Source organism: Cervus elaphus, chromosome 32 (assembly GCF_910594005.1).
Source record: "Cervus elaphus chromosome 32, mCerEla1.1, whole genome shotgun sequence".
Classification (NCBI taxonomy): Eukaryota; Metazoa; Chordata; class Mammalia; order Artiodactyla; family Cervidae; genus Cervus; species Cervus elaphus.
Window position 1 is genome coordinate 27,551,135 of NC_057846.1, and position 240,398 is coordinate 27,791,532.

General features: G+C 40.7%; 5 protein-coding genes, 1 non-coding gene and 1 pseudogene across 7 annotated transcripts; 3 read left to right on the forward strand and 4 right to left on the reverse strand.

The window, feature by feature from the left end:
- Window positions 1–236: 236 nt before the first annotated feature.
- On the reverse strand, window positions 237–964 carry LOC122687968 (securin-like). Its single transcript, XM_043893730.1, has one exon. It carries the CDS (start codon window positions 922–924, stop codon window positions 325–327), a length of 600 nt encoding a protein of 199 aa, XP_043749665.1. The 5' UTR covers window positions 925–964; the 3' UTR covers window positions 237–324.
- Window positions 965–16,954: 15,990 nt separating this feature from the next.
- Window positions 16,955–113,127, forward strand: MTMR7 (myotubularin related protein 7). The gene is made up of 14 exons (XM_043893745.1): window positions 16,955–17,090; window positions 50,876–50,998; window positions 53,177–53,339; window positions 61,351–61,508; window positions 72,576–72,704; window positions 81,531–81,665; window positions 91,853–91,985; window positions 101,496–101,605; window positions 103,326–103,451; window positions 104,953–105,002; window positions 107,026–107,226; window positions 108,686–108,826; window positions 111,002–111,128; window positions 112,084–113,127. Exons 1-14 carry the CDS (start codon window positions 17,067–17,069, stop codon window positions 112,444–112,446), a joined length of 1,983 nt encoding a protein of 660 aa, XP_043749680.1. The 5' UTR covers window positions 16,955–17,066; the 3' UTR covers window positions 112,447–113,127.
- Window positions 84,376–84,448, reverse strand: TRNAE-UUC. Its single transcript has one exon. It is a non-coding gene; the product is annotated as a tRNA-Glu (tRNA).
- A 4,165-nt stretch (window positions 113,128–117,292) lies between the features above and the next one.
- Window positions 117,293–150,499, reverse strand: VPS37A (VPS37A subunit of ESCRT-I). The gene is made up of 12 exons (XM_043893746.1): window positions 150,060–150,499; window positions 137,174–137,248; window positions 135,165–135,279; window positions 134,563–134,663; window positions 127,723–127,948; window positions 126,392–126,462; window positions 124,426–124,553; window positions 124,288–124,346; window positions 124,140–124,208; window positions 121,597–121,740; window positions 120,219–120,299; window positions 117,293–118,516 (listed from the first exon to the last, which is right to left on the reverse strand). Exons 1-11 carry the CDS (start codon window positions 150,182–150,184, stop codon window positions 120,219–120,221), a joined length of 1,194 nt encoding a protein of 397 aa, XP_043749681.1. The 5' UTR covers window positions 150,185–150,499; the 3' UTR covers window positions 117,293–118,516.
- On the forward strand, window positions 123,238–123,988 carry LOC122687985 (annotated as a pseudogene).
- A 62-nt stretch (window positions 150,500–150,561) lies between the features above and the next one.
- CNOT7 (CCR4-NOT transcription complex subunit 7) lies at window positions 150,562–165,679 on the forward strand. 2 transcript variants are annotated; one of them, XM_043893749.1, is made up of 7 exons: window positions 150,562–150,743; window positions 152,217–152,426; window positions 154,299–154,492; window positions 158,021–158,182; window positions 159,700–159,844; window positions 162,178–162,288; window positions 164,064–165,679. In XM_043893749.1, the coding sequence occupies exons 2-7, from the start codon at window positions 152,310–152,312 to the stop codon at window positions 164,190–164,192; spliced, it is 858 nt and encodes a 285-aa protein (XP_043749684.1). In that variant the 5' UTR covers window positions 150,562–150,743; window positions 152,217–152,309; the 3' UTR covers window positions 164,193–165,679. The 2 variants fall into 2 exon arrangements, with proteins under 2 accessions (XP_043749684.1, XP_043749685.1); XM_043893750.1 differs by lacking the exon at window positions 158,021–158,182 and having other exon boundaries at window positions 150,573–150,743.
- Window positions 165,680–169,992: 4,313 nt separating this feature from the next.
- On the reverse strand, window positions 169,993–236,001 carry ZDHHC2 (zinc finger DHHC-type palmitoyltransferase 2). Its single transcript, XM_043893747.1, has 13 exons — window positions 235,648–236,001; window positions 204,597–204,623; window positions 203,444–203,538; window positions 196,126–196,246; window positions 191,136–191,205; window positions 190,373–190,405; window positions 185,943–186,063; window positions 183,642–183,774; window positions 181,394–181,520; window positions 181,027–181,119; window positions 177,711–177,823; window positions 175,675–175,749; window positions 169,993–172,449 (listed from the first exon to the last, which is right to left on the reverse strand). The coding sequence occupies exons 1-12, from the start codon at window positions 235,772–235,774 to the stop codon at window positions 175,709–175,711; spliced, it is 1,101 nt and encodes a 366-aa protein (XP_043749682.1). The 5' UTR covers window positions 235,775–236,001; the 3' UTR covers window positions 169,993–172,449; window positions 175,675–175,708.
- Window positions 236,002–240,398: the final 4,397 nt, after the last annotated feature.

Consider the following 240,398-nt stretch of genomic DNA (forward strand, 5'->3'; position numbering starts at 1 on the left):
AAAACAATAGAGAAAAGTAACAGCATATATATCACCAAATTGGGCTGAACAATAGCCAGAGTTAAACAGCCCTGGAAAATCCCTGGTTAACAGCAATGTGGAGTTCCAATTGGGAAATGTCCAGGGCAATGTGTCCACGTCATGTCAGAGACTTCAAATTGCAGCTTGGGGGGCTCACATTTATAATCCCAGACTGAAAATTGATATTGTCATCAGTTTGTACACAAAAATGCGGCTTTTTTTTTCTGTTAAACAAAGAATTGCTTTATTAATACAAACTATTAATACATACCCAAACTATAAAGTGCTAAGAAATTTAAATATCTAAGTCACAGCAAACAGGTGGCCATTCAACATCCAGAGTGGACAGAATGCTTGAGGGAGACTGCAACAGATTAGACTCCACAGCGGAGGAGGCATCTTCAGAGGCGAAGGGGGGCCCACATGTAACAGCTGCTCAAGCTCCCTCTCCTCATCAAGGATCATGAGAGGCACTCCATTCAAGGGGAGGTGTGCGATCTGGTGCTCCTTAGGCAGGTCAAAACTCTCAAAATCTAATGGGTCAAAGGGAAAGAATTTTTCTATTTCTGGATAGGTGTCATCTGAGGCAGGAACCGAACTTTTTGCCTTAACAGTCTTCTCAGTAATCTTTTTGGTTGAGAAAGTTGTCTGTTTCTGTTTGAGCGGTCCATTCATCTTAACTGATTTTTCTGTAGCTCTGTTGACAGTTCCCAAAGCCTTTCTGGCAGTTTTTGGTAAAGCTGGTGGAGCATCAAACATTTTGCCAACACATGGTGTTGAAACCTGAGATCTCCCATCTAAAGCTTTGACTGAAGGTACAGACCCCAGCTTCAGCCCTTCCTTAGGAGCCACATGGATGCCTGGTTCTCCATTTTCCTTATCAACATAGATCAGAGTAGCCATTCTGGATCAAGTTCGGAGTAACAGCCAAACTCTTGCAAGACTCCAAAAATGCGGCTTTTTAAACTTTTACAATGCTGTTTGTTTCACCTTGTGAGTTACAGGATTTTGTTAGACCCTGGGAGACTGAACAGACCTCTAGGAGCTCAAGAATTCTGAGACCCACTCCCTTTCTCTTCTAAAGTGCTGCCTGACTCGCTACGCTTGCACGCAGGCACGGAATCTGGGCAGTGTCTGGGTAGGTCAGAAGCCTGCTTTCCTGCTTCTGAAGCCTTAACAAGACTTCCTCCATTTTAAATTTCCTAACAGAGTGGAATGGCTGAGTCAAATGGAAGGTAAACGTTTAACTATCTAAGAGATTACCACACTGTTTTCCAAAGCATTTGCACCATTTTACATTCCCATTAGCAGTGTGTTAGAATTCTAGTTGCTCAACGTCTTTGCCAACATGTGGTATGGTTAATCTTTGGAATTTTAGCCATTTTTATAGCTGTGAAGTAAGTAAGTGAAGTCGCTCAGTCATGTCTGACTCTTTATAGGTGTGCAGTGGTATCTTACTATGTCTTAATTTGCATTTCTGTATTGACTAGTTATTTTGAGCAAATTTTATGTGCTTATTTGCTGTTCATATATCTTTTTTGAAGTGCCTATTCAAATTTTTTAATTTAAAACTTTTAAATTTAAATTTTTAATTTAAAACTTTTTCCAGTTTATTGAAATATAATTAATATATAACATTGTATAAGTTTAACGGGATCAATGTGATGATTTGCTCCTTGTCTATACTGTGACATGCTTACTGTAATAAGGACAGTTATATCCTTGACTTGCTTCTGATCTTTGGGAGAAAACTTTCAGTCTTTCATCACTGAGTATGACATTAGCTATAGTTTTTGTAGATGCCCTTTATCAAATGGATAAGTTCCATTCCATTTCCAGTTTGCTGAGAGTTTTTTTTTTTAATCAGAAATGGATGTTGGATTTTGTCAAATGATTTTTCTGTATCTGTTGAGACGATATTAAAAGGTTTTTTTCAGGGCTTCTCGGGTAGCTTAGTGGTTAAATCTGCCTGCCGATGCAGGAGACACAAGTTTGACCCATGACCCGGGAAGATCCCACGCGTCAAGGAGCACCTAAGCCTGTGGGTCACAACTGTTTAGCTTGTGCTCTACAGCCAGGGAGCCACAACTACTGAAGCCTGCGTGTCCTGGAGCCGGCGCTCAGCAACAAGAGAAGCTGCAACAGTGAGAAGTCTGTGTACTGAAACTAGAGAGTGGGCCCCAGTCACCGCAACTAGAGGAAGGCCTGCAGAGCAATGAAGACCCAACACAGCCAATAAAGAAAGAAAATTAGCTTTTTTAAAAGAGAGGGTTTTTTTTTTCTTTCAGTCTAATACTATGGTGAATTACATTCATTCTTGATTATTAAAAAAGCTTGCCTACCTGGGGTAAATATGGGTTTTTTAAATTTAATTTTTATTTTATGTTAGAATTGATAGAGTTTTTATTTTTTTTTCCTCTTTTTTTTCTTTTTATTTTTTTTCCCTTTTTCTCCTTTTCCCCCCCTTCTTTTCTTTTCTTTTTTTCTTTCTGATAGAGTTTTTATTTTTTATTTTATTTTATTATTTATTTATTTTTATTAGTTGGAGGCTAATTACTTCACATCATTTCAGTGGGTTTTGTCATACATTGATATGAATCAGCCATGGATTTACACGTATTCCCCATCCTGATCCCCCCTCCCACCTCCCTCTCCACCCGACTCCTCTGGGTCTTCCCAGTGCACCAGGCCAGAGCACTTGTCTCATGCATCCCACCTGGGCTGGTGATCTGTTTCACCATAGATAGTATACACGCTGTTCTTTTGAACTGATAGAGTTTTTAAAACAGAGAAATTAATCAAGTTGGGTTTGAGCTTAATCTACTTGACTGTTATCACAGCACCGTGTATTAACTCATGAAGGATTTTTTTTTTTCTAACTAAGATTGTTTTCAAAAACTCAAAACTTAATTTTTCAGAGTGAAATGATCTTGAAATAGATGAAATTCGTAATGATCATTGGATCGCCAAGGTTAAAGGCAACGTGTTCTATTCTTCTGTCTTCTTGGAAGAGGAAGTGAAGTCAGTCAGTCGTGTCCGACTCTTTGTGACCCCATGGGCTTGTTGCCCAACAGGCTCCTCCATCCATGGGATTTTCCAGGCAAGAGTACTGGAGCGGGTTGCCATTTCCTTATTTGAAGAGTCTACTTTTCAGGAGTTGTTAGGCATTTCTGAACATACAATTTTTTCAGCCTGGGGCAAAGTATTTTGTGAGATTCCGTACATTTACGCAACTCTCTTCCCGCCTCTATTTTGTGGTTCCCAGCGTAAACCCACTCCCTTGTGGAGTCATCTTCCTCCAGGGAGGCTACAGGAACACTGCTCTGGCTGATGCTGGTAGTCCACAGGGGGCGACATAAAAAGATTAAACAATAATACCACCCATTAGCTACTACTCCCAGAGAGATGTACAGGAAATATTCACTATCAAATTTCAGTTGAAACTCAGAGCAGGAAATGACTTTTCTCATCAGAGGGGAATTAAAAGACTCCCCCAGGCCTCAGAGGCAGTGAGGCTGACTGTACCACTGAGCAAGTTGCCAAAGTGAGAAGGCAAACAATGCACTTTCTGATTGGAGACACAGTCCACAGCCGTCAGCCGTTTTGTTAACCAGTAAATCAGGCTAAGCAGGCTGGATGGAAGCCAAGGCTTTGGAAGAAATGGCGTGATCAAGACTTCAACCTCAAGGATGTTAACCAAGTACCTAAGCAAAGACTAGGAATATTTGCAGTAAAATGGCTAACAATGCAGGATTTCAGAATAGGGAGGCAGGGTCTGAATATTGCCCACGCCAATTTCTGACCTATGTCTCTTTCTATTTTCCTTCTGAACCTCCTTCAGCTTTCTTGTTTGAATTATTGTGAGGTGAGGTACAAAAGGCAACTAGCACATTACTGGTGCATCAGTTCAGTTCAGTCACTCAGTCATGTCCGACTCTTTGTGACCCTGTGGACTGCAGCACGCCAGGCCTCCCTGTCCATCACCAACTCCCGGAGTTTACTCAAACTCATGTCCATTGAGTCAGTGATGCCATCCAACCATCTCATCCTCTGCCATCCCCTTCTCCTCCTGCCTTCAATCTTTCCCAGCATCAGGGTCTTTTCCAAGAGTCAGTTCTTCACATCAGGTGGCCAAAGTGTTGGAGTTTTAGCATCAGTCCTTCCAATGAATACTCAGGACTGATTTCCTTTAGGATGGACTGGTTGGATCTCCTTGCTGTCCAAGGGATTCTCAAGAGTCTTGTCCAACACTGCAGTTCAAAAGCATCAATTCTTCGGTGCTCAGCTTTCTTTATAGTCCAACTCTCACATCCATACATGACTACTGGAAAAATCATAGCTCCGACTAGATTGACCTTTGTTGGAAAAGTAATGTCTCTGCTTTTTAATATGCTGTCTAGGTTGGTCATAACTTTTCTTCTAAGGAGTAAGCGTCTTTTAATTTCATGGCTGCAGTCACCATCTGCAGTGATTTTGGAGCCCCCCAAAATAAAGTCTGTCACTGTTTCCATTGTTTTCCCATCTATTTGCGATGAAGTGATGAGACCAGATGCCATGATCTTAGTTTTCTGAATGTTGAGCTTTAAGCCAACATTTTTACTCTCCTCTTTCACTTTCAACAAGAGGCTTTTTAGTTCCTCTTCACTTTCTGCCATAAGGGTGGTGTCACCTGCATACCTGAGGTTATTGACATTTCTCCTGGCAATCTTGAATCCAGCTTGTGCTTCATCCAGCCCAGCGTTTCTCCCTGCATGCATGCTAAGCTGCTTCAGTCGTGTCCAACATAGTTGTAAAGGAGGAAGATGCCATTCATCACCGAAGTGACTTCTAGGGATGGATTTTGTTCCATAGGAAGAATCTTTGTGTTGTCCTAGACTTCACTGATTTTTGTGTGGTGAGAGTAGGGGTTGGTGTTGACTTGCTCTGCGCCCTGCAGAAGCAGAACTTGGAGTTCCCAAGGCAAACTGGGTGGAAAGGAGTACAGAAGTGAATGTAAGCGAGAAAACCAGACGTAAGAAGCAAGGCTGGTTGAAGGACCAGTGAGAACCCCTGGGGTGAATGCACTGGCACTTCAGCAGCAGGAATGCCTGAAGTTTTAAGTAAAAATTTTATAAACCTTCCCTATATATTGCACAGGTATGCAAAATTGAAACATCATTTCCCTATAAGAACTAAATTTTGTGTGTCCTTTTTTTTTTAATGAACAGTAACAAAAATAATCTGATTCAGGGTTAGCTCAGTTAGGGTAGAACTCCGTAGATGGTGGTGATCAATTCCATCATTTCCTGCATACTAAGTTGCTTCAGTCATGTCCAACTCTTTGCAATGCTATGGACTGTAGTCCACCAGATTCCTCTGTCCATGGGATTTCCCAGGTGAGAATACTAGAGTGGGGGTTGTCGTGCCCTCCTCCAGGTGATCTTCCCGACCCAGGAATCAAACCCACGTCTCTTATGTCTCCTGCATTGGCAGGCGGGTTCTTCACCACTAGTGCCACTTGAGATTTTGCCCTCACTCATAGCCTATGCTTCCTCAACTCTTTTCCTCCTTTCTGCCCAGGCAATGACCTGAGTTCCAGAATGAACAGACTTTAACAATCATCCAGGTCAGGAGAAGAGGATGCTGGGTCCTCAGTCAGCCTGTGTCCGTCTCTGAAATGCTGCTGAGCTGCACCCTCTCCCATCAGCCTCTGGATGTACCTGCTTGCACTCAAGGGACCACTGTTCTCCCAATAACCCTCCTGATGATCTGTTCCATGCAGGCCCCTCTGGGTCCTGCTCACTGGGGTGGAGATCCCAGACTCCTTTCAGGTCCCTTGACCTGGGTGTCATCCTCACCCCGCTCTCGGGGGCTGTCGTAGTCCTCTGCTTCTGTTCCCATGAAACCCCGGCGGCCCCCGAGGCTGTTCTTGGGCCAACTGTCTGGGCGTCTCTCAGATTTTGCTGGTGCTACTTCCTCTAAGAGACTCGCAGGCTTCCCAGGCTTTGCTTTGAGAGGGAAAAGCTAGTTCTTTCCCTCCTTGGGTTCTCTCAACCCATCTTGGACTTCCCGTTGTTTTCACCACGTGGACTCAGCCTCGGTGGGAGGCGAAACACCAAACCCTTACAGACTCACCCTCCGCCTCTTCGCTCCCCTTTGAAGTTCTTTCCCATGGCAGGAAAAGTCTTTCATCCTCCTCTTGTGTGGCTGAATAGGGACTCTTCATCTTTCTCTTCGCCATATATTGTTTGAGGGTAAACTTTATGTTTTTCTCCCTCGGGCTTTGGATGTTGATAATTAAAGCTCAGTTTTTGGAATTGAGAAATCATTTTTTTTCCAGGTATTGTGGCTCTCAGCTTAAGTCACTGCTACTCAAGGGCTTTTGGGGTCTAATTTTTATCTGACCTCCTCTGAAGGGAACTTGAGTAGTGGGAGGAAAGATAATGGTAAAAGGAAATGTAAGGAAATAATTCATATCTCAAGTATGAATATGAATAATTCATGTCTCAAATATTATTCACTGCATTGATATGTTTTTTCAGATTGGTAGTACTGTGCTGGGTGATGTGCCAAAAGCAACCCTAAAAATTAAAAAAAATATATCCTTAGTATTATTATATATCATCTCAAATATTTGATCTGAGATGTTTTATGAAGAAATAGAGGAAAAACTGAGTTACAAGTCTAAGATGACAAGCCATGATAGAGAGGCAATAGGACCCTAAAGCCCACACTGACTTTCCTCCTCATGTAAAAATCTGCAGAAAAATTGAAAAAGACACATGTATCCCACTGTTCATTGCAGCACTATTTACAATAGCTAGAACATGGAAGCAACCTAGATGTCCATTGACAGATGAATGGATAAAGAAGTTGTGGTACATATACACGATGGAATATTACTCAGCCATAAAAAGGAATGCATTTGAGTCAGTTCTAATGGGGTGGATGAACCTAGAACCTTTTATACAGAGTGAAGTGAGTTAGAAAAAGAAACATAAATATTGTATTCTAATGCATATATATGGAATCTAGAAAAATGGTACTGAAAAATTTATTTACAAAACAGCAGTGGAGAAACAGACATAGAGAATAGACTTATGGACATGGGGAGAGGGGAGGAGAGGGTGAGATGTACTCAGAGAGTAACATGGAAACTTACATCACCATATATAAAATCGAGAGCCAATGGGAATTTGCTGTACTGCTCAGGAAACTCAAACAGGGGCTCTGTATAAACCTAGAGGGGTGGATTGGGGAGGAAGATGGGAGGGAGGTTCAAAAGGAAGGGGATATATGTGTACCTGTGGCTGATGGACAGGGATGCCTGGCGTGCTGCGATTCATGAGGTCACAAAGAGTTGGACACGACTGAGTGACTGAACTGAACTGAACTGATGGCTGATCCATATTGAGGTTTGACAGAAAACAACAAAATTCTGTAAAGGAATTATCCTTCAATAAAAATATAACTAAATTTAATTAAAAAAAAATCTGCAGAAATGTGGGCTTGCATGGGGCCTGGACTGCGGGTTCCAGCTAATTTGATCTCAGAGAGTGAGCATATCCCAGCTGACATCTGGGTGAAAGAGGAAATAAAGGTTAGCTAATTATAGTAGTGGTGGAAGTACAAATCGCAGAGCTAGGAAGGTTCTTGAAGAAGCCGTTACACCATGCCCACTGGGTGGGGAAGAACAACACGGTGCAAGGCCAGTGCGGGGGATCCCCTTAGCAATTCTTGCCCTGGGTGAGAGAAACCAAGACTGAGCCCCTAACTCACCTTCAATCTCCTACAAATCATTACCTGTGACATAAAACAGTGCTTCAGAGGACCTCAGGGTGGTCATTGATCAATGTCTGATTTTCTGACCTTGCAAGCAGGTGCAGTCTCTGAGCATCTTTTGAGTTGCTGTGGTTGAGTACCTTTGGATCCTCTGTAAGAGGATAAGTATATTAGTCATGGTTCTTCAGAGAAACAGAATCAATAGGAGATATATATAATAAATGTATAGAAGATATCATACATATATAGTTAATGTACAGAGGATATCACAGGATATGTACATATATACACACACATAGTTATATGTTACTTTTGTAATCCTAATATCCGGTATATGTTCTATTATCCTCTACTCTATTATCCTATGAAGATATCCTATCATCCTATATGTACTCCTTATATCAATTTCATATCTATATCTATGGTATCTCTGTATTTAGGTCTAGATTTATTTTGAGGAATTGGCTCATGTGATTGTGGAGTTAGGAGTCCAGAATCTTCAGGGCAGGCCAGCAGGCTGTAAATTCCAGCAGGAGTCGTTGCAGTCTTGAGTTCAAAGGCAGCCTGGAGACAGAACTTTTTGCTCTTCAGGGACCTTAGTCTTTCCTCTTAAGGATTTCAATTAACTGGATGGAGCCCACCCACATTATGGAAGGTAATCTGCTTTTCTCAAAGTCTACTGAATTAAATGTTAATCACAGCTAAAAAAAAAAAAGTTGCCTTCTCAGCAACAAGTAGACTGCTGTTTGACCCCACAACTGGATAACAGCCTGGTCAGCAGACACATAAAGTTAGCCACCAAAATAAGGGGTTTTGCTTTTATTTTCTTTAGGGGCAAGGACAGCAGAAATCATGACTGACATATTATTTCATCAGCCAGGTTTGAGTACCAGTGGAAAGATGCACGCATGCATGCTCAGTCGCTCAGCCATGTCTGACTCTTTGTGACCCTATGGACTGTAGCCCACCAGGCTCCTCTGTCCATGGGATTCTCCCGGCAAGAATACTGGAGCAGGTTGCCATTTCCTCCTCCAGTGGATCTTCCTGACCCAGGGATAGAACATGCATCTCCTGTATTGGCAGACAGATTCTTTACTACTGCACCACCTGGGAAGCCCAAAGGAAAGATGGATGAGCCTCAAACTAAAGGAGTTTATGAGAAATTCTGTGGACTCTGGACTCAAGCAGAGTTGCTTTGCAATTCAGAAAAATGTGACCTGGAACTGGGAAGAGAGGCATCCTGACCACCTCTGTGGGAAACCCAGCAAGGCCCCTGCCCTTCCAAATGGTCAGTTTGGAAGTGCAAGGAAATGAATCCCTTGGCATGCATATTAATCTTCAAACTGACAGCTCCAGTATCAATGGCAATAAAGAGGTATCTCCCAGGTGGGGTTTTCATAAGACAGAGGCTGGAGTGGAGCTTGAGAACAGGTGTTCCTGGGTGTATCCAGCAAGGCTTTAGGAATGTCTAGACATGCCTGGGGAGAACATTACTGGAGACAGGAATTTCTGTCTGGGCAAATGGAGAGATGAGCCAGTGGAAGTCATATCCACAGGCTAGAAAGACCCAGAGATTTCTGACTTACACTCCTCTTACTTTATAGACTGAGAATTCAGTTAGTCTCCTTGCAATCTTTGTGAATTTCATAGGAATTCTTACAGGTATTGCTATCTATATTTTTCTACAAACTGTTTGAACTCCACCTGACCTTTAAGTCAAGAGTCCAGGGCTCAGGATGAGCAAAAACATGCTTAAGTTCTACCATATAGATGTGTAGACGAGTATGTTAATGTTGCTCAAAATCTGGTCTTTGGTCAAACTGACGGAGCTGTTCTGAGGGTCAGTTGACTTAGCTTAACTGACTTAAAGCAGTAAGCTACCTAGTGGATAAGCAAGAGCACAAGATACAGTGTAAAAGAACCATGGATTCAAATTCCCATATCACCTTGACACCTCTGTGACCCGGCTTAGTCATTTAATGTTTAAAATCTTCATTTCTTCTTCTCCTTATGGGCCTGTTATGAGCTTTAGCACATAGTAAGGGCTCAACAGACAGTAGTCATTAACGTCACCATTGTCTATTTCATCTACCACCCTTTCCATATTTTCCCCTTAAACTTCAACTGACTTCTATTAAAGTAAGTGGTAAGTATCTACGGTGATTCTTAACTCAGGTGGGCATTTGGAGTGAGGGGGGATTTGTAAATATTGTTGGGGAGGGGCACCATTTTTGTTTATATTTGGCTGTGCTGGGTCTTCAGTTGTGGTGCCTGGGCTTTTCATTGCAGTGGCTTCTCTTGTTGCTGAGCCCGGCTCCAGGGCACAGTGGGCTTTCTCAGTAGTTGTAGCACGTGGGCTCAGGAGTCGCAGCTTCCAGGCTCTAGAGCGCTGACTGGGTAACTGTGGTCCATGGGCTTAGTTGCTCTGCAGTGTGTGGGATCTTCCCGGGTCAGGGATAGAACCCATCACTTTTGCATTGGCAGGTGATTCTTCACCACTGAGTCTTTACCAGGGAAGCCTCAGGGACACCATTTTTGAATGCCACAATGAGTGGGGTGTTCCATGGGTATTTAGTGCCCAGAGATCAAGGATAACAGATGGTCTGTGGGTCAGACTTGCACTATGAATTAATTGTCCCACCCCCCCGCCAAACACCATTAGTGCCTATTAGTGAGAACTGTTGTGTTTTCCTTTCTGCCTATTTTGAGTTAGAAATGAGAAGTGAATTGAAGGAGGACCTGGGCCCAGGATGAGGGGGTTTTTGAGGGCTTACAGGTGACAGGCAGTATTCCAGTTGCTTTGACTTCACTATGCCTAGATTCCTCATAACAATCCAGGCATTAATTCCCATTTTACAGGTGAGGAAACTGAGGCACAGAGAAGTTAAGCACTTCCCAGGCTTATTCCTTGCATAAGTGTGAGAGCCTGAATTCAAGCCCAGTCAGTCTGGCCCTAGAGGCCGATGCTCTTATGTGGATCAGCTTCTCGAATTTGAGAACCCTGCTTATTGGAGAGCTCCATCAGCTATTGTGAATAGACTGTTTTCCCTAAATCCTATGTTTTTTGAAATAGCCCCTCAATTAGTATGTATTGTAACTGATAATGCAAACACAGCTTCTATGGATCAAGGGCTGCTGCTGCTAAGTCACTTCAGTCATGTCCAACTCTGTGCGACTCCATAGACGGCAGCCCACCAGGCTCCCCCGTCTCTGGGATTCTCCAGGCAAGAATACTGGGGGGGGTTGCCATTTCCTTCTCCAATGCATGAAAGTGAAAAGTGAAAGTGAAGTTGTCAGTCATGTCCGACTCAGCGACCCCTCGGACTGCAGCCTACCAGGCTCCTCCGTCCATGGGATCTTCCAGGCAAGAGTACTGGAGTGGGTTGCAATTGCCTTCTCCAATGGATCAGTTAGGAACTCCTTTTTCTGGATACCTAACTCATGTTGAGGGTTTCCCTGGTGGCTCGGATGGTAAAGAATCTGCCTGCAATGTGGGAGACCTGGGTTCGATCCCTGAGTTGGGAAGATCCCCTGGAGGAGGGCATGGCAACCCACTCCAGCATTCCTGCCTGGAGAATCCCCATGGACAGAGGAGCCTGGCGGGCTGCAGTCCATGGGATCGCAAAGAGTCAGACACGACTGAGTGACCAAGTGCAGCACAACACAACTCATGTTGACCCAAATGTTATTCACTACTTAAATGTAATGCGCCTGAATCATCCCAAAGCCTTCTTCCCCACACACTGGTCCATGGAAAAATTGTTTTCCCTAAAACAGGTCCCTGGTGCCAAAAAGGTTGGGGACTACTGCAATACAGTGTAAGTAGTAGGATGATTAGTACCATTGTTTGCAGAACCTTCTGAGGAACGACCCAGAAATGTCATCATTTGTGAAATCTGAGCACCTAACAACTTCTTACAGTATGACTTCTGGACTATCATTCATTCATAAGTTGCTGATTATTCACGCAGACTCTGAAAAGTGACCAAGTGGTCAGGAACAAAATACTGAAAATAAACGTGATCGGTTTTATGGACAGCTGATCAGGTTCCTCTGTCTGCTCTGTTCAAGCTCTTGAAGCAGGTCTTTACAATGGCAAGACAGCCAATCATATCTGCCGAATCTGAAAGCAAACACAGGTGCTGCTCAGCAAGTTAGATCCAGGTCAGATCCTTGTTAGTTCACCATCTCGCTTTAATCTTGTTCACCATTTTTATTTACAAAAATATTCTCCCTGCCAAAGAAGAGATGGAAAATTTTCCTTGCAGGGCCAGCATTCAAAATTACTCATTATCTCCACAAGAAACCTTCATGTAATCCAAGAACAACTCTTTATCTGTTTACTAAAAATCTCAAATTGTCCTGGCTACAAGGTCTATGTTCATCTGCATTTTGTCAGTATTTAGCATCTGCATCTAAATTTTAAAAAGAGGGGGATTAAGATAAGGTTTTATTAATTATGTATGACCCAAACACCAAAGACGCATCTCAGATTTTTACTAAAAGTTAAAGATAAGTAATTTTTATAGAACATTGGCTTTGAAGCACCACAGAACCCTCCTCAAAGCTGGATTGTACTTCATAGAAAAATCTTTTGGGTTTTTTTTTTTTTTTTTGGTTGTAAAAATATCATTGCCAAAATCCTGATGGCTCAAGAGGGAGTGCCCTCCTCTTTTCTTTTTCCAGCTATTGATGCACATTTGGGATATTGTTTTCTCATGGAAAATAAGCCCAATTTTATGCTTGAAAAATGATTATTTTTCAGAAAGATTATCTTTGACTTGAAATTTTAGGAAGTATACACTTAAAAGGTCTTTTAATTCTTCAGTAGTTTTTTTTTAAAAAGTAAACTAAAATTTTCTCCACAAAAAAATTTGCTTTAACTCTTGACACTATGACATGTTTATTGATTATTACTTATTTTTATTTGAAATGACCTTTTAAAGGACACGCTCTTTGCAATTATTAAAATATAATGTAAATATTTGTAAAAATTATAAAAAACCAAAATTATAATCACCCAAAATCCACCACCCAGATTTATTGTTATGCCTATACTTTTTCTTATTACTTTCACACATACCCACACACTCATTTTTTTTTTTAAGATTTTTTTTTTGACTATTAAAAACAATGATGATTTTAAAATCTGGTACATAAAATTCCTGATTCACGTGCTTCAGGATGTTAAGAAGGTCTCCTCCACATGGTCATTTAGGGTCTCAGATTCTTTCTTTTAAATTTTTTATTTTATATTGTAGGATAGGCAATTAACAAGGTTGTAATGGTTTCAGGTGGACTGCAAAGGGCCTCAGCCATACATATCCATGTATCCACTCTCCCCAAACTCCCCTCCCATCCGGGCTGCACATAACACTGGACAGAGTTCCCTGTGCCACACAGTATTCCTTGTGGGTTATCCACTTATACACACTCGTTTTGAAAAACAACTCAGATCACACTCTATATACAGTCTAGTATCTGGCTTTTTGGCTTAAAATTTTGCTATGAGCATCTTTCTATGTCATTAAATATCCTTTGGGAAAAAACTTTCAAGGTCATATAATATTTCATACAGAGTCACACCACATTTTATTTAAAAATTCTATTTATTTTTGATCTCTAATGTTTCTAATGTTCTGTTTCACTAATCAAAATGTGTCAGGGAAGTCTTGAGTGGACTGGAACTGGGGCTCAGATGCTTCCAGATTGTTGGCAGGCAGAAAGAATCCTGTCCCCACAGGGCTCTGTTGCAATTACTGCAAATACTTTCATAGAAGCTGATGAACCTACTGAATTTACAAAAATTTGAACTGTGCATGGATACTTGCAAAAGTCTGAAGATTAGGGAGCCTGTGATGATTATCAACCTGCCCCACACATGTATCTAACTCCATCTAAAGGAAACTTATTATAGATGAAAATGGGATCAAAATGAAAAGTATATCTTAGCATCAGGGCTTGATGTCAAGGGAGCATGGTGGTTCTGGGCCTAACATTCTATTTTAAAACCTTGCCTGTTCAGAGTTAGCACTCCTTCCATGCTGGCCCAGAGGTTCCCCTTTGGTCCCTAGAAAAAGGGCAGAGCTGCCTGCAATCCACAGAGCGCTTGTTCTCTACATCTGGCATAGAGCAAGGCCAAAGAAGACACTGGTATTTGGCATCAACGACTTTATAAAAATCCTGGAAGTGAGGATGCTATTTCTTTGCAGAACCCCAGATGTAGCTCTCACTTGATCCTACTGGGTATCTAGCCTGCTTCAAGCTGAAACTCGGCTTCTATACAGATGGGTGCCCTCCTCTACTCAGATCCTCATGGACAGCTGGGGCTTATTAGTGCTGAATAGGATTTTCCTGAGTCTGTAATCATTAGCAATACTACCCTCCTGAGGAAAGAGCTCTTGGCTTCACTCCAAATCAGAAGTTTTAGCTGCCTCAGGAGAAATGTAAGAATTCCGGAAAACGTCTTTCAAGTGTTTGATATGTCTCCAAATCTCCTCGGGTCGCTGAAGATCACAGTATTTTCGGAAAGTTCCCAGTGAATATCAAGTTTGGATTTAAAAATTCCAATAGTAGTATTATCTGTAACTAGAATATCTGTGTGATAAAAACTTCTTAAGAAGAGGTTCTCCAGGAGAAGTTTGGTAGCACACAGTACAGTTGAGGTCTTGGAGAGATTCTATTCTGTGAAGACACAGAGGGGTAACGTCTATCCAAACAGCCTGTGGTTCACCACAAACACACCAGTATCATACTTGAGGAATTAAGTATATGATCCTGAGTTCACTTATTATTTTCCGTATAATTAATATGACAAATGTAGGAAGTGGATCAATCTCCCCTGAGGCTACTTTTGGCATTTCCACATGCTCTGTTGCCATCTTATCGGTCTACTTTTCAGCTCCTTCGTGTTATCCATGTCACTGCTGTGGAACTTCATATTTTCCTCCTCTGGGTCTCCCTTCAATTTCCCAGCCTCTGCCATGGTACCTTGTGCATGACCATCAGTGGTTCATATCAGTGTTTTTAACTAAACGAATAGCTGGTTTCACTTTCTGCCCTAGCTCAGATCAACATAGTCAGCCATTTCAATGATGTAGTCTCTTCTCTCACTCCCCACTACCCTCCAACTCTTGCTGCTTTGTTCAATTTCTTCTGCCCCACCAGCTGGTGGTTCAGAGAATCAGTGAAACATGGGGGTAGGAGGCAGTTTAAGCATCAGAAAGTGCAGTGTGGCTGACTGGGGTCAACACAGCTTGTGATCCAATAAGCCGGATAGCGATTGGGGCTGGGGGTCAAATCAAAGGGGATTCCTCAGGGAACTATTAGATCAAACCCAAATGTTTACTTATTTATTGAGGTTTCTTTCCCTATTTTTATTTCTAGCCTATTCTATGTTAACTTATCCTAATAAATGGAATGGAATTTTTGACTCATTTTTCACCTAATGCTGATTTTATAGCGATGATGAATGGAAGCTGTTTTTGTGAGCCAACCTGGAAATTTCTCTTAGCTTGAGGCTATTTATAGTGTTCAGATTTATATCTTTTTACTCACCAATTTGTGTTTTGGGTGCTTTAAAACAACTGTGCTAATATGTAAGGTCCAAAAGACTTATATGCAAAAATTTGTCACTATAAGACACAGAAAAACCCTGAAATCACATAATTCCAAGACTATTATCTCTTTCAGAATGTATCCCCTCAGAATGGATATAGAATTCCTAGCACTAATGGAATTCTGAGATGGAAGCTACCTTTGAGATTATGTAGGCTGGTGACTTTCTCATTTCATAAATGAGGAGCCCAAAGTCAGAGGCTGAAGGGAAACCAGAGAGCTCCTGACACTACTCTTGTTGTTTTTCTAATAAGGAAGAAATTATACCCTGGGTCAGTTTTGCCATATGCAAACATCAGTTTACTGAACTTGTTCTAATTGCTTCCCAGAGTGGGAGGAGGATGAAATGATAAAAGGTATGTGAAGGGGACCCGGAAGTTTAAAAACAGGTGCAATACTGTACTGATTAAGTAAACATCTATTTGGAAGGTTGCAATGCAATGTGCCTAGGATGTACTGGACAAAAAGAGATAAACAATCAATGTCTCTAGCTAAAGAATTTACAAGCCAGGTAGAAAGGGAGATGAGTATGAGCTAGAAAAAAAATTGGATAGATATTATTCTAAGAACTATGGACAGTTTTGTGAAATATTAGTTATGGTGAAACTTTACACACAAGTTTGCAAGAAAAAAAAGGCGGGAGTGGGGCAAATTTCTTCTTTGACTTTTCCAAATTCATAAATGGAAAAAACTAATACCTTGTAATGGATGTGGGGTGTGTGTGTGTGCATGTGCTCAGGCCTGTCAGATTCTTTGAGACCCTAGGGGACTATATATAACCTGCCGGGTGCCCGTGTCCATGGCATTTTCCAGGCAAGAATACTAAAATAGGTTGCCATTTCCTTCTCCAGGGGATCTTCCTGATGCAGTGATCCAGCCCGTGTCTCCTGCATCGGCAGCGGGATTCTTCACCACTGAGCCACCTGGGAAGCCCTTATATAATGGAAGCTTTGTGTCTTTCAGGTCCTTTAGAGCTAAGTGAGGATGCCAAATGAGAACCCAATTCAGTGCCAGGGGAGAGCGTCACTTCCAACAGTGAAGTCACAGGTTGATGTGAGATGCCTGACTTAACAGCGCGTTCTAGGGCGCAAACACCGTTGCTACATTTCCAGCCTCGTCCCTAGTGCCTTACCGGCTGTGCTGAAACAGTCAGAGCCCACGAGGCCACACTGCATCTGGAGTGCTCGCGGCAGCCTTTTTTCCAGGCCCACCCTGAAGTCCCACCTATGCCGGGACGCTCTGGAAGGAAGCCGATGGGCGGTGTGGAGCAGCGCCTGGCCCCTTCTGTCCTCCAAGAGGCCACACCCGACACAAGGCCCCCATTGTGTCTCGGGGAACAGTGACCCCCACAGTCCTGCGCCGGCTGGCCTTCTTCAGGGGAAGCCAGCGGCGCTGGCTCCCGCGACCCTAGCCCGGCCAGGGGCGCGGCGACGGCTGGGGGCGCAGGTGGCCGAAGCGCAGAGCCGCGCGCTCTAGGGCCGCGCGGGCGCCCGGGGCCCCGCACGCCGGCCTCGCGCGGGCGCCGCCGCACCTGGGGGCGGGGCCAGGCCCGCGGCCCGCCCCCTCCCGGGCGCGAAGCCCCCTCCCCGCGCCCCTCCCGCCGCGCTGTGGAAGCGCGCAGGTGCCGGAGGCCGCGCCAGCCCGGGACCTGCGGACTCGGGCCTGCCATGGAGCACATCCGCACGCCCAAGGTGGGTGCCACGGGTGCGGGCGGACTAGGGATGCTGAGCGGGCGGGAGGCTCGGCTTCCCCGCCCCGGCGCAGGCCGAACCCGCACCGCGAGCGAGCGAGCGAGGCAGGAGGCAGCGCCCGAGCATCTCCCGCTTCGCCGGGAGGCTGGGCTTCCTGGAGCTGCCGCCCAGGCCTGGCCTTGGCTGCTGCTGGATCTAACCTCTTGTCCTTGGGGGGTGCGCGGTGGACTGAGGGCTGGATGGAGGGAACCCTAGTTGTCTGTTGAGTAATGGGGCTGCTGATAGGCTGACAAACGCTCCCTTCTGGTCTAGCACTAGGTTGCTGCTTTTAAAAAAAACCTTTTATTTTTTTACCCCCTGTTGGTTGCTCTGAGCAGTGGGAAGAGAAACAAGCCTTCCTAATGACAGGTGCAGGGAAGCGAGTTAGGTGCAGGTGCTTTGAAGGCACTCGGGAAGCTTGTTGAATCTAAGGCTTGAGACCCGCCCTTCTGCTTCTGCGTCTTCAGGCTGTCTGTCAACTGCAGTGGACCTTGGGCCGAGTAGCTGATCCGTGTTCGCTCTAGTCTAAACGTATTATCTGTCCTTCCGCCTTCTTGCGTTTTCCAGTGGGTTGCAACTTACAGATCGTCTGCTGGTGTGTTTTGAACAACAGCAGCTCTTACCAACCCAACAAAAGCGACTGGTTCCAGGTCATTGCAGTTAAATAACACTGACAACACTGACTCCGGTACCAAACCTTCCTACCCATAGTTGTACTAGTGATACAATTTAGAGCGAGAAAGGTGATCGACGTTCCCGATAAAAACCCTAAACTAGTGACAAAACCTGTTTCAGCAGCCAACTGGCTGTGTCCTGTTACTGCCTCTACAGCGCCTTGCCTTGGCTGGTTGATCTCTTCCAAACCTAGGCGCTTGACCACGAAGTCAAAGCTGAGTGGGCGGGACGTAAGAGGCCCCAGGGCTCCTATTGAGGACATGGGGCCATTGCTTTGCAGTAAGTCCAGGAGGAAAAATTTATTCCTAAATTCTGGAGTGTTTTCTAAGTGCCTCTTTGTAAAAGCAAGTTTTACAATTGTCTCACATCAGGGGAAGAATAAAATCTTTTAGTTCGCTACATAATGTCAGTTCCAACAGTAAAATTCAATTGTATTGATTTTGCACTGTGCAATTACATTGTTGCATCACAGTCGGGAAATTGTAAACTTAAAGGAGAGTGCCATAAACCACAAAATAGATGGCTCAAAGCTTTCAGGGTTTAAGTGGTGCTAAATAATTTATTCTGGAGTGAGGAATTTAGCTCATGCACTCTCTGCCCTTTCCAAGGGCATCCTTTTTTTTTTTTTTTCCTGATGAAGGGAGCTCTTGATAAAAATGATGTCTGATGTGAATGTCAATAGTACTAGGGTGACATGATATCAGGTGCTTTTTTTTGTTCCTATGAAATGTGAATTTAGGGAGTCAAGGCCTTTTCTAATCTATTCAAACCGGTTGTTTATAAAACCGTGTGTGCAAACCTGAACAGCAAGCAATATTGTCACTTGTTCCTCAAACTAGTTTTCATAAACACGCCGTAAGCAGTGTAGTACTTCAAACCAGAAATCACCTGTCAGGAAACAGAAAGAAATAGCGGTTGGGGAGGGAGTGGTTGGAATGGGAAGTTGTCTGAAATGTCATTGATTTGAGAGTTATTAACATTTAGGAGAGTGCAGGTGGAAAAAATTAAAAGTTACAGAGGTTGGGTGGATCCAGTCTGTTTATTCATTCAAGTCATTCCACAAGTATTTGACAACCTTTCCTGTGAAAGGTTCTGTGTTATGTCCTGGAAGGCCCTGGTCTGAAGAATTGCTGTTCATTCGCTCAGTCGTATCCAACTCTTGGCGACCCCACGGACTCTAGCACGCCAGGCTCCCCTGTCCTTCACCATCTCCCGGAGACTGTCAAACTCATGTCCATTGAGTTGGTGATGCCATCCAACCATCTTGTCCTCTGTCGTCCCCTTTTCCTCCTGCCTTCAATCCTTCCTAGCATCAGGGTCATTTCTAATGAGCTGGTTCTTCACATCAGGTGGCCAAAGTATTGGAGTTTCAGCTTCAGCATCAGTCCTTCCAATGAATATTCAGGGCTGATTTCCTTTAGGATTGACTGGTTTGATCTCCTTGCCATCCAAGGGACTCTGAAGAGTCGTCTCTAATGCCACAGTTTGAAAGCATCAATTCTTCTGTGCTCAGCTTTCTTTATGGTCCAGCTCTCTGGAAAAATCATAGCCTTGACTAGATGGACCTTTGTCGGCAAAGTAATGTCTCTGCTTTTTAATATGCTGTCTAGGTTGGTCATAGCTCTTCTTCCAAGGAGCAAGCGTCTTTTAATTTCATGGCTGCAGTCACCATCTGCAGTGATTTTGGAGCCTAAGAAAATAAAGTCTGTTGCTACTGCTGCTGCTAAGTCACTTCAGTCGTGTCTGACTCTCTGCAACCCCATAGACGGCAGCCCACCAGGCTCCCCCATCCCTGGGATTCTCCAGGCAAGAACACTGGAGTGGGTTGCCATTTCCTTCTCCAAGGCATGAAAGTGAAAAGTGAAAGTGAAGGCACTCAGTCGTGTCCGACTCTTAGTGACCCCATGGACTGCAGCCTACCAGGCTCCTCTGTCCATGGGATTTTCCAGGCAAGAGTACTGGAGTGGGGTGCCATTGCCTTCTCTGAAAGTCTGTTGAGGCACCTGTAAATCTAGAGAAGAATGTGTACACAGGACAGTGGGCAGAGAGGTCAGTGGATAGGGGGTCCACTCTACCATAAAGGGTCAGGGAAGGCTTCTTCAAAGAGCTGAGTCTTATCACGCAAGATGCCAAAGAAGATCAGGAGCATTGGAGATGCTGGCAGGCAGTTGTGTATGTATGATGTGTTGTAACATGTCATTACAACTTCAAAGATGCCAAAGGCCTTAACAGCAATAAAGATAGAAATGATGACACCATTCCTTGAGGTTAAACAATATCATTTTATTTTATATTTTAAAAACACTTAAAAATTTTTGTCTTTAGTTTTTTTTTCTTCTAGTTTTATTGAGATAGAATGTACACATGGTGTTGTATAGGGTGTATGGTATAATGATTTGACTTGCATACATCATAAAATGATTACCACAATAAGTTAATGACCACCTATCATCTTATAGAAAATGAAAGAAATAGAAAAAAACTTTTTCTTATGCTAAGAACTCCTAGAATTCATCATCTTAACTTTCATGTATAACATATAGCAGTATAAATTATATTTATCATGTGATACTTTCCATCCCTAGTAGTCACTTATCTTATAACTGGAAGTTTGTACTTTTGGACCATCTTCCCCCAGCCACCCCACTTCCCATAGCCACAGATTGGATCTCTTTTCCTATGAGATTGTTTGTTTTGAGGTGCAGGTTACAACATCACTGTGTTAGTTCCTGTTACACAACATAGTGATTGCATATTTTTGAAAATTTCATTTTACATTTAAAAAATATTTATTTATTTTGGCTGTGCTGGGTCTTCACTGCTGCATGGGCTTTTCTCCAGTTGCAGTGAGCAGGGGCTACTCTCTGGTTGCAGCGTGTGGGCTTCTCATTGCGGTGACTTGTTGCAAAGCACGGGCTCTAGGGCACACGGGCATTAGTAGTTACAACTCCCAGGCTCTAGAGCACAGGCTCAATAGTTATGGGGCATGGGCTTAGTTGCTTCGTGGCATGTGGGTTCTCCCAGGACCAGGGATCGAACCCATGACTCCTGCATTGGCAGGCAGACTCTTTACCACTGAGCCATCAGAGAAGCCCTGATTTCCCATTTTTAAGTACAAAACTGGTTTTCACAGTATAAATGAAAAAGGGGAGAATACTACTGAAGAGCTTGTGTTGTAGAATGCATAATTATTGATGGTCATATTCATCTTTGGTTTTGGCTTCGATTATATTCTGGGGGTGTTGAATAGGTGTCTTGCCTTAGATTGTATGATTTCATGTGTTAGATGAACAGTGAGGCGTATACACGAAGTTTATCTGTAGGTTTGACGTGTGTTTACCATGTGGGTAGCAGGGATTTATTTTAAGAGGAGAGGAAATGCATGTATAATGTGCAGTTGTTTTCCTATTATAATGAAAGTCATTCATTTACTCTGTAAACTGCATGATATCCATCACAGTCTGTATGCTCCACTTTAGTCTCTGGAGTGCAGTGTAAAGAGACAGATGCCCATGAATAATCTGGAATGCTTTGCACATTTTTCTCTCGATGTGTGTGTGTATGTGTGTGTGTTTAACTAAAGCCTTTAATAGAGCGTATGATAAACAGGGTGTTCTTCTCCCAGAATGGTTCCTGTATCAGAAAGAAAAAATGTTCCAAGATTGAGCTAGTTTGCAGTTGGGTTGAAGTGAGGACATCAAGGATTACCTGTATTCATCACAGTGAACTTTTTGTTTCTACTTCACTGTCAGGCTTTCTTTGACACTCTGAAAACTTGCTGGTAAGAAAAAAAACCTTGCAAGAAGCTTAGGGATAATTTGGGTTCAAGTGTTAGTTCTACAGAAAACTTTCAGGGCTTTCAGAAGCAGCTTGAAGTGTTTTGTAGGGTGTGGGTTAGTATTGGATAGGTGCTAATGAGTCTAGCTGGGATTCTGGCAAAGTAGTCTCTACTTTTTGTGCTTTGGCCTTTCCAGAAGACATTTTCCCCCACATGTGTACATTTGAGTTGTGAAATAGAATACGCGATGACCTCCAAAGCTCCAAATTGACCTTGAAAATGCCTTCTCTTCCTTTCCACCCCCACCCCCCTGTTCTGAGCCGTTACCCTCACAGCCTGCTAGCTGGTCTCCCAAGTTCCTCTTTGCTTTTCTCCAGTCCCACCTCCATGGAGGGAGTTGGGTGATGCTTTTATGACACAAATTGGTTATGTTACTTCCCTGCTGGAATTCTCAGATGGCTTCGTTTAGTACCCAGGATAGGGAGGGAGAATCCCTGGAAAGTCCTGCCTGGACAGACCGCTGCTTCCTTCCCATCCTGGTTCTGTGACAGTCGTCTTCTTGCTCACCTCCCTCTGATTCCAGCCAGCCTTCGTGGGTTCCTCCTCACCTGTGACAGGGCTTTACTGCCTGAGGACTTTCTCACTGCTGTTCCTCCTGGGGGATCTTATCCCCGCTGTTAACCTGCCTAAGTCTCCAATCTTCCTGCTTTCACATTTAATGTAATTTCCTCAAGGAGGCTGTTGCCCCATTCTTCACCTAAATCAGGGCTGCCTGTTATGTTCTATCATGGAACCCAGTTTTCCACCTTATTCCCCGTGTTACATGCAAGTTTTATATTTATGCAAGTGATTATTTGTCTCATCTCAAGCTCTTTTGTTAGACCAGGAGCCCTGTGAAGGCGAGGATCACATCTCATTCACCCCTGTATCCACAGCACCTAATATGGTTTCTGGGACCAAGTAAGCACACAGTAAATAAATTAATAATTGGATAATAGAAAGAATGAGTCATTCCTTTTTTAAAGATGTTTTCTATTGTGTTAAAAGTCACATAATGTAAAACATATTATTTTAACCATATTTAACTGTATGTTTCAGTGGTTCTAAGCACAGGAATGACTAATTCTTAATTTCAGCACTTTTGTTTTTAGTTTTTTCTTTAGTAATCCAGGCCTCTTGTACATTGTACCCATGACTAGGTACAATATCGTCAGTCTTCTAATAGTATAAAGTACTTGTGGATGTCAATATAGTTTATAAAATCGATAGCATATATATAATGATATGTATTTTGTCATTAAATATAGTTTTAATGAGACAGAATTAAAATAATGTAAGATTCCCCATTCAGCCTTTTTATAGTGTAAATTTCAGTGTTTTTAGTGTATTTGCATTGTTGAGCTCCTCTCACCACTATCTAATAAGGAACATTTTCATCAGCCCCTAAAGAAACCCATTACCTATTACCCAGTCCTCATTCCCTGGCAGCTGGAACGATAAAGAATCTGCCTGCAATGCAGGAGACCGAGTTCAATCCTTGGGTCAGTAAGATCCCCTGGAGAAGGAAATGGCAACCCACTCCAGCATGCTTGCCTGGAGAAGTCCGTGGACAGAGAAGATTGGCGGGCTTTTAAAGTTCCTGGGATGGCAAAGAGTCAGACACGACTGAGTGACCAACACTGTCTAGGTCCATCCAACTCATAGCAGATACTGGTGCTTCATTCCTTTTTATTACAGAATAATATTCCATTCTGTGGATTTACCACACTGCTTATGCTTTCATCAGTGGATGGTTATTTGGGTTGTTTCTACTTTTTTTATTATTATGAATAACACTGCTGTGAACATTCTGAGAGAACATAACTTTTTATTGTTTTTATTATTATTGATTTTTATTGTTACACAGTTAAACAGTTTCTTAGAGAAACAACCTAATGAGATGAAGTTATACTTATATCATTCCAAATTCACTTCTAATTTGTGATAATATGCCTTTTTATAATCATAAGTAGTATGCTTTTTCTCTTACTGACCTTTTTACCCACCATTATTTTGTATGCCTATTTTATATTCAAATGTCATCTACCTATGTATTATTTTAGTAACTGCGTAGTATTCATTTGAGTGTGATTTGCTGGAACTCTATCCACTCACAGGGATTTGGGTTTTGTGCCCCTAGGAAATTCCCTGGTACAGGTTTCTCAATGTGTTATTTGCCCAGAGTGGAATGAGGAGGGTAGGAACAGTCTTCCTAAGGATTCTAATGATGTGGTATCTTTCAGTATTGGAGGGCTTCTCATATGGCCCAGGGTTTAGAGAACCTCGTTATAGTCCCAGAGAGCAGCAATGGAGGGACTGCAGAGGAGACGATCTTGGCTCCATGTAGAGAAGTTCTTTCCCACCATTATCCCTGTTGTGGGGCTTCCCAGATGGTGCCAGTGGTGAAAAACACGCCTGCCAATGCAGGAGACATAAGAGATGCGGGTTCGATCCCTGGGTCGGGAAGATCCGCTGGAGGAGGGCATGGCCACCCACTCCAGTATTCTTGCCTGGAGAATCCCATGGACGGAGGACCCGGACGGGCTACAGTCCATGGGGTTGCAAAGAATCGGACACGACTGAAGTGACTTAGGGCACACACATCCCTGTTACAGAAACCAGTGGATGACAGGTGTTTTATGCAGAATCAGGGTGACGCTTGTCAGTGGAGACATGAAGGTGTTTCAGGCATCTGAGGGGAGAATAGACTAGAATCGTGTTTGGATTTCTTCTGAGCCCAATACCCAGCTACGCCAAGCTTCCTGCTTCTGATGCTGAGAGCTCACTGTGTCCCTTGGCAATCCATGATGACCATGGACAGCTCTAGACATTAGGAAGTTTGCTTTATATTTAGTCAAAATCTGGCTCACTGTAGTTTCTAGTAATTGCGCCTAGCTCTGTCCTGTGGGATGTTCTCCACTGCATCAACCCTCCTTCCAGAAAATGGCCCTTCGGCCACCTCTGTAACCCTTTCCTGCCACCTAAGTGTTTGGCTTATCACTGCCTGTTCTGGCAGCCATTCAGTGGCTTGGTCTTAAGTTCTTTTATATCCTAGTTACTTTTCTCAATGAGTTAAAACAAGCTAACAAACGTGATTACTCTAGGTTTTGTTGAACTCAAGGGGAGTAAAGTTTGCTAGCTATTTTTAAATTTAAATATCATCTAGCCACAGCTCAGTGGCCTTCTGGTGAGCTGCCTGTGGAAGGGAACCCTGAAGTTGTCTCCACACAGTGAGCTGCAAAGTCAGGTCTCCCCTGCCTTTTCCTTGAGTGATAGTATCGTACACTTTGCTTTAAGTGTTATCTCATTGGATTTAGGGCTTCCCAGAGACCCTGATGCTGGGAGGGATTGGGGGCAGGAGGAGAAGGGGATGACAGAGGATGAGATGGCTGGATGGCATCACCGACGTGATGGGCATGAGTTTGAGTAAACTCCGGGAGTTGGTGATGGACAGGGAGGCCTGGTGTGCTGCGATTCACGGGGTCACAAAGAGTCAGACACGACTGAGCAACTGAATTGAGGTGGCTCAGTGCTGAAGAACCTGCCTGCCAATGTAGGAGATTCAAGAGATGCAGGTTCCCTGGGTCAGGAAGATCCCTTGGAGAAGAGCATGGCAACCCATTCCAATTTTCTTGCATGGAGAATCCTATGGACAGAGGAGCCTGGCTGGCTACAGCCCATGGTTTTAGCTTCTTGCCCACTGCCCCGCCTCCCCCTGGATTTAACTTCTTACACACACTCACCCACCCCTTAGTGGATTTAGCTTCTTGCTTAATCCCTAGCTCTGTTCTTCGGGGTTCTGATGCACATCTGCTGTTCCTCTCAGCCAGGTACCATCCACAGCCTTGCCCTCTGCTATTACCTCATCCGTGATCTCATCCAAGAAAGAAACTGAATTAGGCAGATTTGACTTCTTCATAGCTTAAGTCACTTTGCCTTCATCTCACAAGCTTTCCATCCTGATAACAGATATACTAGTTCCCTCAGCTTGGTGCCAGCTACCATTTGATAAACTTGCCCTCTGTCACCTCTCCAGAGAGCTCATCAAAGACAAAAATGAAGTAGTCTGTGAGTGATTGAGTGAATCCTCGTGCTGATTGATGATTTCCTTTTCTAAGTTCATACAAAATTCAATTTTAGAATCTTGCCTGGAAGGAATGTCAGACCCACTGGCTTATAATTCAAAATTCCACACCCCCATTTGAAAATAGTGACCTCATTTGCGAGATCTGTCATAGAGATTCATAGAATCATGAGAAGCCTGGCTTTGTGTCGGTCACTATCATCATACTGTCAGCACTAAGTGTTACATCTTCTTTCATCTTTATTTAAAAAAAATTTTTTTTCAGGTGATAATAGTGTATTGCCTTTTGATTCCATAATAGGAAAAATATAGAAATTAGCCACTGTTAATATTTATTTCCTTCTGACTTTTTTCTTTGCATGAATGTTCAAACTTTTTATTTGCTTGTTTGGAAATTAAGGATCTATCCTTGCCTGGAGAATCCCATAGACGGAGGAGCCTGGTAGGCTACAGTCCACAGGGTCACAAAGAGTCGGACACGACTGAGTGACTTCACTTTCACTTTCAATTCAATTTCGTACTATGCCTGTTTTCATTTACCCTATTGTGGTCTTTGAAAACATGCTTTTACTATGGCTGATTCATATCAATGTATGACAAAACCCACTGAAATGTTGTGAAGTAATTAGCCTCCAACTAATAAAAAAATAAATAAATTTAAAAAAATAATTAATTAATTAAAAAAAAAAGAAAACATGCTTTTAGAAGACTATGTGATTTTTTTTTTTTTATCCTATGGTTATGTCATTATCACATTAAGCATTTCCCCATAAGGCTGTTCCAATAATATAATGATGAATATCTTATTTATTATTTGCATATGTGATTACTCCCTCAGGATAGAGCCCTAGATGAAATTACTGTGTCTCAGAAGATGAATAATTTTATGGCTGATATGTGTTGCCTAATGATTTTCCAAAAACATTATATTAAGTTTCAGAAATGGAGTACAATGTCTTTCTCACTGTACCATTGCTTTATTATTTAAAAAAATATTTGTTAAAGGGGGATAGTGCTTCATTAATTCATTGTATGTAGTTTTTTTAAAATTTCTAGTGAGATTGAAATATTTTTCCAAATTGTTTATTGACTATTTTGTTACTTTTCTGAATTGTCTATTTGTATCTTCTACTATTTCAATAATTCTTGTTTTTGTGTGTATGTATAGTCTGTGTGTGTATAATGTTTACATTTATTTAAAAATAGCTTTACTGAGATGGAATTTACATACTATGAAATTTACTCTTTTGAAGTATGCAGTTCTGTGCTTTTTTGTTTGTATCCACAGTTATATAACCATTACGGTTATCTAATTCCACAGCATGTCATCACTCTAAGAAGAAACTCCTTACACTAGAGTCACTCCGCATTTCTCTCTTGGCCCTGCTATCCCCGGCAATCATTAATGTACTTTCTGTCTGTATGTATTTTGCTTTTCTGAACATTTCGTATAAATTGAATCATGCAATATGCGGTCCTTTGTGGCTTGCTGTTTTTACTTAGCATAATGTATTAAGGTTTATTCAAGTTTGTAGCATGAACTGGTACTTCGTTTCTTTTTCTCCATTCTGTGGCCATATCACGTTTTGTTTTTCAGGTGTTGGACATTTGTGCCGTTCCAGTTTTTTGCTATTACAAGTAATGCTGCTATGAACTCCTATGTGGAAATTTTTGTGTGGGCATATGCTTTTATTTCTTTTAAGTGGAATTTCACTCCTTTGAGTGAAATTACTCTCACATGGCAGTCCTTTGTTTAACGTTTTGAGGAACTGCCAAACTGTTTTCTGGAAGTGACTGCACCATTTTAAGATCCCAGCAACAATGTGTGAAGGTTCCAATTTTTCCCATCTCTGCCAGCACTTGTTATTGTCAGTCTCTTTTATTCATCCCAGGGGGTGTGAAGTGGTATTCATCATGGCTTTGGTTTGCATTTCCCTAATGACTAAATTATGTTGAGCATCTTTTCATGTGTTTAATGACCATTTGTGTATCTTTGAAGAGCTGCCTATTCAAATCCTTTGTTCATTCTTAATTGGGTTATTTGTCTTTTTAATTATTGAGTTGCAAAAGTTCTTTATACATTATGGATATAAATCCGTAATCCATATAAGTAATCCGATATAAGTCCGTAAGAGGTATGACTTGCATGTGTCTTTTCCCAGTCTGTCGGTTTTTTTTCATTGTCTTGATGATGTCCTTTGAACACAAGGGCTTTCCTGGTGGTTCAGATGGTAAAGAATTTGCCTGCTAATGCAGGAGACCCAGGTTCAATCCCTGGGTCAGGAAGATCCTCTAGAGAAGGGAATGGCTACCCACTGCAGTATTCTTTCCTGAAGAATTCCATGGACAGAGGGCCCTGATGGGCTGCAGTCCATGCGGTCACAAAGAGGTGGACTAGACTGAGTGACTTACACTTTTTTTTTTAATGCAAAAGTTTTGAATTTTGATGAAGTCAACCTTACCCAGTTTTTCTTTTGTCACTTGTGCTTTTGGTGTCATATCCATGGGTGTTTTTTTAAAAGCTCCCCTTTTTTTCTGATTAAAAATGTAATACAGAAAATTTAGTTCAAAAAAGCCTAAAGAAAATGAAAGCCGGCATCATCTCAACACCCAAGAACCACTGTTAACTTTGTATCTATTGTAAGCCCTTTTCTCTGATAGCTCAGTTGGTAAAAAAAAAAAAAAACAACCCTCCTGCAATTCAGGAGACCCTGATTCAATTCCTGGGTCAGGAATATCCCCTGGAGAAGGCTACCCACTCCAGTATTCTTGGGATTCCCTTGCAGCCCAGCTGGTAAAGAATCTGCCTGCAAAGTGGGAGACCTGGGTTGGGAAGATCCCCTGGAGAAGGGAAAGGCTACCCACTCCAGTGTTCTGGCCTAGAGAATTCCATGGACTGTATAGTCCATGGGGTTGCAAAGAGTTGGACATGACTGAATGACTTATCTTTATATTAACTTCATATATATATGTAACTTTTCTTTGTATAAAAATAGGAAAACAACATAAAACAAAATTAGGTCTCTTTTATTTCTGTGTGTATGTGTGTAATTTTGGAAAGTGAGAACCTGTGTTTTGTATCTAATAGTATACCATAAATATGTTTCTTACTTTATTAAACTTTCTTCTGAAAACTGATCTGTCATCACTACACGGTCTCACATTGTGTGGAGGCATTATAAGTTGTTTAGGGTTGGAAGGCAATCACTTCTCCATGGGTCTTAAACATTTCTGCATTTTTGCTCTGAGGTTATCTTTTTCAAGGGTGATTTTGTAGTGAACTGCCTTGGAAGAAAGACACCGTTCCTCCCCTGGGCAAAGGGCAGATTCGTTTGCTGTCCGAGATAAGAAAGACGATATTTCCCTCGGGACAGAGGTTGCTCATGCTTGTTAGCAGCCCCCTTAAACAGATTGGTGTGTGGACTGCTCTGGGCTCTGAGTTCCTCATCTGGGAGCCGCTGTGTGCAAGGCCTGCGCTCGGCACTCTTTTCCCGTAGGCTGAGGAGGGGGCGAGGGGAGGAGGTAGGCGCCTGGTGCAGGCCTGGGGCCCCGCGTCCTGGGTTGCAGAGAGTCACGGAGGCCAAGTTCCTGACCCTGGAGTCTTGTGTCTTCTGTCAGCATCCTTGATACCACGGATGACACTAACTTGTGAGGTTGCAGGCAGATTAACATTTCAGACATTTTACAGCTTTTAACTAAGTTTATTCCTTAATATCTGATATTTATTTGCTTCCGTTTTGTCACAAGAACAAATAACTGTGATAAACATCAGTGAATTTAAATTGTTGGGCAGATCTGTCATCTCAGCTTAAACTTCTGAAGTGTGTTTGCGGGTTCCATTTTTATATATATTGTAAAGATTTTTTTACGTCATCTGCAACATCTGCCATTGGAGTTGTGTCTGCTTTACCACTGTAAGCAGAGGGACTTTTTTTCTTTCTTCTTATGAGAATGATAAATGAAGTGTTGTTCAGTCGCTGAGTCGTGTCCGACTCTTTGCGACCCCGTGGACTGCAGCTCGCAAGAATTCCCTGTCCTTCACCATCTCCAAACTCATGTCCATCAAGTCAGTGATGCCATCCAACCATCTCATCCTCTGTGACCCCCTTCTCCTCCTGCCTTCAGTCTTTCCCAGCATCAGGGTCTTTTCCAAGGAGTCAGCTCTTCACATCAGGTGGCCAAAGTATTAGAGCTTCAGCAAGTGTGGTTTCTCATTAATTTATATAGCTTTGCTTATCGGTGAGATTGAATATACTTTTGGTGGCTGTCTGTAACAGTAGCAATATAGTAACAGTATTGGTGAAAGAAAATCCTTCAGTAGTACTTTCTGTGTGCTAGGCACTCGATTCATCAGTCCTTAAAATAACTGTTAGGTAAGTATTATTATTATCCCCATTTCACAGATGAGGAAACTGAGGTGAAATAAGTTAGCTGCAAGGAGCAGAGTGAGGATTCAGAAGCACACAGTATATCTAGGTTTGCATTCTCAACAACTCCGCTGTCTCGCATTTAGATGTTGAGAGCAGGAGAGAAGGTGGTCTGGGTTCCCAGTGCTTCACACTCAGCCCTCCTCACATTCTTGCCCTGAGGGAAGGTATCAGACATTCCTCTCCTTTTTTCTTATTATTGCAATTTGGTTTTGTCAAAAGAACCAAGGTCAGCCTTTTGTTTTGATTTGAATCTGTGTAAAGACTGTCAATCCTAAATAAAATCAACCGTCAGTATTCACTGGAAGGAGTGATGCTGAAGCTCCAATATTTTGGCCACCTGATGTGAAGAGCCGACTCATTGAAAAAGACCCTGAAGCTGGGACAGATTGAGGGCAAGAGGAGAAGAAGGTGACAGAGGATGAGATGTTTGGATGGCATCACTGACTCAATGGACGTAAGTTTGAGCAAACTCCAGGAGATAATGAAGGACGGGGAGGCCTGGCGTGCTGCAGTTTATGGGGTTGCAAAGAGTCAGATAGGACTTAGTGACCGAACAACAACGAAGACAGATTATTGCCCAGTTGTTAAGGGCTGTTCCATTGCCCAATATTTGACAATATTGGGGAGGTAGCCTGTGTAATCAAGTACATGATCTCACTTCAGAAACAAGGCTGATAAGTTTGTTACAGTGAAACACACCACTTAAGGGATGTGTGTATAGTTATGACTTATTTGTATTGTTGTATGGCAGAAACCAACAGAACATTGTAAAAAATTCAAAAAAATAGAAAAAAAAAAGTATAGCTGTAGCAGTTACATTTTCTTTAGTTTTCTGAGTTGTGGCTCAGTGGGAGTTGTGGTCAAGCATTCCTTGATACCACCTACCTGTGTTGAAATCCTCACTTCTAGTAGGTTTAGCAAAAGTGTAGCTGAAGTCTGGGTTGTCTGGATGTGGGTACAGAACACATAATGTGTCGTAGACCATAAGAATCCCTATTCATTTTATACTGTGTAAGAAAGCAGGTGAAAGTGAAAGTGGTTCAGTTGTGTCCGACTTTTTGTGACCCCATAGACTATACAGTCCATGGAATTCTCCAGGCCAAAATACTGGAGTGGGTAGCCTTTCTCTTCTCCAGGGGATCTTTCCAACCCAGGGATCAAACCCAGGTCTCCTGCATTGCAGGGGGATTCTTTACCAGCTGAGCCACAAGGGAATCCCAAGAATACTGGATTGGGTAGCCGATCCCTTCTCCAGCGGAATGCAGGCAGACTCTTTACCAACTGAGCTATCAGAGAACCCCTTTCTAATTAGGGGGATGTACACTGTATGTGTGTGTGATGGTGAAAATTCTGTGAAGAGAAATAACACAATATAGGAGGAGAGGGATGTTGGTGCGAGTGAGTTAGGATGGGTCTGTTTGATATAGGCTGACAATACAGCCTTCCTGATAAAATGACATTTGAGCAGAGGCCTGCAAGTGAGGGAGCTGCTCACCCACTCACCTGAGGACAGCAGAGGGTCTGCAAGTAGGCGCGTGCTTGGAGTCTTCAAGCAGGAAGCCCGGTGGGTGAGGGGCAGGGATGGGGAGCAAGCCTTAAGGCGGGGCAGGGACTCTCACTCTGCCTGCCCTCTCACAGAAGGGATCCGAGCTCTGGCTTACCTTTTACAGGGTCTTGGGCAAAAATAAACTGGATGCAGGTGGGAGGGTAGGCAAAGATAGAAAAAAGGGAGGAGAGTAGCAGTGGGGGTGGAAATACATGATATATATATGTACATATATATATGTATCTCCTGGGTCAGAAAGATCCACTGGAGAAGGGAAATATATATGTAAACCAAATATATTTAAAAGTAGAGTGGTAAGGATTTACCGATAGAGTAGATAAGAGAGGAGACCAGAAGAGGAGTCAAGGAGAGCACCTAGGTTATTTGCCCCAGCCTGGAAGGGGGCGTTGCTGAGATGGGAGGAGCCACAGGAGGAGATCGGAAGTGAGGGGAGAGGGACCCTGGGGCTCAGTTTTGGACACGCTGAATCTGAGATGCCTATTAGGCACACAGGTGATTTCCTTAGTAGGATGGAGGCATCCCTTTGAGGAACTGCAGGACAATATGAGAGTGGCATACTTTTTTTTTTTTAAGAAATAGGGCTATTTCTTCTTTATCACTTTATAAAGATCTCAAATCCTTTAGAAAGTAGTCTGATGTAAATAAAGTCAGTCATTAAATACAAATTCTGGAAAACTTTCTCATAAACCATATATGCTTGTATGTTAGGTCAGAGTTCCCTGTGGATTTCATTGTGTCTAAGGACTAATTAATAACATCAAATTATTTTCAGTTGAATATTGAATTATGTGTCTTGCACATAAATAATATATGTAATTTTGTTGTTTAGTCGCTAAGTCATGTCTGACTCTTTTGTAACCCCATGTACTGTAGCCTGTCAGGCTTATTCCCAGTAGCTTAATTTTTGTTTTTCCCCACCTTCACCTATCATTTACCAAGATTTACCAAGATGAACAATGTAAACAGATACATTTTCCAGCATGAGAGGAGTGTAAGATTTAAAGGTGTGCTACATGATTCCTTTGTAATATAAAAGATTCTGCTATGCTTTCTCTGGTTCAGGTATTTGCATCTGTTTTCAAAAAGCAAACAAGTACCTTTCTAACTCAACAATAATAACAAAATCCAAACAGCCCAATTAAAAACTTGGCAGAGACTTGAATAGATATTTCTCCAAAGAAGATATCCAGATGGCCAATATGCACCTTAAAAGATGTCCAGCATCACTAACTGTTAGGGAAATGCAGATCAAAACCACAGTGGAATACCACTTCATACCCATTAGATGGTTACTGATAACAAACAAACAAAAATGAGTTTTGGCAAGGATGTAAAGAAGTTGGAACTCTTGAGCATGACTGGTGGGAATGTAAAATGGAGCAGCTGCTGTGGATGACAGTTTGGCGGTCCCTCAAAAACTTAAACATAGAATTACTCTAATGATCCAACAATTCTGTTCCTACAAATACTCCCCAAAGAATTAAAAACAGGAATGCAAATAGACACTTGTATGCCTATGTTCATAGCTGTATTAAGTGAAAGTGAAGTCGCTCAGTCGTGTCCGACTCTTTGCGACCCCATGGACTGTAGCCTGCCAGGCTCCTCTGTCCATGGGATTCTCCAGGCAAGAATACTGGAGTGGGTTGCCATTTCCTTCTCCAGTCATAGCTGCATTAGTCACAATCAATTATTATAGTATTATACAGAGTAGCTTCACTACCCTGAAAACCCTGTGTCCCACTTACTCATCCCTCCCGTCCCAGCCCTTGGCAATCTCTGATATCTGTGTGTCTTCACAGTTTTATCTTTCTCAGAATGTCATACACTTGGAATCATACATTAGGTAGCCTTTTCAGTTTGGTTTCTTTCACCTAATAATATGCATCTAAAGTTCCTCCATATCTTTTCATGACTTGATAATTCAGTTCTCTTTAGTGCTGAATACTATTTCATTGTGTGGATGTATCACAGTTTACTCACTCACTTACTGAAGAACATCTTAGTGGCTTCCAAGTTTTGGCAATTATGAATAAAGTCATTATAGACTTCTGTTTACAGGTTTTTGTGTGAATGTAAGTTTTCAGCTCCTTTGAGTAAATCCCAAAGAAGGTAATTGCTTGATTACCTAGTAAGAGTGTGTTTGGTTTTATAAATAAACCATCAAACTTTCTTCCAAAGTGACCATACCATTTTGCATTTCTGTCAGGAATGAATGAGAGTTCTAGTTGCTTCACATCCTTGTCAACATTTGATGTTGTCAGTGTTTGTATTCTAATCAGTGTGTAGTGGTAGCTCATTGTTGTTTTAATTTGCGTTCTCCTGACGATCTATGATATAGAAGGTATGCTTATTTGCTATCTGTACGTTTTTGGTGAGGTGTCTGTCAAGGTCTTTGGCTCATTTTTTAATCAGGTGTTTTTATTTTAATCAGAAATGCCTTTCGCAAATATTTTCTCCCAATCTGTGGCTTGACTTTTCAGGGTTTTTTTTTAAAATTTTTAATTGGAGGCTAATTACTTTACAATATTGTGGTGGTTTTTGCCATACATTCGCATGAATCAGCCATGGGTGTACCTGTGTTCCCCATCCTGACCCCTCCCTCTCACCTCCCTCCCGATCCCATCCCTTAGGGTCTTTTACAAAGCAGAAGTTTTCAATTTTAGTTAGCTCTTGCTTATCAATTCTTTCTTTTGTAGATCATGCCTTTGCTGTTGTGTTTAAAAAGCACTGCCAAACCATCAAGATTTTCTTCTGTGTTATATTCTAGCCAGTTGTTCATTTTTTATTGTGTCATCTATATTTGTATTGTTGAGTTGTAAGTCTTTGTATATTCTTGCAGATATTTTCTTCCATTTTGTGGGTCATTTTTTTCACTTTCTTATTGTTGTCCTTAGAAGCACAAAGGTTTTTGATTTTGATAAAGTCCAATTTACCTATTTTTTCCTTTGGTTGCTCATGTTATATACCATATCTAAGAAACAATTGCCTACTCCAGGGTCATAAAGATTTACACTGTGTAGTTCCTTGATCCATTTTGAGTTAATTTTTGTATATGATATGAGATAGAGGTCTACATTCACTCTTTTGCACATGGGATTCCAGTTGTTCCAGCATCCTTTACTGACTTTCCTTATTCCCTTTGTCTGCACAACCTGTGAAAAATTGTTTCCCTATAATTGCTCAGACCATAGATGCTTGAGTTTCTTACTGGACTCTTGGTTCTATTCCTTTGATCTTTATCCTTCACTAGTACCACACAGTCTTGATTATTATAGCAATGTACATAATCTTGAATGAGTCACTTGAGGTCTCCCAAAGCCTTAATTTCTCCATCTGTAACTCATTAGGACACTAAACAAGAGGATACATTGAAATACTTAACGTGACATGTAGTAAATATTAGCTATTTTTATTGTATTTATTATCATTATCATTGCAAAAGGAGGTGGTCACAGGTTTGTATGCTGGAAGAACTTTGACAAAATTTGAGAGTAAAATTTTTTTTCTTAATCCAAACATTTCATTTGACTTACACATTCACTTCATTTCCTCACTGTACGATGTGGTTGAGTACTTTTTCCTCTGAAGGCACTCTGCAAAGAGTCCCTTCCCATCACCCAACTCTAGTTCATACCCATATTGGAGAGCATATTTTTCTTTTATAAAAACATTGATTTCATCAAACACATGGATTTTGGGAAAAGTGTCGAGTTTTGCTCAGGAAGCCCCTGTCGTGGCTTCTGTTCCCTGGAGAAGAAGCCTCCATGACATCATCAAGGACTTCTGAGAGAGAGTTCTCTTTGGAGTGGATGTGTGGTGGGGAAACAGAAATACACTGATTTTTCTTTGTTTTAGTGGGTGAAAATAACATGGTTACATTGACGCCTGCATTAAAGCTTTCAGAAGCTCAATGTCTTACAATGAACGAACTATACACCTTGAAATATTTGAATGCTTATGAGAAATGATCAAGGCATGAACACATAATCTCCTACGTTTGCCCATTGGACATTCATTTATTTATTCGTGAATTTCAACATTTGTCACTTGACCTCACAGTATTGACTGATTTGCTTTAGCTATCACCTCTGTCACATCTCCACAGGCAAACAGTGTCTGAAGTGCTTGTTTTCACAGAACACATGTATGTATATTTTCTCATCCTTATTTAAAGGTTATTTTTATTGGTTTTTCCATTGTGAATGGGACACGCTGTGAAGTATGCATGAAAGTAAACTTCTTGACCGAACATCCAGGATTTCGTGACTCTGTCCCGTGTGATGGTTCTGTTTTATAGTCTTCTATTGCACTCAGAGGGAGGCCAAGAAACTCATTTTGTACCATACTTCTTAGGCCAGGAACAGTCAAAACTATTTTTTTCTAGTGGCCTTTCCCCTAGTGGACAGCGAGTTGAAGCCTTTGGGAGTTAAAGTTACTTCCCAGGACACAAGTCCAACCCTTCCTCCCACAGCCATTTAAAATAGGTTAAAAATAACCCCCACTTAACGTTTTGTGGCAGGCTGTGACAACTTTATAAAAATTGTATGTTTACTTTTCTCCTCTTTTTCGTGTATTAAAGCACTGCTTATCACAGATTCCCGGAGATAGAAATTTATTGCCAAGCTCTGAAAGAAAGTCTTGTTCCTCAGGGCATGTAGCAAAGCACAGATGATTTTGAACGTTTGGGGCGTCGTTGACTTCCACATGGGAGTGAGCTGTTCAGCCTGTGGGAGTAGTGGTGGTTTATCAAAGGGATTCTACCTTCCTGAGCTGAGCGAGTCAGTCCAAGGACCCTATTCATGTCTTTATTCTTCACTTGGACCTTCAACAGCTACTAGTTGAGTGCTCTCTGTAGGTGAGGTGCTGTTTTAGGCCTTGGGGATCCATCTGGTGGTGAATAAGACAAGCTCCCTAGTTCTATGGTACTTACACTGTAGGAAAGACTTAGGCAAACAAAAAAAAAATGCAATATATATATAAAATCACTGTAAGCCAAGACCTTGGAAAATCTTCCACTTTTAGATTTATTTGCCAAATCCTGTTGCCGTTCTTCTCTTGTAAACCTTAACAGTTGCTTCTCACCCTCCTCAGCTTGCAAACCAATGTCCTAAGATCCTTCTGGAACACCCGACAGATGATTGGGTATTTGTGTACATTGTAAATTCATCACAATAAGTCTAGCTAACATCTGTCTTATTTTTTAACATAAGCTAGTGCTCCCTGGTTGTCTAGTGGTTAGGGTTCAGTGCTCTCATATTTATGCCAGTATTTTATTAAAATAAAAGTATTTCGCAAGAAAATAGAAATACGGCTTCCAATAAAAATATTATACCTGGGCTTAATACCAAGTTCACAGATTTTAGTTTTGCAAGGAAAATCAGGCTTTAAAAAGTGAAGCAACGTTGTAACCAAAACTTTAATCCCAGGGATTTTCACAAAACACTACAAATGACTGCATGAAAACTGGTCTGCCAGAAACTGGCAGGACATGGTGTGTTGAATAGTCTCAACTTTTCAAATAAAGAATTTCATGAAGAGCTATGTAATTACATATGGGCTTGTGCTCACTCGTGTCCATCAGTTTGTGACCCCATAGATAACCTGCCATCTATTCATGGAATTTTCCAACAAGAATACCTGTGAGAATACAAGTGGGTTGCTAGTTTCCACTCCAGCAGATCTTCCTGACCCAGGGATCGAACCTGTGTCTTCTGCATTGCAGGCTGAGTCTTTACCACTGAGCCACCTGAGAAGCCTGTAACTACATATAGCAGTTGCATAAAGAGCTTATGACCTAAAGCAAAGTGACCTAAAGTTTCTTGAAACCTGTCAGATTCTATACCACCTGGGTAACGTCTTTCCAGTGTGAAGACTGTTGGATTTAAAAAAAAAAAAAAAAAAACACCTCTAATCAAGTTGTAGATCACAGCTTTTATTTTTACCTGCTGACTTTGTTCACAGCAGCTTTTAAAAACTGCTTGTTTCAACCATAGCTGCATCCTGTACCCCAGCTATGGGGAAGAAAGTCAAAAGTCTTAGTTCCATGGCGTTTAGTTTTAGTCTTCACTTTTGCAGGGAGAGCTCTTTTTTTTGTTTGTTTTTTTCATTTGTCCTTATTCCTCATTTCTTCTACTTGCAACATCTTCCAACATTGAGAATTCCTTGCCTCCTTGACTGAAAATTCAAATTCAGTAATAGAGCATTCTTGGTTGATCATATCTGATTCTGTCCCTCACATACTTTGTCTTTACCATGGTGCTGTTATTTTTTAGTCACTAGACATATTTTAGCACGTGTGTGTGCTAAGCATTAGGGTACAAAGATGAAAAAAAAAAAATACTACCCGTCCTTAAGGAACCTCATGTTGAAGGCTACTGTGTTGCTTTGATATCACCGAGATGTGCATCGTTTCAGGAAGCCAGGGACTGTATTTCTAGTGCGAGTGTGGGTCTGCATGGTTCATGGTGTTGCAGGGAAGGTTAGAAATAAAAGAACCTCCTTGAGAACACACGTTCTCGGAAACAGAGTGATAATAGCATGTAATAAGGCAGTGTAGAATAAATGGGAAATAAATATTTAATAGTAAAGACCAGTGGTGTCACAGCAGTTTGAAGGCAAGTGGGTGATCTCTGTGGTCTGGGATGGCCAAGGAAAGGCAGGATTCAGGAGTCGGGGCACGGGTAGCAGGCTGGAGGGGACAGACTGTGCTGGGTGCGTGGTGTCCTCAAGCTCTTGGAGACCTCAGAGCTCCCTGTCACGGGGAAGTCATGTAGCCTTGGAAGAGGTCTTCGCATCTTTGTGTCTGCACAACATCCTGCTGTATGCTCATTTCCCAGAACGCGAATGAGGGGCTCCCGAGGGCTGACCCGTAAGACGAGAAGGGGGAAAATATGGTGCCGATTATGGAGTCTGTCCCTGGGGGTTGGAGCCCAGGGGTGAGGCATGGGAATGTGTAAATGAGCTGGAACCTGGCCTTGCCCGGCCGACCAAGGACTCTCCGCCTTGGTCCTCTGGCGCCGAATCTTGCCAGGAGATGGTGGGAGGGGCCGGGTGTATACGACTTGGTTCTCTGTGCCCGGCTGTCTCTCCGTTCTTTGGACCAGGAGTAAGTTCCATTTGGCACAACTTGCCCTTGGAAAAATGTTTTCCCATAGTTCCCAAAGAACTATATAAGTAGACTGTTTAGACCTTTGCTAGCGCTGCCTTTGTCAAAAACACAACTTCAGAAGCATTTTGGAAATCTTTTTTAGAGGAAAATCATGAAAAGAAGCCTTTGCTTTCTATTGCTTCCTGACTAGGTCTTATTCTCCCAAGTACTATCTTAGTTTTCAAAATCACTAATGTGTTAAGGCCAACTATCTTAAATAGGTTACTCCATAGGCTTATTCTTTGAGTCACAGAGGGCCCAGCATCTGTTCTTCATTTATTTTCCTCTTAACTCTTCTTTCTTCCTCTTTTTTTCTTTTTTTTTATTTCTTATTTAGGCTTGTTGAAAATGGTATTTTTGGTTGAGGTTATTTTAAGGTGGTGTTGAAATAAATCCCGAGTCCATCCTCTTGTTCAGCAGTGCATGTTCTTTTAAGCCTACACATCCAGGGTCATCCTACCAAAATAAATTATATGGGCCCTGTGCAGATCTCTCAAGTGCCTGGCTTTATTTATGAGTTTGGCTGCTGGCATAGCATTTATAGTTTCTCTTGAGCAAAAAATGGGCTCACTTTTCTTTTCTCTGTCTTTTCCAAGAATTGCTAGCAGTCTCATTTCTTAAGTAGCTATGGGTCTGTGTCACTAACTATTTTAGTTTTATTATCTCCCCTCAGGGAATTTTTAAAATTTAGTTGCATGTCCATCAAATCAACTGTTGTAACAATCGTATAGGTAGATGGAACTCAACATCCTGCCCATTTATAGGCATTCAGGGCTATCCGAAATCACCAAGATATTTCCTTTACCTTGACCTAAGCTGGATGAAAACATACTTTTCTTTTTTTAATTAAAATTTTAAAAATTAAAAAAAAATTTTAGGCAGTGCCCCATGGCTTGCAGGATCTTAGTCCCCTGACTAGGGATTGAATCCAGGCCATGGTAGTGAAAGCACCACATCCTAACCCCTAGACCACCAGAGGAGTTCCCAAAACATCCTTTTCTATATAGGAAACTTGACTGACTTTTTTTCTTCTTTTAATAGTAAATTTTGCACAACTTATGTCTTTTCAAAATATAGCCTTATTTATTGGAATTATTTGATGATTTGTAGGTGGCTTAAAAAATCTGCATGTGTGTCAAGTACCCTATTTCTTGTGTGAATAAAGGTCTTACATTTTTCCAGCAAATTGAGGAAATCTGTAGATTCTTCATTTTGAAAGTTGACACATTAAACATCCTTCTAAGATGCATATGATTTGGCATCTTTATCTTCAGTGTCCTTCTGTGCAGCTAGCATAACAGAATATTCTGGATAAACCCATTCATTCTTTTCGCTCTTACTTCTGAAAATGAGATTTAGGCCACTGGGATGAACTTCTCTACCCATATCTACCCGTGGGCCTGTCTAAAGTCCTTGGATTTTGAGTCTGTTTGAAATTGGGTTTTAGTCTTTCCAAATCTGAACGCTTCTGCTTCAGTTAACCTGCCTGAAACTGACTCTGTCCAGGGAGACGTTGGTGCTTGAGGAGGTAAGGTTGAAGAGGTGGGCTCCACAGTCTAGGAGATGCTGGTGGAGGCAGAAGCATGGGGGTTTTGTTCCCAAGCGCGGATTCTGGTAGCTCAGGATCTCTTTGGAGAAGAGTCAGTGGCACCTGTTATATGATACTGGGGGTGGTTTGGGGCATTAAAAAAGGAGCCTGCTGAAAAGATAAGGAGCCTGCTGAAAAGATAAGGTGGGGCCAGCCTGTGGAAGGCCCTAATTTGTCACACTGGGAACCGGGGAAGCTTTAAATAGGGAGTGATGCGCAGAGGCGTGAGGAAAGATGACAGGCTGGGAGACCGCGTGCGGCAGCCGCGCTCCGGGCTCTGGCGGTTCCCCGTGCATTCTCCCAGGCTCACCGAGGGCCCGGCCAGCTCTGCGGACCATCCCTGTGTTTTGTGACTCAAGTCCAGCCACTCACCTGTCATTCCGGTGACCACTCTGGCTGGCTTAAGGAGAAGCCTGGAGACTTGGGCTGTGGGGGGAGCGAGCAGTGAGGTTGGGCTTCTGAGCCCAGAGCCAGCAGAGAAGGAGGGGGCCCTGCTGAGAGATGTGGGGTGGGGGCTGTTGGGGGCTCTGCAGCCCTGGCCAGCCTGATGGGTATGGATAAATGCTTCTGTAAAAATCCCTTTTGGCTGAAGCCATATGAAGTTGAGATTTCTGTCTCTTGCTCTGTAGAAAGTCCTGGCAGACAGAGGTGGAATCAGATAATCTGTGGGCAGTGTTGCTAATTAAGAGCCTCTGGATAACTCATTGGTCTGGGTCCCTGGCACAGACTAGATACTCAACAAATTAATAACATGAATTAATAAATTAATGAAATTAACAGGGCTTCAACTGATGGGTGGCAGCCCGTTTCATGGATTTTTAACAAAGGCCTTACTTTGTATTTTATCTTGACTGTATTGACGACGTTTTAGCAAATAACTTGGCTTCATAGTAGGAGACATTTTTAAGAGACTTAATTTTTCAGACAGCCTGAAAATAAGATTATTTTCACGCATTCTGAATATGTGTCTCCCACCAGCATCTCTCTCAGTGTTATGTCAAGGATATTTTATAAGTTTTATGAAGGGCAGAACATCTAAGTATTTCTTCTGGTTACATGCCATGTATTTTCTTGGATTGGACTTTGTGATTTTTGCCTTTCCCTCAGTTCTTCTCCAATATCTGACCTCTGAATAAAATGGTCCTGGGAAAAGACTTTCATTGGTTTTATAGTTTTAAACAGATTAAATCAGACTTTTGGGAGAAGGTTTGGTATTTCTGATTTTTCTATCAAACAGCTGGATTAGAAAACTCCTGAAGCTTAGTGACTACCCCCTTTTATGTGTTCAAGCAACTTTATATAACTTAGGAGAAATGTGTATCTCTTAAGTTTTTCAATTAAAAAATTTTTTGCAAGCAAGTTTATTATGCAACACTTTACCATGTGATTTTTCCAGTTTTATTGAGGTATAATTGACACAGAACATTGTATTAGTTTAAGGCCTGTAGTATAATGATTTGATAGATATATATATTACAGAAGACTTCCTAGGCAGCTCAGTGGTAAAAAATCTGCCTGCCAATGCAGGAGACACAAGAGACACAGATGATCCCTGGGTTGCAAAGATCCTTTGCAGAAGGAAATAACCCACTCCGATGTTCTTGCCTGGAAAATTCCATGGACAGAGGAGCCTGACTGGCTACAGTCCATGAGGTTGCAAAGAGTCAGACACAACTGAGCACACATACACACACATATATATTACAAAATGATTACCATAGTGTTCATTAACATTCATCATCTCAAAAGAGTTAATTTATTTCTTGTGATGAGAACTTTTAAGATCTGCTCTCTTAGCAACTTTCAAATATACAATGTTGAAAGTACTTCTTTTTAAATGAGAGAAATCAAATAATTTCCCTCCCATTGTAAGAGATTATAACAATTCCAAATAGTCTGCAGATTTTTGTGTCTCTTTACTTTTTCTTTTTCTGTGTCAAAATGTTTTGCAACTACCGCTGAGTAGCCCATCTTTCTTGCAAGCTCTGTTATCACTGCTGTTAAAAGGGAGAGTGGAATCACAGACACAAGGTGAGCATTCAGTGGGAGCGAGAATGAAATCTCTAAAGTCTCTGTTATGGATTTGTCAGTAGTTACTGTTCGTTCCTAACTTTTGAGATGGATGCTTTTTCTCTTTCTTTCCCATGCATGCAGTTCCTCACTGGTGGAATCATTCATTGTCCAGGAGCTCTGGGTTCAAGCTTTAACCATCCTACTTAGCACCACAAGGATACCTACCATAATTGAAACCGTTCTAGAGTTAACACGTGGTTGGTGAGCAGAAGTGCAACTTGACTCCTGACATGGTTCTGCTTTTGCAGGAGGTCATGACACCTTCTGATGTGAAAGATGCCAGTGTACCTGTCACAACTCTGGCCGGCTGGTCCTGGGACCCCCTGGGAGCCAGGCTCTTCAGGCTGCCTCGGTACCATGTGGGATGCGTCCCTCCAGGCCAGTGAAATAGACAGACAGGGGGTTAACAGGGCCATTGTAATGTGAAGCTCTACACTGAATGATCAGTGCTTTAGCTTTGGCCAGAACTTTTTACTTGTTCACTGTATCAATGCTCTCATGGCAAATGGAGGCTGGGCCATTGAGCCATTAATTTACAATGTTAGGCCTGGACTGAAGCAGTAAAGGGTGGGAGAAACCTAGGGAAACGGATGTGGGAGTCAGACACTTCTGGTCTGAAATCTCTCTCTCACTTTCTAGCTGCAAGGCCTTGGGCAGTGGATTCACAGGCTACACTGGTATCACCACGTCTCCCTTTCAGCCAGGGTTAGGAACACTGTGTGGAGAACACTTAGTACATACCTGACACTCAGTAGCTGTTCATGAAATGGTTGTCAGTGCTTCTGTTCTTATTCTCCTTTCTTCTTCTGCCCCTGCTGCTCAAGGGAGGGGTTGAGAGGGAGCTTCCTCAATTGTGCTTCCTTCTTGACCTTCAGCATTTCTGGAAACTTAGTCCTGGATCATCCGGTTGTGAGTCTCGGCAGTTTGTGAGTGAGGGGTGGTGTCTGCTTGAAGCCAGAATAGCCTCCACACCCAAGACTGTGAATGCCCAGGGCGGGCTCCATCCGTGGGGGTTTCTGTCCCAGCCATGGGACCCTTGCCACCCTCTCCTAATTCCGGCGTAAAAGAGCATACAGTGGGATGGACCTGTAGTGGCTATGGGGCACTTTATTTTAAATTTTTAAAAAATTTTAGTTGGAGGATAATTGTTTTACAATGTCGTATTCTTTCTGCTGTACAACAGCATGAATCAGCTACATGGATACATACACCCGCTCCGTCTTGAGCCTCCCTCCCACATCCCCCCAGCCCACTCCTCTCGGTCATCAGAGCACCGAGCTAAGCTCCCTGTGTGATCCGGCAGCTCCCGACTGGCTGTCTATGGTGGTGTGTTTATGCTAGCGCTGCCCTCTCAATCCGTCCCAGCCTCTCCTTCCGCCATGGGGCACTTTAAACAGCAGTATTGAGGCACATTTTTATGTCACACATCCCCACATTTTGTGGCTCGCATGACATGTTGTGCTCCAAAAGAAGAGCATTTTAGAAAACATGGATTCCATGCGCCCTTCTAGGTTCTCATCATTGCAGTGGTCTTGAGTTTGGTTTCTGCATAAGCACTGAGCCGTGTCCTGGCCAGCAGAGTGGGAAGTTGATGGATGGGTTTTAAGAAGCCAGGTTGGTCTATGTGCTGTGTAGCTTGAGTATCACCATGAAAGATTGTTTAAAAAAGAAAAATTGGATGCCTAGATAGATTGCAAAATATCATGTTTCAAAAATCAGGTTGGCATTCTAATGTAAACATACTTTTTACAGAATTGTTTCATTTTTATCTGAAAGAATTTTATGAGCACTAAGATCATGTATCATACTTAAAATAAAAAATAAAAAAGATGTATTTGTTCACGAAAGGCAACCAGGAGACTTTCTTTTAAACACTGAATTCAAACAACACTTAATTATCAAAGGTAGAAGTCACCCAGGAAGACTTACCAAGTACTCGGGGGTCTCAGGCAGCTGTGTCCAGACTCCAAAGACTTTAGGAGGAAAGAGGAGAAGACATCAGGTCGGATGGGGGCCTGGAGACTGAGAAGAGCCGGGTGTGGCCGGCAGCCCCACCCCTGGGCTAATGGGGAGGATGCTTATCTCTCTCCTCTGGGCCCCAAACACTTGGCTTCAGTGTAGCCTCTGGTCCAGTTTCAGAGACTATTGTGGCATCTGTCATGGCTGAGGCTGGTGCTTCCCTTCTGGGGCAATCTCAAGAGTTTTATGGGCCAGCCACAGTTCTGAGGGGCTGAATTTCTTGAGATGTAATACTGAGTCATTATCGTGTGAATCCAACCATCTCATCCTCTGTCATCCCCTTCTCCCCTTGCCCTCAGTCTTTCCCAGCATCAGGGTCTCTTCCAATGAGTCGGTTCTTGGCTGGATGGCCTCACTGACTCCATGGACATGAGTTTGAGCAAACTCCGGGAGATGGTGAAGGACAGGGAAGCCTGGCGTGCTGCACATGGGGTCACAGAGAGTCAGACAGACACGACTGAGAGACTTAACAACCGCAACCTCGTGTGTGCTTCCACAGCTGCTGTTTCGTGTCTCTCTGCAGCACCTCAGACAGAGTTAGAGAGCAGCCTGAGTGGGGAAAGGCATTAAGCAGCCGTAGGTCCTTCGCAGGAGTCAGAACCCAGAGGGAGTCGCTCAGCCGCCTGAGCCCAGCGGAGCCCTTTCAGAACCAAAACCAGAGCCCAGGCCTCCACGACTTCCAAATACTTCACTTTCCACGTTGCCAGAGTTAGAAAATGTCATGATACCAAATTTAGCACGACAAAGTATTTCTCTAGTTGCTTTTCTTAGATTAGAACATAAACTTGTCTTCGGTTTTGGCCGCTGCAGACACGTTGGTTTCTCCCGGGTCGGCAGCGTCTGGATCTCTTCCCTCCAGTGACTGGCAGAGGCCCACAGCCTGCTTTATACGGTATTGAGCACTGGGGCTTTGGCCCAAGCCAGACCTGCGGCCGGTGCCTTTCGTTTTCCTTGGTTTCAACAAAAGGTAGCCCTGCTCTGCACTTCAGACTCCCTGGCCTCTAGGGAAGTCTTTCTTTCCCAGATAGAGATGATTCTAGAACCTCAAAACGTTCAGAAGTCGAGTATTTGACCTGTAGATTAGAATGTAAGGACTTCCATTTAGATTGAAATTATTAGGTGGTGTGATGGAGCTTGGTTGAGGAGAGGCTCTGTCTGCCCGTGATTGATGGGGAAGGACCAGCGGTGCCGTGGTGGGACCTGCTGTTCTCACTGAGGCTTTTCAGCCTTCGCCTAGAAAAGCTGATGAAACCATTCCCCCTACCCTCATCTAAATCCAACAGGGCAGGGATGGGAATGAAAAGGCTGTTAAACTGGGGCACAGCCTTTTCCATTGAGGCGGTAAGAGTCTTCAGCACAAAGACTCCATCCTATTCAGTCTCTGTTCTTCTTCCCAGAACCTAACACCATCCCACACAAAGGCATTCTGTTGAGTGGAATCAGATGTTTGCTGTTCTTTCTTTTGGTTGTGAGAACCCTAAACATCTGCCTATGCCAACATTTGGGTTCCCGTATCCCATTTTCAGCCTTTCTTTGGGCTTATCTCGAAGAGGATGAGGTGGTTGCATGGCATCACTGCCTCAGTGGACATGCATTTGAGCAAACTCTAGGAGACAGTGAAGGACAGAGAAGCCTAGCGTACTGCAGTCCATGGAGTCACAAAGGCTCGGACACGACTTAGCGACTGAACAGCCACCACCACAAAGGAGAAGGTTCTGGTGGTGGTTTGTGAATATAGCTTTGCAGTATCATTTTGTCTTAAGGTGTTCTATTTTCAAATACCAATTTCAAGCAGAAAGTTACTTAAAATAATTGTTAGCCGGTTATCCTAAACATACTGAGTGGTCAGGCTCCCCTCTCTGGCTACTGCCCGCACTTCCACAAAGAGTTGAGTCTCCGCTTTCTCAGCTCTGGTGCATTCACTCCTGCAGCCATTGCGTGATGCCTTCTGATCCCAGGGCTCCCACCACCCCTCCTGCATCTTCTGTGTTGCTGAATCCAGTGGGCAGTTTCCAGTTCTGGCTTTACTTGATCTGGCGGCAGCATTCCACATATACACTCTCTGTCCCAAACCACTCCCTCTGCACACTCCCCCCCAGTAGCATGCCGTCCGATTTTCCTCCTCACTGGCCGTTCCTCCCGGGTTCGCTTCTCCAATTCCCCCTCTTCCTTCAGACCTTTCACTCTTGCATGTCCTCACATCTTCTCACTCTCACGCTCTCCTGAGGTAACCTTTCAGTCCTGTGGTTTCAAATATCATTTGTACGCCAGTGACCAAAAACTAAACTGCATTTCAGCAAATCTAAGGCACACGTGATGTCAGATGCACTGATATTTTATGTAAAGGAAAAAAAGAAATGCTGCCAATGAAATGCCACAGTGTCTTCTTACCATATTAATCTTAAGATGCATTCTGCTTTCAGAAATGTCAGAATGTGAAAAATGTACACCCAATAGTACACCCAAGAGTACACCCAATAATGATGTAATGGGATATATCACATTGATATACTGATATGTGATATTACATAATGATGTAATATCTTTTGTGTAGATGAACTGCCATTTGCAGAGCACGGATACCTAGTGTATCTTGAGCATGGTGTTCCCAGGAACGTGCAAATGAATGGTGATAACTTTGTCTTAAGGAAAGCTGGTAGTTTCTTAAAGGTCATCATTTCTCCAAGTATGAAAAAGGCCTTTTTACCATATAGTTTACTTGTATGCATAGAGGAGGTAGACTTGAGCTCGCCGTGCAGTGAGGCAGAGTTATGGAGCCATTGGGTCTTCATGACGGCATCAGCACAATTGAGGTATATTTCACTTGGTCTAGAATTGACAGACTCTAGCATCACGGTCAAGACTGTTCTGGCTGTCTTAGTGTAAACCATGCAGTGATCCCTGAGCAGTACTGTCCGTCTTCACAGAATTTCTCAGGCAACGGAATTTTAATTTTTATTACTCATTTCTTCTTATTACATCATTGGGAAATCATGCTGATGGTGTTTCCCTCATCTTTTTTTTTTTTTATTTCCTCCCTCTACTTCAGAATTACTTTTGACAGCTGTGAGACCTGTGAGAACGATGGCTATATCTTGAAATGTAATTTTCCTGCAGCAGCATCCAAAATTAACAAAAGGACATGGAAAAATCTCATTGAGTGTTCTAATCTACCACCATCTGTGAACCTTGTTCTGTTCCACTGAGAGTTTTCTAAAAATAATTTAAGTGGTATATCTTTACTTCTATAGGGAGAATAATTCATACTAGATGCTTTGACTTTAAAATATTATGGTCAGTATGATTACCCTAATAAAGTTTTGTTTCATGGGTTCTAAGTGCAGAGAAAATTATTTATGTTCCATTTTTTGATATTGTTAATTGGTATAACACCCTCTGATTTGCTCTTTGTTTTAGTTGCTCAGTCCGGTCTGACTCTTTTGAGACCCCATGGACTGTAGCCCACTAGGCTCCTCTGTCCATGAGATTTCCCAGGCAAGAATACTGGAGTGGGTTGCCATTTCCTTCTCCAGGGATCTTCCCAGTCCAGGGATCCAACCCATGTCTCCTGCACTGGCAGGCGGATTCTTTACCTCTGAGCCACCAGGAAAGCTCATATCACCCCTGGACCTCTGGTTCATTTAGCTAGGCACATATCAGTGTGCAACTGAGGTTTTTTCCCCCCATGGAAGTGTCCTACCATATCTCCTTGCTCTTCTTCTCCCACTGTCTCTTCCATGATATCTTTCTCATAGGCAGTTCAAAATAGAATATTTAAGGACAAAAGTTTAAATACCATAATCCAATCACATGGGAATTGAAAAATATTCTCTTTAGAAACTCTTGGGTCAGAGAAGAAATAAAGACTGTAGTTATAAACTACCTAGAAAATAAGAAGAATGATACTATTACAAACAAAACTCATAAGATGCTTTTGCCAAAGATTTGCTTGAAGGAAAATGATTGGACTTGAGGCTTGTTATTAACCAAAAAGAATGAAAATTAATGAGCTTATCAAATCTGAGGATTTAAAAATGAACAAAGGAAAACCACATAATATACTCAAAAAAGCATGTTAAAACATTTATTAGCAAACACAAGCATAAATGAATGATTGGAAACGAGAAAAGTTAACTTCATAAATCCAAGACCTGTTAACTTCATAAATCCAAGACTTGGAAGAAAAACCTTTGCATATCTAATTACAAAAATGTAAGAACCTAGTTTACAATATTAGGAATCAGAAAAAGGTTGAAGAGAGAGGGATTTGCCCATAGACAAGAATGAAAAGATTATAAGAAATTGAAAATTAGCAGTAAGAAGATAATTTGAAAAAAATAGATGTCAAAATGAGATTTAGTAAAAAAAAATATATATATATATATAGAAAACATTGAGTGGGTCTATAACTGAACAAAAAATTGGAAGAATTATTAAAGAATTCTTTCTGTATAAAGAAGTGCCTGTATTTGTTTCAAATACTAAATAATTTGTATGTTGAAAGTGTCCTAATGTAATCATAATGGATTTCACCTGATAAAAGTGGCACAAATAGGCTAATGTAGACCAATGTTTCTTAAAAGCACAGATGCAGAAAACCAAAAAGGAAATTATAGCAGATAAAATGTAAGGAATATTAAAACATTAATACATGGATTCCAAGTTGGCCATATACCAAGAATCCAAGACTTAAGGGTTAAGAAAATCTATTACTATTATTGATAGCATCAGACTACACAAAGCAAATATTCCTCCAAGGCATTGATGTTCATTTCTAATTTTAAAAAATCAGCATTCATTAAACTAGGAACAGGTCACTTCCATGATGTGCTATTTAAAAAAAAAAAAATCAACATCAAATTCAATGGTGAAATATAGGAAGTGTTTTCATTAAAAACAGGTGTGCGCATGAAAAGACGTTAGCATCATTAACCACTAGGGAAATGCAAGTAAAAAATCACAAAATACCATCTCATACCTACTCAGATGGCTATGATCAAAACAGATTATAACAAGTGTTGGCAAAGACACGGAGAAGTCATAACCCTCATGGAGTGGTGGTGGGAGTCTAAAATGGTACAGTCACTTTGTATTTGGAAAATAGTCTGGGAATTCTGCAAAAGGTTAAACAAAGAGTTACCATATGACCTGGCACAGTTCCATTCCTAGGTATATATACACCCAAGAAAAATGAAAACTTGTCCTCATAAAAACTTGTATGAGAAAAAAAACTTGTGTAAGAATGTTCATAGCGGCATTATTAATGATAACCAAAAAGTAGAAACAACCCTAATGTCCATCAGCTGACAAATAAAATGTGGTATATACATGTAATGGAACATGTGTGGGGCAGTAAAAATAAATGAAGTACTGACATATTCTACAAATGGGTGAACTTTGATTGAAACATGGATTGAAAACATGATGCTAAGTGAAATGAACCAGTCACGGAGTACAGCATACTGATTTGAGAGGTGAGGTTTGAGCCAGTGTCTGTTTGTAGATGGTTAATCCTTGGCAGTAGTAAGTAGCATTGCTCAGCCCTCGCTGGCATGTTCTCCGGGTGTTTGAGGTGGCTGCCTTATTGGGGTTGTCGTCGTGTGGGTTTTCACTTGCCCTGTAGACACTCTCTTGTCATTTCCTGTATGTTTCCTGTTGGAATGATTCTGCTGCACGTATTCTTGAAATTGCCCTTTCAGAGGTGTATGCTTGGTAAAAATTGTTTGCAGAAGTCTTATCTGACAGTTTGAACTGTAGTTCAGGGGTAAGAATTCTATTTAGTGGAAAGATTTTATTATAGATATTAGCATCTTCATTTGGTAAATTTTCTTGGGGAGCGTACAGAACATTCCTATGATACCTCTTGCTACTGTATGTATGTTTGTATTCCTGCTAATTTATATGGGAGCAGACAATCTTAGGGCCACTTCCACAACAGAGAAATGCATAGGAAAATACACTGTTTTCTTTTTAATAGAATGCAATTCATATATAGTTAACATGTAAACAAAGAACTTTCATGTGTTACTTCCTGCCTTAAATGAGAATTATATAATTAAAGTAAAAACATTGACCTCTTTAAAACTCAGGGTATTCTTAAAAAATAGGGTGTGTGAATCTTTTGTGGTATGTTTAAGGTTGCATTTAAGGAATTGGTGAATTTGTATCTTTTGATATACAGACCTTTGTGAGATCTAATTAGCTTAAGGGGGCAAGTTTTTGTCTTTTGTTTTTGGAAGGATCTTATTCAAAGTCATATTTGGATTAAGCACGAGATTACCTGCTGACTACTGTTTGTGACCAGCTCTTTTGCTTTATGATAACCCTGTCAAACTGATCTCCCTAGGTTGAAAACGTCCGCTTGGTAGATCGAATATCTTCTAAAAAAGCAGCCCTCGGTACTTTGTATTTGACCGCCACTCACGTCATATTTGTGGAAACCGCACCTGACGCGAGGAAAGAAACATGGGTATGCAGTCCTTATTTTTGGCTTTTTGTGTTTTCCATTGTTTGAAATAACAAGTTTTGATTCTGTTTTGTCTGTTCTCAAGGTGAGGAGGGTGGGACTTGGCGGGGTTGGGTGTTCAGAGCACTCTTTTTGGAATGTGAGCACTGCCGTTTTTGGTAAAGGGTCATGTCCACTTGATCTCTTTACTCACTTTAAATACTGATGATTTGAACATCATCAAAGAGAGACAGGGGAATAGCCAGAGGTGTAAGTGCTTCATGTCACAGCTGACAAGTAGAGATTCAATAATGTCACTGTACCAGATACAGCATTTACACAGTGATTTGCAATCTGCTTCCTTCGTAGCATCCTGTGGTGCAGGCCATGTAGTCATTATGTTGTCTACAATTTTCTCATAATTTAAAAAAAAGAAAGTCTAGGGAAGAGTCCTATTATCAGGTATTTCTGCTACATAATAATGAGACTGTTAGAAGGTCTTTATTTTAAGAGAGCTGCCCAACCACGGCATTAGGACCAGAACCAGAATCTGTGGATTGTAGATTCTGCTTTTTCTGTAGACTTGATCTTTGCAGCAGAAGGTGGCCCGCCCTACTTAGTGGAGAGGAATTTAAAGAATGAAGCGTTGCCACTGAGGACTGAGCAGAGACCCTCCTGAAAGCCAGAGCACTTCAGCATGGTTTCCTTTTAAATAAATCTCTTCTGCAGCCTGCCTGACCACCAACAGCTTAGAAAACAACCATCTCAAGTTGCTGTTGAACTCGAGCATTCCATGTGGAATTAAGGAGCATGGTGGCACCTCCCAGCGGAACCGTCTCTAACTTTTGTTGATTGCAAGGTTTATTTTACTAACTTCTCATGACTTTATTTAATTTTAGCTACCCAGTGCATTTCAACCTTTGACGACCTAAATGTTCCCTTACCTGGAGCTGTGCAGAATTCTAGGCTGAAGGGTTTGCTTCGTATAATGAGCTTGACTATCAGAAAGCTTGGCACTGAAAAATAAAATGATGAATTCAGACAGCTGGTTCTTACCCCCAAACATACCAGTTCTTGTCAACTGAGTGCAAGCCAGCTGAAGGTCAAGGGTGTTTCTTCTGTCTATATGTGGCTCAGAGACTGTTACCAAATCACAAGGCTTTGTGCCCAATGCACAGTGAGGCCCATCAGTAGTAAAACACTAGCTTTTGGAACAGAGAAAGGTTTATTACAGGTTTATACAAGGAGACGGGTGGCTCCTGCCCTAAGAACTCCAAAGTTACTAAAAGCTTTCAGCAAGCCCCTTTAAAAGCAAAAGGTGAGGGTTGGGTGTGGTTAGTTGTTGCAGACTTCTTGGGGTCAGATCCTTTGCTCTTGAGGTCAGGTCATGGTCAGGTAACCATGTTCCTATAAATCTCTACCAAACGAATGTTATTCTCCATCCTGACAAGAAAGGGCAAGGTCCCAGGGCACAACTCTCACCCTCCAAGGTCCCATTCCTGGCTAAGAGAAGGCCAGAGCTCAGCTGGCAGCTCCATCAGGGCCAGGTTCCCACACCCTGCCCAGCTGTCCTCCCTAAGGGAGCCAGTCACCTAATCCAGCTGCCCCTCGGTCTCCTCCAGCCGCCCAAATGAGTGGAGACCAGGTTTCACAGACTATGACCCAGACAGACGGCCACTGGTAGTGGGTCACAGAGACAGGGATGGGCGAGAGGTTCGCCGCTCCTCAAGGCCTGGGCCATGGCTAGTGGAGGGCCTTAGTCAGAGCTCTGGAGCCCCGCAGGACATCGTCCCCAGCCTGTTCCCTGGGCCCCCCCGGCTCAGCCACTGGCTCAAGGCTGGGTGAGCTGGAGGGCCTCCAGGAGAAGGCCTGACTCTGCCTCTTAACTCACTCTCCACCTGACGACCACCTCACCACCAACCCTTGAGCTGAGTCACTTCCTCCTTGGTCCCTCATTGTCAGTTACCAGTGGGCAGGGCCCTCTGCAGCACTGACCAATAGCTGAGCAGGACAACTTATTGACAACCGACCATTGGCTGAGCCAGGCCTGTTGCCTAGTAACAGGGTGCGGGAATAATAAGGCCCAGCAATGGCTGCCTGCTAAGAGCTGTGCTGCCTCTGCTCTGTTACAAGACCTGTTGCTTTCTGTCCTATGTACCTGTTATCTGTGCTTAGTTTACCCACATTAACTTCTGGCGGTAGATTCTCCACAGTCAGATCGCCACCATCGAGAAACAGGCAACGACAGCTACCGGGTGCCCTCTGCTGATTCGCTGCAAGAACTTTCAGCTCTTACAGCTCATCATCCCGCAGGAAAGGGACTGCCACGACGTGTACATCTCTCTCATCCGCCTCGCGAGGCCAGGTAGGGCAGAGCGGCCTGGCATTCAGCGTGGACTCACGCTTAAGAAAGTCACAGGTCGTGTTGAAGAAATGTCCATAATGCTTCTTAATTATAGTGCTTTAGAGATTATACCTTAGCCCAGCCTTCAGATGGGGGCTTCCTTGGTGGCTCAGATGGTGAAGAATCCACCTGCCAATGCAGGAGGTGTGGGTTCAGTCCCTGGGTCAGGAAGATGTCCTGGAGAAGGAAATGGCAACCCACTTTAGTATTCTTGCTTGGGAAATCCCATGGACAGAGGAGCCTGGAGGGCGACGTCCATGGGGTCCCAAAAGAGTTGGACACGACTGAGTGACTAAGCAACATCAAGCCTTCAGATGAGGCCAAGAAATCTGACTGATTTAGTTTCTGTCTTTGGGGGCCTCTGTCTGAGTTACTTACTGTGTGAGCCTCTTTCATTATTCATAGTATTTATCTTGGAGGGAGGTTATAGTTGCGCTTTACTTTTGGGATGAAATCATCCCAAAATGTGGTAACTGAGCAACCTTGATTGAAGCCTCCAACAAAACCCACAAATTGTTTTGTGTCGAAAACATATCAAATGGTCTAGTGCAGTTTTACCTATGTGGGAGCTTTTAAGTTTTGGTTTCTGTTGCTTTTTGATCCTAATATGTTTTTCCCAAGGTTGGCATCAGTGACTGTTCTAGGCATGTATATGTTGATTCTCCTACACAAAACCTTAGGTTTTGTAGGAAGAATGGCTGATTTGAAAAATGTATGCTTTCAGTTACTGTCTGGTAGTGTATCCCTCGTCTTAGGGTCTTCAGACTTACAGCTTTTTATGCTATAAACCTAAGACATTTACAGCTTACTATGCTATAAATGTAAGAAACTCTACACAAGTGTTTCTTGTGTGTGTGGCTTGTATGGACCCTGGGGTTCTTTTGCTAAGCATCTTGGAAGTGTACAGTGAAAAGAGATCATTTGTATAAACAGTACCATCCACAGTAGTGTTCACCCAGAAGTCATTAATAAGGGAAATAGGACGTGTGCTTATAGTTATTTTGTTGTTGTTGTTCAGTCACTCAGAGTTGTGTCTGATTCTTTGCAACCCTATAAACTACAACTTGCCATGCTTCCCTGTCCTTCACTATCTCCTGGAGTTTGCTTGCATTCATGTTCATTGAGTCAGTGATGCCATCCAACCATCTCACCCTCTGTCGCCCTTTCTCCTCCTGCCCTCAATCTTTGCCAGCATCAGGGCCTTTCCCAATGAATCGGTTCTTTGCATCACATGGTCAAAGTATTGGAGCTTCAGCATCAGTCCTTCCAGTGAATGTTCAGTTACTTTACTGAATAGATACTTTACTAAATGCTTTTTGGTTTGGGGCAAAAAGTTTGATTGTAAACTCTTCAAAGCATTTGGTTGGGTCCTCAGATTCTTATGATATGAAGGGACCACATTGTCTGTTGAGAGCCAGGAGCTGAAGTTATGTGATGGGAGGGTTGCCAGGGAGCTGTCAGAATCTGATCACTTAGACTTGACTTCGCTTCCCTTTCAAGTCAGCCCACTGAGGCTTTTTTATCTCTCTGTGTTGAAAAGAACTGCAGAGTTAGCCAGAAAAGCAGTTGAACTTTTTGGAGGGCGCACTATAATTGGAACAGAAGTTCTGGGAAGATGTACGTTAGGCTGTGTGTGGCAGGGAATGCGAGGGGGATTGTGCGCCAGCAGTTTCTGTATCACTGATTAATGGATGTCCTGGATAATACATGTGCCCTGGCCGGATTAACGGGATTTAGGAATAGCCCAGAGAACTGGGAAAGGCCTGAGTGGAGGAGTCCATCACGGTGGCAATAAGAGCCCTGGCCTCAGATAACAGCGAGCTCCCAGATTTACATTGTGAGGGTCCCCAGGGAGGAAACCCGCTGTGTTTCCCCTCCTTTTAAAAATATACACTTTTTCTTAACGATGTAGTTTGGGGAGTTCGGTATTAGCCAGAGACCAAAGAAGGAGACTATAGTAATTAATTGAATTAAAGCCATTAGCTTGGAAGATTTTTTTTTAAAAGCCACCAGCATTGTGAAACATCGGAATTAGAAATGCCAGTTTATGTAAAACATGGTTCTTTAATGAGTGTGGAAAGAGGAGCTAGAATCCAGGCAGCTTCACAGTTTAATGCTAAAGGCAAGGCTAAAATTAGGACATATTATAGCCCAACCTTGGAAGTAAGGATTTGAATCTGGGTGGAGGTGGGGAAAAGTGGAAGGGTTTCCCCTGGAGGTGGGGTGGCTTCTCAGGACACCCCAGTACCTTTCACAAATTACACCTTCGCTCTCCTTGAGGTATGTCAGAAGAGGGCTCTGGGTGTGTGTGTGGGGGGATGGATGTGTGTGAGTGTGTGGATGTGTGTGTGGTGGGGAAATGACTTTGAGTTCCAGCAGAACAGTGTTGATCTCCAGGGTTATTGTGGTTAGTCATCAATACAAAGCTCATATTTTCAGCTCTCCTTATGGAAACAGCTAACTCCAAGGTCCTATAGAGGAGACTTTTTCTTTTTTAAACAAAAGAAGAAACGTTTGGGAGTCCATTTAAGTCAAGGCCTATGAAGAGATAGTTTCAAAGCCCTTGAGAGTCTCTCTTCACTGAATTGCAGTTTCTGGGATAAGAATAAATCAAATGACTAAAAAATTTGTCGAGATTTTATTGGTTTGTCTTTTATGTGAATTCAGGTTGGTAAGGATTTGGTTATGGACTATGAAAGATCCCAGCAAAATATACTGTAGCCAAATCCAGAGAACTCTTTAATTCTTCTTAAAGGAATAAGTCAAAATTGGGCTGTAGCCCAAGTAAGGAAATGAATTGACTCGGTAGATCTGATGTACTAATAAGGTTATACATTTTTCTGATTAGAGACCCCTGTTTCTCAGAGGGCTTCATTTCTCCCACATCCTTTCTTTTCTCCTCCCTCTCATTAGCTTCCTGCTGTTTATTTTTGTATCTATCATCTTTCTCTCTTGTACTATTTGTGGGCCCTTTTTAATATTTAAACCATTTTTGGGGTCTGTTTTCCCATTTTATAATAGCATTTTCTTTCCTGCTCATCTGAGTCTCTAATTCTTCTGCATATTTTCTGTGGTTTTTAGCATCTCAGGATTGACATAGTCTCCTTAGCTTACTTTGACTTTTTGCAGTTCTTATCAGAGTCAGTGCCACTTAAGCAGTTTTTACAGTAACAATTTTCTTTTTATTGATGATATTAATCTCTGGGTCCAGTAGCCCTTTTCTACTAAGTGTCAGCTTCCTGGTGTTTAATTTGAGTACCTGTCTGTTGAAAACAGACAAGAAAGTTCTTGTTATTTTTATTTTAAAATGTGCAAAACCCAATAATAACTGTTACCTTCTCACTCTTCTTTAAATGGGTTTTCAATTACATTTATTTTAAGTTGCCTGAATTAAGTAGAGCATGGAGAGCAATTTAACTTTCATTACTTTGGGTTCTAAAACCCTACATATCAGAGAATGTGTGCATGCTAAGTCACTTCAGTCGTGTCCAACTCATTGCGACCCCATGGACTGTAGCCCACCAGGATCCTCTGTTCATGGGGATTCTCCAGGCAAGAATGCTGGGGTAGTTTTCCATGCCCTCCTCCAGGGGATCTTCCTGACCCAGGGATTGAGCCCATGTCTCCTGCATTGCAGATGGGTGCTTTACTTGAGCCACGGGGGAGGCCCATATAAGAGAATCAGTTCAGTTCAGTTCAGTTCAGTCGCTCAGTCGTGTCTGATTCTTTGCAGCCCCATGGACTGCAGCACGCCAGGCCTCCCTGTCCATCACCAGCTCCCGGAGTTTACCCAAACTCATGTCCATTGAGTCGGTGATGCCATCCAACCATCTCATCCTCTGTCATCCCCTTCTCCTCCCGCCTTCAATCTTTCCCAGCATCAGGGTCTTTTCCAATGAGTCAGCTCTTTGCATCAGGTGGCCAAAGTATTGGAGTTTCAGCTTCAACATCAGTCCTTCCAATGAATACTCAGGACTGATCTCCTTTAGGATGGACTGTTTGGATCTCCTTGCAGTCCAAGGGTCTCTCAAGAGTATTCTCCAACACCACAGTTCAAAAGCATCACTTCTTCAGTGCTCAGCTTTCTTTATAGTCCAACTCTCACATCCACACATGACCACTGGAAAAACCATAGCCTTGAATGGGTACGTGTATTTGTATGGCTGAGTCCCTCTGCTGTCTACCTGAAACTGTTACAACATTGTTACTTGGCTATACTCCATACAAAATAAAAAATTTTAATAAAGTAAAACCCCACACACCTGTCCTTCTCATGACTCCTGGTGAATTTTCCCTTTCCTTCCTCATCTTGCCTTACTTAACTGACTTTGTGCTTAGTTGCTCGGTCATGTCCGACTCTCTGCAGCCACATGGACCTTAGCCTGCCAGGCTCCTCTGTCCATGGATTTCTCCAGGCAAGAATACTGGAGCCGGTTGCCATTTCCTACTCCAGGCGATCTTCCCGATCCAGGGATTGAACCCATGACTCTTGCATCTTGATTATTAAACATTCTGCTATGTATTTTGCAGGAGATGGAGGTGAGGAGAACAAATCATTGTGTTTTAGAAATGTTCAGTAAGCGTTGAATTGGTGTTAATAGTACGTTTTACGTTCTCAGAGTAGGCAGTTTGTAGCTGAGGGCTTCTACTGGGTGGCCTCTGGGTAAGAAGCTTGCCCACATTAATAAAACTGAGCTTTGGCTGACAAAAATGGGGGTTTCTCTGCCCTTATGAAGAATTTTACATAAATTGGGCCAAAGGTATAGTCGATCACCCTTTTCCTTAAAAATAATTGAAAGAGAAAATTTTGTTATTTTAATGGCAACCCATTCTGATGGCTCCCCATTCAAGAGTGATCTTAATATTGGTTACAGATTATTCTTACATGAATTTATGTGTGGTTTCCTTGTCTCTTCCTAATGACAGCAAGAATGATCCTGAACACAGAAAATCATCAGTAGTCTTAGAGTGGTTTTCTGCCTCTACCTTTAAACCTATGTGTAGGCATTTAACCAAGGGAACTCAACTTCTGTCATTTCCCCATCTTCCTTAGCACTCCTTTCACTGAGGGAATGGAGGCTTTCTCAAGAGATTCTTTTGGCTTCTTAAACAAATTGCATTTGTGGTTAACATTATGATATCAGAAGCCTGAGTCATGAAAATGGTACTTAGAGATGGAAAACATATGTTGGTGTCAGGCTAACCATTCCCAGAACTGGATGTCAATTTTATATGCCGTCTGCTCAATTTGCTAAGATGGGAAGAAACCGTTTTTACTGGAAGTGTCTACATTGTGCATGTGTGTGTGCATGTATGTGTACATGTGCATCTTCTTCTTTGTTGAAACTGTATCCTCAATTTTCAAATTTGAAATACGATATCAAGAGACACTAAAATAGAATATAGCTTATCTCACTGATAAACCCTAGTCCTCTTGCTTCTTTTTTTTTGCAAGAAAGAGTACCTGCCTAATGCTAAAGTCTAGTACTTAAAGTATGACCCTTATCTTATCATGCTTGTGTCGTTGCTGTTCAGTCGCTCTGTCACGTCTGATTCTTTGCCAGCCCATGGACTGCAGCATACCAGGCTTCCCTGTCCTTCACTATCTCCCAGAGTTTGCCCAAACTCACGCCCATCGAGTCGGTGATGCCATTCAACCATCTCATCCTCTGTCGCCCCCTTCCCCTCCTGCCTTCAATCTTTCCCGGCATCAGGGTCTTTCCCAATGAGTCAGTCTGGTGGTCATACCTGTTGGTGAGTCATTCCAATAGCAATCAAAAGAAGCTGGAGACAGTCTTGACCTTAGGCCGCCTGTGTGTTACTGCGGCCTTTTGCTGGTTCTACTTTGTACTGTTGGACTTACAGACGCATGTTTAGGAGCATCCAGTTGTTCAGGCTGAATTCCACTGACAGATGAAGGACTAAAAATGATCTAAGAACACTGTAAGGAGAAACAGTTCCACTGGATAAACGAAAAGGAAGTTTAGGGGGGTGGTTGGAAAGAAGCTATACAAAGGTGGCCCGCATGAGGGGAAGGAGAAGGGGCTGCCTCGGAGGGGCAGCAGGTGTGGTGGGGAAGAGCACGCGCTATATAGCGGACTCCGGCCTGCTCGCTGTGTGACCCTGGGGTCACTGCCGAACCTCCCTGCGCCTCAGGTTTCTCATCTCTGCAAGGAGACCTGTGATGATGCCTACTAGATGCCCGTCGGTATGTTTCATCAGAAGAGAATCTGGAATGAAACAAGGGTTCACTGACTATCAGCCACGGTTTATTATCACCAAAAGTGCTTTGCGTTGCACTGTCTAGAAGGTAACTGCTAGCCACATGGGACTATCGACGGCTTGAAATGTGGTTGGTCTGAACTCAGATGCGCTGTTCAGTGTGAAACACACACAGAATTTCAAAGACAGTACAACACAATGTGTAAAATATTAATAGGTACTGTATTCCATATATGTTGAATGATGCCTTGGAAATACTGGGCTTAATGAAATATATTGTAAAGATTAATTTCACTTTCTTTCTACAATTTTCGTGGGACTACAAGGACATCTTACATGACAGATGTGGTTTACACTGTATTTCTGTTGGACAGCACTGATTTAGTTGCCTCCCTCAATGTGGCAAGGCCAGAGCAAGAGAACCAAAATCCTCGATCTTGCTGGGAATGGCTGTCAGGCCTGGCCTTGCAAGCATAAAAGGTGATGCCTAAACTCAGAGATGGTTTGGCAGACCTGAAAGAAGTCTGTCATCACACATCCTTCAACTTACCACTCATGGACAGGGTGCCATGCACTATGAATGGATCTCTTTTAATGAATCCTGGAAATACTGAGAACAGTACAGTTATGACATTTATGTAGTTGTTGAAAGTTCAAGTGTTTTCACTGAAAATATTTAAATATATTCCAGTTTTTTTCAACTGTTTTGTCATTTCTTTTTTGACTTTTTTAAGCTGTTTGAGCTTCAGAACATGGCAATGGCCTGGCCTCTCTGTAACCCTGAGAAGCCATCCCAAACTTGAGCTTGACATACATAAACAGATTGACTTCTGGTTGTCTTAAGGAATATGTATGTCCTTTAAAAAAAATTACACTATATTTGATTTACAATATTGTGTTAGTTTCAGATGTATGGCAAAGTGATTCAGTTATACCTATATGTTCTTTTTCAGATTCTCTTCCATTGTAGTTTATCATAAGATATTGAATATAGTTCCCTGTGCTATACAGTAACTCCTTTTTTATTTTATATATAGTGGTGCATATCTGTTAATCCCCCATTCCTAATTCCCCCACCCCTTTCCCTTTCGTAACCATAGCTTTGTTTTCTATGTCTGTGAGTGTTTCTATTTTGTAAATATGTTAATTTGTACTATTTTTTAGAATCCACGTAAAAGTGATGTCATATAATGTGTGTCTCTCTCTGCTTGACTTAGTGTGATAATCTGTAGGTCCATCTATGTCACTGCAAATGGCAATATTTCATTTTTTATGGCTGAATAATCTTCTTCTATATGTGTGTGTAGGGGGTGTATGTATGTGTGTGTGTATGTATATTTTTATATAACATAGTCTATATCCATTCATCTGTTGATGGACACTTAGGTTACTTCCATGTCTTAAATATTGAAAGTACACATATGTTCTTAATTCATTTTTAAGCCATATATTTTATGTGGTCTGAAAATACATTAGTTTTCAAAAGAAACTAGAAAAAAAAAAGCCCACAAAATGGGGAAGATCACACTCCTGAAAGGAAAGAAGTTCTTTTAAAGTTTCGTTTGGTTGTCCTGAGGTCTTGTTGGGAGGAGGTGGGTAGTCCCACCACAGAGATGGGGTATCTCTAGGGAGGGTCCCAAGGGTGAGCAGCTGGGCTGGCCTCTCCAGCCCGGACAGAACATATCTGGGGGGATTTGGTTGTGGCTTTGACTTGGCTTGATTTGATTTTATTCTCCCTTATTTTTTGCAGTGAAATACGAGGAGCTATACTGCTTTTCATTCAACCCCAAGCTGGATAGAGAAGAAAGGGAGCAAGGCTGGATGCTGATAGATCTCAGCGAAGAATACAAGCGAATGGGCCTGCCTAATAATTACTGGCAGCTCAGTGATGTGAATAGAGAGTACAGGGTGAGTGGAGGCATTTGGTGAAATGAGGGCTTAGTTGCTTAGTCATGTCCAACTCTTTGCGACCCTTTGGACTGTAGCCCGCCAGGCTCCCCTGCCCATGGGGTTTTTCAGGCAAGAATACGGGAGTGGGTTTGCCATTTCCTTTTCCAGGGGATCTTCCCAACCCAGGGATTGAACCCGCGTCTCCTGTGTCTCCTGCATTGCAGGCAGATTCTTTTCCCATTGAGCCATGGGGGAAGCCCATTTGGTGAAATGCAGATACTTAACCCAGATGAAGCCCTGACATCACAGAGCGGAGCATGACTTCTGTTAGCTCTCCTTTCGCTCCGACGGCTCTTTGTGGGTACAGATGTGTGGGTTTCCAAGTCTCCCTTGGGTATTACCAGCTGTGTTCTCCACCTGCATCTGGGATCGGAAAGTTTGCAGAAGCCACCTTAGAGACCATCCCCTCCGACGCCTGCAGGAGTGGAACCCCAGAGAGGCCCAGCAGCACCCTCGGGGCAGCGCCTCCCTTCTCCCGCCTGGTCTTTTTATAGCTCAGTGAGTGATGAGTGAGTAGGGAGGCGCAGAGGCTCTGATGGCAGTTTGGCACCAGCTCCTTCTGGGCTCCCTGAACTCTTGATTGGTACACAAGGTCACCAAGAGGCTTCCCTGGAGAACCGTGGAGAAACATGTCTGCACTTCCAGAGGGGATGGGAGGTGGAGGGGTGTTGGGGGGAGCAGAGCTGATTCATGTTCTCCCCGAGGGTGGGCTTGCACAGAGGGACTGGTTTCCCTATTAATTTTTAAAGTGTTTCCAGTAATGAAAGTACAGTCAGAACATTGTAGAGAATTTGCAAAAGAGAGAGAAAAAGGAACAAAACAGCCCGTATCTCATTGCCCTAATGTTCTCTGCGTATGTGTGCTCAGTCATGTCTAACTCTTTGCTTGGAGAAAATCCCATGGACTGTAGCCCACCAGGCTCCTCGGTCCACGGGATTTTTCAGGCAAGAAGACTGGAGTGGGTTGCCATTTCCTCCTCCAGGAGATCTTCCCAATCCAGGGATCGTACCCAAGTCTCTTGCATGGGCAGGCAGATTCTTTATACCACTGTGCCACCTGAGAAGCCCATATTCTTCTAGTGGGTTTTAAGCTTTTCACTTTTTTCTCATCTGCGTAGTTTAACAACTTTTTTCCTACACGAGTAATGTATTTCATTGTTTACAATTGGAGAATGTGGAGGCAAAGGGATGGTTCAAATACATACAACAAAAATGGAATTATACTAAGTATGTTGCTGTTAATAAATATGTGGAAGGTCAGGTCCTCCCACATCTTTCTTCTGAATAACTTTATTATTTTATTTATTTTTGGCTGTGCTGGATCTTTGCGGCTACACGGGCTTTTCTCTCCTTGCGGTGCCAGGGCTTCCCATTCCGGTGGCTTCTCTTGTTGGGGGGCACAGTCTCTAGAGCGCGAGGGCTTCAGGAGTCGCAGTTCCCGGGCTCTGGAGAACAGGCTCGAAAGACCTGGCACTCCGGCTTAGATGCTGTGCCGCATGTGGGATCGTCCCAGATCAAGGATCGAACCTGTGTTTCCTGCACTGGCGGGTGGCTTCTTGGCCACTGAGCCACCAGGGAAGCCTTCTTCTGAATATCTTGAATTTATAGATTATTTGGAATAGAATGGCCACGTTGAGGCTACTGACTTCTCTTCCTAATCGCACTTAAATCTAGCAGTCATAATCTTACACCGTGAGCAGACATTTGCGTCCTTTCTGCCTTACCCATTATAAAGTATCCGGCTAATGTAATGATTTGTTCCGATGCTAAAGCCGACCTTTGCAGTGGATGTTTAGCCTTGAAATGAAGGAAAGGACTTCCCTGGTGGTCCAGTGGTTAAGAATCCTCCTGCTAATGCAGGGCACACAGGTTCGATCCCTGGAAGGCGTGGGAGGATTCCACGTGCCTTGGAGCATCTAAGCGCGTGCGCCACGGCTACTGAGCCCACGAGCCGCAAATGCTGGAGCCGGCCCTAGCAACTGACAGGAGCTCCCGCTCGTCGCAACTAGAGAAAGCCCGTGAGCAGCCCCGAAGACCCAGCTCAGCCAAAAATAAATAAATAAATAATTGGTTAAAAAAAAAAAAAAAAAGACACACAAAGAAATGAAGGAAAACCCAAGTTTAGTATAGAAAATTGGGTAATTAAAAAAGTTTTTTAAAAACATGACACACCCTTGGGTGAGGGTGAAAATGAGGCTAAGCCGCATCTGTGGAACAGTATTTCCTTGGAAACACAGGTTCTTCCTATGTCTGATGAGGTTTCCTTCTAGACTTAGCACCAAAAACATGACTCACATTTAGTCACTCAAGTCCTTCCGTGTAGAGACTGCAAAACATGAGTTACTCAGCTTCTTTTTTCCAAAAGTGATACGTAGCAAAGGCAAACTAACAGTCAGCAAATTGTGCTGAAACAGAAAAGGTGAAAACCTAGGGGATTTTCTGATTTTTGCAAATGTTGTTGAAATGAGAGAAAGATGATGAACGCTTATTTGTCACCAGCTTAGAAAATATAATAAAAGTTAATTCTGTCAAACTATTTCTGACTAATAGTCCATTGGGAAGGTTATGTCATCACCCATTACTTTTGCTTTTAACCTCATGGGCGAGAACAACATCCGCTTTTTCCTTCCTTCTTTTACAAGAGTTACTTCTTTCTTTTCACAAATTCCTTGATGGGGCTAGTGGTGTCATCTGATGGATAAGAAGCTATTGCCTGTGGTGGCAACAACTCCATACGTGGAGTACTGAAGCTGAGGTTCCAGAACCAGCACTGCCCTATTCTCTCCGAGCTATTTACCACCAGCATCATCTCTATCAGCATTGCTCTTATCCCTTTTTATAAGACATTTGCTTTGGGTATTCTCTCTAAGCTAAGATTTCCTTCTATTCCTAACTCGTTTTTTTTAAAGATTTTTTTTTTTTAATGTGGACCATCATTAAAATCTTTATTGAATTTGCTATAATATCACTTCTGTTTTACATTTTGTTTTTTTGGCCACAAGGCACGTGGGATCTTAGTGCTATCACCAGGGATCGAATCCCTACCCGCTCCCTGCATTGGAAGGCGAAGTCTTAACCATTGGCCTACCAGGGAAGTCTATGTACCTAACTCTTAAAATGGTCTTTCTTTAAATAAAATAATGGGCATTCATTACCAGGTTAAAATTTTAATCTGTTTCTCTTTGAATAAAGCTGAAAGTATAATCCAAACCAGTAATTTTTAAAATCGTATGTCAGTTCTCTACAGCTATAGTTTATGTATTATGTATTATTTTATTTATAGATAAATCATTTCATGCTGTTCCTACTTTACATTGTAAATTTCTCCCTATTACATCATTAATTCCTTGAAGTAAATTTTAGGTCCTAAATGCTTAAGAAGACAGCTATCTATGTAGCTACAGCACAGTTCCTGACAGCTAACTCTCATCCTGAAGTGCTCAGCTGTGTGACGGACCCTCAGGAAGTCCAGAGGTCTGATTATTATGCCGTGGCTGGCCCCTCAGATGGATACTACCCTGCAGTGGTAAATGCATTTACTGGGAGGTGGTAACCAGGGCAACCAGGATCAGTCTTTCAGGGAATGTGAGTCTTTGGGGCCAGTAACTCTTTTGTTATTCATTATTGCCCTAGCACCTAACCTAATGCCTGTTCAGTAAAAATTTGTTGATAGACATCAATATTCTGTTATAGTCATCACACTTTTAAGAGACTAGAACCTAATGATTCCTGCCACTGAAAAGAAAGGATGATCATGTAACATGATAGAGGTGCTAATTGTCACTCTGATGGCAATCATATTACAGCATACAAATATATCAAATTAATATGTTCTACACAGGAGATGGCAAGAGTGAACACCAACATTTTAGGGATCAGTGAACTAAAATGGAATGGAATGGGCAAGTTTAATTCAGATGACCATTATATCTACTACTGTGGGCAAGAATCCCTTAGAAGAAGTGGAGTAGCCCTTATAGTCAACAAAAAAGTTCGAAATGCAGTACTTGGGTGCAATCTCAAAAACAACAGGATGACCTCTGTTCATTTCCAAGGCAAACCATTCAATATCACAGTAATCCAAGTCTATGCCCCAACCACTAATGCTGAAGAAGCTGAAGTTGAACTGTTCTATGATGACCTACAAGACCTTCTAGAACTAACACCCAAAAAAGATGTCCTTTTCATCATAGGGGACTGGAATGCAAAAGTAGAAAGTCAAGAAATACCTGGAGTAATAGACATGTTTGGCCTTGGAGCACAAAATGAAGCAGGGCAAAGGCTAAGAGAGTTCTGCCAAGAGAACGCACTGGTCATAGCAAACACCCTCTTCCAACAACACAAGAGACAACTCTACACATGGACATCACCTGATGGTCAACACTGAAGTCAGATTGGTTATATTCTTTGCAGCTGAAGATGGAGAAGCTCTATACAGTCAGCAAACAAGACCAGGAGCTGACTGTGGTTCAGATCATGAACTCCTTATTGCCAAATTCAGACTTAAATTGAAGAAAGTAGGGAAAACCACTAGACCATTCAGGTATGACCTAAATCAAATCCCTATGATTATACAGTGGAAGTGACAAATAGATTCAAGGGATTAGACCTGATAGAGTGTTTGATTAACTATTAATGGAGGTTCACTGTACAAGAGGCGGTGATCAAAACCATCTCCAAGAAAAAGAAGTGCAAAAAGGCAAAATGCTTGTCTGAGGAGGCCTTACAAATAGCTGAGAAAAAAAGAGAAGCGAAAGGTAAAGGAGACGAGGAAAGATATACCCATCTGAATGCAGAGTTCCAAAGACTAGCAAGGAGAGATAAGAAAGCCTTCCTAAGTGATCAATGCAAGATCACGAATGGGAAAAGACTAGGGATCTCTTCAAGAAAATTAGAGATACCAAGGGAATATTTCATGAAGAGATGGGCACAATAAAGGGAACAAATGGTATGGACCTAACAGAAGCAGAAGATACTAAGAAGAGGTGGCAAGAATACACAGAAGAACTGTACAAAAAAGATCTTTATGACCCAGATAACCACAGTGGTGTCATCACTCGCCTAAAGCCAGACATCCTGGAATGTGAAGTCAAGTGGGCCCTAGGAAGCATCACTACGAACAAAGCTAGTGGAGGTGATGGAATTGCAGCTGAGCTATTTCAAATCCTAAAAGATGATACTGTTAAAGTGCTGCATTCAGTATGTCAGCAAATCTGGAAAACTCAGCAGTGGCCACAGGACTGGATATGGTCAGTTTTCATTCCAATCCCAAAGAAAGGCAGTGCCAAAGAATGCTCAGACTACCACACAATTGCACTCATCCCACACGCTAGCAGAGTAATGCTCAAAATTCTCCAAGCCAGGCTTCATCAGAATGTGAACTTCCAGATGTTCAACCTGGATTTCGAAAAAGCAGAGGGACAGAGATGAAATTGCCAACATCCACTGGATCATAGAAAAAGTAAGAGAATTCCAGAAAAACATCTACTTCTGCTTCACTGACTATGCTAACGCTTTTGACTGTTTGGATCACAACAAACTGTGGAAAATTCTTAAAGAGATGGGAATACCAGACCACCTTACCTGCCTCCTGAGAAATCTGTTTGCAAGTCAAGAAACAACAGATATAACTGGACATGGAACAATGAACTGGTTCCAAATTGGGAAAGGAGTACGTCAAGGCTGTATATTGTCACCCTGCTTATTTAACTTATATGCAGAGTACATCTTGTGAAATGCCAGGCTGGATGAAGCACAAGCTGGAATCCAGATTGTTGGGAGAAACATCAATAGCCTCAGATATGTAGATGACACCACCATTATGATAGAAAGTGAAGAAGAACTAAAGAGCCTCTTAATGAGAGTGAAAAAGCTAGCTGAAAACTCAACATTCATAAAATGAAGATCGTGGCATCTAGTCCCATCACTTCATGGCAAATAGATGGGGAAACAATTGAAATAGTGACAGACTTTATTTTCTTGGGCTTCAAAACCACTGCAGATGGTGTGGTGACTGCAACCATGAAATTAAAAGAGCTTGTCCCTTGGAAGAAAAGCTATGACCAACCTAGACAGCATATTAAAAGCAGAGATGTTACTTTGCTGACAAAGGTCCATCTAGTCAAAGCTACAGAGAAGGCAATGCACCCCACTCCAGTACTCTTGCCTGGAAAATTCCATGGACAGAGGAGCCTGGTGGGCTGCAGTCCATGGGCTCGCTAAGAGTCGGACACGACTGAGCGACTTCACTTTCACTTTTTACTTTCATGCACTGGAGAAGGAAATGGCAACCAACTCCAGTGTTCTTGCCTGGAGAATCCCAGGGACGGGGGAGTCTGGTGGGCTGCCGTCTGTGAGGTCGCACAGAGTTGGACACGACTGAAGCGACTTAGCAGCAGCAGCAGCAGCAGTCAAAGCTAAGATTCTTCCAGTGGTCATGTATGAGTGTGAGAGTTAGACCATAAAGAAAGCTGAGCCCCCAACATCACTCATTATCAGAGAAATGCAAATCAAAACCACAACGAGGTACCATTACACGCCAGTCAGGATGGCTGCTATCCAAAAGTCTACAAGCAATAAATGCTGGAGAGGGTGTGGAGAAAAGGGAAGCCTCTTACACTGTTGGTGGGAATGCAAACTAGTACAGCCACTATGGAGAACAGTGTGGAGATTTCTTAAAAAAATGGAAGTAGAACTGCCATGTGACCCAGCAATCCCACTTCTGGGCATACACACCGAGGAAACCAGATCTGAAAGAGACACGTGCACCCCAATGTTCATTACAGCACTGTTTATAATAGCCAGGACATGGAAGCAACCTAGATGCCCATCAGCAGACAAATGGATAAGGAAGCTATGGTACATATACACAATGGAATATTACTCAGCCGTTAAAAAGAATTCATTTGAACCAGTTCTAGTGAGATGGATGAAACTGGAGCCCATTATGCAGAGTGAAGTAAGCCAGAAAGATAAAGAACATTACAGTATACTAACACATATATATGGAGTTTAAAAAGATGGTAACGATAACCCAATATGCAAAACAGAAAAAGAGACACAGATGTACAGAACAGACTTTTGGACTCTGTGGGAGAAGGCAAGGGTGGGATGTTCTGAGAGAACAGCATTGAAACAAGTATACTATCAAGGGTGAAACAGACCACCAGCCCAGGTTGGATGCGTGAGACAAGTGCTCAGGGGGGGTGCACTGGGAAGACCCAGAGGGATGGGATGGGGAGGGAGGCGAGAGGGGGGATCAGGATGGGGAACACATGTAAATCCATGGCTGATTCATGTCAACATATGGCAAAAACCACTACAATATTGTAAAGTAATTAGCCTCCAACTAATAAAAATAACTGAAAAGAAGAAAAAAAAAAAAAAGAAAGCTGAGCCCCAAAGAATTGATGCTTTTGAACTGTGGTGTTGGAGAAGACTCTTGAGAGTCCCTTGGACTGCCAGAAGATCCAGCCAGTCTATCCTAAAGGAAATCAGTCCTGAATGTTCGTTGGAAGGACTGATGCTGAAGCTGAAACTCCAACACTTTGGCCGCCTAATGGGAAGAACTGACTCATTGGAAAAGACCCTGATGCTGGAAAGACTGAAGGCGGAGGAGAAAGGGATGACAGAGGATGAGATGGTTGGATGGCATCACTGACTGGATGGACATGAGTTTGAGTAGTTTGAGTAAGCTCCAGGAGTTGGTGATGGACAGGGAGGTCTGGTGTGCTGCAGTCCATGGATCACAAACAGTAGGGCACAAATGAGCGACTTAACCGAACTGAACACCTTAAGTTGTTTCCCTGGTCGCTCAGACAGTATAGGACTTCCCTGGTGGCTCAGAGGGTAAAGCGTCTGCCTGCAATATGGGAGACCTGGGTTCGATCCCTGGGTCGGGAAGATTCCCTGGAGATGGAAATGGCAACCCACTCCAGTATTCTTGCCTGGAGAATCCCGTGGACACAGGAGCCTGGCAGGCTATAGTCCACGGGGTTGCAAAGAGTCAGACACAACTGAGTGACTAAGCATGCACACGCACACCTTGAATTATACAGTGTTACATATCAAATATATTTCAATTTAAAAAAACTTGTTGAATGAGTGAATGAATTACTCCAAAAGATTCTTCTTGACCAGGCCAAATAAGACATATAGGCACCACAGGAAGGTTTATTTAGTGGAAGACAAAGCACATCACTCCCTTATTAAAATAAAAATATTATGCAGGAATGTTTTTAACTTAATCCACTTCAGTTGTCTAAGGCAGAGTAAATATAAAGAAAGTTCAAAAGAGAAGCACTTCCCACTTTTCTGAACTTCTCATTTTCTCTCTGAATTTTCTTACGTGATTTTCCAGGCCAGACAAACTTTCGGGGGGCACATTGAGTAGTCTCAGAATCTGGCAGCATTAATTGCACTGTGCTTTGTATTATTCATTGGCATAATTTTAATTTCAGCTGTGTGAGTGTGTTGCAAAAGCGATACCCGTCAGCGCTTTCTAGGATTGATGTTTAATTTCTGCTGGAAAGTGCTGTCTGCTTTCATGAGAGCAGAGATGAATTTACCTTTGTCCACCTTGGTGGTGGTGGTGGTTCAGTTGTGAAGTCATGTCCGACTCTGTGACCCTGTGGACTACAGCATTCCAGGCTTCCCTGTCCTTCACCACCTCGCAGAGTTTGCTCAAACTCATGTCCATTGAGTCAGTGATGCTATCTAAGCTCTCACCCTCTGCTGTCCCCTTCTCCTCCTTCCTTCAGTGTTTCCCAGTATCAGAGTCTTTTCCGGTAAGTCGGTTCTTTGCATCCTGTGGCCAAAGTATTGGAGCTTCAGCATCAGTCCTTCCAATGAATATTCAGGGTTGATTTCCCTGGAGGAGGAAGTGGCAACCCACTCCAGTGTTCTTGCCTGGCAAATCCAATGGACAGAGGAGCCTGGTGGGCCACCGTCCATGGCATTGCAAGAGTTGAGCAAGACTTAGCAACTGAACCACCACCAGCGCCCTTAAAGAAAGCGGGTAATTCCCAACTTCTGAAAACCTACTAATTTCCTTTTTAAAACTGTTATTTTAAGAAAACGTAGTAAGTCTGATGCAGTGACCACACGTCTCTTGAATTCAGTATAGTCATGTCCTGGCTGCTGACTCGAGAGAGGTCCAGACACCGGATTTGCAGGGGAAGCCAGGGCAGTGTCTGGGGGAGTAGTTCCAGTAAATGCTTGGGTTCCAAGTAGGTTGGAAGCATCTGTTCTTGGGACTTTCCTCCTGAGTCTCAGTGCCAGAGCCCACGTTGGTGTCTTTGGTAATCTTTCCTAAAATGCCTTTGGGGAAATGCTTTGGGCCCGAGAGGGTCACTTCAGTGGCCTTTCCATCTCCTGCTCAGTGTGGTGCCCAGTCTGGTAACAAAGACAAGTGGGGAGGCAGCCGAGGGAGGACCTGAGCACAGAACAGTTGGCATGAGCTTTGAGGTGCATTTTTGTGCCCTTCTGTCTTGAGGTTCAGAGTGGTCAGGACAGGCGAAATGGACAGAGGACGTGCACACAGCATTTCGCCTGCTGCTGCACCTGCCTGAGGACTCGCCTTCAAATGCCCAAAAAGATCCTCGACTTCTAGGAAATAAAGTTTAGGAACTGCCATTCAAACGATCCTGCTGTTGCAAGAAGAGGGATTGTTGTTATTTTAGCCAGTAAATCACATCTAACTCTTTTATGATCCCACAGACTATAGCCCGTCAGACTCCTCTGTCCATGGGATTTCCCAGGCAAGAATACTGGAGTGGGTTGCCATTTCATCCCCCTCCAGGGTGTCTTCCCGGACCAGGGATTGAACCTGTGTCTCCTGCACTAGCAGGCCAATTCTTTACCACGGAGCTATCAGGGAAGCCCCAAAAGATGGGTTGACCAATGTCAAAGCAAATTATGTGTCTAGCAACAAGTCAACTACCATTACACATGCCACCACTTCCACGTTTGTCAGACCTCATGGGTGAAGAGCCTTGTGGGTGTTACCCGATTTGATCCTTGTATCGGCCCCGGGTGATGTCATTTCTGTTCCCTGTCAGTCTTAAGAGAGTAGCAAGTGCTCAGTAGTTTGATTTCTTGAAAGTCATGAAATTGGTAAACTGGAACCGGGTTCTAAACCCCTGATTTCTTTTTTTAAGATGGTTTTTAAAAAGTTTAAATCTATTTATTAATTTGGCTGCACTTAGTTGCAGCATGTGAACTCTTAGTTGTGGCCTGTGTGGACCTAGTTTCCTGAGCAGGGATCAAACCCGGGTTCCCCCACCCTGCCGTCCGTATTGGAAGCTCGGAGTGGAGTCCTAGCCCCCGGACCACCAGGGCAAGTCCCCTAAACCCCTAATTTCTGATAAAATTCCCAAGATCATTCCAAGGCTCCAGAGATTCCACTGTGGGAATCACTGTCAGGGATGCGCAGAAAGGGTAACTCATTTCTTACCACTTGTAAAATCGACACACAAAAATCAGGAAGCTGATATGATGCGTGGTGAGGGGTGGAATGCTAGGAAGTCCAGGGGAGAGGCCCTAAGTTGACTCTGAAGATGAGCTTGGGAGGTTGGAGGGGAGAGGGGTCCAGAGAGCATGCTGGCTCAGGTGTTGCCTCAGATGGGAGCGCACAGGGGACGTGCCGGGGACAGAAGGGGCCCCAAGGAGGACATCGTCTCCCAGGGTGGGGCTCTCTTGAACAGATAGCTGACATTTTCTCCGTTGCCAGGATGCAAAATTGCTTTTCCCTTTTCGATGGACGAAGCGCCCATTGGTCCCTGTCTTGCCTCCCACTCCCATGAAGCGCCCTTGGAGATAAGGGGCAGTGCCCAAGGCCGGAGGCCAAAGCGTGTCTGACTCTGTTTCACTGTGGTTTCTTAGCATCAGAGCTTCATTTTCTCTGCAGTGGCTCTGCAACTTAAGAAAACTGAAGTATGCCACCCGCAAGCCCGGTGGAAGGGAATTTCTGGCGGCCGTTTGCACAGCACGCCGAGGCCTAAACACCCCCTTGTGGTTTCCACGCCAGGTCTGTGACTCCTACCCGACCGAACTGTACGTTCCCAAGTCGGCCACAGCACACATCATAGTGGGGAGTTCCAAGTTCCGGAGCAGACGGCGATTTCCTGCCCTTTCTTACTACTATAAAGATAACCACGTAAGTCTCAAGGCATGCTTTTGTTTCGGCCTCTGCTTTTCTTCTTTTATCATAAACAGGCCTTTTTCCAGGGGCCTTCTGCCCCTGTGGTGTGTTTGTGTGGGTTTGAATTCCTTTTCAAGTATGTGGATGTTGCTGTGTGTGTGGTGCAGCCCAACACAACTTGTGTTAAAGCCTTATCTCCTGTGAACGTTGACCTCCCGTGTTTATTTGACAGTAATGGAACGGGAGTCAGAACATACCTAGACTTAATCATCTGAGTGAGCACGTCCTCTTCTAACCGGTCACCTTGAAAGGCTCTCTGTGGCTAAGCTGTTGCAATGCCTGGTTTAGAAAAGCCCTCAAAGTCATGGCACACTCTTTTTCTTTTTTTAAATGGCATATATATATGTGTGTGTGTATATTTATTTCCAGCATCTAGTGCCTTTTATATGTAATATGTGTGAGCTGCTCACATCCTGTTGGTTAGAACTGCACAGGGCAGGTGAGAAAACCCAGTCTTACAGGTAACCATGGAAACAACCAAAAACTATGCTTCCGTTTCTGTGAAGGACACAGAATCTAATCTGGGAAGACAAGAATGGTGTCCGCTCCCTGCTTTAGAAGTCATTTGACTTTAGCCAGGAGACAAAGTCTGGGTGGCACAGTGGTGAAGAACCCGCCTACCCGTGCAGGAGATGTAAGAGACCGGGTTCGATCCCTGGGTGGGGAAGATCCCCTGGAGGAGGGCATGGCAATCCACTCCAGCATTCTTGCCTGGGGAACCCCACGGACAGAGGAGCCTGGTGGGCAACAGTCCATGGGATTGTAAAGAGTCAGACACAACTGAGCATGCGTGCACACAGGCGCTTGACTTTAACTGGGAACTGTTTGATGGGGACTTCCCAAGTGGCGCCCGTGGTAAAGAATCCACTTGCCAAGGCAAGAGGCTTGAGAGACACGGGCTTCCATCCCTGGGTCGGGAAGATCTCCTGGAGCAGGAAATGGCAACCAGCTCCTGTATTTGTGCCTGGGAAACACTGTGGGCAGAGGAGCCTGACAACGGCAGCAGATGTGTGTAAGTGTGTGTGCCATGTGTGGACCCATAGGCAGGATGGAGGGCAGGGTCTATGTCTGTTCTTTTAACAAAACGATGTTATTTAATTTTGGCTATGCTGGATCTTGGTCGCTGCATGCAGGGTTTCTGTAGTTGCGGCGAGTGGCGGCTACTCTCTAGTCGCGTCGTGCGGGCTTCTCACTGTGGTGCTTCTCTTGCTGCAGAGCCCAGACTCTAGGTGCGTGGACTTCAGTAGTTGTGGTTTGTGGGCTTAGTTGTCCCGAGGCATGCGGGATCCTCCCGAACCAACTGCTAGACCACTCAGGAAGTCCTATGTCTGCTCTTAGAAGGAGGCTTTGAAAAATACTCTGAGCAATGCCAGCTTGGCCAGAGTAAGCGTATGGCCTTCAGTGTTGCCCACTTTGAAGAGAAATATTTCTTCAGCAGTGTTTTCAGTCGCTCAGTTGTGTCCGACTCTTCGTGACCGCATGGACCACAGGACGCCAGGCCTCCCTGTCCATCACCAACTCCCGGAGTTTACTCAAACTCATCTCCATTGAGTTGGTGATGCCATCCAACCATCTCATCCTCTGTCGTCCCTTCTCCTCCTGCCTTCAATCTTTCTCAGCATCAGGGTCTTTTCAAATGAGTCAGCTCTTCATATCAGGTGTTCAAAGTATTGGAGTTTCAGCTTCAACATCAGGCCTTCCCCTGAACACTCAGGACTGATCTCCTTTAGGATGGACTGGTTGGATCTCCTTGTGGTCCAAGGGACTCTCAAGAGTCTTCTCCAACACCACAGTTCAAAAGCATCAATTCTTTGGCGCTCAGCTTTCTTTATAGTCCAACTCTCACATCTATTCAGCAGTGTACATTCTGTTAATTAAAGGGATACAAATGGTGTTATTTTCAGTTACACTCACTGCTCTGAAAGGGTCTGAAGAAGGCAAGTAACTTCATTAATGTCCCATATTGAGCTTTGTGCTTTAATCAGTTGCTCAGTCATGTCTGACTCTTTGCAACCCCGTGGACTGTAGCCTGCCAGGTTCCTCTGTCCCTGGGATTCTCTAGGGAAGAACACTGGAGTGAGTGCTGGACCCTCCTCCAAGGGATCTTTCCAATCCAGGGATCGAACCCACATCTCTTAAGTCTCCTGCATTGGCAGGCGGGCTCTTTACCACTAGCACCACCTGGGAAGCCCAATGTCTTATGTTATTTGACTCCTAATATATTTCAGCCTGCACAGAGCTGGCACTATTGTGAGAGGGAAAGAAAGATGTGAATCTTTTTTTTTTTTTTAAATGATGGGATGCAAAGGGATGTGGAATTTCATGATATTGTATTCAATATTTGAATTCAGGCTGCCAGTAACGTGTTTCTTTTTTGTAGCATCCACTGATAAACAAGTAAGAGAGGAGAGGAAGGGAGGATCTTTTACCGTTATTTCAGAGTTGGGGATGTGCTGGGTATTAAAAACGTGAGCATGGTACTCATCCTGCTTCTTTTCCTTCTGTTCGGATTTTCTTGAGAAAAGGGGTTATTTTTTGGTCAGTGCGAGTATCATAAAGGGCAAAAATATGTCATGTCTGAGGATGGGAGAGAATTTTTAGCAGTTAGACCGCAGAGGCCGGCCTCTCTGCCTGCTGACGTCAGACCCTCATCACCCGGTTCCCGCTCTTGTGTGCTGTCCTCTGCTTGATCTCCAAGCCTGGAAATGAACTCACATAGCTATCAGTTATAGTTCAAGATAATTGATTTCCCGAACTTTAACATTTAAAGCAGACAGTCCTTTAAGTTTTAGCTCCTCTTACAAGATGCAGATTAGAGCTGTTTTCTAAGTGTGGCTAAAGGACCCAGTTGCCCCAGGGAGATACTTCATGTGCAGGTACCCACACGCCAGCTCTCCCAGCCTGGGGACCTAACATCTGTGCTGCAGGTAGAATGCAGTCAAATTTGTGGGTTTATAACAATGTTCAGGGCTTCCCTGGTAGCTCAGATGGTAAAGAATCTGCCTGCAACGCAGGAGACCCAGGTTTGATCCCGGTATCAGGAAGATCGCCTGGAGGAGAGAATGGCAGCCACTCCAGTATTCTTGGCTGGAGAATCCCATGGACAGAGGAGCCTGGCGGGCTGCAGTCAGTGAGGTCACAGAGAGTTAGACATGGCTGAGCGACTAAGCACAAGGTCAGTTAAGTAAAGCAGGTAAATTAAAACCAACAGCCAAGTCGGGCTAGAGAAACATCCAGTTTTTATAGAATCTGAACTGAGAGGAAATACTTCTGTGCTTTGGGAAGGCTGAGTCCCTGATCTTCCACCCACTCTTAAAACAAACCTGATATAAATACTCCACTGGCTTTTCACTGAGCGACTACCCCATGCTTTAATATCCAGGTTAATTGTGTCATGCTTCCGAGGTGACCAGGGATTTTTATAGTGGGAAGCATCCCCCCACTTTGGGAAGGTGGATTTCTGTGGTTCTGTGGGAGACTCGGGAAGTAACGGTGCAGTTTTTGATGATGTTGCTCAGCAAAAACAAAACCCACAAGCCAACCAGGTGGTCTTCGTGAAAAGTAAAGTTCCTAAGTTTGCTGACCTGTGTGTCTTCCTTTTTGTGATTGTATTTTTATTTTTTTATAACTTTATTTATTTATTTATTTTGGCTGTGCTGTCTTCATTGCCGCATGCAGGCTCTCTAGTTGCAGGGAGCAGGGGCTACTGTCTAGTTGGGGTGCGCGGGGCTTCTGATTGCCGTGGCTTCTCTTGTTGCAGAGCATGGGCTCTAGGAGTAGTTGCAGCTCGAGGGTTTCAGCCGCTACTAGAGCTCAGGCTCAGTAGCTGTGGTGCATGGGCTTAGTTGCCCCCGAGGCACGTGGAGTCTTCCAGGACCAGGGGTCGAACCCGTACCCCTGCATTGGCAGATGAATTCTTAACCACTGGACCACCAGGGAGGTCCCTTTTTGTGATTTCAGACATTTTAGACTTGAGTATGTATTCCTACTCCAGTAGAACACCAGCTCAGTTCAGTCGCTCAGTTGTGTCCGACTCTTTTTGACCCCATGGACTGCAGCATGCCAGGCTTCCCTGTCGATCACCAACTCCCAAAGCTTGCTCAAATTCATGTCCATCGAGTCGGTGATGCCAGTAGAACTTAGGCTTGTGAGTAAGTATCACATTATCTAGTTAAATACTATTCCTCCCACAGCACCTTGTTACCAAGGAGCACCAAAGATTTTGTTGGTGAGACGAGTTGGCTAGTGTTGGGTAGTGGGAATTGGTGATTAAGAAAAGCTTGCCATGCACCTCGTGTCAGAAACAGGGAATCCTGGTGAGGGTCCTTGGATGTAAATCCCCTTGCTGGTGGTATATAATTCCTTCTGGGTCAGCTTTTATCATACATGGTGTTACAGTCACTTCCTGTTCACCCATTGGTGAGGTCGGGATTCCTGTCCTGGGATTACTGGGATGTCTAAAACACATGACGCCTGACACTGGGCAGATGAGGTTGACAGCAGTTTATTAGTTGCATACACTCACTGCCCAGGGGAGGAGGGCACTGTCAGGAATAGAGTGAACCAGCAGGGATGGTAGAGGCAGGCTTTGTAGCATCAAGAGGGTGAGGGGACCCCTGGTTCTCAGCGGAGGATGTGATTGGCTTGTTTGAGTAATTTCACAGGCTGGCAGGGAAGAAAACCCACTACTTGGGAACGAGAAGGAGCTGCACCTGGTCCACTGGGAGAAGGGTTGCTTAGCTGGGGGACTTGTACCCACGGGAGCAGGGTATGGATGGGAACTTGCTGCTGGCCATTCAAGGCCATCCCGATTTATGAGGTGCCGTGGGCAGCATGTGATATTACTTTCAGGCCTTGCACCACACTCCAGGAGTTACCTGGAGCCATCCAGAATCATTTTGGATATCAAACGTTAAACAGCTTTGTAGATCACACTTGGGAGCTTATCTGTGTCACTTGTGTTTGGAAGCTGCTGTATCCTTTGTTCTTATTTATTCAGTATCTTAATTATTATTAAGAAAGCAGTTCTGCTTTTAAATTGTTAGTAGCATAGCTCCCCAAATTCACAGTACAGATCTCTCAGAACCCAATTCTGGAACATTTCCAAAGAGGCAGTTTTTTCGTAAGAATAATACAGACCATCTTGCCCTCCTTTTATAAATAATGTTTACTGAAACTAACTGCGTTAGGCATAGTTCTAGGTGCGTTATCTACCTTACCCACTCTGTAGTTTTGTTATTATTATGGTATCCATATTAAAGATGGGAAAACCAAGGTTCGGAGATGACAGGTAAATCACCTAAGATTATAAAGGAAGTGAGAACACTATGCTTAGTCGCTCAGTCATGTCAGACTCTTTGCGCTCCCATGGACTGTGTAGCCTGCCAGGCTCCTCTGTCCATGGGATTCTCCAGGCAAGAATACTGGAGTGGGTGGCCACACCCTCCTCCAGGGGATCTTCCCAACCCAGGGATCAAACCCAGGTCTCCCACATTGCAGACAGGTTCTTAACTATCTGAGCCACTAGGGAAGCCCAAGAATACTGGAGTGGGTAGCCTATCCCTTCTCGAGGGGATCTTTGCGACCCAACAATCGAATCAGGGTCTCCTGCATTGCAGGCAGATTCTTTACCAGCTGAGTTAAAAGCCAGATTTTTTTGAATCCTGCATCTAAATTCTGTATCATGCTTCCTGACTTATTTACACACATGGATGCTGTATTGTGTCGGTTCAGAATCCAGGATCAGGAAATATTTTGCCTGGATTCAATCCCTGGCTTCCCCAGTTACTAGCTGTGTGACCTTGGGAGAATTACTTCACCTCTCTGTCCCTTGGTTGTCTCATCTATCAAATGGAGCAAATAAATAATAGATCTTAATGTATAAGGTGGTTGGGAAGATTAAGAATACGCAGAGTTCTTATAATGGTGGCCACCATATAGGAAGCATTCAAAAAACATTGGCTGTTTTAATCAGTAGCTCTATGAATGGTGTGCGCGTGACAGTTTACGATCGAGTTCTGTCTCTGCTCTCATGTGGCTGACATCAGTAAGACAGGCCACCAGGTAATGGTGAGCCTCTGTGAACAGTCTGGCTCTCTGGGGTGTGTGTAGGGTGGACACGGGCACCTTGAGGTTACCGACCACCTTGTACCACGCGTAAAACAGCATACCAGTAGTCACGGAGTCAGTGACGAAGTCTGTTTGGAGCCCATCTGTATATTACTAAGAAAATGTAACTACAAAGTATTAAAATGTAGTCTGTTTACTATATCTGGTTTAACTTATCAACTTGTTCATTTCATAGTAGAACTCTGTTCTGACTTAACCCTTCACCGAAAGCAGCTTTCTCGGCCTGCAGGTAATGAGTAGTGGTTGTTGTCACTGACTGGCTTCATTTCACAGTTGGAGAACCCAGTAGTTGAGTGAGTTTCGGTGGGCTACCTGCTTGCTTGGACAAACTTTCATTTTAAAATGTTCTCTTCCCCATCGAGCTCTTCTGATCGGATCTGAGAAGCTGCCCAATGGTAGCGGTCCTTAGTTGGTATTTCTTTAGCCCAGATTAAGCAACTCAGAACTGCTCTCTGCTCGGTCAGAGGGGGTGGCTGACCCGACCCCTCTAAACATCGGAAGACACGGGAGCCTGTGTGCAGCTCCGTGAAAGCCATCCGTGGCGATTTGCTTTCTGCACAGGATGCAGCTCGCCTTTTGTCCCCGAGCGCCCCCCACACCCCCCGCCCTGGTCCCTGCCGTCACACGCCTAGCCCCTGGCTCTCCTCTTGCTGGCTGGCTGCCCATCGTGGTCAGACGCCCCGGGCCCTTCCTCCTCCACCCTGTGGTTGGACATCTGTTGCCAGCAACTCAAGCCCTTTGCCTTGCTTCCCGCTCTGAAGGCACCCCCCTCCTGAATTCTGGCTGCAGGCCCGGGGTTCCTGGAGCCCCTCAGTAATTGCCGCTGTGTTACAGAATGTACTGGAACCCTCAGACGGTTGCTGTTAGCAGTTGTTAGAAATGTCTGCAATTCTCCATCCTGCTGGCAGTCCTATCAGACCCTTTGCAACCCCATGGACTGTAGCACACCAGGCTCCTCTGTCATTGGGATTCTCCAGGCCAGAATACAGGAGTGGGTTGCTGTGCCCTTCTCCAGGGGATCTTCCCAACCCAGGGATCGAACCCACGTCTCTTATGTCTCCTGAATTGTCAGGCGGGTTCTTTACCACTAGCGCCACCTGAGGATCATATAGTTAGTAAGAAATATCCTGCCTTCTCCAGCGAGGAGTCTCAGAGCTCACCTTTCCCTGGAGAAACCCAAGCCCGGCTGAGTAGCCCTGGGATGAGCCTAAAGGACAGTTAAGCTGCACTTGGACTCAGAGCCGGGGTGCCTTCCAGGAAGGAGTCCGGCATGCGGGCGCCAGAATGGGCTGTGCCGTGGCTCTTTCCAGGGGAGGGTTCCCTCCTAAGCACTGCCCCCTTCCCTGAGCCAGGGGGCACCTCCGCCCTCGTACACGTGGGTACCCAGGCTCAGTGCAGATTCTTCGAAAGAGTCATGCCTAGATTGTATTTGGTGATTTGACTTCAATCTAAGTGTTAAAATAAAATCTAAATTCATAGGAAGTACTTTGCCACAAAAGTGTAAGTTTCACAGCTGTGAGGTTGTGTCTATACTCACCCATTACTAACTCAGAGGGACGGTTATGCTATTGTGTACGTCGTCCCACAGTTCAGGGCGAAAAGTGAAAGTCGCTCAGCTGTGTCCAACTCTTTGCGACCCCATGGACTATACAGTCCATGGAATTCTCCAGGCCAGAATACTGGAGTGGGTAGCCTTTCCCTTCTCCAGGGGATCGTCCCAACCCAGGGATCAAACCCGGGTCTCCCACATTGGAGGCAGATTCTTGACCAGCTGAGCTACCAGGGAAGCCCTGAGCCACAGTTCAGGGTACTCTGTTGGAATCACAGAACAGGGAAATTGCAGAACAGCACACAGGTCGGTTCCCAAGGAAGCCCTTGCTTCTAAGCCACCTGATCAGCCTAGGCCTGAGCCTCCTGTCCTTAGACACCAGCAGCAACCCGGGCTCTGTCACCGTGAACACTCCCCTGTTTAGGATGAGAATCGGTTTGAGGGTTTTGTGATGTTTCTAAGTGAGCTTAGTAAATGCTGGAAACACTAAAGAAGTAACTTTTACAATTTTTAGGAGAAGAGTTACTTTATATTTCTACTTTCACAGAAGATGAAGTAGTGTCAAGCAGAGTAGACCATTTAGATGGTTTTACATTTCATCATTTGGATCCTACCTAAACAACCTTGCCTGTGTGCATGCTCAATCATGTCCAACTCTCTGTGACCTCAGGGACTATAGCCCGCCAGGCTCCTCTGTGGAATTTTCCAGGCAAGAATACTGGAGTGGATTGCCATTTCCTTCTCCAGGGAATTGTCCCGACCCAGGGATCGAACCCAGGTCTCTTATGTCCCCTGCACTGACAGGCAGGTTTTTGTTTTTTTTTTAAAACCACTAGCACCACCTGGGAAGCCCATGCTTATGCATCCTAGTTGTTACTCAGAGAAGCTTTTTGCACTGCTTGCCCATGTAATGGTTTTTTGAGTTAGAAGGATGCCAACTTCAATTTCCTGAAAGCATTGCTACTTTCACAAGCCGGTGGCGTAAGTTAACCAGGGGGTCGGGGTGAGTGGCCTTTGTTGCAGTGATGGTCCTGAGGGTCTCGGGAGGGGTGCAGTCGACCTGCTGCCTGATGCTGCCATGCTGCCGTGGCCTCTCCCCACAGGCCTCCATCTGCCGGAGCAGCCAGCCCCTGTCCGGCTTCAGTGCCCGCTGCCTGGAGGATGAGCAGATGCTGCAGGCCATCAGGAAGGCCAACCCGGGAAGCGACTTCATTTACGTCGTGGACACTCGGCCCAAGGTGAGTGTCGCCACGCCGATGCATGTCTTTGCAGCTCAGACTTATGGAGGAGAGATGAGGCCTCGCCTGCCCAGGGAGCGCCGTCTGCAGGGGGCCGTTTCCCTTTGCACAGCGGCTGCCCTGCCTGCCTGCTTCTCGGGGCCCCGAGCTTTCCCGGCTCCGAGCCTTGTGCTCGGTACATGGTGCACACGACAAAAGTGTGGTGTGACACTGGAGATCGCTCTCCTAAACATGCCAGATTATTCTTTGGTTTGTTCACAAAAGGACCTTTTCTTCTCTAACAATATGAAATTCACTGTGGAATCCCCGCAGTTCAGTGTTTGTGGGATGGTCACCTTTTCTCTTGCAAATTCAGCTTGTAGTTAATTCCACTATGTCTATGACGTGGAAGGATTTCCAAAATGGAATGTTAAGTTTAAAAGAAAAAAGTTACAAATTAATATGTATATTACTGTGTCTATGGAAAAAAGTGAACTATAGGTAGGTAAAAAAATGTCAGTTAAAACAGAAAAAGATTTGGAAGGATAAACACTCACCTGGTAGAATTCCAAGGAGAAGAGGGGCATGGAATATATAGGATAAAATGAGGTGACAGAGCGATATGGCCATTAATTCAACACATTTGGCATTGGAATTTCTTGCCAGTTATGAATAAAATATACCTGGATCTATGAGTGATAAGAGAGAAGGGTCCATGTTCTTTCTCCATGTGGGTGCAGAACAGTGTCCGAGATGTACTATGAAACAGCAAAAGTGAGCTACAGAAATCTATAACATGATCCCATGTAGGTAATAGTAATTATATTATAAAAATTATACATTATTCTATGCACTGAAAAAAGTTTAAGGGTATATATATTAAACTGTTAACAGTGTTTTTTTTTTTTTTTCCTGTGGGGTGAGAGGAGGATTTTAACAAACTTTTATTATATAAATTATAGTGTGAAAAAAATTTTAATCATAAAAAGGTTGAAAGAACATAACGGCTTCAAAATGTTAAACATCAGTTACCATGGAGTGGGTAGTTGCAGACATGGGTCTGTACTCACAGCCGATAAGAGAAATCAAGGAAATTGGATACTACTCTTTGTGTGGTTGACCCAGACCCTGGCAATTTTGCTGCTTCTCTGAGCCCCATGTCACCAAATACTGTGATGCACGGTCTCGATCACGTAGTTAGATGTCTTCCATCACTGACCTCAGAACAGTCCCGGATGGTCTAACAGGCAGGTGGCTGTGGGGGCCGGGGCGGGGCGGTGAGGAAGAGCTCCTCTTAGATGCCAGTAGGGAAGACCAACCACGCAGATCAAGGACAAACCAGATTTCAGCTGGATCACATTCTAGTAGATGGCAGGTAAAGGATTCCCTTCCTTTTAGAAAAATCCTCAAAGCCCAACAGGGAAGAGGCTTCAGACTGCGGGAGAAATAGCTTCTCTGCTTGAGGACTTTTTACTCGAAAGATGCTGGAAAGTCTCTTTTACAGCAGCTCTCTTTCAATGTGTTTTTCTCTCTGCTTCATCATCCTTCTCACCTTGACTTTCCCTCATCTTCATTCTGCCTCTTGTGTCAGGTTAGTGGAGCTGCTCTGAATTTCTGAAGTCAGAGACAACTGCACAAATGCCTGTCTTAGAGACACATGCTAAAGACAAAATCAGAAAAGGATGGGGACTTCCCTGGCAGTCATTGGTTAGGACTCTGTGCTTCCATTGCAGGGGGCATGGGCTTGATCCCTGGTTAGGAAGATTCCCTGGAGAAGGGAACAGTTACCTTCTCTAGTATTCTTGCCTGGAGAATTCCATGGACAGAGGAGCCTGGTGTGCTGCAGTCCGTGGGGTTGGCAAAGAGTCAGACACGATTGAGCAACTTTCACTCTGAGGAACTAAGATCCTGTATACGGCTTGGCCAAATTATAGCAATAATAATAAAGGGATGGAAAGACAGGGGCTTTAAAGTGAATTAGGTTGCCCTTCTCCGATCCTGTTTTTACAGATTTAAATAGAGGCAAACAGATTTGGCTGCTGATTTAAGGGCCAACAATCCAAGTGTGTACTATGTTATGTAAACCTTCTGGGCAATGTGGCAGCTGTTGAGCCAGGCGTAGTCCTGATTTAAAAGAAATTAATCCAAAGGATTTGATTTGAAGGGTATATTTAGCACTCAGTGTGTTTGTTCTCGGCGATAAGAAGTTGGAGGCTGATCCATTAAAGAAAGTTGGTGTCCCATACAAGTCGTGCCGTCTTCCTATTTGCCCAGGCACACACACACCTTCATGGGAGTTTTAAACTGTTTGCTTAGAGCGTTCGTTCTTTTAAAGATCATGTCTGTTGATTTCTGTTTCTCGGTAGCCAGGAGACCTGGTCCATGTTTGCTGTGGGCAGTGGGCATGGCAAATGGGCCCTCGCCAGGTTCGCTTGCAGGTTTAAATGAAATAGAGAAAGGTCAGAAGTCGTTCTTGTCCTTGGAGCAGGGCTCACCTCAGATGCTGCCTGAGTTGCTGGTTGGTATTAGAATCAAGGGAGGCAAAGGCCATGAAGACCTTAGCTCAACTTAGTATCTATTAAGAAAAAGTCATCCCCTCAAGGTCATGTGTTACTGTGAGAATTTAGTGCATTAAGAAGACAGGAGGTCGTGTTGATGCCATAGTTGTTGAATTTTATTTATTGTTATTTTTTAATCTTTTGGCCACACTGCGCAGCATGTGGGATTTTAACTCCCCGACCAGGGATTGAACCTGAGTCCCCTGCATCGAAAATGCAGAGTCTTAACCACTGGACCACCAGGGAAGTCCCAATAGTTGCTGAATTTTTTTTTTTTCTTTTTCTTTTTTTTTTTTTTTTTTAGTTGCTGAATTTTAAAATGAGATCAAACTCCTTATCTCAACCTCGCTCATGACTTGACTTTGTTCTAGGATTTTGCCAAGCTTGTAAAAATGCCAGGCACTTTCCCATTTGACTCTTAACAATACTCCTGCGAATGAGGAGCGGGATTTTTCTTTTTTATGGATAAAGTCTCAGATCCAGAGAGGTTCAGGCATTCGCCCAAGGTCACAACCACTCAGGGCAGAGCTCGGGTTCACATCTAGGCTTATCTTGATCTCCAGGGAAGCCTCAGGTCAGGCTCCGGGGGGTGGGGGGAGTCGTCCTGTCTGTACACGGTTGCAGTGAGGTTGGGAACTCAGAGCTGCAGACCCAGCCGCTGGCTCGTATGCACTCAGCCGGGGCCAGAGGCGCCCGCAGGCCCGGGAGCTGGGCCCCGACGCAGGCACCTGGGAGGGCAGTAGGGCGAAGAGGCAGGGCATGCCGGGCACCCTGTCGGCTAACACCCGGCCCGGTCCTGGCTGCTTCTCCAAGGGCAGCGCCGGGGCTCGGTGGCCTGTGACGTCACCGTGTGAGCGCTTCCTTAGCTGTGTAACAGGAGGGCACGCGGGAAGTTTCTCTGTCCCTCTGGAATCAATGATGAGGTGGTCTCCACCCCGTGAGGGGGGATCTGGGAAGATCTGGGGTAAAGATGGGGGTGCATGACAGAGGGGCCGCGGGGCGGTCACATCTACGGAGGCTGAGTCCCTGACTTGCCCCCGCGGCAAGGGCAAGGGGGCGGCCACGGCGTGTGGGGCGGCTATGTGCCTCTCTTAGGCAGGCCAGGGATGGAGCGCGGGCCGTGGGTCCAGTGGACGCTGAGGAGGGAAGTTGTACACGAGCCAGCCTGCGGGGGTCCAGTCCCCCCTCCGCCCTCGGAGGTTCCTGGCTGTGGGGTCTGCGGGGTACATGCTAGGGAAGGAAGCCGGGGCCCTGGAATAGACTCAAGCCAAGGTGGGTCTCCCACATGAGCGAGCTCTGAGGATCCGCACCCCCCAAGAGCCCACAGACCCGCCCTGGGATTTGGACACTTAAGTCAGAGCAGTTCTGGTCAGGTGTTAAGCAGAAAAGCAGTGAGGACCAGCAGAGATAAAACAGCCTTCTCCAGCTTTACGAAGAGATGTTTACCCTTTCTATAACCCTCTCCACCACCCTGCGCCCTGGTGGCTCAGATGGTAAAGAATCCGCCCACAATGCAGGAGACGCAGGTTCGATCCCTGGATCGGGAAGGTCCTCTGGAGGAGGGCATGGCAACCCACTCCAGTCTTCTTGCCTGGAGAATCCTGTGGAAAGAGGAGCCTGGTGAGCTACAGTCTGTGGGGCCGCAGAGTCTGACACAAATGAGCGACTAACACTTTGACTTTCTACCTCCCCCATCCCCGATAGAAAGACAGAGCCTAGAAGAAAGAGGAAAAGGAGAAAGAACCCCTTACCAGTCCACATAGCCTTTAAGGAGGGAAAGAGATAATTTTGCATCATATACAGGGTTGGGATTGTAAATTGAGTTGAATGGTGATTGTAATCTGAAAGCTATTAGTTCTTCCCTTGGGGGTAGAGAAGAAGGATTTTGATCAGCAGAGTTGTAGACCGTAGTTGCAAGAAATAAAATCATGTCTTCTTTTCTGGTTGTATCAGCAAGTTCAGATTCTTCATGGCACCGGATACAGATGAAGATAGATGGACCATTAATTGATGCCGCAGGCTAGAGCGTGGCCCGGGCCTCCTGCCGGGGTCACCGTCCGCGCTCATTTCCCATCCATCAGAGCAGGTCCTGTCATTCAGGTACAGCTTGTGCTGGGCTGTAACGTTAGACCTCAAGCCTGAGACGGTGACCGCCAGGCTGACCTTTAACTTGATACGAAGATCATCATCGTTGCCTGAGTTTCCATGGTTTCGATGTGTTTGATTGATGATTTAAGACTGGAGGGAAGGAATCTGATTCTGTTTTTTTTTTTTTTTAACATTCTTGGGCTGTTCACCTCTCAGCCTCACCCAGTCATTTCTTTGGTCGGTCAGCCCATCAGTAAATCTTCACAGAGTGCCTCCCCTGTGCCAGCCCCAGGTGCAGGGTTCTAGGCCATAAATAGGCATAGGTCGTAAATGAGATGAGCCAGCTCCCTTGTGGAGCTCACGTCCTCTGCCCACTCCAGTGGATCTTCTCTGACATGGATACTAAATGTCTCTAATTTTTCAATTAAGCCTGCTCAGAGGCTTTCGGTAGCCCTCTGCTGACATGAATGAAGTTCATCTAGAACTAGTTCATCAATTCATCATGAACTTCTTCATCTGTCAGCTTGGGTGTGTGTGTGTGAGTCGCTCAGTCATATCCAACTCTTTTTGAACCCATGGACTGTAGCCCACCAGGCTCCTCCTCTGTCTGTGGAATTCTCCAGGCAAGAATACTGAACGAGTTGCCATTACCTCCTCCAGGGGCTCTTCCCAACCCAGGAATCGAACATAGGCCTCCTGCACTGCAGGCAGACTGTTTACCATCTGAGCCGCCAGGGGAGCCCAGCTTGTGTGTCGAGAACCCTAAAACTTCCCAGCCTCCTCTCACTGCCACCACCAGGCTGGAACCTTCCTCTGTGCTTGCAGTGGCTGGCTCACTGATACCCACCTGCTCCCCTCTCTTCTCTTCCTCGGCGCTTCATGTGGGACGCCCTCCCCCTTTCTTTCCATCTTTCCTCATCATTGAAGACCATCTCACGTCTTCCTTCTATCATGAAACATTACCCCTGATGCCCTAGGCCACATGTGGCTGCTCCAGATTCTAATGCCTGCCACCACCTCTACCGGGCTCTCAGCTCCGTCTGGAGTCCTGCCGGCCACCAGCGGTCATCATTTGGTGCTGTGTGTGTGCACGTCTATGCTTGGTATAAGCTGGTGGTGGCTGGAACCACCTCTTACTGACATTTTTATTCCATGCACTGTCTGGCACACAGTAGGTGTTCATTAAGTGTTTGTTGAAACTTGAGGTTTTTTTGTTTAATGTGTGAGCTTTTCTGCACCCAAAGATGCTGAGATGATCCAATAGCACAGTAGCCCTGGGTTAGAAAACAGGACACTTTTTCCAGTCCCATTTTTCAGTTGTCTGTTGTGTTCCTTCAGCACAGACTGGAACTAGAATGCAGTTACTCTGTGGTTTTAGCTCAGAAGTTTTTTTTTTAATAGACTTTGTGTTTTGAGATAATTGGAGATTCACATGCAGTTGTAGGAAATAATAGAGATGCTTGTACATTTTGCCCAGTTTCCCCCAGTGGTAACATCTTGCAAAACTGTAGTACAGTTTTGGTCAATACAGGATATTAACAATGATACAATCTACCAATCTTGTTCAGATTTCCTCAGTTTTATGTGTAGTTGTGTGTGTGTGTTTAGCTCTGTAAAATATAATCAAATGTGTGTGTTTGTATGTTCAGTAGCACAGTCAAGTACAGAACAATTCAGTTCACTTCAGTTGCTCAGTCTTGTCCGACTCTTTGCAACCCCATTAACTGCAGCACGCCAGGCTTCCCTGTCTATCACCAACTCCCAGAGCTTGCTCAAACTCATGTCAAAAGAGTTGGTGATGCCATCCAACCATTTCGTCCTCTGTTGTCCCCTTCTCCTCCTGCCTTCAATCTTTCCCACCATCAGGGTCTTTTCACATGAGTCAGTTATTCCCATCAGGTGGCCAAAGTAATGGAGCTTCAGCTTCAGCATCAGTCCTTCCAATGAATATTCAGGACTGATTTCCTTTAGGATTGACTGGCTTGATCTCCTTGCAGTCCAAGGGACTCTCAAGAGTCTTTTCCAACACCACAGTTCAAAAGCATCAGTTCTTTGGCACTCAGCTTTCTTTATGTTCCAATTCTCACACTCATGCATGACTACTGGAAAAACCATAGCTTTAGACTAGACGGACCTTTGTCAGCAAAGTAATGTCTCTGCTTTTTAATATGCTGTCTAGGTTGACCTTTGTTTTTTTTCTTCCACAGAACAGTTACATCACAAATAACCACGCATCGGTTCTCCATGTCTATACATTTTTTTCAAGAACATTATATAATTAGAAACATAGAGGATGTGACATTTTGAGGGTTTCCCCCACTATTTGATAAGTTTTAGGAGCTGAAATGAATAGCTGTTTCTTTGGTTGTGAAATGGAATTTTCACCCTAAAGGACAGGGCACCAGATTAGACTTTTTTTTGGTAATATGAGATGCTCTCTCTGAATGAATATGCATATAGGTCCAAGATAGTGTCTGACTTTTTATTAATTATACAGCTGTGTTTCCTGCTTTGAGGGGTCAGCTTGTGCCCCATTATCATGAGAGGTTCTGTAAGATGTGTGGAAACCCTGAGCAAGTACTCTGGATGATAGATTAAATATCGCCACCTTCTGTTCATTGTGAGAAGCACCATTGACTTTCAAGGGGCCCTGCTGTGTCTTCCTTCCTTTGCTCTTGACAGAAGACCATCGATAAATTCTCCTGAGTCATAGGCAGTCAGCTATTAAACATGTGAACATAGGGTCCTTATTATAGGTTAAAAATAATAGTATTTTGTTTTTTACTCACTGCACTGTTTAAAAAGTTATCTCAATGGTATGCGATGAGCAGACTGAATTATTCAAGGTGCAGAATAAACATAAGGTTCATGTAGCCTAATAGGATATGCTATTATATATGCTATATGATACTGCCTAGTATCCTATTAACCACTTTATTTATGAAGCTTGTGGTAAAGAATAAGCCAGCAACTTTGGAAAATAATTATACAGAGCAGTGGTATTTTTATAATTGTTCAGTCACTCAGTCGTGTCTGACTCTTTGCGACCCCATGGACTGCCAGACCTCCCGGTCCTTCACCGTCTCCTGGAACTTGTTCAAACTCATGTCCATTGAGTTGGTGATGCCATCCAACCATCTCGACCTCTGTCATCACCTTCTCCTCCTGTCTTAAACCTTTCCCAGCATCAGGGTCTTTTCTAATGAGTCGGCTCTTCACATCAGGTGGCCAGAGTACTGGAGCTTCAGCTTCAGCATCAGTCCTTCCAATGACTATTCAGACTGATTTCCTTTAGGACTGACTGGTTTGATCTCCTTGCAGTCCATTTATAATAGCACAATTTCAAAAGCAAAACGTCTTTAGGTAATTTTAGAAAAGTTTTCCCCTTAAGATATTTTAAAATATCCTAATATGTTGATGTATGACAGAAAACCACAAAATTCTATAAAGCAATTATCCTTCAATTAAAAAAATAAAAAAATTAAGGCATGAATATAAGTTGTTTTAAAAATAATATTACTTAATATTACTTTTATTTTTTTTTTCCTTAATTAAGACTAAACCCTTTATTCTCATAGCATGCCTGGGAGAAAAGGGATGCTCTTTTTGTAAATTGGAAACAACACGGCCAGGGAAGTCGTGCCCCAGCCGACGTCACGTGAGCTGAGTCACAGAGCAGCAAAGTGAGGAGCCTGCCAGCCGGAGCCCTTGGTGGCAGGGACTTGCCTCTGCTGTTTTAATTTTCAGTTCTCATACATTTTATTTCTGTTATTTAGTTTATAAACTTAGCATGTCTGGTCTGTAACAAAGACCAGAGGAGTGTACACAGTGGTATTGATGGGCGCCCCAGCCACGTGACACCTCTGTCTTTCTGCTGTGATGGTGCTAAATCAGTGTAGCCTTCTATTCACCTGTATCCTGCTTGGTTCAGCATGCATAAACATAACCACACGTCTGTAGCTTGGTTTCTTTTACAAAAAACGGGATACTTGTGTGAATGTTATTCTGGAGCTTACTGTTCTCACTTCACGTGTCATGTGACATTCCCAGTCTCCCCTCCTTCACGTCCCCTCTTTTCTCTCTCTCCTCTCCCTTCCCCCCAATATCTCTACATCTCTATGTGTGCCTGCTCAGTCACTTAGCCGTGTCTGACTCCTTGCCACCCCATGGACTGCAGCCCGCCACGTTCCTCTGTCCATGGGATTCTGCAGCCAAGAACACTGGCGTGGGTTTTCATTTTCTCCTCTAGGGGATCTTCAAACCCAGGGATTGAACCTGAGTCTCTTGCGTCTCCTGCATCAGTAGGCGGATTGTTTACTGCTAGCGCCACCTGGGATGCCCATACATCTCTATTTCTGTCTCTATCATTGTCTCTGCATCCCTTGATCCTATTAGTAGTCCAGGGTATAAATTTGTCCAGTCATTGCCCTATGGAGATATTCATAGGCTTTCAGTTTTTTAATATCAATTTTGTTTTAAAAGGTTGCAAACACTTTTGGACATCCATCTTTGTGTGCTGGTATTATACATAGTGTCAGATTCTCACAAATAGGAGATCTGGGTCAAAGGTTATCTGTGTTTTTAACTTAACTTGGCTTTATAAACTTTGATTTTTGGAAAGTGTTAATATCCTCCCAATACTGCATTGTGGTCCTAAAAACTGATACTTTTCTGGGGCCAAGTTCTCTGCTTGGGCTTTAGCCCTCCTGCCCTTTGTGGGCAGAGGGAGAGAACGGTCAGCAAATATGGATGTCTAGGATGTGATGGCCCGCTTAGTTGACTCAAAAGAATGAAGTGTTAGCAATAATGCATTCATTCTAGAAATGTGTCTTTCTCAGCTAAGGCAGGACTTGTCCCCTTCTTGACCTTAGTTACATAGGAATACGGCAGATGTTTACATCATGAATTTCTTCAAAGTCCATTACCGTTGAACCCAGTTTGCATTAAGAGCTGCCACTTCTTATGCATGAAGTTGTGGGTAATGAATGTCATTTTAAAAAGCCCTCTCAGGAGATTGAAATACAGTGGCTTGGAGTAAGTGTCTCTGGAGACGTAGCACCCACTGGTCCTCTCTCTCCCTCAAGGTTGAGTTGGGTATCCTCGAGATTCCCCTAGGCAAATTAGAATGATGTTGCCCTTCCTCTACACTGATGTGTTTATTGGCATTCTAATACTGGAAGATATAATCATTTCACTTAAGAGCTCTATGTTGCCAACTGTATCTGCTGGTGCTCTTCTGCCAGCCAAGGCTGTCACATTTGGTGTTAAATCGGGACAGCTTGGCTCTACGGAATCCCACCCTGGGAGCTGCAGAAGGCATCTCCAGATGGGCTTATCTCTAGGATGCTTCCCAGCTCAGAAAATGTTCCCTCATCGACAAACAGACGTTGTTGAATGGAGGCCCAGCCCACATGTCCGTAGACACCCAGCCCAGCACAGTGGTCCTGGGATCGAACGCATGTTTCTGCACGCCTTGTTGAATGTTCTTACGGATAGCCATGACGTGTTGTGATTGTTCCATGAATATCCTTGGTGACTGTTCTGTTTTGCTGCCCACTGCAGCTTAATGCGATGGCAAATCGTGCTGCAGGGAAAGGCTATGAGAACGAAGACAATTATTCCAATATCAAGTTTCAGTTTATCGGGATAGAGAACATCCATGTCATGAGGAACAGTCTGCAGAAAATGCTGGAAGGTAAACCATTTCCTTATGCACAGCACTGAAAAAAATGCAGTTAAATGTTTTGATGCCAAAGTGGAATAAGAGAGTCTGTTGATGTGAAATTTGTTCTTTACCATGACATTCGCCGGGGTGGGATCAGTTGGGAAGAGTTTAAAAATTCAGGGATTCTTTACACATGTAACAGCCATCCTCTTATTGTTGGTGTCGTGGTGGAGTGGTTTTGTCACGTGGCCATTAGCTGTCAGCCTCTCTCCCGTGGTACACCAGAGAGAAGCGTGCCCAGGGATATATTTTCTGTCTCCCTTGTACTAGTTTGGCCCACATTCAAGACCATGTGGAGATAAAGCAATCCTGCCTTGAAAGCAGTTGTCAACTGTTCGTGTATGGACGTGAGTTTCATAAACTGAATCCCAGTGCTTGAGCAGCCATTAGAAGGACGTTGAGGGTGGTGGTCGTCCTTTCCATCAGCAGCAGCCGCTGCAGCGGAGCCCCTCCACCTGCCCCCGCCCCCAGCAGCGAGCACCAGGAGACACGTGCACGCGTGTCTGGGCTTCCAGACTCAGGGGGAGGGGAAGTCACAGGGCTGGGGGCTGCGATGCAGAGCAGTTATTCCTGCGGCTGCACCAGCCAGGAGCTCATCGCCAGTAATCATGTATTCCAAGCAAGACCGACTGCATTGACTGCTTATGCCCTTGTGAGCGTCAAGGCCCAAGGGGGAGTCTGTCGCCGTGTCCACCACTTCTAGCTCTTGGGGGAACTGAAGAGAAAGAGGAGGGTGCAGAACCCACAGCTTTGTGCCTGGGCACCAGTGTGTGTGAGTGTTTAGTTGCTTTGTATGTGTCCGACTCTTTGCAGCTCTGTAGCCCACCAGGCACCTCTGTCCATGGGATTCTCCAGGCAAGAATACTGGAGTGGGTTGCCATGCCCTCTTCCAGGGGGTCTTCCCGACCCAGGGATCAAGCCCGCGTCTCCTGTGCCTCCTGCACTGCAGGCGGGTTCCTCACCACTGAGCCACCTGAGGAGCCCGCCTGGGGACCAGAAGGGGCTGTAAATGCTATGCTGCTCCCACGTCTAGGGGGTGATGCCCTGAGGAGCATGATGCTTGGGAGGGAAAGGGGTGGGCGGTCCTCTCTGAAGGGAAATATGGGGCCTGGAGTGAAAAGGGACAAAGGAAATGCTGAATTACCTTTTTCTCAGAATACCCATGTGCTCTCAGTTCTCTGCTTAATTTCCCTGCTTAATGAGAGCAGGATGTAGTGAGAACCTAGTGGTGAGGCTGGAAGAACTTGAGTGTCACAGACAAGCCTGATTTCCATTGTCCTTCCTGGGATCCTGGGGTCATCTCGGTCATTATGAAGCTTTAAATGCATCATGTACGTTCTCTGAGGCTTTGTTACCTGCTGTAAAATGAAACTATTGGACTAATAATTTCTGTGGACCCATCTAGCCCTGATGGTTCTGTGAGTCCACAGTTTGATGCCCCTGGTTGCAAATAGTTTAAAATGGAACCTTTGAATGGTTACGAAAAAACCCTCTTTTTGCATTAGTGAAAAACCAGGGCTTCCCTGCTGGCTCAGCTGGTAATGAATCCGCATGCAATGCAGGGGACCTGGGTTCAATCCCTGGGTTGGGAAGATTCCCCTGGAGAAGGGAATGGCTACCCACTCCAGTATTCTGGTCTAGGGAATTCCATGGACTGTATAGTCCATGGGGTCACAAAGAGCTGGTCACAACCGAGTCACCTTCACTTTGCATCTGTAGAATAATCATGGCCCCAGAGCTATCTCCATCTCTCCTCCATGTGAACTTTGTTGTCTTAGGTGACAGGAGGGCTTCCCGGGGGGTTTTAGATGGTCAAGAACTGCCTGCAGTGCAGGAGATGTGGGTTTGATCCCTGGATCAGGAAGATCCCCTGGAGGAGGGCATGGCAGCCCACTCTAGTATTCTTGCCTGGGAAGTCCCATGGACAGAGGAGCCTGGTGGGCTACCATCCATGGAGTCACAAAGAGTCAGACATGACTTAGCGACTAAATAGCCGCAGGTGACGGGAGCATGCTCTGGGCTTCGCGCTTCATCAACTTCTGGAGATTTTTGTGGGTGGTATGCCTGTCCCTGCTTATAAGCTGTGCTTTTTTAGAAGTTGGCAAATTGGACCAGCTTGGTACTATTATTGATAGAGTAGTCTGATTTTAGTATGAAGAGTGTTCATGATCAGAATCTTTAAACACGTATGCTTTTTAGTAATTTCATAAGCTGGCTTTTGAGAATATATATTTTCTGCTGTGTATTCTCAAAAGAAAAAAATGTATCTTCTTCAGGGCTTCCCAGGTGGTGCTAGAGGTAAAGAACCCGCCTGCCAATGCAGGAGACATGAACAGTTGCGGGGTCGCAGAGTCAGACGTGACTGAAACGACTTAGCACGCACGCATTTTCTTACATGCGTAAGGTGACTCCGAGAGTGCTTGTCACATGGCAGTCTGGCTTTTGTTTTAAAAGGAGCATTTACTTGGTTTCTTACGAGGAGCGTGTCTCCTGCCCTCAGACCTGTGGTCTGACTTGCTGTTTCTCGAGGCCCAGCAAACTGATGGAGTAGCAGAGGGAGGGTGTCCTGTGTTCCTCTGGGGACCATGGTTCTTCTGCACCACTTTCCCGGCTCTGCGGCGGCCGCGTAAGTGAGGACAGCTCTCTGGATGCCTTTCAGGGGACTTGACCAATGTCCAGCTATCTGTTTTCGCCAAGTAAATTATAAACCACTCTTGGAGGCTTCAGCTGATGAAGTGATGCAATCAGACCCACCTTTTGAGGCTTTTTCTCCTTCCAGTAGTTGTCGTGGCATCAGAGAGACTGGGAGGTTCGTGCTGCTGGTCACTTGGTAGGAAGGGGAAGAATGCATTTCCTTGATGATTATTATCTTCTTCTCAGGGTTATTGATATTACCAGAACAGATTCTGAATAACAAAAGTGAAACATTGTTTTGCGTTCTGCCCCTGTATAATCCCTGTCTGTGAGCAAGAGTGGCAGGAGATTTCATCAGAAACTGAACTCCAGGACCAAGTTCACGTCCGGTGTGGGTCCTTTTACAGAGCTCATTGATCGGATGTTCTATTTATTTGGCTGCACTGGGTCTTTGCTGCTGTGAGGGCGCTTCTCTAGTTTCAGAGAGCGGAGGCTGCCGTCCAGTTTCACCGCGGTGGCTCCTCTTGCCGTGGAGCGCGGGCCCTAGGACGTGCCGGCTTCAGCGGTCACGGTTCCTGGGCTCTGGAGCTCAGGGTCCTTAGTGGAGGTGCATGGGCTTAGTCGCTGCACAGCATGTGGGAACCTCCCAGATCAGGGATTGAACCTGTGTCCCCTGCACTGGCCTGCAGATTCTCGACCACTGAGTCCCCAGGGAAGCCCTTGAACGTTAACGTTGGTTTCTAAGTTCTTACACCAAACTGTTTTGTGGCATTCCCACCTCCCAGTGAAAAAACCCTCTCAGTTACGTAGCGGCTGTAACTGAGTTAAGTCTGAAGTGCTTTTCACAGAGCCTTTCCTTTCTTCACTCAGTATGACACTCTGCGGATCCATCTGTGTTCCTGAAAATGGCATGATTTCATTCTTCTTAATGGCTGAGTAATATTCCATTATATATGGAAAATGCTTTTTCACAGAACACACCTGGCCCCAAGGTTCTCACTAAATATTTCTCTCTGCCCAGAGTTAACGTTGCAGGTCTCAGCCCCGCTGTCCTTTTCATCTGATACTTTCCCCCCCTCACCTCCTTACTTTATGACATGATGGCTAATTCTTCCTGGAAGTAAAGAAATGTAAGTTAAAACCTCGAAAGACCATTTTGACTTATAGTTTTAAAATTCAAAATTGAAAAGTTAAATTTATTTACATATTTAAATTGGAGAAGGAAATGGCAACCCACTCGCAGTATTCTTGCCTGGAGAATCCCCACCATGGACAGAAGAGCCTGGTGGGCTATATAGTCCATGAGGTTGCAAAGAGTGGGACATGACTGAAGAGACTTAGCAAGCATGCACTGCTTCCCTGCGGGTGGCTTTTCTTAATTCCTTTATTCAAGAGATGTGAAGTAAGCAGAATTTCAGAGGCAGAGAAGCGCAGGCCCTTGTGGTATGGTCTGTGTCCACTCAGCACAAGTTCATCAAACATAATTTAATAAACCACAGGCCGGGCCGGGTGGGTGTTCTCTCAGCAAGTTGTTTGACAGAGATACAAGCCTCAGCCTGACGGCGGTCAGAAGGGAGCCGGGCCAGAGCTCGGGAACAAAGGCCCGATGCCCAGTCAGCAGTTGGGACACTACTGTAGTGAAGGGCTGTTTGTAAGAGTCAGTGGGAACAATGGGGATCTTTATAGCAGGCCCCAAGTGGTAACCGCTTTTGTCGTTTGCCCTGGAATTGGGGGCAGTGACGACGGAGAAAATTTTGTGGTGAAATCAGCTGGCCGCAGAGACATCTGATCTGTGCTTCTCTGTGAAGCCCGATTATTCAGAGCCTTTGTTGGGAATGAAGGGACGATTGAAAGCAGGGAACTTGGAGTGCGTCCCAGGGGCGCCGCTGCAGTGGGCACTGTGGGCTCATGACCCCTGCTCTGGTGGCCCTGCCAGGGGGCCTCAGGGGCTCTGAAATCTAGAAGGGAGCAGCCCCCGAACACACCTGGCTCCAAGGTCCCATGAAATAGTCCTCTCTGCTCGGGATTAACGTTGCAGCTCTCAGCCCTGCTGTCCTTTTCATCTGATACTTTTCCCCCTCACCTCCTTACTTTATGAGATGATGGCTAATTCATCCTGGAAGACATGGTAGAGTTTATTCAAATTTTTCATTTTTAAGTATTTTCTGTATTATTGCCTACAAATTTATGCTATGAAGTTCTACCATATACGAGCTAATAAAAAACTATAATGGTTGATCTTTTTTTTCAGTTCTCTATCTTCTGACTTTCCCCCAGTATTAATTTCCTGAAATTACCAACCGATTAGATGAGAAGCAGCCAGTAAGACGTGGCTGAAAAACGTGGTCATTGTCCCTCGAGCTTGCCCAGTGAGGTTTGTAGTAAGTGTTCTGTTAGAGCAGCCGGGCTCTGTCAGGCTCCACTGGTTACCAACGCATGGTTATTTGGGAGAAAGAAATCCATCAAGAGTGTGACCCTTGCTCTCTGTGTTGTAAGAGGATGTATGATGTGGCCGTGAGAGCGCTGGATGGCGGTGCCTGGTGTAGACAGCGAGACCACAAGCACCGAGGCAGGGAGGAAAGACCACGACCCTCTGGTGGGGTGTGCATTGAGACCAGGATTCCTGCTCAGGGATTCCCCGGCTGAGTGACCAGGGAGGACTTAGTAAACCTCTTTAAGCCACACTTGCCAGTCTGAAAACTGGGAGTGAACATACCCTGTATGGGGGGCAGTACCTGTTTATGGTAAACACTTCATCACTAGGAGCTACAGTTCTCTCAGACACTCATCTGTACATCAGACAGTTACTGAGAATTTTCTTTATGCTGGGTATTGCACAGAAAAATGCTTCATTTAGTAATACAAAGTGATTTTTGATGTAGGGCAAAAGTCACGGTGGGAAGAGAAGATAATGCTTGCTTACAGGTGATCTCCCTGAGGGTTATCCTTGGGTGAATCATATGGTGGGATGTTTTAATTGGATTTCAAAGCCAAAGACTTTGCCTCTGGGTGACTTTAGCAAAGGAAAGGACAAGAGAAAACAGACTTAATGAGTGAATGACTATTTTTAATCCTAATTATGCTTTACCTTGATGTTCCCCAGGACGATTCAGATTAAACATTTTCACCCTCTGAATTATCATTTCTGTTTTGTTCATCTTGACAGCTAGTTTTTTTTTTTTTTTTTGATAACTAAAACATTTACGAAAGGAACACTTGTAGAAGAAAGTGTCTCCCATAAAACTAAAGATAGACATGATTCATATTAGGGAGTAGGCGAGCAGTTTTTCCATAAGGCTGCAATTGAGATTAGGCAATTCAGTCTCTGCCTGCCAGTGACAATGTGGTTTCAGACTCAGTGAGTGTGTTGGTCCTGGCAGCTTTATGGAAAGATTCTCCACTCGTTATGTCCCCAGCTACACATGCTGCTGTTTTCACCACTTCTGTTATTTGCTGCCAACATCTTAATCTTACGTGATTCGTGGCCATCTCTCCAGCATCTGTCACTAATATCTTATACCCACCCAGCTTCCCTGCTCTCAGGGCCCTTCCTTCTTCCAAACTAGACTTCTCTGTTTCCATCTGCCTTACATTTCCTATTTAGTCTTTGTCATTCCTTAAGCCCCACCTGCAGCTGAGTCCCGAATTGAGGCAGCCCATTTACTTTTCAATTCTAGATCTTAGAGACAAGAAAGACCATTCCACAGGGCTGGTCCCCACCCAGCCACTCTGGAGGAAGAAATGAGCTTCATGTAGGAAATAGAAAAGGAAGATCACCAGAGGTTAATTTTATCCCCAATAAATTTGCTATTTCCTCAGGTGCCATAATAATCTATCTTTTCTTTTTAAATGTTGTTTTTATGCTTATGGGGTATGTATAGTTAACCTGTTCTGTATAAGACCAATTTCACTCAACCTGGACATTAAACTCCCTGTTAGTAAGTCACAGTTCGCTGTGATCTGTGGCCGATGCCTGCCTCTGAGGTCAGCTGAAATGAACTTTGTTCAGCAAAATGGTTTGTCATTATTGGTTTGGGTTTGGCAACAAGGGTGAACAGGTCAGTATTTCTGCCTATCCTGAGTTTATCCAAACAAACCCACCAGTTTTACATGTGAAAATTCAGGCGCTAACTGTTGGAGTCTCGAGTGTACCCCCATCTGACCTTGTGTATTAATCACCTGCAGGCTGATTGCTCTCAACAAGCACCCCTCAGCGTCTGAGGGCCAGCACGCTCTCAGTGGAAAAAAAAAAAAAAAACTGCATGAAAGCTGGGGTGGCTGTTTTACTGAACACCCCGTTTAGATGTAACTAAAAGCAGGCGTCTTAAACAGGGAGCCGTCCTCAGTGTGGAGGGAAGCAGCAGCTCGTGAGGAGGGCGGCCTGGGCATCCTCTCCCGGGGCGTCTTTTAGGGCCTTGTTCTCTGAGCTGGCCGATCCCCTCTTGCCTGTTGGCACAGGCCGCTCCCTTAGCTGGAAAGCCCGGTATGTTTATTTTTAAACTTGCTGTCATTTCCACACCTGGTGGGAAGAGAAGGCGCAAGGGATCATTTGTTCTTGGACTGAGCTTCAGAGTTTGGACACCAGGACATCCCTCCCGCTCCCTGGACTTTTTGAAATGAAGGCGGATGCCAGCTAGCCCTGAGCGCTTTCCTAACACCCCGAAAGTCGAGCTGGTTCAGTGAAACAAATGAACGTTTGCCAGTCAGCGTTATCTGTGGAAGATTTAAAGGCCTCAGTGGGTCCTGAGAATACTTGGTGGAATGTGTGTATTTTAGGATGAAGTTGGACACTCTGGGTCACGGCCAGGGCTGGACAGAAGGACCAGACGGCAGGCGCCCGCGGGAGGGGCTGCCCCGCAGAGGGTGTGGGGATGTCTGTGCGCCACGCGGAGGGCGCGCGCGGTACTGCCGCCGGCCCCATCCTCAGCCCCGAGGTCAGATCGCTCCCCGCCCGCCTGACTCGATTTCTCACCAGGGCCGCACGCATTTTTCAGTTGCAGCAGTTTCGGTGTCTGTCTTCTGGCTGCGTACATAGTCCCCCAAGGTCACGGGGAAGGTTTTCCCAGGGGTGCGGTGGCTTTATGGCACCAACTTCTGCACGTGCTCCTGTCTTAGAGATGCTCCTCGGCCCAGGTGTGAGCCAGCCGTCCTTTCCCATCTCCCCTAACCGACTGCCCCTTTGCCACCTTGCAAAAGGCCAACACCTTCAGGCTTATTATGGTGCATTATTCCACGGTGCCTGAGAAGGTGCCTAAGTCGCTTCAGTCTTATCCAACTCTTTGCGACCCTATGGACTGTAGCCTGCCAGGCTCCTCTGTCCATGAGAGTCTCCATGCGGGCATACTGGGGTGGGTTGTCATGCCCTCCTCCAGGGGATCTTCTGACCCAGGGATCGAACCCGTGCCTCTTACATCTCCTCCATCAGAGGGTGAATTCTTTATCACTAGCCCCACCTGGGAGGCTCCTGGTGCATGAGAGTACACAGTCTTAAAAATCATTGAAGAGGCATGTGTGCAAAAACTTTTGAAAACTGCAAATCAGGTTAATCTTACTTGAACAACCTGAATCGCTGCTGGTGGAGATGGGGCAGCACCATGGTGTCAGACAAAGGGACAGTGCCTTGAACCATAGGGAAGCCCATTTCTCCTGCTTGGTGTCTAGCTCAGGGCAGGCTTTTGGAAGGAAGAGTTTGGAATCTTGGCTGAAGATATTCATAATACTGTTTTCTTATGAAGGGTTTTTTTTTTTTTTTTTGCTGGGAATCTTGGTGTTATTTCATCATTGCTGCCATCTGTGACTCAATTTAACTGTTATACTTGTGCTTTTTGTGTGTGGTTCTTACGAGTGAACCTTCTGTTATCTGGCATATTTGAGGGAAGGGCGTCTGATAAATGGTTGTTAACAGTTAATATGTATTGCAAATGCACAATACTTTTAAAGACAACAAATTTCAATCTGGGAGTGTAGAGCTGGAAGGGCACTTGGATATAATTTAGTCACTGTCCCTATTTTAAACATGAAGAAACCAAAGCCTAAGGAAATAAACAAACTTAATGCCCATTATTTAATTTTCCTTGATTAACTTATAGGATTCCTCAAAAGAGCTTTATAGCTTTGGAATGTCATATTTATGTTGTAGTCAGAACACCGAGCCCTAAAGTTTTTTCATGCTTCATGTTAACTAAAAGAGCAGCTCTTGAGATGAAACTGCCTATGATGATATTAGAGTGTTTACATACCTGCCTTAGTTTTGTAAAACATAGGTATCTTTGGAATCCTGGATTATCTTTATTTTCAACCAAAGGTAAAACCCCTAACTTGATGCTCTAGAGGTGTTCAGAAGTCTCATACTTAAGTCCATGTCCTTTACTCCCTTTGAGGGAGGGTTGCTATCAGGAGTTTGATAATTGCCATTTAGGACTTTTAGGACAGTTCTTGGTGAGGACTTACAGTTGGGAAGGGCTGGAGTTCACTCTTTGAGTCTTTTCCTCCAGAGCACTCATACTCACGTGCTCCTTGGTGGTCCGCTTTAAATATGTTGGCTGGAAGAATAAATCTCTTACTTTTACTATGGCAACATTCAATGATTTTTATGAATAGTAGAGTTTAAACTTTACAAATATAATACTTCTAAACAGATGCAATGTCCCCTGTGAACAAAGAAGACAGAGAAGGCTTACTTGGAACTGGTTCAGTAGAATGACATTTAGCAAGCTTGGGCATTTATCTTGACTCCTCCAGAAAATGGTACAATGAAGGAATCATAACAAACTACCTGCAAATATGATCACATGTACATTGAAAGACTGCCTGTATTTTGCTTCTATAACACAGTTTATCTTGCAGTGTGTGAACTTAAATCTCCCTCCATGAGTGATTTTCTGTGGGGACTGGAGAACTCTGGCTGGTTGAGGCACATTAAGGCCATCATGGATGCAGGAGTCTTCATCGCAAAGGTACGCGATTGGAGAGAACACAGACTACGCGCAGAGCAGCCAGTGCACTGTGATACCAGATAGAGGTCTGGTTCCTTCCCATGAACTCCCCGTCCTAAGCTGGACGATACCTGATTCAGGGAGCTGGCTTTGCAGACCTCCGTGAAATCTGCCCTTTGAAGATGGGATTTTATGAAAGATAAGATGATGTTCAGTTGATAGTGTATCATCAAGGCAATCAACTGGTAAAATACTTTCAGAGTAATCTGAAAGTAGTCTTCAATTATGCTTGGTTCTGGATGGAGGAAAGAATTTATTTTATATTACTAATGATGTTTAATTTCCTTATGATCTTCATTTGAGCAAGAACAATAGTCAATTTGCTTTCAGAAATTAGGAAGTAGAGAAAAGAAAAAGGGAAATAACCATTCACATTAAAATTAATTACTTCTCCTTTTACATTCTGTAAAAAGAAAAATCAGTATTGGAAAATGAATGAATCAAACATTATAAATAATTCAGACACTAAGGAAAACTACAAAAATGAAAGTTTAAGTTATCCCCCCCACCAAAAAAACAGTTATCCGGAAGCCTACCATCTAGGGAAAAACCTTAATATGGACGAACATTATTGTAGACATCTTTCTGTATATAGATAAGATAAACATAAATATTTTTCTAAAATTGGGACTATATTAATTTAAAATAACAGCATAAAATTTACTTTGCATTTAACGGAGAAAAAAGAAACTGACGTAAACTGGGAGGAATTATTGAGTTTTCACTATAAATGTTCTCCACCATAGAAATAATATTTCCTAAAAGATTCTTCTAAGGTTAAGAATAGAGATTATTAACAATAAATTAACAGATTAATGTTTTTAAAAACTGGAATATAATTGCTTTACAATGTTCTGTTAGTTTCTGCTGTGCGATGGAGGAAAGAATTTTCTATGAAAGAGTACATCCAGATGTGTCACCAGACTGACCCAGGCTCAAGGCTCCCATCTTAGCAAACAGCTCCCCCTTTTTCAGCAATGGCATAAGCAAACGTCATGTTCCTGAATCTGGCAGGTAGATTCCGTTCTGCCAGAGGAAGATTTTGCTGTAACTTTCATACAAGCTATTTTTGAAGGCATTGTCTATTTTGTTTAGTGTTTTGTTTTTTTTTTTTTAAATAAATCCCCCTCAGATTTATACCTGAAGACAAGCATATCTTTTCTGATGACATGGTATGCTTCCCTTTATTAGATAATTCATTATTTAACAAATATTTATTCAGTGCCAGGCATTTTTACTTGGCTCTTATTATCTCTAACTTCACAGTTTCCGTTTACAACTTTCCTTTTTGAGAATGATTGTGGCCAGCAGAAGCTCCAGAATTTCAATTGGAAAGGCTTGAGGTGGAAGCCGGGCGGGGCCCCGAGGGGCAGAAGGTAGGCTAGGAGACATTCGTATAGGAAGCCTGCTTGTATGATGTTCAGAAGCTGGGCTCCTGGCTTCCGGATATAAGGGAAGGGAAGTAATGCTTTGGTGACCAGCCCAAACTGCTCCTTGGCTCTGCCTTAACCAGATGGGTATGTGCATACTCAATAAATGCAGGAACAGGTTTGGGTATTGGTTTTTCTTTTTTGCCTGGAAATCTTTTCTTGATTCTGTGAGTACAAATCTAAACCTAATGCTGATGATTTTTCCTGTTGATTGCCCTCCTTTGTGACTCTTTGCCGATGCTGTTTCTCAGGCAGTTTCAGAGGAAGGGGCCAGCGTGCTTGTCCACTGTTCCGATGGCTGGGACAGGACCGCTCAGGTGTGCTCGGTGGCCAGCCTCCTCCTGGACCCTCACTACCGGACTCTGAAGGGCTTCATGGTGAGTGCGGCCGCCCGGGCAGGATGGACTTCTGGCAACGATTAGCAACTCTTCTTCCCTCCTCATCAATGTTATTTTTCTGTTAGTAGGTCAGCAGGATTAATTAAAGGGGAAAAGGTGAAATAAGCTTGGAATAAGATGAATTTCTGTGATTTGGGAGCCAATTCAAATCAATGGGCAAATATATACATTCAGCAGTTTGTAAAATAGTTTCTTACATCATTTATATTATATATGTTTCAAGTTTGATATATATTTTCAAGTTTGAGGTAACACAGGACTATAAGGCAGAAAACAGTTTTCAGAAAAAATATCTGGAGGAAAAAAACACTATAGGAAAGTGTTTTCACTTACTGCTTTTGCATTTCAAATAATCCTTCACAACTGTGGATGAGAATATTGAAAATTTCAGTGTTTTGGGGTTCTTTCCTGAAATTTTGAGTACATACTCTCCTAGATCTAGCACCTTTTAGGTGTGCATCAGAACTTGATGTGTTGCTTCAATTGCAAGGTATCTGTGATATTTGTGTAGGTGTCTGGAAGGGTGAAGCTTTGGCTAAGCTGGGCCCATTTTCTTAGAATGATCTCAAGGACTTATTAGTGGCTGGGAGCTTATCTGGTTCCTGCCTCTTTTTTTTTTTTTTTAATTTTTGACTGACATTTAAAATTTTATTTATTTTTGGCTCTTCATTGCTGAGGGGTTGGTCTCCTTTACCCCATCCTTCACCACTGGCTCTTTTTGGTTCCTTCCCATTAAATTTATAGGTTGTCAAGGCAAAACTTCAACCAATCTTTTTTTTTTTAAGAAAAGAGCTCTGACTGTTTTACAGCATTGGTGACATTGATGGTATTATCCTATATTATTATTTTTTAAATTCCAGGCAATTTGAGTATAAACTTGTGTTACATCTCTGACTCCACAGCAGGGCTGTAACTTTCAATATACTTCAAACCCTCCTCATTCTAGAATTCTTCTAAAGTATATTAAAGATCACTGGAAAACTTTCCTTAGTCTCTTGTAGAGAGGTTGGTATTTGATATACTGATAGGCAGCATGGAGTATTGACTGAGAGTTGGACTTGATGGGCTGTGATGGTTTCTGGAGCGAGGTTACCAGGTGGCATTGACCACTTTCTAACAGTGTGATCTTGGATGAGTAACCTCCTTGTTTTCCCTCTGTAAAATGACAGTAACACCTCCTCCCCCTCACCCCCATGAATGAGATGGTACATGAAGCAATATGAACAGTGCTCATCAAGAGCACTCTGGGTGATGTCAGTACATCTTCCCACATCTACTTAGCCTGCTTATTTCTCCTACAGATGACCTTCAGCTTTGCCCTCCGATGTGCATCTGTATATGGGTAGATAGTGTTCATTCATTTGCAGGTTACCTTGTGAATTATGCTCCAAGAACTTTTGAATCCTTCAGAATTATTGGTCTGGTCTCTTACTTTTCCCTCATTTGCTTCTCTCCATGATATTTATGTTTTCTTATATAGGTATTAATTGAAAAGGACTGGATTTCCTTTGGTCATAAGTTTACTCACAGGTAAGAAGTGTTTTAAAATCTTGTGACTTTAAATTGTGAATTTAAGGTTGAGAATAAAAAAAAATTGTTTCTGAATTTCTCAATTGAGTGGGGAATAACAGCCTGTTTTCAAAACTGCCTTGGGTATCTTATTCAGAAAGTTAAATTTTTGTTATACATGTTGTATCACAGATAAAGAAGTTCTAACTTGAGAACTCTTGGTATTTACTGAGCAGAACTAACTGATGTTAAATTTTTCCAGACTAGACAAGAGAAGTTGGTTCATTCATTGACCGAGAATGGATGGGCTCTCTCTTCCTTCCACATGTATTTGATTTACTAGATTATTCCATTTTTCGAAGTGCAAATATTCCCTGTAAGCTACACACTGAGAAATGCCTGTAGAATAGTGTCTTTGATCTTCTACACTGGTAGTTAAATTAGGCTCATCCTACGGCGTGGGTCACAGGTGGGTCTGTACCAGGTGTCTCTGGGGAGCTGAGGTAGGCCAGCAGCCTGGGCTTTTGAGTCCAACAGGTCAAGCCTCAAATCCAGGCTGTGGCATTTACTCTGTGGATGAAGGCATCAGTGTTCTCTGAGTGTTGGTCTCCCATCTGTAAAAAGGGGAGCCTTTCCATATTCCCTGGGGTTATGGCAAGGCTTTTAAAACCCTGTATGGGACTAGCCTACTAGCCATCTGAGGGCTTTCAGTAAACAGAAGCTACTGGCCTTCTTTGGTTAGTGTGGACAGTAATGCCTGATGGGTGCTGTGCTGTCTTTAATCCCTAAATGTTATTAATACAGGTTGTAGCTGGTATGGCCTCATCTTTGGGGCTAAAATTTATATTTTAGGCAGCATGCTGATAATAATTTAGAGGCTTTGATACACACTTTTGATTGGTTGAATGTTTTCTTAAAATTCTAAATTTATGGAGCTGCTCATATTTATTTTTGTAGTTTTTGCATTTAGCATTAGTTTAGCATTTATTGTGGTGGTTTCCTGGATTTCTATTTCTATATTTTTCCAGGAAAGCACAATGATGCCTTAAGATCACATTGTTATTTTCAGTTTGGGGGGGTTCTACTGTCTGCTAGGCACCTAAGACCTCTGAGAGAGAGGATCTGGGGCAGGAAGAACATAGAAGTGGCTTAAGTGTGTGTTTTACGAGGAAAGAACCTATTGGGCAGCCCCTTTATAAAGTAACAAAGGTGAGTAGAACTGAACCCTTTGAAGGTTTCCAGACAGTTTCTAAAGTTTCCACCCTTGGAAAAACTACTAAACCAGTCCTTGCTCATTTTTATTCCTCAAGTTGACTATCCATCGCTTGAAAGATGAGGTTCTATATTGTTATTCTGATTTGATGGCACCCAAATCACCCTTCTGGATTCTTTCTAAAATTCACGTTAACAGTGTAGAAGGACTGGGCAGCTGTTTAAAAATAAACACAAACATAAGGAAGCAGATTTTGATGTACTTGTGAAAACAACAGAAGGGGAGATATAAAGGTATGAGGGAATCTGAGGTCACATGGAAATAAATAATTGACAAGCTTTAACAGTGCTTTAAAAATGGAAATACCCCTTGAAACTTGGAGAATCACAGTTTTTTAAAGCTATTTTTCTTCCTTATAAAACCATGCAGAAGTGAGAAACTCTAAAGTGGCTTAGGCATTTCTTTCCACTCTCCCATGGTCACTAATTAAAATAAAGTGGAACAAGTTTTGGATGTTCTTTTAAAATCAGAATGAAAGATTGCTGCTTTTCCCTGTAAAGACTCCTGGAATTTTATCTCCAGCACTAACATTTTTCTTTTGTAATTATAACATAAATATGTCCCTTCTCTGTCCAGACTTTTTAATATAAAGTTTTTCTTGGCATTACAATTTTAAAAAGTTATGTTTTCCCACTTCTTTTGCATTCCAGTTTAAAGATAAGATCTGTTTAGGAATTAGGGTTGCTTTTATGATTGTTTTTGCTCTTATAGCTTTCTAATTAAGGGTGGGGGGGAACCTTGCTGTAAAATCTCTAATACTTTGTTTTACAGATACGGCAACCTAGATGGTGATCCCAGAGAAATCTCTCCAGTTATTGACCAGTTCCTTGAGTGCGTCTGGCAGTTAATGGAACAGTTTCCCTGTGCCTTTGAGTTCAACGAGAGGTTTTTGATTCACATTCAACATCACATCTATTCCTGCCAGTTTGGGAACTTCCTATGTAATAGCCAGAAAGAGAGACAAGAACTCAAGTAAGTGTTTTGGTGTTTAATTTTTATCTAAAGATTTTGTGACTGAGAGTTTCAGATGGCCGTTCACAATTTTGAAGACTGTTTTAGTTACACATCTTCACTGACAGAGTAATGATTTTTTTCCTGACATCACTTTAGAGGTTTAAAGCTATCAGCTGACAAAGACAGGCACAAGTCCATTTTGCCTAATTCCTGCCTAATGTCCACAGGTAGATAGGTAAATCTCACGCACTGATATGGAAAGGAAGCTTCTTGGGAGTCAGGGAAAGTGAATTTTGCATTGAAAAGGAAAAAGTTACACAGCTTTGGTGGATATACTCTCATAATAGTTGCAAATATAGTAGTCCCTCCTTATCCATGGTTCCACTTTCCACAATTTCAGTTATCTGAAGCCAACTGTGGTCCAAGATTAGATGGAAGATTCCAGAAAAAAAATGATTCATAAGTTTTAGATTGTGGGCCTTTCTGAGTAGCATGATAAAATCTTGTACTCTCCCACTCCATCTTGCCTGGGATCACCTGTTACTTAGTAGCTGTCTCAGTTATCACAATGCTTGTGTTTCAGTAACCCTTGTTTTACTTAATAATAAAGTTCAACAGTAGCAATGCTAGCAATTCACATATTTTCTTATTATGCTTAATTTATAAATGAAACTTTATGATAGCCATGTATGTATAGGAAAACACGGTGTATACAGGGTTCACTACTATCCATAATTTCTGGCAACTACTTGGAGTCTTGGAACAAATACCCCATGGATAAGGGTGGACTACTATACTGCTTTAATTGAGAGGGGAAAAAATAGATGAAATGTGGACTTTTGAAAAAGTCAAAAGCTTAACAGTAAAGTGACTTAAAAACTGCAAATGAAAGAACATTTTTGAAATTCTTATAAAATTAATGTGGTATATATAAATATCAGATTTAATTTTGCAAATGATCAGTTCAAATAAAACTGACTCCAGTTTTATCCTGAGTGGAAAGAACATGACTTTTTCTAGTAGATACAATTCCTGATAAATGGTACATCCTGTAAGCTCACCTGTTTTCTTAGGTATTTTGTGATTCGTTGTCATAGATTAGCAAAAGGGACAAATGTCATAGGAATACAGTGACGATTAAATGAGAGAAAACATGTGAAGCATTTAAGTAGCACCCAGCAAACAATAACAATCCAGTGACTATTTGGGGGAAAATTTCAACAAAATGCACGTGGTTTTATTTTATACTCAGAGGGATTGGACATCTTAAGGCCAAGATATCCCCAGAGAGAAGGGGAGTTGAGACTCCTACAAGTGCTCTTTTGCTGCACCATGAAAACACAAAAGACTGTTCGTTTCCCTGCTAGAGAACAGGGAACCCTGATATAACAAGTTTTGATTCCTTTCCAGCTTTAACATGTCTATTATTTCTAAGAACCAAAGTAAGGCATTTTCAGGCTTATTTTCTTTATAATAGAATTCAAGAAAGAACATACTCTTTATGGGCTCACCTGTGGAAAAATCGGGCCGACTACTTGAATCCTCTGTTTAGAGCTGATCACAGTCAGACCTGGGGTGTCCTTCATCTCCCCACAGCGCCGTGCAACTTTATGTACAAGTATGTAAACCCCTGGGACCTCACTGGGTAGGGTTGTGCTTTAGATTCTGGCACTGTTTACCACATGGGGGCTGAAGGGTATGTAACACTAAGCTCCAAGGCATTTTTGCCTGTCTCCTGTCCCTCTCTTTCCCCTCTAAACATGGTATTCTCTTTAGAAGTTGATGTTTTGTAGTAATGATACGCTAACAATGTAAGTTTCACTTTTATTTAGAAGTGAAAGGAGGAGAGAGGGAAGAAGGACTGAATAAATCAAATGCCTGAGAAGTTAAATGTGGAGTCACAGGTTTAGTTGTCATAACACAGCTTACCTCTTTTGCTGCTGAATCAAATGGAACTACTGCCCTGTGGAAATAAATTCAAGATTGTCTATACTGGGATGGGAGAGCCTGGTGGTACCCAACAGGTGCTACTAGGTCTGTAGGCTCTCTTTTATCCTTGGGTTTTTTCCTCTGGGCTTGTATAATACAGAAGGGCGACTCAGAGGTCAGGAAAAAGACAAAATTACACAGACATCACCAAGAAACCACATTCCTTCTCCCTCCCTACCTCAGTACACTGGTTAGTGGCTTCCTGTCTCTAGAGCTTTCATTCTTACTGGGTTGGCCAAGAGGTTCGTTCTGTATAAATAAACCCAAACGAACTTTTTGGCCAACCCAATAATGACTTCAACCCAGTTATTTCCCCAGAATTCTATAGAATAATATTAATTCCATCACACTGAAAAAATGCCTCATGATTTGTGTGAACTAGCAGTTTTGAGAGCTGTTGAGATACAGAGCCTGCAGTCAACTGTATTGCAACTAATTTGTTAGCTCTAGCCACTCAACGGAGAAGGAAATGGCAACCCGCTCCAGTATTCTTGCTTAGAGTATCCCATGGACAGAGGAGCCTAGTGGGCTGCTGTCCATAGGGTCGCACAGAGTCGGGCATGACTGAATCGACTTAGCATGCATGCATGCACTGGAGAAGGAAATGGCAACCCACTCTAGTGTTCTTGCCTGGAGAATCCCAGAGACAGAGGATCCTGGTGGGCTGCCGTCTATGGGGTCACACAGAGTCGGACACGACTGAAGTGACTTAGCAGCAGCAGCCACTCAACACATACATTACTGAGGCTCAAGCACTGTTCTAGGCACTGTGGATAAATCAATGAATGACACCAAGTCCCTGCTCTCAAAGTACTTTACTCAGTAAATCTACAGGTATCCTTATGATACTATTTACAGGCATACTTCTGAAATAATGTGGGTTTGGTTCCTGGCCACTGTGATAGTGAACATTGCAATAAATTGAGTCACAATTTTTCAGTTTCTTAGTGCATACAAAAGTTCTATTCACACTATACTGTAGTCAGTTAAGTGTGTAATAGTACTATGTCTAAAAAACAATCTAACAATGTTAGATACCTTAATTTAAAAATACATTGTTTAAAGAAAATACTAACCTAATGCTAGCCTTCAGTGAGTAGTACTAGTAGTAACATCAAAGATCACTGATAACCATAAAAAATGAAAAATCTTGAAATATTCTGAGAATTAACAAAATGTGACACAGAGACACAAAGTGAGCAAATGCTGTTAGAAAAACTGTGCTGATAGACTTGGTATAGACCTTCATGCTGTAAAAATGCAGTCTCTGCAAAGTGCAATAAAACAAGGTAGATCTGTATTTTTATTTGCATTCCAGTATGCTTTACTGTATAGTATAAAAAAGGGAGGATTTGTTGCAAATATAAGTTATCTTAGTGGCTGTCATTTAAAAAACCACAAATTTAAAAGATTCCTTTGTGGCTGAAAGATTCTAATGGTGATATAAACACTAATTTTCCAAGTTGACTTCCTAACTAAGTCAACTTCTTAAGCCAAAAAAAGAAAGAAAATGGTAAATGTACTACTACAATCTATTTTAGAAAAATATATTTTGTGCCTTTTAATTCAGTCCCATCTATTCAAGTAGATTCTTCATGAATTTACTCTCCCCAAAAGAAGTTGATTGATTCAAGAAAATGAAAACATTAACATGAAATTATTACCTTAGTGAGTGGCTTTTTTGACCCTGTACTTAGCATTTGGTTATTACTAGGACTATGGTTTGAAAGATACCTTGGAAGACTCAAGAATGTGATTGTACAGACTGTGACATGGTTTCATGAAGCGCTGCTGTCCTCTGCAGGTTTTGGAATGGAATGTATAATCGCTTTGAGAAGGGACTGCAGCCTCGACAATCAGTCACAGATTACCTCATGGCTGTGAAGGAGGAGACTCAGCAGCTGGAGGAAGAACTCGAGGCCCTGGAAGAAGTAAGACACTTGCTCTTGCTCACCTTATTTGCTGACTATTGCTGCTCTGGGAAAAGCCTCTCATGACTCAGGATGTGTGAAATGCAGCAACACAGCCATTTCATATTTTTGTGCTCAGTTGCATCCAACTCTTTGTGACCCCATGGACTGTAGTCTGCCAGGCTCCTCTGTCCGTGGGATTTCCCAGGCAAGAATACTGGAGCAGGCTGGCATTTCCTCCAAGGGATCTTCCTGACCTAGGGGTCGAACCTGCATCTTTTTGTGTCTCCTATATTGGCGGGTGGATTCTTTTCCACTGTGCTACCTGGAAAGTTCTTTCATATTTTTAGCCAGAAGGTAACCTGAAACACAATCCTACCAGGTGAGCAGTCAGATCGTCAAAGCCCAGACCTACACCCTTGATGCATTTCAGATATCTGGTTTGGCTCACTTCCATAGTTTGCTTTGGGGATGATGAAGATATTAGGAAACGAGATAGTGGTGAATGGTTGCCTAGCCTTGGGAATATACTTAAAAAAAACAACAACAAAAAACAACTGAACTGTATACTTTACGAGAGTGATCTATTTCTATCTTAATTTTAGAAATTAGATAATAAAAACTTCATTCCTGATTTTTTAAAAAATGTACTTTCGGTTCACAGGAGGAAAATCATTACGTAAAACCATACAGGTACAGAAAGAAGGATGACTACTCTTTGCCAGGTGCTTTACCTAGGCTGCGTTTTCTGCCATCCTTACAGAGTGCCATCCTTACATTAGGAAGAGAGCCAGCCTCACAGAATCTAATTATTTTGTGCAGAGTCTTAAAGTCTAGCTTTGAAACCAAGTCCATCTAAATCCCATTTTCTTAACATTTTACCCAGCCAGGAGATAATGAACACTAAAAGGCAGGCATATACCAAAAAGGGTACATTATTTATGACTGTTCCCTGAAACTTTGGTTTCTTTTCTAGAGGCTGGAAAAAATTCAGAAAGTGCAGTTAAATCGCACTAAGGTGAGGAGTAAGCAGAGTGAGCCCAGCAAACACTCAGGGTTTTCTACCTCGGACAACAGCACAGCCAACACGCCTCAGGATTACAGCGGCAATGTGAAGTCCTTCCCATCCAGGAGCCCTTCCCAGGGCGATGAGGATTCTGCTCTGATCCTCACCCAAGACAATCTGAAAAGTTCAGACCCAGACCTGTCCGCCAACAGTGACCAAGAGTCGGGGGTGGAGGATCTGAGCTGCCGCTCCCCTAGTGGTGGGGAGTGTGTGCCGAGCGAGGACAGTGGCAAGGACCGGGATTCCGACGAAGCCGTGTTTCTCACCGCCTGAGGCTCCCCCGCCACGGAGTTCCCAAGTAAAGGACACACAGGAACACTTTCCAAAAATAAGGGAACCGTGCAATCTCAAATAAAAACAGCCCAAGAAATGGTACGGGTCGTCGAGAATTATAAAATGTAGCGACGAAAAGGAAAAAAGTCCAACTTTTAGTTCCTTTAGGTGTTGATGAACAGGAAACAGCCATTTCTTTTATCAAGCAAATATAAGGAAAATTGTTCCCCATTCTAGACTATGGAGGTTTTATTCACTACAGAGCAATGACCTCTGCCATCACCCGAGGTTATCAGTTCACATCTTCCTTGCCTGCAGCTGCTCAAAGTGCCCTGACCACGTTCCTTCACACCTATCATCTTCAATCTTTCGTTTCATTTCCAGATGAGTATTTTGTTTCCTCAAATATTTGACACTTCCTTCCTTCTTGACTCTGTTATCAGGATTTTGGTTAATAGATACATTTCTGTAACAGACAAGCTTTGTAATTCTGCCTAAGCTTAGTGTTCAGATTTAATGATCACTTTTAACTTTTCCTTAGAGATAATGTATTTTGAACTGTTGAAATAGTTTTGTTGCCTTTACCTGGAATTTCATATTTCTATTTAAAAAATGCTAAAACTTACCACGCACTTTTCTCTAATACCAGTCTAATACCCAATAAAGTAGAAACAACATTTATGCTCTAGTTCTTAAACATGATTTTGGATCACATTAGCTTCTTAAAAACAACCTTTTATTACTGGTTCCGGAGACTACATTACCAAGACAAGGGGGTCAGCGCCAAGCCTGATCCCAGAAGTGTAACTGTATAAAGGTACGGGGTACCACTTCAGTGAAGGAAGCAGCTCACCGAAGAGCTAGACAACACTGCTGTCAAGTCTACTTAACTAGGGGAATATGTTTTGTCACCTGTCACTTCATAAGCTGTGTTAATAGGGTTAAGTCAACACTGTACCTGTGGAGCCCATGCAGTAGTCTCAACCATCGGCTCTGTTCATCTGCAGGGTCGCGTCGGCGGTGGAGTCTGAGCAGGGAGTCTTCGAGGGAACAGCACTGCCTCACTCACTGAGCTCCCACGAGGGAGCTTTGCTGACTCTGGAATCTGGTCTGTCCCCACCCAGGCACAAGAGCTAAGCCTCGGCCTTTCCTGATGCAGATTGTGGCTTCTGACCCCTCCTGACCAGGGAGGAGAATCCTCCCATTGAGGAGAATTTGGGAGGTGCCTGAAATGGGCCTTCGCAGTCCTTCCCAGGTGGGAGCCAGAGCCCCACTCACTGGGAAGCATGGCCCCCAGCCCCTCAGACAGGAAAACCTGGCGAGAACACCCAGAAGCTGCGCACCGCAGCAGATCTTGAGTGGAGAACTGGGTGGGCAGAGCTGATTGTCCTGACAGCAAAGCCAACGGCTCTAACTGGCCAGGGAACTTGGGGCGTGGGTCAATGTGAGACCACAGACATAGCATTAGTGATTTTCAAGCTGCTGCTCCTGCTGTGCTTGGGCAGGGAAACCAATCTGTAGCTGCACTTGGTGCTGCAAACAGCCATCAGCCTCTGCCCCTGACCAGCGAGCTCTCCCAGAACACGTGGGAAGCCGCACAACCCATCCGACAGCCCCGCTGACAGCGGCAGCTGAACAGAGAGCACAGCCCACGGCCAAACCTGTCTGCAGAGTGAAACTGGTCGCCAGCACCTTCCGCGGACACTCCTGCCTGACTCAGGTCCCCAAACAATGAGCTGTGCAGGCCCTGCATCCCACCCTGCTGCCCCACTTAATGCTGAGTACAGCATCCAGTCCACAGAATCCACCGCAGAATCCATCCCACAGCCTCACCTGAGTGGGTGGGAACCAAGCCAGCTGTCCTACCCAGCTGTCTCAGCCTGTGACCCTCCACTCCGCTTCAGGGCTCAGATGCCTCACCCAAAAAGAGACCACCTAGATACACAAAGCAAAATCCAGCAGAGCTAAAAGGAGAAATAATGGGGACTTTAACACTCCACTCTATAGACAATGGATAGATGATCCAAAGAGAATCATAAGGAAACAGGAAATATGAACCAAATGTATACTAATATCTCACTCTGGATGATATATTTTTAAATTGGATTAAAGATAAATGATACCATTAAAAGTGGGCAAAAGACTTAGACATTTCTTCAAAGATATATGAAAAGGTCAACAGGTACATGAAAAGATGCTAAAAATCACTATCTTTAGGGAAATGCAAATCGAAACCAAACCTCATGTCTGGCAGGATGGCCAACATCAAAAAGATAAATGATACGAAATGTTGGTGATAATGTGAATTAAAGAGAACGCTTGTGTACTGCTGATGGGATCATAAACAGGTAAAGTCACTATGGAAAACAGTACGGTGGACCCTCAAGAAATTAAAAATAGAACTACTGTATGATCCAGCATACAGACCCACTTCTGGGAATACATACAAAGAAAAGGAAAACATTAACTTGAAAAGATACCTGTACCCCTTCATGTTCACAGCAGCATTGTTTTAAAATAGCCAAGACATGGAAACAGCTGTCCACCAACAGATGAATGAATAAAGCAGCACACACACCACGGAATAGCATCCAGACGCAAAAAGAGAAAATGCTGCCTTTGCAACAATATGAATGGACCTTGAGGGAATTATGCTAGAAATAAATCAGAGGAAAACAAATACTATATGATTTCACTTATATGCGTACTCTTAAAAAAAAAAAAACCCCAAACCACCAAAGGTACAGAAAAAGATCAGATTTGTGGTTAACCCAGCATGAGGGTTTGGGCAGTGGGTGGCTGGGGAATTGAAGAAAGGTGGTCAAGAGCAACAACTTTCTGCATTAGATAATACCTTATTAATGATTCTTAGGGTATAGTTATAATGGCTTTTATATTTTTATAACTCCATACCACTCTTGCAGTTGAGTATCAACTCTTAGAAACTTCTTTGCCTAGTATTAAGGATGAGAATTTAATTTCTTCCATCTGGCAGTATACATCTACAAAAATAAATAACAAATTTTTAAAAAATGACATAGTAACTATACCAAACAGAACTATGCATTTATTTGAAAAGCAAATAATATAAATATTTGATATGTTAAAATTTAGTTCTTTAATGTGATATCTTTCATATCAGACACCAACTTTTTTCCAGCCTCCACCATTTTACAAAACATTATAATTTCAGCATATGTTCATTTAGACTACTTACTAGAAGTTAACCTAACACTGAAATTTAAAGTTTCTGTTTATTGCTTATCAAGTCGTTATTGTGTGGCATGGAGCCTTAAAAAAGCATGGCCAATCCGACTAGACTAAAATCTCTAACAGTAAATTCTCATTTTAAATCAAACATCAATCAGAAAGTGTTTTCTTTAGAGCAGTTGGTTTAAACCAATGTAAAACTGACTCAAGACAGATTACTTCCCCACTGGTAATATTTAGAGCTCAAGTGATTTATTATTTAGTGATTTTCAGGAAAATTTAATGATATGAAATAGGTAAGCATTTTGATCATGACTCTACAATCAACAAAGGAACTTTTTTAGAGTAAAGGAACATAAAAAGAAGGAAAACCCTGGCATGAGGTTTCTATTTAAAAGCACAAGATTAGTTTACTTGCTTTCCCTAAAAATAAATCTGAGCTGTCCTTCAATTTAAACATATATGAATTATGATCAGACTTACCTGTCAGACAATCTCTATTCCAATATAAATTTCCTAGTATAGATTATTCCTAGAAAATCTTTCAACTTTGAAACATTATGTCTGGCATGTATCACATTTGTTTAGAAAACTATTTGAGATACCAGTCTTTAAAGTCCTACCTATGACAAACCCCTAACTCTGCATAATCTAATAACTCCTAAGTTTTTCTCTGCTATTCTGATTTCCATCTAGTCCTCTATTATGTGTTAGAGGAAAATCACTATCTCGGCTTTGACAGGCACTTTTTCTCCTTCTGGCATTACTTCTCCAATATGGCTAATTTTAAGAAAAAAATAATACTAGTACTATAGAAAAGTCACTTGTTTTTATTGTAATAACAAAACCAAAATTCATACATATTCAAATGTAGACTAATTTTCATCCTGGAGGATGTCTATGACTTAATATCTGATCTATTAAAAGCAGATAATGATGATCAGAGTTCTCTTTTTAATGACTAGGTTGTAAGGAGGTTACCTAATTTTAGAAGCAGCAGCCAAGGTATGTTAACTGGCATAGAATGAAACTGGGATAGTTCAAGTTTAAAAAAATAAGATATTGAGATGAATTACTTATGCAATTATGTAGAAGAGATTTACTATGTATGAAAATGACTTTTTTTGGTGGAGAGGAAGGTGGACAAGTACATAAATACCTAGGCCATGTTTGAGTCGTCACTGGATAGTATTTCCACAGTGCCTCACTCTTAGAGGGCTTAATAAAATTAATAAATCAAATGAATTAATGGTTGTGGTCTGCTGGGCTCTTGTTCTGGGTTCTGACTGGTTCCTAAGAAAGCTCCCTGATTGCTTCCAAAAGACTGGGATAATCATGTCCTCCACTGTGGTGACTGCTGGGAAAACTGAAGCTTATGTGGCCAGTGCAATAAGGAAAGGTTTCTCAACACCCAGAAGACTGCAACAAATCTGAAACACTTACCTCAGTTATGTACTATGTGTCCTGGATAATAATCATAACTTCCTTGTCAGGTCATTTTGAAGATTAAATGGCATGCTCTTAGCATAGTACCAGAAGACAGGTTAAAAAAGTTAATTTCTTTACTCAAATTATATCTTTATAGTCCATGTGAGTACTTGCCCTTCCTTAAACACAGACTAAGTATTAAACATTGTTCAAGTCTCAGAAAATTTTATTTTTCCTAACCTGTGGCCAGAAATATGTATAGAAAGAAGAATGAAGAAAGAAAACCTGTACTGTATGCTAGGATTCGGAATGGCAATCATACTGAAGTTTAAATGAAAACAGGCATCAGGAAGCTTTACCAAGCCTTGGAAATCTAGTTCAAGGTTTTCTACTTAATTGGCTTTCATGGCTATCCATAAAATATGTTCATTCTGTAACAACTGTAAAAGCAAACTGTTTAACGTATACAAGTTAAAGTGAAAAATCAAATTAAAAACTAGACTGCCTAAAAATTGAATATTAGTTTTATTTATTATTAAAGCTTTCATAAGAGAAAAGCTAACACAGTAAAGGTCAGAAAATTTCACTGACTTTTTTGTGTTTTTTAGATTTACTATTTATTAACAAAAATATTGTTTTAAATTTCAGAATTCAGACAGCATATCCTCATCTAACCACAAACCCACCAGATGCTTATATTTAAAAAGCCAGCATGAAAGTTTATTTTGGACTAGTTTAAATGAAAGGCAGTTTTTCTATTAGGTAAAATATTTACCTGTATTGCCTTTTAAATGCATTCTTTAATTTTAAAAATAAGACAATATATAAAAACTGCTAGCTTATTCCTTTGATTTATTCTGTGTATTAAAAATTACTTGAGACGGCACATTGGCAGGTTTGGCGTTTCCTGATACTGTGAATATTTAAAAACATTATTTTTCAAAGTTTTATCATCCAGAAAGAAAGAGAAAAAATAAGAATCTTTCTACAGTTGAAATAGTAATTTTTCAAAAAGGGTTGAGAGGAAAAAAAATCTAAGCAAACTATCCTTGATAAAGAAATGAGGCAGTTTCAAATTAAAAATACAAATTTAAATTAAGTAATTTTATAAAATATTGAAAGTAGCTAAGATAACATGCACAGGTATTTAATCAGTAATAAGAGAGGAACAGCAGTGGAACTTAAATATGATAGAATTTATCAACAATAAATAAACATTTTTAGTGCAAATAGTGCAGAAAAAATTTTCAAAGCAAAGATCATAGCAATCATTCTAATCTGTACAAAATCAGTCTCAGTTCTGTATACAACCTATACAATACATCTAGGAATTCAGCCATTGTGATGAAATGCCAATTTGCAAATCATAAATATAAATGTGCTTAGTTTTGTGTCCCATTCCTCTCTTTGCAGTTCATGTTTTCAGGAAAATCTGAAAAGAAAAGAAAATCAAAAACCTAAGATTTACTTTAAGATGATAAATTAAGATTTCATAAAAAGGTAACCTGACAATGAGGGAAAAGAGGTGGGAAAGGATTCTAGCATGCATGTGTCAACAGAGAATAACTCACTGCCCACTTCTCAACCTTGAGATATGTATACTTGATATTAAAAATCAACACTTACCCTCAGGGATTAACAATCTGGGTTATAAAATAAAACAATGTTGCTACTAATGCTGCTGCTGCTGCTGCTAAGTCGCTTCAGTTGTGTCTGACTCTGTGCGACCCTTAGACGGCAGCCTACCAGGCTCCGCCGTTCCTGGGATTCTCCAGGCAAGAATATTGGAGTGGGCTGCCATTTCCTTCTACTAATGTTAAGGACAGCTAAACTGAGAAAAGGGGCAGATGAGTTTGAGCTGGAGATAAGAAATGGCTGTCACCTCCCTCCCTGCAGCCGGCTCCCTTTTAAAGGAAACTCCCACGCGCTCTTCTCAACATCTGCTCCTCCAGCCCAGCAAAGCAGGCAGAAGACCACATGGCACCAGTCTCCAGGTAGAAGCGTGCGGTCAGGACGGACACCACCTACAGGGGCCAGTCTCTTTCCTTGATTTGTGGTGAGACCCCAGTCAGTCTCCCCCGGCTGCCTGGACCGTCAGATCAGGCCTGTGGGCAGCAGTGGCTGAACCACATGCAAGTGCAGCAAAGAAAGGCTCTTTGAAGAGCCAGTGAGAAGGCCCATGAGAGCGAGAGGCAGAAAAGGGGAGGAACGCAGAAATGAGAAGCAGCCTGGGGCAGCATCTAAGGAAGAAGAGCTGCTTTGGTTACTGACGGCCTCATGCTTTCACTCCCAGGAGACTGAGGTGTGCTTTCCTACATTTGGGCTGTTTTCCTGCATTATCCAGGAACACAAGCTTTTACTTAAACTTGTTGAGGTGGGGGCTAGTCTTTGCAACCAAATCCAGTCCTAAAACAAGACAGAGAGGAAAATGGAAGAATGTCTTGAGATCAGATGAGAATGTGAACAAAGACATGATGGTAGAAAAAAGAATGTGACAGAGGAGAACACAGGAGAGGAAAATGGAAAATTAGAATGGATGATCTAAAATGTAAGCCAGCTTATAAAAGGCTTACAACCAGAGAGAGAAACATGGCATTTATCACCCCCAGGGTTCTTTAAAGGTCCTAGAGCAGAGATGTTATCACAGAGTGGTATTTTAGGATGATCATTTTGTCAGTGCTCTGCACAAAGGAGAAACCCTGAAGTCAGAGGACTGATCAGAAACTTACTGGAATCAATGGAAAAGAGACAGATTGGAAGTTCATTTTAAAAAAAAAAAAATGACAAAGGAGACTACTGCGAAATACGTCAACTTAAGTGTAATGGTATATGCCCCACACCAGCTGAGAAAGGAACTTAAACTCTACATATGTAGCTATCAAATACTGAAAACAAAACTCATTTAAGCAAATATCATACTGAGAAAACATGCAAACAATTTATACTGGCCATATGCTTAGGTGTATAACATCATGCTTAATAGATAATGCAAAGTATTCTACATGTTATATAGCATGGTAGCTGTAATGATAGTATTATGCTTAAAGCTGGCTGAACAAGCACTGGTAAGAACACTTCATTAAAAAGAGCCATGCAATAGCTTCAAGACGCAAACCTTCCAGAATACAATTTACCTATAGTGGAGCATGAAACTGGCTGTGCATTGCTATCACTTGTTGAAGTTTCTCTTCCTTGGCTCTTCTACAGTGGCAAATCTAGAAGATAAATTATTTAAATACTAGTCACTTCTCCAATAATCTTCCTACAACTAGCTACATTATGACAGAATTCTAAGTAAGAATCTTTTAACTTGTTGACATTAAATTGTGGATGTCTAAGGTGGCACAGAATTTAAGAATCCAAAAAAAAAAATTTGTTTGGAAGATAATCTTTGTAAACCACTAGAATGTAAAACACACTCTGATCCTTTATACCAGTTCTGATTATATAATTTCAAATATCTGTGTTTTAAAAATACGAAAATAAATCCTACTGTTTTTACCCTGGAAGCTTAACAAATAAAAACCTCAAGATACAGTTATGAAGTACCAAAAAAAAAAAAAAGGACTAGAAATGAATGCCTCATTAAAGCTATAGTCAGTAATGTCCCTGAACTTCAATTTTCTCTTATGGAAAACAGGAATAATAAAATCTGGCCCACTTTCCTTTACAGTAGCATTTAATTGTATAAAGGTTATAAATAACTGTGATGTTTCAGAGAAATTAGGTAAATACATAGGACTCTCTCAAAGAATAAGATACTGCTAAGCAGACTTCAAAATCTTTTCTTTAAATATAATGGAAATACTAGAACAGAAACTATCCCCAGAATGTTCTCAAGTAATATTAAAACACAAAAATTAAAAAAAAATTCCATAGGGAATTCCCTGGTGATCTAGTAGGAAGGACTTTGCACTTTCATGGCAGTGGCCTGGGTTCAATCCCTGAGTGCGGAATGAAGATCCCACAAGCCATGCAGTGTGGACAATAAATAAATGAAAAAAACTTTTTTTTTTTTAAAGTTATTCTCCTAAATTTTAAACAGCTTATGAAACAGGTTATTCAGGAGTATATCACAACTACTAAGACTAGACTGGAGATCCACATAAAAGCATTACATAATTAAAAAATAAAACAAGGAAAAAAATTTTCTAAAGTTCAAAGCAAATGGAAATAAATGAACCTGTTTTTCCCCCTAAGTTATACTGTCATCCAAAAAAGCTTCATTAAAGACTTTAAGAAATATTATTTGACTATTAAGACTAGAGTAGACTTGAGCTATCATTTCTGAAACCGAACTGTTACATGATTTACATGCTTGTGTACTCACAACAAGCAGGTTTAAAGTGATAGTAGCAAGTTGCTATCATTCTCAGAGGCTCTTCAGTTTCCTCTCATGGCACTCAAAACTCCAGCTCAGTAACATGCTAAGATTTTATTTTCACTCATGAATATATATAAGTAATTTGATATTACGCTGTCACTTGTCCTCAACCGAAGAATATTACATACTGTTCTCTTTTCCATGAAGCTACTGAGAAAATCATCTATATCCGTTTTTCCCTCCAAGAAATCTTCTGCAATATTATCAGATTCTTCCTCAGCTTCATGTGCAGCTACTTTTAATCTTGCCTGTAGAGCACTTGCACTACAGCTCTGAAAAAGAAAATCAAGAAAGAAAATCATTAATTTCTAATGCTCTGAAAAACTGCTTAGTGGGAAGGGAAAATGGGGTAGAAGTTAAATAGCAGTGATATTGGGGCATCACTGTCTCACTCCTAACATTAAAATGATCCTGGAAATGTTGAGTCATTAACTGTGATGTTTGCTTTTGGTTTCTAGTATTCTTTATTAAATTAAGGAATTAGTTTATTAAGTTTGTCTAAGGAATGATGCTGATTATTGGGAAAAGCCTCTTCATCTAGTAAGCTGTAAAGTGCCTCCAAAAGTATTTCAATTGATTCTCCCAGATCTTCTGGCTAAGAGAGAGGGAGGACTCCTTACGTGCGATTCCTGACTCTGACACTTTCCATTTGTATGACCTCAGGGATGTTATTTAATATCCATGTGCCTCAGTTTCTTCATCTGTAAAATGGAAAAATAGTAACAATACCTACCCTCATAGGTTTTTGTGTGGAATAATGGGCAACATATGCAACGAGCTTAGTGCAATGCAAAAGATATAACAATTGCACAATGTCAGCAACTGGTTGGATCAAGTAATCTTAAAAATCTCTCATGTTACTCTCTGATTCCAGTGCTCCTTAAGGCAATGAAATTATATTCCAGGACAAAGATCTAGAGTACCATATGCCTTTTAATAGCCAAACAGGAACATAATAGCCAAAAATACATCAATAAACAGTCAAATCTTCCCTTGGAAAAACTGATGGGCCAGAACATCCCAAAGACTTTGGCACAAATGGAGGGAGACTACATGGTGAAGAAAGCAAAGAGACAATAGAGCAGACTTAGAGAATGAACTTACAGTTACTAGGCAGGAAGGATGGGGGAAAGGGGCAGGTAGGGAGTTTGAGATCAACATGTGTACACTGCTGCATTTAAAATGGCTAACCAACAAGGACCTGCTGTGTAGCACATGGAAACTCTGCTCGATGTTACACGGCAGCAGGGATGGGAGGGGAGTTTTCGGGAGAATGGATATATGTATATGTACAGCTGAGTCCCTTTGCTGTTCACCGGAAACTATCACAACATTGTTAACTGGCTATACCCCAATACAAAATAAAAAGTTAAAAAGAATAATCATATTACATGAAATCTTTTATGAATTTATATTCTCTTTTACCATTTTTGTTTTTGCTGTTGTTTTATTTCTATTTTATGTTTTACTACTTTGGCTTCACTTCCTAGAATTCCTGATTTTAAAGGAAACAGAATATTGTTAGTTATGATGTGGGTTGTTGATATATGAAGATTATGTCCTATTTAATTTTTAAAATGATTTCCCCCTTTTAATTAAAAATTTTTTTTTCAGAAATAAGGGTTGAATTTTAGAAAAAGCTTTTGATTTTTCACATAACTGGATTTCTATTATAAAGTTATTATTTGTGCTGAATTATACTTTGTACTTTCTGTGTGTTATATTTTCCAATTTGCTAACTTCTTGTTTAAGATAGCTGTATACAGGCTTGCAAGTGAGTCTAAAGTTAAAATTTTTCTTTTTAACTTTTATTAGAAGAGTTAAATTGGCTTTATAATAACTCTCCCAGAACAGTTATTTATGGGGCTTTTTATATTTCTCTGTTTTGGAACCAAATGCTCTTGCATGAGCACAAATGACTGGTAATGGCTCATAAAACTGGAGCAGAGCTGTCCATCTGCATAACTCAAGGCTATTTATCATGCCTTATAAACTCAAATGCCTAATAAATGCTTTCTGATAATAATACATTTAAGAATGTGGCACGTGCATATTAAGAGTAAAAATTGTAGTCCACTTCTGGCTTAGCCATGGCAGCTAACTACCACTAACCCGTTGTAGCTGCTTCCTCCAGAGCTTGTGGACAAGTATATAGGATCAAGAATTCACACTGAGATGAAGAGTGATGAGGAGATTGTTGGTATACTTCTGGGATTTGGTGACTTTGTCAATATGGTACAGGAAGATGTCACTGAATTTGAAATCATACCAGAAGGAAGAATTAAGAAATTAGATCAAATTTGCTACGTGGAAATAACATAACAATGCTGGTTCCTGGAGGACAAGGCCCTGAAATATGAATGGATTTCCTCGACTTATGCTAGATTCTGTTTTGTCTTATAATGACACAAAAGGTTTTTTTTTAGCCTTTTTTTTTTTTTTTTTAGCTTTTTAATAAAGTTTGTGTTCTGTGAAGTCAAGTTTCCCATTAAAGGGAAATGCTTTGAGGATGCATTGTAAATGCCCATTTTTATAAGTTAATCAAGATTATATTGAGAAAAGAATGGTTTGTTCTTTGAAGACAAAAATAAACATGTTTTTATTAACTATCAAAAGAAAAAAAAAAAGAGTAAAATTCTTATGGTAAAAGAAAACAGCTCAACAATCTTACCTCACTAAGTTCATGCTGCCTTTGCATCTTCTTTTCAAAAGTTGATTTCATTTGTGTAAGTAATTCATACTAAAAGAGAAAATTAAGATGCTGTTTCATTCTACTTTAAAATTATATGGACTTCTTAAAAATGATAACTAACTCGTACCTTATCTAAAACAGTTTGCCTTTTGGCTTCCAAGCTGGGCTCCAAAAGGAGATTTTTTCCTGTAAGATAAATTCTAGTTTATTTCTAGATAAAGATGACATATTTCTTAGGAAATTTAAAAAGTAAAGACAGACATACTTGCTAGTTCCTCAATACTTTTTACTAGGTCATCCTTGTCAGTAATAATTTGTTTTAGTTGAGGCAAAGTCACAAACTGCTCGAGCAATACATCCTCTTGCTCATTCATATCTGTAAGTTGTGACACACTAGAGACACAATGGAAGAAAATATGTTAATGAATATTGGCTATCTAGTTTTTCTCCATGACGATAAATACTCAGTTTTTCAGCTTTTTTCAGCTGACAGAGTTCTACATCATCTTTGACATGTATTTTTATACATAAACAGAAGAAGGCAAACTGTAACCTTAAAAGCAAATAAAACACCAAACACAATGGAACAAAAAGTAGTCTAAACACAGTATCAAGACAATTTAGCTAATAGGCATGTGGCTATCACAATAAATGATAGAGGTATATGTGTCTAAGTACATGTATTCATAAAAATGTTTTTACAAAACAATGGTGGAAGGGTAATCCCAAAACAAAAATCAATATCCACAGAGTGTAAGAGGGAATTGGAAGGATGGGGTATGGAGCAAGCTAAAGCTTTTGAGCGTCTTTCAGTTTTAACTAGAGATCCACACAAAAGCATTAAATAATTTAAAAATAAAATTAAACAAGGAAAAAAAGTCTCTAAAGTTCAAAGCAAGAGGAAATAAATGAACCTGTTTTTTTTCTAAGTTATATTGTCACCCAAAAAAGTTTCATTAAAAAGCCTTTAAAAAATAATATTTGGCTGTACATCTCTGATGAAATATATCCTAAAGACAAATGAAGTGTAAAAAACTAAAGAAATAAAAACTTACTCTGCTTTCAATAACTATTATTGATACTGTTATCTTATTGGAATTGTTATTTTGAAAAAGAATAAGTTCCCTTCAGAAAAATAGTTGACTTTAGGTCAGGGAAAAATACTGTTCACGATGAACCCATGGCATCTTTGTTTTGCCAAAGTTCCCTACTGACTAAAGATGGAACTGTTTAAATATCAAAAAAGAGAAAAGGAAAGAAAAAAGATAGTAATGGATTGAAATACTTCAAATATTTTTAAAAGTTTTATGAGTTTAATTCTGACCTATACCCATACTTCCTGAAAAAAGCTGGAGGAAGGTTAGCAAAGAGGTTTCACCTTTTTGTATTGACATTTTCATAATAATTTTTTTAAAAAGGAAGAAAGGAAAGAGAGAATCCTTTATAACATGGCAACAATAATAATACCTGTTTTCTGGGGTGGCTGTAAGCATCACACTCCATGCAACTGCTTTATAACATGTATGTGGTATTTGTAAATTTCATTAATTAACATTATTAGCACAAAATAATAAGTGACTATTTTGTTAAAATGATTGTAAAACACTGGGTCAAACAAAGTTAAACTTCTTTTAACTACAGGATTTCTCATGAGTATTTGGCTGTACATCCCTGGTGGGATATATACTAAAGACAAGAACAACTGCAAACATTTTAAATAGCATTCAGTAGTCTCATTGATAATAGCCTCATGACTACTGTAAACCTTCAAGAGTGGTATAAAGAATGCAACTTCACAAGCTTGAGTGGCCACAGAACATTTTTTTCATGGAGCCTCTTAGGGAAACAGTGTCTCATGAAAAATGATACCTTAAACTTGAATATTCAACTTTTCTGCCATAAATCTGAATAAAATATGGCTTTGTAAAAACACTTTTCTATTACTTTATGAGAAGTTTAATCTATTCAGAAATAATTTTCACAAGAAGGTAAGCCACACAAGAGAAGGGACACCGTTATCCTGGTAACTGTTAAAGCATTCCCAGGATCTAAAGAAATTCCTGGATACAGACTAGAAAGTCAATAAATATGAACTGCAAGACATACCACAGATTCACAAAACTTTCCACTTCCCACTAAGATATAGGAATAGTGATGACATGAAAATGATGTGTGCATTTACAAAATTAAATAGACAACAAACACCAATGTTACTGTCCAAGTTTTTTTACCTTAGTTCTGAGAGTTCTGGAAATGTATCAGGAATATCGGGCATCTTGTAACCAAAACCATTTTGGCTTATCTAAAGAGAGATTTAAATAGTGCTAAGTTTTAGCCATCTTTTTGACTATTCCTATCTGGTTATAAAAGTAACTTTCAATGTACTGCATCCCATAACTATTTTCATTATCACACATCCTCTTGGCACTCCACACTGTCCTTACCCTCCCATCCTTTTTTCATTCTGTCTTTTTCAGTGTATCTTTATACATATAGGGTTATTGGCTTTTTTTTTTTTTTTTGATGAGGAAGGATCATGCGACTACCTGTGGTTATAAAATAAATCTCCAATTGTGAGATATCTGTGACAAATGTGGAGAATTATATGCGTGTTTCATTGATGTATGTGATATGTCTGTCTCAAGCCAAAGGCATTACATTTAGAAAAATTACTAATTTGGCGAAAAGTCTCAAGAGTTACCTAAGTAACTTCTTTGAGACAGTAGGGAAGATAAGGAATAGAGTATACATTGTCTGAATATATAGGTCACATTTTAAAATCAAGGACCCATGAAAAGTTCTCTTTTACTAAGGGTTAAAAATAAAGGCCTTTAAATCCCCTTAATATGTTTAATGGTCAGTCTTTCCCTCAGTAATATCCCTTGTGGCAGCAGTTACCAGCTTAATTTAAGAACACAGTTTTTTAAACCAATGAGACACTGGTTTAAATGTCCTTAGTACCCTAGGGCAGACCTTCCATAACCCGATACGTGCTTCTCCTACATAATCCTTCTTGTGTCTTTGCCTGCGTTCTGTATGAAACCTGAGGGTTCTGTAACAGGCAGCTTCACAAATGTGCCAACTGGTTTATGCTTCCACATTTTTGTCAGAGCTGTTACCTCTTAGAATTACCTGACACCTTATCATCCTGGCAAATTCATTACCATCTATCAAAATGTGGCCTCAAGTATGAGTTCATTCATTCATCCGCCTCATTTTAAATGAGCACCTACTGTATGTATCAGGCATGCTTTGAGGCACCAAGAATAAAGTGGTATAAAAAAAAGAATCTCATCTTATATAAAGGTTATCTTTCTAGCTCTACAGTGGTCCCTGGGAGCACTGACTATACCCTCAACTGTGTCTTCATAGTAACTCTAGACTAACATTTCTACTTACAGTTACTTATTTGATGGTTACCTCTTTGACACGGTTCCTTAAGTTGAAGATGTGACTAAATTTTTTAATCTTTTGTGCCATAGTGGTTGGCATGAGGAGGAATATGATGTTTGCTGACTGAGTATTTCAAGGGTACAAAATATAGATATCTGAAGATACCAACCGGTGTTGAAGTGTCTGTTGTGGGAACGGGCAATGGCAGATTTGAAAGGACACCAAATGAAGGAGCAGCGGGTTTGGCGGTTGTATAACTTGTTGTTGAAGAAGAAACAGTGTCAGCAACAGATAAAGAGCTGATAGTCCTGTTTGCTTCTTGTGGGGGATACGGAGGAAGAAATGGGAAACCCTGAGAAGCATAAGGAGGCATCCCACCTGGGTTACTGTACAGGCTAAAGAGAAAGAGGAAAAACATGCGATTAGATTTTAGGAGTAAATTTCTAAAATTGTTCCTTAACTGTCCTAAATAACAATTGTTATGCAGTATAGATGGAATTTGTTTATGGCAGGTGCCACTAGTTTTTATAATTATATAAGTAAATTAGATATCATATAAATTGAAACAATAAGAACACCCCTTAAAAAGAATATTTTGATTTCTTTCAATGAAAAATAAATATGTTTTAGAAACATAAGTTCAACTGGTCACAGCTGAAGTGAATAGAAAGGCCATATTGAGTTTTGAGCATTCTACTGGCATCAATGAATATTTTCAGAGAAGAAATGCAGAACACTTAATCCATGAAACTTGTTCAAATAGCAATTGTTTAGTAGCTTTCACTATATTTGGCAAAATCTGACTGAAAGTCAAGACTGCTTTTCTAGAAAATTTCAAAGAAAAATTAATTGTATAGATGAGTTGCTAAAAATGCTCAACTATTAAAAAAAGATGCATAAACACCTCAGATAGGCTGGGACCTCGAAACTGAGACCTTTTATTGGGTGGAGTGCCTGCACCTGGACAAATGTCTCCTTGAGCAATAGAATACAAACTTTAAGGGACTAAAAACAACCAAATGCATGGCAGTCAGGGTAATTATGAATAATATTACAAAATTATGAATGTCACAAAAAGGCCACAAACCAACAGCCACTTCTGAGGTACCTGGGGCAAAAGCAGAGTACTATGCATGACCCCTGTACACAGCAACACCATGGGGTGGGCAGGCCAGCTGGACCATCCCTTCTGCCCAACCACAAGCCGCCCCTACCCTTACTTCATGTGAGGAACCAGCCTGCTCTCAGAGAGCAAGCAAAGGTACCCTGCTTCTTGAGGTCACTCCCTTGTGCTGCAGCACAAGTCCCAGGAAAGCCTTGCCTGAATTTTTTTTTTTTTAAAGATGCATGTAAAAACCACGCATATATATTAGAAAAAGTGGCACAGCAGTATGCACTCAAGATAAAATCAGAAAATAAATTTTTGCAGGATGATAAATATAGGGTTCTGATTCAAGATGGTGACATAGGAAGATCCTGGATTCACCTTCTCCCACAGAAACTTAATCAACAGCTATATATGGAACAATTTCCTCTAAAACAAAAAAAAACCCTCCAAAGTATCTGAGCAGATCAGGCAAACAAGAAAATGACATCTAAGCTGGCAGGAGATATTAAGACACAATCTCACGGTAAAACCCACCCTCAGGAAGAGGACCCACAACCTGGAGAAAACTCAAAACCCAGAGCTTTTCCCTGGAGGGTTAAGGGTTGAGTTTGAACCTGAGAGACAAAAACCCAAAACATCTAGCTCTGAAGACAAAAGAGCTCACATCCCAGAAAGCCACAAGGCACAGTAAACTAAGAACAGCTCTCAAAGGACTCGGAGGCTCAGACTTCCCTGGCTCAGGGCCCAGTGCATTAGAGGACCCCACTTACTGTGACAGAGGCTCATCTGCCCATCTTTTATTTTTTTTTTTTCATTTATTTTTATTAGTTGGAGGCTGATTACTTTACAATATTGTAGTGGTTTTTGCCATACATTAACATGAATCAGCCATGGATTTACATGTGTTCCCCCTCCTGATCCCCCTTCCTGCCTCCCTCCCCATCCCATCCCTCTGGGTCTTCCCAGTGCACCAGCCCTGAGCACTTGTCTCACGCATCCAACCTGGGCTGGTGATCTGTTTCACCCTTGATAGTATACTTGTTTCAATGCTATTCTCTCAGAACATCCCACCCTCACCTTCTCCCACAGAGTCTAAAAGTCTGTTCTGTACATCTGTGTCTCTTCTTCTGTTTTGCATATAGGGTTATCGTTACCATCTTTTTAAATTCCACATATATGCATTAGTATACTGTACTGGTGTTTATCTTTCTGGCTTACTTCACTCTGTATAATGGGCTCCAGTTTCATCCATCTCATTAGAACTGACTCAAATGAATTCTTTTTAATGGCTGAGTAATATTCCATTGTTATATGTACCTCATCTGCCCTCTGCCCATCTTAAAGCATCAACCCGAGGGGGTAGGCGTCTAACTTAACAACATCTAGGCTAATCCCTATACAGTCTGAGGACGGGATTGTTCACCAAAAAGACCAAGTGACAGAAAGGTGGAACTTTTAGCCCCAACCATTGATCTCAGGGAAGAGGGGGGCTGCTGATCAAACTCTACAAAATCTCTTGAACAAGAAGACAAGCGCCCTGCTGGTGAATGCATCCATAGTCTATGAGGACAGAAGCTGCTGTGCTCAGGGCTTTCCTAGACAGTGCCCTGCCCTAGGTACCTCTTCATCTGGCTATTCATCTGTATCCTTTATAACCAACCACTAAACATATGTAAATTTATTTTTGGAGTTTCATGAGCCATTTAAATTAATCAAAATGGGGGTGGGGAGGGAATCCATGGGAACCTCTGATTTATAGCCAGTCAGTCAGAAGCACAGGAACCATCTATGGATTTTCCATTGGTATGTGAAATGGAGCAGTCTGTGAGACTGAGTCCTTCATCTGTGGATATGACCCCATCTCCAGGTGGACAGCATGTCCAATTTGTAGGGAACACAGTGTTTGGTGAGAACTGGAGAATTACTTGGTGGTATTGGGAAAAAATACATATTATTAAAATGTTCCAAAATATATCTAGCTTAATTTTTTAAATGGGAGTGCTACTGTTTTTAACATAATTTAATGTCATATTTAATGACAAGTTAACAAAAATTGGAATTGTTTGGAAGAAAACATTTGTCATAAATTTTGAAATTATAATACTGAAGTTTATACAGAAAAATAAATAAGAATATAAAGAAAAGAACCTGAGAAAAAAGAGGGTAAAGAGAGTTTAAGCCTGGCATTTAGCAAAATCCAATAGAAAACCTTAATTTTAAAAAACTCTTTTTTAAAGGAAAACATTGGCAATGGATAGGAAGATCAATGGAACTGAATACAAAATCCAGAAAATTCCCAAGCATATATAGCAATTAGGATATAATAAAACAAGATTTCAAATCAGGTTAAAAAAAAAAGGTCAATAAATAGCATTGCGACATCTGGAAAAAATTAAATTGAAGCCAGATCCTTATAATAATAATAAAAGAGAAACCAAATGGAACAAATTAAAATAGAAAACTTTTTTCTTTAAAAAAAAAATCTTAAAGAACTGGAAGATATCACGGAAATTAAAACTTTGGGGTGGGAAAGGACTTTCTGTGGTCCCAAATTCAAAAGTCCTATGAGAAAATGATAAATCCCCTGACATAAAAAAACAAACAACAACAAAACTCTATATGACAAAGCCTATTATAAATAAAGACAAATAAACTGGGGGAAAACATTTGAAACTCATGTCACAGGAAAATGGTTAATTTTTCTAATATATACAAAAAGAACTTCTACACACTGATAAGACTAACAACCCACTAGCAAAATACAGAATCAGATAGAATACACAAGTTCAAAAAAAGAGGAAAAAAAAATCTGTAAATCATAGGAAAAGATTCAACTTCACTGTAAGATAAAACAAATTAAGTTATATTAACACATCATTTTCCACTTAAAAATCAGCAAAGATCCCTTTTGATAAGTTACCATGTCAGCAAAGGGAATAAGTATTGTGTACAGGAGTAGAAACTGGCACAACTTACTCCGTAGGGCAATTCTGCAGTATTAGTCAAGCTTACAAATACGTACACCACTTTGAGAATATATCCAACAAAATACTTACAGCTGGGTAAAATGTTTTTAATGTTATTCATTGCATCACTGAGGGCAAAGAAGGGTTGGCCTTTTATGCAAGATTGGAAACAATAAAAATTCCATTAATAGGAGTCTTAAGTTATGTTGTGTCCATAAAACAAGTACTTTGTGGCCATGAAGAAGAATGAGGAAGTGTTTAAGTACCAATATGGAAAGCTCCCTGAACCATACCACTAGTGAGATGGGAAAAAAAAAAAGCAAGGGAATAGTACGCTGTCACTTGTGTAAAAAAAAGGAGGGAATAAAATACTGCATGTACATATTTCTTTGTATATACATAAAATATCTCAGGAGTTCTATACATATACACTCAAATAACCAACTTTGGATACCAAAGAGAAGAAAAAGTGAATTGCAAGAGAAAAAAATGGAAGGGAACTTTTCACCCCACATCCCTTTGTATTTTTAAAATTTTAAGCCAAGTGAATATATGATTGAAAAAAATAAGTTATAAAAATTTTCTAATAAGTTTGTTTATTTCAAAGTATGGCTCATCTTAATCTTAGAGCTTTAAAAGTATATTAATAACATGTATGTAAATATAAAATGTTATTTAGAAAGAATATGATCAACACAAGAGTGTTTCTACTATCCTTGAAATAAAGTCTTAATAATTCTGAACAAAACCGTATTACAGGTACAACCTATAATGTAATCTAAGAAATGGAGCAAACTTGCTTTTTAAACAATGTGTACTGAATCACAGAACTTATTTGATATGGGAACAAATAAATTTGTTGGCTTATGTTTTCAAATAAGGTGAATGAGATATATTTAGCCCCATCCTAGAAGAAAACAGTAAATCCTGTTTTTAGATAAAGAATATCAGAGAGGCTTCTGACTCGAGGACAAAGACACAGGAGCACAAAGTGACGGCTGAGTCTGAGATTCCTATCGAATGGGATAACCTAGCCCAAGATGATTTCCAGGCAGTATAAAAATGCGACCCGATTTTTGAACAAGAAGTTCTTGCAAATTAAGTAAAAGAACTGGGCAGATAAGGCAAGAAATATTACAGGAAGAGGAAATGAAGACTGTCAGAAATTACAGCATTATGCAATTTCAGAATATTGAACACAAAAAGTTACAAAGGATCAGAAATCAAAATGGCACTGGACACCTTAGGAATAGAGGAATGCTTTCAAAATTCCCAGTGGAAACCACTTCAACTATGACGTGTGAAGGTGTTATTAAAGATATTTGCAGGTTAAAAAAAAGAAATCTCAAAATTATTCTCCCAGCCATCTTGTGGCATACTGTACTTTCCAAAAATGGTCACAGCACTATTTCTGGTCCCATGTGCTCTCCTAGGGGGGTTCCCAGATGACTCAGTGATAAAAGAATCTGCCTGAAAGGGCAGGAGACACAGGAGACACAGCTTCGACCCCTGGGTCCAGAATATTCCCTGGAGGAGGAAATGGCAACCCACTCCAGTTTTCCTGCCTGGAGAATCCCTTGGACAGAGAAGCCTGGCAGACTACAGTCCATGGGGCCACAAAGAGCTGGACATGACTGAGTGACTGAGCACGCACACCCGATCTTCTAGAACCTCACCATTCCACCATTAAAAGGAAAAGCCTATTTTCTTCCCCTCAAATTGGATCAGGACTCCATGACTGCCTCAACACACTGAATGAAGCAGAAGTGACACTGGGTGACTTCAGCAGCTAGGCCAGAGGAGATGAATATGACTTTCTCATAACTGTTGCATGGTATTCACCCCAGAAGCCCAGCCATGGTGGTGTGAGGAAGCCCAGGCTGCATCTAGGTATTCCAACTGACCTCCCCAGGTAAAAGCTTCTGATGAGAGCTTGCTGATGGTGAGTAGAGCAGAGAAGAGCTCTCTGATGAACCCTTCCTGGATTGAAGATTAATGAGCAAATAAATGTGTCTACTGTTTAAAGTTGATGCCAAAGGTGGAGCACAAACAAGCTCTATTAGTACCTAACCAAACTGCAGATTCACAGGGAAAATAAATGCTGTCATTATTTCAACCACAAGTTTTAGGATAAACTGTTACTCATCCTTAGTAACTTGAACACACCTTTACTTAGAAAGCCACAGGGATTAAGCAAAGCAAGAAACTAGGAAATAGCCTGAGAAAGAAAAAAACACAGGAGGCAGGAAAAGGAGAATCCCATACAGGAGCATGGGAAAGGGAAATCGCAGGATGGGAGGTGGACAGCAGTTGTACAGTAATTCAGAATGGAGGGGAAAATGGAGCAATATTTGCAAGGAAAAGATACTGGAACCTCGAGATTAGGTGACAAGCTTCATGATGTGAAAAAATTATTTGAATGATATTTCTCAGAGCTGCTGAAAGAGGTGGGAAATTGAGGTAATTATTAACTCCAGAGAAAAGCAAAAAGTTATACCTTAAAGGAAATGTAATCATTATAAACTACTTGGCTCAGCAGGAGAGAATATTCTGAGTCAATGTAATGAAAGTACTAAACACAAACTTAAGTAAAAGTCATAATTTCACAGAGGATGAGGGAAAAAAAAGCTATATGAAAGATAACTAAAACCTTCATCAATCGTGATAGGAAGTCAACAGACAGTATCTAAAATCAAAGAATCAACAGACAGCAGTATCTATAATATTATTCAGAAAGATGAAGGTAAATATAGACAAGCAGCTAAAAAAGAAAACCCAGTTGCCTCTGAAAAGTATGAATGTATCTGCATGTGAAGGTGAGGATGTGGAAAGCAGACTGCCTTTTAACCCTATTTGAATTTTTAAGCTATGTTTTGATTACTTACATCAAAAGTAAATAAATATGTACACAAACTTTTGTTACAAACATACTTACTATGGGAATGCTGTTGAAGCAGGAGCTAAAACTGGAGGATTCTTCCAAAACTCATCCAATAGACTCTGAATAATTTTCCCAAGATCTGAATGCATTGTAAACTAAAAGTAACAGTAATACACAGTGATCAAAATCATTTTTGAAAAAAGATTATATTTTCTCATTAGGATAATTTAACTGTAAAACTTAACCTTAAATCCACTTTTGCAAGTCAAGAATTAAATGAGAGGCAAAGGATATTATGTCAATTGAACATATTAGCAATCCACAACTTACTAAGGAAGCAATACCATGAATAAGGTTAAAAGTTTATTTAGTCAATAATGAAGCTGAAATATTTCCACACTTCACTACTGACAGTAATCTGAAGGTTCAAAGGTAAATGCTAAGTACACTGAAGTCATAGTCCTTCATGTTAGTGAATCATATACACATCCTAAAAAATGGAAGGCAAACTTGAATTTAACTACTATGAAAGATCTACTATGAACCCAAGTTTTAACATCAACAGGTCCTCACCACTGAAAAACAAAAACCCTCCAAATCAGGATTACCCATTAAGTATAGTGAACATTTTGAAATAAATCATACCATATACATACATTGCTTACTAATGGAGAGGTAACATACACTCCTTGTTTATCCACTAAGTGATGCCGTATTGGTGGATAAACACTGATCACTGGTTTTTCCTGAGGAAATTGTGGAGGAAGCAATCTGGCAAAAGTAGAACAGATTCAAAAACAAAAACAAAGACAACAAATGTTATATAATCGTAACTCTAAAACAAAGTTACTTAAAAGCAAATTAAATTTTCACACTTTCATTTAGATTAATTATTCAGTAATTAGTGCTCTCTTATGGTTGTTGAGTTGACTGAACCTATACAGAAAGACACACTTTGTCAACAAGACTATAATTAATTTGATATAGTAAAACCTTCTTAATGGGGAGTAAGGATAATGTGAATTACAGACTATTCTTCAAACTGGGCCAATTAATTGCTTTCAAACACATCACATTATACCAAACTATTCAAAATTTCAGCTAAAAATTAGACATTTTTATCAGGTGGACCATTTTATGCCAGTCTGGCTTTTTACTGAACCACAGGTCTGGGCATATAATTTTCTGGTGGCTTTCCTTCTTTTGAAATACTGCCAAGAAGTATTTCACTATACACTGAATTCTTAATGAGCAAGTAGATAAAATGAGATGCTCTAAGGCTCAGACACTGGAGCTGACACCATGCCTTGGTGCTATGCTGCTCTCTTCGAAATGTCTCAATTAACACATCTCTCCCTACTTTGAGGTCAGTCCTATAGTTTCAGGTAACTAAGTTCGAAATATCAAAAGGAAAACGAGTAAAAATCTTAACCCTTTCAGAACTACTGCAAATTTGAAATGAGGGAGTGAAGTCTTTAACAATGCACTTTTACTGGACAATGGAACCTTCCAACTCTCTAAAATCTAGATGAATATATCCTTTTAAACTGCCACTCTGTTCCCCTCCTGGCTCAGGGAATTATTTGTTGGCACAATTGTCAAGAGGGAAACTAGGTCTTTGTTGGCTTCTCCTACTTAGCTCTACCAGGGCATGTGATGAGAGAAAAAACTACTTCAGGTATATAGTTTACGCTCTTAAACTATTTTGGAAAAGAGGCAATGAACGGCCTTTGGAGCCCAGAAAACCCAGAAACAGTCTGGGTTTCTCTCCTGACTACTGTATTCACTACCTACTTGTGTATATTTTATTTTAGTTTTCAGGGCTGCTGTGACAATTTATAAAGCTCCCATATATCGAGATAACACAGCGTAATGGTTGGCACTGCTATATATTCACGCTTTAATTTCCACTCATTCAACTAGGATTTAACATGGGATTCCACGTGAAGGTACCTCGCTAGGCAATAAGGATCTGACAATGAACAAGCATAGTTTCCATCTTCAAGTTAAGTGCATTTTTACTGTACCTCACTCAAACACTCACTTGAGCAGCCAGCCACCTAATGCAATCTGAGGTAATAATAATTCTTTCATGTTGAAATCTAATAAATGCACTATGGCTAAATGAGTACTAGCAATCACTTTCCCCAAACTTTCCTCTTTATTACTTAATAACATCATGATTATATTTTTTACTTCTAATTCTTTTTTTTTCTTTAAAAATAATCGGTAGATCAAATTCAACTCTGAACTTGCTGGTTGATGTATGATATTGGTTGCTGAAAACTAGAATATTTTAACTTGTTTCTGATGTAAAGGTGATTGTTCCTCTAACGGTTTCTGCACACGATCGCTTCCATGGTTGTTGTCATGCTCACTCTTTCAGCCTGCCTCCAGCTAAGAGTTTAGTGCAAATCAATAAAAACAATTACATCTTTGTATTCCATTTCCTCTTTCATAGTTTCTTACCACAATCTCTATTACAATGACATATTTAAACCTTTTCATTTCACAGAATTGTGTAAGTTTAATAAACTTTAGATACTAGAAAATGAAATAAATTCACTTTTAAACAGTTTACTTCTGACAGTAGCTAAGAAACAAAATGATAAAAAGATTTTTCAAAGTCCTATTATATGAAAAAATAGGATTCAATTCTACTCACATGTTAATGTTAATTGTCAGGTTATTTACAGTGAAAGGCAACCTGTATTCCACATCTTTCTGTATTTCAGCTATACTGTAGGAAAAAAATTGAGAAAAAAATTTATCCAAAGTTATAAAAACCATTAATGTTAAAAGCAAACATTAAAATTTGTAGAAGTCTACTAAAACTACTTCATTTTAATCACAGAATCTAGAGAGCCAATATAACTTGTATACTGACGGCAAAATGACCATAGAAAAGATGATCAAATAAGCAGGCAATACTATTCTGAGATACTGTCAGGGGGTTGCTAAGAGATGGAGTTAAGCTGGTGAGGTAAAGAGGCAAAGAAAAACCCTTGTATTGGTGCTACACTGATTCCTATCGCTTTATCTAATTTCTCACTGTGCAGTGCGCCGTGCTTAGTCACTCAGTCGTGTCTGACTCTGTGACCCCACGACTGTAGCCTGCCAGGCTCCTCTGTCCGTGGGGATTCTCCAGGCAAGAGTACTAGAGCAGGTTGTCATGCCCTCTTCCGGGGGATCTTCCCAACGCAAGGATCAAATCCAGTCTCCCGTATTGCAGGTGGATTCTTTACTGTCTGAGCCACCAGGGAAGCAATTTATCATTAGTAGAAGCAACTGTGGGCATGAGTTTGAGCAAACTCCGGGAGATAAAAGAACTGGGAAGCCGGGCATGCTGCAGTCCATGGGGCTGGAAAGAGTTGGACACAACTTGACTTAGCAACTGAACAAGAAGAAGCAATTGCCAAGTCCTCTAGTTAAAACAGGTCAGCAAGAGAAGACCTACAATCCTGCCACTGCCAGCTGTATAGACAGGGCTTTCACAGTTTAAACTGAGAAGTCTGGATGAGATGTCTCCTACAGACTTATGATAGATAGAGATGGCTAGCTGCTTTTCAAAACCAAATATTCCCCTTCTTCCTAAATAAGAGAAGCCTGGTTTTATTCATAGCAGCAATGTTGTAGCTTTTCTTGTAGCAAGCTGTTGCTACAGGCTTAAGTTCCAGCCAATAAGACACAGGTAAGTTGTGAGGTGGAATTTCCAAAAACACATTTTAAAGGGCAACAAAAACTGGTATAGAGTCTATTTGCCCTTCCTGCCTGGCCCTGACAGACAAACTTCGAACAACCATATTGGACCAGGAGTGACCCTGAGAATCAGAGCCAAACACTAGGGAGAGCTCAGCAGACAGAAGTAGCTTGGGTCCTTAATGGCTATGGAATCAACAAACTGAATTTCTTGTATGCAAGAGAAAAAGAAACTTTTCTCATGTTACATTTATCAAGTTACTATTTGGGGAGTCTTCATTACTAACAGTTGAATATAATTGCCATCTAATAAAAGTTTCCTATACTTTAACATTTTACATTCAGAATTTTTATCTTATTAAAAAAATTTTTTTTTGGCCACGCCCACATAGCATGTGGGATCTTAAGCTTTCTGACCCAGGACTGAACCCACACCCCTTGTATTGGAAGCTTGGTATCTTAACCACTGGACCACCAGGCAAGTCCCCAGAATTTTGTTTTATTTTCCATTGCTGGCATGCAATTATTACAAGTATCACCTACCAACCAAATCTTGGTATCACCTACCAACCAAATCTTTTGGTGACTCACTTGGAATTCCAACCAACATGTATAATCTTTCCAAAGGGAAAAATGTTAAGTAGTATTAATGAGTTATGGTTGAAAGGAAGCCTGATATCCAAATAGACATGAGTCCTTTTTAAGCATGAATACTTTTAAAAGATATAGCAGTTACATAACTTATTTTTTGTTCTTTTGGTTGCTTAATTAGTATTGGAAGACCTGTCTTATTTTCCTCATTTTTGGGGGGACTCTTGACTTTTTTTGCCTTCTGATAAAAACCTAGCCGCACAAATATGTAAATTTCAGGTTGCCTGAAAGGTTCAAAAGTGCTGGGATGGAATTACAGAGAAATCATAGATGTCCCCTCTGACATCCCGTGGACTGAAGTTATGACTGAAGAAATAGTTGAGAAAAGACTCAAGAAGATAATCAATATTAAGACTAACAATTTTTATGAAATTCTCTTTGGGGATCAGGTTCAGACCAGGATACTAAACAGTTTCCCAGTTGTATTGATATAAACACTGTGTAATCAATAAAATGGCTTAAGCTCTTTATTTCTGTTTTCTTAGATGTCAAAGGTGTCAATGACTCAGGGGAATACTGATCACAAAAGTATAAAAGCCAAGTAGAGCATTTAAGTGACTAAGAGCATAACCTCTTCAATTAGGCTTCCTGGGGTCAAATCCTTCCTCCACCATTTACTTCTGTGATCACAATCTGCCTAAGCCTTATTTCTCACATGGTAAATGGGGATGTTAAAAATACCCATCTTGCTAAAAGTGTTGTTAGATTAAGTGAGATAATGCAGGTAAAGCCCTTCCCACATAATACCATAATTGTTAAACATATTTTAGCATTATTAAGCAAGCATTTAAAATATATATTCAAGTTGGAGCCTGTCTAAATTTGTAGTACTAAAGTGTTAAGTCATTTTTTTCAGACACTGTCTTTTTATAGAAAACAAAGTGAATTTAATTAAAATAATTTTTGGCTAGAAGTGTTCAAATCATTGTCCCCATAATTATATTCTTGACATCTATTAAATTTTTTGACAAATTTCCTCCACCAATGAGGTATCAAATAACTAAAGGTGAAAAGTGAAAGTGAAATTCTCTGAGTCATGTGTCCGACTCTTTGCAACCCCATGGACTGTAGTCTGCCAGGCTCCCCTGTCCATGGAATTCTCCAGGCAAGAATACTGGAGTGGGTTGCCATGCCCTTCTCCAGAGGTTTTCCTGACCCCAAAATTGAACCCAGGTTTCCTACATTGCAGGCAGATTCTTTACCATTTGAACCACCAGGGAAGTCAAAGGTAGATTTTGTAATATTAATGAGAACTGAATCATCATTAACAAATTCCAAAACAGGTTAGCCATGGCAACTGATGGGTTGAGGACATGCTGCCCCTAAATGTGGCACCTTGAATATTTTAAACTGAAGGAATATGAGAAAACAGCAGAAACAGGAAGGTTACTCTGACCTTCTCCCTCCTTATCTTTCTTTCTTAAAACAGAAAATAGATCATAAGACCTCATTAAGAGGTGCCCACCCTACACCAAGAGGAAAGGAGCATCTGAATCTCAGAAGACACAGGGACAGTGAAAGAACCTAAGAAGACGGGCTTGCTAAGTCATCCTTGTCCCCTGCCCCTCCCACTTACTACAATTATAAGCATGCTTCACTTTATTGTGCTTTACTGATACTGCTTTTCTTTTTTCTTTACAAATTGAAGGTCTGTGGCAACTCTGCATAGATAGAGCAAGACTACTGGTATCACTTTTCCAATAGCATTTGCTCACTTCATGTTTCTGTGTTACATACCGATAATTCTCACAATATTTCAAGTCCTCTACCAGCAAAAAGACTGCGACTTACTGAAAGCTCAACTGATGGTTAGTGTTTTTTAGCAATAAAGTATTTTTAATTAGAGTACATACACTGGTTTTTAGACATAGTGCTATTGCACACTTAATAAGCCACAGTATAATGTAAACCTAACTTTAATATATCCTGGGAAACCCAATAACTCATGTGACATGCTTCACTGCAGCACAGATCTTCCCTGGGGGCTCAGACAGTACAGAATCTGCCTGCATGTGGGAAACCTGGGTTGGATCCCTGGGTCGGGAAGATCCCCTGGAGAAGGAAATGGCAACCCACTCCAGTATTCTTGCCTGGAGAATACCAAGGACAGAGGAGCCTGGCTGGCTACATCCGTGGGGTCGCAAAGGTCGCAAAGGACAGGACTGAAGCGAATGAGCAGGCATGCACGCTGGCACTCAGCCGGCAATATCACTAAGACATGCTTTGTACTTCTTAACCCACCACATTCCTCCACAACTGTCATCACAACTTTCATCAAGCCCAGTGTAAAATACTCAGGTCCATTTCTTTCGATCTTCATTTCCTTTTGAAGATCTCCCTGATATGTAAAACTCACATCAAATTTGTGTACTTTTCTCCTACTAATCTTTAGTTGGTTTAATTTTCAGACCCAACCCTAAGAGCAACAGCATCAAGGAAAGCTTCTTCCTCCTCTACACTAGTTGCATTAGATAAAATGCAGATATTTGTTGTACTTAATTAAAACAAGAATCATTCCCCGAATCTTTATCACAAATTTGAATTTTTTGCTATTTCAAGTAACTTTTAAAAAACTTATTCCAAAAATAATTCTTTCTCATCAAGGAAAAAAAATTATTTTTCCAAATCAGCAAATGTTATTTTACAAGAGTTTTAAATGTCTACATAATGTTCTAATATATTGTTTAACCTATTCTGTACTATTAGATACTGAAACTAAGCAGGACCCTGGGGGTTCCTGGGCATGGAAGCCTTTCTAAGTCCCCATTTCTTGTTTGTAAGAATAGACTCCAGTCTCCATGATCTTGAAAAGGCAAATTCAAACAGTTGCTAATTAGGGATGGGAGGAGACAAGGGAGGAGACTGCCCCCGACCTCACCCACCCCCAGGCCAGACTAAAGGCATGGGCATACCCTGCTCCTTATTAGCAACTCTGCCCTTGAACCTGCTGTAAAACTTTTCAACAAATCATCCCAGGTTGGGACACACAGCTTTTCAGGGCACAGGCCGGCTGTGTCTCCCTTTGCCTGGCAAAGTAATAAAGCTATTCTTTTCTATTTCAGCTAAAACTCTGTCTCTGAGATTTTATTCCGATTGATGCACAGAGGCTGAGTTTTCAGCATCAATATTTAGATTGTTTCCAAGTTTACTGCTATAAACCTTCTTACAGTCATATCTTTACACTGACAGGTAGTACTCTTTGGATGTAAACACACACCTGTAAAGTAATACTGTATCTCACCAGAGAAAATTTAAATAATCTTCCATTAATAATTTTATTCTCTAGGTTCTCTGAGAACAGTGAATTACTATGGTTTTATTTCAGCAACTCTGAGTCTGTTTTGGACTAAAGAAAGCTGAGACAGTTAACTCTGTCAGAATGTGTGGTTAACTGGCATCCACTATACTTTGACAGCCCTTAAAACTATACGCAAACAGACCTTGAAATGCAAGAGACACACTAGTTATGGTTGAGATCCCTTTCACAGAAGAATCACTTATCTCCTTACTTATATTTTGTGTAAACCTGGATTCTGTAACTAAGACTAGGTTCAAATGAACAGCTACCATACATCCAGCATCTCCCCAGGAACTGGAAACAGCGTGGTCCCTTTTGTTTTTTCAGTCATCAACTGACTGAAAAAGATCAAGACTCTGATTTCATCATTTCCCCTTGTTTAACTCAAGGAATGGTTTTTAGGTGAGCCTTTTTCGTAAAAGGTTTAGATGCTTAGATAAAGACAATTCCCTTAGACAATTTCCCTCTCCCATCTAAATCTCCAGGAAATACTGAAACTGACTTTTAAGAAGCAAATCTACAACAGTGCTGGAAAGTAAAGGGTTCCATACATAAACTGACAACAAACTCTGAGGAATCTTAGAAAGATAAAAGAAAAAGAAAGATGAGATTAAAGGAAAAGATAAGTGTTTAAGAAAATCAAATATAGGAACTAATGACAACCCCCAAACATAAGACCAATGCAAAGCTGAAGCCCTTGAACCAGGTCAAGGCAAACGTGGGTGTGGAAGGTGGGGAGGAGCCCCTCTCTGAGTAGACAGTGAGAAGAAGCCTGGAGCAGCAGGAAGTCAGAGCTCTCTCCCGGTGGTGTTCCAACCTGCTGCAGTCCTGTCGGCCCCAGAATTCCAAGGGGAGGGAGCCTCTAAGGGTGACAGCACCTCAGGAAGCTCCTGACTCCCAGGTCGCCTCCATCCTCTAAAGACAACTACCAGCTTGCCCCACTAGAAAGCAAGTCATTCTTTACCCACCAACAGAGGCTGGCCAGGATACACAGAGCTAAAGACCTACAAAGAAGACTACCAGGAATCTTAAATATAGAGAAGGCTGGAACAAAACAAAAGCATTAGAGGCATGCACCAAACTCAACAAGCCCCAAACACAAAAACTCAAAGAAACAGAATTAGAGAAGCAAACAGAAGACTATAAATTTGTTACAACATCCTCAGGGGAACAAAAGAAAACAGTATTTGAGTTACCAGTCCAAGCCTGTACCATTCTGCTCAGGACAGGACAATAAATCCAGAGACAGTTGTTAGGGCTAGGAATAGAGACTATTTGGAAAGCCAGCGAATCAAGAAGATTGTAGACTCCTGTACTAAAAGTACCATCTTGCCTGAGGAAGAGTTCAGGCATCTTTTACATTAAAAAGGGAGGGAGTAAGGTCAAGTATTTCCTGTTTCTGGTCAGCCTCCAGAGGAGGTGTTAATTTTCTCCTTCCCAAGGCTTTCACAGGTGGGCCTCATCAGGTATTTTACCTTAATGCTGATTCTTGGGAGGCAGGGTTCCTAGGGACGGACCATTATCTGTAGTTGAAGTTTATAGGCAATAACCCTTTAGTAACTAACTTGTAATAGAATACAAAAGCTCTTCCCTATTACATTGCATTCACACACACACAGGCTGATATGAAAGTGAATAATTAAGAAACTTGAAATTTAAAATAAATAGTTGAATAGATGGTTCATTGCTCTGTTTGGAAGACGCTTCATACTGTACCCTACTCTTGGAGAATGCTGATGCATGTTAGCATATTAAAGGCTTTTAGAAATTCTAGAGTACTCAATTTTGTTTTCTGTATCTATTTGACATAGACCACTTATTTCATAGCTGTTTTTCAAACACTGCTCTGTAGAAGACATTGGATAATGACAGAGATGTGCAAAGAGCTATAGGAACACAAGAGAAAGAACTTAACCTAAACAAGGATGGGGGTAACGGGGTCTTTGGGGGAAAAATAGTATCTGAGCTACATTTAAAGTCAAGTAAGAGTTAACCCCAGGAAACAGAACCAGGGAAATGAAGTATACATTCCAGAGGAGGAAGCACAATTAGAAAAGCTTCAATAGGAAATAATACTGGGTCTCTAAAAGTCTCTGTATCTTTTGCCATTAAAGAAAGTTTACATTGTGTCTGCTGATAACCTTTCCACCAGTCACATCACAATCTTCTGTGACAACCAAGCATTAAGCTAAAGACATTAGCAAGAGTTAGGAAGCCACTGAAAAGAATAACATCATCAAATTCAAATTTTAAAGATTACTCTGGCACCCATGTGGAAGAGAAAAGGGAATAAGACTGGAGGCAGAGAGAATAGTATGAAGCAATGGTAACACAGATGACTAAGTGAAAACAGGATGACCAGGTTTCTGGCTTAGGTGAGCAGGCAGGAGAGACAGCTTGGAAGAAATTCGGAAGTAGGAGGGGAAGAGTAGATGTAGTCAGATATAACTAGCAATGGAGAAATGATTACCTGTGTGGTAACTTTTTTTTTTAAAGCAGGTATGGATTGATACTACTATGTGGAAAATTAACTAGAGAGAGCACTTGACTGTTACTATCTATTTAGGAAAAGTATTCTTAAATTGTAACATGCTTTACTGTGTCATATGCTCTATAATTGTAACTTTTAATCACTGGTTATAGACTATATGACTTAACGTACCAAATTAAAATTCCCTTAATTATGGGACTGTTTGATATACATAATTTTTAAGTTCACTGTTAGGCGTTCGAATTTATAGTCGAAAATATTGACATTTTGTAGGTTTATGTAGCTTCAATAGGCTGTCATAGCAGATTCTTGTACGATTTTTTATTGCAGCAAGTTAAGGCGATTTTCTTTCACAAGGAAGTTTTATCCTTACATATCTTTAAGAGTTAGATAATGTACATGAATGAAGGCAGTTGTAACAGGGAGTGACTGCAAACTGGTAAAACGGAGAAGAGCAGCCCAGTACAAGACAGCCGCTCTTAAGCTCAAAGCAAATATTGCTATGTGGAAAATGTTGCCAGATCTTTCTATTTTGAAAGAAAAGTTGGAGGGGACAAAGTCTGTATGAGAAATCTTTGTATTTGCTGCTCAACTTTGCTGTGAACCTAAAACTACTCTAAATAATAAAATCTATTTTTTAAAAGTTGGAAATTTGGATATTTTAATGAAAAAAATCTCACACTATGTTGACAACAGATCCATTAAAAAAAATACAGCACTGAATTGGTTAAAACATATACACATATTCTCTTATTGCAAACTTTTTGTGTTATAAAGTTTGTATGTGAGTCCTTTTGAGCTGACTGTAAAAGCTACAAAAAGAAAGGTTTGGAATTAGGCTTACTCAGAAACCCATGAGTTTACAGGAGACAGCCTTATACCTGAGAGCAGGGGTTAAACTAAACAGCTATAGAGTACAAAACTATACAGTAGCAGACTCTACAAAGAAGCTACAGACTTTTTAAAGATTTGGGTAATGAGAAAGAATACCAAAGGACTGGTAGCAAAAGAAAATTTCAAAATGATGTTTATAGACTATGGAGATAGTCTATTGTATTTAAGATACAATTATATCTTTAATTGTATCTTAAAAATCTTACCATTATATTTAAGATACAAATATAAAACAGCTGGCATTTATAGACACATTTTAGTGTGAGTTGGATAATACTCTAGTCTGTCTACGTGTATTGTCTGAAACCTTTCGAAATTAAATTTTACATTTCATTTGTGAAGAAAAACTCTCTGGAATGGACTTGCTTTCTGAATGGAAAGTCAGAAGTAGCCCTGCCAGAGACAAGTGAACTGGAGATTTGAGAGCGATTCATTAAAATAAGCTGGCTAGATCCACGTAGGCTATGAGGCAAAGGTTGCAGGCACACTGATTCCATGCAGTGGAGAGAAGGAATACAATCTGTTACCTGCTTACTGTGTGTCAGAAACTCTAATAATAATGTTTATATATGTTACTTAAATATCAACAATTCTGCAGGATAAAAATCCCAATTCCTGATTTTACAGATAGGAACTAAAGCTTAGAGTTCACCTAAGTCATGCTGCTTTTCCTGAGGTCATTAATTTTTGCTTGTTTGCATTTATGTTCCTCAAATTCATTTTGTCTAGCACCTCATATCAGAGTGAAAAAGAAGAAAGCAATTCCGATAAATATAATAACTCCCAAATTAGATTTTCTTTTTGAATATAAAATAAAAATATCACCAGAATTATCACGTAACAGATTATTAAAATGGAGAAGTCCTTTATTTGAGAGAGCTGATCTCCCTAAGTAAAAGGTAACAAAGACACTATTTGTATAACTTTGAATCTTTGCAGTTAATTACAGACAATACCATTCACAGCACAGCTTCAGGCTATTGTTTCAGAGCTAAGGAAGTAAAATAATAAAGAGGCTAAGTAACTAGATATTGTGAGAGAGGAAAAACCCAGATAGTAGGATGGTAACTGTTGATTTACCATCAGATTCTGGTATTTTCTGACTGTCAGATGCAGTGCAGGGAGATACTTAACAGCTTCAATTCTAAAGAATCTTTACATACTGGGATTAGTGGGTATCAACTGGGACAGTTTGAACTCCAAGTAATTGAAAAATCAGTTCAAACGTGTGCTTTATTTGTATAAGTAATACAAATGTACATGTATAACCTTATACAGACAGAAGTCTAGAGGCAGGAAGGTTCCAGGTCTGGTTAATTCAGTATCACAATATCATCACAGACTTTCCATCTTTCTACTCTACCACATCCAGTAGTCAGCCTACCTTCCTTCATGATCTAAGCAGTTCCAGGCATTCCATGTAACACAACAATATCCAAAAACAGAAAGAGGCATTCATTTCCTTTTAGATATCTCTATTACTAAGAAAATGTTTCGAGTAGCTCCCCAAAAGACTTCTTCTCCAACTCCACTGACCAAGATTAGGTCAAGTTTCTGACAATAACTAGTGGTGGGAATAAGACCATCATCACTGGAGTAAACAATCACTATTTACCCATAGAGATTGAAGGGGCTTGGCCTCCATTAAAGAAGTGGCCCTGCAGACCAGGAACCCAAAAAGGCAATGTTCTTCCAAGAAATCAGAAGAATGGAGTTAGATGGGAAATCAATAGTGTGGCTTAAAGTAAGCTTCTTTAGGAAGTACAAGAAACAACAGAATTAGTTCTACTCTTGCCCCATAAAGTCAGGAAATTTAGTGGCAAGCTGAATATTGTGATGACTGTTACTTAGAAAGTGGCATATATTACTTGAGCCTGGTAATCTACATAACTTCCAGTTTCCATTTTCAGAGCAGACAGAAACATGCTACTATATAACAATTTTTTGGTCATCATTATGACAGTGTTCCCTTTGCCCTGCCTCACCAATAAGACTTAAGAGAATTTCTTAAGGTAACTAAAAAGAAGTTTAAATTAGGGAAAGGAAATTAAAGAGACTCTTTCCTGATATGGCATTTTTTTGAATTATAAGTAGTTAAAAGAAAACCGAAGTTGGAAGGTAGATGAGAGAATGGGGTGGGGAAAGGTTACTGAGGAGAAGGAAAAAAGTGAGACACTGATAGCAGAGAAAGAGCTACTGACCCTGTAAAAGGAAAAGGGACAGAGTATGAAACACGAGGCAGGTGGGCGGAGTGCAACAATACGTTAATATTCATCATTGAATATTTTGTAGTTGAATTGAATCATTTGTAGTATTCATTAAAATACCATTTGAAACAGTCTTTCAAATTTTACAGAGTGCATTTTCAGAATAACCAATTGCAGTGTCTTTTTGTACAAAAATCTTTAAGTTGTAGTATTGAATTTGGTTACTCAAGCAACATACTGTCAGATACTGCACAAATGTTTCATTTTTACCTGCTAGTTTTAAAATGTATGTTATAAGTTAAAAGGGCAAACTTAACAAGAATAGGTGCAATTTTTTTCCGGGACCATACCATTCTTTAAAAACTGCCAAGTACATGACCTACTTGATTGTCACCAGAATTATCCAAGTATAGTTTATAAATGTGAAATATTTCAACAAAAACTTAAAATTTTTTTATAAAATTAAAAGAATCAAAGCAATTAAAGGTAGCTGTTCATAAAATATCACAAAATACTGTAGATAATGTCACAAGTCTAATTATATGTCCATAATTTCTGGCTCAAAAAAATTTACAAATAAAATAGATCCTTTCTGCTTTTGATTCAGGGTATTTACTGATCCTCTTAAGCCAATTACAGAATTTCTTAGATTAGCACTTCCTGCCTTCAACTCTAACTTTGTTTGGGAGACACACACAGAAAAATACACAATACATTTCACATCAATCACTTCCCTTATTTACCACCCTCAGCAGCAAAGGACTTTGGAATATTTGAAAATTCAACTCCAACTTCAAAGAACAAAATTTGCCAGATGTGAGAATATCTAACAGAATATCCCAAAGGCTTAAAAGCAATTAATTCCAAAGGTATGGTTCTAGAAAGTATTTTGGCGATTGTAAACAAACAGCCTTCCAAGGTGAGAACTTTTGTTATGTTTATTAAAAAGGAGTATCCTTATTTTATAAACATATTTTGTAAGAGTAGCTCTTACAGGTTAGTAGAGAAAACCAGAGTCAAATTGAATTTTAAGAACTCTATGAACTTAATTTTCCAAAAAGAAAGCTACCATTAAATCAAACACCATGCTATTCTTTCCTGTTTAATACCACAAATTCTCACCTTTCTAAAGTTCTGAACAGCAGAACAATTGAGAAAAAGAACTAAGGAACACCTGAAATTCAATCAGCAACAGGCCTCACTATAGCCAAACCGATTTTGCAATGATTTTTTTTCTTTTAACAATAAACCTAATTTAAAACGATTTCATTCTATAACTTGTTTAGAAAAAATTAGCATAACACATAAAATGGCTCCTAGAATTAATCAATTTTAATATCTCAATATATATTTCAAATATATGAATAGTCTATTACGATGTTGATCTTCCCATTAAAATACAAGCTGACACTCACGTAAATATAGTTGCATAACTGGCGTGCTGCGATTCATGGGGTCGCAAAGAGTCGGACACGACTGAGCGACTGAACTGAACTGAATTCATATAAAGAGGCTGTTCTAATTTTTTAAAACCACTAGAGGTCACAGATACGTGCAATAAAAACAGCTGAAATAATCTTAATTGCAAAATATTTCTAACCTGACCACGCTGAAAATGAACAAAACGAAACAAAAACAACGCCAGGAGAACAATCAAAATGACTTGAAGGTAATTCCTGAGTGTAGAAACAAGAATCACAAAGTGAGAAATGAACGGACTGATAGTTACCAGCTGCGGGGAGGTGGGTTAGAATGAACAGGGTAAATCTATTAGCGACTTAAGAGGATTGAGTACGTTACTTCCACAAGAGAACTCACTTATGAAAACTGTTTTCCCCTTCCTTTAGGGTTCAAAGTTTTTTTTCCAAAAATGGCCCACTATTTGTGAAACGTGGCAATTACTCTTCACAGTTCTTTTTAGCCAAGTATAGAATTTTAACAATTCGGCCAACGGGGCAAACAGGTGGGTAAAAGGAAAGGTTGGTGAGGAAGCCGGGCAGCAAGGCATACTGCAGACAAGACAGGAGACGGATTGCAGTCGTCAGCGGTGTGTCAAGGGAGATGAGGGAAGTCGGAATTAGGGGAGCTGAGTAGTGGTGGGGCGGGAGGGTGGGAAGGGGGTCCCGGAAGAAATCCTCAACGTGGGTCAGGGATGGGAGAGCAAGTGTGAGACCCAAGACCAAGGGAGATACGTCCAAAAAAAGGGCGGCAGCTGGCGGGAGTCGGCCTGAGGAGCTGCGAGTGTGGTTAGCACCAGCCCGCCCTCCCGCCCTACTTTCTTCCTCCGGTCGGAGAGGCAGCGACTAGTCACCTGGAGTGTGAGTTCCGGAGGGACTCGATCAGGCGCTGCTTCTGCTGCTGGAGGCTGGTGAGACCACCGGGGGACCCAGCTGCGGAGGAGGAGGCGCTCTTGGTCAGGGGAAAGAGCCAGCTCATCCTCCACGGGTCCCCGGGCCGAGGCCCCGGAAGGCTCTGGCCTGCTTCTCCCAGCGGCTCAGCCCGGCCGCTCTCCAGCGACAGAAGAGGAGCGGGCAGGGACGGCCCGGCCCAAGTGCTGGACAGCCACGTCTTCTCTAAGCCGGCCTGGCGTGGGGTCCTTGGGGCCGGGGGAGCATGGTCTTGTCAGCGCAGCAGCTGAAAAGAAGAGAACTCGCCGCTATAGACCGGCGGTCCTAACCTTCGCGGCCCTGACGCGCCAACCAGCCAGTCAGACAGCCGGACCACTTTAACTCTCCACCGCCTCAGCCTCCGTCACCTGCGTGCCCCGCCCCCTCTGCGGATGGCGTCATCATCCGGCGCCCCCGCCCGGACGCGCAAGAAGCGACAGCGCAGCGCGGTGCGGCGAAGCTCCGGCTCCCCTTTACCCCTTGCCGGGCGAGCGGTGTCTATGGGGCACCCGCCGCCGCACCCGCCGCTACCGCCACCGCCGCCGCCGCCGCTGGGTGCTGTCTCTATGGCGAAGAGGAGGAGGAGGAGCGCGAGCTCAGCGACACAAGTAGATCTCGCGTCTACCTCAGACTTGGGGGGGAAGGGCGGGTTGGGGAAGTAGGAAGGGGGCGGGAACGATGAACCTGAGAGGGTGCGCGATGGCGCCAGCTGAAGCGCGGCGGGCTCAGGGACGGGCCTGCGGCGGGTGGCTGGGGGGAGGGTAATTAGGTCTAGGGGGGTCTGTCGAGGGGGTGGCGCGGGGTGATGACGCGAAGGCTTTGTACCTGGGGCTTCAGTGGTGCGGGACGGAAATTGGGAGTGGAGGGCGGTGGCCTAGACCGTCAAGCTCTTCGCAGTCCTTCTCGCGGCGGGGCTTGGGAGTCAATCCGGCTCCAGTCAGTGGTTATCAGCAGCCTCCGCGCTGGCTCTCTGCCAGGGAAGAGAGTTATCTGTGACTTGAATGTGTCTGTACTGTCCTCGCGTTTCGTTGGGAACCCGCTGTTCGGAGTTGGCTACCTCCAGTAACGAGAAGGCCTCTGGTGCCTCTTCAGGTCTTCTGGAAGTGTAGTAGAGAGCGAGGTGGAGGAAAGCAATGTTCAACGACAGGGCCTTTCCAAATTGTGTGTGTGTGTGTGTGTGTGTGTCTGTGTGTGTGTAGTCGAGTAAAGAGGGCTATAAAAGGAGTAGCCCTTCGATCTTTGGTTTCTGTTCTTAGAGCACTCGAGGTTACATTTGTGACTGTAGAGTCATAAGGAGAGGTCACAGCTCCCTTTTACGCTTGTCTGTTACGGTTTTTTCAAACTTGTGTGAAAAGCGAAAGAGGATCTGGAATTTCTCCGCTCAAGAACCAACATGTTGGTCTGTACTGTTACCATGAAACCTGTGTTTATAAGGACCAGAAACGTGACATGTGTGTGGTAACCAGGGAAAATGCTCGGATTTTTAGGAAATTAGAAAGAGTTTGAAATGCAGAGACTCTATCGCTTCCCTTCTTTCAGACGTTGAAACAGTTTCTGTGGCTATTTTTTATTGCTCAGAAAGAACTTTTTAAAAGAAAAAAATTATTTACTTTTGGCCCCTCGCATCTGACCTAAATAAATTCTGGTAAATTTTGTTGTTAAATCAGACTTTGAATGTTCAATTAGGAATAAAAGCAAGTACTAATACTACCTTTGCCCTAGTAACATCTGATCTTGTCACGTGTATCAGTATGTCACTTTTCATGTTTACCTGAAAAGGGATGTCTTTATAAAGTTTTATTCAGAGAGTGAGTTGAATTCAGAGCAATTTTTAATTAATGGGAAGTTTTTAAAAATGATTAGTGTGTATGCAGAAAACACTTTTTACCTAACATTAGAACCAGGAAACCTGTGTTGTCCTTTTCCTCCTACTGATTAGCTGTGTGACTTTAGACAAAGTCACGTCCTAAACTTTGATTTTCTCATAAATCAAGGACTTCAAATAAATATCTCTTAGATTTCTATGAACTCAATCATTGTGTGATTCAGATTCTTGGTATAACTGATTCTTATTTTGACAGGTACACAAATAAAGGATAAAGTATTTACGAAACAAATCTTCAATCAAGTATAACATTTTGATGCTTGGCAGCTAGACTCCTTGTGCCCTCACTATGCCAGCAGCAACTGTAGATCATAGCCAAAGAATTTGTGAAGTTTGGGCTTGCAACCTGGATGAAGAGATGAAGAAAATTCGTCAAGTTATCCGAAAATATAATTACGTTGCTATGGTATGCCTATGAGCAAAATCTTTAAAATGCCTTTTATGAAAGAGGATTTTAAAGCATCTTGAATTCAACCCTTCTGGTTGATTTTTTTTTCTAGGTGTTTAATGAAAATAATTTTGTCAATGACCTCCCAACTAAAGACCACCAAGAACGCACCAGTAATGTGACAAGTTGGGTTTCTTACTCATTGCATTGAGGGGAAAATGCATTCTTAGAACCATGGGGTTATTTGCATCTGCGAGTGTTAGAAAGGCCTTCTAGGAATTGGGGTCTGTGGCAGTGGTTTTAGGAAGGGAGTGAAGAAGTGGAGTGTTGCTCTGAATTGTTGGGAAGCTCGGGTAACTCCACGATAGGATATCTTAATGAGTCTCAACTAGCATGAGAGAAGACTAGAGTGAGGCTAAAGCCATAAGGAAGCAACAGTCACTCATTATTTAAGATAGAAGGAGGTTTGATCATTTTTATGGTTTGGACAACGTGTGTGTTTCTGCGTATGTTCAGTTATGGTTATAGGCTGGCCTTGTGTGATGTTATGGTGTGAAATTGTTTATATTCAGCAGAAGACACATTAGGACCTAGCTGTGAATGCCAGGTCTGCTCCTAGCAACACTAAGGCCTGATACTAATACCATCTGAAGCTCCTAGATGTCTTCCTCAAACAAAAAAATTCAGATCTCCCAGTGAAGCATTGTTGATCTGTAGTTTTTTGTTTGTTTTTTAATTACCAGTGGAGTTCCGTGAACACACTGTGTTGTTAATCATTTCTACTTTTGCATATACTGTTCACTCTGCCTCGCCTGTCTACTCAATTAATTAATTTTTTTGCTTCTTGAGCACTGTCTGTTTTGATTTCTCTACCGTATTCTAGATTATTTATTAGCTTTGAGGAGAAGGAGCTTAGTATCTTAATCATCCTTTCTCCCCCCAACACTTAGCATAATACATAACATCCAATAAGGTGGTTGTTGAGTTTGACTGAATTTAGAAAAGTTTCCATTTCGCTCCTTCTTTATAATGGAAATTTAGGTTTTGTTCTTAGTTTCTTAATTTGAATTTTACTACTAAAAGTGATATATTTATTTTCTTAGCATATTTAATACAAATAAATAAATATGCCTCTTTTGGGAGGGGCAGGTTGGTTGGTTAAAATATGAATATTTGAATGTACACAGATACACAGATAGGACATGTACACAGATAGGACATTAAATGTCCTATTTAATAGATGTATTTTGTTATCCATAATTAGAATGAAGTTATTTTTTCCAGTAGAAATTCATAGTGATCATTTATTTCTCAAGTGAAAGCAGTGACAACTTTAGACATGTGATGGCATTCTACAGGAATGAGTGGTGGCATGCAGTCTTTAAGGGTGTGCTTTCTCTGGAGTATAGAGAGTACTGTTTTAGGCCAAGAAAGTAGGAGGGTTTTGGTATTTCTCTAGATACTTCAGAAAAGAAATTAAAAACTATGGTACATTTTTTAGTCTTTTTAACCGTCTTCATTGGTTTTAATATTACAAGACTGAGAGCATAGTTTCATATACTTATTGAGAAACATGAATTTGTAATTTTTTTCTTCCTTCTTCCTCGGGAATAGAGTACTTAGTTGCATTTATTATGTGTACATTATACATGGTAATTTTTTACTGATATGATATTTAAAGTAAGATGAAGTCATTAAGTTTGTGGTTTTATGGTTTTAAAAAGTAATACTCTTCCTAATTAAAAGGTACATTGTAATTGAACATGAATTGTGTAGAATATCACCCATAACAGGATTCTTCAGTGTGTACTCAAAATTAATTATTCTAGGAATTTTTGGATTGTGGTTTTGACCATTTAGTAAGTAATGACCCTTAAAACTATTTTACAGGACACCGAGTTTCCAGGCGTGGTTGCAAGACCCATTGGAGAATTCAGGAGCAATGCTGACTATCAGTACCAACTGTTGCGGTGTAATGTAGACTTGTTAAAGATAATTCAGCTAGGACTGACATTTATGAATGAACAAGGAGAATACCCACCAGGAACTTCAACTTGGCAGTTTAACTTTAAATTTAATTTGACGTAAGTAGGAAATAAATTTAACCCAAACTTGTTTTTTTTTAGTTTATTTTAGAAATTAATTTCTATCAGGTACAACAAATGAAATTTGGTATTGCTACCCTGGAAATATTTAAAACTTAAAATTTCAAAAGTTTATGTTTCTTCTTTTTATTATGGGACAAAAAAATCAGGATAAAGAAGACTTAAATTCACATACTTTGAGTTTTAGAGCTGTTATTTGAAAAGCATAACTGCCACTATTTTGAAATTTGGAAAACTGGGTTTTGAAAATATTTCTTAATAGAAAAAAGATAACTTTACAACATTAATTTTGCTTTCAAACTTTGTGTGCAATTTGAAATATATATGTCTTTGTTGTAAAAGTTAACCTTCTCGTGAAGAGATTCTTATAATGGTCATAGTCCATTGTGTAAATAGGAGGCTCATCAGAGGTGATAATAAGATCATTCCTAGAAACTTGGGTGCATTTTCCTTTCAAATCAGTTATTGGGTCAGCCCACCCACAGAACCTTTTACAGGTTACATATGGGAGAAGTATTAGTATCCTTGAGCCTGGTGTTTCTTTCAGGAAACAATTTGGAATCTGAATTTTAACTCAAGTCCTGGGTCACAACCCCGTTTCTTTACTTACAGTACTTCTGTATCATGGGTAAGAGTAGTCTTGATAGCTTAGGGAAGTTTCCATTGTTTTTGGGTGAGGGCAGATGGTTTACAAACTGACTGTAAGATGGGGAAATGCGGAATACATTTTGAGTATGTTAGTATACCACAGTATCCTTCTGTTTGACAGTCTCTGCTTGTTTCATATGATCTTAACATCCAATTTGCAAAATAGTAAATGAAGCTGTAGGACCATTAATGGTGTAGTGGTGGTGGTGGTCAGTCCCTTCAGTCTTGTTCAACTCATTGTGACCCCATGGACTGTAGCCCACCAGGCTCCTCTGTCCGTGAGAGTCTCTAGGCAAGAATACTGGAGTGGGTAGCCATTCACTTCTCCAGGGGTGTCTTCCTGATCCAGGGATCAAACCCAGGTTTCCTGCATTGCAAGCGAATTCTTTATCATCTGAGCCACTGGAGAAGCCCCAAGTGATGGTAGTGCCATTTGAGGACCTCTGTTCTTTGTAGTGTGATACTTGGCATATATAAGATCTAAAGAAAAGCAGGGCTGATGAGCTAAGAGGATAGTATTGTCAGGGGTTTAATAGTATGGCTTCTAATGCATTGTTTAGCATGACTCTGTTTTCACTCTGTTGGATTTAATAATATACTCTCCAGAACTTTGTCAAGGGTGAAAGTTACTTATCTCTATTCAAACTGATTATATTTTATATAAGTCCTTTAATTCTGAAAATTCCCTTTTGTCTTTTCCCCAAAAGGTAACCCTTTTTTAAATCGGTTCTCTACCATTTCATTTGCTCTGTGTTACTTTTCTCCCAAGCTGACCATCAGAACGTTGTTCTGTACTAAGGTAGTGCTATGATCTCAGTATGTGAGTAGGAGGTGACCTATCAGGGTCTCAGTTTTGGTAAAATAGACATTTTTCCTTTCTAGATGCATCTTTGTTCTTAAAACAACTGCTTTGTTACTGCATTTTCTGAAAGACTTTTTTTTCTCATACAGCAAAACTCATGCTGTAGTTTTTCTGCATTTCATCCTAATGTTAATATCCTGAGAGATCTTTAAGGATGTAGTGAAAAATATTATTTAAATAGAAAGGGTCAGTTGGAAAATAAAACCAGCTCTACCTAATGTAGAGAAAGAGCACTATGAATCTTGAATATTTTGAAGAAAGATGAAAATTGACTTTTTTATTGAGTTCCTAGAATGAATATGTCAGCAGCTGTTCTAGGTCCCAGGGACATAATGTTGAGGAAAGTTGGTCATGATCATTATAGCTCTTCTGTCTGCTTTCTATTGCTGAAATGCAAGAATTAGAACTGTTAGGTACTGATCAGTGTTTGGGAATTTGCTCTAAAGTGAATTTGGACTTGATACGTACATGAAAATTAAAGTAGAATATGATATTTGATCATGAAACACCAGAGTTACTCATCCAGGTCTCTCTCTTGGAGATGGTGATCCAGTATGTCCAGGTGTGGCACTTGTGAATCCATATTGTTGACAAGTTCTCTGAGTGATTATTATCATTGGGCAAGTTTTGGGAAATACTGATTTAAATAGTGCAGTACTCCCTGGTAATATAACATTGAACAAAATAGACAAAAATCATTGCCCTCTTCAAGCATAAATTGTGATTAAGAGAGAGATCATAGAAGTAAAGTGAGCATATGGCCCAGAATAATGTGAGCCTGGAGAAGGAGTCTCTTATGCCTTTGATTGGTTATAGTTGCTAGAGCATGTCTTTTAGCATCTGGGCATGATGAGTGAGATTCTACTTGTTTAAGGTACATGTTTTAGTATAAGAAGGACAGTAATATCTGTTGTGTAATTGAAAAAACTTGTATTGGGTTTATTCAGATATCCTTTTGAAAGAGTTTTCTGGCATAATTTTCCAGGGAATTTTGACTTACGATTAATTGTTGCAGTTCCTGTCTTTAAATATTTCATTTGCTAGTTTTGTTACTTTTCAAAAGCAATATTTCTTTTGGCTTAGTTTCATTAAAGCTTTTATAGAACTTTCTTTTGCTAAGTGGTAGAAATCGGTATTCTCACAATTTTCAAAGTAAATAGAAACATCCAGTGGGCACTGCATGAAATACTTTTCATTCTCAGAAACATACCTTCATTTTGATCACTTTTTTGATTTAGTATAGTATTTTGGAGACCTGTGTGCTTGTGCCTAGATATTAAAGATGGTTTTCATTCTGGCTTAAGTAAAATCTTGAAAGATTGGTTTATATTTAGATTTCCTGGCTTGATTTTTGAGAGGTAATCTAGGAGTAAGCTGTTAGAAGAAGAAATTAATGCTGCTCCAGCAGAGTCTTTAATTTTAAACAGCTTACTGCTGATCGGAACTTTGAGAGGCTCATGGTAGTGAGAGGAAGCAACTCCTCCTCCTTTAAGATGCTGTGTGGTTTAAGGCAGGCACAGCAGGAGTTTTCCCGTCGGTCTCTTTCCCTTCTCTCTGCTGAGAGCCTGGGAGGCAGACACGGGCTTCACCCCTGTGGCTGCAGCTCTGCGTGGCAGCATTAAAACGGCTGCTGAGGCCGAAAGCCCGGATAAGACCATGTCTGTTACTCTGTGGTGGGAGCTGTGGTGAGTAGAAGACCCTTTTTTTTTTTTTTGAATCCAGTTAAATTTACTTAATTTGTGAAAGGCTAATGAGATGGATAGTAAAGATTAAAATCTCACCATTGGACTGTTTCGAATGATAATTTGCTGTATGAACATTTTTCTAAAATTAAGTTGACTTTTGTATTTACCTTCTATATATATGAAATGTTGGAACGAATGGACTCAGGCCCATTTTCTTTGATATTTCTGGCACTGTAGTTGTAGATGTCAGTGGGAGAAACACAGTTTGAAATACGGCACTTTTGAATGTTGTCTTTCTTTTTCTCCTGCCAGGGAGGATATGTATGCCCAAGACTCTATAGAGCTGCTCACAACATCTGGTATCCAGTTTAAAAAACATGAGGAGGAAGGAATTGAGACCCAGTACTTTGCAGAACTTCTTATGACATCAGGAGTAGTCCTCTGTGAAGGGGTCAAATGGTTATCATTTCATAGGTAAAAGATTGCATTGCACGTGGTATTTGTGTTACCATTTTCCAGCTGCTTCACACTTGACCTGGGTCATGGTGTCAGCATTTCAGGCTTAGTTCTGCGGAGAATTGGCTGCAGTATAGCTCAACAGGCTCATGTTGGTCTCCTTAAAGGTTCATTTAGTGATGTGGGATCCATTTCAGACTGAGAGAGACAGTCTTGCATAGTGGAAAGAGTATAGGCTGCAAAAACAGACCTTGGTTTAAGTCCAGCAATGCCATTTGGAATCTATGTTATTGCACAGGTTTATTTATTTAATAAATAGAGTTAACATTTCTAAGCCTCAGAATGAAAACATTTATTCATCAAAAAAATAGTTGTTATCTACCATATGTTAAGCACTTTGATAAGATTCTAGGAATTAAGTTACAAAATAGGCTACAATCTCTGATTTTATTATTTATATCTTGATATTCCTTATGGTTTTCAATGTTACAGCTTTTTTCCCCCTCTTTTTGAAGTAAGTAAAACTCTAAACGCTAAATAGAAATTTTATATGTACTCTCACTTTAAAAGGTATGTTAAATAGCCTTTCTCATCAAATATTTAAGTCCCAACTATGTGTCATAAAGAAAAAAAAAAATTCAAGATGTGACACCTGCCCTTTAAAGTGGAGAAAACAGTACATGTGCTTTAAATGGTGGTTACAGAAAACAGCTTGTCTGAGAAATCTGTGGGAGCGGGGCTCTTGAGGGAAGGCATCCTGCGAGAGGTCTTAAGGAAAAATTGACAGGGAAGAGAAGGGCTGTGATTGTGGCATGGAACGCAGGGAGGTATAAAGCTGTGAAAAGGCCAGACGACAGGGACAGGATCTTTATTTGAGTATGTGGGAGTTGGCTTTTTGGTCTCTAGATAGTAGTTCTCAGCCTTTGCTTGCTTCACTTCTTTCATGTACAACATTCCCACTAGTATCTCTGGGGGATTGAGATAGGAACAAAATTTTGAGGGAAGAGAGTATTTCTTTATAAAATTACTTAAGTGAAAATACTTTGGTAGGGAATTACTCTTTGGGTTTTTGAAATGTATGACTGCGTTATATAAATGATGGGAAGATATGCATTATTTTTGTCTTCTGATTGCCAGTTTTTCTGCTATCTTTGACATTTTTGCCAAGTCTCCTTTCGTCTTTATTTTTTGAGACATCTGCTGTGGACAGTTTGATTTTAGAAATTTCTCTATTGAAGGATCTGCTAAAGAGTAGTTTAGTGACTACAGCTGTAGGATAGTTGCAGAGATTTGTGTATTAATATTCCTGATTGATGATATGGCAGGTTCTTATCACTGTCTGTAAATGATGGCATTTCCTCATTATAACTGTAAATGTGTTTATTTTCTCTGTTCTTCTGTGCGTTTTTTCTGGTTCATTTCTTTTTTCCTCTCCCGTTTATGGTGTGACTCACTTAAAAGTATTGAAAAAAAATTGTTTTTTCATTTCTTTGGTTTTTATGGTCCTTCTTCTGTATTGTTTAACCTTTTCATAGTGGTTATGACTTTGGCTACTTAATCAAAATCCTGACCAACTCTAACTTGCCTGAAGAAGAACTTGACTTCTTTGAGATCCTTCGATTGTTTTTTCCTGTCATTTATGATGTGAAGTACCTCATGAAGAGCTGCAAAAATCTCAAAGTAAGTCTTTAGATGGTTTTAATTTGTAATCAACATGCTATGCAGAGTGGGTAACTGACTTAAAAGATGCTGGGTTGGATGTTGATTTAAACCTTATTTTTAAGTTTTATATTAAATGCACATTATCTGATTATACATTGTCATCTGATTCCTTTTTTGCATAAAAAATAGTTTATAAGAAATCCTTATTCAAAGCTTCATTATATATTTGCAGAATAAGCTTTAGCAAGATTCAAACCAAAGATCATATTCTTAACACTCTTTTGCCACGTTGAACATGAACTAGCACAGAATCTGAGACTCTGACACAGAAATGAAAGTTCTCCCTCTCTCCCAACGCATAATCTTCCCATGTAAGGGGAAGTCTCGGGACCAGCAGTGTGCAGCTAGTCAGTCATGTAGCAAAAAGAGTTTCCCCTTCAGCTTATCTTGGTGAGAGGTTATATTCTCAGGTCTAGTCACAGGGTCATGTTCCTATAAAGGGATTTTTTTTCTTTTTTCTTTTTCCTTCTCACTACCAGCCCATGGACATCATCTTGTTGGTAATAAGTGCTGGTAGTTGGGTAGATCCTATCTAAACAGCAGCTTACATTCTGATGCTTATTACCATGTGTGTAATGATTTGTTACTTCTGAGCATTAATTCTTTCAAAAAGAAAGTGTCTTTATCAGGAAAAGTGCCCTTAGTTTTAGAGTGAATTCACTGATAGGGGTACAGACTCCGAAAGAATATAGTGGTTTGATTTTTTCAGGTGTGGTTTGTGCTTAAGCTGTAACTCTAGAAAAATATTTACATAAAGTTGTTGCTTCATGGAATCTATATCAAGGCTGATCAAGTTTTCTCTTCCCTTGCTTTTTAGAAGTGCAAGGAGTCATACTTTTAGGAGATGGTGAAAACTTAAAAGAGTTTTACTTTTATGTAGGAAGAAATAATTTAGGAATTGACTAAGGAAGCTTTGCTTTTGACAGATGAACTGAAAATCCTAAGAGAAACAGTCTTTGGGCCAAAGTTTGCTTACCTCATTACAGGATATAGCATACAATCTGGGAAGTTTTTAAGAAATACTGCTTCATGTTTGTAGCACCAAAGAAAAGCAGAATTCTGTGCAATTTGAATAGACGTCTACTGTGACTCAGGTGAACTTACAGTAGGCTGTCCTCATGTCTCTAGACAGGATATCCGCTGAAAGTATTGCATGCTGAGAATCCAAGGCCTAAATATTTTTATCTGGCTTTGAAAATACTCTTTTTAAATTTGACGTGTCTGAATAGTGACAGTTTGGGCGAACAGAGAACCAAATTATTATTCATTGTGTGTATGCCGTTGAAAATTTTCTGAGCATATTAGACATTCTGAATATGCCCTGAATAACTGTCAGTGTTAAAATTTAGGTTGATGACAAAGGTACTTTCTGACGTATAGTCAACCATGCTGAATGACGACTCTGTTGTTCTCCTGAGCAGCTGCTAATGATACCTAATCCTTGTACTGTTTTTAGCCCTGAAGCAACTGCTGTGCAAAGCACTGGTTCAAGCTGTGATGTAGAAAAGGGCTAGTTTGCTGGTAGAGGCCCAAACAGTTGAGAGAGAAATATCTTTGTGTGCATTTTGTCGTTGGTTCTGATGTTTGTTTCTTTGCTTTTTCTTCTCCCATTTCCCCCTCTTTATTCTCTTTCCCTCTTTCCTTCTCTCTTTTTTTCTTTCCCTTCCTTTCTTTCAATCTCATCTTTCCTTTCTAATCCTAGCAGTATTTACATAGGTCGGTGTTTAGCAGGCCCTTCTAAAGGGTTATATTCTCATAACAACATGCCTTTTCTTTTTAACTAACAAAAACTATAGTCAAGGATTGATTAGTCATAACAGCTTTGTTTTGTGCAAATTATTTAGATGAAGCTATTTAGAGATATTTAGATGAAACTTTTTAGATGAAGCTTAAGAAAATTTATAATAAAGTACCTGCCTACAGTCCATTTTATAAGAATTGATGGATGGAGAGATGGCCTGTGAGTGTACTCGGTAAACATTAGCCCGTGTTACCTTGTATATGATCTGCTGCCCCCATGTCTTGAGGGAAATTACTTGCCATCACATGCCTTAAAGTGTATGATGAAGATAAATTTTCCCAATTAGGATCTCATTTTCTATTGAATTATAAACATCTCCCACAATTCAACAAATGCATCATTGATTCACATTCTCTTATTTTCTGCTGATCTTCATAAGGTCCATCTTTATTGAAACTCATTGCTGTTTTGATCATTGTGCATGTTATGTATTTTTGAATCCAGATGTTGCAATGTTTTTCTTCTGACAAGCAATTTTTCTTTCTTTTAGGGTGGTTTACAGGAAGTTGCTGAACAGTTAGAGCTGGAACGGATAGGACCACAGCATCAGGCAGGATCTGACTCATTGCTCACAGGAATGGCCTTTTTCAAAATGAGAGAAGTATGAAGACATCAGTGCCTTTTTCTCAGTTGGTTGTTAGGTTGAGAACATTAAAATATAATGGCAAAAGTTTTGGGGGCTATAAGTACATATTAAGTGATCTTCACTAATTATATCTATAATTACAGTTGCCATATAAGTCATACCCACCACACTTGAATGAAAGTAATCAAAAATGAGTCATCTTGAAATGCAGTTCAGAAGGAAAAGAAGAAAATAAATTCTTAGTAGAATACAAAACTTAAACTATCTTAGAAATCATGTAGGTCCAACCATATTATTTCTTAGATGAGGAAGCTGAGGCTAGAGGCCAGTATCTTCTATCCAAGGTCATACACATTAATAGGGGAACTCCAGAGTACTTCCTGTTAATCACATAAATGTTGCTTCTGTCAAGTCAAGGAATCCATATAATTAAGTTTTCCCTGGCATTGCCTTTTCTTAGGTATTAAATTCTTGCCGTACTTCAGTACTTTGAGGATTTACAGAGTAGGACTCATGCTGTTTAGTAGATTCTCACAAAGAGGTTTTGCATTCTAAAGAGGTTAAATAAATCTGAAATAGTAGTTAAGTCAAAAATCATGTTGGGCAGACATTCCTTAAGAGGCAAAAGGCAGAGATAAGTTCTTCAAGTATAAAGAAGTCAGTTATAGAAAAATGAAATTTAATGAGTCCAAGTCTACTCTTAGGTTAAGTGATGGGCATAGGTATACTTGATATGATAAATGGAGAGAATAGAAAACCAGTTGTGCGAAAAGAAAGCAGTGGACAGTTTTGCTTACAAAAATGTTTTCCTTTTTGCAAAATACTGTAGAATTCTTTAGAGAATATCCTCTTAGACATTAAAGAAATGACTGAGGATACTTCTGGGAATTTAGAACTTTTTGTAGAAATGTATTAATAATATGTGTAATAGGAAGCATATAGCTATTTTGCCAAGTCGTATTGATTCAGAAGTGATTTGGACTGTATTCCTGACAAGTAAATATTTTGTTTTGTACGTCTTCCTAGTGCTCCATTAGAGAATTAAGAGACAACCGTTTGTGTTCTCAGCTTTGCATTTAAAAATATGCCTTGATGGTTTGGTTAATGGTGGATTCTCTGCTATTAATTTGTTATCTTTATTTTTCTTGGCTTTATTAAGGACAATAACCTAATGTGAATGTTCAGGTTTTGATGTCCAGACATGTTTGGGGTTTGTTTTTAGCCAAAAGTCTTGGCTTTTCACATAGACTTGAGGCTACTTACAAACCTTAGCCCCTTCCCCAACCCATTATTGGCTATTTTTATTCATTCTCATCATTAAGTATTATTAATGGACTAAAAATGCCTGCCATTTTTCCATAAGTGAAGTATAGTTGCTTAGTTGTGTCTGACTCTCTGCGACCCCATGGACTGTAGCCTACCACTCTCCTCCATCCATGGGATTTTCCAGGCAAGAGTACTGGAGTGGGGTGCCATTTCCTTCTCCAGAGGATCTTCCCGACCCATTATTACAAATTCTCATAAAATGGTCTGAGTGTTAATAGGAAAGGCATTGTGTTTATATAGTTTTTGGTAGTCTTTTTCTTTGATTTCTTTTGAACTCTGTACTTCTTAAGAACATCAGTCTTATATGTTTAATTTAAATGTGTGGCTTCAGAGGAGCACCATAGATAAGAGCTGTCATTATAGTTAGGGAACAGTTAGTACTTACATTGCTGAAATATAAATTACCAGTCGTACCTTTTGGTTAAAATTATCTTTTTTTTTTTTTTTCCAAAATTCCTTTTTAGATGTTCTTTGAAGATCATATTGATGATGCCAAATATTGTGGTCATTTGTATGGCCTTGGTTCTGGTTCATCCTATGTACAGAATGGCACAGGGAATGCATATGAAGAGGAAGCCAGCAAGCAGTCATGACATGAAATAGTTCTTTTATTTTTATTTTATTTGAGATACACACATGCTTGTATATAGGTTTTATCTCTGGTTGAATCCCTTGAACAGTAGACATTACTTTTTTTTTCTTCATAGCTTATTTTTCTGCCTTTCAGCACTAAGTATGACCATTCCTATCTCAGATCTTAACAAACAGAAAAGTATTCAGGTTCAATCCGGCCTTAAATACACTTGTTAGTAGGAGTGTGTGAGTGGGGAAAGCTACATGGTATTGAATACTTTGATAAACTTCACCTACTTGAGCTTGTTTTTTTTCCCGTTCCTAAATTAACTAGCACTGACTGTAATTTATTTCCCTGTTTCATGTCTCCCTTCCATTCTGCAGGAGCTTTAGCTATTTGAGATTGTGGACCATCAATTTTGCACTTTAGAGAGTGATTCTGACTCAAATCCTCTGTTTTATCAGCAGTTTTGGTTTTCCTTGCTCTTAGCTGGAAAAATGACCATCTGCCAACTTTTCCCATATTACTTGTTTTTGACCCATGGAATATAGCACATGTATTGTGCAAATGGTTGAATCAGCAGGACTACAAAAAAGAAAAGACAAAAAACTACTGAGGAGCTTAGTAACTGCTGTTTCTGTGCGTAGTAGTTAATCTTCCAAGCACATCTAGTGTCTGTCAGTTTCTAATTGGCATGTGTGTAGGCTGCTCTGTGACTCAAGTGTTTTTCAAACCAGCTTTACACCCTTCAGGAAAAATCCTTTGTGATTGGACATTTAATGTCTGCCGGGAAACTGGTACCCAAGATGTTGAAGCTGCAGTTATTTTATGATAGCACACTTCCCTTACCTGCTTCTTTTTATTCCATCTCTGTTTACCCTTATTTTAAAAAATTTTATAGCCATATTTACGATGCTCTTGATTTGTTGATTCCACAAATCAGTTTGATTCAAATCCAAAGATTGCCAAGTCTTTAGGTATATTTTGTACCAAATTAAATTACAAAAAATTCGAGCTTTCATAGTTGCTACAAAGATAAATAAATGGAGAAATTTGGTGCAAAACAACATAATACAAAATTATATATTTATTAGCTATATACAGTATAGCTAATAAAACTACCTGAGGAGTGTAATGCTTGTTTATTTTTTTGTGTATATCTTTGCAATCTATTTTATATATATTGACAAAAGAGACTGTGAAATATTTAGCCATGTGGAATATGTGACCAGACCAGAGCATGCGTAGGAAGGCATTTTGGTAATCATTAACTGCCCTGAAATGACGGACTACAAGTTATGATGTGTGTCATCTGCACTTCAATCAGTAATATTAGCAAATCTCCAAATGTTAGCCACATTAGTTTGTTTCCCTTGTACATTCTTTACTCATGATACTTCAATGCTGTAACTGGGTGGTCCTTTTTAAACAAAACATTTGCGAAACAGAGGGATTATTTGTTTTTAAAGCTTTTGTAAATAAAGGCTTCAGAAATGTTTTCTTATATATGTTGGTGACTGGTAATTTTGTTTTAGAAATATTTGGGGGGATATTGTGGGTTTTTGTTTTTAAATTTGGGCAGCTGAACAGAACTCAGTAATTTCATTTACTACATGATTTTTAATGTCTTAATTGAAAAAAATCAACCTGAGCCTTCTACATGACAACAGTGTTTGGTTATTTTTTTTATTCATACCTTTACCAAATGTTTAGATTTGACTTCTGACTCCCCTTTCCAGGGATGCATTTATTCTGAAAGACAAAAGTAAATGCATTTGATCTAACTCACTGTGGCTTCCTTTTAAAGTCAATACAGCAGGTATCTAATTGGTTTCTTTTTCTTTTGATCTTCACTTCCTTAAAAAAATAATTACAAAGATTGCCTTTTGAATCACCACATAGTTTGTTGAATTTCATAGTTTGTATCAGTTTTGGTTTCAAGAATTAATATATTTTATAACTTCTAAAAGAAGAACAATATAACCCTCACTAAATATAGCTTTTGGATCAAAGATACTTGCTTGATCATTTTCTAATGTTCCTAAGCCATTAATTCTGGACTCACCATATCCTGTTAAATCTACCAGAGCAAGTCAGCAAATTACGGCCCATCAACCAAAACCAGCCTGCTGCCTGTTTTTGTCTGGCCAGTGACATGAGAATGGATTTTATCATTTTTAATGGTTGGGGAAAAAAAGAATACTTCTTAATGTGTGAAAATTATATGAAATTCAACGTTTAGTGTCCATAAATAAAGATTATTGGATTATATCCACATTCATCATTTATGCACTGTCTATGGCCATCTTTCCACTCCAGAGGGAACGTTGAGTGGCTGCTACAGAAACTGCCTAGGGCATTCTTAACATTTCACATCTTCGCCTGGTGTGCTACAAATCCGTGATAGAGATGATGACCCGACGGCAATTGTTACGCCACGTGAATCTCTGTACCACACATTTTATTTTTTTTTTTAGGTTACCAATTCATACCCACTGTGTCAAAACAAGAAAAGTGCACTTTGAATGGTGTGCTTTTAAGGCACATTGGAGTGTGGTTATATTATCAGATTACAGTCAACTGTGACACTGTAACTGCTTTAAAAAAAAAAATACAGCATATGTTGACATAACCAGACTACACATTCATCACGATATTCCAAACTCATGGGAAAGCAACAGAAGTAGAACTGAAACTTTTAAAATGGCGTATCTTATAACAGCACTTTTCTTCACAAAAATAAAGCTGTAACCAAAGTCTGTTGACAAGTGACCCACTTGTTAGCTAAGCAAAGCCGCTTACTGATGGTGAGTTACAGATCATGTCTGAATGCAGTAGCCCAAAGAAATACATCCAGAGAAAAGACCAACAGCTTTCTGATGAGAAGTTACTTGAAGAGTGGGAGACACTGGCAGCAGTTAACTGTGGCAAACAAGACATGATTCTGAGTGTTTTTCTTAATGAGTCAGATGTTATCAGTACTGCCCAGCTGTTCTTCACTTTTGAGAAGTCTGTGCTGAGTTTAAGTAACCAAAGAATTGGTTTCTATTAAGAGTCTGGAATAACTACAGGTAAGAATATTTCACACAAGTAGAGGGACCACTAAGTCAGTATAACCTGAAGTGGAATGGTATAACTGATGGTGGTAAAAGTATGCATGGAGCAAGAAAAAGTTTAGTTGATCAAATCGAAAAACTTGTGACAATGGAAGGTGTTTGGTGGGGACCCATTTCACTTGTGTCATACACCTCTTTTTTCTTCTAACAAGAGCAGTGTTTATTAATAGCTGGTGTCTTAAACCACTGCAAAGACCATGTAGCAAAAGCATAAACAAACCAAAAGACCATACCCGAAGTGTACATATGTATACAGACTGTCCTGTTGATTCTGGCTGTTCCAAGGCTTGCCTCTACTTGCTGTAGAGCCAAGTAGAGGCTGTTCCTCTACTTGCCTAAGTAATATTTTTTAAAGAACTTTAAAACATGTTTGCATATTACACTAAGATTAGTGTGTAACCAAGGTTGCATTTTAAAAATACTCAGCTTTCACACAAATGTTTGGTTAGGTCATTTAAGATACTTTTAATACTAGGCTTCAGGGGTTATACATACTGACAGAAAAAGACATGAAATCTAAATTCTGAAAATAATCTTAGTTTCAGCTGAATAAACAGAACTGAAGCTTTCCATGGTATATCAGTTCTTTTAATTCAACCTCAGCAGAACTCTATGGCATGTTTTCTTTCTTCTTAAATTGATTAAGCACCTTTACCTGCCAAACAAGAACTATTAAGTTCAGGTCAGGCTTGAACTCCTTACACTGTTAAACCTTCCCTGGAAGATAAAACACAAATCAGTTTTCATGAACCATAAAATAATACTGTCCTTTTGTGAGCAATGAGGAACTGTTTTAGCATAAACCAGAGCTTAAAGTCACTTATCAAAAGGCCCCCTTTGGTTTAACTGGTACTCAGAAATAAGAAAAAAATTAACACATTCCTCTTCTCCCCCCAGCTGTAAACTACAGAAATACTGAATATTGGCTATGACAAGAATATCAAAGATCTATGTTTTGACATTGTCCCCAGTTTTGTTTTTGCTGTCAACTCTCCTGTGGTGAGAGGGTTACAAGTGATTTAAATTGTTTCTGTTGGCATTGGCCAGACTTCCATTTGAACTTTTTGTTGGTAAAGAACAATCAAAGGGTGTCACAGAATGAGCTCTTAGTAACCTAGACTGCATTATGGACAAGAATCCTCTTTACTTACATCCCTTTTTCTTTCTTTCTTTTTTTTTTTTTTTGTGAAGATCCTATTTCAGAGCCTCCTGCTACACTGAAGATCAGGCTGGGAGATACCTGTGTATGATCCACAGGAGTTCCTTTCAAACTTGAGTTCACAATACTTGAACTCATCCCTTCAGTGCTGCCCACTTGATACCAATCAGGACACTAGTGTAAAAGAATAACATCCTCTATGGCAAAGACAAGAGGAAAGTGCAGGGTTTGGACCATTAACAAAGTGTAACACAGTTGCCTGTGTTCTGTAGCAAAGTAAGATTTTTTTGGTAGTAAGTTCTAAATCGAATGGAGGAAAAGACTGCTGGATTTTAAGATCAAGACTTTCTCTAATGTTGGAGTGTAATGCTTTTAATAAGTGACATGATCAAATTGCTGAAGTTTTCATAAAAATTAGAATCTGTGAATTGTTACCAAGACAAAGTAAAAAAATTCCGGTGGCATCTGTGTAAAAGAGCAACACTTAAGCTATATAACGCAATCTGCTTCCACAAGTAAGAGAAAGTGCTTCTGAACTGGCCGTGCTACGCTCAGGTGCTTCAGTTATGTCTGACTGCAAACCCCACGGACTGTAGCCCACCGGGCTCCTCTGTCCACGGGACTCTCCAGGCAAGAATACTGGAGTGGGTTGCCTTTTCCTTCTCCAGGGGATCTTCCCCACCCAGCGATCTGTCTCCTGCATTGGCAGGTGGGTTCTTTACCACTGGCGCCACCTGGGTTAAGTAGGTGGAAAAGGAGTGCAGGCTGTTAAAACATTTGGGGTTACTTAGAGCAGTTTTCCACAGACGGATAGATGTGGAATATCTCTTATCTCCACTAGAGATATATGTTACTAGTGAAAATCCATTGTTGAAATGTTACCACTTCAACTAAAATGTAAGCAGATCAGAATTTGTGGTCTGTGGAGACGGGTGGGATGCCTTCATTTTGGTTTACTGTGTAAGTGGATTTGTGTTTAACTCTTACAAGTTTGTTATATGTGGGTTTTTTTTTTTTTTCTTAAATTCAGAATTTTACAAGTAAATATGTCACAGTAATTGTGTACCATAATATATACAGTGTAACTTCAGAGTTGGCCCAGCATGATTATGTGTACTATTTCAAAATAGGGAAAATTTGCTAGGTGATAACAGAAATGGAGTAACAGCTTTTTCACAGAGTTTCTTGAAGCATGCATCACATGATTTCTAGCTTAATTTTTTATGAACATGGGTTATGAGACCTTTGTGTATGATTTTCCTAGTGAAGACAACTTTTGTCAAACATGCCGTATTTCCAACAGCTATCTCTTGAGTACAGTGTACTCGAATATCATAGTCTCTTTCTAATTGTCCTCAGACTCCTGTAACAACTAATGAGTAATCACCTCATCTTGTTATCCACCTCTTCTCAAAAGACCTATGTTATAACCAGGCTGTTGACATGCATTTTGCCTGCAAGTATCTCTGGTAGACAATTAGGAAAAGTGTATCTTTAAAACAATTTAGATTGTCAGTGCAAAGGCAATTTCATATAGACAGCTATCAAAGGTGATCAACCAGACTTTATTATGATATAACAAGAGGGAATTCATAGATAAGCACTTACTTGAATGTCCCATCATTGTATTTAGATGCAGTTTTTCTTTACCTTTGAAAGAACAAACCTTTCACCGCACAATGGCAAGTAGTTAATGTCTATGAAGCATTTGTACAATATTTTTAAATGAAAAAAATTCTTAAATGTTGATGCCTATATGATATAATCTCTAAAAACAGGAAAAATCAAAATTATCATTTAATGGACTCTCAAGACTTACATTTCAAGTGTCTTCAAATTTGAGCTAAGCAATTAAATTTTTTAAAGTAAAGTGTTGAAAGTGTTTTTAAGGTACATTTTATAAATATATACAAAACGTGGGTTTATTTGATGCTCTGTTCACTCTAAGATTTATACTACATATCTAATGAGATATGTCATCATCTCCAAAAATTATAACCCCATAGAATTAAAAACAAAACTAAACAAAAAACCCTTTAAAAATTGGTCATTGTATGAAACCAAAAAGGGAAACTTTACAACTTAATGAGAAAAGCTTTATTTTAAAAAATGTTTTCATATCTGATTCTAATGTGTATTGACTTATGTATTTCAATAATTAACATGAAAAAGCTAAAGCAGGGATTAAAAGTACTCTAGCAAGGTAAAGAATAAAAATACCACTTTGACAGGAGGGGATACCTAACAGAATCCTGTCTGTAAAAACAGCCCTAGTACTGTGCTTTGAAAAAAATCTGGCTGCATATAATTCTTAATACATTATATGATGCTCTTGCCCTTAAGACTTCTGGCACTTCAGGTAATGGAAAATGATGACCAAATGCTTTAAGATAAAAGTAAGAATGCATCATATCTTCTGAGTTTTAAGTAGATTGTCATCAAAATCTTTCACTTTAAAGAAAAATCTGAAAAAGACCACCATCCTATTGTTCAAAGAGCTGCACTCAAATGATTTATAAAATGGACTGAGCTGACATTGGTTCTTTCATAAAGTCACTGAATATAAAACTTCATACTTCTAGCAAGGATGAGTGAATTACAAGGATATGTTACTCCATTATCTTCTTATCTTCCAGTCTACTTTGTGTTGAATTTGTCTAAATCAGATTTTGAAAAGTTAATACTACTGCCTCTTTGATTAAATACCAGTTCCTTAGCTGTGTAATCTTAAAAGGTAATCTGCTTTAAATCCTCAAAATCAGTACCAAAAAATGTATACAGCGTAATCTAATTGCTAGCATTTACAAAACTTGCACTTCACCAAATTAAAAAAGAATAAAATAAGACTTTTAAATAGTGCATACAAGGCACAAGAGCTTCTTAGTATATTTACTGAAGCCGAACATTTTGGCATCAACAAACACACCACTTTAGTTTCTCTTAAATTCAGTTTCCAAACAGCATACCATTTAGTTCATATTGAACTAAATTACCAAAAGTATATGATTTTTGCTTGATGATTTGCATAATTTAATCTTAATAGGTATTTACGTAGTTTAACTGTCATACTTCTGATGAGAGGACAAAGAAATAATAAAGATATCAATGGAGGATTAATCTATTGGCCCATCAGGAATTCTTAACAAAAGAATTCTTAACAAAAAATCATTATGTTTGCTATGTTCAATAAAAGAAATAACTAAAAAGAGACTTAAAATCCAAACCCCAAAAAGAGTATCATAAACCAATCTTCATAATTGTTATTACAGAGTGTCACCCGTTTTCAGATAATTAAAAGAGATGAAAAATATATTGCTGATGTAATAGAAATGTATTAAATCTGACAGATTTTCTAGCCAGTTGAGTTCAAGCTTCAATGATCATACTTCTTTTCCAGCAGGCAAAAAAGGCTAGAATTAAAGTCTGGCAAGAAAAAAACAAAAAGGATGGTCATCTTCAACTTCAGGCCACTTGAAATTTGTAATGAATTCATAGTTTTTATAGTTCACGCAGTCTGAGGCTGGATTCTTATCGGAGGGAGTAAACAAGTCTCATCTGCTCCCTCCACACTCTCGTAGGTAACTAATAGGTCTTATGAATAAAGCTTATCATTATAATGCGATGTGACATCTTTTAAATCTCAGTATCTTAATAGTCTCAATTTTCTGAATCAGAAAACCAAAGGATCAATGGGCTTCTTATGTGATACATTGTGCTACCCAAATATCTGGGTGAAAACTGGCCCATGAATTTATTCCAGGTTTTTATGATAGGTATCTTTGTCCTTGATTCATAAACCATAACTACTTTTAATATTTAAGAAGAATTTGTGTTAGTTGAAATAATCTGCATACTGGAGTAAAAATGTGTTATGTTTTAAGCAAATGCTGAGAGAACTAGTCAATTCACGTTCTGCACACCCAGCCAAAGGGGATGGGAACAGCTCGCTAGAGATGCCTTCCTGGGCGAAGCCTCTTCTATCCATCAGCAGCATTCATTACCTTAGGAGGAAACAGAAAACATCAAACTCTTGTGTTAGCTCTAAAAACACAAACAAAAAATTAACCAACTCATTCACTGTTTGTTGCAATAACATATCTCATTCAAAACTAAATGTTTTCTATACTAGAAGGCTCATTAGATGTGTTCTTGAATATAGATAGACCTTTACATGAATTCTCCTTAACCTATGATATATACACAAGACCAGAGGACCCTGTTATAATGCAGGGAATGCAGATGCTGACTCAGTAAGTCTAGGGTAAGATCCACAACTCTGCATTTCTGTTAAGCTCCAGGTGCTGTCAATACTTCTGGCTTGGGGCCCCAGTCTGAGCTACAGGGCTCTATGTTCTTAGTTTTGAGGCCAATAGGAGTTCAAGTGAGTTGTTAGAGGATTTAGGAAAATAATTTTGAAATTTTATGTGCATAGGAGCAAAGCATTTTAAACTTCCTATTGTATAAGAGGGAAGAAACTTGGACAGGCTGTTTAATCTATATTGTAGCACTATTAGGGATTTAGGCACATTTTGACTATTTGGAAACTATGCTGAAAGAAAGAAACATTTTACAAAAAGTCCACAGGTTATTTAATAATATAGTTCAAAAAGGAGAAGAGACTACAAAGATAACATTTAGTAATAAAGTCAAATAGCAGATTATCATTCAGTATAAATGTGTATTAAAAGAATTGCAAGTCTGAGGTGTAAAGCAGGAAAAACTTTAAAAAACTATTTGGATAATCAGCTACCTTAGGAAAGTTCTTTTTTTTTTTTAAAGACACATTTTACTGGCACTGGTTATGCCAAGAGAATGAAAAACATTACATCAAAAAATCATTTGTTTTCTTTTACATCAATATGGCTGATTGATATTGCAGTTGGGTTTTGTGGCCATTACTGTTATATATCCAAATGTAATAAAATCAAGTATCTGTGAGATTTTAAATTTTAATGATGCTATTTTATCACCCAGTTACCAATTATTTAGAAACCACTATGTCTCTGGTTCTGCAAAGAGTTCAGAATAATGATGAACAAACCCAACACTGATCTTGTCAAAATACTTGGAAATCTACCTGATTTACACACAGTGACATCAAACATTTAACATAGTGACATTTAACATTACTATGTTAAAGCTCATAAAATATTTAACCAGATGACCTCACAATCAATGGTAATTATAGCTACTTCAACATACTGAATAAAAGAATCCCATGAAACTTTGTCTGCTTTACAGAACTATGTTCTGTAAAATACTTTGTTTGTGGTATTGGTTAATGATTCATTGTATAATCATAGTTACATTTTAAGAATTATTTCCAGAAATTTCACTGTCCCTTTGCTAATTAACCCAACTAAGAATGTTAAAATTTCACTATCCTACATAGTTACAGGCTTCCCCATTGGTCAGTGGATAAAGAATCCACCTGCAATGCAGCAGACACAGGAGACAAGGGTTTGATCCCTGGTTTGGGAAGATCCCCTGGAGAAGGAAATGGCAACCCACTCCAGTATCCTTGCCTGGAAAATTTCATGGACAGAGGAGCCTGGTGGGCTACAGTCCATGGGATTGCAAGCAGTCAGACATAACTGAGCCCATGACACTAACCACAGTCACAATCAATCAGATCTACAATACCATCATGCAGAATCATCCAAAACCAAAAACGCTGGCCAGCTGGCACACAGAACTGCATGGCTGTTCATCAAACCAAAACCAAACAAAGTAAAAACCAGACACCTATGAAGTTCTTTGACACAAATGACTTTGTTTAAGGTGCTACTCTCTTGCTAGGTCACAATTCTGTAAGTAGAGAGTTATCTTGATAATTTCAATGTTCAATTCTTCATATTTTTTAAAATTTGATTTGTAAATGTATTAATTTTTGTATAATTAGTTTTATAAATTATAAAATTAATTTATAAATGTATTGATTAATATAAATGTATTTTTATAAATGTATTTATAAATGTATTAATTATATAATACAAATATATTTGTATATACATATAATACAATGTATTATATAAATATAATTAATATTTATAATGTATTAATCACAGCAAAGTGATTCAGTTATATGTGTATATATATATTCTTTTTCATATTTTCAACTATGGTTTATCAAGGATATTGAATATAGTTCTCTGTTCTATATAGTAGGATGTTGTTGTTTATCCATCCTATATATAATAGTTTGCATCTGTTAATCCCAAACTCCCAGTCCTTCCCTACCCCATCTTGGCAACCACAAGTTCAGTTCTTCATACTGTTTATTGCTTGCTTGCTTAGTCACTCAGTCATGTCTGACTCTTTGCAACCCTTTGGACTGTAGCCTGCCAGGATCCTCTGTTCATGGGATTCTCCAGACAAGAATACTGGAGTGGGTTGCCATTTCCTTCTCTAGGAGATCTCCCTGACCCAGGGATTGAACTCACATCTCCTATGTCTCCTGCATTGCAGACAGATTCTTTACCCACCGAGCCACTGGGAAATCCCATTTTTTATTGTAGCAGTACATATAGTTGTTTATTTTGTTAAGATATTTATGGCTTGGTTTGAGAGAGGACATTTTTGGAGCTTTTTATTAACTGCAGGCTCATAAATAGATTTTGCTTTAAGGAAACTGATTTGGAATCACAGGTTTAAAAAAAATTATAGGTTAAAGAAAATGGAACACCAATTGTTTTAAGGGTGACACATGCTGGGGTCCTACTATGACTAAAAATAAGGATGGGAGAGATCTGCACTAACAAGCTATAAATGTCTTATATTTTTAGACCCAGTGAGATCCAGCTAATGGGTGGTCATGGATAAGACCACTGGATGTCCTGAAGGAAAGGAAAAAACAGAAATAAAAAACTTCAAGATCCTGTAAAATGACAATTGTCAATTGAGACAAATATAAAATTTGTCAATATAAAATTTGTCAATAAAAATTGTCATTTTAAAGTTCAACATTTTAGGATCGATTCTTGCTATAAAAATGAATTCTGTTCATCAACTTAAATTTTATTAAGTTAACCAAATAACTAGCTAATATTGAAGCTAGATCTATATTCAAAGGTCTCTTGCATGACTGATACAATCCCAAGGGTCTGCTAAGACATCTTCTATTTGAGTTACTCAAAAATAAATGTTTATGGAAACTATTTGCCCAAAGAGAGCTAGTAAGCGATTAAAAATATAAAACATAACAATAAAGGAAAAACTTCCCTTACTTTCATGAAGTATGAGTACATTTTGTTAGAAGAGTTAAGTCTCATTCTCCATGGTCAGTGCAGGATTGCTCATACCTTTAAGAGAAAACGTAAGTTAGCAATCTTTGTGGGTTCTGCTTTTGAGTAAAAAGGCAGAGACTTGTTTATTCATTCATGAATCCCACCAGTATATTGCCAAAGTTGTCCTGTACATATTATGAGTGTTTACAAGATGGTTATGTAGAAACAAACACACACATATACACAATACAGCCAGCACTCCCAAAATAGCACTTTTTAAAAAGTGTTTGTATAGTTACACATATACACCTGAGAAGAGGAGGTGTGAATAAAATGATGTAAAATATGCTGAACTGCACACTTCTCACATTACCTTGAATCACTGTTTTCTAATTCTTCATTCGTGTCAAACTAATCTCTGAGCCCTTTCTCATCTCACCATTCTCATATTTCTCTTCTTTCTTTTACACCATCCTTTAAACAATTTCTAAATTCATCTATCAAAGTAACAGAAAATTAATCTACCATGTCCCCAAATTAACAGCACATAGAAACCAGAAAATCACCTCTACACTAATGTAGAACTATAAGGTGAAATAGGAATCTGTTCTGAAAGAGAGTTCTCTGTCCTTCTACAAGTATACATCACTTCTTTGCCTCTAAGGAAACTGAGGGATTCAAAGGGCAAGTAGGAGACATCAATTTTGTTTAGATAAATACCTAATCTCTCCCATATGCTGAAAAATGGAATGATGTGTTTGAAGATGGAAAGATAGACCAAATTATGAATATTCAAATGATGGGGCTCTTCAGAGGGAATGTACATTCCTTAAGAACAAGACTAATTTTAATTTATGTGTATTTTTTCATACCATTCAATATGTCAGTATGTGGCATGTCTACTCAAATTTTGAAACTTCAATTCTTTCTTTTAAACTCTTTAGTTTCCAAATTAAACATCATAGTTTTTTTCTTTTTTTATTTGTATTTGATTAAACATCATATTTTTAAGGCCTGATGATAACAGCTATTTTCAACATTCCTACAGGATAATGTTTAAATTTGTTGTTCCAGTTTTATAGAGAAAGATAGAGAATTCTTTGCTCAAGACCAACACAATATTGTAGAGCACTTGTCCTCCAAAAATTGTATTTTGTTCTATACATCTCAATATTGTACAATTATAATCTTTGATAATTAAAAAAAATAGATCTTAGTGCCTTAATTGTGGATGCGTGGTTTTACACGTGGAAAACCAGAAATACATACACACTCCTGCATGTATCATCACATGTCTTGTTTGATACTTAACAATCCTGAGAATTAAAGTATTTTAAAGATGAAGACACTGACTCTAAAGGTTAAGTAACTTAACCAATGCCCCACCTTGATTAGGTGCCCAAATTGGGATTTGCTATCAGCTCTGTCTGCCTTCAAAGACTTGCCTGTTCTTTGCCAATAAACCATATTGGCCCAAGTAATCAAAATATTAAGATCAACAATAATCAGCAAACTGTGAGTGGGATATGAAGAAATAACAGGTAGCTAAAAGTTATGGCAATTCTGCAATGGCTTTACTTCAATATACATCTGATACATATATACATATATCCAATATATATTCAATATATCCAATATTTTGAAACTGGATAGAAACTTTCAAGTAAAAACCACATTAATTTGAGACCCCTTTTAACAGATACTTTTTAACCTTCTGCCTGCACTTACTGTACACTTCCCCATTTTAAAATAAATTATATTTTGAGTTTATCATTTTGTTTAACACATGGTAATAAAGATTTGGTTCTCTAAACTTGAAAAAAAGTAAGGAAAATCTATCACAAAGTGGTTTTCTACAGCTTCCAGACATTAACCAAAGCATTTCACAAACGGTTCTTTGAAAATAGTTCTATATTTACATTGGCCGTCTGACTCCAAAACAAGACATATTCTACAGGTAATAAGAATGAAAATGTTCAACACTTTCGCCTTTAAAAATAACATATTTCAAAACAGCCACACAAGCACATCCTTACCAGCTTTGCCTTTCCCTAGGCTTGTGCTGTTCTCCGTCCAAGATTGAGAATCAGTAAGAAGGTGGCTCTGGGACTCTCTCAATGGCTTTGCAGGAAACTGATGGTTTTCAGAACTGAAAAATAATTATCATTATGATCATCAGGTTAACTCTTGATTGTATTTCTTAAAGGAAGTGAGTACTTCTTAAAGGAAGGAACTCAAACCACTCATGGTGCAAGATAATTGTAGGAGCTACCAAGAGAACTTCTGGAAAGCAGGAACAAGGCGTTAAGTCATACTGACTCGCAATGAAAAAAGTGTTCTTGCCTCAGCTCTCTTCTTTCCTCTAATTACAATATGATGACAATTCTTGACTTTGGCAAATCTCCATATTAATACACAGAATAAGCCTTGGGCTCCAATTTTAGCAGGTAAAGGAATGTAATTAGAACTTAGCAGTATTTTATTATTGATTTTAAGTTATATTCGATGCCAAATTATCTAGTTTCTCACTGATGACAGTGATACAAAGTTTGGTTTAAAATAACATTTCATTTAGATTTTAAAACATTATTGGCACAGAAACTATTAGTATATTTTTTACAACACACCAAAATAGTAATAATAATAATATTAAAAAGAAAAAAAACTACTTAAATTTTTTCCAAGTGTAATTTCACATATTTTAGTTGACTATAACTATTTTATTTTTTAAAGGATATGCCTTTTCTCCTTAATAATTACCTCATATCTAAAATTTGAGATCATTTCAATATCTAAAATTTGAGATCATTTCAATTTTGTGCTACTCTAATAATCCCTTATTCTGGAGGAAAACTTTAAAAAAGAAAATTGTGTCTCTTATTCATATGAAAAATTTCTTTTACACTAATTCTCATTCATCCTCAGGACAGGGACCATAGACCAGGTACAGCAAAGTAGCTAGGTCCTGGTTGAGGGGCTCCGTGGAGAATCATTACTGCAGCAGGACTCTAACAAACAGCAAGGATGCAGTCATCCAACAGTACTCACTGAAGTACCTATTATATCAACGAGTAAAGTCTTTGATCTAACTGAGGAAGGAGAAGAATAAATATAGAATAAATCAGGTGAGATTAAGAGCTCTGACAACGGTACAAGGCAGTATAAAGAGAACAGAGGGGCAGGCTGCTCTGAAAACAAAGGGTTTTCAAAGACGACCTCTCCTGTAAAGTTACACCTGAGCAGCAAGTGAACTGAGGCACAGACCATTCAGATATCTGGAGGAGGAACTTTCCGGAAGATGAACTGACAAGTGCAAAGCCACTAAATAAGCAACATGCTTGGTATATCTGAGGAACAGCAAGATCTGTGTGTCTGAGGACTGTGAGCTAGGGGGAAGAGGTAAGGCATTATACTCAGAGGTATCAAGGGCCAGGTTAGTCAGGACGAGGGAAGGACATTCATTAGCTTCTGTTCTGAGCAAGACGGAATATCCGTGGAGGCTTCTGAGCAGAAGAGTGACACAATCTGATTTACATTTTAGAAGGCTCACTCTCTCTTTTTAATGGAGAATGGACTGGAGGAGGGCAAACATGGAACCAGAATCCGTGTAAGAAGTGATGGCTTGGACCAGGAAAGCAGGCCTGGAGGTGGTAAGAAAGTATCCAGGTTATGGGTATATTTGGAGGGGACGTCTGACAGGATCTGCAAACACAGTATATACAGGGTCCCCAAAGAAAGGAATCTAGGTGACTCCCAAGTTTCTGGCCTGAGCATCTGGGAGAACGGAAGTCACTACTCATGAATATGAGAGAATGAAGGAGAATCAGGTTTAGGGTGGGGTGAGGGGATACATAGATTGGAATCAAGAGTTCTGGTTTCCACCTGTTCAGCTGGCAATGACTTTTATGTGGGCACATTATGTAGACAATGACATATACAACTCCGGAGTACAGAGGGGAGACATAACTAGGCATAGAAAATGTATGTGGGCCAATCAGGGGAAATCACAGAATTCTGTAGAAGAGACTTCAGCTGTCAAAACCCCATCTCAACATTTAAAGGAAAGGAAAGAGAAGTCCAGAGAGGTTACCTGACCTTGTCAAGACCACCTCAATGGGTAACAGTGCCAGAACTAGGATTTTTCCCCCTGCCCACTTAGTAGGAGGCGGACTGTATCTAAACCCCAACTAGTCTTCACTACCAAAACCACTTAACGTAGTACAAAAAAAAATAGCCTTCAGCTCTGTGGAATTTTCAAGCCAAAACTCACAGGGCAGGGCCAAGCAAAGTCCCATGTGACACACACGTTCACTGGTAGGCACATAACTCATTCTAGGCATGGGGCTGGTAAATAGGTTTCATCTCGTGACAATTTCAGGTGGTTCTGTAATCCACCAGGATCACTGCCTTAGAAAGGATTCTGGGGTCACATCAGGTTCCACGGGAGAAAGTGTTGTAAGCAGTAAGAAACTGCTTGGGAGGAGTGTGCTATGAACACGGCATTCCAGTAATGAGGAAGACCTTATGACATGGTAGTTTATGTTTTTGCTATTGGCTTTCATTTAAAAATTAGAGATACTGTCATATTAAAAAAATATGTCTTAAACATTTAAAAAAGTAAGTGGTTCTGCTTAAAACTTCACAGAGAACATTTTTTTAAAGCGCATTTTGAAATGTTTAGATCGTTTCGCCTTTTGCCAGTCAGAATCCAATTTCAGGCCTTCCTCAAATGCTTGATAGATTGGAACCAAAAGAGACTTAAAACAGTGGTCAAAAGTCTAGAAAATAAATTTCCTAGATTCTTTTCTTTCTCTTGCCACAGAAATGGCTCAGATCAAGCTTAGAGGTCTTTAAAGAGGACCAAGAATATGGCGCCCACTGCTAATGGGGCTGTCAATCCAATGTCTGGGATGCCATTCATCTCTAAGGGCCTGGTCCAGGCAGGGAAGGTCTTTTGATTACCAAGAGGCAAGGCCCAGTGGGTCAGAAGCAAAGCAACCCTGTCAGCTCACCTGATCACAAGTGGGACTAATTTGGACTTATACTGTGCTTTTTTTTTTTAAGCACCACCTTTTAAAAAATCATAATATATTTCAGTCAACTTACAGAGAATTAACACCTATTTACTGACTACCCAGATTAATCACAGAATTTTATAATTATGACTGAAGCTCCCCACGTACTCCAAGCTCAGTCACACTTTCCCCCTGCCCTCATTCTAACCTGGAAACCAGTGTAGTAACTGATCCTAAATTCTTAAAATTTTTTTCCAAAGGAACAAATAAGCAAAGGACACCATAGGATAAACTATATTATTTGAAAGTAAAATAGAAAAAAAAAATATGGGCTTACTTTTTAGATGATGAATTCAATCCTGCAGGAGTAGATAGTTGTTCAGGATCCTGGTTAACAAGGCAAGTTGGAAAGGAGCAGCCATCACCTAGACTATAAGTAAAATAAAAAGTCACAATTGTGCAGTAAAAGAAAAATGATCTCTATGAGCAGAACGCAGTTACATTATGGACAAAACAAGTATCTCAGACACTGGCTTCAGGACAGTATGTTTATGGAGATGTGAGTCAACTGATTTCCACTTTGATATAATAGTGGATCATAAAGTAATACCTTAAAAAATAAGAGTTCTTATGCAGAAGGACAGAGTTCTTCTGTTGGATTACTTTCAGTAGTCTAAACCCTGAAAATTTTCACAACAAAATACCTTGAAAAAATGGGTAGCAACCAGTACCTCTTCTCATCACCAAAAACCTGGCGCATATTTTTACCGAAACCCAAGCTGAATCCATTCTTATCTGTTCCGTGTCGAAATACTGGGCTTCTAAATGCCTCTAGAAAAGATGGCAGAGCAACCACATAAGGAAAGAGCACATCAATCAGCAAGCGCTACAGTTAGACAGGAGTGGATTAGATGAAGAAACTCTGAAAACCAATGGCTAGCCTCCTGCGACTCTTTATATGTCTGTCTGTCAGCCCCACAGACGAAGACTGTCTATTCTTTTAAAGCAAACGTAAAATATGATTAGATCTATTTTGGTTTTTAAGTAACCCTTTTATTTCTGCAGCAGCACATGTGCATTGTAAAAAATGAGAAAATGCAAACAAGCAAATAATTTAAAACACTACAGCTTCTAGATGGCTGAATGGACGGAGAGATAAGATAGATGTAAGTATACATTTTTTAAATCAAAATGAGACTAAAGATACATTCTATAACTTTTTTTCAACTAATAAATTCCATTTTCCAATTTCATTAGAATTTTATGTCATCCAATCATAAATTTTCTTCTAGCTAATCAAAAAGGTACTTTAAAACTCTCTATCTAGATCAGGATCCAATGCAGGGTCACACATCGTGGCTGGTTATGCCCACTAGGTTCAGAGAGGCTGCGTGACTTTGCTCAATACCAAACAAAAAGTAAATGACATGAGTGGAATTTGAACAAGGTCATCAAAGTTCTGTCCTTTATGCTACATTTTCGTCTTAAATAATGCTGAGATGCAAAACCTAAAATGTTAGTTTTGGGATTTTCTATGTGAATAAACATATTAGTATAATGCTTTCTGTCCATTATTTGAGAAAGGAAAAATCTAACTAACAGAATCAGGGTACTATGAAAAATGTGGTGATTTGAAAGATTCTTAACATTTATTACCCTAGTTTATAGCTTTTTATAATACATTTTAATAATTATAGGACCGTATTGTCCAGAGGAAATCCTTTCAGTGTTACAAGTAAAATCTATAAGTTTCTAAACTTGAAAGCTTAGTAGAAACACTTACATTTGAAAAATAATTTAATTGCTCTACAATTTGAATTGCTCTATAATTTGAAATATGATACTTCATTTAGAAATTGCTTTATTATACCAATATTTTCACTCTGCTAGTACTTTAGGTGATTAGAGTTCACCTGAATATTGAAAATAAACATTCACAATTATATACAATTAATTTTCATTATTCTAATAACAGAATCTCATAACTTGGGTGTCCTTTGCAACCAAAAGAAATTATAAGTCCTGGTTGCATTCTGAAACTCCTATTCTTAGTCTAGAAGACTCCATTTAGCTTAGTCCCTGCTTATCTTCTCAAACTTCATAGTATATTTTTTTGTTCTTTAGCTTTCTATGAATAGTTTTCTCCAACATGAATAGTTTCTTAAACATATGCAGCTCTTTAAAAAAAAAATGAGATGAATACAGAGAACATAAAATTGGTTACTTTCAGGTGAACATTTCAGCGGCATTTAGTAATTCATATTCTGTTGCAACCAATACCTATACCAAGTTCCAAAATATTTTAATCACCTCAAAAGAAACCCTACACTAATTAAAGCAGTCCTTCTTTACTCCATCTTCTTCCCACCCTTTGGAAATTATCAAAATGCTTCTTTCTCCATGGATATTTCCTATAAATGGAATTATACGACATATAACCTTTTATACTTGACTTCTTTTATTTAGTACGTTTCTGACGTTCATACACGTTGTAGCACTGCTTTGCTGTATCCCATCTCTGCAGGGCTTTTGAACATACTGTTTTCTCTGCCTGAGATGTTCTGGCTCTTTCCACAACTTCTTAAATACTTTCTGTTTTCATGAACTCTTCCCTGACCACTCCTTCTAGATAGGTTCCCTTCTACCATCCCCAGTCCTTGATTCATAACTCAACATCCTATTTGTTTCTTTCAAAACACTTTGTAATTAGGTTTATGTTTGGTTATTGATTTTCTGTGTTGCTCACCACCGTATATATACACAATGCTTTGTACACAATGGACAGTTTAAAAATACATGGAATGAGTGAATCTGTATTTGTCCCACCAGACAATGTGGGAAGAGTGGTTTTTCAAACTTCAGGACAGGTTAGCATTTAATCATATGGCAACCTCTGATGAATATTTAGTTTTGTATTGAACGTTCTGTTAACTACAATAATTATATACTCACCTAATGTAGATTTATTTTTGCTGACTAGCCAACAATGATAGCCAAACAGAGAAGACAAGCTGACAGAGAACATAGCTGCAGCAAAGAATAAAAACATAATATGGAACTTGGCTTGAGTATCAGGTAGGCCATTCTATAAAGAAAGGGAGAAAATAAAATGTTTTGTCAAAGGAATGAGTATTCCCCTAATTTGATAAGTTTTTTTTTTGTTTGTTTAAAATTTTTCTTAAATTTAGATATGGAGAAAGATATACATCTTTATGTTAAAACTTCAAGGGAAAAATACATCTTTAAACTAAAATCAATGCTTACTATAACCTGAATATATATATATGGAAAAGATATTAAAATTTGGGATATTTATTTTGTATAATCAAATTCATAGAAAAATTATAATAATATGTGTGTAAACTATATGAGTAGGAAGCAAGATAAAAGGAGCTATAAAATTTTTATAATTTATACAATTTGTTTTTAATTTACTTTCTGAAAGTGTTTTGTTAACATACTCTAGATTTACAAATGTTTAAACAGCTTTATTTTATTATAATGCCAGAAAATGAAGGATAATTGGCATGATTTAGCTAGTCTTCTCATTGATGTTTTACATCACTGCAAACAACAGCATCAACTACAAACACATACAACACACCCACAATAATGCTTCAGGCTACTTTAGATAATGTCAGCACAGAAAAGTTCAACACCAGTGCGTAACACCTGTCTAAAATAAACCTTACAATACCCATGGGATGAAAAAGGCCATCAAAGCACAACCAGACCGACTCTTCTAGTCTATGCGTCTAAGAATGGAATCCCTCTAGATTGTGGAATTCTAGGAATCCCTCTAGAATGTGGGCTTAGGTACACTCAGTGAAGCACCAGAGATGCTAGGATGTGTCTCCTTCTGATATTCCGTTTCAGTATCCTGCAGTTATCCGTCAGATTGACCCAGGTCACAAGACCTCACTGGTACCTTTTGACAGTAGTGTTCTCACACTGAAAACCAGTCGTTCCTCTGCAAATGTGTTTGTGGTTTGGAAATAAAACCATCCACAAGAATGAGGACCTGTAAGGCCGTGTGCTCTCAGACATTCATGAGAGATCATTCTTCCAGGTGGACACTCCAAGTACCCTCGAATGCTAGGACATGCTCGTTTACCTGTGTATTTCTAGCACTCAGCAATGTAACTGACACATAGTAGGCATCAATAAATCTTTAGCATTGAATGTGGCTCAAATCTCACATCAGTGATCTAATAATTCATAAAGTCTTCCCATAATAAAGGATAATTTAATGAATGTAATAAGGCAACTCTGGCAGGGATAACTGCTTTTTATATTGTATGGTATTCATGAAGAGCATCTTGTGGTACTTAAAATACATAGTACTAACTCTGTTTTGCTTACATTTAAAACATACAATGCAGAAAACAAATGAGTTGCCTATAGGATACACCTAATATCAATTCAGGACTTGATTGATATTCTAGCTTGATAATCTTCTTACACATAAAGAAGAACTTCTATTTTTAAATACTAAGAAAAAAAAATCTTATATAGTCACTTCTCGTTATTCACAGTGGTGATGTTCTTTAAAGCTGCCGTGAACACTGAAATTATGATTCCCAAACTATTGCTCCTGGGAAGATACAGGCTTCTGGTCACAACATTTTTGTCAAATGATCAATGACCATGTTCTGTGTGTTTCTGCTTATAAAACCTAATTGATACCTTATTTAATATACATTAAATAAGAGAACTCACAGCCAACAGCACCATAAGGCATGCCTGAAGGAAGCTTATCTAAATACACGCATTTCCTCCATGGGGCACATCACAGTCTCTTCTTTTGCTCAGAAAATGAGACAGCACTTCAGCGCTAGGCTTAAAGACCTTTTAAACAACGAAATCACCAACAAAAAAAGCACAAAAATGCAAAAGACATGGCACTAAATAGACTTAAAAGCACACTCATTTACAGTGTGAGAGTTCAAACGGGAAGGCACTGAGACCTCCAGTTTGATCTCAACTGGAAATGTGCACATGGGTGACTCAGATTTTTCCTGCTCTGTGTATGCTTGCAAATGACCACAAAAGCTACGCTGAGTATTGACTTTGAGGTTTTAAATAAATGTTGGCAAGTAGGTGAATTCACAAACACAGCATCTGCGAGTAATGAGGAATGACTATATATAAGTTAGCTCTACTCTATAAAATTAGTGTCCAGATTAAGTCACTACTGAAAGTCTATATATGTATTTTTGTATACCAAAAAAAGTCACCAAGGTAATAACTTACGGTCCAAAATTTGATAAAATACTGTAAATCTGTAGCAGCAATAAAAAGGCAGTACAGCAGAGAATAAGCCAAGAAAAGGAGGAAAAATTTATAATTTGAAAATCCAACACAATTGTTCACCCTGTTAACGAAACAAAAACATTTTCGGTGAGTTTTATGCTGTTACCCTAGGTACACATATGCTCAACCTTAACATAAGTATTTGATTTCCTAACATTAAAATTTATTGGCATTTAAGCATAACTCAAAAGATTTCTTTTTAAAAATTATTTACTTTTTTAAAGATTTTCTTACACATACAAACATTTAAAAAGCCATTTCACTAAAAAGGAATTTCTATGTTCAAACTGTAGAAATTTGATATGTAATATTGCTTTAATTACTCATGACCCCTGTATTTCCTGTCCAATTATACAAATAAGCACATGCCTTAAGTATAGATCTTGTGAGAAATCCATTAACACCAAACAGATAAGAGGAATTTTCTAAATTCTTTTCTGTGTTACCTTTGGATTTGATTTCTAACTATGATTAAGTAATTTAAAAACTTTTTAAGTTTTCCAAAATTAGATGAGATGTCTTTACAAACTACTTACATGCAGACAGTACGGCACTGAAGCAACCAGATTATCAAAACATCTTAAACAGCGGGTTTAAGGAAAGAAACAGGACTGGGAGCCAGACAGTCAGGTCGTCATGTACATTCGATGCTAAGTAACTATGTGTCCCTGACAAAGTGCCATAATTTCTAAAGGTTTCCTTTTCCTCATCTGTCAAATCAGCCCTCTGAGATCCTTTCTGAGAACCAGGTCTCTATGCAATGGAGATTCAGAATTCTCAGCTTTTACTCTGAAATCACTGTATTTGGAGAGGGTGGTTTAAGAATTCAAACTACTGTATCAATAAACATAAATACAAATACAACTCATACTTTATGGTCACACTTCTATCAAAGCTTATTTTCCCTCTCTTCATTAAGACAAGGGAATTCCTGGATGATACAGTATAAATGTGATACAACACCTAAGTGGAACTGATTGCTATCTTCACGGGTAGTGAACCCATGAATTAACAATAAAAATAATAAACTCACTGCACAGAACACACAGATGTTTCTTCTTTCACCTTTGTGTGTGTGTGTGTGTGTGACTCAGTCATGTCTGAATCTTTGCGACCCCACGGACCGTAGCCCACCAGTCTCCTCTGTCCATGGGATTCTCCAGGCAAGAATACTGGAGTGGGTTGCCGTTTCCTTCTCCAGCAAACACCTTTGTTCCTACTCACTACTGGCATAAGATAATCTTCCTCTTTACTGACTCTGCCAATAAACTAATTGTTTCTCTTTCTCTATTGTTGAGGAGAAACAATATTCATATGAAAAATGTTTACTCAATTCCATAAGATGAATACGGAATGAGTCTGCTATGTGCCATGTGCCTAGAGTTAGCAATACTGTTACTACATGCTTAAAAATTTGTTAAGAGGACAGAGTTCATGGTAAGTTCTTAAAGTTAAAACTTTTTTAATTAAAAAAATTCAAAACTTAAACATTGGGCTTATGGATAAACCAAAATTTGGAACAAAAATGGAAAATGTTTATATCTGCTACCTCCAAAAACATAAGGTAAAGGGAACAGCATTAGATTTAGTAATTTTGGAACTTAAGGGTATTGTGTGTGACAGATTCATAAAGAAGCAAAACTGCGGGTGCAAAGTGTGTGAAAGAGTTGCTCTGGCAGCTCAAGGGATTCCAGTGTGAGTGCAAACCAGCCACCGAGATTGTCTCTTACGACATGTGAATGAAATAATGGTAAGAAGTAATATCGCAAACAGTTCCATACAGGCCGAGTCTAAATGTGTTCTGTCACAAAAGGAGAGAGGATATCCCCGTGCTTCTCTGTGTTGGTTACAAGAGGAGAGAACGGGAGACAGAGGCTGGGGTGTTAAGACTGGCCACGTGGATGTCCAGACAATGACGCTTCTGTGGACAAGGGGAACACGCGATGTGACAGGAAAGACCGCTGCTCTTCCTGCAGGAATGTAAGAACCAGCTTTTGTACTGGATGACAGATCGCGTTTTTATAGAAAGGAAAATGATCTTGAACGGAGATTTTTACAACATCTAATTTAGCTTTAACTTCTACTTAGGGGCATGGTGTGATTTGCCATGTCAAAGTCAGAAAACAGAGGAGAAGGTTAGTCAATGAAGACTGAGCTTGGTAGGAATGTTATACTTGAGATAATATTTATTTTTAATAATAACTTACTCTCTTCCTGACAGACAGCTTTTGGTTAGACATTTTAACTGCCTACTACTTTGAAGACTCAATTTGAAAAGTGCATGTACTTTGAATCTGAATGCCTTTATATGGAGAAATAAATACATTCTAGGTAAACATCCCTTACACATTCATTTAAACTCAGTTAAACAGCTCTTGGTTCTGTTTTAGGGAAACTGCTTTCTGAGTCTAATTGGAAAAAGAACATAATATAAAAAAAGGTGGAAAGAAAGTGGCCGCTGAGGTCCAAACAACTTGATATATGACTTTAAGTTCACTCCGGAACTTTTCTGAGCGTCACTTTCCTCTTGTTTACAAATGGGACAAATAATTTTTAATAATATCTGTCATGGTTATAAGGATTACAGATTTTACAGATATATGGATATATCATCTCTAGACATTACAGGCACTCAATAAACTGAATCTGAAATTATTTAATTAGTGCCACCTAACCATTTGCAGCCTTGTCAAAGAATATTATTAGTATAATTAATAAATTTAAAAATTATATTAAAAAGAAAAAAACACTTATTTGATAGGGTAGCCAATAAGTTAAAGACTACAGGATATCTATTTTAGGTAAAAAAGAGGTGTGAAGTTGGTCCCCTGCACCCCAGAGGGTATTCTGGCCACAGCAGATCCGTTGAAGTCATTGCGAACCGGAGGCACGGTTCTCTGATTTTTCAAACACTAAAAGTTGACAGATCCTGAGCTTCAAAATCATATGCAAGACCTGTATAAAAAGCCTGCCTCACTATAAGTCTTAATAAGTGACTGTTATATTTACATAATGACTGTATAAAAGATCTCTTGCATGTTGATATGAAAACATTTCCAGGACATAAGTGAAGTGGGGGGAAGGCAAAGAGACTCTGGCCATAAAATTGGAAATATCAGTGGAAAAAGAACTTGCTAAGAAAGAGAACAAAATGAATGAAATGAAGGAAAGAATGAGGAAAGAAAAGTCACCACAAATGAAAATCTTTACTTCAAACAGAGGTTATTTACCAACATCTTTCTCTTAAGAGGAGCGTTATTTTTATAGGAGTTAGTCAGCCTTAACTTGTTACAGCAGAAAATCTAGGTGAAGAAAAGTAAGAGGTACCCTGGACAGGTATAAAGAATACCGCAAACCTGACATCCCGCTACTGTTTCTGGCAGCTAAGATAACTGTTCACTGTGTATGCTTCCCCCACTTCTGGCGTAGGTTTGTGGGTAGGTCTACCTTGCCTGAAAGTCAAAGTCTTTCAGTCATGTCCGACTCTTTGGGACCCCATGAGCTATACAGTCCATGGAATTCTCCAGGCCAGAATACTGGAATGGGTAGCCTTTCCCTTCTCCAGGGGATCTTCCCAACCCAGGGATCGAACCCAGGTCTCCTGCATTGCAGGTGGATTCTTTATCAGCTGAGCCATAAGGGAAGCCCTACCTTGCCTAGTGCCAACCATGAAGGAAGACAAGGCTTGGAGAAAGATCATGCTTAATGTCCAAATCCAACCTGACTGGCAACCTTGGTGTGGTGTCACAGGGATGTGTACACTGAGATGAAAAGTTATAAGGTAGAAAAGCCAACCTTCATTAGTTAATTAGATCTTTCAAATAATCCTCTAGTCAGTTACCTAATTTCATGACTTAGAAATTTTTAAAAAAATTTTAATGAATTCTAAGTGGAAACCCTTGTTGAAACACATGTGTGTATTTACAGATCTGCTATTCTACTCCTTAGCATTAAGTTCTATTTAAAACAGATTGTTAAATCTTTAGATGAATTCATTCCTTATCAGATACTTCAAGTGAAGTGTTATGTATAATTTATGTGCACATTTTGGTGTAATTTCTGTATTTCAGAAGTATTCTAGAATCTCTCTGTTTATGCATGTGCATGCAAAGAAAACCATTTGTTTTGAGCAAACATTAAGAAAATAAGTTTTACATTGTTAACCTATTGGTGTTAAAATTATTTCATGGAAACTCATGGAATAAAGGCTCTTTTGAGCTAACTAAACAAACACTACAAACTAAACCTGAAGGGACTTCCTAGGTTAGCTAAGGCAAGATTTCATTTATAAAAAGACTTAAATAGATCAATGATTCAACTTATTATGTCATAAAGGACAGAAACTTCTTTAAGTATAGAGCCATACTCACCATGGGCAATGATGATCCATCTTCAAAATACATCTAAAAAGAAACCACACACACAAAATTCAGCATCCCACAAAAGTTTAATCCCAATATGTTATAAAATTAAATACTATTTCAAAAGAGTTGTGGCAGGTAAAATATTGCAAAATTATTTACTTATCTAAAAGCTGAATAATAGCAAAATGCCTCATCTAAAATAAACATTATAGCCAATTCTAGATGATACAAAAACAGAACTTTAAATTCAAAATATACATGCTTTAAGATGTAAATAAAATAACTCATTTTTTAAAAACACAGTATGTTAATATACAACTATTTTATGCTGAAGAAAGTACAAAATGTCAACAGATTTACAGACAGTCTGGATAAAACTCCATTAATGTCCAACTGTAAGACAAGTATATGGTACTGTTCTTGTGGTATATTAAGTATGTAACATCTGACTGTCATGAAGCCAACTGAATTATCTTTATAAAAAGGAAATGAGTCATAGAAATTTTTCTTAACTAGAACTAGCCAAGAATGAGCTGCTAAAATCATGCACTTCATTCAAGTCACAAAGAATCTGGGGGAACAGAGACAACTGATCATGGCCCTTAGCCACACTCGTATCTATGCAAGTGCTGGGCATATCTCCTAAATAAAGGTCTGATAAGCATGAATAAGGAGAAAAGGAAATAATCTGGAAAGCAACGAGAAAAGAAACACATTAAAAAAAACCCACAGGCGTGTAGACATTTTAGAAGTAAAGGGTTTTTCTTACTTATCACAGACGGAACAGTGGTGGCAGCGATCTGGTTTTATAAGTTGGCATCTGTCACAATAGCGGATTGCTAGGAACAAAAAGCTCCACTTAGCCTTAGATTTAACAGTGAATTGAATACACAATTAAATAGCTTTTAATCATTTATCCAAATTTAAATTCCATAAAGCATAATTAATTTAAATTTGATAGAAATGACACATTTGACTGCATAAATACAAAAATGAAATGATTTGACTAAAGCCTCAGTTCTCTGCAGAGATCTCCCAAGAATAGATCTTTGGGGGGAATTTTTCTAAGGCATGCTCAACTATAAATATACTATCTAATACAAAGTAATCACAGACTTACAAAGGGTGCAACCATGTCCATTTTCATCAAAGTAAACAGAATGTCTCCCTTGACTAAACCATTTCATTTCCTGGACCCTGCCAGGATGACTAGGTATAGGATACAACCACATTTTAGAAGTTTTTTGAGAAAGACATTTTAGAAATTTGTGAATAAATTCAACTAGCTGTTTGAATTGGGAAAGAGTTCACATCTTCCCTGCTGGGTGAGATGCAAGATGAGGAGTGAGTATTCCAAGAGGTATTTCCACCAGAGAATTTTAATTCTTGTGACTGAAGTCCTGAGGCTTTCTTCTCTAAAACAGACATCAGAGACAGTTATGGATGATTGGAGATGCTCTTTCAGTACACAGGCATCTGACAGGATGCCCTCAGTCTGCCAAAATTACAGGAGATCAGTTAATTGGGCAGTACAGTAGGGCTGGCAAAACCAAACAAGCAAACTTAAAATCTGGAAAACATACTTGCAGCAAGGAATTATCAAGATTATATTAGCTAATATCATAACCTCTAAAAAAAGGGAAAAACTGTTATAAACTAAGAACAAAATGAGCTTTATTTTTAAGACAACAGGCCTAGAAGGAGTTGTTTTCAATACTGAAATAAGTCCTTAATCATCCCCGTATAAAACTTTCTTTTTCAGGAATTCCAGAGATGAATGGCATGGCCTGCTCATCTCCTGAATGAAGAAGTCTCACAGGGACATTCCAGGTGAAGCTCTAAAGTATCACTGGCTCATGCCAGGTACCAAAATGGGAGCAGTGTTGTCCAGAAGGAATATAATGTGAGCTACACAAGTGCTGTTAAACGGTTTAGGAGCTATGTTAAAAGAAGTAAAAAAAAAGAAAAGGGGGGGGAGATTAATTTTAATGATATATTTTATTTTGGCTAATACATATTTCAAAATATAATTATTATATTAATTATAAATACATATAATATTTTATATTATATACAAATGAAGTGTGTCAACATCAACTAAGTCTTCTGTTGCTTTTAAATAGCCTTTAAAACCTGTTCTGTGTTTTTCACTTATAGTCAAATTTGAAGCCGTCACAATCACAAAAGACTAGTGGTTTCCATAATGGGCAGCATGGGTTTAAAGTCACACAATTTCCATGTGAGTTTTGTTGGGCAATTGTACATTCTCTCTAAGTGGTGATTATTTCTAAAGTACACTGAGGGGGGATGCACCTTGCAAATTAAAGTGGGCAGTAACTCAAAAATATTTTGAAATTTTTCATTTATAATCTTTTTTGTAGAAAATCTTTTTGTTCACAGTCTTTCAGAAACGGAAATTTAGTTTTATAATTAAAACACACTCCATGTGCCAGATCAGATTAAACTAAAATCATCCCACTGGAATTTAAAGTGAGCCATCTGATTATCATTTAAAAAGTCCTAACAACGGAGGGGGAGTTTTAACTGTCTTGCTTGAATCTTCTGAGAATTTATTCATGTATCATTTATATAATTTAAAACTTTTTCGGTAAATGCTGAAAAGGAAACATTACCAACGTCTGTGTACAAAGTGATGAATTAACTATGTCACTTCTAATGGTAATCTTCCTAGTCAAAAAGTCTATAAATATTTTTTTGTAGGAAAGGATCAATAGCAAGGGAGAGCTGGAAAAGCAAATAGTCCTCCTTAATAAAAATAACTAATAATATAATAGAATTTGGAGAGCCCCATAAGAAATCAGGAGATGCGTGGATCAAAAAGGCAGCATAGGACAAAAAGGAGTGAGATGAACAGTCCTAACACTTGCCTCACACACCCAAGACTGTACGTGGTTGAATTTGTTCTCTATGTATAGCAGTCAATGTAACCTAGGCAGTCACTATTTTTCTCTTTCAGGTTTGGAGGAAAGACTGTGGATCTAGAATGAATGGGAAAACCCTCAATTATACTACTATCCATTTTCTTCAATTCTCTAAGACATATAAAGTGTGTGGACATCAACTGAGCCTTTCAGTGCTTCGGTCCATGGCCTTTCTCAGGGTGAGGAAGGAAGTTATCTGAACAACCCAGGGGTTTCGGCCGAGGGTGGCCTAAGAAAAAGGACCCTCATATTCCTGCCTTGCGGGCATTGTGTCCCTCCACTGCATGTCCATTCTGCATTCATGATTACCTTTCAGTTCAGTTCAGTTCAGTTCAGCTCAGTCACTCGGTCGTGTCCGACTCTTTGCGACCCCATGAATTGCAGCACGCCAGGCCTCCTTGTCCATCACCAACTCCTGGAGTTTACCCAAACTCATGTCCATCGAGTCAGTGATGCCATCCAGCCATCTCATCCTCTCGTCCTCTTCTCCTCCTGCCCCCAATCCCTCCCAGCATCAGGTCTTTTCCAATGAGTCAACTCTTCATATGAGGTGGCCAAAGTATTGGAATTTCAGCTTCAGTGTCAGTTCTTCCAGTGAACACCCAGGTCTGATCTCCTTTAGGATGGACTGGTTGGATCTCCTTGCAGTCCAAGGGACTCTCAAGAGTCTTCTCTGATTACTTTTACACCCCACATATTCCAGAGAGAGATTAACCACACCAACATTATCATCTCTTTATTATACTTCCTGTAATTTAATTTAGTCTATGACTCTAATCAGTTAAAATTGATTTCAGCATGCATCCAGAAGTTTTGCACTAAAAATATAAAGACTATATTAGGAAATTCAGATTCTGTTCCAGATTGTCAAAGATACTGAGAATCATAAGTTCATCCCAGGAGATAGGCATACAATACAAGAGAAGATAGTCTTCAGTTCAGTTCAATTCAGTTGCTTAGTCGTGTCTAAGTCTAAGTCGTGCCATCCAACCATCTCATCCTCTGTCATCCCCTTCTCCTCCCATCTTCAATTTTCAATCTTTCCCAGCATCAGGGTCTTTTCCAATGAGTCAGTTCTTCGCATCAGGTGGCCAAAGTATTGGAGTTTCAGCTTCAGCATCAGTCCTTTCAATGAATATTCAGGACTGATCTCCTTTAGGATGGACTGGTTGGATCTCCTTGCAGTCCAAGGGTCTCTCAAGAGTCTTCTCCAACACTACAGTTCAAAAGCATCAATTCTTCGGCGCTCAGCTCTCTTTATAGACCAACTCTCACATCGATACATGACCACTGGAAAAACCATAGCCTTGACTAGATGGACCTTTGTTAGCAAAGTTATGTCTCTGCTTTTTAATATGCTGTCTAGGTTGGTCATAACTTCTCTTCCAAGGAACAAGCATCACATAATTCACACAAGGAGATGACATAAATCCAAAGTGCAGTTGTTATTAATGAACACTAATACTTTGTTCTGATATGACTTAGTCTTAATTCGGTGCATCAAGGGGTCTAGTAGAAAAAGCACTGCACTAGGATGCGGAAACTAGATTTTTGCACCTGATACTATCACTGCCATTAAATAGTTTTGGAAACTTGTGCAATAATTTACTTTTAGGGGGTTTAAATTTCCTCCTTATTAGTTTAGGCCCATCTTGGGTACACATACATACACATATACAGAAACACATTTCTATCTTTGTGGGGTAATATCAGTGGCATAATATTAAATCAGGGAATCACCACTTGCTCACTGACAAGCAGTAAAAACAAACAGGAAAACATCATGCGTGAGACTTAAAGTTATACTGAATTATGCTTCTAAAGTGAGTCAGAATTGAATATATACAATATAAAAATATTAATGAGATATTTTACAGTCCTTTTTTCATCCTAGGTCTTTGAAACTCGTTGTGTATTTTATACTTAGAGCATGTCTCAGTTTGGACGAGCCATGTTTTAAGGCTCAAAAGCCACATGGGGCTAGCGGCCACTGAAATGGGCGCAGACAGCCAAAGCCACAAAGTTTCTGGGTGAGCCTTGGTGGGCAAGCACCAGTCGTCCAAGTCTGTCAGCTTTTTTTAAATAACATATATTTTTTAAAAGTCTTTACTGAATTTGTCACAAAGCTTCTGTTTTATGTTTTGGTTTTTTGACTGTTGAGGAACGTGGGATTTTAAGTCCCTGACAAGGGATTGAACCCATAACCCCTGCAATGGAAGGGGTGGTCTTAATCACTGGACCACCAGAGAAGTCCCCCTGCGTGTCAGTTTTTAAGACAATTATTTGATTAGATAGCTGCTTAAATGACCTAAAAAATCTGACCCAAGTAAATGAGATTTATTGTGTTGCGTTTGTAAAAAAACAATGAATTACTATAAATTTTAAAGATAGAAACTGTACCAATAGCTGAATTAAGTTTTGTATAATTTATATAATAACTTTTAAATTTATGTAAAATTATCAACAATATGTGCATTACACCTAATGCTCTTTTGACTTAAGAATAGGCAGGTGTGTAATTAAAACTTTAAAAATGAACACAACTACAAATCAAGATTTCAGCAGTTCTAACATCTTCACTGAGTCACAACTAGGAAGGCAGAATAGAAGTCAAGTCAGCTCTGACTTGGTTGAGATCTCTGTGTCATAGCGTTATTCAGGTGTCCATTCTGTTTTATGGGATTCTACAGAAGGCAGTTAATATCAATCTGAGCCATAGCACAGTGGGTTTCAACGCGCGTTTGAGAGTTTCAAGTACAGATATGCTTTCTAACTGTCACCCCAACCCATCCTGCTAAAGCACTCATTGTCCTCTACCTCCAGACATGGTCCTCGTGTAGATGGGGAGGTCTTTGGCTGCTCGCCGAAGGACTTCCTGATGGGCTTCTCCTCGAGGCTCTCTCTCCAGCAATTCTTTCTCTGCATAAGAGAGATGGAACTGTGGAAGAAACTTAAATATTAATCAGTGCTCGCAAAGGAATAACATATTGATCTACTATACCCGCAAAAAAGGTATTTATAAAATATTTACAGGACACAGCACATATATTCAAAGAGGCAATGGGGTATGAAATCTGGGCGAGTCTATCCACCCCGTAGTTTATAAATCTAGAGAAGGGGAAAAATGATAACGCTTGCTCCCTCAGATCTTTATGAACCTCAAGAGGAAAAGAGAATGTAAAAGTGTTTTTATAAACTGTAGAGTTCTATCCAAGTGTTAGTTATATTAACAGATGAAATGGCAAAATAAACCAATTAGCTCAATGGATGCAGTTTATAATCGGTTATAATTAGAACCAAAAATAGAAAAAATACATCAAGCAAGTATTCTCATGGAGAGGGAGTTTTAACTTACGGATAATCATTACATGAATTCTTTAGCACTCAAAAGAAGTAGGCTTTAATTTTACTTCCTATACTGCAAATTTTGTCCCACCAATTTAGAAAAATACTTCTTTGAGAAAAATGAAAATCTGTCTGGGTTCCAACTTGATAATCACAAAAAAAAATTTTTTTAAAGTCTGTTCAAACTCTATAAATATGCTCTAGGAGACAAGGATATTCACAGAATCACTGTTTGAAACATAAAAAACTAAACCCAAATGTCCATCAAGGATAATGGATAAATAACTTGGAGTATAGTCCATCCAAATAACTTGAATCCTATATGGCACTTAACATTTAATGAACGACAGCTGTGTACAACCAAGACTGTCAACAAACTGACGAACAGATGCATCAAATAAACTATTATAAATGTTATTTTTAGGGATATGACTCTATGACAAAAGTTATGCACAGGACTGTGTACCTTATTTGGAAATAGTTTTGAGTGATAGAAAATGGATAACAGGAAATGAAGCTATAATACTGTAATAGTCATGAAAGAATAGCATCAATCTAAGAGAAAGTCTCTACTAACTTTCAATTCCTCTGCCTAGAACACTATTCCGCACACTCTCTGGACGGCTCTTTCTCAGGTTGCAGGTTTCAGCTTAAATGGCATCTCCTCAAGGGACTTTCATGATTCCCTTACTAGAGTAGGGACCCTGGTAACTCGTCCCTTCCCCTTGCCATATTCCCCATCAGGTCCGCGTGTGCTTTCTTTGTGTTGCCCACCATAATGTGAAATTATTTTGTTGGTTCATTTGCCCTTTGTCTCCCTCTTTCACAAGCATGTAACCCCACAAGGGGATTAAGTCTCGGCACAGAGTAAGTCCTCTGTGAGAACTGTGGAACGGACAAAGGAACAAGCACCAGCAGGCCTAAGTCAGAGCGCTGAATGTCAAGGCGAAAGGTTTTTTATACTCTGGTCTCTAGCTTTCCATTGTCAGAACCCTGATTCCCACAGTTCAGGTAGATTTGTCTCCATTGTTCAAGTCTAAAATTAATTTAAAACCTAGCATTGAAAATTAGTAAAAGACTTAATAATAGTCAAAAGGAATAAAACCACTAACATTTTATTACATTTTCTACAGAGTTCTGGATCCTTTTAACCTTAGAGGTAAGTTCTAGTGAGTGATAGAACTGGATGGCTCCTCGGTACGTTTAATACTTTTATAAATAAACCTAACACACTGCATCCATCAGGTCCGAAAGACCAAATACTGTTTGGTAGAACTATTACTTATCTAAGATGGATGTCAAAATACCTAACGTTATCTTGGAATGCACCGAATATGCACTCCCCCTCCCTAGAACACTTTTATGTACAAATGCATGTCACAGATTTGAGGAAATGTGACAGTTGTAGAGATCTGATGGAATGAAAGATCTCCTGGGGTGTTACCTTTTGATAACACACCCAACCTCCAACCCTCCAGACTGTGGCAGTCCTTTGGCCAGTTAATGCAAGTTGTTTTGCTTTTAAGTAGTTTTATCAATTTTAGAATACTTGGAATTTACCAAAAAATTGAGAAAATGGTATAAGGTTCCCATATATCCTCCTCTCATCAAACTGCTGATATTCCTAATATCAGGTATTAGTATGGTACATTTAGGACAATTAATGAATCAATATGGATACACTGTTATTAACAACAGTTCATAGTTTATTCAGATTGCCTTAGTTCTTATTGAATACCTTATTTTTCTGTTCCAGGGTCCTGTTGAGGATACCACAGTACATTTGTTGGTCACGTTTCCTTAAGTTCCTCTTGGCTGTAACAGTTTCTCAGATTTTCCTTGTTTTTGTTGACCTTGATGAGTTTGCATAGTACTGCTGAAGTGTTTTATAAAGTGCTTCTCTACTGGAATCTTTCTGATGTTTTTCACATGATTAGATTGGGGTTACGGGTTTTGTGGAGGAAGACCACAGAAGCAAAGTGCCATTCGTATCACATCATATCAAGAGAACATACAATCAACGTGACTTAGAACTGTTGATGGTGACTTTAATCACCTGGTTGAGGAGGTGTTTTTCAGGTTTCTCCACTGTGAAGTGAATCATTATTTCCCTATCTCATCCTGTACTCTTTGGAAGGAAGTTACTATAGGCAGCCCACATTTTACAAAGCAGGGATTTATTCCTCCCCTCCTTGAGGGCTATGGTCCATAAGGTTGCAAAGTGTCAGACACCACTGAAGCAACGTGGCATGCGTGCATGCATCATTGAAGGCAGGTGGTGGTAATTTAGTTGCTAAGTCGTGTCTGACTCTTGCGACTCCATGGACTGTAGCCCACCAGGCTCCCCTGTCCATGGGATTCTCCAGGCAAGAATACTGGAGTGGGTTGCCATTTCCTTCTCCAGGGGATCTTCCTGACCCAGGGATCAAACCCAGGTCTCCTGCATTGCAGGAAGATTCCCTACAGACTGAGCCACGTGGGAAGCCGTTGAGGGCAGAGTATCTACACAAATTATTTGGAATTCTTCTGTAAAAGAAATTTCTTTTTTCCACTTATTTATTCATTCAATCATTTCTGTATACTGAGAAATGCAAGGATATTTATTTTATACTTTGAGTTGTGTGGGTGTGTGTTTAGTTGTTTCAGTCATGTCTGACTCTTTGTGACCCTTTGGACTGTAGCCCGCAAGGCTCCTCTGTCCATGTGGTTTTCCAGGCAAGAATACTGGAGTGGGTTGCCTGTGCCATTTTCCAGGGGATCTTCCCAACCCAGGGATCAAACCGGTGTCTCCAACATTTCCTGCATAGCAGGCAGATTCTTCACCGCTGAGCCACCCGGTTGTGACTGAACACTATTTTATTTATTTTCCTGTTCAAAATGCTCCAGCTTTGGTCACTGGGACATTTTCAACTGGATCCTATGGCCCTCTGACATATCACCATCGATATATTTTATTTTACAGAGTACTTCTTTATTTTTTGGCATGATAAGATGCTTCTGGCTCATCTTCAAAATCTCCTGCCCTAGTTCTAGAATCAGCCATCTCTCTAAGGAGTTCTTCTTCCTTTTACTGGAGAATGATATCAGAAATCAACATTTGGAATCAAATACAGTTTTCCGATAAAAGGAGAGTACGATTTCAAAAGGATGTACAAACTAAGAAAAAGGCAAAATCTAATAACACACAGAAAACTCAGAGAATTGTATTTCCTTTTTTGCTAGTCGTTTTTGACTTAAGAAAAAAAGAAACATATCACCTCATCAGTACCTAAAATGTCCAAATTAAAACATAAAACATTTTTCCTATTAAATTGGAAACTTAAGAACAGGACACAGTGTGTCAAGGCTCTGATGAAACTGGTAGCTTTGGAAATTGCTACAGTCCTTTTGGGAAACAATTTGGCAAGTGACTTAAATTTCCTTTGTCTAGTAATTCTACCTCTGATAACTTATATTAAGGAAAATAACCCAAACTATGAATAAAGCTCTATGAACAAACATGTTAACAACACTATAATATGAAATGTTGGGATCAGCCTAAAACTCCAAAGTTTCAGTGAGAATATCATGTTGTTATTAAAAATGTTAATTGTACTTAAAAATAAACCAGTGAAGAACTATTACATGAAAAAAATAGAGTATGTGCCCTCTAAATACAACTAGGAAAAATAACTAGAAAGAAATTCAGAATATAAACTGGCTGAATTAGTGTGGTGGGATTTTTTTTTTTTCTGCCTACTCTTCATTTTCAAAATATTATTCAATATGGTTATATTATTCTTATATTGGGAGAAAATCTTATGAATTGAAAACTTATATTCTCTCAATAGTGATTGGAAGATATTTACATTATTTTCTTCTATTTTCTCTTCTCCTACATTTAAAATCTCATTTCCAAAGGTTTTTCACTGTTAACAGTATCTTACGGGCAACTGAAGTCCAGGACCATCATTTTATAAGTGAGGGTTCTCTGGCTGCTGATCAGTTAAAAGCCTGGCCCAAGATCTTGCATTTTATTAGTGGAATAGGATTATTAACCAGCAAACAAGGACTCCTTATTTTATGACAATGGTCTCCAAACTCTTTTGATCATGTAACCCTATCAATAAAAGAATAATTGGAGGCTGTACTGCTAATATATGCATATTTAATCATACATATTTTTTATTAGCTAATATATTATGTACCTTATATACGAAATTTTTTTAAAAGGAGAAACATTAAAAAGTAAAATATGAATAGAGCTTTTGCTATTTTTTTTCCTCTATGCTCCAACTGATGTCCTGAGCACCCTTCTCCCCGAATATGGTGTCTACTCCTTTTGCTAGAGTGTGGTGTAGGGACAGGAGCACAGCTGTGAAGGTCAAAAAGACTTTGTTTTGAATGTTAGCTCTGCCACATGCTAGCAGGAGATAATGAGGAACCCGCAAAGGAGACCAAGAAGGAGCTGCCACTATGTGTAAAAATATAATTATTTCGATGAGAAAGGAGGTAAGAAAATTCTGGAAAGAAAATAATGGCATGGTTGACAGGAAATAGCAAGAAGTCCAAAATCTGGACAAGAGTCATCGTTGCCAACCCAGGGAGTCCAGCCTTTTCCCTGTGGGGTGGGCAGAGCCCCTGAGCAGCCAGAAGCAGCGGAGTAAAAGGGTCAAGCCTCAGCTTCAGAGTGAAGGATGGATTTCTGCAGGATCCTCGGAATCCCGGAGTGTGGGCAAGACTGGCAGGGGTGACGCCACAGGGAAGACTGCGATGTGTCAGACGAGAGGGATGACGGAGCTTCCGAATTAGGGCAATGATGGAAAGTAAAAGGAAAGGGGCTGGAGCTGAAACAGAAAAATGAGCAAGTGACACATCTCCAGAATGTGCGTGCTGGGGGAGGGGCGAGGTGCCAAGCTTCGGGCTCGAATGACGGCGTGGTTGGCAGTGGCATGAACACACGCAGGAAACAGCTGAGTCACGGTTTGGGGAAGGAGAGGGTGGGGACTTCAGTCCGATGTGCTGTCTGCGGTGTCGGTGCAATGATCAAGGACTTAAGTTAGGCAGGGAGATACAGAAGTCTGAAATTCATGGGAGAGGTCAGGCTAGAAACAGATGTGGAAATTGTCAACTCAGAGGTTATAAGCAAACACCAGAGTGGATGAGATGATCTATGATAAAAGTCAGAATTCTCCTTCAAACCTACAATTCAGGCCACGATGAAGGCAAGAAAGATGATTGGAAGGGAAAAAATATGGTAGGAGGGGGGAAAAGAGGTAGGGGGAAAAAGTGAGAAAAGAAGGGAAAAGACTACCTCTTGGCACTCTAGACCAAGCCTGCTATGAATGCTATGCAGATATCTGTGGTTTTGTTTTTAATATCCTTTCTCAGTTCACATAGCGTATTTACTGGCCTTTCTAACCACAGCTGCATTTCAAACAGATTACTTCAGGAAATAATTCACAGTGATGCTTAGACCTCTTTCTTTCTTTCTTTTTTTTTTTTTCAGGTTAGCCTACTAAAACCACACTATTATTATTGGAGCAAGGTTTATTTCTATTCAACATCCATGTACTAGGCTAAGTGTCAAGGATACAAAAATGAGTAAAATATAGCCCTTTGCCTCAAGGACACTTAATCAGGATTAAGAACCCAGAAATAAAAAGTTAGCCAGAATAATCTTTTCAAAATGCATATTTGAACAAATAATTTTATTTAAAACCTTCTGAGCTGAGACTGTTAGTTGTTCCTCAGTATCTACTCTGTCCTTGTAACATGGTTAATGCGAAGTGAAAGTTGCTCAGTCATGTCTGATTCTTTGCAACGCCATGGACTATACAGTCCATGAAATTCTCCAGGCCAGAATACCGGAGTGGGTAGCCTTTCCTTTCTCCAGGGGATCTTCCCAACCCAGGGATCGAACCCAGGTCTCCTGCATTGCAGGCAGATTCTTTACGAGCTGAGCCACAAGTGAATATTGGAGTGGGTAGCCTATCCCTTCTCCAGCGGATCTTTCTGACCCAGGAATCGACTGGAGTCTCCTGCATTGCAGGTGGATTCTTTACCAACTGAGCTATCAAGGACGCCCCATGGTTAACATGGCCACTGAGAATAAAGACCAAATTCCAGTCTTCTGTGCAACCAAAGGTGGCCATATAACTAGCTGAATCCTAAATATAAGCGGAAATGGCATCAGCAACTTTTAGAAAGTGTCCTTAAGAAAAAGACATATACTTCCACTCCTCTTTTCTACTTTCTTTGGTCTGCTGCCTGGAATGTAGACATGATGGCTGGAACTGAAGCAGCTATTTCAGGTCAAGAAGTAAAGCTGGGAATAGAGGCTATATATGTCAGAGTAACAGGATAGGAGCCTGGGTGCCCAGCAGCTGTACAGTAGCTACAGGCTTTGAAAGTGGGAAAGATTAGGTAAGTTGTTATTTTATTGTTGTTGTTTCTGGTAGCTGACAGCCAACTAATGAGCCACTAATATGATAATTATAATAGAAACATGTCTACCTTCAGCTCTATCTTTGTATCTATCCACCTATCTACCATCTATCCATCCTTGTGTCTGACTCCAAAGTAGAAGTGGAACATATAACATATTTAATATTGTAAATATAATACTCACACAGTGGAAAAATAATGTTTACCAAGTAAAAATTCAACTACTTAACATATTAATATAAAAAAAAACCACTAGGCTCAATAGATTTGCAATATTAAAAAAAAGACATAAAACTCATTCTTCAGACAGCAATATTTCAGATTTCCATCTTTAGGAGATAACTATTCTAATATTTTAACTTACTTCTTTTGACGGATTCATTGGTAACGTAAAGATAGTTTTCCAATACGACCAGACAAACATTGCAAAAAGTAGATGATAAGCAATCAGGCACACAACTAAAATGAGAGAAACAAAATTATCACTGTAGCATGCAAATACACTCTAAAATCATGGTATTCACAAACTAAAATAACCAAATCATTTAATTATTTAGTTACTATCCCATGATTAGAACCCTCCCATCTGTAGACAGGCCCATCTACTGGCAAAACGGCTACAGGGACTCTCTTAAATTATAAAAATAAGGAAGTTACGCCTGCAACTTTAAGCTATAAACACAGTGTTAAACAAATGTTAAAACATCCTGGCTTTAATAACTTTGCTTTACTAACACGGAATAGCAAAAGCAAAATAAGTTGTTTGCTTATTTTGCTCAGCCTGAGTCAAATATGGTGGCCCTGTTTCAGCAACTATAGTTTTAACCAGAGATCATCTGAACAAAGAGACAATTCCTCCAAGAGGAGTTTAAGCTTCTTATTGATCACATGCGATGATTAAGAAAAGCGTTCTGAATATTCTTCTTAGATAATGCACACAAACACACTTCGTGTTGTGTTTTGGTCTTGAAATCCTATGCAAATCTAAAATATTAATTTGGTACCCAGTATATTGGACAATACTTCAACATATAACTTAATTGTGTAGAAAAAAATATGTGAATTTAAAATATAGCATGTTTGGTATTTTTAAACCTTAACAGCAATTTCAGCTTTTGAAAAGAAGATGATCTTTCTGTTACAGAATCATTAAAACATCCAATTATCTAATAAGGCACCTAAAATCAGTGTGAGGTGATCAAGGAATAGAGCCAATGATCTTTTTCATGAATTACGTAGGTGACTCAGGTACGGGGTCATACTCTGTGTGGAAACAGGAGATTGTTGATATTCCATTATCTGGAAGCCACAAAAGTCTTTGGCACAATGACTGCCATTCAGGCTAGAGGTCTCTGCCAAGCGTCTCGGAGAATTCAGCCTGAGATGTCTTTTTACCCCGTCTTGACTCCAACATTCTCAAAGTATCATTTATTAACTCCAATCAAATCTAAATGAATGCTATTCATTTTCTCAAACTATCTTTAAAATTTCAGATAGAAAGCAATGATATATCTTACCTTGTTCTCCAATGTTTTCCATGGATACTACGGAAATAGAGAAAAGAGAGGCAATATGTTATATGAAGCTTATAGCAAACACAGGGCCTGAAAGAGACATAAGATCTTGAGTAGGTTAATAATTTAGCTCTTTCCAAGCCAACGTTCTTTAAATATTTGTTAGACTGTTTATAGGAGAGGTGAGTATTGTGGGAGACGTGGGGAGGGGAGGCTGGGCCTTCAGCCAGGCCCTGCTGAGCATCCCAGCCTTGGATTGAAAGAAACCCTGTCAAGTGTGGCCCTGGTGAGTCTTCCTCCTTTATTGACTTGGTTTCTCAGGTTTCCTTTCAACTACAGAGTTCAGATAAAGGTTCGCTAGCTCATCACACTCCCAGAGACCCTGATTGCTCTTTGTAAGTTGGCAACCACTGAGTTAGCTCTCCAGAGTGGAGGAAAAAAAAAAACATCATGTCCACTACACAGACTCCTCTTGCTGGATTTCTGAAAGTACAAATTCTTATGCCCGATGGCTAACTGCTTCCTACCGTACAATGAGGGGCCCAAGAAACTGCCGTCTCGGAGGGGCTGCTGTGAACGCTGCAAGGTGGCAGGTAGATGAGGACTGGGACCACAGGGCTCAAACCAGCTGGGACGAGAGACCTGACTCAGTAACCCTAGCCGTTTTCTTTCTTTTTTCGTTTTTGTTTTTGTCATTTGAACTTTTTATTTTATATTGGAGTATAGCAAACTAACAACGTTGTGATAGTTTCGGGTGGACAATGAAGGGACCCGCACATATACAAGTACCCATCCTCTCCCAACTGGAGAAGGAGATGGCAACCTACTCCAGTATTCCTGCCTGGGAAATGCCATAGACAGAGGACAGAGGAGCCTGGCAGGCTACAGTCCCTGAGGTGCAAGAGCTGGACATGACTTAGTGACTAAACCATCAATCACTATCATTCTGCCCCAAACTCCCCTCCCATCCAGGCTACCATACAACATTGAGCAGAGTTCCTGTGCTCTGTTCCCTGTAGGGAACAGTAGGTCCTTGTTGTTTATCCATTGAGAAAATCGCAGTGTGTAAATGTCCATTCCAGACTCCCTAACCATCCCTTCTTCTCATCCTTCCCTCTTGGCAACCATAAGTTCTCTAAGTCTTCTGTAGTGTCTGCTTGCTTTGTTTCCCACGTGGTCTCCCTCCATTTGTACTAAAGTCTTCGGGATGTTCTGCCTTATCTCAATAGTAGCAAGTCAAGATTTGACTTTGTTTCCTAATGCATTTTTGTTCCTTTTCAGCTATTAAAAGGTAGACAGGATTTTCAGCCTTTGTCCCGGAGTATAATTTCATCTGCATTAGGAACACTGGAATCAGAGGGTAATGCTGTGAGAGGTTTTTAAGATTACCTAATCAGATCAACCTCCTTCCCAGGAGGGCTACAGTTCAGTCATTTCTAGAGCCAGTGGGAACCACAGTTTTGGAGAGCAGCCCACTCTCTTACTGGACTGATTTAAGAACGACTGTAAGATCAGGGTGTGCCAAAATGAGCTTCCTGTGGATCCTACCTACGATATATCCAGGCTTCCAATCTGTAGGTATAAACAGAAAATCTAAAAGGCAGATCTTCATATGTTCTTTTTTAGCCCCCAAAATAGATGATTTCCAGATTTCTCACCAATCTTGCTGTGGCTCCTTTAAATATTTCCTGGTCTTTCAATTTCTGCTAACATTCCTGACCCCCAAGATAGGACAGGCAGAATGAGATGATCTTTGACTTACAAATGGCCTGTAACACAAGTGTGCTTGCCCATCAGAGGCGAGAGGGAGTCAGAGGGCACTTTCTCACAGAACCCCTAAAGTGGCTGATGTAGGGCAGAGGAAGGACAGAGCTGTCTTTTCTGTCTGACCCCACCACTCCTGTCAGGCGTTTCTCTCTGGGCCCTGACTTCCCCTTCTTAAAAATGCTCTAAAATTGACTACAGTTCTTCCTCAGATCAAAATTTCTACCCCTGCAGCTAATCAAAGGAAATGCAAAAGCAATTTGAATCCATTTGTGCATTTATGTATGAATGACCCTTAATGACAATTCCAGAGGTTCTGGTGCTTTAAAGAAAATGTATTTGCTAACCCATGACTCTAGTTGTCAGAACTGAAACAGTAAAATAAAATGACATTAAAAAAAGAAGAAAGAAAAAGTATGATCAGTATGAGGTAATAAGTTTTTTGTCCCGGACTGTTAATATATTGGCTGGATATGCATTCAAAGATATCTTCTGAAAAGCTATTTCTGTCCTTCCCAGCTTGCTTGTCTTTAATGTACTTCAAAATTCAGATTTTTTTTTCCATTAAATAAGTTACTCGTGGATGCATATTTATGGTAAATAATTCCAGTAACATTTATAGAGTAAAATGTGGAAGTCCAAAAAGGTCATATCAATTATATTCCCACAAAAATTCTGAGCCTATCAAATTTCCTATGAATGTAAAATGTCTTTAATTTTTGTCAACATTTTGACCAAAATAAAAATCACTGTTTCAGTATTCATTTCCCTGATCACTAGTGAACTTTAAAAAATAGTTTTTACTAAAAAAATTAAATGATTGGTTTTTCCTATCTCTTCTCTTTTACTTTTTGAGAACCTTTAATACACTCTGTGAAGTAATTCCATATTTGTTACATATGTTCTAAATAAAGTTGTGTATAGCTACTTTCAAATGACTTAATAAATACTAGTAAAAATAAACAATCTGTCTGCAGTGCAGGAGACCTGGGTTCAATCCCTAGTTTGGGAAGATCCCCTGGAGAAGGAAATGGTGACCACTCCAGTATTCTTGCCTGCAGAATCCCATGGACAAAGGAGCCTGATGGGCTACAATCCATGGGGTCACAAAGAGTCAGACATGACTGAATGACTAGCACTTTCTTCAAACAGCAGTGCCAAAACTTTGAAACTGACCTACCTCACTAACAGATATATGGACCACACTTGGTTGTGCTTTATTATATTGAGGAAATTGATGTTCTTGCAACCATGTTTACCTCATTACAAGGTCAATGGTTTATCTTGTAATTTTTTTCTTTTCGGCTGCACCAAGCGGCATGACCAGGGATCAAACTCAAGCCCACCCCCCAACCCATTCCCCCCTCCCGCTACCCTCCTCCCCCTGGCACTGGGAGCCTGGAGTCTTACCCACTGGACCACCAGGAAAGTCCCCGTCTTGTAATTTTCAACTTAGGGGAGGAACTGTCAGTTTCAATATCCCTTTCTTATGACAAAACCACATAGAATAGAATGTTATTTTCTATTTTGTTCATAAATAACCATTTAAGGTTATTTACTCACGTTTCCAATACAGATATATTAATATATAAAGACAATATATGGAAAATAGCAGCTCAGTTTTGGGAAAAAATAGGTATTAAGTTAAATGTACTTTAATTATTTATATCAACATGAGAATTAAATAGCAATACTGATCATATTTATGACAGATCTTCCAAAAATAATATTGGATTTTAATGTGAATTTTGAGTTTTATCTAGTATTACTTAATTATTTCACAGAATTTCAGTTTGGTCTGTTTAAAAATTAGACTGGTACTTATTCTCCAACTGCACATGCATAGAAATTTTGAATCTTTTATAAACATCTTTACTATAATTTCTAATAACCAGTTTTTGAGGTAAATGAACATAGCTATTTATATTTTTATTAAAAGAAAATGGAGGCAAATGAGCTTTACTACAAGTCACAATGAGCAGCACATTAGTTATTTCTATCTGAGAATTTTTTTTTTCAATTTTAAAGTTTTCTGCATGTGACAAAAATATTATGACTTTGGGCTCTGCTGGCTCTTATTAAAATTAGTTCCTCTTTGAAGCAAAACAACTAGCACAGAGCATCTGTCTCATAAATGTTTGCTGAATAAAAACATTGACAAACAGAAGTAAACATATGAATCTGAATTACGTAAAGGTGGAATCCCAATGCAGACCTATGAGAAACAATTCTTTCTTCTGTGGACTTGAAAATATCAAGAACAGAGTTACTTCTTTTACCTGTCATCTTAGCACACCATAGAAACTCAACTGGTACTCTGCAAAACCAAAAGCAATCTATCTGTAATGCCTGCTAGCTTACACCCCTAGAAGTGAAGACAATACCTCATCACACAAAGGAGGGACAGAAGACCAAGTTGTTCCTGATCCCCTAAAAAAGGAAAATCTTGAAGAAGACATTGGTTTCAGCTGGGCTTCGAGCAACTTTAAAAGAAGACAGAAAGGTTTTATACATTTATAACATTTTTGCCTCTTAATTTTGATTCTTCCTTAGTATCTTAGTTTTTAATAGGTTAGTGTGTCAAAATGAAAAAGAACCTTACTAAGCATAACAGAACTAAAGAGCAAAGACTCCGGATAAAGACAGGCAAAGCCCCACTCCATCTCTGCCACCTGCTAGTTTACACAGTGATCCTATCTAATAGATATTCCATCACGAAGTGAGTGTAGTGGTAACAAATGAAGTATTACTAGAGCTGCTGTGGAATTAAAAGAGGTAATAAGTGTAAAGTACTTAACACAGCCTGGCACACAGTAAGCCCTCCAAATATACCAGCAATTATAAAACAAGATAGTTAATTTTGTGAATACTAACTGTAAAAGATATCATATAGGAAAAAGGACCACAAATGAAGAAAAACTTGAGACAAGTTATATTTGTACAAACCTCTGAAAGACATCTATGCAAAATTCTGACTGCAAATAGACTTTACCAAGTGAAAAAAAAAAGGTGAAAAATAACCTAGATTTCATATCTTGCCTTTAATATAGATGTGTCATTCCAGAAACTTGGTAGTAGAAACAAAGATGGTGGGACTCATCCTTACAGAGGGTGATGAGGAGACACAAAAATCCTATTGCTCATATGGCAGTCAGTCCACATGAGACCTTCACTTTAAAGGGACAAGACCTATTTTGGATGTGACACCATCTGTTCAACATAATGAATAAAAACAATGACTTAAAAAAAATGCCTACATCTTATAATCACTCCAGAGAATTAGATGTGGTTTACAGTTGGCAATACGAGCACCACTGTTCTTACACTAAAATACTTCCCCTGCCCACATCTGGGGGCCACCTAAATACACAGGATAGTCACACTGTGGGACATGATTTTAATTTTCATTTCAGAGGTGTATCTGCCCAATTTTATCTTGGATTAGCCTAATTTCTTTCTGGTTTCTTAGCCTACAGTGATAATACTTTACTTTGGAGATTTCTAATTTTCCAGTCTACCTGCAGGACTTAAAACTCCTCCCTGATTAACTGCAGTACAACGAGGAAACAAGAACTCTGCCTTGTTGAAAGAGCCTGAAAAATTAAAGTAGCTTCTTGGCACTGGTGGTATATTGGAAGAGAGAGAGAGTAGGAATGATAAATTATTACCAGTGTTAGCAAGAATGTTCCTTTTGGCAAGAGTGAAATAAAGGCCTTTAAGAATTACATCTTGGAACCTGGAACCATCAAGAAACTGCAAGGCTGGTAGACTGGGCATCCAGTTGTGCTTTCTGGCTATGCTTTCTAAAGCTTAACCCACTTCCTCCCTCATTAATCGTTCCTCTAAGAAACAAAGTGGGATGTTAGAGAAAAGGCTGACTGGTCAGCTATCAGTTTAGAACTGATGTGTGATACTTTTGTTATAGTACTGATCCTTAAGAAATTCTTGTCTAAAAATCAAACAGGTAAAACCAAGGATGAAGAGTCAGACTGTCAGCCAAAGTAGTAACCCCTAACATACAAAAAAGTGACAAACTGCTTCTTGTTCCAAACCTGGATTAAGTAAACACCCTTAAAAAACCACACCAAAAAAAAAAAAAAAAGATATACCTCACTTATGTCTTCTGCATGAATTATCAAGTTACATTTAATCCAAGGGTCAGCAAACTACAGTTCTCAATCCAAATACAGCCAGTCACCTGTTTTTGTAACAGAGTTTTTTGGAACACAGACACACTCCTTCATTGACACAGATATCTCTCTGCTGCAGTGGAGAGCTGGGTAGTTGTGACAGGCAGAATACAGCCTGCAGAGCCCAGAATATTTACCATCAGGCCCTCTGTAGAGAAAGATTTTCAACCCCTGTATGTTAGTTCTCCAGAGATACAGAACCACAACACTAAGAGACTAGATATCAATTACAAGAAAAAAAACTGTAAAAAACACAAACACGTGGAGATTAAACAATACGTTTCTAAATAACAGGTTACTGAAAAAATCAAAGGGGAAATAAAAAAATTCCTAAAAACAAATGACAATGAAAACACAACAACTCAAAACCTATGGGATGCAGCAAAAGCACCTCTAAGAGGGAAGTGAAAGTGAAAGTTGCTCAGTCATGTCCGACTCTTTGCGACCCCATGGACTATACAGTCCATGGAATTCTCCAGGCCAGAACACTGGAGTGAGTGGTCTTTCCCTTCTCCAGGGGATCTTCCCAACCCCGGGATGAACCTAGGTCTCCCGCATTGTGGGCAGATTCCTTACCAGCTGAGCCACAAGGGAGGCCCTCTAAGAGGGAAGTTTATAGCAACTCAAGAAACAAGAAAAACATCGAATAGACAACCTAACTTTACACCTAAAACAACTGGAAAAAGAAGAAGAAGAACAACAAAAAAGCCAAAAATTAGAAGAAGGAAAGAAATCATAAAAAACAGAGCAGAACTAAATTAAAAAGAAATAAAGAAACAATAGTAAAGATTAATAAAACTAAAAGCTGGTTCTTTGGGAAGATAAACAAAATTGACAAACTTTAAGCCAGACTCACCAGGAAAAAAAAAGAGAGAAGAATCAAAACCAACAAATTTAGAAATGAAAAAGGAGAGGTTACGACAATGCAGAAATACAAAGCATTATAAGAGACTATTATGAGCAAATATATGACAATAAAATGGATAACCTGGAAGAAATGGACAGATTTTTAGAAAAGCTCAATCTTCCAAGACTAAACCAGGAAGAAATAGAAATTATGAACAACCCAATTGCAAGCACTGAAATCGAAACTGTGATTAAAAAATCTCCCCCAAAACAAAAGCCCAGGACCAGATGGCTTCACAGGTGAATTCTATCCAACACTTAGAAAAGAGCTAATACCTAGCCTTCTGAAACTCTTTCAAAAAATTGCAGAGGAAGGAACACTTCCAAACTCATTCTATGAGGCCACCATCACCCTCACACCAAAACCAGACAAAGACAACACACAAAAAGAAAACTACAAGCCAATATCACTGATGAACATAGATGCAAAAATCTTCAACAAAATTCTAGCAAACAGAATTCAACAACACATTAAAAAGTTCATACACCATGATCAAGTTGGGTTTATTCCAGGGATGCAAGGATTCTTCAATATATGCAAATTAATCAATGTGACACACCATATTAACAAATTGGAAGATAAAAACCATATGATAATCTCAATAGATGCAAAAAAACCCTTTGACAAAATTCAGCACCCATTTATGATTGAAACTCTTCAAAAAATGGGCACAGAGGGAACCTACCTCAACATAGTAAAGGCCATATATGATAAACCAACAGCAAACATTATTCTCAATAGTACCCCTAAGATCAGGAACAAGACAAAGGTGTCAACTCTCACCACTATCATTCAACATAGTTTTGCAAGTCCTAGCTATGGCAATCAGAGAAGAACAAGAAACAAAAGAAATCCAGATCTGAAAAGAAGAAGTAAAGCTCTCACTGTTTGCAGGTGACATGATACTATACATAGAAAACCCTGAAGATACTAGCAGAAAATTACTAGAGCTAATCAGTGAATCTAGCAAAGTCACAGGATACAAAATCAATACACAGAAATACCTTGCATTCCTATATACTAACAATGAAAAATCAGAAAGCAAAATTAAGAAATCCATCCCATTCACCACTGCAACAAAAAGAACTCAATATCTAGTAATAAACTTACCTAAGGAGATGAAAGAACGGTACATAGAAAATTATAAGACACTGATGAAAGAAATCAAAGATGACATAAACAGATGGAGAGATATTCCATGTTCCTGGGTAGGAAGAATTAATATTGTGAAAATGACTATACTATAAAATGCAACCTACAGATTCAATGAGATCCCTATCAAATTACCAATAGCATTTTTCACAGAAGTAGAACAAAAAGTTTCACACTTCATGTGACAATACAAAAGAACCCAAATAGCCAAAGCAGTCTTGAGAAGGAAGAATAGAGTTGGAGGAATAAACCTTCCTGACTTCAGATTATACTACAAAGCCACAGTCATCAAGACAGTATGGTACTGGCACAAAAACAGAAATACAGACCAATGGAACAAATAGAGAACCCAAAAATAAACCCATGCACCTATGGGTACCTTATTTTTGACAAAGTAGGCAATATACAATGGGGCAAAGTTAGCCTCTTCAATAAGTGGTGCTGGGAAAACTGGACAGTTACATTTAAAATAATGAAATTAGAACACTTCCAAATACCATACACAAAGATAAACTCAAAATGGATTAAAAACCTAAATGTATGCGCAGAAACTATAAAACTCTTAGAGAAAGACACAGGCAGAAGACTCGATGACATAAATCAAAGCAAGATGCTCTATGAGCCACCTCCTAGAGTAATGTAAATAAAAACAAAAGCAAACAAGCCAACAAAGGTCTGTCTAGTCAAGGCTATGGTATTTCCAGTGGTCACGTATGGATGTGAGAGTTGGACTGTGAAGAAAGCTGAGCGCCGAAGAATTGATGCTTTTGAACTGTGGTGTTGGAGAAGACTCTTGAGAGTCCCTTGGACTGCAAGGAGATCCAACCAGTCCTTCCTAAAGGAAATCAGTTCTGAATATTCATTGGAAGGACTGATGCTGAAGCTGAAACTCCAATACTTTAGTCATCTGATGCAAAGAACCGACTCAACTGAAAAGGCCCCAGTGCTGGGAAAGATTGAAGGCAGGAGGAGAAGGGGATGACAGAGGATAAGATGGTTGGATGGCATCACCGACTCAATGGACATGAGTTTGAGAAAGCTTCAGGAGTTGGTGATTGACAGGGAAGCCTGGCATGCTGCAGTGCATGGGGTCACAAAGAGTTGGACACAACTGAGCGACTGAACTGAACTGAATTGAACAAGTGGGACCTAATTAAACTTAAATGCTTTTGCACAGCAAAGGAAACTAGAAACAAGGTGAAAAGACAACCCTCAGAAGAGGAGAAAATAATAGCAAATGAACAACTGACAAAATATTACTTTCCAAAGTATACAAACAGCTCATACAACTCAATACCAGAAAAACAAACAATACACTCAAAAAGTGGGGAAAAGACCTAAATAGACATTTCTCCAAAGAAGACATACAGATGGCTAACAAACACATGAAAAGATGCTCAACATAGCTCATTATTAGAGAAATGCAAATCAAAACTGCAATGAGATATCACCTCACACTGGCCAGAATGGCCCTCATCAAAGTCTACAAACAATAAATGCTGGAAAGAGTGTGGAGAAAAGGGAACCCTCTTGCACTGTTGGTGGGAATGTAAACTGATACAGCCACTATGGAAGATGGTATGGAGATTCTTTAAAAAAACTAGGAATAAAACTACCATATGACCCAGAACTACCACTCCTAGGCATATACACTGAAGAACCAAAATTGAAAAAGATACATGTTCATTTCAGCACTATTTACAATAGCTAGAACATGGAAGTAACCTAGATGTCTATCAACAGTTGAATGGATAAAGAAGTTGTGGTACATATACACAATGAAATATTACTCAGCCATAAAAAGGAATGCATTTGAGTCAGTTTTAATGAGGTGGATGAACCTAGAGCCTATTACACAGAGTGAAGTAAGTCAGAAAGAGAAAGATAAATATTGTATACTAATGCATATATATGGAATCCAGAAAGGTGGTACCAATGAATTTATTTGCAAGGCAGCAATGGAGAAACAGAGAGCAGACTTATGGACACAGGGAGAGGGTGAGATGTATGGAGAGAGTAACATGGCAACTTATATTAACATATGTAAAGTAGACAGCCAACGGGAATTTCCAGTATGTCTCAGGGAACTCAAACAGGGGCTCTGTATCAACCGAGAGGGGTGGGATGGGGAGGGAGATGACATGTACATCTATGGCTGATTTATGTTGATGTTTGACAGAAAACAATAAAATTCTGTAAAGCAATTATGCTTCAATTAAAAAATAAATAAATTTTTTTAAAAAGAGAGAAAAAGAACCAATAGGGTGTGTGTGTGTGTGTGCGCGTGTGCACATGTATGCAGAGAGAGAGGGAGGGAAGGAGAGAGGAGTGAAAGGGAGAAAGAGAAAGAGAGATGGAAAGGGGGTAGAGAATGAATGAATATTAATTTAAATATTGCCTTACATGGTTATGGGGCTGGCAAGTCCAAAATCTACAGAGCAGGCTGGCAAGCAGGAGAGCCAGGGAAGACTACCTTTGCAATCTTGGATCTGAAAGTAGTCCGGAGGCAGAGGTGCCTCTTCTTCAAGGAATCTCAGTCTTTGCTCTTAATGCCCGCAGCTGATGAGGCCCACCTACATTCTAACAGGTAACCAGCTTTACCCAAAGTCTATTGACTTAAATGTTAATCACATCTAAAAATGGCTTCACATAGCCAGGACAGAGGGGAGTTTGGGGGAGAATGTATACATGTATATGCTTGGCTGAGGCTCTTTGCTGTCTACCTGAAGCTACTACACCATTGTTAATCAGCTATACTTCAATATAAAATAAAAAATAAATAAATAAATAAAACAGCAACAGTTAGACTGGTCTTCAACCAAACAACTGGCCACCATAGCCTAGCCAAGTTGACACATAAAATTAATCATCACACCTTGAATCTATAATCTAATTTTATTTTGGAAATATTCTATTAAGAAGGCATGTGTTGATCTTTTGTATCAGTTCTGAAGCCAAGTTTATTATTTATTATAAATAAATTGGAATTATAGCTAGCAAATGAAATGTATATATCTGCTAGACAGAAAACAACAATAAAATCCTTTGTCATACTCTAAAAACTTGACTGCAAATAATCCTATCCAAATTAACTTTATACATACACCCACATGATTGCTAGGGATTGCTAGGGATGCTCTCCAATCTTATTCTCTAAGTGGCTCTAAAAATATTAGAGTCGATTCAGTCTAGATTGATTTAAATTCAATCTTGATTAAAAGTGAAGGTTCATCTCAAAGATCCATCCAATCCTATATTTTACCAACTGGTTTTTAAAAATTTTTGCTTTGGCGATGACACAATTGATAGTTTGCTGTCAAAAATGTTATCTATTGATAAGTAGTACTCACCCTCCGCCACTGTTAAACTGTCAGGAACTTGAACCTAGTTCAACTGTTAGTCCTAAGTACATCCCAAACCCAAAACTTCAGATACTAAAACCTGCCTTCATAGTAGGTAAAAAAAAAAAAAAAAAAGTATTCTCTCTCTTAAATTAGCAAAGAACAGTTACATAATTTTTTCCAGAACAATTTGGTTTTGGGGTATTTTCAACACAAATGTATACTGCTGTGATCTTTTTATTTCTTTTCTTGATTTGACTTTTCTTTTTCTTGTCTTCAAACTCTCTGTTTTGGAGGACTAACATGATTGTATTGCATAAACACAGTACCTTTTCTCTATAAATCCACTAGGGCAGTCTCACACAGATATATCTTGGCCCTGTAGATTCTGTCTGATAATGAAGAACACCAAAAGTAAAGAACTGGTTCTAGTGAGGATAACTTTACAGCCAAGGTCTATTTTTCGGTGCTGATCTTTACCTCATTTATTGGAAAACATTCACTGATTATACCACAGTCACAGCACTGAGGATAAGATGGTAAGTGAGACTACCCCCTCTGTTCAAAAAGCTTAAGAGTTTATGGGACCATTTTAGTTAGAAGTTGAAACTGATAAGAAAAAAAAAAAAAAAGGACATTGAAACAGTAAAACAACTTCAATTAACCTAAAAGAAGCAGCTCAGATTCAGAAAATTAAGATGAAAATAGGAATAGCACTACAAATATACTTTAATATCTCCTGTCCTAACACCATCTCTCCTTTGAGATCTCATGTCTCTAGCTGTCATTCCATTTTGCTTGTCCTTTCCCAGGAAAACTTATTTTAACAATCATCCAAATGCACGGCCTCTACCCCCTAATTTCTTGTTACTTTCTTGGTCAACACCAGGTGGTTTTGCACCCCCAACATTCCAATGCTATCAGTCCCATCAAGGTCACCAATATTCTCTCAACTAAATCTCAGTACTCTGTTACTCTAACAGAATTAATTGCTCTCTTTTTGAAATGCTCTGTTGAACTGACAGTGAATTCTTTGGTGAAACCGGCCAGTGAAAACCCCTTGAAGCAGAATCCTCTGTCCTTTTGGCTATTTTCCAAGAAGCATTAGTTCACTTTGAATGTAATAGAGATCAGAATTGGGGCAGTAGGAGAAATAGATCAAATCATTCCCATGAATACTGGTGACACCGCTGCTAGACCATTTTAATGACAGCTTAAAGAAAAATACATTACTCACACTGATATTTCAGTCGAATTTCAACTGCATTCTTTTCTTCCTAAGACATGTTTTTAAATTTATTTTCTTTACAACAAACTTACTTACATTTTAAGTCTTATCAAACTGCATTTTCCTTTGTGATCCTCACATGTCATTGTGATTTTACTGACAACTGAAGTCCCCGCCTTCCTGGCTGATAACCTCATCTCACGCCACTCCCCACCTCATGCTCTGCACTTAGGCCACACTCTGGCCACACGGTTTCTTAGCACAATCTGTAATTGTTTTTAGTTGTTCCTTTTCCATGTCCGGCACAGAGGTTTGACTTCTGGCTGTCCCTGGGGTTGATGTCTTATCTCAGCCAAATTATTTACCCTCACCTCAGCCTTACCTTAATATTTACTCATTGGGCTCCTTTGAGAAATCAATTAGGTAACATAAGAACAAGCACCTAGAACAGAACCTGGGACTTATGAGGAGCTCACTAGATGTTAGCTGATTATGGAGCATAAATACAATAAATCGCTAAACAGTGAAACGTTGAGAGGAGAAACTCCCCAAAGCTGAGTGTTAACAGTTTTATAAACAACCTGAAGAGAGAAGCTCATGATGCATTTTTAGCTTGCAGTAGCGCTACCATCTTCTGGAGAATGCAATGCCAAGTAGATGGGAATAAATTGCTGGAAAAATGAGTGAATAAGCAAAAAAAAAGTGCAAGTGAATTACAATGTTGGCAAATTAACATAATGAGAAAACACTAAATCAGTGAATTTAAAAACTACATATTCTTTCTCTATTCCTTCCAGAGCTCTTCTCTCAACTTTGCCCATACCCCCACCCAACCAAGGCCTGTTTCATGCTCTGACAGGGCTTGGCAGGCATCAGCATCTCACTGCGAGGGCTGGAGGAATTGTGTGATTTGGGGAGAAGTCAGCGGTAAAGAATCTGCCTGCAGCGCAGGAGACACGGGCGATGCGGTTTGATTACTGGGTCAGAAAGATCCTCTGGAGAAGGAAATGGCAACCCACTCCAGTATTCTTGCCTGGGAAATCCCGTGGAGAGAGGAGTCTGGCGGGCTACAGTCCATGAGGCCATGAAGAGTCGGACACGACTGAGTGACTAACACACGCACACTATACATAAAATAGATAACTTATAAGAAACCTACTGTATAGCACAGGGAACTCTACTCAATAGTCTGTAATGGCCTGTAAGGCAGAAAAATCTTAAAAAGGACTGATAAATGTATATGTATAGCTGATCCACTTTGCTATACACCTGAAACTAACACAACATTGTAAATCAACTATACTCTAATGAAAGTTGTAAAAAAAAAACCAAACATGTTATGATCCAAAAGGTTATTCAAGTCATGTGTTATCTGGGTGGTCAGGCTTCCGTATCAGCCATCAGTAGCCTCTGTAATGCTTAATGTACCTGAAACAACATCACAAAATTATCAATGAACAATACTACAAAAATTCACTATTCAGTGTCAAGTGAGCCTTTTTGAGTTTGCAGCATCCACACTCCCCTCTCTTCTACCAGGCAGACAGGAGGCTGCCCTCTTTCTCTTTTCCTACCTTCTAGGCTATGACAGCAGATGTTCCTCCCACCCCAAGTCTCCAGTGAAGGCTCCTGTATTAGTTTGGTAAAGTACCGCAGACTGGGTGACTTCTACATCAAACAGCTATTTCCTTACAGCCCTGGAAGCATCAAGTTGGAGATCAAGCTGTCAGTAGGACTGATTCCTTCTGGGGCCTCTCTCTTTAGGCTGTAGATGACCATCTTCTCCCCGTATCTTCATAGAGTTTTCTTCCTGTCCATCTTTAGATTCAAATTTCCTTTTCTTATAAGGACACCAGTCATACTGAATTAGGGTCCACCCTAATGACCTCATTGTAACATAATTACCTCTTTAAAGGCCTTATCTCTGCATTCTGATGTCCTGCAAGTTAAGACTTCAACCTAAGAATTTGGGGGAGGACACACTTCAGCCCATAACGCTCTCTGAAATAAGACTGCGGCCTGAGGACTTCCCTGGTGGTTCAGTGACTGAGACGCCACCTTGCAATGCAAGGGACATTGGTTCGATCCCTGGTGTGGGAAGATTCCACACTGCCGTGGAGCAGCTAAGCCCATGGGCCACAACTACTGAGGAGTCCACATGCCCTGGAGCTTGCACTCTGCAACTGGAGACGCCACCACAGCAAGGAGCCCAGCGCTGCAACGAAGAGGAGCCACCACCTGCCCCAACCAGAGAAAAGCCAGTGCACCAATGAAGACCCGGCACAGCCTAAATAAATAAAGACCGCAGCTTGAGCGGGGTAAAGACCAAGTGGGGATGATAGGGCATCAGGTAAGGGGTGATGGTCAAATGACAAGGGGTGAGAATAAACTAAAGGAATGCAGTGTTTGGTTAAATGGTTGCTATGACCCAGGAATGGCACTAAATTTTTATCTCATTGAAACCTTACAACAATCTGTAAGGAAGGTATTAATATCATAATCTTGAAACCTGGGAAGACCATCACACAGAAGTACAGTAACTTTCCTAATGTCATTCAGTCATAACCTATGATGCTAGGATCCAGATGGGGCTTCCCTGGTGGTTCAGATGGTAAAGAATCTGCCTGCAGTGCAGGAGACCTGGGTTCGACCCCTGGGTTGGGAAGATGCCCTGCAGCAGGAAATGGCAACCCAATCCAGTATCCTCGCCTGGAGAATCCCAGGGACAGAAGAGGCTGGTGGGCTACAGTCTGTAGGGTCGCAAAGAATCAGACATGACTGGGCGACTGACATACACAGGATCTCAACAGCAAGTCTGCCTGGCTCCAAAACCCTCTCAAGGATTCCACCTGGCCCCCCAGGATCTGTGACATCTGGCGAATGCCCTCCAGGCTTCTTCGTCCAGGGCAGCTGTTCTTTCTCCAGTTGCTCCCACACGCTGGCACCAGGGCTGCTGTTTGCTACTTCTGATGAGGGATGCTCTAGAGATCAGGGTTTAAGATGTCCCCTTTTTGTCACACTCCTTCCATCGGCCAACTTAAACATAACCTGAAAACAGGTCATTTTACAAACTTTGGGCACAAAAAAATGCAAGCCTTTGGTTATATTTCAGTGCTTAAGAGCTTAGCTTTCCTGAGCTCTCAATTCAAGAGCTGGGGAAGGAAGCGAGCTCCAGGTTTCCAGACCACCGTGAGAGGGCGATGCAGGGAAGACTGGCGGATGGCGGGGGGCTTCCTGTCCCCCCTTCTCAGCCATAGACGGAACGGTCGGTCTTGAGGTCGGCCCTGCCCAGATGCACCCCCTGATAGGAACACCCTACACTTGTAGAAACTGATGATGAAGAAGGATGCAACCATACAGTCATCCTGGAATGGGAATTTATAATTCTCACTGTTAATCTTTTCTAAGTTAGAAGTTCTTCTATTTCTCTCCACATTTTTTTTTAGCAATTTGACCAAGTCGTTCCTCTCAATACCTGAGAAGTTCTATGGAAACATTTGGCATAAACTTTCCCTTGGGGCCTTCCCTTGTGGCTCAGCCGGTAAGGAATCCACTTGCAATTCGGAAGACCTGGGTTCGATCCCTGGGTTGGAAAGATCCCCTGGAGAAGGGAATGGCTACCCACTGCAGTATTCTGGCCTAGAGAATTCCATGGACTGTATAGTCCCAGGGGTCACAAAGAGTCAGACATGACTGAGCAACTTTCACTTCACTTCTAACTCTCCCAGAGGAAGGCTGGGGACACAATGAGTGTCTGTGCCTAACCACGGAGGACGTGCAGATCTTCTGATGTACCAGTTCTGGCCCGGAAAGAACTCACTACCACTTTTGCCTTCGCAGAGAGAAAGACAATCCCTGGCTCACTAAGCAGGGCTGTTAATGAAATCTGATCTTGGGGCTGGTCCCTGGCTTAGTGTCCTTACCTCGGAATCCTCTAATCCCTCTGTCTCAGTTAAAACAGAGGAGACTTCCGGTGCCAGCAAGCTCTGCAGATCTCAGTGCAGATGAGTTTATTTATTCTGTTAGAATGGTATGGGTCCCTCCTCTTCCGTTCAAGTTCCTACAATGCCTGGGTCTTTTCAACTCCAGTATGCTTCCTTTCCAGTTCCAGATGCCTTTCTTTGGGTTGGCCACGGAGGCATGACCGACCCCCCTGAACCAGTGGACACTGCCCCTTCAGACAAGGTCTATGATGTGCCGTGCTCAGTCGAGGCCGACTCTTTGCTGACCCAGGGACTGCCGCCCACCAGGCTTCTCTGTCCATGGTTCTCCAGGCAAGAGTTCTGGAGTGGGTTGCCATTTCCTCCTCCAGGGGAGCTTCCTGATCCAGGGATTGAACCCAAGTCTCCTGCTTTGCAGGCAGATTCTTTACCGTCTGATCCGTGAGGGAAGTCCCAGACAAGTAATGGTTGTCCACTACTGGGGGGAAGGTCAAGCAGGGATTTTAGACCCTGTAAACATCCCTGTCATTAGTCAGAACCCACATTTTAGAATCAGAACGGCCTTAATGATTATTTTGCTCAATGTAACCACTCATCTTTCTTACATATGTGTGTATTTATTTATTGGTAATAAGCAAAAATCCCACTTGTATTTTGGATATTATAGCATTTAAAAATACACATATAAGAGCAGATGGAAACAATTTTTGTAGTTTATTTTTTAATGTCATTAGATCAATCTCTTATTACCTGGAATACTCAGAGGACCAAACAATCACTTTCTGATTAAGTAGAAAAATCAACATTTCTTGTTTGCTTCTCTATGGAAACGGATAACCTTCTAAAACTGTCTCCCAGGGTTCACAGCTATATGTTGAGTACCAAATCATCAAGGTACTTAGAATAGAGCACATATAACATATTGAAAAATAAACCAATATTTCTAGATTCATTGTAAGTTATCTGACACTTCTGTAGTACTCCAGAAAAAGTGTGCAAAGCTATAATTCCAACCTTGGTTTTTATGATGATCATCAGAACAGAAATAACAGTGGCACATGTAAAGGGATGAATTAAAAGATTTAAAACAACATTAGCAGCAGCAATAATTACTATAGTAGAGCACTGCAGAATGGTTCCCTTCAGTTGAGGTCGCCAAGAAGCAGTATTTTTACTTATAACTTCACTGTCATCTATTCATGAAGTAAACTTCTCACACACACAATCTTTCTTTGATCTCAGCTTGAGTTACAGTATATATTTTTCCTCTTACTTGAAGCAAATCACAGCCCTGTCCTACACTGCATTTATCAACAGCACCAGCTCAATCTGCCTGACAGTAATTGCAGAGATAGAACATATATCCAGTTGCAGCAAAAGCAAATTTAATATAATCACAAACTGGCAGGTCACAGATGAAAGGCATGTACAACTACTGCTATAAGGCACAGTGTAAGAGCACCATAGTAGGCAAACGCCACCTAATTACAGACTAGATGAGTTCATTAATGTAAACAGGAAGTGCCACACAATTGTGCACAGAGCTGAGTAAGACAGTCATCAATATTTGGACTGAGTCTCTTCCTCCGGTCAATGTGTGAGCCGCATCTCACATTTCCTACTTGTATCTCTCCACCGATGATATGTATTGATCTTTGTTTTCTGTTCCTAAAGCCATTGTCAGTTATCCCAGATCTGGAGACAAAACAAACAGCCTGCTATTCATTCATGAATCGTGTTCCCTTTCTGTGCCGTGTACAAGGATCTAGCTCGTAATTAACAGGGTAGGTTACTGACGGATCCATAGACACGTGTATGTTTACTGACGCATCCACAGACACATGTATGTTTCCCCCAAGGCTCCCCCACCAGTTCATGTTTACCCAGAGTATGTACCCTTTAAACCTGCTAACATGTTGCTCTTTGAAAGGCTAAAATTTCTACCAGTTAGCATTAGTGTTCTGGTTACCCAAACACTGCTGTTGAATTTTAGACTATGTACAGTCAGCCAGCAGGTGCTCAACACGCACCTGATGGCCAGCATTTTCATGAGGGACACAGCCCCCAGCACTAAAGTCTGATGCATGGGCAAGATGGCATTAGTCACAGTCCCCCAACCACCAACTTTCCTGCAGCACTGTGAAAGGGCAAGGCAGTTAAAACTTGCTCTGGTGACATTCATATGGACCTCACAGACACTTCCAAGGACCCTTAAATTTAGATATGTTTATAGGCAGCTCTGGAATCACATTTCCAACAAAAATCACCTGCTCCAGGAAAACGGTTGGCAGGCTTCAAAAAATTAGGCACACAATTACCATATAATCCAACAATTTAGGGAAGCCTGGTGTGCTACAGTCCATGGGGGCACAGAGAGTTGGATACAACTTAGCAACTGAACAACAAGAAGGCATATACCCAAAGAACTGAAATCACAGACTTGAACGTGTATGTGCAGACGGATGTTCACAGCAGCATCATACACAACAGCCCAAGGTGGAGACAACCAAAATGTTCACCAGCAAATGAAGAGATTAAAAAAATGTGGTATATAATAAAATGGAATAGATCATTAAGAAATTCTGACACATGCTACAACATGGATAAACCTTAAAGACATATGCTTCAGTGAAATAAACAGACAAAAAAAGACAAATACATGATTCCATATATACGAGGTCCCTAGAACAGTCAGTCATAGAAACAGAAAGCAGAATGGGAAGGCTGGCGAACAGGGAGTTACTGCTTGATGGGCAGAGGGTCATTTGGGATGGAACAGGGCTGGAGGTGGCTGACGATGGTGCTTGCATGGCAATGTGAATGTACTTAATGCCACTGAACTGCACACTTAGAACAGTAAAATTTTATGTTATGTATACAAATTTCAAAAATCATCTGCTCCAGAGACTATTCTCAAACCACAAATTAAGGTAATATTCACCTGTAGTTAAAGTCTTCTTTCTCATCTCTGGTTATTTCCACAACGAAGAGTTTTCGTTGTTTAATTTTTTTTCAGAAATGTGAACTCAGAAATGGTAAATAGAGAAAAACAAAGCTTTATTGAGATACAGATGTCTAGCTAGGCATTTCCACTGAAGTGGTTCATTCATGTGTCCTTGCAGATTCTCAGTGTTTGAGATTCAGAAGAATGTCTAGGCAAAATGACAAATTCCATGCCTCCTTGGCCTTTTACAGTCAATAGGAAATAGATGAAACTATGAATGTAAATCCAAGGACTTCAAGGGTCTTGGATAGTTTTGGATATACACTTCATACATACATCTGTCTCAGACTGATGGCCTTAAATTAAATTATGTACAGCATACTCTATTTAAGAAGACTGAGGTGAGGAAGGGGAAGTTGCAATATTTTAGGAAGTCTTTTTTGTTTAATCTAAAATGGGTAAAACTTTTGGCATTATCAGGGGTGATTTTAGTTTTCTGAAAACTTTAAAAATCGAATATAGCATCTCTGGACAATGTTGGCTGACTTTCAGTGCTTCCTGAAAATGCATGTCACTAATTTTTTTAGCAATTATTTTATAAGTATATTGGGGCAAATATTTTGCATAGTCAAAATTATAATTTTTCAAATGGGTTATACAATTAACTTTGTCATCTAAATCCTTATTATAGATGATTACCTTTCAATATTCAGAAAGAAAAAAAAAGGCATTTGATTGTTACATTTGCGTATTAGTTCACTAGGGCTGCCATGAAAAAGTACCACAGCCTGGGTGCCTGAAACAACAGAAATTTATCTGCTCACAATTCTGGAGGCCAGAAATCCAAGATCAAGATTTAGCAAGTTTGGTTCCTACTGTGGCCTCTTTCCTTGGTCTGTGGACAGCCATCTTTTCCCTGTGTCTTCACATGGTCACTCTGTACATGTGTGTCCACATTTCCTCCAATCACACAGTATTAGGACTCATTCTAACAACCTAATTTTAACTTAATTACCCCCTTAAAGGCTCAGTCTCCAAATACAGTCATGTTCTGAGGTACTGGGGGTTGGGATTTCACCATATGAGTAGGGTGCGGGGCTGACAGTACAACTTGGCCCATAATAAATTGAAAGTGTAAAAACCCTACAAACGTGTTTATGAACATCTGAGTGATCAAATAATAAAAAGCTGAAGCAGATAATTCTCTCATAAAGGATTCATGTTCTCCGAAGCTTGAAATGTCTACTGTGATCACAAAAGGGTAAATTAACAAGCTCAGTGAGCACCCATTCATTTAAGAGAAGTTATGTCTTGAATGTTCCTCTGTGTCAGGCACCAGGCTACAATGGTACCCAGACACAGTTACTGCTCTCATGAAATTTTCTACAGGTTATCTTCAGAATATAAGAAAGTTAAGCTTGCCTAACAGAATAAAGTCTTTGTAATTTGAATAGAACAAACTCAGATATCCCATCAACTCACACACCAGTATATGTTTTTCACTTTGGTAGAACTTTTGAGATTAAATTCAGGGGGTCTTCAGAGCATAGTCAGTAATGAAACAAGAGTTTAACCTCTCACTGTTAAGTTCTCAGTCCCTATTTTACTTGACATTTGAGCGTATTTGTCAACTGTGCTTGCTCCCTCCTCCTTGACACCCTCTCTTCCCTAGGCTTCAGGACCCCACAACCTCAGCTTTCCTCTACTTCACTACAATCCCCTCTCAGTCCTCCTCGCTGGTTCCTCCCAAACTCTCAATGTTGGTCATCTTTGGTTCTTGTCTCTGCTTAATTTACATTCACTCCCTTGGTGGAACAAATGTGTCCAAGGTTAAGACTTGAAATTGATTTATATGCTGAGGACTCCTCAATTTATTCCTCTGGTCCAGACTCTGCCAAATGCCAAACTCATCCGTGCAACTGCTTACTCACCGTATCTGTTCCCACGTTTCCATACCATGGCTGATCCACGGTCACCCCATCCCCAACCATCTCTGTTCCACTGTCTCTGATTTCTTCTATCCTCCAACTAGAATGTAAACTCTAAGAGCCATGAACAAATATTTTTGAATGAATGAATGAAGAGGTAGTCAATAAATATGGGCAGTTTGAAATGCATTCAACTCTTGGATTAAAATTGCTTGCTAAAATGCAAGTTTACGGGGGCCTACAAGGATCCCTTCCAACCAACATAATGCTCTCAGTTCTGCATATTTTAGTTTATAGTGTGTTCTAGTGCTGGAATAAGCTGCGTTTCATTAAAAACAGGCTCTAATTAAAACCTTGATTAAGTCCAGCTGGTCTCTGCCCTTCATCCTTTCACATTAATGAACCACCCTGGAGGTGCCCTGGATAATCACCAGTCATAGTTAAGCACCATAAATCCCTTACTGCCTTTCTTCTTAGAACATGTCACATGGAATTGTCCACTGTGTAAAAAACCTGATCACAAACTAGCCCCTGCAATTCAGAGCTGATTTAGAACTTTCCAGTTTGAGGCTCATAAAACTGAAATCTTTTTCTTGGTCCGTAAATGGTACCAGGTGTCTCTCATTTAGGGCTCAGCATCAGCTGTTTCAGAGCAGGCTGTCTTTCGTATTTCCAGTGCGAATTATACAGACATCACAGAGACTGTACTCCAAATTGCACCATCTCTCGCATCCCTACAGACTTGGTGAAAAGCCCCACTTCAGATTCAGCCACCTCCTACCTCTTCTGAGCTGATCTTTGGGCCCCCCAAAACCATCAGTGACACAATCTAGACTGGGTTTTAAATCACCTCATTCCAAACATACTCAAATACTGTGAAGATCCATTTTTTACATAATGCGATCAACAGAGATAGAAATTTATCTATATGTAAGAAAATAGATACACATTACAAAGCATTCTGGTCTGCCAAATTTCATTGAGTTATAATCAAATAAATCTATAAAATTCTTGGAAATACATGAAATGCTTTTTACAAGGATTATACCTATTATAAGATAATCATGAAGATAAACTACCCCTTGAAACTAGTGTACACTTTGGACATTTGGTTTTAAAGGATGTAGAGAAAAAGATTTTTTCTTTTATTCTTGCTTGGTGTTTAATGTATTGATACACTGATCTGAACTATTCTGTTTCTCCAGGGTAGCAATGCTACTGAATAAACCCAGAGAGGTCAAAATATTTTAAGTATAGCAGGAAAGCTTAATTGACATTCCACATGAGGAGAAATTTCAGGACACCATGGAGAAAAACTGGCAAAGAAATAAAGCTCAGTCATCTATAAAAGCACTTCTCTTTCATTTGCATTTAAAAATGTAATCAACAACATATCTAAAATGAACTGCTGTCAAATGCATTTCAGAGTGCAGAGAAGCACTGAGATGATAAATGCAGCAGATATTTTTGCTCCAGTGTCTCCCAAATAAATATGATTTTTAACATTTCTGGCACTAATATTTATAATTCAATTCACAAGTCATAGTCAGATGAAAAGTCAAATTAGGAAAAATGTTACACCAAGGTTTCAAATGTGATTTCATTTTGAAAGGAAAAATATCAAGCCATCATAGCTGGTGACTTTATTGCTAACATATGCTTCTTCGGAAATCAGGTCATCCACCTCCTCCCTGTTGCCCTGAAAATTCCACCCTTTTCCATTCTCAGCATTTGACTGAGATAACCATTAAGATATAACAAAATCACCCTTTAAAAGAATAAGAGAAAAGATATTACAACAATTTTTAATGGACCATTAGAGAAATTAATTCAATTATATTTTTATTATTAATTCTCTGTAATATATCTACATGGTAATATAAAATCATAGGTTTCCACATAGTATTAAGACTATCTTTCTAAATGATCTTTGGAAAACTGTTTTCCCAATGGAGAACATTAAGAATCTATGGCAAATCTATCACTTTGCAAGTAAGATGAGACAGTGTTTCTCCAGTCATCACAAACAGTGTTGGAGTCTCAGAGGACCCACAAACTCATCACTTCCTAAGAGGGCTGAGAGCTGCGATACAATAGTCAAAATGCATGAACTCAGCAGTATAAATCACAACACGTAAGCCATGATTCCATAATTTTCCATCAAGATGAAAAAGAAAAACACATCAGACAAACAAAAAACCACTGAGAATTTTCTCACTGAGAACTCCTCATCCGTGCTAATCTCTGGAATATTTGTCTGTTTGTTTTTTATCTCCCTGGCAATTCTCCCCACCATGAAGGCCAAAGAGATTCAGCACCTTGCTCTTGCTAAGTAAACCCTGTTGCCTGGGATGTGGGCTCAACAGCAGCCCAGGCGGCTGACGCTCCCAGAAGCATCTTTACTGAGTCACAGGAGCAGGGCGGCTCCAGGGCGCAGGCATGGCCAGCCAGAAGGGCAGCAGCTCCTTCCAAAGGCATGATGTCCACTCCAGCTCACCCACCTTCTCCTGGTTTCTGCTTTATTTTCTAAGCTGGGTTCTTCCCGTCTTCCCGTGGACTCAATGAGTTGCACTTGGGAAGCTCTCTGCCTGCTCACATTCACTCAGCAAGTGACAGGTCCTGAGCTGGGAGCAGAGTGAAAGACGCCCGGGCATCAGGGAAGAAATGAAGCAGTGGAAACAGCCCCACAGGGCACAGCTAAGGCAAAAATCACTGCTCGTAACCTTGCTCTGAGATACTTCCATGTGCAAGGTGGTTAGTGTGAGTAGACAGTCCCATTACTAGTGACAAGCTCTCGCTTCCCTGGTGGTCCAGTGGGTAAGAATCCACCTGCCAATGCAGGGGTCACCGGTTCAATCCCTGGTCCCGGAACACCCCACATGCGGTTAGCAACTAAGCCCTTGGGCTGCAACTCCTGAAGCCCCTGAGCCCTAGAGCCTGGGAGACGGAACCAGAGAAGCCACTGCAGTGAGAAGCCCATGTCACACAACTAGAGAGGCGCCCCCGATCGCCACAACGAGGGAAAGCCCGTGCACAGCGACGAAGACCCAGCACAGCCAAAAAGAAAGAAATCAAATCTTTAAAAAAAAAAAACTAGTGACAGGCTCTCCATCAGCTCTTTTTACCTACTGTATTGATCACTCTCATTTAACCTCGGTCCAGCAGCCCAGGAGAGGGATGTTTTGTCTTCCATTTCTGCTTTCTTGCCTCTGAGCTGTGGGAGCGGCATTTTGAAAGTTAACCACCCTTCTCCTTATGCCCAAGTTGGACAGAAGGCTTCAGTTTTGCCTTGTGTATCCGGAAGCAATTTTCCCCCTTTGCTATTAGGAAAAGATCTCTATTCAGTTCTCCTCTAAACTATCTCTGCGGGGAAAAAGTGCCTGGCACGTAACAAGGGTTCAATAGACGCTTTTGAATGAATCCTGCTCCACTGCGTCTCTGAAGATGGCCTCTTTCTACCCTTGTGGAAACACACCTTCTCTAGAGACAATTATCTTAACTTAGGAAACCACCCCTCCAGCTTCTGGCTTAATTACTGGAAACACTCGAGCAAGTATTTAATTTGATGGCATGCACAACATTCTCAGTAAGCATTTGAAAGTAAACTTTTTTCCCAACAAACTTTACATTGTTTTGACTTCTAAACCCTCTTCTCTCATCTATTTACATGATACAATTTCACGTTTTCATAAAATTTACCAACATGAATTCATTCAACTTTTATTGAGTAACCTCTGCATTATAAGTGCTATAGTAACTGCTTTACTTTTGTTGTCTCAAATAGGATTTAATAGCAAATAGTAATGCTGCATTGCCTAATATACAAATTAAAAGTAGTTTTCTGATGCACTAAATGGAATCAAGAAAGCATTAAGCAGAGTCTTTTCTTCTCCTTCCCACTGACCATTTATATTAAAGTCAAACGGTACATAGGTTAAGAATCTGCAGTATATTTCATACATTTGAGTTTTAGATTTGAAGAAATGTTGAGTTCTTATCCCTCTATTTAGATAATTTAAAACCTTTAAAATATTTGATAATATCAAGAAAAGTTACAGTACTAATACATTTCACATCATTACTGTCAACAGGAAATAATTTTTAATTAGGCATTAAATATTTTGTACATGTAAGTCTTCTATGGATGTCACTTTCCATGTCACTTAAAACTATTTTAATAATTATAGATAGTAACATTTGTATTCTCAAGATCATTTGTCTGTAGTTTTGTTCTTAAAAAGCTCTAAGGTCCTGCATAATTTTTAAAAATGACAGTTTACCAGTAACAAAAATGCAGTTCTTCCTCTGTGGGGCTCAAATTCATTTCTTTTTTTTTTTTTTCTTTTTATTTTTTTTTTCAAATTCATTTCTTGATGGAAAACAACTTAGTTTCCACCCTTGAATGTGTCATGGCCTGAAGTTAATGGTAGCTCACCACAGAATCCATGGTTTTATATGTCTAATCCTTAAAGATATCCTTAAAAGAAGGAAAACGTAATTTTCTATCTCCCAAAATGACCCCTAAATATTTAGACTAATTCTTTTAATTCTTGAACATTTTCAATAATCACTGTGTAATATGAGGTTGCAATCATTTCTGTTTATTAACAAAGACTGCACAATCATGATGTTCTAATAGTCTAACTTCTAACATACTCCAGGGTCAGTAATATATTGCCCAAGGGCCCAGTCTGACCTGCTATTTTTATAAATAAAGCTTTATTGGAACACAGTCATACCCATTTGCTAAATTAGCTAAAGCTGCTTCTATGCTACAACTGCAGTGTTGTAACTATCTAGCCCAAAATATAAACCCTCTTAGAATTCTGAAATCACTGTGTAAAGCTTACTTCTAATGAGTTGCTAACTCATTAAACAACAGCCATAAGGTTTAACAAATTTGCTAAGGGACTTCATTGGGCTAGAGAGATTTGGCAAGAAGTTTGCAAGGAAAGGGAGACATTTTAACATTTGCAGCACAGCAGCTGAAGTCACATTGGTTAATTTGGAAAAAGGACACAGAACTGGTAGCAAGTCTGAGACATTTAAAGTCTTCATCTACAAATGGTAGGAGTTGGCCTAAACGATCTTTAAGTTTTTCAACCTTCCTGATTCCTTGAAATGAGTTCAGTAAGCCCACAAGCAAACTCAGAACCCTATGAGCACATAACTCAATAACAAATACTTCATGGCACCCATAGAAGGTCAAGGCAGGGAAGGAATACATTTTAGAAAAGTAGAAACCAAATGATTACAGAAGGTATGTGGAGCTTTACTGTGTGATTCTTGAAACTCTCCTGTAACTTCGAGAAAGTCAAAGTGAAAGTCGCTCAGTCATGTCTGACTCTTGGCAACCCCATGGACTATACAGTCCATGGAATTTTCCAGGCCAGAATACTGGAGTGGGTAGCCTTTCCCTTCTCCAGGGGATCTTCTCAACCCAGGGATCAAACCCAGGTCTCCCACATTGCAGGCGGATTCTTTACCAGCTGAGCCATCAGGGAAGCCCAAGAATAGTGGAGTGGGTAGCCTATTCCTGCTCCAGCAGATCTTCCCGACCCAGGAATCGAACCAGAGTCTCCTGCATTGCAGGCAGACTCTTTACCAACGGAGCTATCAGGGAAGCCCGATAACTTTGAAATTATTATCAAATTAAAAAGTATAAAAATAGTTAAAGCAATTTTACATGTTCTCACTTAAAAGGGAACACTTCAGTTACCATAGTCAACAATGTTAACATGACTGTCATAATGGATCTGGAAAACATATCAACCATGTTCAGTATGTTCCCTGAAGCAAGCATGCCTGCAGACTACCCTCATCCCCTCTATCCTGCATGCTAAATATCCACCTTATAAATTTAACCCTGAAATTTATTAGTATCTTACTATATGGAAAATGAGCTAACTAGTAACTAAAAGGACCAAAGAACAAATAAGACATGAAAGCTGAGTGGGGAGAGTAGTGGGAGGCAGAAGGAAGGCACAGAAGAAACCAGTTTATCAATTAACTAGATAAACACATTCTGAATGATCATAAATATTAGCAGCCCTGTTTTCTCTCTTCTTCGGTAGAACAGGAAGGAAACTTCCCCCAAGTATTTGACTCTCATACAATGTATGTACGTCCCTTATACTTTTTATGTACACATATTCCAAAAAGAGATGTGAGTTGATTTTTCTAAAATCCAAACACTAAGCAAACATTATGCTAATTGAAAAGTGCCTAGAGAGCCACACACATCCAGGTTGTTAAATATAGAAACCCACTGTAATGAGAACCATTATCTCTGGTTTCCAAGGATACCAGGGTAAGCACTATTCCTAAATTGCAGTTAATTCAGCAAAGGGCACAAAGTCATTTATATTCAGGGTCATCCCAGCTGCCAGCAGATGCAGAAAGAAGGCTAAACCACCCTCTTTTTCTATTCTGTTCATCACCAGCTCCAGGTGCCAACCCCCACCCTCTGGTCCCAACCCTAGCCAATGACTTCTGGGTGAAATTTGGAAAATCGGCTTGTAAACAGCTACTTCCGAGAGAAAAAGAATCTCCAAAGGGCAGGGCAGTCAGAGATGTGAACAATGCTGGGGGTGGGGGTGGGTAGGGAAGGCTGGCATTCCTCTTTGTTTGTGAAAAGGAGTGAAGCCTGGTTTTGTGGCTCCACCACGCCAGGGGCCCTCTGTCCTGGAGCCTATGCGGGATAGGACTTAGCAAGGAAACCACCACCATCATCTTCAGGGAATTGCACAGCTAATTTCAGCCCCCCGCCCCCAACCAAGACTATCCAAGCTTTTAGAGTTTGTCATTCTTAAACTGCCACAGTTTCTAGAATTAAGTTCATTTTCAATTTGCATCTGGGCTTCCCAGATGGCACCAGTGATGAACAACCTGCCTGCCAATGCAGGAGATGCAAGAGACACAGGTTTGATCCCTGGGTCAGGAAGATCCCCTGGAGAAGGAAATGGCAACCCACTCCAGTATTCTTGCCTGGAGATTCCCATGGACAGAGGAGCTTGGCGGGTTACAGTCCATGGGGCAAAAAGAGTTGGACACAACTGAGCATACATGCTCTCTAGACTTTAGGATCTAGATTTTTCACAGGATTACTTACAACCTGTTTCTATGGCTTTAGTATAAAAACTACTTTCTGACAACTTCAGAGGCATTCGGGACTTCCCCAGTGGTCCAGTAGTTAAGACTCTGCCCTCCCAAAGCAGGGGGCGTGGGTTCAATCCCTGGTCAGGGAACTAAGATCCCACATGACCCCAGCACAATCAAAAAATAAAAATAAATAAGAATAACAAAGTAATTTAAAAAAAATAAAAATAGAGGCATTCCTCCCTTAGTCAAATTTACACTTACTAAAATACTGGTGTGGGATTTCAAGGATACTTTAGATTTATCTTAAACTTATAGAAAGTATATACAAACTTTAAGAAGTATATATATAAATCTTACAGAAAAAAAAAGTATATATATGTGTGAATACTGGTGTGGGATTTCAAGGATACTTTAGATTTATTTTAAACTTGTAGAAAGTATATACAAATTTTAAAGAATATATATAAAAAAACTTACAGGAAAAAAAAGTATATATATGTGTGTGTGTGTGTGTATATATATATATATATATATATATATATATATATATACAGGCTTCCCAGGTGGTGCAGTGGTAAAGAATCCACCTGCCAATGCAAGAGACACAAGAGACTCAGGTTCAATCCCTGGGTGGGGAAGATCCCCTGAAGTAGGAAATGGCAATCCACTCCAATATTCTTGCCTGGGAAATCCCATGGAGACAGGAGCCTCGTGGGTTGCAGTCCATGAGGTTGCAGAGTCAGACATGACTGAGCATATACATATATATACACATATATAAAAATAATATCCAGATAAAACAGCAATCTTCCATTTACTTCCTCCCCCATCACTTGTCCATTCAACACAGGAAGACCTCCATGCAGAACTCAGCTGGGGCAGAAGTAACCGGAAGGGTCAAAAAGCTCTCTCTGCCTTCATGTGTTTCCTCCTGATGGACATGAGGCTGCATCAGGCTAAGCTTCTTAGCTTAATGTGATAACAGAGGTGAATTAGTTTGCCTGTTTTGATAATGGAGGCCTTTTGAGACTCCCCCCTTTTGTATCAGTTCCATTAACTGGAGATGCTCACTGCATCCAAGAGAGAGAAGGAATGAAATACAACAAAGGTTTCTAATAGTTATGTAACATTACAGTTATCCCTCAACAAGGCAGGTCATTTTAAAACTAACAGTTAATACAAAAAGTACAACATGGTTCTGAAAACTTTCTTGCTACACATTCTAGATAACTTGAATACTATGTATTTAGTTGAGCTGTCCTGATTTCAGTACACAATCCTTAAAAAACAAAAAAAGCTCACTTTTTTTTGGGTACTGAAATATTGTTTCTTAATCCAATAAACAAAGTAATAATACCAAATCTTAAAACTATACAAAATGGGAAATCAGTCTCAATTCTCTTAAAAGTTAGTCATTATTTTGGTGTGTTATTCTGACACCTGCTATTTCTCACAAGCGGCCACATTTTGAGGTAAGACGGCTTCGGAAAAGATTCTGTGTGAATCTGGCAGCTTGCAAAACGCTTAAGTTGAGCAGGCCACTCTCCAACCTTTCTCCTGGTCTCACCAGAAGCTAGCGCTCTGGGGGATGAAAAGACAAAACACAAATCGCTGGCAGAAACGTCATCGTCTGGTTCATCCTTTTCTGACAACACATGGGCTTTCAGGAAACCTCTAACGTGAGCCTGCTTACATTACGGAACAGGACTGTATTCCCTAGCTGTGCATAATCAACTTTTTGTTTTCTCATTTTCAGCACTGACAGCACCCTAATCCACCAATTCGGGAGCCTAAAACTTGGACTTGAGCCACTTGGCACTCTGGATGAAAAAGCAAAACAAAACAGCGGAAGGGTCGCCTCTTCTTTTCCTTCTATTATCCTGACACCTAATTTCTGGTCTTGCGTATCGCACAGATCTCTGAAAACACTTTCCAGTAGCTCACCTCGGCCCCAGCTCCACCCACCTCCCTCCACCTCTCCGTAGCTAGAAAGTGTCCAACTGGCAATGTTCAAATCGTAAAGGCAGCGAAAACGGCCCTGCGTGCTGTCACAAATGTCTAAAAAGTGGATTAGGGACCAATAGGGAGGGACAGCTCGGGCACCCGAGGCCCCCGTTCCCCGCGCGGGGCTGGCGCAGCTCGGCTCCCGGCCCAGCCCGGAGCCCTCCGGGGCCCAGCGCAGCCTCCCGGACCTCCCGGCTCGGCGGGGCGCCGGGGGTCCCCCGCTCTCCCGGGCACCGGCCGGACGAGGGAGGGGGTGTGGCTGGGCTGCGAGCGCGCCGGGGTGGAGGTGACACCGTCCCCGGAGAGTTGTTTGGGGAAGGCGACCGTACGGGGAGTGGAAGGAGACTGCCCCGAGGCTGTTCTCGGCCGCGGCGCCGGGAGAGCCGCAGCCAGCTGGTGGCGCCCGGAGCGTTCGGGGGGTCCGGGGCGGGTGGGGAGAGCCGGGGCGCGGCGCCGGGCGCTCGGGGTCCCCGCGTCCCGGGACTGTCAGGCGGGAGGCGGCGGGGGCCAGGGGCGCGCGGGGCGGCGGCGGGCCGGGCCGGGCGCGCACTCACCGATGCACAGCTGGATGGCGTAGGCGTAGTAGGACCAGCCGAGCAGGAGGCTGATGAACACCACCGGGATCCAGTAGAGCACCCGCCGGCACCGCCGCCTCACGCTGCCCGGGCCCGAGGGCGCCATCTTCCAGCCGCATCCACCTGCCCAGCTCCGCCGCCGCCGCCGCCGCCCGCGGGCCTGGCTCCGGGGCGGGCTGGCCGCGCCCGGCGGCCCCGGCGGGACGGACCCCGGGGCGGCGGCCGGGTGCGCCGCGGCCACTGCCGCCGCCGTGGCGCTAAGTCCCCATCCCGCAGCCCCGAGCCGGCGCCGCGGACTCCCCGCTCCTCAGCGCGGCGGCGGCGGTGGCTGCGAGAGGAGGGCGCGGAGGAGGCGGCCGGGGAGGAGCGGGCAGCGAGCGGCGGGAGGAGGAGGAGGAGGAGGAGGAGGCGGCGGCGGTGGGAGCCTCCGCCCCGCCTCCGCGCGGCCCGCCCGCCCCCCGGCGTCCCCCTCCAGGCCGCCGGCCCGGCGCGGCCCGCGGCGCCCTCCGGCGTGCGCTCGGGGCACTGCCTCCGGTGCCTGCCGCGCCCCAGGCCCTCGCGCCCTCGCCGCGGGGCACCTCACCGGCATCCGAGGCCGGAGAGAAGGTTCCCACCTTGGCCCTTCCACCCCCGCCCCCCGCCCCGGGTCCCTGGACCCCGACGAACCGGCCCCGCGCGGGGCGAGGACACTGGGCGGCGGCGCGGGGCGCGGAGACGCGCCGGGGAGGGGCCGCCCCGGGAGCCGCCGGCGCGGACCCGATCCCCTGGCCCCGGGAGCCGCCGGCACGGAGCCGGCGAGACACCTCCCCTGGGGGCGCGCCACCGCGAAGTCCTCAGGCGCCCAGGCCAAGGTCCCCGCCGCCCGCTTCTCAGAAAGGGTCGCTTCAACTGCGGGTAAACGGGGGGCAGCGAGGGCCGGGCTGGCGCGTTACGGCCCCGGCGCTTCCGTTCCGCGAGGCTTTTGGGGGGGATGTGGGGCTGCACCGTGCGTGAGGAGGAAGCACCTTGGGTTGGGCATCCAGGGACCGCTGGAGTCAGAAACACCAATTATCTGCTCTGAGAATTTGAACTCTTTCAAGTCACTTTGTGATTGTTAGAGTAACCATTCCCACCGCCCCCTCCCGAAAGTCCGGGGCTTCCCTCCGGGTACTCTTTCCCCAGCCGGTTCTTCACTACAGTTTCTTTTGTGATGGCAATTCTAAACATAGCATATAGCTGGTTGTAAAGCCATTGCTAAAAATCCTGAAAGAATCCTGAATGTAGTGAGACCGACGCCCTGGCTTTAAGGTTGATGAAACGGAAAAGATACGAATGCTTCTGAAATTGTTTTCTTTTTCCCTTCATCTGATTATGAACGAACCTGGCTCCAAGTGGAAACCACCCCCCGCCCCCCAGTTAATATAGTGTCTCTGAATTATGTGCATAATCACTATATATAATGTGTGCGATTTTAACAATTAATGAATATATGTGTATACACCACACAGCAACCATATTGGATGATATTGCTTCGTATTCATCTGTAGAATGAATGAACAATAAAAAGAAGTACCTATTTACATAAAGAAATTTAAGGTCTTATATCTGCGATTATCTTTCTGTGACTGGATTAAACAGCAAGCTAATCTCCCCTCCTGAAATAGCTATTATGTTAAACACACACACCAACTCTCTTTGCACTTCTATTTTAAAATGCATAGAAAATGCCTTCAAGTTTCTGTCAGACTTTGAATTATTGAAGTGAGATGACGTCTATCCCAGTGAATCATTTTATGTTGGTAGAAGGCCTTATACCGTTATACGGTAATGAATATAAAAACATAACTTTTTTGGAATCCTCAACCTGACAACCTATGGATATCAAACTTACGTTCCCAGTCAGAAGACTCTAAAAACAAGAAAGTTCCTACTAGGGCTGAGGTACCTCCATAAAGATGAGAACGTCAGCCTTGAAGGTCACTGATGAATTCTGAGGAATGAGAAGTAAGGGATCAATTATCCCATGCTAGAAACAGTGGAAGAAAGTGCCAAGTGTGCTGCTTTAGGTATTAGATGCTATAGTGTCATCTGCAGCTTCTCTTCAAGCAGTCTTACAGGGTTTTGTGGTCAGAAATGGAGAGTATTCTCCAGTTTTCACATCTTTTACCCTTTCGGAAGAATATGCAGGAGAATTGGAAGGAGGCTGTGCTGTTGTGCTTAGTCACTCAGTCGTGTCCGAGTCTTTGTGACCCCATGGACTGTATGTAGCCCGCCAGGCTCCTCTGTCCATGGGACTCTCCAGGTAAGAATACTGGAGTGGGTTGCCATGCCCTCCTCCAGGGGATCTTCCCAACCCAGGGATCGAACCCAGGTCTCCTGCATTGCGGGCAGATTCTTTACCATCTGAGCCATTTGGAGGAGGCTACATTTTCTTAAAGGGAATCAGTCCTGAATATTCATTGGAAGGGCTGATGCTGAAGCTGAAACTCCAGTATTTGGGTCACCTGATGTGAATAGCCAACTCATAGGAAAAGTCCCTGATGCTGGGAATGATTGAGGGCAGAAGGAGAAGAGGGTGTCAGAGGATGAGATAGCTGGATGACATCACTGATGCAATGGACATGAACTTGGGCAAACTCTGGGAGATGGTGAGGGACAGGGAGGCCTGAGGCAGGGAGGCTTGGAGTCCATGGGGTTGCAAAGAGTCAGATGTGAATGAGCACACAACATGTAATTTATAATATTTGAGGAATAATTGCAACCTGTTTTGAATCATCACTGAGTTCTCCAAGGGTATCACTCTTACCTAAAAAAGAAAATCTAGTTCACGAATACTTGTTTCTAAAGCCACACAAAGATAGGATTTAGCTCTGCCTGGGCACCCCCAGGTGGCTAAGTGGTTAAGAATCCCCCTGCCAATGCAGGAGACGAGACGCAGGTTCAGTCCCTGAGGTGGAAGTTTCTTCTGAGAAGGAAATGGCAACCCACTCCAGTATTCTTGCCTCGAAAATCCCATGGACAGAGGAGCCTGGCAGGCTACATACAGTCCATGGGGTCACAAAAAGTGGGACACAATTCAGCTACTAAAAAATAGCCAGGCATTAATTAGACAAGCACAAGCATGCATGCACAAATGTAAGCTCTTTGGTGAGTGGTCAACCTCCAGATAATAGTCTCCGATGAGAATGAGAAGGATAACTTAGTTTTTAGGACTAGGGAGCACCCCCCCCCCACCACCTTTTTTTGCTTTATTTAGAGCTGTGCATCAATGGGAAAACAATCTGAAGGTCATCAACAGTTATGAAGAAACTTCACTGGAGAGTTACTCCTGAGAGAGAAGTACAGAAGGTTCAACTCACCAATTTTAGATATTCACTAATTATATCAAATTATGAATTCCATGTAATAACCTTGATAAAACTGCTATTGCCATTTATGAAAAGTCAAGTGAACCATGGCAAAGGAGAGAGTTAAACAAAAGGAAAGAAGAAGGGAATGGCCTGGCAAGCAGGAGGGCAGGAGAGAGTCCCTAAGAAGCATAACTCTGTCCTTACCAGGCCTCTGCCTCAATGCTCCACCCACTTACTAGTTTATCAAAGTCATTCGCTTTTCAAAACTCCTATTCTGACACCCTGCCTCCACCGAGAAAACGATCTTTTTCGTCTCCTCCAGTCAAGATCTAATTGGAAACAACCCCCAGATTCTTCAGTCCCCAAGCTTCAAATCTATCTTGCCATCCGGTTAATACTCCAAATCTTCCTCCTACTTCCTGATGCAGATTAAAATATTTGCTTATTGCCTTTCATAGTATGAATAGTATGAATCAAGAACAGCCTGAACCAAGCCCAGGAAGCCCTGGACACAGCCTGTCTCTAGGGAGCATGAACCTCCGCTTCTGCTGCCTATTGCAGACTCATCTCATCTTTTCAGCCAAACCACCTTAGAGCTCTGAAAACAATACTGACAGATCCTCTTTCATTGTTTTCTTAAACTAAGCTTATCACTCTTTGGGGGGAAAAAATCCCTTTAGAAGTCAGAGAACTATGACATCAATGACTCCAGTGATAATTTGCACTTTTGTAATAGTAGCCGAGATATTCTCTGTGGGATGTTAATAGCATGCCCAAACCACGTGTTGTCTCTGGACGCAAGTAACATAAAAGCAGTCTTAGAAAGGGAACTTGGTTTAGGGAATGTGGTTCAAAGTGCTGCTCAGATACACTTTGGTTCTCAAGAGATTTATAGTGTACAGTTAGCCTGGAGTGGAATAGATTGGAATATAATGGGAGAGAATTGCAAAGGCCTAACGAGTGTCTGGTGGATTGGGTCAAAACATTGGGAAAATTGTAAAGTGGGAAAAACTCTGGCTTGCCTTTCAAGCCCTGTAGGATCTCTGTTGTTAAGTCACTCAGCCACGTCCAACTGTTTGCGGCCCCATGGACTGCAGCAACTAGGTTTCCCTGTCCTTCACCATCTCCCGGAGTTTGCTCAAACTCATGTTCATCGAGTCGGTGATGCCATCCAGCCATTTCATCCTCTGTTGTCCCCTTTTCCTCCTGCCTTCAATCTTTCCCAGCATCAGGGTCTTTTCCAGTGTGGGACGGCCATGAGAGCGTTAATAGCATCTTGCCACTAGATGGCAGGCGCGCGCCATGCAGTGCCGCTCTACTGACATGTTTTCATAGAGATTTCAAAGGCATCAGCCGTTAGTTTAACCATGCCAATTACAAATTAGAATTATAACTTCATGA

Excerpts from the sequence above, each read along its gene's own strand:
- LOC122687968 (XM_043893730.1), bottom strand. The coding sequence starts at position 924 with ATGGCTACTCTGATCTATGTTGATAAGGAAAATGGAGAACCAGGCATC.
- MTMR7 (XM_043893745.1), top strand. The coding sequence starts at position 17,067 with ATGGAGCACATCCGCACGCCCAAG. Across the intron at positions 53,340-61,350 it reads CATCCGCCTCGCGAGGCCAG|TGAAATACGAGGAGCTATAC; the intron begins GTAGGGCAGAGC and ends TATTTTTTGCAG. Across the intron at positions 101,606-103,325 it reads CAGGAGTCTTCATCGCAAAG|GCAGTTTCAGAGGAAGGGGC; the intron begins GTACGCGATTGG and ends GCTGTTTCTCAG.
- VPS37A (XM_043893746.1), bottom strand. The coding sequence starts at position 150,184 with ATGAGCTGGCTCTTTCCCCTGACCAAGAGCGCCTCCTCCTCCGCAGCT. Across the intron at positions 124,554-126,391 it reads CCAGAACTCTCAGAACTAAG|TGTGTCACAACTTACAGATA; the intron begins GTAAAAAAACTT and ends TTGTGTCTCTAG. Across the intron at positions 120,300-121,596 it reads GCTTCATGGAAAAGAGAACA|ATTTGCCACTGTAGAAGAGC; the intron begins GTATGTAATATT and ends TTTATCTTCTAG.
- CNOT7 (XM_043893749.1), top strand. The coding sequence starts at position 152,310 with ATGCCAGCAGCAACTGTAGATCATAGCCAAAGAATTTGTGAAGTTTGG. Across the intron at positions 152,427-154,298 it reads AATATAATTACGTTGCTATG|GACACCGAGTTTCCAGGCGT; the intron begins GTATGCCTATGA and ends ACTATTTTACAG. Across the intron at positions 159,845-162,177 it reads AGAGCTGCAAAAATCTCAAA|GGTGGTTTACAGGAAGTTGC; the intron begins GTAAGTCTTTAG and ends TCTTTCTTTTAG.
- ZDHHC2 (XM_043893747.1), bottom strand. The coding sequence starts at position 235,774 with ATGGCGCCCTCGGGCCCGGGCAGCGTGAGGCGGCGGTGCCGGCGGGTG. Across the intron at positions 204,624-235,647 it reads CGCCATCCAGCTGTGCATCG|TATCCATGGAAAACATTGGA; the intron begins GTGAGTGCGCGC and ends CTATTTCCGTAG. Across the intron at positions 183,775-185,942 it reads ATTTTATCAAATTTTGGACC|AATGGCCTACCTGATACTCA; the intron begins GTAAGTTATTAC and ends CTTTCTTTATAG.